This window comes from Neofelis nebulosa, chromosome 17 (genome assembly GCF_028018385.1).
Source record: "Neofelis nebulosa isolate mNeoNeb1 chromosome 17, mNeoNeb1.pri, whole genome shotgun sequence".
NCBI lineage: Eukaryota > Metazoa > Chordata > Mammalia > Carnivora > Felidae > Neofelis > Neofelis nebulosa.
In genome coordinates this window covers 50291181-50579538 of record NC_080798.1, presented here as the reverse complement: position 1 = coordinate 50579538, position 288358 = coordinate 50291181, and the positions used below count along the sequence as shown (strand labels likewise).

Genomic DNA, 288358 nt, shown 5'->3' with positions numbered 1-288358 from the left:
AGGCTCTTTCCATAATTTGGCTATTGTTGAGAGTGCTGCTATAAACATTGGGGTACAAGTGCCCCTGTGCATCAGCACTCCTGTATCCCTTGGATAAATTCCTAGCAGTGCTATTGCTGGGTCATAAGGTAGGTCTATTTTTAATTTTCTGAGGAACCTCCACACTGCTTTCCAGAGCGGCTGCACCAATTTGCATTCCCACCAACAGTGCAAGAGGGTTCCCATTTCTCCACATCCTCTCCAGCTAGATGCTGAGAGTTTAAAGGTTTTACTTGTGTATCAGGATAGGACATAAGAAAGACCTTAAGCCCATTTCTCTGTGGGATGGTCAGATTCCCAGGGATGACAGAGCAATCTTTGATTCTGTACACCTGCATGTTTCCAGAAGGACTTTAGGACCAGAGTGCACCCACAGTGATAAAAGAGGCACATGACATCCCCAGGACAACAGAGAGAGTTAATTTAAGGTTTTAACTGGATTTCCCAGACCAGGAGGTGAGCACATAGCACAGAGTGAGAATGACTGGGGCTTCTCCATATAGTCACAGGAACATACAAGCCAGAGGGGCACAATGGCCTCTTCTTGGACCCAGGTTGAGCCTCTTGAAAAACCTGCCTGGGGAGAGCCTGTCCACAGACAGGCTGTGTTATTGGCTGACAAGCACTGTTCCAGGAATTTTAAGGCCATGAAAATTGATCTCCAAGAGGTGGAACGCTGCTGAGTCTCCAGCTTGGTATAGCCATCGCCATGCAGTTAAATCTTTGATCCTTCACTGACATTAACGGGATCTGCAGCCTTTGCCTGTGTCTGTTGATATCTCACTGCCAATCACTTTCTCCCCTGTGAGAAACACACAGAGAATCACAAAAACTCCTAAGTGCTAGATTTGGTGGTTCAGAAATTCCAATTGCATATCCAATACTCTTCTGTCTGCTTAATATTTAAAGGAATCCTATAATGCAAACCTTATAAATCACAGAACTGATCCCAAAGTTTATAATCAGAAAAGAATAAATACTCTAAAGTTGTTGGGGGAGTTCTGTCTCTGATTAGGATGTGGATTGGTGCACAAGACCGTCATTCCCATGGTAACAACAAGGGGGAAAGAAAACACTTCTATAAAGCTATCAAAGATCAGTGGATGGATGCAAAAAAAAAAAAAAAGTGCCTTAACGAGCTAAATTCCAGAGAGAGACCAGCAAAGAGCTGCAGATGCTGCCACACCCAGCGGCAAATTCCAATCTGACCGCGGATATGGAAAAGAGCACACTCGTCATAGATGGAAGAGGGAAGTGTGAGGAGAAACCAGCCACACTTTAGCAACAGTGAGGCCGGCAGAAGAAGGTGGACTCTGTAAGAGCTCAACTAGTAAAATCATTGTTCAGGCCAACATATTCCCCCCTCTTCCATCCCCTGGAAGTCGTTCTCTGAGAAAGCGGCAGAAATTGTTATGAGGACAGGGCTAAAAGACAGACAAAATTTGGACCATTTTCATGGTGTTCAGATCCCAGGGCCCTGCAAAATTTGAATCCATACGGGAATCATAACCAGCTAAGCTAAAAATCAAACCCCTTCAAGTTCAAATCCTCAGAGGATCAAAGAGATTTATTTGTCCCTCAGTTGTAGCAACAGCAGTAAAGAAAGTTGGGGATTGAGCTGAAGGACAAACTTAAATCCCTAAATCATATTTGAAATCAGACATAAACTAACTGCAGCTGCAGTCCAGCCCTGGCCCAATTCGAAGTAAGAGGAATCTAAAGAAAGAGACCCTGGCTAGGCTGCCTGATGGAAGAAAGTTCTTGTTTTCTCTGGAGAAAAAAGAAAAGAAGAAAGAAAAAACATCATATTTCACTGTTCTTCAAGGACTGGCATAGAATAAAAACTTCCAAATATTGTAAAGAAGTAGATAAATGGACCCATAATCGATAGAAGGAAATTCAATAAAGGCAGACCTACTAATGACCCCGCTATGGAAATCTGCAAAGACTTAAAAACAACTGTTTTAAATGTATTTTTTAAAAAAGGTAAATTGAACCCGTTAAATCATCAAATGATGGTGGATTTTATGACAGATCTGTAAGCTAAAAAATAAATAAAATTCAAAGTATCAAACTGAAAAGAAATGACGTTTTTAAAAAGGTAATTGAATCCTGCTAGAGGCTACAACTGTCTCTGCCTGGACCTCTTCGTGGAGGCCTGTCCACATTGTCGCAGGGGTTTCCTCGCAGAAGGGTGGCTGTGTGCCAGTAACAACCATCCCAAGAGACAGGAAGTAAAAGCTGCCAGTTTCTGGTGTCAAGCAGCCACAGAACCCAAATTCAAGAGTGGAGACATCGACCTCACTTGTCAGTGGGAGGAGTGTCACAGTTTGGGGACCACTATTAAACCCACCACAGCAAAAGGATGGATAATCAAACCGTGGTATATCGATAGATACAATGTACAATGTATTTTCTACTTAGCAATAAAAGGGAGGGGGCATTACTACACACAGCATGGATGTATTTCAAAAACATAATGTTTAGTGAAAGCCAGACTCAAAGGAGGAGTAAATACTGAATCGCTCTATTTAGATGAAGTTCAAGAACAATAAAAAATAAATCAATAATGACAGAAATCAGGAGAGCGTTTGCCTCTGGAGGAGCGATGGACTGAAATGAGGGACAGAGAAACTTTGGAGGTGGTGAAATATTCTGTATCTTCATTTTCATGTTGCTTTCATAAATTTTTACATGTGTCAAAACTCACTGAACTGTACCCTTAGGATTTTTGTACTTTATATAAACTAGAGCAGAGCAATATGGAACTGGTCAAGATACAAATAAAATATTATTGAAACACAAGCACTTGTGTAGTTCTGGATTGGAGGCTGATCTGGGCAAATTAGCTAAAAAAAAAAACAAAATTAGGACATTTGGAAATATTTTTATTGCGTTTATGGTATTAGGTGAGATAAGATTTTTTGGTCTGTAAAGAACAAGATAGCTAGCTGAAAAAGCATATTATAAAACAATGCACGTGGTATGATATTGCACTGTTGAAAGTATCTTATAGAGGATTTTTAGAGCAATGAAAATACTCTGTATGATGCAACCATGGTGGACCCATGTCATTATACATTTATCCAACCCATAGGAGACTCACCAAGGGTGAACCCTCATGTAAACTGCAGACTGTGGGTGATAATGATGTGTCGATGTAGGATCATCAGTCATAACAAATGTTCACACTCCTGTAGGGGATGTTGATGTTGATAGTGAAGGAGCACATGCATGTGTTGGGAGAGAGGATATATGTGAAATCTCTGTATGTTCCTCTCAAACCTTCTGTGAACCGAAAACTACTCTAAAAAAATAAACTTTCAAATATATGTATAATGTTACTCACATATATTTGTAGGAAAAGTGCAGGGGGATATGCTCTAGGGTGTTAGCTGCGGTAATCTCTGTGCCATGGCAACGTCAGTTTCTGTTTTGTGTTTTTGCTTGCGTGGCATTTTCTAATCTTGTACAATGCCCAAGAACTGTTTCTATGATAAAAGTGTGTATGAAAAATTTGCATTTTGTGACAACAGTGCTGAAAAATCATTTCTGCCCCCCAAGTATGCCATTTTTACCCAGCGCTAATTCAGTTAAAATGGTTTGTGTGCAGCATCTAACAGAAGATTAAATCAAGCATAACAACAGGTAATCTATGTTAATCACTGTGGTCCACGCCTGTGTTTAATCCTTGCAGCCTTATAGGAAAGGAGCTATTACTAACCCCATCGCAGATAGGGAGACTGAGGCCCCACACAGTCACCAAATTAGCAAAAGTCAGTCTCCCCTTGTCATTAGTCCTGACTACGTAAGCACTTATGGAGTTGATGCTACACTTACGTCATCTCCTTCATTCTCAAAGCACTTTTTTGAGTTTGCAGAGGTTCAGATGGAAACCAGGGATCCAAAGAAGTAGCTTGCCCAAGGTCACCAGGCAGCCAGGGGTATAGCCGTAGTATGAAAGCTGGTATGAAAGCTCAGGGACACACTGAGTCCCTGCCGGATGCTACCAGCAGGATGCAGTATGGTCATGAGAAGCCCTAACAGACACTGTCACCCCACGCTTCTACTGCACAATTTATAAAATACCTAGACAAAAGAAGTGATATTTATGTAGGGTGGGTTTTTTTTAAGGAAATGAGTCCACCCATTTCTTTTAAATCTAGAATCAAAAGCCTGATCATCAGAACGTTGCAGGTTTGGAACATACTGTATTGGCCTCAGTGCTTGCTGAAGGATGAGTCGAGAAAACATTCCGTGAATCCCATATATGTGTTTGCAATAGAGAAGTCTCTGGCCTCTCACTGTCCTACTGAGAGTGAAGCTCCCAATGAGAATTAGCCTTTAAAATTAGGTATTGGCCAGACTGCCTGGGTGGCTCAGCCGGTTGAGCTTCCGACTTCAACTCAGGTCACGATCTTGCGGTCTGTGAGTTCGAGCCCTGGGTTGGGCTCTGTGCTGACAGCTCAGAGCCTGGAGTCTGCTTCAGATTCTGGGTCTCCCTCTCTCTCTGACCTTCCCCCTCATGCTCTGTCTCCCTCTGTCTCTGAAATCAATAAACACTAAAAAAATATTTTTTTAATTAGGTACTGGAGAGGCGCCTGGGTGGCTCAGTCAGTTAAGCATCTGACTTCAGCTCAGGTCATGATCCTGAATTTGTGAGTTCGAGCCCCACATTGAGCTCTGTGCTGACAGGTCAGAGCCTGGAGCCTGCTTCGGATTCTATGTCTGCCTCTCTCTCTCTCTGCCCCTCCCCTGCTTGTGCTGGGTCTCTCTTGTGCAAAAATAAACAAAACATTTAAAAAAAATTGTTTTAACAAAAAAAAAAAGACACTGGATAAAATTTTACATTCCTAGAGAAATTTCCTTAGCATGTACTTTATTTTTTTATTTTTAAAACAGTTAGATAGTGCTTACTTAGTGCCAGCCACTGTTCTAAATGCTTTACTAGTACTGGCATATTTGATTCAATCCTCATCACGTGCCTATATAAAGAAGCTACTTCTATTACCCGCGTTTGACTTATGAGGAAACTGAGCCACAGAGTAATTACTTAATTTGCCTAAGGTCATACGATTAATAAGTATCTCTTTTTCTTTTCTTTTTTTTTTTTTACTTACAATATTCTCTTTGCAAACGTGTTCTCTTTCTTCCTGGGCTTGCTAGGAAGTCTCTAGCAGCTCTGGAAGATACTTTCACCTTTCAATATGCATTTTGTTTTCCTTTGTAGTTCTGATATCGTGTTATGTTTTGCATTCTCTTTGTTCCTGGATGGATATAGGAATAAAACTTAGGGTGGAGCTAGTGACTGAGATCTAGAGAAAACTACAATTACATCTATAATTCCTATATGCCAGAATAAGTACTTTGTAACACTAAATCAAGAGAATTTGATTAAAGGTTTAATGGCAGTTTAAACTCAACCAGACTTTGAAACAAATATATGACTGAAGTTAATTTAAGAGACTGAATATGTTTAGACAAATGGGAGAATGGTGGTGTCTTTTTTTAATCTGCTGAGCAAATTCAAAGGGGTTAGAAAAAAAGGCAAGAGTATATCCAGGAACCTGTCACTGCGCTGCTCAGAGCTTCTTCAAGTGATTTTTCTCCCATGGAGTCCAGAAAAGCAATCAATTTAACAAGGCCCAGGAAAGCATTCAGGAGCCCAGGTATATAAACCACCTGCTAGAAGACAGTAATATGAAAAAATACCTGTTCTTACCTCGTGTTGCAGATGAGACCCTTCAGCGGTGACAGATTTTCATTTGTAATCATTCACAGCCAATTCCAATTTAGTGCTGAGGTGAGAGTTTAGCTCTGCAGCTAAACCAAAGCTGCCTCACACGACAAAGTATTTTTCAACTTTGTTTCTATAATATTCCTTTGTCAGGAAAGTGATGAGAACTGCTTGTGGGCAAGAGATGGCTTTCTGTGAAAATAAACACCCGTGTATTTGGATGCTATTTCTTGATGAAGATGCTTATCCATGGATCATTCTTCTGGAAATCATGAGAAAGATACTGCCAACATGATCACATCAACGTAGGAGTTGAGAAGCTAGGTGAACTCTTCCTTGGCCAAAAGAATCACAATTACAGGGTGATGGCGCATCTGCGTGCAGGAAGGTGGTGGGATTCTGCATCCACGGACTCCTGTATGTTGTCATTTGCATGGGCTACCATAATGAATACCAGTGACTGGGTGGCTTAAACAGCAGACATTTACTGTCTCACAATCCTGGGGGCTGGAAGTCCAAGATCCAGGTATTGGTGGCTTCTTCTGAGGCCTTTCTCCTTGGCTTGAAGCTGGCCACCTCGCCCTGTGTCTTCACATGGCCTTCGCTCCACGCACACCTGTTTCCTAATTTCCTCTTCTTATAAGGACACCAGACATATTGGATTAGGACCTACCCTAATGACCTCATTTTAACTTAACCACCTCTTTAAAGACCCTATCTCCAAATACAGTCCCTTCTGAGGTTCTGGGGGTTAGGACTTAAGCACATGAATCTGGGGGGACGTAATTCCGCTCATAGCATTGTATCCAGGCACTCACGCCTTCTCTCGTCTGTCTAGCACGTTCTGAGAAGATTGGGTATTTTAGGACCAAGACATCAATCGCAGCAGCTCCGTTTCCTGGAAGCCACATCAATGACTTCAAAAGCAGATGAGTTTCTGCCTAAAGCCATTTGAACAGACTTAAGGAGAGAAGGATTTCAACTATAAAATAAATTAGGATCTCGGTTTTTTAAACTCTTGGGTGACATAAATGTGAATTGAGAATATATTCCAGACTAGAATCAGAATAATAGGAATAAAAGGGACATAGTAATTTTGGAGGCTCCGCCTAGGCATTTAGCAGAGCCAAAGGAGAGAAGGAGTTGAGAAGCGAAAATAGAAGCCACGACTCCCCAAGAAAACTTAAAATGCTGTGAGAATACACCATAACACAAACCTTCCATGATAACACCCTCATCAAATGAGAGAATCAAGAGGAAATTGGAAGGGCAGAGTATGCGTATATCGGTGCAGCCTTCCTAACAAAGAAGATGCTGTGGGGGTGTTGACCCTGTCATGAATGAGTCAGAAGGCAGCTCATTAGCCTCCGTGCACTCACTGTGCGCTCTGAACATTGCAGGTTTTCCCACTGTTTGCAAAGTTTGATCCAAATTAGCTCAACCTCCTGAAATATGAGCCATTGTTGCATTTCACTAAAGCCGGGCCTTTCTGGGGATATCCAGTCGTCCAGGTGGCCCATGCAGTGTAGACAGATTGCTCAGAACAGGGTTTATAGTTCAAAGATTTGGGGGACACACACGTTGCATTGCCAGTTATTGCTGTCATGTGTTGAGCTTCATGGTTGCTAAAATGTAGTTATAGTTTGAATACCCCAATAGAGTATTCAGCTTTTTATGACTTTCTGGACTCCAGAAGAAGAGTGAGGAAGACAGTTCTTAGGACATTCACACCTTGAGAAACGCACGTGTAATCCAGTTGCCTCATTTTCCAGATTAAGAAATAGACACAAGACTGATGCCACTTTTCCAGGCGCAATGCCAAGACGAGGACATACCTATCCTAATACCCAGAGTCCTTTCCTCTATGCCATTGAACTTCTTCCTAATGAATAGGAAGTCCAAGTCTCTGGACTTGGAGGGAGGGACCGTACAGATATTCAGAAAACCTGAATCTTCAAGTTGGGATGCAATTGGTGACAAAACATAAATTTAATCCTCATAAAATATGCACCAAATACTACATAAAATTTTGGATCGTTTGCATCAGCATCATAACAAAGAAAAATAGTTCAGGAACTACGCTAGGCATAACCCACTTGTGGGTTAGTTTCTTTTTGTCTAATCAAAACTGTTTCATATATGTCTATTCCAGACTCCAGACCATGGTATCTACATTGAACCTGGCATGTGTTAGCATTCCGTAAACATTGTTGAGCCAGTGAATGGCCAAAGCCAGTTCCCATTCATGTTTACATTGGCACCTCTGGCTGAGATCAGAAAAAGAAAACTAAAATGTTGTCACATCCCGGACAGGTAATGTAAGTGGCCATCTGGAAGACACTAAGGAAGGGTTGGGTGCGTGGCAAACTGTACAAGGCTTGCCTCTCATCTGTCTGCAAACGCTGGTCAAGATGAACCATACGGAGAGGAGAAAAAATATGGAGCCGAACGACACAATTCATAAACATTTACCAAGCGTACTAAATATCCAAAATTGAAAAAGATCTTGCCATCGAAGAAAGTAAGTTACTGCGGAAATTGTGTACATCTCAGAACCTAAAATGGAAGGTTTGGCTTGAGAACTCAGCCAGTTTTCAAGGAAAGCCCCAGTGAAAGGGCTTGTACCCATGATGAAGCCACCACCCTGACCCAAGGAAGTTTGATGCACTAAGCTGATAACAAGCACAATATCACACCTCTCTTCGGATACTGACATTTCAGTTCGCAATGTCCCTTTATCTCCCTCTCAAATTCTGTAACCTCAAAATTTAATTCTCTGTCCACTGGGACAAATTCCTCCCAACGTGGGAACACATTGTTAGTATACACATTTTTTCCTAATTGGTACTGATTTCTATTAACAACAGTTAATATGCAACACGTTTCCAAATATGCGGACCACGGATTAAAAATCTTGCTTCCGGGGCGCCTGGGTGGCGCAGTCGGTTAAGCGTCCGACTTCAGCCAGGTCACGATCTCGCGGTCCGTGAGTTCGAGCCCCGCGTCAGGCTCTGGGCTGATGGCTTGGAGCCTGTTTCCGATTCTGTGTCTCCCTCTCTCTCTGCCCCTCCCCCGTTCATGCTCTGTCTCTCTCTGTCCCAAAATAAATAAAAAATGTTGAAAAAAAAAATTAAAAAAAAAAAATCTTGCTTCCATGTATTTAACTTAACCTCATCATTTTTCCCATTTTAACAAAAGATGCTTTTCTTCCAACACATTACTTCTTCACCTGTTTCTTGAATATTCTTCTCACGATTAATATTTGTCACCAACCCCCTTATAAAAGTAATACTCCTTACTTTTCTTCTTAAAAATGTATTTTAAAATATCATCCCTGTCAACATCCAATATCGTAGCAGTTAATATAATGCTAACCAAATGTAATTATAGGACATACATTTATTTGCTCAATATACGGCACTAGACAGCACTAGAAATTTGCGTGCATATTTTTTTAATGTTTATTTATTTTTTTTAAAGAGAGAGAGAGCATGAGCAAGGGAGGGGCAGAGAGAGAGGGAGACCCAGAATCTGAGGCAGGCTCCATGTGCTGAGCCATCACCACAGAGCCCGATGTGGGGCTCGAACTCACTAACCATGAGATCAGGACCTGAACCAAAGTTGGACACAACCAACTGCACCACCCAGGTGCCCCAAAATCTGCATGCATATTATTACAGCTTGTCCTGTTTCTGTGTGGCCATATACTCATGTACTTTTTTATGGACATATCATGTTCTAATTGACTGTGATCAGTACTTTTCACGTGCAACTTATCACTACTGGGTTATTAGGATAATTCCAAACTCTGCTCCTATTTTCTTTTCAATACCACAATATTTTTAAAATTCTACTAACATTATGAAAACAAAAATACCATCTGGGTTATGCTGTTTCTTTCCATCCCAAGGTTTAGAACAAATTCCCTTTGAAGGAGCCCTGATTTCTATCACTGAAGAATAATATAGGGGTCCTTGGTGTTAGCCATGCCCATGAGACTCTCACTTGGACAATGTCTGGACTGATGGTGACGACACAGGTATCTTGACCTTTCTTGGTAACTGAGACTTTTTATACATGGGATCAGGTTTGTGCTCCCGCTTGAATTGCAACCATCCTAACTCTCACCTGTTTTAAAAATCACCTTCTGTGCGTGCCTGGGTGGTTCAGTAGGTTTGGCATCCAACTCTTGATTTCAGCTCAGGTCATGATCCCAGGATTGTGGGATTGAGCCCCACGTCAGGCTCTGCGCTGACTGTGGAGCCTGTTTAAGATTTTCTCTCTTTCTTCCTCTGTCCCTTTCCCCTGCTCTTGCTCTCTCTTCTTCTCTCTAAAGTAAAAATTAAGTTAAATTAAAAAAAAAAAAAAAGATTACCTTCTGGGGCACCTGGCTGGCTCAGTTAGGGGAGCATGAGACTCTTGACCTCCAGGTGGTGAGTTCCAGCCCCATGTTGGTTGTGGAGATTACTTAAATAAATAAAACTTTTAAAAAATCACCTTCCAGGGGCAACTGTGTGGCTCAGTCAGTTAAACACACAACTTCAGCTCATGTCATGATTCTGTGGTTCGTGAGTTCGAGCCCCACATCAAGGTATGTGTTGACAGCTCAGAGCCTGGAGCCTACTTCAGATTCTGTGTCTCTGTATCTCTCTGCTCCTCCCCCGCTCATGCTCGCTCGCTCTCTCTCTCTCATTCAAAAATAAACATTTATAAATAAATAAATAAACCACCATATTGACCAAAGTGTTGGAAACTATAATTTCTTACTGCTGTTTATATAAATGTCATGTGTTTTCTTTTTTGTCCTTCAGTTCAAAATGTGTGGCTTTTGCACCAGGTTTGGGCTGTTCTTGTCTGTATTTACTTGCATGAACACCAAAACATTAAAAGGAAATATGTTTTATTCTTATCCCAAAGGAAGTATTGAGAATTTGAGGGTGTATGAGACTACTTTCATTTTAACAAAATAAATTTCCCTATTGATCTTTACAGGGTATTCAAATTTAGCTTTGTTTTTCCTCTGATCATGAACACTAAGTATATGCAGATTAATATCAATCACAGATTCTGTATATACTTTGTGCTCATGATAAGAGGAAAAACAAAGCTAAATTTGAATATCCTGATAAGATCAGTACTGAAATTTATTTTATTAAACTAAAAACTATATTAAGAAATATACTCATAGAAAATGTACATTAACAAAATCTCTGTACTTATTCATACACAGTTAGACATGTTTGGTATGATTAGTTGCTTTGTGGAAAGAAAACATATTGAATGGTAGAAACAGACATGGCTCAGTCTACATCGTGGAGATGCGGACATGAAAAAGAGGAAGAGAACATGTGGTCTGGCGATCTTGAGACTCAAAAAAGAAGGAAGAGAAGGGCTGAGGTTTAGAGTGTATTTGTGTAGAGGAAAGTCAATGGAATCATATGGGGAATATTTTGGCTCCAAGAGGAAGAGAATGTGTTTGGCCAAAGAACCTGAGTATGTCTCAGACTTGGTAACCACTCTAAATAAGTCAGGGTATATTAAAGTAGGTTGTCTCATGCCGTTCCTATTGGCCACCACTGTTATATGTAACAGTTGGCAGGCGGGGAGCGTGGAATATGAACTTTGAGTAGGAGTGGAGCTCACTCTCCAGGAAGCTTTCCCATATCGGCTTGGCTTGTTAGGCAGGCAGCAGCACAAACCACTCTGCCTGTCCCTTACCCACCACCAGTGAGGGTTGGCCCACCTTGAAAGGGGGGAAATAATTTGGATAAGGATGAGCAAGAGTCTAAAGTATATTACTGGGGTTCCTGGGTAGCTCAATCGGTTAAGTGTCCAACTCTTGATTTCAGCGCAGGTCATGATCTCGTGGTTCCTGAGATCGAGCCCCACATATGGCTCTGTGCTGACAGAGCCCTCTCTCTCTGCCCCTCCCCCGCTCGCGCACACATGTTCTCTCTCTCAAAATAAACAAAGAACATTTTGAGAAAAGTACATTCCTACAATGAACTGAAAACTAGTAGCAACCCTCATTCTAGAAATAGATACCTGAAATATTTATCCGAACTATTTTATTATATACCTTCTCTACTGAGGAATTAAATATGAAACTTGTAGGTACCATATCATTCAAGATGGACCTTTGTGCCCCAAGAAAAAATACTACCCGATGAGAAAGCAACAAATTCCAAATACTAGCAGCACCACAATAATAATTAACTGTATGCATAAATCCAAAGCCAAGTTTCAGTGCACCTTGGCTAGCCAGGTACATCAAGGTACATCAAGAATCAGACCTTCTTTGAGAACGTGGCATGATAATTCACACTGCTTATTTAACTTCCTTACTACCTTCTTCTTTTGTTTTTGGTTGTGGTTTTGGTTTATTACATCAGGGACTGTATAGTCATATTCCCCGGAATTTAGAGCCACCTAAATCAGGTAATGGCATAAGATTTATATTTAATCTGGATTGTCTTTTTTTTAATTTGATGTGTAACGTTGTGTAAGTTTAACTTGTACAGCCTGTTGCTTTGATACTTTTATCGAAATGGAAAAACCAAAGACCCAGTGCAAGCCAAGGGAGTGTAGGGACATCCTCAGCCAACCTTTTCAGTGTATGCCTTTGTCAACTAGTCTTCCCAGAAGGAGAAGCCAAGTCGGGGTTAGGCGCGAGGGAGAAACCTGTGATGGATTAAGAGGGACGGAGCAGAAAAAGGTAGGGAGTGCTTTCAGACGGTGGTGCGGAATGACACCTGCGAAAGAAAAGAGAGGAGGAAGGGATGGGAAGAGACCACGTACAGCACAGTTTTTCTAAAAATATATTTTTAAGGGGCGCCTGGGTGGCGCAGTCGGTTAAGCGTCCGACTTCAGCCAGGTCACGATCTCGCGGTCCGTGAGTTCGAGCCCCGCGTCAGGCTCTGGGCTGATGGCTCGGAGCCTGGAGCCTGTTTCCGATTCTGTGTCTCCCTCTCTCTCTGCCCCTCCCCCGTTCATGCTCTGTCTCTCTCTGTCCCAAAAATAAATAAAAAACGTTGAAAAAAAAATTAAAAAAATAAATAAATAAATAAACATATATTTTTAAGTTTATTTGTTTTTGTGAGAGAGAGAATGAGCATGAACAGGGGAGGGGCAGAGAGAGGGGAGACCACGGATCCAAAGCTGGCTCTGCACTGACAGCAGAGAGCCGGATGCAGGACTCAGGCTCATGAACCGCGAGATCACAACCTGAGCCCAAGAGCCACCCAGGTGCCCCTGTACCAGAGTTTTGAGAACATTTCAACCAGGCGAATGGAGCATGACCTGATTAAAAGTTACTCGTTAACGGACTCTTGTGTAGGGGCTCCTGGGTGGCTCAGTCAGTTGAGTGTCCTACTTCGGCTCAGGTCATGACCTCATGGTTCGTGAGTTCAAGCCCCGCAGGCGTAGCGTCAGGGCTCTGTGCCGACAGCTCTGAGCCCTGGAGCCTGCTTCGGATTCTGTTTCCCTTTCTGTCTGCCCCTCCCCACCGCTTGCACTCTGTCTCTCTCTGTCTCTCAAAAATAAATAAACATTAAAAACAAATTTAAAGGACTCTTGTGTTAAGCCTATACACATAGCCCATACCATGCTCAATCTTGACTGAAAGCAGCCCAAGAGAAGCACGATCGCAGCATGAATGCAGGGGAGAAACCAAACTGGTGGCAGCTGGTGATGCCAATCAACTACACTCTCCGCAGCAGGTTCTCTTTTTTTTATTGTTTTACTGAAGTATAATTGACACACAATATTATATGAGTTTCAGGTGTACAGCATAGTGATTGACACTTGTATATATTGCAACATGATCACCACACTAAGTCTAGTCGCCATCTGTCACCATCGGAAGTTACAAAACATTTATCTGGTGATGTGAACTTTCCAGATTTTCTTTCTCAACAACTTTCAAATTTGCAATTCAATATTATTGACTAGAGTTATCGCGCCGCACATTACATCCCCATGACTTACTTATTTTATGACTTGATCCCCTTCAACCATTTCACCCATCCTCCCCTCTGGCAACCACTGGTCTAGTCTCTGGTTCTCTGAGTTCACATCTTTAGATTCCACATCTAAGTGAGACCATGCAAGATTTGTCTTTCTGTGCCCGTCTTATTTCACTTAGCATAATGTCCTCTAGGTTCATCCCTGTCATTGCAAATGATCAGGACTTCATTCTTTTTGTGGCTGAATAACATTCCAGTGTGTGTGTGTGTGTGTGTGTGTGTGTGTGTCATTTTCTTTACCCATTTATCCACTGATGGACCTTTAGCAAGTTTCCATATCTTGGCTATTATGAACAACATGCAAAGAACATGAGCATGCAGATATCTCTTTGAGATACTGATTTCATTTCATTGCCTTTGGATATATATCCAGACGTGGGATTGCTGGATCATGTGGTAGTTCTATATTTAGTTTTTTGAAGACCTTTTATACAGCTTTCCATAATGGCTGTACCAATTTACATTCCCACCAGCGGTGCACCAAGATCTCCTTTTCTCCCAACCTTAACCAATGTTTGTTATCTCTTGTCTTTTGGTAACAGCCATCCTAACAGCTGTGAGGTGACATCTCATTGTGGTTTTTCTTGGCACTCCCCTGACCGTTAGTGACGCTGAGCACCTTTTCACATACCTGTCATTCATATACCTGTTTGTCATGTCTTCTTTGGAAAAATGTCTAGTCGGTCTTCTGCCCATTTTCTAATCAGGTTATTTTGATTTTTGAGTTGTATGAGTTCCTCCTATATTTTGGATATTAACCCTTTATCAGATAGATGGCTTGCAAATACTTTCCCACATTCCATAAGTTGCCTTTTCATTTTATTGATCGTTTCCTTTGCTGTGCCTTTTAGTTTGCCTTGTAGTTTGATGCAGTCCCACTTGATGATTTTTGCTTTTGTTGCTTGTACTTTTGATGTCATATCCAACAAAAACATTGCCAAGACCCTTGTCAAGGGGCTTTTTCCCTATGTTTTCATCCAGGGGTTTTATGCTTCCATGTCTGCCATTTGAGTCCTTAATCCATTTTGAGTTCATTTTTGTGAGTGGCGTAAGATGGAGGAGGGGGGTCCAGTTTCATTCTTTTGCATACGCATATCCAATTTCCCCAACACCATTTATTGAAGACATTGTCCTTTCACCATTGAGTATTCTCAGCTCCCTCGTCAAATACGAGCAGGCTATGTATATGTGGGTTTATTTCGGGGCCCTCAATTCTGTATCATTGTCTACACCTGAGTCATGGGCCAGCATGACTCCTGCAGGGGCCCTAGGCAGGTGTCACCAGTGGCAGGATCAAGAGCAAAGAGAAATATAGCCATATGCCCAGAGGGAAGGGGCAGTTTCTTGGGCTGTAGCTAGGACTCCAGTTGGTGATTCGAAATCCTGAGCATGGGCCTGCCTTCTCGAAACAACCATCTTTGGTCTTGGGCACTGCTGGCATTTTGCAGTCTCCGACCGAGAGCCCAAAGCTCCCACAGAGGCGCTTTTGTCCAATATGGCTGCCAAATTATTGTTGTTGGGCTACATGGACAGGGGCCTCCTATCCTGCCATCTTGCTCACGTTGCTCCCTGCAAAATATTATTTGTTAAAAATTTTATTTCCCCTTTTAAAATTATTTGATGTGTGTGTATATGTGTGTGCCTTGTTGCCTGATTTAATGTCTTTCCAGACTCCACTCAAAGAAATCCCTCCAGGACATGTTTATAAGCGATTCTACCAAAATTAAAACAAGCATTCTTTATTAGTGAAACCAAGAACATGTTCCTTAACTATTCTACAACTTCTAAAACAACTAAAGCTTGCATGTGCCAGAAAACAGAAACCTCTACAGACTAGCGTCATCTAAAGCAAATCTTAAAAGATGAGGGTAGGGCAACATATGGGTAATGAACCATGTAGCACTTGCTTGGAGAGGCACCCAGTTTGAAAAGAGCATTGTCAGGCTGACGGAAGCATTTGTCTCAGTACATATTCTTCTTCATCCCTAAAGCACTCAACCATGAGAAGGTAAGCACAGACAGCAGTCGAACAGTCTCTAATGAATACTTGTAACACACGAGCCAAAAAATCCTTGATCTATATGCCCTCTGTGAAAAATACCAAGAGAAGAGATGGGGTTAAAAATGATGAAGGGGCTTTCACTTCCAACTGTGATGGACCAGCTTGTAGCAAAATGAACCCCTCAGCAAGAAAATCTTTAAAAGATGAATGAAATACAGAAAACATCAGGTCAGGGGCACCTGGGTGGCTCAGATAATTGGGCATCCGACTTTGGCTCAGGTCAGGATCTTGCTGTTCGTGGCTTTGAGCCCAGCATCAGGCTCTGTGCTGACAGCTCGGAGCCTGGAGCCTGCTTCAGACTCTGTGTCTCACTCTCTCTCTGCCCCTCCCCCACTCTCACTCTGTCTCTCTCTCTCTCTCTCTCTCTCTCTCTCTCTCTTTCTCCCTCTCAAAAATAAATAAACATTAAAGAAAAGAAAAGAAAAGAAAAGAAAAGAAAAGAAAAGAAAAGAAAAGAAAAGAAAAGAAAAGAAAAGAAAAGAAAACATCACGTCAATGGTATTAGAGAGTTACTTAAGCAGCCATGACTCAAAGAGCCAAGTTGCTGGAAAGACAAAAAGCCCAGAAAAGTGACCTCAGCATTCTGGGCCCCTTTCCCTTTAGGTACTTGATAATTCCTACGATACACAGGGCAAAAGGATTTCCAAAAATCCAAAGTAAAGAGAGAACATGCCCTAATTTATTTAATGAGGCCAACCCAAGTTTCATATTAAAACCTGAAAAGGACATTGCAAGAAAAGTAAATTACAGATTAATATCTATTTGTGAACATAGTTGTAAAGTTGATTTCAATATAATTCATAAATACATAAAAAAGATAATACATCATAATCCATTTGAATTTATTCCAGAAATGCACCGTTGCTCCCACATTAAAAAAACCAAACAGCAAAAAGAAGAAAGAAAAACCAAACTACTCACCATTCTAGAAAAAGAAAAGGAATGGGGCGCCTGGGTGGCTCAGTCGGTTAAGCGTCCGACTTCAGCTCAGGTCACGATCTCACACTCCGTGAGTTCGAGCCCCGCGTCGAGCTCTGGGCCAATGGCTCAGAGCCTGGAGCCTGCTTCCTTCTGTGTCTCCCTCTCTCTCTGCCCCTCCCCCGTTCATGCTCTGTCTCTGTCTCAAAAATAAATAAACGTTAAAAAAAAAATTTAAAAAAAAAAAAAAAAAAAAGAAAAGGAATGAAAAAAATAAGAATAAAAGATCTTCTAACAAGGTACCAGAAAAGCACTTGAGAAAATTCATTATAAAAATATTAGCAAAGTAGACGTAGAAGAATCTGACTTTAGTTTAATACTGAGGGTCTACCAAAATACCTACAGCAAACATCACACTTAATGGTAAAATATGGAACCTTTACCTCCCAAGGCCAGGAACATAACAAAGTACACTCTATCATCACTTCTATCCAACATTACATGTTAGGTCTTTGGCTATGCACCCATGTAAGTAAAAGAACTCCCAAAGCATACAGATTGCAAAAGTAAATATACCTGTGATTAGTAACAGACAACACAGTTATTCATGTGACACATCCAAAAATATTCCACAGAAAAACTACTAAAATGGATCTAGCAGGGGCACCTGGGTGGCTCAGGTTTAAGCATCCTACTTCAGCTCAGGTCACGATCTCGCAGTTCATAAATTCGAGACCTACATCCGCTCTATGCTGACAGCTCAGAGACTGGGGCCTGCTTCGGATTCTGTGTCTCCCTCTTTCTGTCCCTCCCCTGCTTGCGCTCTGTCTCTGTCTCTGTCTCTGTCTCTCTCTAAGATAATAAACATTAATAAATAAATAATAAAATGAATCTAGCAAAATTGCTCGATAAAGTCAGGATGAAAAAGTTTCATCATTATCTACCAGAAAGTAGAAAATGAGTTTTTTTTATTTAAAAAATAAGAAAATAATAAACATAAAAATAATAAATAAAATAAATGATCCTTATAAAAGCATAAAGACTATTCAGGGTTGACTCTAACAGAATATGTACAATACTTCGTCACAGAAAACGAAAGACAATATTGAGGGAAAATGTAAAAGATCTAAACAAACAGAGGACATATGTCTATGAATTGCAAGACACAATACTGTAGAGATAACTCCTTCTAAAGAGATATATGCATTCAATACAATCCAAATGAAAAGCCCGGCTGTGTTTTTATATTGTGGAAATTGAAAAACTGATACTAAAATGTATATGTAAATTTAAAAGTCCACAAATACCTAAGACAATTTTGAAAATAAATGAATTTAAAGAATTCACATCGCTAGGTATTAAGACTTACTATAAAGTCTTAATGTGACATAACACAGGGACAGAAATGTAGCAAAACACAGGACAGAAAAATATTCTGGTTAAACAGAATGGAGTTCAAAAGCATAGCTACATAAATATGTGCATGTGCATTTTTTAAAAGGGGACACTCCAGTGAGGTATAAAAAAGAATCGTCCTTCCAGTAAAACTTCACTGTGGAAAAAATCATTCAAGAGTCTTGACCCTTCCTCATACAATACACAAAAGCATTCTAGAAATTTTGAAGGTGTAAATAGTAAAGGCAAAATAATAAAACTTTTATAATAAAACAAAGGAGAAAATACTAATGAGCTTGGGACAACAAAGAGAATCAGAGAAAACAGTCCCAAAAATAAATGCCACAAATTACTCTCATCTATATATGTGAGCATGTGTATACAGACTACACAAAAAAGACAATACTATAGAAAAAATGAACATACATTTTAAACCCCCCCAAAAAAAGATATCAAAATGGCAAATAAACCAACAAAGAGGTTAAAACCTCATCAGTTCATCAAGAACATACAAATGAAAATTACAACCACAACAATACACCAATGTACATAGACTAGAATGGCTAAAAATAAACAATATAAAAACTACTGACATACCTAAAGTGTTAGCAAGAATGTAAACAATCGGAAATATCACGCTCTGCTGGTGGGAGTGTTAATTGGCATAACCACACTGAAAAACCCTTTGACACTATTAATAAATGAAAACTAATCTGTGTGTACTCTCAAACTAAACAAATGAGTAAATATATACATTTGTGAGTCATGTTTCTCCCTATAGAATAAGTGAGAAACAAACAACGAATGAGGGAAGTCAAAGAATAATCTTCAATGATTAGACTGGAATTAGAAGTAAGAGAAAAATATGATTTCACTAGTTTCTCCTAAGGGGCTCATAGCCAACAACACCCCAGGAGAACTAGATCCCAGGCCTGGGTTTCTAAATACCATTCCCCTCTCAAAGGAAATAGGATTCCCTGGGGAGATTGTGGGGTAGCAATCAGACAAGACTGGAACATTTCCAAGCAAGTATCACGAACAGATGCTAAATTTAAATCGGGGAAAAGGTTTGAAGAAAAGAAGGATATTTACACAGCCCTTGAGTATTTCCCCATATCTTTTAGCAAATTACAAAATAAAATTAAACTCATAATGGTGAATATAGACAACAACTAAGCTAAGTAATCAAAATTCACCAAAAAAAAAAAAAAAAAAAGGCAAAACATCAACAGAAAGAGTCATATGTGCTCCCAGACATAATGGCTTGAGAAGGACACATCACTGCATGTAGCCAAAATGCATAACCGTGATTCATTAATGAGGAAACATCAGAAAAATCCAAATCAAGGAACATTTTATAAAATATTGGCCTGTATCAATCAAAAAGAATGAAATCTTGCCATTTGCAACCACGTGGATGGAACTGGAGGGTATTATGCTAAGCGAAATTAATCAGAGAAAGACAAATATCATATGACTTCACTCATTTGAGGACTTTAAGACACAGAACAGATGAGCACAAGGGAAGGGAAGCAAAAATAATATAAAAACAGGGAGGAGGACCAAACATAAGAGACTCTTAAATATGGAGAACAAAGAGAGGGTTACTGCAGGGGTTGTGGAAGGGGGGATGGGCTAAATGGGTAAGGGGCACTAAGGAATCTACTCCTGAAATCATTGTTGCACTATATGCTAACTAACATGGATGTAAATTTAAAAAAATAATAAATTAGGGGTGCCTGGGTGACTAAGTCAGTTGAGCATCCGACTTCAGCTCAGGTCATGACCTCTCAGTTCTTGAGTTCAAGACCCGCGTCGGGCTCTGTGCTGACAGCTCGGAGCCTGAAGCCTGGAGCCTGCTTTGGATTCTGTGTCTCCCTCTCTCTCTGCCCCTCCCCCACTCATTCATTTTCTCTCTCTCTCGCTCTCTCTCTCTGTAAAAAATAAACATTGAAAAAAATTTTTAATAAATTAAATTTAAAAATAAAAAATAAATAAATATATATATATTATATATATATATATATATATATAATATATATATCTGGCCTGCGTCTTTTCATAGAAGACCAAGGAAGGCTAAGGAATTCCTTGCTTCAAGGAGTCTAGAGGAGCCCCTGGGTGGCTCAGTTGGTTAAGGATCTGACTTCAGCTCAGGTCATAATCTTGCAGTTCATGGGTTCAAGCCCTGTGTCAGGCTATGTGCTGACAGCTCAGAGCCTGTAGCCTGCATCAGATTCTGGGTCTCCCTTTCTCTGTGCCTCTCCTCTGATGGCGCTCTGTCTCTTTCTCTCTCTCAAAAATAAATAAAATCATTAAAAATGTTTAAAAATTAAAAAAAAAAAAAAAAAAAGGAGTCTAGAGACATGAGAACATGATGCGGTGCGGGTCCTGAACTAGATCCTTTACTGTAAAATCACAGTTAAGGAGGATGTTATTGGAGCAATTGATATACTTGGAATATGACATATAGAATAAGCAATAGTATTCTTTGATGTTAAATTCCCTGAATTTAATATCTCTACTGTTGTTATGTAAATAAATATCCTTGTCATATTATAATGTGATATAATAATATATAATTATGTAACAGTGTTAATAATAATGATATTAATACAGAAGTATTAAGAGGCAAAGGTCCTGGTGCAAGCAGCCTACTCCCAAACAGTTCAAAAAATAGCATGTATATAATGTGTTGATAATACAGATAAATTGGTAGGAAGATATCTATCATAGATAACAGAAAAAATAGTTAAGAAATATCTTTCAGGGCACCTGGGTGGCTCAGTCAGTTACGTGTCCAACTTTGGCTCAGGTCATGATCTCACAGTTCATAAGTTCAAGCCCCACATGGGGCTAACTGCTGTCAGCACAGATCCCACTTTGGATCCTCTGTCCCCCTCTCTCTCTGCCCCAACACCAATTGTTCTCTCCCTCCCTCCCTCCCTCTCTCTCTCTTTCTGTCTCAAAAAGAAACAGTAAAAAAAAAAAGGAAATATCTTTCATTTCAACTAGTCTTTTCTCTGACAGTTTACTTCTTCCATTATCTAATTTTAATTATCTTGTTTGTTTTTCTGACTTTCGTTAAGGCCTTTTATTAAATTTTCATTCAAATCTATTCCCTCTTGGCACCATAGTCCAATCTCTTACTTCCATTTCTTTCCTGAATTCAGCCAATTTTGGTGACATTTCTTCCTGGGTTTTGTCCATTTTTGTTCTTAGTTTTTTTCTTTTTAATGTTTATTTATTTTTGAGAGAGCAAGAGACAGAGCACAAGCAGGGGAGGGACAGAGAGAGAGACACACAGAATCCAAAGCAGGCTTCAGGCTCTAAGCTGACAGCAAAGAACCCGACCCAGGCTCGAACCCACCAACTGCAAGATCATGACCTGAACCGAAGTCAGATGCTTAACTGACTGAGCCACCCAGGAGCCCCTGTTCCTAGTTCTTCAATATCTGATTTTAGGGATTTTCCTTTTAAATTCTCTGTATGTTATTTTGGAGTGTCACATACCACTTTATTCTGCTTTACTGGGAAGTTTTATCCACTGAAGTGTGTTGATCCTTAATTTCTATTTTCTCCTCTCATTTGTTTTGAATGAAGTTGGTCTCACTTTCCCTTTGGAGACACATTTTATGTGAAAAGTTCCTAGATGAGTCCCTCCACCGTCAGTGGAATGAGTTACACTTTCTCTAATGATTGATATGTCTTCAGTGGTCGCGACTGGGGAATGGTTGACGTATCTTTTGAGCTTGGGTAAATTTCCCCATTTACCCATATGTCTCACTTATCTGTAGTACACGGTGAGGAAGTCAAGATACTATTCTTAACCATAGTAATTTTTAAAATATGTATTAAAGAATTGACACGAAAGAATGCAAAAAAAATACAGACCTTAAAACACTAGAAAATACAGGGGCGCCTGGGTGGCTCAGTCAGTTACCCACCGGACTTCAGCTCAGGTCATGATCTCATGGTCCATGAATTCAAGCCCCACGTCGGGCTCTGGGCTGACAGCCCAGAGTCTGGAGCCTGCTTTGGGTTCTGTGTCTCCCTCTCTCTCTGCCTCTCCCTGTCATGTGCTCTGTTTCTCTCTGTCTCTCAAAAATAAATAAATGCTTAAAAAAAATTTTTTAATACTAGAAAATACAATATAGAAGGCAAGCTGTTTCATCTAACATTTGCACCACATGTTATCCTTTATTTTTGTTGGATCACAGTCTTGAGTGAATTCCTGAGACTAAGCACACGATACATTCATTTTTCTAAGTAATTACATGTCTTAATATTGTCTATATATTTTTTGAAGTTTTTATTTATTTTTGAGACAGGTGGGGGAGGAGCAGAGAGAGAGAATCCCAACGAGGCTCCACACTGTCAGCACAGAGTCCTATGGGGGCTCGAACTCACAAACTGTGAGATCATGACCTGAGCTGAAATCAAGAGTCAGACGCGTAACAGACGGGGCCACCCAGGCGCCCCAATATTGTCTATATTCTATGAGGCATTTTGCCTATTTGATTCTGGAATTGAAGGTTGAAAATGATTTTTTCACAAACATAACAGAACGACTTGGCTGTTTTGTACCGTCTTGTTTTTGTGGGTGAGATTTTTATACCACTGTAATTCCCTTCCCTCTTTGAGGTGAACTTTTTTTTTCTCCTCCCTAGAAACTTTTGTGTGGGCTTCTATTTAATCAACCAAATGCTTGAAAGTAAGGGGGGGGCGCCTGGGTGGCGCAGTCGGTTAAGCGTCCGACTTCAGCCAGGTCACGATCTCGCGGTCCGTGAGTTCGAGCCCCGCGTCAGGCTCTGGGCTGATGGCTCGGAGCCTGGAGCCTGTTTCCGATTCTGTGTCTCCCTCTCTCTCTCTCTGCCCCTCCCCCGTTCATGCTCTGTCTCTCTCTGTCCCAAAAATAAATAAAAAACGTTGAAAAAAAAATTTAAAAAAAAAAAAAAAAAAAAAAAAAAAGAAAGTAAGGGGTTTTTTTCCTATTCCTTTTTTTGGGGGAACTTGCTGCCCATATACAGCCTGAAGACCTAAGTCCTTCAGCTCTTAGTGAGGACTTTGCATGCTTGCTTTGGTAACTTCTCTTCCTCTCTTCCCCATTTCCTAGAGCAACCATTATTTGTGCACGGGAATTCCTAGAATATATGACTATAGTAATACTTGAAGAGAAAAGAAGTAGATGTTATTCTCACAAAATATTTAGAAATGGTTTCCATTTAGAGTAGACTTAATCGAATAAAAATCATTATAAAAGTGGTAGAGATTAAAGTTTATATAAGAGGAGTTCAGAGAGTGACAGGTCTTGTGCCAAACTTCAGAAATATAGTAAAACTGAGAATCCAGCTGAAGGGAAGATAGTTTTGAGAATCACCTCTGATCACGTGAAATTTGTTTCCTTAGCTTTTCCAGTTTTTAGACTGCCAAATGTTACTTTAAAAACCTCAACTCTCTGAGGTACCCAAATGCAAAGATACCAGATATAATAGAGGTTCTTTTTAATCTCCAGTCCCTCCCGTTTTCAACAAATGCTTAACAATAACTGGAGGTTTGTAACATTAATCAGTTAACATGATTCACGACCTATGATAATTCACATTTTCGCTGTATAGTCGCTTGGACAAATCAAAATGTCCTTTATTAGTTGGGCTCCCATTTACATAATTTTTCCTTCCCATGGGATGTTGGCAGTGTGAACAATTATCACAAGAATAAAAGACTATTTATTCTCTTACTAGAAATCAAAGGCTGCTTAAATTTCAAAAGGCTTTAATTTACATGAAGAACTCAATATTATACACGATTTCATGTGGAAATATCTCAATTTAGTAGAAAGTCAAGCACAAAGCCTGGAACCTGGCACAGTACCTGGAAAGGGTGCCCAGTAATTGTAAAGAAGTAATGCATTAAGAAAGAAAGCACTTCCCTGCTCAAAAGTCTCTAATGGTCTCTGATCTCTAATGGCGTCTTTGAAACCAAAGTCCTTACAATGGTGTACAAGGTTCCACATGATCCGGTCCTCTCCCTCTGTCTCATTTCTCAGTATGACCACTTCATTTGTGTAATCTGAGGTACTCAACTGACCTCCCTGATGTTTCCAGAACATTCCAGGTGCGCTTGGGGTGTTGCCTTTGTTCTTCCCAAACCCTGGGTTTTCTTCACTCAGACACCTGCACAGCTGTTTTTGTTTTCCCCTCTTCTATTATGTCTTTGCTCAGCTTCTCAGTGAAAACTTCCTTCACTGCCTTCTCTGTATTTTCAACCTTGCATGCATACATACTTCCCTGCTTATTTTGCTTTTACCCTTATCATCACTTAATGCATTCTAATTTTCTTTTTTCATCCTGTATATTATTTGTATCCCACCACCAGATCACTCGTGGGTACTGCTGGAATATAAACTCCAAGAAAGCAATAATTTCATCCTGTGTTATTCGCTCAGATCCCAAGACTGTGCTCAACACATAATTGCTAAGTGAGCGAGAGAATTAATAAGTAAAAGAATAAATGAATGAATGACAACTCGTGAGCGAGGCTGGAGAGTTAGAGAGAGGCCAGATGATCCAGGGGTCATAAGTCAGCGTATGGGATTTCGATCTCGTCCTACATGCAATGGCAAGGTTTTAAGTGGGGAATGTCAATGGTCTAATTTACATTATAAATTTATAATACATAACAAGAGTGATAACTGGAGGAAACAGAGAGGAAGCAGTAACCCAAAGTTGTCGGCGGCTCCAGTCAGAATGACGGCCATGAAGCTAGAACAAGATGGGATATGGTTGAACTGGTGTGGTGTCATGGATGCTAGCTGGAGAGATCGCATGAAGGATGAGGAAATCATTACAGAGTTTCCCTGGAGTTAGAGGGAGTATAGACTAAAGAAGTCTCATTGCACTGAATGACACGAGAGTCCCTGCTAACCTCAGCGGAGAGGGAGAAACAGTGAGCCTGCTCACAGAAGACAGGGTCTCAGGAAGCCAACCTGACAACACATGGGAAATCAATAATGTGGATAACGTGGCCTTGACAAGAGATGGCAATGGTTTTTAAATCGAAGATATATTGATCTCACATGGAAGGTGGGGAGAACCGGCTGGCATACCAAACCCTGTTCCCTTCCTATGCCATCTTACAAACAACCCTCAGTCCAATTCCACTCTTAATTCTCAGCGAAATGCCCTTGAGAAACAGGAAGTAGGTTGACCTTCCCTAAGTAACTCATTCTACTGTTTAACCCTAGCTTTACAAACTAATGCCCTTAAATCCTAGGTAAATCCTCCATACTGCAGGCTATTTTAGGACCATAATCTCTTCAACCTGCGTGATCAAACCAACTATCTCTTCAAATACAGTCAAGTTTCGTTCTGCCTTTTCAGTACATCGAATATAAAAGTTGAAATAAGAGTCTGAAAGGGTAATTGTATACAGTTATATTTCTTTATCATTAACTTTGAAAGTCACATAAACCCTAATTCGCTATGTCTTTGCAAATGTTATCTTGTACTGCTTATAATCTCCTAATTGTTGTGTTGTTCAGATATTCTTCCTGTAAATTCTCTGAATCTGACAACTTAACTATTTGAAAGTTAGTCTCAGGTATACTTTCTTATAAGCTCCAACCATCTCCTTGAGCTCTGTTTGATGTTACTTATGGTTTTTCAGAAAATGAAATAAGAAAATCTGCAATAAGCAATGACAAAAGTGGTCTGAGATCACTGACCAGTCTACTCGCATATTTTACTTTCCTCACCCGTATTTTTTTAAATGTTTTATGTTTATTCATTTCTGAAAGACAGAGAGAGAGCACAAGCAGGGGTGGGGTGAAGAGAGAGGGGGGTTAAACAGAATCTGAAGCAGGCTCCAGGCTCTGAGCAAGCGGTCAGCCCAGAGCCCGACGCGGGGCTCGAACTCATGAACCGTGAGATCATGACCTGAGCTGAAGTCGGACGCTCAACCGACTGAGCCACTCAGGCACCCCTGCTCACCCATATCTTATACCACGTTTGTTACTTTCAGATTTTGCCATGTTAAGAAGCTCAACACAAATTAATTTCCCTCCCAATTAGAAGGCTCGATGTTGTAAAAGGAAGATATTTTTCAATACCCATAACACTTAAATTGTTAGAATCAAATAAGAATAGTACATGTCCTCTATCCTATTCATTCCTGTGCCTGGCACAGATTAGGTACCTAATAAATATGTGCTGAGTGAATAAATGAGTAAATGAGTGCATTTTACATTTTGGCAGAATGTGTGATGATCTAAGCATTCTGATATCAAAGGGGAATGGAAACTACTCTGTGCATTTAGAGGTGCGTCATATGTTGATGTCAGTGTTATCCAGTGGAAATTTCTAAGATGACGGAAAAGTCCTTCACTGTGTTGTTCAGTACGGTTTTCATTAGCCACATACAGCTACCGAGCATTTGAAACGTGGCTTCTGCATCTGAGGAACTGAACTTCCACTATTTTTTTTTAAATTTTAACTAACTTACATTTAAATAGCCACCTATGGCTACAATAGAAGACGGTGCAGCTTTACATAAATGTGTACACATTCGGTCCAGATAAAGGACTCTTGTCCCTTTAAAAATGAAAAGCGTTTCCTGACATGCCCCCATACAATGTTAAAAATGAAAATAAATTAATTCAAACACCAGTTTTGGAGGTTTATACCAGTGTTAAACGTCAGGGTCAAAGAGTCAAGTTAGCTGGAGAAACACAGCCTGTGACACGTCTCCACCTCAGTGGTTCGTAATGGACTTCAGGGTTTACCATGCTGGCAAGGGAATGTCTCTACAAGGCCTAGAGCTGAATCTTATTAGCCTCCGTGTACCCAACTCCTAGTTAGCGTGCCTGGCACAGAGTAGGCATTTTAGTATCCAGCGAATGCATATACAAAAATGTGTGGATGCCGCTTTTTCCATTTAGGTACAAGTAGGTGTGTGTAGCATGACAGTCAAATATCACACATACATAGACTAATCCGTAATTAGGGTGACCACATATGCGGGTTTAACCCGGGCACTACAAGCTTAAACTTACAGTCCCAATGTCCCTGTCTGGGTTGTTAGCCCCTTTGATTCTCAAAACTATCACTGTTTGGACCCTATCAGATCCACCAACTGTTCATCAACAATCCCGAGCTGTGTTTGTTTGGATTGCAACATTTTGGAATAACCCATGTATTATGATGATTATTAGGATGATGATTAAACTCTCTGATCGTTGTAAATGTACGTTACAGGTATTTGATTAACCACAGTATGTTCTTATTAAGTAAGAAATAACAATAATATTGAAATACAAAAGCCACTTGGTTTCTGTAAAAATCAAATATCTTGGCTTAAGTCATAATTAAAAAGGAATTATGTACAAAATTAAGACGGGATGATGAAATGAAACCCTCGCTGCTGCTCCCCCGCTACGTCAATCGAGCAAGTTGAGAACCTACTTAAAAACCAGGAACTGTGTGCACACTCTCGAGGATGCCCCTACACCTGGCCACACCCAAGTTTCGGTGGATCAGACCCAAATTAGAATTCCTGTGTTGAACGTTGTTCAAGCTAATTTGAAATGTAATTGCACAATCACATCAATATAGTCAAAGAAATGTGGTTTTTACAGACAAGGTATAATCATTTTCTAATTACCAATTAAGAACTCTCCACAGTTTATTAGAAAATAAAAGCTTAGAATAGCTTGGTGAATTACAATATGTGAATTAGCCCAGCTGCCCTCTGGAGCTCCTGAGGTGACAGAAATACAAATGATTCACTGAGAAACCCTGGCTCTAATGTGTATCCTGAAACCCAGATTCATGCCCCCACGCTTTATATCTTCTCATCCTCACTACGAGCCGATGTAACCCAAGTGCCAGGGGAGAAGGATATCGACTCCAGGGACTCTGAGCAGTTGCTTTCAACTGCCAGTGAAAGACCAAGCTTTGTAAGTACCACTGACTCAAACATGGCCCATTTGTACAATGAGGTTTACAGTATAGCTGAAGAGTTCTTGAGTAGCCCATTTAAGTCGTCGCCTATATTAATGTAGTACGTGGACACTGGATGAGCCATCAGAACACCTGGGTTCTAGCACAGCTCTCAGTGAACCCCAGGTTTCTTATGTGCAAAATCAAAATTACCCCACAATTATAAGGTTGGAAGGGCAAACAAATGAAATAAAGTATGTGTCAGTGCTCTATCTACGTACATGTAACTAAATATTTTAAGGAATCCTTTGAGTAGGATTACCTTATAATGAAAGAAGTCCTTTGTCTACAAATCAGAATGCTCAGTAGATTGGTGAGTATCTACTGAGAACAAGGTGGGTCTCTGTTTCCTCAGGCCTGAAAAGCTCTGTAAGAGAACTATCTCTGCCTTCAGAGTTTTCTACCTAGCCCTCTAACCTGCCACCTCTAAGACTTTCAAAACCTGCCCTAAAAAATATTGCTGGGGGCTGCCTGGGTGGCTCAGTCAGTTAAGCAGCCAACTCTTGATTTTGGCTTAGGTCAGGATCTCTCGATTCATGAGTTCAAGTCCCGCACATTAGTGCGGAGCCTGCTTGGGATTCTCTCCCCCCGCCTCTCTGCCCCTCCCCTGCTCGTGCTCAGTCTCTCTCTCTCAAAATAGATAAACTTTTTAAAAATTAAAAAAAAGAATATGGTTGGAAAGACCAGCTCTATGTTTTCTCTCAAATTGGATTTTTATTCCCTACGCACCTCAAGAGTGCAGGACATTTCACTCTACCTCTGCAAATATTTTGACCAAGGGCCCTAGCTTCCATTACACATCAAAACCAGCTCAAAATCGCCACGAAAAAAAAAAAAATCCCTGCTATTGGTATTGTTACATTGGCCCTACATGACCAAGAAAAGCTTTGCTGGTTGCTCTTTTCCCCCAAAATACCATTTCTGCCTGTGCAAGCTCCCAGCTCACACCCAGAATCAGGAAATGCCTCTCTAACAAATTAAAGAGGAAAAAAGGCAGAGATCACTACCTCACCTCTGATATGTTCTCTCCTCCCATAAATTGTGGTTCATGTAATCCCTGCGCCTCCACAGCTCTCTGCTATCTTCACAATATTTTTTATGAGGATTTTTTTTTTTTTTTGCAATAGACATACTTGCCTGCTGTGCCCTATTATATCACTCCTGGAAGTGAAAGTCATGTCAACCTCTTTTAATTCTGCTCTAATATATTTTGTACATATTATTTAAGTTTAAAATTAAGCCTTGGTTTTATTTAAACTTGGAAATCCAATTTTCTAATAAGTGGCATATTTAGCCTTGAATCCTGATTGATGGTTTTTCAGAAAAGTTTATTATTTCAGCATATTCCCTATTCCAGAGAATTTATACCAGCAGTGTTTGATTTTGTTCTTATACCATAGAGAATGGCCACTCATGGGATCACCTAAAAGGTTCTTTTTGATATTGTCTTAAAGAAGATATTAATCATAGAATTATCTTAAGATTATGATACCTATTCCACAGAAATGAAAATAAAGTTGAACATATTATTTATGCATTATTAAATATTGTGTAGTAATTCCCTCCACGTATCTAATAAGGAAGAATAAGCACAGAGAGGTAAAGCAAATTGTTAAAAAGCATGGCATTACCAGGTAGAAATGTTAAAAAATAAAATTAACCCAGATTTCAAGGATTGTCCCTCATAGACATCTGGCTCCTACCTTTATTATGACTCAATAAATGCTCCCCCTCCCCCAGTATTAATGGTTCAATCCTTCTAGCGTGGATAAGTGAAGTGTTTTGGTCCAGCACCTTCCAACTGCTCACTCCAAAGCTCCATGTATGATCAGCAAAAAGAAAGGGTAAGAGAGAAGTGTGGGCCTGAACTCTGTAACAAGTCGATATGCTACCTGGTAAGATCCCGAAACAGCAAGAACTCTATTAAAGGTGCTAACTAACGTATTTGCCACCAATTGAGAACAATTAAAAATTTACCAATTCAGGGGTGCCTGGGTGGCTCTGTCGGTTGAGCGTCCGACTTCAGCCAGGTCATGATCTCGCAGTCCGTGAGTTCGAGCCCCGCGTCAGGCTCTGGGCTGACCGCTCAGAGCCTGGAGCCTGTTTCAGATTCTGTGTCTCCCTCTCTCTGACCCTCCCCCGTTCATGCTCTGTCTCTCTCTGTCTCAAAAATAAATAAAAATTTAAAAAAATTTAAAAAAAAATTTACCAATTCATAAAGAGTTACTTACGAAAAGAATCCCTCCTCTTGAATGTTGGGAGTATATTTGAAGAATCCATAAATGAATCACTGTCAGATGCCCCACGGGCAGGTACACAAAAGGAACCTCAAACAGCTCCAGACACAGAGGTAACCAAGGGCACCACTTGAACAGCCTCAAGTGCTGTGCTCAGTACAACTATTTATTTAATGAGATAAAATAAATTTCAGGTCATGATAAAAAAATAATACTCTTCACCTTGAATTATGTAGGAAATTGCTTGTGGAAATAGCACAAAAGGAAAAGCAGATAACACAGGTTTTAATTCTAGCTTTGTCAATAGCTAACTGTGTGAAGGTTAGCGAGTCTGGATTTTTTAAGTCTATATTTACTTGTCGGAAGAGTAGGAATAACGTACACATTCCCTATTTACTGTATGACACCCAAATGAGCGCAAACCTGAAACAATTTGTGACCTACACATCGCTATCCACAAGTAACATGAGAACATACGAGAAATTTGTTAGTTTTGTAGAACGGTAGACCTGTCCAAGACAAAGTCACTTTCACTTCATATTCCGCATCCACTACACATATTCAAGTAGGAATAAAATCAAATGGAATACAGAGGTTTTTAACGGGGTTGGTCACACTTTTCCTGGCAGATTAGGGCGAGTTCACTTGACCAACACCTGGATTTAACTCTCTCACTAATGGCAAAATAACTCATTCTCAGGCAATGCTAGATCAACTATGTTTAAATATGTTCACATCAAGAGTGATGTGGGGGCGCCTGGGTGGCTCAGGCAGTTTAGTGTCAGACTTCAGCTCAGGTCATGATCTCGTGGTTCTGAGTTCAAGCCCCACGTCCAGCTCTCTGCTGTCAGCATGGAGCCTGCTTCAGACCCTCTGTCCCCCCCCTCTCTCTACCCCTCCTCCACCTTTCACTCTGTCTCTCTCTCCCTTTATCTCTCTCAAAATAAATAAACTTTTAGAAAAGAGTAATATGGCTGCTTTAAGGTGTCTGCCTCAAGTCCTTATAAAAACCAAAGTTAGTCTTCGTTGGAGTAACGACAACAAGGAAGAAAGCAATATTGAGCAGATAAAAGAGGTGAGGTATTTGTCAGCTAAAACAAGGGATGTTTCAGTGCAAGGTTGTGAATAGCAAAGTAGAACAATAAAGGTGAGACTTGGAAAAAAAACAATGCATCAGTAACAGACCAGGGGTTTAGGTGAGACCGATGTGGTTTTACTATTAGCTCCTGCTAACAACTAGCATGAATTACTTTAGAACAGAGTTCAAAACATAAAAACCTGGTCCATTCTTCCCTCTAAGAGGATTATTGACATTTTCCTGGAAATCTTGCCCGTTCCTGTCACACTAGCTAGTCTGTCTTTGGAGTCTCAGGCCCAGAAACGAAGTAAAACAGTCTCTACGGAAAAATCATTTTGATATTATGCAAGAAGATAAAAAATAAATCCTATGGCTTTACACTGATTTACGTACTGAGATAAACTTTACAACTATACCTTAGTCCTCTTTTTTAAGCCTTAAAAACCAGAACCGGCCATCTGGTTTTGCTTTGGGGGTGCTGTGTGTAACTTTCTAAGTGGGAGAACTTACCTGCTGGTTTTCATCTTTCCAATACAGCCTTCACTGCCCTGGGGGTCTGTGAAGATGCCAAGCTGAGCCGTGACATGGACAACAGTCACCCTGGAGTGAATTCCCAAACATGCAGCAGGCTTTATACGAGTGAAAAATAAATTATTGCTCTTTTAGGCCATTGGAATTTGAGGATTGCCTAGCATTTGACTGGTTCTCAAGGGGTCCCTGCTAAAAACCCTAAAATATAAAATCTTACTGTAGCACTAGCTTAGAGAAGGAGCAGTAAGGAAAATTATATTACAAGCTGGAAAAATGGCAAGCTGTGTTATGAAATAGTACAGTATTTGGTAAACAATCATAGGTAGTTCTATACCATGTGCCTTATCAGATGGCAGTTCTATGGGAAGAAATCGGAAAACAGAATGTCAATAGCATGAGTTGGTTACTATTGGATGCGTTTACCACAGTGTTTCAAGAGAGATTAGCTGAGAAAAGAATTTCCATTTGTAAGCAGGAATGAAATGGAATAGAGAGAGTCTGAAAATTCTGGGATTTGCAAAGTCAGAAGAGACAACAGCACCTCATCCCCAGCAGGTGAAAGATTACAGGGTTTCTCCTCAGTCCTGTCTAACTAAATGCATTTTGTCCCACATTGATGGACCAGCCACATTTCCCATGGTGGATCATTCCCTCAAAATATTTCCTTCATTTGGCTCCCGTGTCATCCCACTTTCTGTGTTTCCTTCTTGCTCATTGATCACCCGTTTAAATTTCCTTTATGGTGTTTCCCCATCCCCCTGACCTCTGAACACCGTAGGGCCACTAGGCTTTGTCCAAGGACGTCTTCTATATTTATATGTACACTCGCTCCTTGGAACTCTCATGACTTTCCAGGACCACGCGTATACTGACAACTCCTAACCTCTGCCCCAAATTCCAGCTGTCTACTTGACATGTCTGCTAGGATTGCAGATACCCATCTGAGACTTTCTGTGTCCAAACTGGAATGCATATCCCTCCCAAACAAACCTCGAATCTTCCAAACCTGATTTTCCAACAAGCTTCTCATTTTAATAAATGGGAATCCCATCCCTCCAGTTGCAATGCTGTCGACTTGCCCTGCGTGACCCTGCAACAACAGGCAGCAATCCCTTTGGTCTTTGCTTTTTTTATAAACTCAATATGGAGGCTGGAATCAATAATATCTAAAAATACCTAATTTTCCTTCCTAGACTAAAGAATAAGATATCTATTTTTATATTCGAGCACCGGCTTCAGAATTCGATACAAAGATAGACATTTGCACCCTTAAGCAAATATCACTCTTTGCATCACCTTAAATATGTCACAGGGCCTGCATTTGGCTGAACAAATCAGCTACTAATGACCCTGCTCTTTCTACCGTGTGTTCTCCTGACACCAGGAAAATTATTCTTCCTATTTTAAGATTCCCTGCGCTCGTGTTTTAAGATGTTTTTGCAAATTCCCCTGTACTAGTTTTAAGATTAGATTCCTATTTCAGAATTCATATTGCAGTTTAAGGAAAACTAAATCCTCTTACAAATCATGTGTCAACAGCCTGAATACCATCATGGCTGAATGTAACCAACTTAGAAAGATAAGTGAGTACACGCTCCCAGAACCTAGTACAACAGCTACCAGCATCCCGGATGATACGCTCTGATAGACAGGTACTTAACATTACTTGGAAGGTCTCAATCTGAAATCTCATCTCCTTTGCCAATGGACTCCCTCACAATAAAACAGGAAACAGAATTCGGGACTAACGGAGACATTTTAGTCACCCCTTCTCTTGCTACTCATAATAGATTCTCTTCCATGTTCCCAGCTCAGTATATGTTTTCGTTTCATGTACTTGGATATCAGTAAGCCCAAACTCAAGTGCATTTTTCATCAGCTAGGACACTACCTGCAGATGCCCGGGCTTCATTTAGAGTTAGCCACCCAAGCAGACCAAGCCAGAGTCCATCCAGTTATGTCAGCCATGCTGCATATAAATCCCTCTTTATACACTGTTTGCCATGAACACTGCTGTGCTGGAATCAGTGACCTAGAAATGCACATCCATTGCAAGCAAGTTGAAGTAAACAAACCTCACTTGCACCCTGTAGTTGTGGTGGTATGTGCCCAATATACTCAGTGCCTAAGAAGAAAATGCAGCGTGAATATCCATTTGTCCCAATTCTGGGCTCCATTAGGGTAATTATAAATCAGTGCCCCTGGTGTGAATGGAATACATGATGTTCAAAATGATGCTCATTTGGGGGAACCATTATATTCATTTGTAACCATCCCATCCACATAAAGAAAACATCCTTCCTTTCATTAGTCTGGGAAAACGACCCATCAAACTCTCTCTCCATCGAACTAGTGGAAGCATTTTACTCAAATACACGGTCTTGGCGTTTCCACCTTTAAAGCTCAAACATTTTCCTGTTATGTGCACTCATGCACTGCTGACATCCACATCCTCGTGTATCCTTTTGTCATATCAGGGTCATGGCAGCTAACCTTTTAAACAATCCACATAGAGCTGCCGCAAGTTCGCAGAAGCAAACCAATGCAGCTGGTAAACAGGGATGGAGAAGTTCATTTCCCGTGAGCCAGCGCAGTCCATTTAGTGCTGTATTTCCCTTTCACTATCCTCAATCATTTATTTTACATATGAAACACAAACTAGTTTGTTGCATTTCTCAGGCCACTAGGAGGAAGTTAACATGCAAGTTACTAGTTATGCCTTGCCTGACACCAGGTCTCTAGTGATTGATCCCGGGAGAATCAATTCTGGGTATTTTACTAGATGTCCTGGGAGGAACCATCACCCATTGTCTTTCTCCACGTGTTTGCCTTATTTGTATTATAGGCAAGCTAATTCCCAAAGCAAAACTGTTTCAGTAATAAGTGGGCCTTTTCCAGGGACCCAGTGGTGTTAATTCCAAACATGCTACAGCATGTGAAAGACATTAAACCATTGGCTTTTTAATTACGATGTAATCGTATACATTTGGAAATGTTGCCCAGATTAATTCTAGTTTCGTAAAGATATTCCATCGTTTTATTCCCATATTGTCTTCTTTAGTGCAGACCATTGAGTAGGGGTTCCATAAATATTGAAAGAAAAGAAGGCATGAGTGAGTCAACGAGCGAACAATTTGTGTGTCTCTGTTGACCTCCAGAATGTTCTATTTCTATTCCTTGTTTTCTTCAGGAATACTTTGCTCACTGGTTGTATGTGAATGTGACTGTGTGCACATACACATATATATGTGAATTATTTCAAATTTTTATCTCCCACTCTAATATGGTTCCAATCTGTAAGACTGCCAGCATCTTATCTTGAATGACAGCTTGCCACCCTCCTTATCCTCACCCTCGGTTCTAGCTGACCCTTTCTACAGTCTCTGCCCAGCTGCTTCACAGTTTCCAAAAGCAAAGGACACCCCATTCTGGACAACTGGAGATTCAAGCAAAGTCTGACATGAGCTTAGTAGATAAGAGGGATAAGAACATTGACAAGAAGGAAAGATGACTATGAAAACATTTATAATATGTGGTCATCACTATACTAATACTTTTGCATTGTATGGCCTTTTTGTCTCCAAATTATTTTTGTAGCTAACAATTAATTAAACCCCACAGAGTTCTGAGTCTTATCACGTGATTTAGTTTATCCTGACCATCTTGACGATTGTCACATTAACCAAATACTGGAGGCGCACTAGCCATATTTCTGAAGTAATCTGAGCCATGACTCCATTTCCCATTTCCAGAGTTTTTTCCCTATTAATAAAGACACCGCATCACAAGAATAGAGTGGGTGGGGAGAGGGGACACACTTCCATCCTGCATGTGTCAAAGAAGATTCAGAGTTGTTTGAGGCAATCAGAAAGGACAAAGGGCTCAGTCAGCCTGGTCTGAAAATCTTAAAACATTATCACTCTCAAACAAACAGGAAAGCCTCTTTTTCTTAAGATGTAAAGGAAAGGAACATAAAGTGAATTTTTGATTCTACTTTATAGATAACTGTCCCATAAGAACAATTATACATAAACTTCCAAATGTCTTGCCCCTCCCACCATGCAATAACCTTGTTTAATTAAAGTTGCTGTCTTTGATTTTTAAACACATTTTTTCTTAGAAATAGAAACATGAACCCAACAAATAAATAGCCACATTTGGATGATTTGAATGTGTCTGGAATGTTGAGAATCTATTTACATTTTAATAAGATATTTCCTCAGTGCAGGTCTTAGATAAATCTCCATAGAGATGAGGCTAGGACACAGAATTAAGAAAGAAGCGCCCTTGACAATTTGGAGAAAAGGAAAGATAAGCAGAGTGGTGTTTAATAGAAACAGATGTGGATGTAATCCCTTTAGGAAGAAAAAATCTGTACAAATATAACATAAGAGAAGGAGAAATGGCTTTAGACACATATAAGGGAAAAACCTGGGGAGCTTTGAGAACTCAAGCTAAGAATGAGTTCATCACTCAGACTCTCCTCTAATTCACAGCCCAACAACTGGTGTGTTATGTGGATAACTTGAAGAAAGCCTCAGTGTTAAGTGCAATATGTTATTTATAAGGAAGATTAACAGGAATCTCTGAAAGTAGGAATGGAGGGCTGAAAAAAGGACCTGTCAGCCTAAATACAAATAAATCATATTTATATAATCACAGATGTATTTGCTGGCCGGCACACCTCTGATGTAAGACCAGCAAGACGTGTTTTCTATCCCAGCAGGAAGGATTTGAGCTAACATTAAGGAAAACCCATTGGCTAAAGGTTGAGCATGAAATCTACTAATGGAAGTCAGAGAATTCTATTAACTCCATTAAAAAAAAAAAAAATGACCATCTATTTAGTTCTGCAATGCTTCGCCTAGCTTGCAGGAGTATAGAACTCACCTAGAGTTACAGTCCCACCACCAGCTGATAAATGGTTCGTGGTTAAGTGATGAGGAGAATTTGGGGGGAAAGCCGAGGAGATGATCAAACACACGTCCCAGTGCACAACGAGCCGGAACAGCACCCTCGTCCTCCAAGGGGATTCTTTCTACCTCTGAGAGAATATTCCCCTTCCTTGTGCTTTCTGTTTTCCTCAGTTTTAAGGAACTGAGACTATGTGACTCGTCCATCTTGCTCTTTAAAGAAAAAAAAGATGAGCAGAGATGCTCTCTAGGAAAACCTTTGCCGGGGAGGACTGAGAGGCACAGGTATGCAAATCTTCTTTCCTAAAGATAAAGATACATGCCAGGAAACGACTCCTCTAACGCTTGACCCTTTTAGCCCTACGTCTCAGGAGAGACCTTGGCCTCTAAATATTGCTCTCAAAGCCAAACCACGTCACGGATGGTTATGACAAAAAATTGTGAACAGCGTCACAGCGAATCAACTAATCTCAGTGATCCCACTTAGCCAAGGCTGCGATCACTTTAAATAACTCTCCTGAAGGTTAAGTAAAATTTCTCCACCAATAAATTTATTCTACATGGCTGTGGCTAGAATGTAATACGAAAGCAAAATCCCTCAGCCAAGTGCGGTTGCAAGGGCGAGGGGCAGAGCTACACAACGTGGGATACATCTTCCACCTGAATCCACGAGCAAGCCACGCTTTCCACCTCTGAACACAGGCATGATGAGAAAAGATTATTTGGAGGGGAAAGACAACCGCGGGGCCAAGCGAACTAAAATGTGCCCTGAACTAACAAGGAAAGGGTCAGCATTTTGTGACGCGTATTAGAGATGAGCAAAGACTCTAGTAAACAATTTTTTTAAACCATTCATCAAGTTAACTTCAAGTGTACGCAGATTGAGTAAAACTCTACGTGTGATCATTATGACCATGGTTACTATTATAGAAGCGAGAAACCCTGAAGAAAGTATTTCGACAACATCTGAAAATTTTGCCTGTAAAACTTCACTCGTGCTTTTAAAAATAAATGGTGGATGTCACGTGTTACAAAGGGAGGTATGGGTATCTGAGGTGGCCCAAACTAGGCGAAGAGCGACTTTTCTGGAATCTGTATTAACAGAGATGATCTCTCTCATGTGATTTTTTTTTCTTAAGTATTCTGACTTGCTTTGAACAGGTCCTCATATTCTGATGGCAGTTTGTTTAATTAATGGTATTGTATATCGGTTGTGCCTCACACTTTGCCAATTATCATGAGCAGCTATAGGGGAAGCAAGTGGCATTTTAGAGTGTGCCCACAAGAGCCTACAGGAGAGCAACACACACACACACACACACATACACACACACACACCCCACACACCCCAGCTATCCGTATGTCCGTATGGTAGCGCCAATGTATTGTCATTAGTTTTGCCTAGAGGGGCGGGCACATGGGAAGGCTTCCTTAATGAAGGTACATTGTAAAACAAAAGGCAGGGTGTGTGGTGAACGGAAGCAAAGAGATCAGAGGTGACATCTATGACTTCTGTGACTGGAGGCAGGAGCCCGGCTCTCGGGAAGGAGAAACGACCCAACCTCACTTGGCTCTACCCAGAGGTCTGACACTGCCTCTCTCTGATCCACAGAAAGCTCGGCGCTGGGAGCTGAGGTTGCTGCGAGCGGAGGACGGCCTGAAACCAGGAGCCTGTCGGCCCAAGGGGGCCCTTACCTCACAAAATGAGACATCACAGCATCACCGCTACGACGTCAAGAGATTCTCTTTCACGTTCACACTGTCCAGGGAAATCTAAAAATTTAACACTTGACTGCACACGTGCGAAGTACGCACCTTCGATTAGCCTACTTGAGACACTACCGTTTCCATTTGCACCTCTTTTCCATTCCTTCCTCTCCGCCTCCAATAACAATCTCATTCTGAAGCTCACCCCAGACCAAGAGCGGTGCCCGGCAGACGTGCCTGATTTATATTCTCCACACAGTTTGTGGGAAAGTGGCCAGAATGATTGGCGCTTATTAAATATCTGTGTGGTCTGTACAAATCACCAGGGAAGGGAGCCTGCGGGGCTTTGAAGGTTGAGCCTCTGACTGGATTTCGGCTCAAGTCATGATCTCATGGTTCATGGGATCGAGTCCCACCTCAGGCTCTGTGCTGACAGCGTGGAGCCTGCTTGGGATTCTCTCTCTCCCTCTCTCCCTGCCCCTCCCCCAATCACACCGTCTGTTTCTCTCAAAAAAAGTAAAACTTAAAAACAAATTTTTCAACTTAGTAGTTACAAGAACAGGCTTCCTATCAACATGGATTTTCTCTTCCTAGAAAGATACTTAAGTCAGGATTCCTAAGTCATATTCGTCTTTCCTCAAAAACTAGTTGATCTTCACAAGCTGATCAGGTGGGAAAGGACCTTTAACACGGGCTACCTCCTTCCTGTCCTTGTCACCTCCCTTCCCCAGCTCAGGGGACAGCTGGGAGAGCAACATGTTGCCGAGCAACTCTGAAAAGGCTTTTGAATGTTATTAATTAAAACAATTAATTAAATTACTCTGAAGGACACTTGATGACCTGGACAGACCCTGTCCAACCGAGGCAGGGGAGACGGTCACAAACAACAGCAGGACACAATGTGAAGGCCCATCACAGATGGGGCTGGGAGGACACTGTTGACAGGGGCAAGATTTCCTGACATTTGCGACAACAGAGGTAGAAACTGAGGGCATTATGCTAAGTGAGATAAGTCAGAGAGAGAAAAACGAATGCTGTATGATCTCACCTGTGGAATCTAAAAAAAAGCAGAACTCGTAAAATCAGAGACTAGAATGACAGCTAGCAGAGTATGTGGGGTGAGGAAACTGGGGAAGATGTTTAGGGTACAGACATGCAAATAATAGATCAGTAAGTCCTGGAGACCTAATGCACAGCCTAGAGATTATGGTCAACAATACTCCATTATAAACTTCAAACTGGCTAAGAGACGAGGTCTTTAATTATTCTCACCACAAAAGAAGAAATGATAATTATGTGAGGTGATATATTGCAACTTATAAATGTATCAAACCAACACATTGTATGACATGTTACGTGTCAATTATATCTCAGTTTTTTACATTTTTAAATAAATGAATGAATAAAGAGACACAGAACCAAAGGAGTAAGAAAAAAAGTCAAAGCACACGTAAGTATACCACAGACTGAACTCTGCTAACAGTGTCACATTTGAGGGGAGTATTATCTTGTAAGAACTTGTAGGAACTTGTAAGAACTCAGATATCCAATTTATTTCTGGAGCTTCCTCAGCTTTGCCATTTTTCAGCCAATGCTCTCCGTAGACCTTAAGCAGACTGCACGGGCAGAAAGAGTGCTCCTTCTCCATGGTGACCCTCTCCCCATCGCCTCTGTCCTTCTGTTTGAATTCAGCAAGCGTGTGCTTACTCTTTCTCTAGAATTTTATCTTGTTTTCACGAGCACTTTGTGCTTTATTCAATTAAACTAAATGTATGTTAAAATGCTGCCTTAATAAAAGCAGAATCAGAATTGTTTTAACTTCTGTTTACATCACCGTCAGTAAGCAATCATCACGATTTTGTGCATCGATGTTGCTCATTTTTTGGCACCTTTAGTTTCTTTGTGTGGATCCAATTTTCATGTGCTGCCACTATTACACTTGAAGAACTTCCTTTAACATTTCTTGTAGCGCAGGTCTGCTGGTGACAAATCCTATACATATTTATTTGTCTGAAAAAGCCTTTATTTTGCCTTCACTTTTGAATGATCTTTTTGGTGGATTTAACATTCTAAGTTATAGGGCTTTTTTCCTTTTCTTTTAGGACTTCGAAGATGGGATTTCACTGTCCTCCGATTGGCACAGTTATTGAGGAGATGCCTAAAATTATTCTTATCTTTATTGCCCGATAGGTAATGTATCTTTTATCTCCAGTTGCTTTTAAGTTGCTTTCTTTTTAAAGTTTATTTGTTTTTGAGAGACAGAGAGACAGAATGAGAGCAGGGAAGGGACAGATTGAGAGGGAGACACAGAATCCAAAGCAGGCTCCAGGCTCTGAGCTGTCAGCACAGAGCCCAATGCGGGGCTCGAACCCATGAACCATGAGATCATGGCCTGAATCAAAGTCGGATGCTTAACTAACTGAGCTACCCAGGCACCCCACAATGGCTGTTCTTAGCCCTATCCCAAAAAATCTTCATTTTGTATATTGTACTTTTATGTTCACCATAGTTTACTTTTATATCTTCCATTCCTGTCTTAATTATGTTTAAAGTGAAGATTTTAAACATAATGATTATTTTAAACATAATGATTTAAAATAACCATTGTGAAGTCCTTAAGCTAATTCTCTCAACTTTGCTATTTCTAAGTACATGTCTATTGCCTGATTTTTTTCTTGGTTAACTATAATTGTATATATATTATGTATGTACATATGTAGAGATACATACATAAATAAAATTATAGATATATATTTTATAATGAATAACTTATATATTTTATTTCATTTATATATATTTGCTTCTGCATGTCTTAAAATTTTATGGTAGATTTTAAGTATTACGTTGTTACCAGGTTTTGCCTTCCTATAGACAATACTGAAATTTGTTTTGGCGGGGAGTTAAGTAACCTCTAGGCTGGCTTATTTTTAAGCTTTATTAGGCCTAGGTTTAAAATATTATTATTAGAATTATTAGAATAAGTATTAGAATTAGTATCAGTATGGCCTTATTTTTTTTATTTTTTAAGGTTACTTATTTATTTTGAGAGAGAGAGAGAGAGAGAGAGAGCGGGGAAGGGCAGAGAGAGAGAGAGACTCCCAAGCAGGCTCGAGCTGTCAGCACAGAGCCCGATGCAGAGCTCAAACTCACGAACTGTGAGATCATGACCTGAGCTGAAACCAAGAGTCAGACGCTTCACCGAATGAGCCACCCAGGTGGCCCATCAGTTGGGCCTTATTACTAAAGCCTGTCTCTGTTGACCAAGCAGTCAGGTTTAGTGGAAACTGTACCCCAGCCATAGGTGAGTTCTAGAAGTTGCTGGGCTTCCAGCTCCCGGGCTGTTCTTTGTGCTGCCCTGTGGCGCTTTCACATCCCTCATATGTGAAGCCCAGTGTTCAGCAACAGATGCAAGAGGACCCCTATTCTGACCTTTGGAACCATTTTCTGCATGACTCCCTCTCCTTGAGTACCCTGCCCTGCAAATTCCACCCACTTCATCTTCCCCAGACTCTAATCTCTGTCTTCTCAACTCAATGGGAATGTTATACTCTGCCTGGGCTATCCTTTCTGGTGCCAAAGAACACAAAAGATCTCCATGTAATTGTAGCCAGAGCAATTGTAGGGCTCACGTCATTTCTTTCCCTTTCCCTGGATCACAGTCCTTCACCGCCTCTTGCCCAATTTCTGAAAAACCATTGTTTCGTATGTTTTTCCAGTTTTTAAAAATTTTTACATTTTTTATAGCAAGACGAGCCCAGCACCAGTTACTTCAACATGGCAAGAAGTGGAAAATCTACCATTTCAGTGGGTAAGGAATTCAGGACAAATTGAAAGGGTACTTCTAACTCAGTGTCTCTCATGACATTGCACTTGGCATATTGGTCAGGACTACAATAATATGAAAGCTTAAATGCGGCTGGAGAATGAACTCCAAGGTGACTCACTAATGCAATGTCAAGTTGGTACTGGTTGTTTGCAGGAAGTCATATGTCCTCACTTCATGGATGTCTCTGGCAGGCTGCTTGAAAGTCCTCATGGCAGAACAGCTGGCTTCTCCCAGACCCAATGACCCAAGAGGTACCTGTGCTTTCTACAACCACCAGAACACCTAAAACACAAGGAGAGAGTGTCTTAGATTCCTAGTACATGTCCAACCATTGACATTCTCTTTAATACAAACCACTCTGGATTGCATTCAGCACACATAAGAACCATATCCCCCAAATTCTTCAATTAATTACTTAGTATGAAAGAAAAGTGACCAAAGGTCATTTTGGTAGAAATCAGTGCAACCACCAAGAAAGCATGAACAGCATCTCGACAGCTACTGCCCTCCCTTCCTTCCACAAGAAGCTTGTCATGTTATTTCAGAGATTCTAACCGAGAATGTTCCCCCAAGATTCTCAAGAGGACCAAAGGGGCTTTTGCTTGTCACACAATGTCATTCCCCCAGATAACTAGAGTCCTGATACAACGCTCCCTTTGCACACTACAGTGCATTTTGCTGCCCTTGCTTCCTATCTCCATAAAGCTAAAGCCAGCAACCTCTTTCCGAAACTTCTGCCATTCCGTGACACCACCTCAAAGATACAGTAAGAAAAGAAAGGTTAGGAAAGGAAAAGAAAAAGTCTTTTCTCCTAAAGGGTATTCCAAGTACTACAAAAAAGATGATTGAACCAGATGTTGTCTTTTCTGTTGCTGCAGACATGATTGATTTAATGAAGGACAAGGTTGCTTTTCCTTCTTTTTTTTTTCTTTCTTTTTTTGTTTTTTTTTTTTTTGCTTTTGCTTCTAAATAAAGGCAACTTGCAAGTCACATAACATTTTAAAATACATGAATTTCTTTATACTTTATGTATTCCTTCCAGAAAATCTACTTCTCTTCCAAGTGTATGAGATTCATAGCCCTTAGTAATATATTTAGCATTTAACATGCAGAAGTCCAAAACAGGAAGTCAACAGAGGGGAGAGCTACACACTGAACTCTTCTGGGCCACATAAAAAAATGAAAGCATTTGTGTGTGTGTGTGTGTGTGTGTGTGTGTGGTTATGTTTATACATTCATATTATACATATAATTTCTATTTAGCTTTTCTTGATAAGAATTAGAAAATAAAACAAATGCAAAGTCTACCACTCAGTTTATAAGCATTTACTGCTGCTTGCTCTGTACCACTTACTGTGCGGGATGCTAGGGATAGATATTGAACTGCTTGCCTTCAAGAACCACAGACTAGGCAATGTGCATGCAACTAACATACTTTTAGCTGTTCAGTATGTATCAAATTACACCCACCAGGTGGTAGACTTTTGGTCAGACTCTGAGAACTCCAAGCACCAGATAAAGATCCTGACATTAACATAAGCCAGAATTGGAAATGGACACTAAGAGAGGTGTTGATGACATTTCTGTGATTGTCTAGGGTTTAAATGTTTGTGTAGTGTTGATTTATTGTTTCCAATCTCCGGCAATGTTGCTTGGTTGAAAGTCTGAGATTTAATAATTATGAAATATCATACAGATTCTATGCTAAGAAGGTGTCTAAAAAAAAAAAGAATGTCATCACTTAGCCTTATTTGCGCTCTAACGCACTCTGGCATTTATAGTGATAATTTGTAAATACTCCTCTGAACATGATCACAACCTTCAAGTGTCTGAATTTCCAGGGTATACCTGTGTTCTCTAATATGGCAGCCATATGTATCTACCTAAATCTAAATCTATATTAATTAAAGGTAAAAAAATAATAATAAATTCACTTCCTCAGTCCTCCTATTCTCACTTCTAGTGTTCAGTAGCCACTGTATTATAGAATATTGCCATCATTATAGAAAGTTCTATTGGACAGAACTAGTTTATCAATTTCTAACATAAGAAAAACCTTCCAACTGAAAACATATTATGTTTGACAAGCACGTTTCCATAGCAATTCATTTATTTTTTTAATATTAACTTTTTGACTCCTGTAGATAAACCTAACGCTATTCATTTTATGATATTTCAAAATAGTAATTGATTAACAAACATGCTCCCTATGCTAAGTCTATGTTCTGCCCAATAGCACTGACATTTGAGGATACCATATTAAAAGTAACAATTTTTTTTAATATTAAATTAGAAAACACCATTTAAAAGTAAAAGTTGAATACCACAGGGGCACCTAGAAGACCCAGTCAGTTAAGCATCTGACTTCAGCTCAGGTCATGAACTCACAGTTCATGACTTCAAGCCTCCCATCAGGCTATGCGCTCTCAGCACAGAGCCTGCTTTAGATCCTGTCTCCCTCTCTCTCTCTCAAAAATAAATATTTTTTAAAAAATGAATACCACAAAATTAAATCAACTACTTATTTTCTTCATGAAACTCCATGAGGACATGAAAATATAGCCCTTCTTTCTTGGATACCTGCAAACTACTTGGTAATGAGAATTTCAGAAATTCTGGATTTTGTACAATATGCTTCTAGATTTTGTTTTCCATAGTGAGAAAGAATGAAAGAAATAGATTTGCATATACTTCTTCAATTAAAATAAACTCCAGGTCACTTTTTAAAACTCCAACTGATAGAACATCAAGTGCAGTGATAATTGGCTTGTTGTTGCACAAAAGATTTTAGATCTTATTGACGATGATTGGACTCAGTGCTCCTCCACAGATATTTCATTATAATGCTTCATAATGGATAAGAGAAAATTCAATATGATACATTCAAATATTTCACTAAAACGTAAACCATCCTCAACTTAATATTGAATACTATATGCAGAAGTTATATACAAACCTAATAGTAACCATATATCAAAAACCACTAATAAATATGCAAAGAATAAAGAGAAAGAAATCCAAATATATCACTAAAGAAAATCAGCAAACCATGAAAGAGATAAAGACAAGAAAGGATCAGAAGAAATCTCCAGAAGCAATCACAAAACAAATTATAAAATGATAATAAATATATATCTATCAGTAATTACCTTGAATGTGCCAATCAAAAGACATAGCGTGACAGAGTAGATTTAAAAAACAAGACCCACCTATATGCTGCCTACAAGAGACTCGTTTCAGACCTAAAGACACTTGCAGATTGAAAGGGAGGGGATGGAGAAACATCTATCATGCAAATGGATGTCAAAAGAAACCCAGACTAGCAATACTTATGCTGGAAGAAATCATCTTCAAAACAAAGACTGTAATAAGAGACAAAGAAGGACACTATAGAATAATAAAGGGGACAATCCAACAAGAAGATATAACAATTGTAAATATTTATGCACCCAACGTGGTATCACCTAAATACAAAAAAACAGTTAATAACAAACATAAAGGAACTAATTGATAGCAATATGATAATAGTAGAGGACTTTAACACACCATTACATCAACACACAGATTACCTAAACAGAAAATCAACAAGAAAACAATGGTTTTGAATGAAACACTAGAACAGATGGATTTAACAGATAAACAGAACCCCATTCTAAAACAGCAAAATACATATTCTTTTCAAGTGCACGTGAAACACTCTCTAAAACAGTTCACATATTAGCCCACAAAACAAGCCTCAACAAATTCAAGAAGGTCAAAGTCATATCATACATCTTTTCTGACCACAACACTGGGAAACTGGAAGTCAAGCATGAGAAAAATATCTTGAGAGACCACAAATACATGGAGGTTACACAACATCCTGCTAAACAATGAATGGGTCAACCAGGAAATAAAAGAAGAAATAAAAATTACATGGAAACAAGTGACAATAAAAACACAACAATCCAAAATCTTTGGGATGCAGAAAAAGCAGTTTTAAGAGGGATATTTATAGCAATACAGGCTTACCTCAAGAAGCAAGAAAAATCTCAAATAAACAATCTAAGCTTATACCCAAGGAAGCTAGAAAAAGAGCACAAACAAAACTCAAAACCAGCAGAAGAAAGAAAATAATAAAGATTGGAGCAGAAATAAATGATATAGATACTAAAAAACAATAGGAGAGATCAATGAAACCAGGAGCTGATTCTTTGAAAGAATCAATAAAATTGATAAACTTCTAGCCAGACTTCTCAAAGAAAGAAAGAAAGAAAGAAAGAAAGAAAGAAAGAAAGAAAGAGGACTCAAATAAAATCACAAATGAGAGAGAAGAAATAACAATCAACACAACTGAAAAATAAACAATTATAAAAGATATTATGAAAAACCATATGCCAACAATTGGACAACCCAGAAGAAATGGTAAATTCCTAGAAATATATAAACTACCAAAACTGAAATGGGAAGAAATAGAAAATTTGAACAGACCAATAACCATCATAGAAATTAAATTAATAATCAAAAAATATTTATTTATTTATGTTTATTTATTTATTTTCAGGAGAGAGAGCACACATGTGAGCATGAGCAGGGAAGAGCAGAGAGAGTGAGAGAGAGAGAGAGAGAGAGAAAGAGAACCCTAAGCAGTCTCCATGCTGTTAGCACAGAGCTCAACATGGGGCTTGATTCCGTGAACCATGAGATCATGGCCTAAGCTGAAACCAAGAGTTGGATGTTTAACCAGTTGGGCCACCCAGGCACCCCTCTACCAAACATTTAAAGAAGAGTTAATAACTATTCTTCTCAAACTATTCCAAAAAAATAGAAAAGGAAGGAAAACTTCCAAATTCATACTATGAGGTGAGCATTACCTTAATACCAAAACCAGATAAAGACACCACAAAAAAAAAAAGAGCTATATGCTAATATCCCTGATGAACATTATTGCAAAATCTTCAACAAAATACTAGTAAACCAAATTCAACAATACATTAAAAGAATCATTCAACACGATCAAGGGGGATTAATTCTGGTTTTCAAGAATGGTTCAATACTCACAAATCAATCAACGTGATACATAAAATCAATAAAGAAAGGATAAGAATCAATCATATAATCATTTCAAAAAAGGCAGAAGAAGCATTTGACAAAGTACCATATCTACTCATGATAAAAACCCTTAACAAAGTAGCTTTAGAGGGAACATATTTCAACCTAATAAAGACCATATATGAAAAGCCCACAGTGAACACCATCTTCAGTGAGAAAAAAAAAAAAATGAGAGTTTTCCCCCTACAATCAGGAACAAGACAAAGATGTCCACCCTAATCACTTTTACTCAATATAGTATTGAAAGTCTCAGCCATAGCAATGAAACACCAAAAAGAAATAAAAGGCATTCGAGCCTGTAAGAAGAAGTAAAACTTGCACTATTTGCAGATGACATGATACTATGCATAGAAAATCCTAAAGACTCCAACAAAAAACTGCTAGAACTGATAAATTCAGTAATGTCACAGGATACAAAATCAATGTACAGAATCTGTTGCATTTCTATACATCAATAATGAAGCAGCAGAAAGACAGATTAAGAAAACCATCCCATTTATGGGGTGTCTGAGTGGCTCAGTCAGTTAAGTGTCCAACTTCAGCTCGGGTCATAATCTTGCAGTTCGTGGGTTCGAGCTCCACACCAGGCTCTGTGCTGACAACTCAAAGCCTGGAGCCTGCTTCAGATTCTGTGTCTCCCTCCCTCTCTCTGCCCCTCCCTCCCTTGTACTGTATCTTTCCCTCTCTCTCTCAAAGATAAATGACCATTTAAAAATTTTTAATTTAAAAAATCCCATTTATAATTGAACCAAAAAATAATAAGATGTCTAGGAATAAACCCAACCAAAGAGGTTAAAAACCTAACCAAAGACAGCAACATGAAAACTATAAAACACCGATGAAAGAAATTGAAGGTGACACAAATAAATAGAAAGACATTCCATGCTCTTGGCTTGAAAGAACAAATATTGTTAAAATGTCTTGGATGCTACCCAAAGTAATCTATGCATTTAATGCAATACCTATCAAAATACCAACAGCATTTTTCACAGAGTTAGAACAAACAATCCTAAAATTTGTGTGCAACCATAAAAGATTCCAAATAGCCAAAGCAAAGCAAAGCTGGAGGCATCACAATTCTAGGTTTCAAGTTATACTACAAAGCTGTAGTAATCAAAACAGTATGGTACTGGCACAAAAAGAGACGCATGGATCAATGGAATAGTACAGAAAGTCCAGAAATAAACCCACAACTATGTGGTCAATTAATCTTCAACAAAGCAGGAAAGAATATCCAGTGGGAAAAAGATGGTCTCTTCAACAAATGATGCTGGGAAAACTGAACAGCAACATGCAAAAACATGAAACTGGACCACTTTCTTACACCATACACAAAAATAAAAATTCAAAATGAATGAAAGACTGAAATGTGAGACCTGAAACCATGAAAATTAGAAGAGAACACAGGCAGTAACTTCTTCAACATTGGCCACAGCAACTTTTTTCTAGATATGTCTTCTGAGGCAAGGGAAACAAAAGCAAAAATAAACTATTGGGACTATATCAAAATTAAGATCTTCTGGACATCAAGGGAAACAATCAACAAAACTAAAAGGCAACTTAGAAAATGGGAGAAGATGTCGGGGCGCCTGGGTGGCGCAGTCGGTTAAGCGTCCGACTTCAGCCAGGTCACGATCTCGCGGTCCGTGAGTTCGAGCCCCGCATCAGGCTCTGGGCCGATGGCTCGGAGCCTGGAGCCTGCTTCCGATTCTGTGTCTCCCTCTCTCTCTGCCCCTCCCCCGTTCATGCTCTGTCTCTCTCTGTCCCAAAAATAAATAAAAAACGTTGAAAAAAAAAAAAAAAGAAAAAAGAAAATGGGAGAAGATATTTGCAAATGACATATCCAATAAAGTGTTAGTATCCAAAATATATAAAGACCTTATACAATTCAATCCCCAAAAAATGAATAATCCAATTCAAAGATGGGGGGAGTCAAGGATAGACATTTCTCCAAAGACATCCAAATGGCCAACAGACACATGAAAAGATGCTCAACATGACTCATCATCATGGAAATGCAAATCAAAATTACAATGAGATATCACCCCACACCTGTCAGAATGGCTAAAATCAACAACACAAGAAACAAGCATTGGCGAGGATGTAGAGAAAGCAGAATCCTCTTGCACTGTTGATGGGAATTCAAACTGATATAGCCACTGTGGATACAGAATAGAGGTTTCTCAGAAAATTAAACACAGAACTAGTGTGCAATCCAGCAGTCTCTGTACTAGGTATTTACCCAAAGAATACAAAAGTACTAATTGAAAGGAATATAGATAGATAGATAGATAGATAGATAGATAGATAGATATAGATATATATATATATCCCTCTCTGTAATGAGAACTTTTGTTCCTCATTACAGAAATAATAAATGTTCATTTAACAAAAATAAAAAGTCATTTTAAGTAAGTTTTTTAAAGTAAATTACAATAAATTATTTAGAATAAAACCAAAGATCACCCAGAGAAGACCATGTGCGCAATTTGATATATAATCTCCCAATTTGGCTTTCAAAATGTACCCATTAAGTTCCTATTTTCTGAAAGATTTGTTTGTCTACTTTGATTAAAATTCAGATAAGTAATCATTTGCATGTTTAAAATATTCTCTTTCAGTATTTCTTATGGTGTTAGGGGTTTTTTGTAGTAGTTCATATTGTCTTGTCTCCTATTCAGCTTTTTGCAAACTACTAACATCCCAAAGAAGGAAGAGGAACGGAAGGAAGGTTCAAAAGTGCTATGGAGTGTCAGCTTTCAAATCTCTGCCCTGGATATGCTCATGGTTCATCAGGGAAGTCATTAAAGAGTTTCTGTAATCTATATATGTTTATATATATATAAGCATATAATGCTATGTTTATAGCAGCATTATCTACAATAGCCAAATTATGGGAAAAGCCCAAGTGTCCATCGACGGATGAATGGTTAAAGAAGATGTGGTGTACACACACACACACACACACACACACACACACACACACACACTGGAATATTACTCAGCCATAAAAAAGAATGAAATCTCATCATTTGCAATGACATGGTTGGAGCTAGAGAGTATAATGCTAAGCAAATAAGTCAGAGAAAAACAAATACCATATTTCACTCATATGTGAAACTTAAGAAACAAAAAAAATGAGCAAATGGGGGGGGGGGGGCGGAGACAGAGATAGGCAAGCCAAGAAACAGACTCTTAACTGTAGAGAACAAACTGATGGTTATGGTGGCGGTGGGGGGGGGGGGGGGGTAGGGATGGATTAAATAGGTGATGGGGATTAAGGAATGCACTTGTGATGAGCACTGGATGATGTATGGAAGTGCTGAATTACTATATTTTACACTTCAAACTAATAACCTATGTTAAAAATAAATAAATAACAAAATAAAATATTCCACTAGACAAGGAGAGCTAAATAGTACTGAGTGGCTATGGCCTTTTTGTGAATAGGTTTTTTTCTCTGGCTTCACCCACAAGAACATCTCCTTGACAAAGATTTAAGACGACCTCACCGAATTTCCTTGGCAGACAACGGCAGTTCTTCTATCCTATCCCTGACCTCAGGTTTACCTAGATGGTCTTCTTCTACACTTCCAAGTTCCTCAATTAAGTTTGGTGGTGTATTTATACCCTGGAGGTATTGCAAAACCTTCTCCCTGATCTGGAAGACTATCTGTGTTCCCCAAATCCTGTAACCCATAATCACATTAAAAATTTAAATACACTATCAATATTAGTACCTCTAAGAGAAAAAGAATTCACTCCTGAATCTTAGATACCACAGAGTTAACTGTGACTCAGCTGGACACAGAGATGGTCTTGAAAAGAGACGTGTTTCTTCTCTGGGGATTTACTTTTTTATGCTTACGTCATTCTGATTGTCAGTAAAAAAAAAAAAAATAGCTTACTAATAACTGAAAAAGTCTATCTACAATTCTGGACCTTTGCTCTCCCATCTTCCAATAATCATATGCTTTTTGCTCTTCTGATCCAAGCAGATACATGGCTGAAGTTGAACACCCAGCTCTTGATCAAAATGGCTATAATTCTCTCTCCTGAAGAGAGAGACTCATCTCTTCACTCTACCAAAAGGCTGATCTGATTTCCCTGTCAAATAAGTCAAGTAAATCTTTAAAGGTGTCTGTCATGACACTTACCAACACAAAGTCTGCCAGACAACAGTACTACCTTCAGGAAGGAAGCAGAAACCTCCAGAGTTAAATTTTAAAAAGGCAGTGAGACTCTAAATATCTAGAGAAGTAACACTCCTATGTGAATCTCAAGCCTAGATGTTTATAAGATGTGGAAAAATAGGAAAGCAGTTCCTACAGAAGACTTGAAAATGGGGAGGGATATTCCTTTATTTCCAAAACAAGAAAACAAGACTAATGGCTCATTAAACCCAATGTTCTATATGGGGTAGAAAAAGTTCCCTATAAATTTAAACGTTATTCCTTACAGACTTTCAGGGAGCTGAAGACTTTCTACTAAAATTTTTGGGACAACCTATTGGAAGTCAAAGCTGTAGCACTCTCTTTCATTCTTGTCTCAACTACATAGAAGGTAAGCCTATATTTAGGATGAGTTATTGAATAGGGGAATGGAGATTCTAAAGTGGTCTAAAGACTTCTCAACAGCTAGATGTCCCATCTTATCATTCCTTAACAGGAAAGGCTAATAAAGAGCTGCCTCAAATAGTTGATCCATATAAGTCTCATTTCAGCTCAGCTGCTGATTCATCAGATACATTTCTTGCTGTGTGCAGGGGCTTTCTGTCTGACAAAATGAAATTTGGCTTAGTAACTCGAGTTCTGATGGCAGTATCTTCTACCTTTCATAATATGCTCTCCTAAAGGTCTGGTAATAAATAGACAAACCTCCACCCGCTGCCATCAGCCTCTTGTGCTTTCAACGTTGTTTTTTTATTTTTTATTTTTTTTTTATTTTTGGGACAGAGAGAGACAGAGCATGAACGGGGGAGGGGCACAGAGAGAGGGAGACACAGAATCGGAAGCAGGCTCCAGGCTCTGAGCCATCAGTCCAGAGCCTGACGCGGGGCTCGAACTCACGGACCGGACCGCGAGATCGTGACCTGGCTGAAGTCGGACGCTTAACCGACTGCGCCACCCAGGCGCCCCAGCCTCTTGTGCTTTCAAACAGAAACCAGAGAGGCACCTATCTGAGGTCTGTATCAATTTTGTTAAAAAGTTGAGAAAAAGAATGTGATGAACGTAATTTTAAAAAACAGATAAATAAGTTCTAAATGGTCTAGAGTATGATTGACAAAAATTGAAAGTAATAAAATATGTGGGGGAAATAAGACTGGTTTCTTCTGAGATGACAAGAGGTCAATAGATTACTTGTTCAGAAATTTTTCAAGGATTTTTGATTAAGAATAAATTAAAGTGGAAGGCTTGCTTCATGAAAGGAAAACTTCAGATAATTATCTGAAAAGTATTACATATTTGAATAAGTGAAAAGAAACTTTGTATATTCAAGAACTATAACAAAAATCTCTTCATTCTGTCTGTACAATATTTATGCCTAATAAAATGTATTTAAATCAAACTGAATGCCTAAGAGTGATTCAATAAACACATATGCATGTGATGTTATAGACATACATACATGTCTATCTATATACACATATGTATTCCAATTAAATATACCTTTTCTATTTTTATACATACATATATTCCATGTATATGTATGATTTATTTAGAATTAAACTACACTTCCAAAATAATATGTTGGTAGGGGGCATCTGGGTGACTCAGTCGGTTAAGCATCCGACTCTTGATTTCGGCGCAGGTCATAACCTCACAGTCGTGGGATCAAGCTCCATGTGGGGCTCCATGCTGCGTGTGGGGCCTGCCTAGGATTCTCTCTCTCGCTCTTCCTCTGGCCCTTCCCCAGTTGCACGTGCATGCACATGCGCACACACACTCTCTCTCTCAAAAAATAAAAATAAATACCCGTGCCTGGGTGGCTCAGTCATTGAGCCTCCGATTTCGGCTCAGGTCATGATCTCGTGGTCTGTGAGTTCCAGCCCCGAGTGGGGCTCCGTGCTGACAACTCAGAGCCTGGTGCCTGCTTGGGATTCTGTGTCTCCCTCGCTCTATGCCCCTCACCCGCTCATGCTCTGTCTCTCTCTCTCTCTGTCAAAAACAAATAAACATTTAAAAAATAATAAAAATAAAATATGTTGGGTTTTTTTTTCATCATGTTGCAAAACATAAATATACTAAATGAGGGGTGCCTGGGTGGCTCGATCAGTTAAGCTTCTGACTTCGGCTCAGGTCATGATCTCGCGGTTTATGAGTTCAAGACCCGCATCCGACTCTGTGCTGACGCTCAGAGCCTGGAGCCTGCTTCAGATTTTGTGTCTACCCCTCTTTCTGCCTCTCTCTCTCTCTCTCTCTCTCTCTCTCAAAAATAAACACTAAAAAAAATTAAAAATAGGGGCACCTGGGTGGCTGAGTCGGTTAAGCATCCGACTTTGGCTCAGGTCATGATCTCACAGTCTGTGAGTTCCAGCCCTGCGACTGGCTCTGTGCTGACAGCTGGGAGCCTGTAGCCTGCTTCAGATTCTGTGTCTCCCTCTCTCTGACCCTTCCCCATTCATGCTCTGTCTCTCTCTGTCTCAAAAATAAACATTAAACAAATTTCTTAATAAAAAAATTAAAAATAAAGAAATATACTAAATGAAAAAAGGGTACAAATATATTTTTAAATCATTCAGGAGAGCAAAAATTATAAAAAGTCATATATGTCATTTGCAAAATATATGGAATATATACAAGACATAACTATATCGTAAAAACAAGATGGCAAGTGATAGAACAGCACAGATTTCAAAGGCTTTTTGTAACTTTTGTTCCTCATTACAGAAATAATAAACGTTCATTTAACAAAAATAAAAGGTCATTTTAAGTAAGTTTTTTAAAGTAAATTACAATAAATTATTTAGAATAAAACCAAAGATCACTCAGAGAAGACCATGTGCGTAATGTGATATATAATCTCCCAATCTGGCTTTCAAAATGTACCCATCAAGTTCCTATTTTCTGAAAGACTTGTTTATCTACTTTGGTTAAAATTCAGATAAGTAATCATTTGCATGTTTAAAATACTCTCTTTCAGTATTTCGTATGGTGTTAGGGGTTTTTTGTAGTAGTTCATATTGTCTTGTCTCCTATTCAGCTTTTTGCAAACTACTAACATCCCAAAGAAGGAAGAGGAACGGAAGAAAGGTTTGAAAGTGCTACGGAGTGTCAGCTTTCAAATCTCTGCCCTGGATATGCTCATGGCTCATCAGGGAAGTCATTAAATAAAGAGTTTCTGTAATCTAAGGGGTCAGTATGTTTTATTTCCAGGTTGTGCAGTTCAGTAGGCCTATTACTTAGCAAACAAGACACGTTATACATGTAATTACAAACACATTTGGAGACTATGAGCTTCTAGGTAACCCTACACTTCTAATGGGCAAAAAGGTTTCTCCGGGGTTCGGTTTTTTTCACGTAACGTGCATGTTTATTTACATTTCTCCTGCCAATGTGCTCCTGGATTCTGTGTTTGGTTCCCTGGTGATAAGGAGAGGATGTAAATATCATTAACATATTAGGAACACTAAGGAAAATGAGGGCATAGTTAGTATGTTTGTCAGCAACACGATGCCGCACCACCACCCTGTTCGAAGTCAACGACTTCTTTTCTAATAAATGAGCACCAAATGTTTTCCTTTTCATAGAAAAATGGAAACTCTTCTCAGATGCTCTTCCAGTCAATACCACGCACACTTACTGAATAGCATCTATATATGTGCCAGCCACTGTTGCTGGTGCAGACACTTACGGCAAATTATTCCATCTCGGCAACATGTTATTTGGAGGCAGGCTGGCATTTTTTACAAGGAACATGGGGTTTCATTTGCATCTAAAGTTTTTAAATACCCGCAATTGTGTATGGGCAGGAACATTACCCATGGTTAATTTGCATATTGTTCCCATCGTCCCTAAACTCTGAGGACATTTAGCAAAACTTCAGGCCATGTGACACGGCAAACCAAACTGAAGGCAACAATCACTTGATGGACGCGTGGTATTGACGACTTGTGGGGTCATGATAGACCACCAGACCACTGAATTTCCCTTCTGAACACAGCTCCTGCCCAAGTTCTTGCGGATTCGTTGCAGGGCTGTCTGGCTCAGTTATCTTGGTCCTAGGTGGCTGTAGGCAGAATCATACCTCAGAAGGTTCAAAGGGCTCAGGGGTTATCCATCAGGCCAATTCCATTTCAAATATAAAAAATCTTATGAGCTCTGGTCAAATTGACATTTTCCCCATCCTTACGTGTCAGTAGCACGAAAACTCCTTCCATACTGAGATTCTGAACTTTATTCTCCTTTAATGTAACAGTCCTTTCACTAAATCCTTTCTCAGGCCCACTGATTGCTTCTCTTGAAAATACTCTAATCTTTCTTATTATGAATAAAACAGTTATCCAAACCTCAAGAAATTTCCCTAGTTCTCTAGCACTTTAAGCCTGCAACTCTGTGTCAATAGTAAAAATTGAATCAAGGCTCTTTAGGGAAAAATTAGTGCTTCAAAGGGAAACGATGCATTGTCTATCTAGCACATGTCTCCCTGTTACCTATTTATGATCCTACAGCAGCTATTTCCCATCTCTGTAAATTCTAGATAGCTGATAGCAATGAAAAATGATTCTTATCTATAGAAATGCAAGCCTTCCCTGTCCATAGAGAGTCAACTGACCTCCCTTCTCAGGTGTGGACAAGCAAGGATTTTCTTTTGAATCTATTGAATGTCTACTTGATTCACTCTCTAATTCACCAGTTAAATAGTATCCTTAATAATTATTAACTTTATATCAGCACGGGAGATATAGTTTTATCTTTTTTTTGAAAATTATCATTTAACAGCCTCAAGCGAGGAAAATAAGCAAAACTGGGGTATGATTATCAATATGCTGATCAATAGATCAGGAGCTTTATGAAAATGAGATGAGGAAAGAGGACATATCCAGCAAGAAGAGATTGAGAGTCATATTCTCATGCTTTTCTAAGCATAAGGAGGTCATAATTTAGGGTCAATGAAAACAAAGGGTTATTTAATTATTTTTTCTAAAGGTAATATCACTTTAAAAAAATTTTTTTTATTTTAGAGAGAGAGAGCATGAGTTGGGGGACAGAGGCAGGGGAGACAGAGAGAATCTTAAGCAGGATCCAAGCTCAGCTCAGAGCCCAACATGGGACTCAATCCCACGATCCTGGGATCATGACCTGAGCCAAAACCAAGAGACAGATTCCCAACCAGCTGAACCACGCAGGCCCCACTAAAAGTAATATCACGTTTACATTCATATTGTACTCATGATAGAGATGGCTAAAGGGTGATGGTTAGTGTATGAAACCACTGTCAAAATCACTGCACCGGACAAAGTTAAACAGGCAGGGAAGACTCTATTCAAGGCTGTTGCATTAGGGAAGAAAGACCAATCTGAACTCAATTCCACTGAAAAAAATGGGCAGGAAAGTTTTTCAGAACTGGGTTGGGGGATGTCATAGATTACCTGTGTTCATAAATTGGGAAAGGGAAGCAAACAGAGATTTTACACACAGAGAAGAGAAGGCAACATAGAGATAGAGCAGAGAGAGGTTTGAGGATTAGGGTGATGCCACAAGCCAAGGAATACTGGTGTCCACCAAAAGCCGGAAGAGACAAGGAAATTATTCTCCCCTAGGGCCACAAAGTGGACACAGCCCTGCTGACACCTTGATTTTGACCCAATGATACTGACTTCTGACTTCTGACCTCTGAACTACAAGAGGAAAAAGTGCTGCAGTTTTAAGCCACCAAGTTTTTGGTAATTTGTTTTATCAGCCACAGAAAACTAATACAGATTCTGGCACCAAGAAGTTGGGTGCTGCTATAACAAATACCTAAAACTGTGGAAGAGGCTTTGGAATTGGTAATAGACAATGGCTGAAAGAAGTTTGAGGCACATGATAAATAAAGCCTAGATTGCTCTAAATGGACTGTTGGTTGAAACACAAACATTAAAGACAATGCTGGTGACCACTCAGAAAGAAATGAGAAGCACGATAGAGGAAGACTGGATCATCTTAGAGAATACATATATTGCCATAAACAAAACGTTGTAAGAAATTTGACCACTCAAGGTGCTGCTCAGAGGCTCAGAAGAAAATGAGAAACGTGCTGCTGGAAAATGGAAAGGCAGTCCTTGTAATAGAGTGGCAGGGAGCTTGCCTCACTGAACTGTAACCTAACGTTGCACGGGAAAAAGAACTTGTGAGTCAAGCCAAGCACCGAAAATGCAGCTCGGTTTCTTTTTGCTGCTTATGCTAAAATGCTAGAGGAAAGAGGTAAATCGAGGAAAGAATCATTAAGCAAAAAGGAACCAGGATTTGACAATTTGGGAAATTCCCAGACTGTATGGATTGCAAAAGTTGCTATAATCAGGAGATTCACTGGTATGAAAGCGTGCTCGAGAGGGAAGGCCAAGGTGTGGCTGGAGACCATTTTGCCAGTGCTCAAGAGATTGAGCATGAACAGAGAGGTGCAACAGTTGGGGGACTGGAGAAACATAGGTGACAAGAACAGCACATTGGTCTAGAAATTATGTGCAGTGGTCCAACACTACAGGTCCTGAAAAGTGGTTGGATTCTGGGTATGTGTTGGAGACAGAACTGACCATATTTTCTGACTGGTTGTACATATTTTGTGAGAGAGAAGAGTCGGGGATTATTTCTAAACTTTGGGTTTGGATAACTGGAAGGATGGAGTTGACATTTCCTGAGATAAGTTTACAGGAAAGTACCAGGAGCTCAGTTCTTAGTGTAATAGATTGATATTTCCATTTGTTTAAAACATGAGCAGAGATTTGGAAAGATAATTGAATTGAATATGGGAGTCCAGAGATGAGCATCTACAGCCAATGACAGCTATAAATTTGGGGTTATCAGTATAGAAATACCATCTAGTGGATATGACTGGAGGAAATCATCAGCACCGGACCGTAAATACAAAATAGAAAAGGTTCAAACACAGAGTCACAAGAGCCCTCAAAATTAAAAGGTCTACAAGAAGAGGAGAAGGAGTTGGTAGGAGAAAAACCAGAGGATTGTGCTAAGCCAAGTAAAGAAACTGTTTCAATGAAGGAGTGATCAAAAGTGTCTAATCCTGGCTGAGCAGATGAGTAAGAAAAGGGCTAAGAAGTGTCCATGGGATTTAGCAACACGCAAGTCCTTGGAGACACTGTCTAGAGAAGTTTTGTTATATAACCAGGGGTTTAAAAGTTTGACGTGATGACTGTGGAGGGTGGGTTAGGAGAGAATTTAAATTTTTTTTTTTTTAACGTTTATTTTATTTTTGAGACAGAGAGAGACAGAGCATGAACGGGGGAGGGGCACAGAGAGAGGGAGACACAGAATCGGAAGCAGGCTCCAGGCTCTGAGCCATCAGCCCAGAACCCGACGCGGGCCTTGAACTCACGGACCGTGAGATGGTGACCTGAGCTGAAGTCGGACACTTAACCGACTGAGCCACCCAGGCGCCCCTGAGAATTTAAAGACAAGTATATACAGAAAGTGAAAAGAAATTGACTGGAAAGTGAATTAATTTTGTTTTAAAAAATCCACAAATTTGGCCAGATTAAGCTCATTACTAAGTTAAAACAGAAAACTTGTGCTGAGAGGCGCCAGACGGCTAGAGGTATGGAGGAAATGAGTAACCAACATGACTCATTCAATTAGAGTTTGCTAATTAAAGAAAGAGGTAGTAAGTGCGTGGTAATTTGCAAGATCTAAGGGGAGCAAATGTGATTGTTTTAATAGGTTAAATCTGTGCAGTAAAACGGATAGAAAGGAGGCTGAATGGGGTTCTTGAAAGGTTAGAGGCAATGAGAGCAAAAAGCAAAGGTGAAGGAACTGACTTTAGGAAAGAAATACTTCTTCCTCCAAAACCATAGGGATAGGTGAGAAGGTAACCGTTAACCAGGGTTTCTCAATCTCAGCACTACTGACATTTTGAGCTGAGTAATTCTTTGTTGTGGAAGACCTGTTCAGTGCATTATAGGACACTTAGCACCCCTGACCCATACCCACTAGATGCCAGTAGCACTCCCTCCCATTGTGACAGCCCCACATGCCCCCTGGGAGGAAAATCACCTTGGCTGAGAACACTGATACAGAGGTAAACTTATTGAAAAGAAGAAAATTTCACTGTTGAGCTCCGAGTCCCAAGAGCAACTGAAACGGTAACTGCATACAAAGCATCAGAATAGGCTGGGCAATTAACAGAACTTCTGGAAATAATTTTTAATTTTTTTCAAGTTTATTTGAGAGAGAGAGCACACATGAGCAAGTGGGGGGTGGGGTGGGGGGAGAGAATGAATCCCAAGCAGGCTCCACGTACAGCACTGAGCCCTACACAGGGCTCGATCTCAGGACCGTGAGATCACAACCTGAGACGAAATCAAGAGTCAGATGCTTAACCGACTGAGCCACCCAGAGACCCCCGGAAAGAATTTTTAATAACAGTAGATACCGGGCTGGCTTTGTTCTATGTCAGTTTAGCTCATGGAAAGTGTGAATGCTAGAATCCCTTTTCCTGCATGCTTCCAGATTCACACAGACCACAAGAGACATTTTACATCAGAATTGGAAAGTGGGAGGGAGACAACCACCACGTGGCTTTCACCCACGAAGCCTGGTGCAGGGCGCACACACCCTTGCAAGGACTGCTGCAGCCCACGCAGGGCCACTAATCTGCTGACTGGTCCTGGAGTGAGGCCACGACCAGGCCATAATCCCTCCAGATGCCTCCAGATGCCCTCTCTCCTTTTCTCCCACTGGGGGCTGGGGGGCCTCTTTTGCTCTGGGAGGATGGGGTGCCACCGGCCCCCCGGGTCACCCACCTCATTGAAGTTGGAGACTTAGAAGCCATGAGAGACCCTCATGGGCTCCATTTCCTGTTTGCAGGCTCCAGCCTGGCCTTGCCATCCCAGTTTGTGCTTACTCTCCCCTGCTCCCAGTCCGTCCCTCTTCCTAACTGCCAATCCTGCCGGCTCCAAGCTGCAGCGCCCAACACAGAGACAAAAACTGTACATAAACTTTTTTTTTTAATGTTGATTTATTTTTGACAGAGAGAGTGAGACAGAGCATGAGTGGGGAGGGGCAGAGAGAGAGGGAGACACAGAATCCCAAGCAGGCTCCAGGCTCTGAACTGTCAGCACAGAGCCCCACGCGGTGCTCGAACTCACAGACCGCGAGATCACCACCTGAGCTGAAGTCGGACGCTCAACCGACTGAGCCACCCAGGCGCCCCTGTACATAAACCCTTTAATGAGATCTCTCAGTTGTCTGAAGCGAAATCCCTCTAACAAATCCTACATTCTACACCACTTACTTCCTAATGCCTGTATGCCAGGTATAACAACGCTATAAACTATGTTCTAGTGTCTTTCTTTTATAGGTGAGGACACTGACACGTGGAAAGACTAACTCCAGCAAGGTCCCACATTTAGCAAGTGACAGAGTCTGAACAACGTCCATCTTCCTTCAAAATCCTCTCTCGCTCTACCATATTGGTCTACAATGCTGTCAGTGGCTTTAGGGGGTAAAAAGGATAGAACTTTCTAAACTTACTGACCTTGACCTATTGACAAATGACTCTCTATTGTTTTCTAATAAGGGCTTTGAAGGGGCGCTTGGGTGGCTCGGCCAATTGAGCATCCAACTTCAGCTCAGGTCACAATCTCATGGTTCATGAGTTTGAGCCCTACATCGGGCTCGCTGCTGTGAGTGCAGAGCCCACGTGAGATCCTCTGTCCCCGCCCCCCCCGTCCCTTCCCCACTCTTTCTCTCTCTCTCGCACTCAAAATAAATAAATAAATAAATAAATAAATAAATAAATAAATAAATAAACAAACAAACAAACCTTTAAGACAGCATTTAATGATGAATCAGAGGTAGGAGACACAAAACTTAAAGATAAAATTTACTTGCTCTTCACAGATATTCAACAAGAAGAGTTTAAGCTTCCCATCTTTTATTACTACATAATGCTTATGAGGCACTAACATTTGGTGGCAGCAGATGTCCTAAAAGTTGAGAAGGGACCTTAATCACCCCATCAACATTCAGTTTAATCAGGACTAGGAAAGAGTGATCAGGAGTTTTATGACTATTCTTGTGCCACCGTCAATGCCCTGGCTCTAACATCTTGCCTCTCCCTACCACAGGCAGAGCTTCTAAGCCGTTCCCTCCCTAAGTTACACTTATAGTAACAAAGCAGCCATGCTCACAGTACACAGAGACTGTGGCAATAGACCAAGATAGAACGTGTCTTGAGTTTTATTTGCTGGTGTTGTACAAATCAGCAGCATAACCACCCAGGCGTTGATGAAAACATATTAGGTTCTCCGGGTGAACAATCTCACCCGGAGATGGAATGGGTACCTAACCCATTCCATTCCAAATGGATGAATCCATTCTAAAACAAACCTAGCAGTCATCCATGCTCGTTTTACACTCCCAAACACCAGAGTTACCCAACTCAAAAAGACAGCCCAAGTTGTTCTCTGATAGCTAAAAGCTAGGATGCACCTCCTTCGTTCAGCTAGACTACACCTGCCTAAGATTATAACCCAAGGGTATTAGAAGAGTCATTTTGCCTCATTTGGAGTATTTTCCTCCACCCAGTATGTGCCATATTTAGTATTTAATGCATCCTCTCGTGTTATAAGAAGAAGAAGAAGAAGAAGAAGAAGAAGAAGAAGAAGAAGAAGATTGATATTAAATCAGCTAGTTTCTTTTTTTAATTTTTTTTAAATTTTTAAAAAAAATTTTAGACAGAAAGAGCATGCACAAGCAGGGGAAAGAGACAGAAGGAGAGGGGGGCAGAGAGAGAGAGAGAGAGAGAGAGAGAGAGAGAGAATCTTAAGCAGGCTCCATGCTCAGAGAGGAGCCTGATACAGGGCTTGATCCAAGGACCCTCAGATCATGACCTGAACCAATATCAAGCATCTGACACTTAAACAACTGAGCCACCCAGGTGCCCTTAAACCAGCTACTTTCTAAACCAATCTGTTCCATCGGTGAAATTTTTGTTAGCTTGATTACTGCAAACATAAATGATTATTGCTTTTATCGTAATTTTTTTCACTTTATACTCTAGTAGCATTATGGTTATACAAGCTCAAAACAGGTAATAATTATTTGAGTAGTCATTTTAAAAAGCTCTTTTCCATGATTTCTACAGAAAATTATTCAGTTGAACAAAGTTCTTTTTTAAGTCATAGTAAATATAGGTATGTGGTTTTTTAGTCTTTTTAAAAAAATTTTTTTCAATGTTCATTTATTTTTGAGAGGGGGGGAAGGGCAGAGAGAGAGGGAGACACAGAATCTAAAGGAGGCTCCAGGTTCTGAGCTGTGCTCCAGCACAGAGCCCAACACGGGGCTCAAACTCAAGGTGAGATCATGACCTGAGCCGAAGTCAGACGCTCACCTGACTGAGCCACCCAGGCGCCCCTGGTTTTTTATGTTCTAAAAATAAGCTTAGTATTCCAGCTGACTCTAAGATTGCAGTTATATTACCCGAGAACAAGATAAAGTTTTGTAATAGGATATCTTCATCAAAGAGGGGGTTCAAGATGGCAGAGTAGGAGGACCCTAAGCTCACCTCATCCCACGTCTGCAATCAGGTTTCACTCACATCTGAGTAAATGAGAGTCACCCAAAGACTGGCAGAACGAATGCCACTACTAAATGTAGAGAAGAAGCCACATGGTAGAGGTTAGAAAAAAGAGAAAGAGTGGCTGGGAGCTGCCTGCAAGAGGGAAGGGGCTGGGTCGCAGAGAGGGGGAAAGCACCAGGGAGCCCACACAGGGAAAATGAATCCCTGTAACATTTGGCCTTGAAAACCAGAGGGGCTGAATTCTGTGAGTTTGTATAACCAGGGAGACTCAGAGCCTGGACCTTTAAAAGTCAGCTGACTCAGCACCGGGCAAGCCCGGAGGGTGAACGACAGCTAATGATAGCAGAGTCCTGCCTTTAAAGAGAAAACAGCCTGAAAGTGGGCAACATAGAAGCCACAGCTTGCACAACGGGAGAGAGATCAGCTTATACTGATTTCAGAGTGTGTGTGGGGACTTCTCTGAGAACAAAGAAGCTGGCAGTTGCCATCTTCCTCCCCCAACCCCCAGCATAATGCTATGGGAGGCCCCGCGGCACAGACGTTTGCTACCTAACCTGCTAGCAGGGCATGCAGCCCACGAGTTGTCCTGAGAACTCACCCACTCGAAGCCTGCTGGCCTCAGCCCTGGGCTCAATGCAAAATTTTGTTAACCCCATGCGGGTACCCTGCCCAACTGCCGTGCGCACAGATGCCACATGACCCCGGCTGCCACCACTACCACCACGTGCCGAGGCCCAGGCAGCTAGCGGGCTGCCGGGGATCCCGTCTGGGACCAGTGGCTCAGTGCAAATTTTGCCAACGCCGCTGCCCCGCCCCCGAGCCCTTCTGCTATCATGACCCCTCAGAGCATGGGTCTCACTACCACTACAGTAAGCAAGCACAGCCCACAACAAAGAATTAGTACAGATGTCTGGACTGCAAGGAAAAGTGGCTCTGACTAAACAGCAGGACACAAGCAACACACATAGGAGACTCCCCTGTAGTGCCAGGTTCTGGTGAATAGGGGACACTGCACTGCAGAGCGCTACAGGATTCCACATGAGGCCACTACCTTTACGAGCAGAAGACATAGCTGAGTTTCCTGGCACACAGAAACACACACAGAGAGGTGCACAAAATGAGGAGACGGGGAAATATGTCCCAGATGAAAGAACAGGACAAAATCACAGCAGGAGATCTAAGTGAAAGGAAAATAAGTAATACCCCTGATACAGAATTTAAAGTAATGGTCATCAAGACACTCACCAGACTTCAGAAAAGGGTAGAGGACATCAGTGAGACCCTTAACAGAGAGGTAAAAAATAATACAGCACAAATGAAGAACTCAGTAAATGAAATTACAAACACACGAGGTGGAATAAGTAGGTTACAGGAAGCGGAGGAACATATCAGTGACCTGGAGGATAGAGTCATGGGTGATAGAGGATAGAGGATGGAGGATAGAGTCATGGATAGAGTCATGATTGTTTAATCAAGCTGCACAGGTGAGAAAACAATACTGCAGAATGAGAACAGACTTAGAGAACTCAGTGACTCCATCAAGTGTAATAACACTCACATTAGAGGAAAAGAGACGAGTTGGAGAGGGTGAAAAATGTGTTTGAAGAAATAATAGCTAAAAAGTTTCCAAATCTGGGGACAGAAACAAATATTTAGATTCAGGAGGTACAGAGATCTCCCAACAAATTCAACCCAAGGAGGTCTACACTGAGACACATAGTAATTAAAATAGTAAATAGTGATGAAGAATTTTAAAGGTTGTTAGAGAAGATAGTTACATGCAAGGGGAAACCACATTCGGCTATCAGCTGATTTTTCAGCAGAAATTTTGCAAGCCAAAAGAGTGTCATCATGTATCCAAAGTGCTGAAAGGGAAACATCTGCAGCGAAGAATACTCTATCCAGCAAGGTTATCATTCAGAATAGAAGGAGAGATAAAGCATGTCCCAGACAAAACAAAAGTTAAAAGCATTCACGACCACTAAACCTGTCCCACAAGAAATGTAAAGAGGGACTCTGTGAGTGGAAAACAAAAACCATAAGTAGAGTAAGAAAAATATGAAACACAAAAGTAAAAAGAAACAAGTAATAAGTATATCTGTAAAAATGAGTCAAGAGAAGCACAAAATTAAAGGATATAAAAGATGATACCAAATATCTGAAACGTGGAGGGCAGAGGAGCAAAGAATGACTTCAAAATTCAGCAACCATGAGTTTAATATAGACTGCTATATACAGAAGATGCTATATATAAGCCAAATGGTAGCCACAAATAGAAAAACATAATAGATATAATAGGTATGCAAATAGAAATAGAAATAGGCAAATATGCAAATAGAAAAAAATAATAGATATGCAAAAAATAAAAAGTAAGGAACCCAAGTATATCACTAAAAAAAACCCCAGAAAACCATGAAAGAGAAGAAAGGATCAGAGAAAAACTACAAAAACAACCACAAAACAAGTAACAAAATGGCAATAAATACATATCTATCAATAATTACTGTGAATGTAAATGGACTAAATGCTCCAATGAAAAGATACAGGGTGCAGAATAGATTTAAAAAAATAACAAAAACAAGATCCATCTATACATTGCCCATAAGAGATTCATTTTAGACCTAAAGATACCTGCAGATTGAAAGTGAAGGGATGGAGAAAATTTATCATGCTAATGGATGTCAAAAGAAAGCCAGCTTAGTAATACTTACACTGGACAAAACAGACTTTAAAACAAAGACTGCGGGGCGCCTGAGTGGCGCAGTCGGTTAAGCATCCAACTTCAGCCAGGTCACGATCTCGCGGTCCGTGAGTTCGAGCCCCGCGTCAGGCTCTGGGTTGATGGCTCGGAGCCTGGAGCCTGTTTCCGATTCTGTGTCTCCCTCTCTCTCTGCCCCTCCCCTGTTCATGCTCTGTCTCTCTCTGTCCCAAAAATAAATTAAAAAAACGTTGAAAAAAAAAATTAAAAAAAAAAAAAACAAAGACTGTAAAAAGAAAATAAATAAATAAATAAATAAAGCAAAGAGTATAACTAGAGACAAAAAGGATAATATGTGATAATAATGGGGACAATCCAAGATGATATAACAATTATAAATATATGTACACCCAACATGAAAGCACCCAAATACATAAAACAGTTAATAACAAATATAAAGCAACTAATCAATGATAATAAATAATAATAGGGATCTTTAACAACCACTTAAGTCAAAGGACAGATCATCCAAACACAAAATCAACAAGACAACAATGGCTTTGAATGACACACTGAACCAGAAATTTTAACAGATATATTCAGAACATTTCATCCTAAAACAGCAGAATTCTTTTCAAGTGCACATGGAACATTCTCCAGAATAGATCACATCTTAGCCCACAAAACAAGCCTCAACAAATTCAAGAAGATCTAAGTCATACCATTCATCTTTCCTTACCACAATGCTAAAAACTAGCAGTCAACCACAAGAAAAACTCTGGAAAGACCAGAAATACATGGAGGTCATACGATATGCTACTAAACAATGAATGGGTCAACCAGGAAATAAAAGAATAAAAATTACATGGAAACAAATGAAAATGAAAATGCAATGTTCCAAAACCTTTGAGATGCAGCAAAAGCAGTTCTAAGAGGGAAGTTTATAGCAACACAGGCATACCTCAAGAAGCAAGAAAATCTCAAATAAACAACCTAACTTAACACGAAAAGGAGCTAGAAAAAGAACAACAAACAAAACTCAAAACCATAAGAAATAAGAAAATAATAAAGATTAGAGCAGAAATAAATGATATAGAGACTAAAAACCAACAGAACAGATCAATGAAACCAGGAGCTGGTTGTTTGAAAAAATAAGCAAAAGTGATAAACCTCTAGCCAGACTCATAGAAAGAAAGAAAGAAAGAAAGAAAGAAAGAAAGAAAGAAAGAAAGAAAGAAAGAAAGAAAGAAAAACAAGAAATCAAGAAATCAAGAAATCAAGAAAGCAAGAAAGCAAGAAAGCAAGAAAGCAAGAAAGAAAGAAAGAAAGAGGAAAGAGAGAATTCAAATAAAGCAAATCACAAATTAAAGAGGAGAAATAACAATGAACACACAGGAATACAAAGAACTGTAAGAGAATATTATGACAAACTATATGCCAACAAATTAGACAACCCAGAATAAATGGTAAATTCCTAGAAACATATAACCTACCAAAACTGAAGCAGGAGGAAACAGAAAATTTGAACAGACCAATTACCAGCAAGATGATTGAATCAGTAATCAAAAAATTCCCAACAGACAAAACTCCAGGACCAGATGGCTTCACAGGTGAATTCTACCAAACATTTAAAGAAAAGTTAATACCTATTCTACTCAAACTCTTCCAAAAAATAGAAGGAAAATATTGAAATTCATTCTATGAAACAAATATCACCCTGATACCAAGATCAGATAGACACCACAAAAAAAAGAGAATTATAGGCCTGTATCTCTGATGAACACAGTTGCAAAAATCCTCAACAAAATACAAGCAAACAGAATCCAACAATATATTTTTAAAAACACTCACCATGATCAAGTGGGATTTATTCCCAGGATGCAGGTGTGCTTTGCTATTCGCAAATCAATCAACATGATACATCACATCAATAAGAGAAGGGATAAAAGTCAGAGTATCATCTCAAAAGATGCAGGAAAGCATTTGACAAAGTACAACATCCATTCATGATAAAAGCCCTCAACAAAGTAGATTTAAAGAGAACATACCTCACAATAATAAAGCCCATCGATGAAAAACCCACAGTGAACATCATACTCAAAGGGGAAAATTTGAGAGCTTTCCCCCTAAAGTCAAGAACAAGACAAGAATGCCCACTCTCACCACTTGTATTCAACATTGTACTGCAAATCTGAACCACAGCAATCAGACAACAAAAAGACATAAGAGGCATCCAAGTCTGTAAGGAAGAAGTAAAACCTCCACTGTTTGCAGATGTCATGACACTATACACAGAAAACCCTAAAGACTCCACCAAAAAAACTGCCAGAAACTGATAAACAAATTCAGTAAAGTCGCAGGATACAAATCAATGTGCAAAAATGTGTTGCATTTCTATACACCAATAATGAAGCAACAGAAAGAGAAATTAACAAAACAATCTCATTTGCAATTACCCCCAAAATAAGGTACCTAAGGATAAACCTAACCAAAGAAGTGAAACATCTGTATTCTTAAAACTATAAAAAACTGATAAAAGAAATTGAAGAAGACACAAATAAATGGAAAGATATTCCATGCTCATGGACTGGAAGAACAAATATTGTTAAAATGTCTACTCTATCCACAGCAATCTACACATTTAATGCAATCCCTGTCAAAATACCAACAGCATTTTTCACCAAGCTAGAACAAACAATCCTAAAATATGTATGGAACAGCAAAAGACCCCTGATAGCCAAAGGAATCTTGAAAAAGAAATGCAAAGTGGGAGGCATCACAATTCCACACCTCAAGTTATATTGCAAAACTGTAGTAATCAAAACAGTACAGTACTGGCACAAAAATGGACACCTAGATGTATGGAACAGAAAGTCCAGAAATAAATCCACAACTATGTGGTCAATTAATCTTCAACAAAGCAGGAAAGAATATCCAATGGGAAAAAGATACAGTCTCTTCAACAAATGGTGTTAGGAAAACTGGACAGCAATATGCAAACTGGTGCAAATGCATACACCATACACTTTCTTTTTCTTTCTTTCTCTCTTTCTTTCTTTCTTTCTTTCTTTCTTTCTTTCTTTCTTTCTTTCTCTCACTCTTTCTTTCTTTCTTTCTTTCTTTCTTTCTTTCTTCTCTTTCTTTCTTTCTTTCCTTCTTTCCTTCTTTCTTACACCATACACAAAAACAAATTCAAAATGGATGAAAAACCAAAATGTGAGACCTGAAACCATAAAAATCCTAAAAGAGAACACAAGCAGTAACTTCTTTGACATCAGCTGTAGCAACTTTTTTCTAGATGTGTCTCCTGAGGCAAGGGAAACAAAAGCAAAAATAAGATATTGGGATTACATCAAAATAAAAATCTTCATCACAGCAAAGCAATCAACAAAACTAAAAGGCAACCTATGAAATGGAAGAAGATATTAGCAAAAGGCTTATCCGATAAAGGATTGGTATCCAAAATATACAAAGAACTTATAAAACTCAACAACCAAAAAACAAATAATCCAATTAAAAAATGGGCAGAAGACATGAACAGACGTTTCTCCAGAGATATACAGATGGCTAACAGACACATGAAAAAATGCTCAATATCACTCATCATCAAGGAAAATGCAAATCAAAATAACAATCAGCTATCACCTAACACCTGTCAGAATGACTGACATCAACAACACAATACACAACAGGTGTTGGTGAGGATGTCAAGGAAAAGGAACCCTCTAGCACTGTTAGTGGGAATGCAAACTGGTGCAGCCACTGTGGAAAACAGTATGGAGGTTCCTCATAAAGCTAAAAATAGAACTATCTAATGATCCAGCAGTTGCACTACTGAGTATTTACCCAAAAAAAAAAACAAAAAAAAAAAACAAGAACACTAATTAGAAAGGATACATGCACCCTTATGTTTATAGCTGCATTGTTTACAATAGCCAAGATATGGAAGCATTTCAAGTGTCCATCAACTGATGAATGGATAAAGAAGATGTGGCATGCATATATATATATATTATATATATATAATATATATATATATAATATATATATAGAATATTATTCAGACATAAAAAAAGAATGAAATCTTGCCATTTGCAACAACATGGATGGAGCTAGAGAGTATAATGCTAAGCTAAGTCAGAGAAAGACAAATACTTTATGATTTCACTCATGTGGAATTTAAGAAACAAAACAACTGAGCAAAGAAAAAAGAGAGACAGAGACAAACCAAGAAACAGACTCTTAATTATAGAGAACAAACTGAAGGTTGCTGGATGGGATGTGGGCAGGGGATGGGCTATATGGGTGATGGGGATTAAGGAGTGCACTTGTGATGAGCACAGGGTGACATATGGTAGTGTTGAATCACTGTATCGTACCTGACACTAATATAACACTATATGTTAACTAAACTGTAATTAAAATTTTAAAAAAAAGAATATCTTCATCAAAACTAGGAACAGTTTCTACAAAAATTATCAATTAACTCTTGCATATCATCTTCAAATTTCTACTAGTGCAAAATGAATTCTGAAATATATTGTACCGCCTATAAGACTGGAGAAATCAAGTCACAAAGAGCTCTTACTATCTTTTTTAATGTTTGTTTGTTTGTTTGTTTTGATGTTTGTTTGTTTGTTTTTGAGAGAGAGAAAGAGCGCAGGTGAGCAGGGAGGGGCAGAAGGAGAGAGAGAGAGAATTACAAGCAGGCCCTAGGCAATTAGCACAGAGCCCGACGCACGGATCGATCCCAAGAACCATGAGATCACGTCCTGAGCTGAAATCAAGAGTCAGTGGCTTAACCAACCTGAGTTCTTACTATTTTTGAGATCTCACAGCCATCTTCCAGAAATAGAAAGAAGGGCTTGCAATGGGCAATCTTCTCTTTGTACCCAGAGCGCAGTCCTTCCAGGAATGCCTTATATTTCACCTCATTAGAATCTATCTCTGGTAAGAAAAAACAGGTAGTGCAGGTATTGACAATATAAATGACCTCAAGAAGAAAATTATACACATGGCCAACATGTGTTAAAGCACAGAGTTTATCAGGATTAGGAACGGATTCATCAGTTTAATTTCTCAGTAACTGGATTAGTATCTGTCCTCTAAATAAATCTGCTTCTTGGATACCTGTGTTCTGCTCAGTTACAGGTAAAACATGTATAATAAGGAAATGAATGAAGGATTGTTTCTTTCAGAGAGAAGAGTGAAAAAGTCCTAAGGGGGAAAAAGCCAGGAATAATAAGAAGCAAAGTTTAATAATTCAACTTTATATAGCTGTACTCAGTGGAAAAAATGCAATTTAGTAAAATTCAATAAATAATTCTTTTAAATTAAATTATTTGTTAAAATTAAGCTGTGCTCTGGGTTTTTAAATCAAAATGAATATACTATGGTAATTGGGGATATGAGAAAAAATAAATTAACACTGCTCGGAACATAGTTAATGTGTCTGAATTGATGCCAATACCTGTTTGTGAGGGAATAATATTCTAGCAGATGAAAGTTGCAAATTATGTTTTAATAGGTTCATATACAATGATAGGCAAATTGTAATACTCATTTTCTTCTGAATACTTCAATTTGCACTGTTTTCCTCCAATAATTTCTGCTTCAATGATTGTATATTGATCTTCACTATGTATTACGTTGCCTTAAATTAAATACTCTATTTGTAAGTTGCAGGGGATGTGGGGGACCCACATGAAGACTGCTCCAAATTCTCATGAAACCACCTGATCTTTCATCAGTATGGCATTTCATTTTCAGAAATAATTCCTGTGATTTTCTTGCCTTGAATATTCAGGAATTGGCTATCCAATTCATTTGTATTTATTCATCTTGCTTTTCCTTCATATTTGATATTTGTTTCTGCCTTGAGTCATTTCACAGCTAATTAATTTCTCTACCTCCCAAATGAGAAAAAGACAAAATAATGTAAGCTATTCTAGTAGCGTTGAAGGAGAAAAATTAGAAAGGGACTACACAGTTGTTCCAAATGTCTGTGCCAGCTGACCCCAGGTTCACCCCCTCCCTTCCTTCCGTACTGCCCCTGTATGAAAAACTTTTGACACGTGGATCTACCTCTGCCCTACTCAGAGATAGAGCCAATTCTGCCAAGCCTGACTGTATGTATGGAAATAAATACGCCAGCACCATGCCTGTGAGGTTACCAATAGTCTTGCTACCCTAATACAAGACAGCCTTGGATATGGCATGCTTACTAAGAACTTCTTCCATTCCCTCCAAATCAATTTCTTCTAAAGGATACAGCTCTGGGGTACCTGGGTGGCTCAGTGGGTTAAGTGTCCAACTCTCAATTTCAGCTCAGATCATGACCTAAGAGTTTGTGGGATCGAGCCCTGCCTCAGGCTCTGTGCTGAAAGTGGATCCTACTTGGGATTCAATCTCTCTCTCCTCTCTCTGCCCTTCCCCGCCTCAAAATAAATAAATAAACTTTAAGAAAGAGAGAGAGAATACAGTTCTGCCTTCTTTTCCAGATTGATAATCTGTCCTCCCTGAAAGGTCTAGAGTCCTCCTCACTCTTGCCCTCATGTGGTTAGATTTCAACAACACACCAGACAGCTCCCCTTTGCCTGCCCCTTTCTCCCAGGGGTGAGAAACAGAGCTTGTAAAATCACTGTTTCAAAGAAGACATACCCTTGGGAAATCTGCTAGAACCGCCCACTTATTACAAGTATGTCCACCACCTAGAGATCCCAATAAAACAGCCCTGAAGGAATGCCAAAGCTAGCTAGAATACTGTTCTCTTGGGCACTGCCCTCGTGGATAATGTTTTGGAGACTTAGCCTCCTTGTTGAAGGCAACTCAGCCTTCAGTTTGTCCAACTAAATATCCCCTGCCCTTTATTGGTTCTCTCTGTCCCCTTCACCAGCCAACATTCAAAATCCGATAACAGGGGCACCTGGGTGGCTCAGTCAGTTAAGCGTCCGACTTCGGCTCAGGTCACGATCTCGCGGTCCGTGAGTTCGAGCCCCGCGTCGGGCTCTGGGCTGACAGCTCAGAGCCTGGAGCCTGTTTCGGATTCTGTGTCTCCCTCTCTCTCTGACCCTCCCCCGTTCATGCTCTGTCTCTCTCTGTCTCAAAAATCAATAAACGTTAAAAAAAATTTTTTTTTTAAATCCTGTAACAGTTTATATAATTTAGGTTAATTTAATTTCATCTTTTTGTCACTGTTTATTACTCTGAATAATCAATATTTGTCAGCAATCATAGTAATAGCTCAGAAATGACGTTAGGTTTGTCTATAGTAAGTTTCTTCTTAGCAAGGTTGACAAAATATGCAACAAAACTGGTACAACATATTGATCCACTTCTCTATGGGTCTATATATGCTTTGACTAGTATGAAGAGGCCTGGAGGGTTATCAGCTGAAAGAATTAGTCATACATTGATATTTTAGTTGGCCTTGTGTTAAGGAACTTGGAGATTCCCCCCAAATGCGTTAGGTTACTGTTTTAATCATTGCTGCACCCCCAGGACCTATCACGGTACATCGCCAAAAGCAGGTTGCTAAAACATTAGGTAAATAAGTGAATAAGTGATGAAGATGGTGTCTTGTGCCTAAATTCAAGATTTCAAAAGTAACTTCAATAAATATCAATCATGGGAAAATGGCACCAAACAAGAGTAAGGTGCTAACTACACAAGTATTAATAAAGATTAAAAGAAAAGAGAGAAAAGAATGTAGTGAAGAAGACGGTAAAGCGTTCATAGAGAATGTGGAACTAATTCAGCCTTAAATCTGAGGTAAGGTTTATTAGCATAATGTAAGGGGGAAAGTATTCCTATAGCACAGGAAACAGACCACATGAATACCTCTGGGTACATAAGAGCATGGACCAAGGGGAAGAATGGCTCTTTGGAGTGAAGAATGTGCAGGAAATACAGTTAGATGGATGAACCAAAGCTAGAACATGGGGGTCATTAAAACTTGGGCAGGGAAGACTTAGAAAAGCACCAGTCAAGTTTGAGTCTAGTCAAGCAAGACGTTTTTGATGCATCAAGATATCGACTTCCTCCCCATTTCACAAAGTCCATTTTGCCAAAAGATGCTTTCTTTCCCACGCTCTTTGTTAAACATACGACTCCAGGATAGGCAGGGGAGTACAGAGTACTGAAAAGAGAGAACCACAATCAAGTACCAGACATAGTAACTTGGGCAAGGATGGTCTCAAGTGCAGGTTCCCCAAAGTATCACCAAAGCATCTACTGATAAAACAAAGCATAGTTAATTACTTACCATGGTGACAGAGAACACTGGGTCAGCAGAGTCTTAGTAATGTCCTGGAGAGGGAAGGACAAAGTCAGGATATTTTTTGAGATTTTGAAGTCTGATTTAAGGCAGGTCTTTCAGTGTGGAGGCTTGATTACTACTGAGTAGGAATCACGATGTAATGGCTTAGAATTAGTGGGCACAGCAATGCAAGAGTGTTGAGGTGAGGGATTTCAGAGTCTGATGTAAACTGTCCACAGATGGTTTCTATTAATGAGCTGACAGAACTATCTGGAAGACCTTGGAATGAAAAAGTTTTTTAAAAGTTGTATCTTCCTGGGAAGGAGTCTCATGAAAGATTGAAGTTATGTCAAAGGCAATGGAATAATAAAGTCATGTTAATGTAGACAGTAAATTGCAGATACTGTTTCAATACTCAATGCACGTGCATGCTAAGAGCAGAGGACGCAGAACCGAAGGAAGAGGGGCCAAGCTGTGCTAGGTGGATTCAAAAAAGTCTTCAAAGAAGAAGTGACCTCTGTGCCACAACCTGAAAAATGAGCAGGAGTTTGACCTGTGTACAAAAAAGGAGAAAGAAATTAAGGGCATATGCTTCTGATTCTGTGTCTCCCTCTCTCTCATGCTCTGTCCTCCCCTGCTCATGCTCTGTCTCATTCTGTCTCTCAAAGATAAATAAACATTTTTTAAAATGTTTTAATTAAAATTTTTTTAAAAAAAGAAGGGTATAACATCGTGTACAAAAAGGTCTAGAAGAATGTGTTTGGTCTACAGGACTATAAGTAAAAGGCTTTCATTCTGGTTCTAAAATAGAAACTGATGCATTTCTATGAACCTTTTACATGGTTAAGAATGATGCTTATTTGGGCCACCTAGGTGGCTCAGCCAGTTAAGCATCCAGCTTCGATCCAGGTCATGATCTCACAGCTAGAGAGTTCAAGCCCCACATCAGGCTCTCTGCTGTCAGCACAGAGCCCACTTCAGATTCTCTCTCCTACTTCTCTCTCTGCCCTTTCCCCTTCCCCTTCTCTGTCTCAAAATAATAAATTTAAAAAAATTTAAGAATATTTATTTATTTATTTGAGAGAGAACACACATGAGCAGGGGAGAGAAGCAGAGGGAGAGTGAGAGAGAGAGAGAGAGAGGGGGAGAGAGAGAGAGAGAGAGAGAGAGAGAGAGAGAGAGAGAGAGAGAGAGACTTAAGCAGACTCCACACTCAGTGCAGAGTCTGGCTCAGGACTCAATCCCATGACCCTGAGATCATGACCTGAGCCGAAATCAAGAGTTGGATGCTCAACTGACTGAGCCACCCAGGCGCCCCAAGTATGATTTTATTTAATTATTCCTGAGATGCCCCTTTTATGTTTTAAGATTAGTTTGAAAACAAATACAACTTAGAGAGTCAAACTCATGTGGATTTTTTAATATTTGTTTTTTAAGAACAAATTGTTAAAACATAGAGACCCTCACTCCCACCTGGGGAGAATGAAAGAGAAAGGAAGCATGGGGCTTCCAGCAGGGTTCATGGTTTCTCTGATGTAGCGTGATAGCATTCAAGTCCTACAGGAGAAGAAACGAAATATTCTATACTACTGAAAGCCCGAGTTGAGACCATTTAGATCTCTTTCCTGCATGTCAGGGAATTTTTGGTAAACTAACTTAGATATAAAACCAAATGGGATATGATTGCCATGTTGTATAATAAAAAGAGATGGCTTTGAAAGAAATTTACTCAGAAAATAAGTTTCAGAGTCAAAAGCATGGTCTGGTGCAAGAACTATGGGAAACCAAACAGCATTTGATGATCTCCATAGCCTCACCTAGAAACGGCATCCATGTCCCTTTGGTGTCCTTGTCTGATAAAGGTCAAGGCACCTCCACCGGGCCTTTCTAGGAGTTGGTCAGACCCAGGTCCTCCAGTCAGTGATGAGCACAGCTCCGCTTCAACAAGCTGCAAGCCTGCTGCTCACCCCACACCTGAGAGCCCAGACAGATTCAAAACAACCAGCTAATTAAACCTGGAGCACCAAGCTATCATCATCCGAGATTCATGGGCATCCAACAAGCAGAAGAACCAGCAATGCGGCATTCAGCAACAGCTGTCACCTGCCGTAATGTTCTTTAATTATCTTAAAATCTCTAAGAACTGACAAATGGGTGACAAAATGCAATTTTCTGTGTCAGGAAGCGAGAGACAAGCCTGTGTTACTTTGATGAGAGGAAATACTGTAAAATCATCTCTCTCAGTGCTTCTTCTTGGGGAGGGGAGACTGTTGTCACTCAAATCTCGTCTGTAAACACACTCATTACAGGCCTCCTGGAGGGCCATGTTTCCTTCTTTATAGAGATTAAATGGGAAAGGCCAGAATGGGCATCGGGCTATGCCAAGCTGTCGCCTGGCCCAGCTCCTGTCCCAGCCCCACAATGATACTTACTTCCTCCCGTGGAGACGCATTCCTGGGGTGGACCATTAGCCATGACTGACCCGAGTTTCCTGGAATCACAGCATGCCTCTTGCCACAAATTCCTCCAGGTGCCTGTCCAAATTGTGACCTACTCCCTTTAGGTTGCAGTGATGTTTATTATGACCTCCATGAAGATTGCCAGTGGTCCCTAATTTCTGTTTTGGTTGTCACATTCTACTGAATTTGCATGAAGACATCCTTTGTTCCTTTGAGGCAAGTTTCCTCCTACAATGTCCACAGCTCCTCCAGCCTTTGTAGGTAAAAAATGTTCATGAGAACACAAAATAAATTGTAGAAACAAGGTCACTGCGTAGTAAACAGCTCTTAACATCAGTTGAAAACCACATCATCTATATAGAGTAGTAGGGCACTCATAAGCCAAGAGCACTGCACTACTCATGGTCACAGAAATAAAACAGAAAAATATGGGCTGGCTCACGTTGGGTGAGAGTATAAGACAGCTCTTAGAGCTTGAGAAAAACATGTATTAACAGTGTGTTACGACAGCTTGTTATGTACAGTGAAAACTGATTTGTGTGTGTGCAGTTTTTTTAAGTATTTGAGAGACAAATAGCATAACCAATCAACATGCTAGTGTCTGTTACCAGACATGAGCAATCTAAAAGGATCACTAAAAATTCTCAAAACATACAGTATTTGTGATTTGTTCATAAAATGTGCATAAACATGGGATGTCTGGGTGGCTCAGTCAGTTGAGCGTCCGACTTCGGCTCAGGTCATGATCTCACAGCTCATGAGTTTGAGCCCCACATCGAGCTCTGTGCTGACAGCTCAGAGCCTGGAGCCTGCTTTGGATTCTGTGTCTCCCTCTCTCTCTGCCCCTACTCTGCTCACGCTCTGTCTCTCTCTCAAAAATAAACATTAATTTTAAAAAATGTGCGTAGACATATTGATGCACGTAACAATGATTGTAAGCTCTGGTTATATTTTTGAACCAACTAAACAAGGGTTTTTTTAAGCTTAGTTATTAATTTTGAGAGGGGGAGAGAGGCAGAGAGAGAGAGGGGGGGGGGGGAATCCCAAGCAGGCTGCGTACTGTTAGCGTGGAGCCCAAAGCAGGGCTCAAACTCATGAACCCTGAGATCATGACCTGCAAAACCAACAATTGGATGCTCAACAAACTGAGCCACCCGGGCACCCATATATTAAGGTTTTTAATTAGAGTGTCAATAGCTGATCAGTGAACATTCCTGCCCACTAATTATAATACAACCATTTATATTTTGTATTTAAATTTATTTTAGGCAATTAGCGCATTATTTTTAATATCTATTAATAGTTAAATTAGACTGTTTTTGTGATCTCTGAGATATAAGCTCTCTGGAGACAAGGCCAAGATCTGTCAAGAGGTTTGTTAATGGTATTCTGATGTTAATATTAGCAACATTTGGTATTTGATAATTTTGATAATAGAGAAAAGTTGACTGTTTTCTCCAAGGCCATGTAGTCAACTTCATTCAGTTTTTTCTTTCCTATTTTCAATCTCATTACTCATTCCATCACAGCATCTCACCTTATCACTTCAGAGCACAGGGGTCCAGGTATCTCAGTGTTTAGTATTCTATTGAAATAGAACCTGAGGGGCGCCTGGGTGGCGCAGTCGGTTAAGCGTCCGACTTCAGCCAGGTCACGATCTCGCGGTCCGTGAGTTCGAGCCCCGCGTCAGGCTCTGGGCTGATGGCTCGGAGCCTGGAGCCTGTTTCCGATTCTGTGTCTCCCTCTCTCTCTGCCCCTCCCCCGTTCATGCTCTGTCTCTCTCTGTCCCAAAAATAAATTTAAAAAAATGTTGAAAAAAAATATATAAAAAAAAAAAAGAAATAGAACCTGAAATGGTCATGCCATTAATCTAATGAAATGAGAGAAGATATTTATGTTCTCCAGTTGACCTCCAGTGAAAACTGAGGCAGAGCATGAAGTTGATCCCGAAGAAGGTATAGCACCAATGAGTAAATTAATTAAAAAAAAAAAAAAAAAAGAAAAGAAAAGGGTGGAATCTATGGATTCAGAGAGACTTACAAACTGTATTAACCAAGTGTAATAAGGAGCAGTTTAGGTCCTTATTATTTTCCCCCAGTGGAGGGAAGGAAGGAAGGAAGGAAAGAAGGAAGGAAGGAAGGAAAGGAGGGAGTGAGGGAGAGAGGGAAGGGGGGGCAGAAGGAGGGAGGAAGGAAGGAAGGAAGGAAGGAAGGAAGGAAGGAAGGAAGGAAGGAGGAAGGAAGGAAGGAAGGAAGGAAGGAAGGAAGGAAGGAAGGAAGAGAAAGAAAGAAAGAAAGAAAGAAAGAAAGAAAGAAAGAAAGAAAGAAAGAAAGAAAAGGGAAAGAAAAGGAAAAGAAAGAAAGAAAGAAAGAAAGAAAGAAAGGGAAGGAGGGAGGATGAAAGGAGGGAAGGAGGGAGAGGAGGAAGGGAGGGAGGGAGGGAGAAAGGAAGGAAAGAAGAAAGAGAAGAAAGAAAGAAAGAAAGAAAGAAAGAAAGAAAGAAAGAAAGAAAGAAAGAAAGAAAGAAAGAAAGAAAAGGAAGGAAAGAAAGAAGGGAAAGAAAAGAAAGAAAGGGAAGGAGGGAGGGAGAGGGGGAAGGGAGGGAGGGAGGGAAAAAGGAAGGAGAGAAGAAAGAAAGAAAGAAAGAAAGAAAGAAAGAAAGAAAGAAAGAAAGAAAGAAAGGGAAGGAGGGAGGAATAAAGGAAGGAGGGAGGGAGAGGGGGAAGAGAGGGAGGGAGGGAGAAAGGAAGGAAAGAAGAAAGAGAAGAAAGAAACAAAGAAAAGGAAGGAAGGGAAGGAAGAGAAAGAAAGAAAGAAAGAAAGAAAGAAAGAAAGAAAGAAAGAAAGAAAGAAAGAAAGAAAGAAAGAAAGAAAGAAAGAAAGAAAGAAAGAAAGAAAGAAAGAAAGAAAGAAAGAAAGAAAGAAAGAAAGAAAGAAAGAAAGAAAAGGGGGAGGAAGAAAGGGAGGGAGAGAGGGAGGAAAGAAAGGGTGGAGGAAGTAAGGGAGGGAGAGAAAAGAAAAGAAAAGAAGACAGGAAAATTCATACAAGGACTAAGCCCTTGATTGTATTAACTATTGTTAGTAATTTCAGCATAATAATGAAATTACTTTTATATTTTATATATACTGAAATGCTTGTAAACAAAATATAATTTATTTAAAATTCATCCATAGGGAGTGCTGTGAGATATGGGTGAATTTATTTTTGACACACAATTTTTGAACCAGGGTGATGCACTTGTGGCTGATCACTGTACTGTTCCATCTTTGTACATGCTTGAAACTTTCATAACCAAAAAATTGAAAAGAAATAAAAAATAAAACACATGATTTGGCTTGTGGTCCAGAACCACATATTTTTTTTATTCCAATGGGCTAATTAGATCCTATTTAGAATTGAATGTGGTTTGTATAAAATGCAGAATTTGGTACAACCTAATTAATCCACCGTCCCACCCATGAGAAAAGGGAAGAAGGCGCTCACAGCTTTTCCCAGCAGCTCCTAAGAAATGTCGAAGGCCAGGTTTGCAGGAGTCCATGGCTTCCCACTGCCTGTATCTTCAGGGTGGTACCTGAGGTACGTGTCTGCACATCTGCATGGCAGGCTGGAAGTGCTGAGGAAGGAGCAGCCCAAGGAAGAGTCCTCAACAAACGACTATCAAGAGTTGTTCTACACATACCACAGCTTCATAGCCTATTTCCTAGTCAATTCTGAAGTATGTGCTTTGCGGTTTCCCAGAGATTCCTTGTGGATAATGCTCCAGTAGGCCATATGGCATCTGGCCTCAGGGCTCACCTTTCAGTTGGTTCCCTTCCATTCTTCCCTTCCTACCAGTGTCCTACCAGTGTCCCCTTGTCTGCCCTACTTCACATCTCAGGGTCTGCTTTGGGGAGAACCTGAACTAAGAAAAATAAATACAAGAAGTGGACTTTCCTTAAAAATAAATTTATTTAAAAATATCAGGGGCACCTGGGTGGTTCAGTCAGTTAAGTGGCCGACTTCCTGATCTCATGAAGTTCGAGCCCCACTTCGGGCTCTGTGCTGACAGCTCAGAGCCTGAAACCTGCTTCAGATTCTGTGTCTCCCTCTTTCTCTGCCCCTCCCCCGCTCATGCTCCATCTGTCTCTCTCTCCCTCTCTCTCTCTCTCTTGCTCGCTCTCTCTCAAAAATAAAAAACATCAAGACAGCATGGTATTGGCACAACAACAGACACATGGACCAATGGAATAGAATAGAAAGTCCAGAATTAGACCCACAAAAGTATGGCCAACTAATCTTGGACAAAGCAGGAAAGAATGTCCAATGGAAAAAAGACAGTCTCTTTAGCAAATGGTGCTGGGAGAGCTGGACAGCAACATGCAGAAGAATGAAACTAGACCACTTTCTTACACCATTCACAAAAACAAACTCAAAATGGATAAAGGACCTGAATGTGAGACAGGAAACCATCAAAACCCTAGAGGAGAAAGCAGGAAAAAAATCTCTCTGACCTCAGCCGCAGCAATTTCTTACTTGACACATCTCCAAAGGCAAGGGAATTAAAAGCAAAAATGAACTATTGGGACCTCATGAAGATAAAAAGCTTCTGCACTGCAAAGGAAACAATCAACAAAACTAAAAGGCAACCCACGGAATGGGAAAAGATATTTGCAAACGACATATCGGACAAAGGGCTAGTATCCAAAACCTATAAAGAGCTCACCAAACTCCACACCCGAAAAACAAATAATCCAGTGAAGAAATGGGCAGAAAACATGAATAGACACTTCTCTAAAGAAGACATCCGGATGGCCAACAGGCACATGAAAAGATGCTCAACGTCGCTCCTCATCAGGGATACAAATCAAAACCTCACTCAGATACCACCTCACGCCGGACAGAGTAACTAAAATGAACAAATCAGGAGACTATAGATGCTGGCGAGGATGTGGAGAAACGGGAACCCTCTTGCACTGTTGGTGGGAATGCAAACTGGTGCAGCCACTCTGGAAAACAGTGTGAAGGGTCCTCACTATGACCCAGCAATAGCACTGCTCGGAATTTACCCAAGGGATACAGGAGTACTGATGCATAGGGGCACTTGTACCTCAATGTTTATAGCAGCACTCTCAACAATAGCCAAATTATGGGAAGAACCTAAATGTCCATCAACTGATGAATGGATAAAGAAATTGTGGTTTATATATACAATGGAATACTACTTGGCACTGAGAAAGAATGAAAGATGGCCTTCTGTAGCAATGTGCATGGAACTGCAGAGTGTTATGCTAAGTGAAATAAGTCATACAGAGAAAGACAGATAACATATGTTTTCACTCTTATGTGGATCCTGAGAAACTTAACAGAAGACCATGGGAGAGGGGAAGGGGAAAAAAAAGGTACAGAGAGGGAAGGAGGCAAACCATAAGAGACTCTTAAAAACTGAGAATAAACTGAGGGTTGATGGGGGGTGGGAGGGAGGGGAAAGTGGGTGATGGGCATTGAGGAGGGCACATGTTGGGATGAGCACTGGGTGTTGTATGGAAACCAATTTGACAATAAATTTCATATTTAAAAAAATAAAATTAAATAAAAAAAATAAAAAAGTTTGAATTACTATGGAATAACTAATAATAACAAAAATTTTAATATGCTAACACATACTGAGTATTTACCATAGGCCATGGCATATATATATATATATATATATATATATATATATATATATACGCACACACACACACATATATATACGCATATATATATGCACACACACACATATATATCTAATAAACACATATATATAATTTCTATAGATATATAATGTATAATTTATATACTAAATATGTTTATTATATATATGTATCTCCTTTGATATTCAGTTTCTTTATTTTACAGACAAAAGAGATATTAAGCTGACCAAGCTCATACAGCTAGTAAATGATGGAGTTGATAATAATATTCTTACTATTTTTTTGTTAAAATGATGTTGATACTGATAGTTGTTTTGGGGAGAGTTTGAGGAGGGGGAGTGTGTATGCTATAATATTCTCACTTGGCAAAATATGTACTAGTCCTTCCCACTAAAATAAATATGAAAACGGGGCACCTGAGCGGCTCAGTTAGTTAAGATACCTGATGCTTGATTTTGGCCCAGGTCATGATCTCACAGTTTGTGAGTTCAAGCCCTACATCACGCTCTGCACTGACAGTGTGGAGTCTGCTTGGGATTCTCTCTCTCACTCTCTCTCTCTCTCTCTGCCCCTTTAAAAAGATAAACTTAAAAATAAATAAATAAACGTTTAAATAAATAAAATCATTTAAAAAAACTTTAAAAAATAAAATAAATATGAAAATAACTAGGAAACTATTACAGCCACATCTTCTGAGAAGGAATATAAGCAAATGAATAGTCCTTTTATCCAAACTTCCCTCCCCATCATCATGATGCTATTTTTTTCTTCTGGAATGAAACATTTTTAAAAAAGAATGGAGAGGAAATGTATTCCAGTAGGGATAATTCCATCACTCCAGTTTTCCTTCCTACAGAGAAGAAAGCCTTCCTGAAATTAAAGATGTGACCACTAACAGAGCACCAAAGACAGCTTAAGATAACTCAAATCACCACATCACCAGAACGGAGCTAAACCTCAACCTGTAGCTGGCTCTGAGATCTGCCCAGCTGTCAGTCAAAGGACATCTCCATTTAAAACAGAAATACATCTGGGACGCCTGGGTGGTTCAGTTGGTTAGGCAACCGACTTCGACTCAGGTCATGATCTCACAGTTTGTGAGTTCGAGCCCCGCGTCAGGTTCTGTGCTTACAGCTCAGAGCCTGGAGCCTGCTTTGGATTCTGTGTCTCTCCCTCTCTCTGTCCCCTCCCCTGCTCACACTCTGTGCCTCTCTGTCTCTCAATAATAAATAAACATTAAAAAAAATTTTTTTAACAGAAATACATCAAATGCAAATGATCAGTGATACTGGGGGAAATGTTTTATACCATATACCAAAAGAAGTAAAAGCTATTCCAAATGATGTCTGGCCCTAGGATGTTGTCATCCTGGACAGCACGAAATAAAATGATTCATTCTAAGATCTTGCCATTGTGACAAAATGGATGGACCTAGAGGGTATTATGCTAAGCAAAATAAACGAGAGAGAAAAACAAATACCATATGATTTCACTTACATGTGGAACCTAAGAAACAAAACAAATGAACCAATTAAAAAAAAAAAAAAAACAGACTTATAAATACAGAGACCAAACTGATGGTTGCCAGGGGTGGAGGGAGGATGGGAGAAACAGGTGGGGGGATTAAGAAGTATGGACTTGTACTTACAAAATAAAAAAGTCACGGAGATAAAATATAGGGAGTATAGTCAATAATACTGTAATAACACTGTTTGGTGACAGATGGTAACTACATTTATCGTGGTGAGCACTATATAATATAACGAATTGTTGAATCACTATGGTGTACACCTGAAACTAATATAACATTGTATGTCAACTATACTTCAATAATAAAAACTTAGGTAAATAAATAAATAAAATTATTCATTCTTAGATGTGAGTGTTCTCTGCTCTAAGAAAACCCCACAGGAATACTCATGTGAGTGAGAGCATTTTTATATTTGTAAAACTTGTCAGGCAGTGGATGGTAATATGTATCAAAATGTAAATATGTTTACATTTGGACTTGGAATTAAATGAACAGAGATAACAAATATATAAATACGTATTTATAAGATTTCTTATTAAATTAATACTCTTCATAGCACAAAACCAAAAGAAAGAACTAAATTGCACAGTCTTGACCAAATAAGGTATACTATATATATATATATAATACATATGTATATATATATATACATATTATATATATGTATATATATATTATATATTATATATATTATCTATATATATACATGTACATATTATATATATGTATATATATAATATATTATATATATTTTATATATATATACATATATATATAAAATGGAATCACAGGCATCCATTGCGAAGAAGGAATGATGTTATATAGGAAAAGTATTCATCATTAGGCATGGAAAGTGTATTACCAGAGAACATAGTTAGTGGAGGCTCTTTACATTCTAAAGAACTTTGCATAACAAATTGTGGGTAGTTTTATCTCTTCAAGTAAGATTAAGTAAGTTTTCCCTTTAAACTTTGTTAATTTTATTATATCACAAGTGTATATTTTACATCAGTTTTTTTTACACTTTTACAACCAACAGAAAGTAAAGATGTTTTGAAAATATAAAAAGGCAATATAACAAAAAAGAAACTGAGTTTACCTGTGATATTATTACCCTAACAAGGAGATTCCATCCTCGACAAAATTACTTGTCAAAAGGTATCTTGAAGAATGAATTGTGTTGGTGCCTTTATACTTAGTCGCAGATTATAGCCTCTATGACTTAGGGTGCTAGGAACAGAGAAATTCAAGATTGAATTCTTAAAGGCTTTGTCAAAAAGTGAAAAGAAGAATTTATATCACTGCAAATATTATAAGTTGGAAAAAACATAAATCTGCAAAACTCCCATTTAAAGACAATTTATACAAGCCTATGTCCATAGTTGTTCAAAACAGAGTCAAATGTAATTGTCACAACCAGCCTACCGCAGGCCCCTTTGGAGTCCACATCATAGCTGAGTATCATCAGGGTACATTACACCTTCATACACAGCAAAGCAGTAGCACCAAAGAACAAAGATAATGGATCGGAATCTTAAGGAAGGAGGATAGAAGTCTTAGGCAAGATGTAGATAAGTATCATGCCTGTTGACTTATGCTCCAGCCTTCTGCTTTTTGTTCTATTAAGTCTATTTTATTATTTAACTTCCTTTTGCATAACCAAAGAGATCTTTATAAGTCTTTGGCACCCTCTTTTGGACAATCTGATTATTCCAAAACTGAAATTTGTTTCAATGACATGGATTTCTGAGTATGTTACAGGCAAACTGAAATTAAACATATATTATTATTTTGAATATTTTTGTCCTTTATAATTAATAGACTTTACTTTTAAAGCAGTTTTAGATTTGCAGAAGAACCAAGCAGATAATACAAAGCTCCCACACACTCCCCTCTCCCAGAGTTTCCTCTTTTATTAACAACTTGGATTAGTATGGTACATTTGCTAAAATTAATTAAACAGTATGAGTATATTATTAAATAAAAACCCATCATTTATAGTAAAGTTGTACATTTCTATAGACTTTAACAGATTTCATACACCCACCAATATAGCGTCACAGAGAACAGCTTCATTGTCTTGTGCCTCAATTTCATCCTTCCTCTCTCCCCTCCAACCCCTGTAACCACTGATCTTTTTTATCTCTATGTTTTTCTATGTCTCTACAGTTTTCCAGAAAGACATACAGTGGAATAATAAAATGTGTATTCTTTTCAGACTCGTTTATTTCACTTAGCAATATGCATTGAAGAGTCTTCCATATCTTTTTGTGGTTTGATAGTTCATTTTCTTTTGTCCCCGAATAATATTTCACTGTATGGATATACCAAAGTTTGTTCATCCATTCCCTATTGATGAACATTTTGACTGCTTCCACGTGGTCAATTAGGAATAAGACTGCTATAAACATTTATGTTCCGGGGTTTTTTTGAGTGTGTTAATGGATACAAGTTGTCAACTCAGTTGGGTAAATACCAAGAAGTTTGCTGGTAAGACCATGCTTAGAAACTACCCAACTATCTTCCAAAGAGGCTGTGCCATTTTGTATTACCACCATCAATGAATGAGAGTTCCTGGGAGTCTGTATTTTCACCAGCTTCAGATATTGTTGGATTTTAACCATGCACATTAGGGATAGATCCTACTTAGCCACAATGCATAATCCTATTTGCTGTTAGATCCAATTTGCTAATATTTTACTGAGGACTTTTTGCATGTATGTCCAGAAGAGATGTGGGTCTGTTGTTTCCCATTTGTTTTATGATGTCTTTATCTGGTTTGGGGGATTAGTGTAATTCTAGCCTCATAGGATGTGTTGGAAAGTGTTCTCTTTGCTTCTCTTTTCTGGAAGAGGTTGTAGACAATTGGTGTCATATCTTCCTTAAATGTTTAGTAAAATTCACCACTGAATTCATATAGAACTGGCACTTTCAGCTTTGGAATTTTATTAAATACTGATTCAAAACTGTTAATAGATATCACCATAGTCAGATTATCTAGCTCTTCTTGTTTGAGTGTTGGTAGTTTTGCCCAATTGCTCCATTTTATCTAAATTACCAAACTTGTGGCATAGTGATGTATACAAATTCCTTTATTATCCCGTATTGTCTATGAGATGAATAAAGATAAGTTCTTTTTTTTATTTGTTTTTAATTTATTTTTTTAATTTTACATGCAAGTTAGTTAGCATATAGTGCAACAACGATTTCAGGAATAGATTCCTTAATGCCCCTTATCCATTTAGCCCATCCCCCCTCCCACAACCCCTCCAGCAACCCTCTGTTCTCCCTATTTAAGAGTCTCTTATGTTTTGTCCCCCTCCCTGTTTTTATATTATTTTTGCTTCCCTTTTCTTATGTTCATCTGTTTTGTATCTTAAAGTCCTCAAATGAGTGAAATCATAGATATTTGTCTTTTGCGGACTAATTTCGCTTAGCATAATACCCTCTAGTTCCATCCACGTCATTGCAAATGGCAAGACTTCATTCTTTTTGATTGCCATTGTATATATATATATATACCACATCTTCTTTATCCATTCATCCAGAGATGGACATTTGGGCTCTTTGCGTACTTTGGCTGTCGTCGACAGTGCTGCTGTAAACATTGGTGTGCATGTGTCCCTTCCGAACAGCATACCTGTATCCCTTGGATAAATACCTAGTAGTGCAATTGCTGGGTTGTAGGGTAGTTCTATTTTTAATTTTTTGAGGAACCTCCATGCTGTTTTCCAGAGTGGCTGCACCAGCTTGCATTTGCACCAGCAGTGCAAAAGAGAACCTCTTTCTCCACATCCTCACCAACATTTGTTGTTGCCTGAGTGGTTAGAGTTAGCCATTCTTACAGGGGTGAGGGGGGTATCTCTTGGTGGTTTTGATTTGCATTTCCCTGATGATGAGTGATGTTGAGCATTTTTTTCATGTGTTCGGTTGGCCATCTGGGTGACTTCTTTGGAGAAGTGTCTATTCATGTCTTTTGCCCATTTCTTCACTGGATTGTTTGTTTTTGGGATGTTGAGTTTGATAAGTTCTGTACAGATTTTGGATACTAACCCTTTACCTGATATGTTGTTTGCAAATATCTTCTCCCATTCCATTGGTTGCCTTTTCATTTTGCTGATTTTTTCTTTTACTGTGCAGAAGGTCTTTATTTTGATGAGGTCCCAAAAGTTTATTTTTGCTTTTGTTTCCCTTGTCTCTGGAGATGTGCTGAGTAAGAAGTTGCTGCAGCCAAGGTCAAAGAGGTTTTCGCCTGCTTTCTTCTTGAAGATTTTGATGGTTTCCTGTCTCACATTCAGGTCCTTCGTCCATTTTGAGTTTATTTTTGTGTGTGGTATAAGAAAGTGGTCCAGGTTCATTCTTCTGCATGCCGCTGTCCAGTTTTCCCAGCACCACTTGCTGAAGAGACTGTCTTGATTCCACTGGATATTCTTTCCTGCTTTGTCAAAGATTAGTTGGCCCTAAGTTTGTGGGTCCATTTTTGGGTTCCCTATTCTGTTCCATTGATCTGAGTGTCTGTTTTTGTGCCAAGTAATGATCAGTTCTATCAGTATTTTACTTCACGTATTTTGATGCTGTGTTGTTAGAAACAGGCATATTTTTAAAAATTTTTTAACGTTTATTTATTTTTGAGAGAGAGAGAACAAGCAGGGAAGGGGCAGAGAGAAGGGAGACACAGAATCTGAAACAGGCTCCAGGCTCTGAGCTGTCAGCACAGAGACAGACACAGGGCTCAAACTCACGAACCGTGAGATCATGACCTGAGCCAAATGGATGTTTAACTGACCGAGCCACACAGGCACCCCAGAAACATGTATATGAAGGATTATTCTGACTTCTTAGAGAATTGACCTTTTTTTCACTTTGTAATACCTGTCTATAACCCTGATAAGTTTTGTTGCTCTGAAGTCTGCTTTGCCTAAAACATAGTTACTCCAGTTCTGTTTTGATTGATTTTAGCATGGTAGAACTTTCTACACCCCATCCCTCTTTATCTATCTGTGAGAGAGAGACAGAGCATGACCAGAGAGAGAGAGAGACACAGAATCCCAAGCAGGCTCCAGGCTCTGAGCTGTCAGCACAGGGCCCGATGTGGGGCTCGAACTCCCAAAACACGAGACCATGACCTGAGCCGAAGTCGGACGTTCAACCGACTGAGCCACCCAGGCGTCCCCTGTGACCTTATATTTAAAATAGCTTATTTACGGGGCGCCTGGGTGGCTCAGTCGGTTAAGCATCCAACTTCGGCTCAGGTCATGATCTCGCAGTCCATGGGTTTGAGCCCCGCGTCGGGCTCTGTGCTGACAGCTCAGAGCCTGGAGCCTGTTTCAGATTCTGTGTCTCCCTTTCTCTGACCCTCCCCTGTTCATGCTCTCTCTCTGTCTCAAAAATAAATAAATAAATGTTAAAAAAAAAATTAAAATAAAAAAATAAAATAGCTTATTTAGGGCCACCTGGGTGGCTCTGTTGGTTGAGCATCTGAATTCGGCTCAGGACATGATCTCACAGTTCCTGAGTTTGAGCCCCACATTGGGCTTGCTACTCTCAGTGCATAGCCTGCTTCAGATCTTCTGTTCTCCTCTCTCTCTGTCCCTCCCCCACTTGCACTCTCTCTCTCAAAAGTAAATAAAACATTTTTTTTTTTAATTTTTAACAGGGGCACCTGGGTGGCTCATCGGTTGGGCATCTGACTTCGGCTCAGGTCATGATCTCACAGTCCGTGGGTTCGAGCCCCATATCAGGCTCTGTGCTGACAGCTCAGAGTCTGGAGCCTGCTTCAGATTCTGTGTCTCCCTCTCTCTCTGCCCCTCCCCCGTTCATGCTCTGTCTCTCTCTGTCTCAAAAATAAATAAACGTTAAAAAAAATATTTAATTAAAAAATTAAAATGGCTTATTTATAGACAATATATAGCTGGGCCTTGTTTTCTTATCCACTTTGACAGTCCTTGTCTTTTAATTGGTGTATTTAGACCATTCACATTTATTTTTAATTTTTGTAATATTTATTTTTGAGAGAGAGAAATAGAGCACAAGTGGAAGAGGAACAGAGAGAGAGGGAGATATAGAATCCAAAGCAGGCTCCAGGCTCCAAGCTGTTAGCGCAGAGCCCTACATGGGGCTCAAACCCACAAACTGTAAGAGTATGACCTGAGCCAAAGTTGACGCTTAACCTACTGAGCCACCCAGACACCCCTAGACCATTCACATTTAAAGTGATGATTGATAGAGTTGGATTAAAATCTACCATATTTGTAACTATTTTCTATTTGTTACCCTTCTTTCATTCCTTTGCTTTAATCTCCCCTCTCTTTCTCCCTGTCTGGTTTTAACTGAGTATTTTATATTATTCCATTTTCTCTGCCCTCCAGCATATCAATTACACTTCTTTTTAAAATTATTTTCCTGGACTCATAGGGGAATATGGTGGCGTAGGAGGATGCTGGGCTCACCTCGTCCTGCTGATCACTTAGATAGATTCCACCCACAACTGCCTAAAAAACCCAGAAAACCACCAGAAGACTAGCAGAATTGACTCTCCGGAGCCAAGTGTAGACAAAAGGACCACAGAATAGGGTAGGAAGGGCAGAGAGGCGGTGCGTGCTACAGGGACTGGTGGGAGGGAGCCAGAGTGGTGGAGGGACAGCCCGACCGGCAAGGCAGAGTCTGAAGTCTGGCTTGCAAAAGCAGAGGGGCCGGACTCCTTGAGTTCTGACGGCCAGCGGGACTTACCATCTGGAATGTTAAAAATCAACACCTCTGCTCTCGGAGAGCGGGGAGGGTGAGAGGACACCAGGAGGGAGACTTGTTGAGCCTGGGAAGACAGAGCTCAGCTTGGGCAGGGGAACAAAGGCCACCTTTGTGCCACCTCCCTCTCCCATCCCCCAGCCGAAATTCCAAAGGGAACCAGTTCCTGTCACTGAACTTGCTTGCACTGCACAAACGCCCAATGCTGTGCTTCTCTGGATCCATCCCTCCAAAGGGTCTGCCTGCCTCCCTCCCGGTGCTGCAGGGCCTCTCCCACAGGGGACCACCAACGGCAAAGCCAGCTAAGTCTGCCCCTCCCTCCCCTGTGCACCTTGCAGACCCACCCTGGCTAATACACCAGATCCCATCAAAGCAGCACCACAAGCCTGGGAGTGTGCAAGTAGCCCAGACAGGGGCCACACCACTCCACAGTGAGTCCTGCACCTGGGAGAGGGGAAGATAAGGTACACACCAGTCTGACTGTGGCCCCAGCGGTGGGCTAGGGGCAGACATTGGGTCTGACTGCACCCCGCCCACCAACACAAGTTACTCCGGACAGTTTGGAGCCACCGCAGGGACTATCAAAATGATGAAACAGAAGAATTGTCCTCAAAAGAAACTCCAGGAAGTAGCAACAGCTAAACGAATTGATCAAAAACGATTTAAGCAATATAACAGACAAGAATTTAGTATATGTGCTGCCGAAGCGAGCACTAACAGACAAGAATTTAGAATAATAGTCACAAAATTAATCACTGGGCTTGAAAAAAGCATGGAGGACAGCAGAGAATCTATTGCTACAGAGATCAAGGGACTAAGAAATAGTCATGAGGAGCTAAAAATGCTATAAATGAGGTGCAAAATAAAATGGAGGCAGCCATAGCATGGATTGAAGAGGCAGAGGAGAGAATAGGTAAATTAGAAAATAAAATTATGGAAAAAGAGGAAGCTGAGAAAGAGAGAGATAAAAAAATCCAGGAGTATGAGGGGAGAATTAGAGAACTAAGTGATGCAATCAAATGGAACAATATCCATATCATTGGAATTCCAGAAGAAGAGAGAGAGAAAGGGGCTGAAGGTGTACTTGAACAAATCATAGCTGAGAACTTCCCTGATCTGGGGAAGGAAAAAGGCATTGAAAGCCAAGAGGCACAGAGAACTCCCTTCAGACATAACTTGAATCGATCTTCTGCACGACATATCATAGTAAAACTGGCAAAACACAAGGATAAAGAGAAAATTCTGAAAGCAGCTAGGGATAAACAGGCTCTAACTTACAAAGGTAGACACATAAGAATAGTGGCAGACCTATCTACTGAAACTTGGCAGGCCAGAAAGGAATGGCAGGAAATCTTCAATGTGATGAACAGAAAAAATATGCAGCTGAGAATCCTTTATCCAGCAAGTCTGTCATTCAGAATAGAAGGAGAGATAGAGGTTTTCCCAAACAAACAAAAACTGAAGGAATTCATCACCACTAAACCAGCCCTACGAGAGATCCTAAGGGGGATTCTGTGAGTGAAATGTTGCAAGGACCCAAAGTGCCAGAGACTCACTACAAGCATGAAACCTACAGATATCACAATGACTCTAAATCCATATCTTTCAATAATGACACTGAATGTAAATGGACTACATGCTCCAACCAAAAGACATAAGGTATCAGTAAAAAAACAAGACCCACTATTTGATGTCTACAAGAGACTCCTTTTAGACCCGAGGACACCTTCGGATTGAAAGTGAGGGGATGGAGAACTATCTATCATGCTACTGGAAGTCAAAAGAAAGCTGGAGTAGCCATACTTATATCAGACAAACTAGATTTTAAATTAAAGGCTGTAACAAGAGATGAAGAAGGGCATTATATAATAATCACAAGGTCTATCCATCAGGAAGAGCTAACAATTATAAATGTTTATGCGCCAAACACGGGAGCCCCCAAATACATAAAACAATTAATCACAAACATAAGCAACCTTATTAATAAGAATGTGGTCACTGCAGGGGACTTTAATACTCCACTTACAACAATGGATAGATCATCTAGACACAGGATCAATAAAGAAACTAGGGCCCTGAATGATACATTGGATCAGATGGACTTGACATATATATTTAGAACTCTGCATCCCAAAGCAACAGAATGTACTTTCTTCTCGAGTGCACATGGAACATTCTTCAAGATAGATCACACACTGGGTCACAAAACAGCCCTTCATAAGTATAAAAGAACTGAGATCATACCATGCACACTTTCAGACCACAATGCTATGAAACTTGAAATCAACCACAGGAAAAAGTCTGGAAAACCTCCAAAAGCATGGAGGTTAGAGAACACCCTACTATAGATGCTGGCGAGGACATGGAGAAACGGGAGCCCTCTTGCACTGTTGGTAGGAATGCAAATGGGTGCAGCCGCTCTGGAAAACAGTGTGGAGGTTCCTCAAAACATTAAAAATAGATCTACCCTATGACCCAGCAATAGCACTGCTAGGAATTTACCCAAGGGATACAGGAGTACTGATGCATAGGGGCATTTGCACCCCAATGTTTATAGTAGCACTTTCAACAATAGCCAAATTATGGAAAGAGCCTAAATGTCCATCAACTGATGAATGGATAAAGAAATTGTGGTTTATATATACAATGGAATACTACTTGGCACTGAGAAAGAATGAAAGATGGCCTTTTGTAGCAATGTGCATGGAACTGCAGAGTGTTATGCTAAGTGAAATAAGTCATACAGAGAAAGACAGATACTATATATTTTCACTCTTATGTGGATCCTGAGAAACTTAAAAGAAGACCATGGGAGAGGGGAAGGGAGAAAAAAAAGGTACAGAGAGGGAAGGAGGCAAACCATAAGAGACTCTTAAAAACTGAGAATAAACTGAGGGTTGATAGGGGGTGGAAGGGAGGGGAAAGTGGGTGATGGGCATTGAGGAGGGTACATGTTGGGATGAGCACTGGGTGTTGCATGGAAACCAATTTGACAATAAATTTCATATTAAAAAAAATAAATAAAATTATTTTCCTGGCTGCTGTAAAATTTGCAATACTTATTTACAAATAATTAAAATTCACTTTTAAATAACACTACCCCATCATGGGTACTACAGGTATCTTATAAAGAATAGTCCCAATTCCTTCCTCCCATCTTTGATAACATTGATGTCATTTATTTCACTTATAATCTCTAATATCACCCAATTCATTGTTTCTACTACTTGAACAGATAGATATCTATTACATCAATTAATAATAAAAATATCATGGGGCACCTGGGTGGCTCAGTCAGTTAAGTGTTGGACTCTTGATTTCAGCTCAGGTCATGAACTCACAGTTTGTGAGACCGAGCCCCCCTACGCTACCAGTGTAGATCTTGCTTGGGATTCTTGCGCTCTCTCTCTCTCTCTCTCTCTCTCTCTCTCTCTCTCTCTGTCCTCCCCCACTCGTGCTCTCTCCCTCTCTCTCTCTCTCTCACTCAAAATAAGTAACTTTTTTGAAAATAATAAAAATATATTTTTCACCTTCATATAGTCCTTCTTTGATCGTCTTCCCTTCTTTATATATATCTGAGCTTCTGACCTACATCATTTTCCTTCTCTGAACAACTTTTTGATATTTCTTGTAAGGCATGTCCACTATTAACAATTTTCTTCATTTTTCTTTCCCTGAGAAAGTAGTTTTTAATTTCTCTTTTATTTTTGAAAAATGATTTCTCTGGATACAGAGTTCAGGGTTGTTGGGTCTTTAAAAAAAAAAAAAAACACTTTAAACATTTCACTGCACTCTCTTGTTTGCATGGTTTCTGACAAGGAGTCCAATATAATTCTTATAGGGGTCCCTCCATAGAGAAGTACCCCCCACCCTCCGACTTCTTTCTCTGTCTTTGGTTTTCTGTAGTTTGAATAAATATGCATAGGTGTAGTTTTTTGGTGTTTATCTTGCTTGGGGTTATCTAAGCTTCTTGGTTCTGTTACTTGGTGACTGTCATTTATTTGGAAAATTTTCAGCATTGTTACTTAAAGTATTTCTTCTGCTCCTTTTTCAGTTTTCCAGCTGTTACTCCATTATGTCTGTGTTACACCTTTTGTAATTGTCCTACAGCCCTTAGATATTTTGCTCCATTTTTTCATTCTTTTTTCAGTCTGGGAAGAGAGTATGGTGTTTGCTTTGACAGCACTTTTTATGAAGAAAATTTGATTCATAGATTTCACACTCATAGTCCTAACCCCCAGTATCTCAGAATGTGACTCTATTTGGAGACAGGGTCTTTAAAGAGGTAATTAAGTTAAAATGACGTCACTGTGGTAGGTCCTAATCCAATAAAACTGGTTCCTTACAAGAAGAAATTAGTAATTACAGAGGGAAAGCAACGTGAAGTCACAGGGAGAGGACATTCATGTACAAGCCAAAAAGAGAAGGCTTGGAAGAAACCAACCACACAGATGCATTGATCTCAGATTTTTTGCCCCAGAATTGTGAGAAAATAAATTTCTGTTGCTTAAGCCACACTGTCTGTGGTACTTTCATGGCAGCCCTAGCAAACTAATACAAACACCAATCAGAGGATGTGCCTCCCTAAAAATAAGTTTTTTCAATGTACATTCATAGAACTACATTGCAGAAACAAACTTTCATTTTGAAACCATTTGTATTCTCTTTGGCTATGTAGAAATAAACAGGGAAAGTAATAAGAAGCGGGGGGGGGGGGGGGGGCGGGGAAAGTTAGACAGAAATGTGCCTGCCATCATACAGATTCCACATACCTCAAACAGCTGGCTGCTTCTGAGAGACTGGAAATTTTCACAATCCCCAAATAATACCATGATCAAAGCCAAGTCCATGAGAAGAGCTGAGGGGCTATGCGTAGGCTTTATGGTATCTCATCATTTTCAAAGTCTCACAGGGACTGGCCCACTTGCCCAAGCAAAAAGAGAAATCAGGTATAGGAGACTGGGTGATGAGGGGCACATGGGTGGCTCAGTCGGTTAGGTGTCCAAGTTCGGCCTAGGTAATGATCTCATGGTTCATGAGTTCGAACCCTGCGTTGGACTCTGTGCTTACAGCTCAGAGACTGGAGCCTGCTTCAGATTCTATGTCTCCCTCTCTCTCTGTCCCTCCCCTGCTCTCTCTCTCTCACACAAAAATAAATAATAAAAACACGAAAAAAAGTTTAAGAAGACTGGGTGATGACACTCTGAAAAATTGCAAAGAAAGATTTGCACTATTTCTGCTCAAGCTCTAACCTGCAGTGAGACTTCAATTCCAAACTCAACTACCAACTAGAGTAAGAGGCCAGACAATTCACTTCACTTTACAAATGGTGTCAGTTTTCTCACGTGTGAAACAAAAGGATCACTCCATTAGCCAACCTCTAAGGCTGTTAACAGCTCCCAAGCTTTACAAATAATAAAAGTAGAAGAGGATAGCATCCAGTGAGAAAAATCTGGGATGATAGACTTAACAGAAGCTTGAGTCAACATGACTTGGACAAGTATGTATGAAAATAACCAAAGACAAAGCAGTGATCTCACTGCACTGTAAGCCATGCAATTGAAGTGATAGCAGTGAAAATGTCAGAATAAGAACTTAAAATTTACCCCCTCATAAAAGCAATGAAAAAATAATGGCAAAAATGGTCAGAATCAACTTTTTTAAGCTCTGGATATTAAACAAAGACTTGTAGTAACCCAAGGAGTGTTTATTCAAGACCAAAAAAAATGCTAGGAAGTCATACAAACAGCAAGCTTTGTGGTGTTTTCACTTACCCTAGAACTATCCTCCGCTGCCCATCTCACCAGTAGCCTTAGAAACCAACAGTCTGCATCCCCGGTGCCAGAGAGAGCAAAGGACACCATCAGCAGACAAAACCCACAGAATGGGGATTGGCTATAATTTTTTTTAACTGGAAAATAACAAGTATTGACAAGGATTTGGAGAAGTTGGAATCCTCATATATTGCTGATGGGGATGAAAACGTGCACAGCTCTGATGAGAAATAGTTTGGCTATTCCTCAAAAAGTGAAACATACAGTTACCATATGATTCAGCAATTCCACTCTTAGATATATACTCAAGAGAAATGCAAATATATGTTCACACAAAAAAATTGTACACAAACGTTCATAGCATTATTCATTATAGCCAAAAAATGAAAGCAAAGTAAAGCAAATGTTAATCAACTTATAGATGGATAAATAAAATGTGGTATAGCTAGTGATAGTATGGAATACAATCCAGCCATAAAAAGAAATGAAATATTGACACTTGCTGCAACATAGATAAACCTTGATGTTTTTGCTAAGCCAGAGTAGCCGGGCACGTTTTATGACTCAGTTTATGCAAAATGTCCAGCACAGGTAAATCCATGGCAACAGAAACTGTATTTGATGGTCAACTAATCTTCAACAAAGCAGAAAAGAATATCCAATGGAAAAAAGACAGTCTTTTCAACAAATGCTGTTGGGAAAACTGGACAGCCACATGCAGAAGAATGAACCTGGACCACTTTCTTACTGCACACACAAAAATAAGCTTAAAATAGATGCAGGACCTAAATGTGAGACAGGGAGCCATCTGAATCCTAGAGGAGAACACAGGCAGCACTATCGTTGACCTCTGGCATGGTGGCATTGTCTTACTAGACACACTGCTGGAGCAAGGGAAACAAAAGCAAAACCGAACTATTTGTTCTTCATCAAGATAAAAACTTCTGCACTGTGAAGGAAACCATCAACAATACTAAAAGGCAACCTATGGAATGGGAGAAGATAATTGCAAATGACATATCTGATAAAGGGTTAGTATCCAAAATCTATAAAGAACTTATCAAACTCAACACCCAAAAGCCAAATAATCCAGTGGAGAAATAGGAAGAAGATATGAATAGACATTTTTCCAAAGAAGACATCCAAATGGCTAGTAGACACATGAAAAGATGTTCAACGTCACTCGTCAGAGAGAGAGAAGTCAAAAGTGCAATGAGATACCAACTCCACCTGTCAGAATGGCAAAAATTAACAACACAGGAAACAAGAGATGTTGACAAAGATGAGGAGAAAGGGAGAATCCTCTTACACTGTCGGTGGGAGTGCAAACTGGTGCAGCCACTCCAGAAAACAGTATGGAGCTTCCTCAAAAAGCTAAAAATAGAACTACCCTGTGACCCAGCAGTGGCACTACTAGGTATTTACCCAAAGGATACAAAAATACTGATTCAAAGGGGCACATGCACCCCAATGTTTATAGCAGCATTATCAGCAATAGCCAAACTGTGGAAAGAGCCCAAATGTCCACTGACTGATGAATGGATAAAGAAGATGTGGTATATACATATACATACACATATATACACATATATATATACACGTATATATGTATGTATATACACTCACATGCATACACACAATAGAATATTACTCAGCCATCACAAAGAATGAAATCTTACATTTGCCATGATGTGGATAGAGCTAGATAGTATTATGCTAAGCAAAATTAGTCAGTCAGAGAAAGACAAATATCATATGATTTCACTCATGTAGAATTTAAGAAACAAGTAAAATAAATAAAACATTTATATAGAATATAGAGGAAGGAAGAAAAAAGGGGGGAGTAAAACCACAAGAGTCTCTTAACTATAGAGAATAAACTGAAGGCTGGTGGAGGAGAGGTGGGGGGGAGGAAAGGTGAAATGGGTAATGGCTATTAAGGAGGGCACTTGTTATGATGAGTACTGGGTGTTGTACGTAAGTGATGAATCACTAAATTCTACTCCTGAAACTAATATTACACTCTATGCTAACTAACTAGAATTTAAATAAAAAACTTCAAACAAAAAGCGTATATTAGTGGTTTCATCTTTTTGAAATAACAAAATATTCTTCAATTAGTTACGACAGTTGCACAACCTTGTGAATGTACTCGAAATCACTGAAATGTACACTTTAAAATGATGACTCTTATGGTATGTTAATTACATCGCAGCAACAACAGCACGCAATTAAACCAAATACCACTATGGATTCCAAAAGACTTGACCTTAAGCCTGGGGCAAGCCAGCCATATCAATAAGAATAAATAGAACACAAACACTGTGGCTTCTCAGATTTTGACACATATTCTCAATCTTTCAAAAGTCCAATAGTGTTGCCAGAAAAGCATTTTCCTTTTAAGCCTTATAATAAGCTGGTCCATTGTTGTCATCATTCCTTGCCTGACATGTGATTTTATTTTATTTCCACAACACAGTAAATTTTGATAGATCACAGTAATTTCAACCCATGAGGAACTTCCAACTGTAGGAGTGAATTAGAAAGATATTTTTATATTGCCTATTTAAGATAACAGGTCCTAGCACCAAGCTTCGGGCAAAATACATCAAAAGAATGAACTGAAGGTTAAGGTTCCTTTTAGATCTCAATTTTTATAACATCACAAAAATTCTTGCCTAAAAGCAATCCAAATTATTCAACTGCAAGGTATTCTATATTCACCTCATTCAGCCTGAGGGAAAGAACAAAGTCAGTAGCAGGAAACACTTCTAAGGTTGAAGCACATTCGTCTTCTCATTATGTTCTTCTGAGTCACCAGTCCCTGAATACGACACCAGGGCCCCTCAGAGAGAAAACCCAAGGAAAAGCTCTTTGAAAAGTTTTCTATGATGTCGTATTTGCAAAGGTAATTCTCACGTGAAAAGAAGCCATAAGAAATTCAAGTAATGAAATTGAACTGCCATGTCCAACAATTATTGCCATTTTACCCTGCCCAGATCAGTCAATTAAAGTTAACTCTCTCTCCAAATTAGTGTTAGATAGCACTGAATCCCAATTTGATTTAAAAAATACTTTGTATACTTGTTTCTATTTTTAAAAGTTTCTTGCTGTGATTACGAAAAAAATGTGGGAATGAAGGGTGGTTTGTTTGCCTCTAATGCTGTTCATCACAGAACAGGGTTGATACTCAGTCTCAGGAGGCTCCGTGGGGATCTATACTCGAGAGTTTGTCTACTGAACTACCCAGACATCCTCATTATAAGTTGATTCCAAATATAAAGGAATCCAGTGGCATGTTATCCAGAAGCAACTTTGATGACAAGTTTCTAGTCGGGTCTTCCTGGTGTCTGTTTTGTGCAAGACCTTGTCTTTCATTCTCAAACACACACATAGCCCAGTGGGGTTGTGCAACACCATAGCCCTGCTTAAATCCTTCTTTAAAAAGAAAAAAACTGTATTTGGGTATAACTGACATATAAAAAATTGCACACATTTAATGTATACATCTTGATGGGTTTGACATTTGCACACACCTGTCATACGATCACCACAACCAACGTATTAAACATAACCATCACCTCCAAAAATTTCCTTGTGCTCTTTTGTGGGCTTTTTTTAATTTGTTGCTGGTTTGGGGGTTAGAGCACTTAATATGAGATATATATTCTTAACATATCTTAAGCTTCACAACGCCGTACTGTTAACTATGGGCACACGTGAATAAATGCTTCACGATATTGACGACAATGACAATGAACATGACATCAGGTACTATTACATATGTTCATTTATTTACATAATCAATGATTTCGTATTGACCACCGCATTTGTGCCAGGCCCCTGTCTGGGCATTGGTGACAGGACAACGAACAAGGAAAACGAGGCCCCTGACCTCCTGAAGTTCTACATTTCAATGAAGGGAGGGAGAAAGTAAACACAGCATATGTGAATAAAATCATTTGAAATACTGATAAGCGCTACGGAGAAAATACAGTTGAACAAAATGGGAAGCGACCAGACAAGACAATTTACAAAGGTTCGCTAAAGCACACAGAGAGAGCGGTCAGCTCATCGGGCCATCTTGCACCCACAAAAACCAGTGGAGTTCCTATGCAGAGAATATTGTGGAAACATAACATATTCCAATATCAGATGTTTGAAGGCCAGGCAAGGAATCAATGTACCAATAAAAACATTCAACTCACATCAGATTTAAACTGGGGTCGGCTTTAAAAAGTCTCCCATTAGATTCAGTGGGCATACCTTCATAACACAGGTAGTTCCCTCCTGTTTCAGCTTTCAAAAGCTGTGCGCCTAAAGACTAGCCACAATTCTGATATTTAGCAACGAAGGGGAAAACAGCACATTTTCAACTTTGTCTGGAAGACAGAACACAAAAACTATAAATCCTGAAAGGTCTCACTGAACTGATATCACCACCACACTCGGAAGTCAGGAAAGGGATGCGATTTTCCAATCAACAAATTAACAAAGTCAAAATGCGACGTGGGAGGGCAAAGGTAGCTGCAAATGGTCTAGGTATGGATTGTTTATAACCATTTCTTTCAAGAGAGCTCTTTTTTTTTAATTTTTTTAACATTTATTTATTTTTGAGAGACAGAGAGAGGTAGAGCATGAGCAGGGGAGGGGGAGAGAGAGAGAGAGATACAGAATCCAAAGCAGGCTCCAGGCTCTGAGATGTCAGCACAGAGCCTGACGCGGGGCTCGAACTCACGACCTGCGTGACCATGACCTGAGCTGAAGTCAGACGCTCAACCAACTGAGCCACCCAGGCGCCCCAAGACAGCTCTTTTAATACTTGACATGATATTAACTAAGAAACAAACCTTCTCTGAATTTATATAATGTCTTTCAAGTACTCAATGCAATTTGTAAACGGTAATTTATAAATGTGTTCGGCAAAGATATCTGCAAAAGTGAGGGAGGGACGTGACGCTCTTGCTACATGCAGGACGCTCAGCCATCCTCAATGAAGCAGCCGTGTTCATTTGAAGGATCAATGGATGGCAGTGAGCTGGAGACAGGGACGCCAGCTCAAGGTTCCTCGGCATCCTCTGTACCCCTGCGGCAGATAACACAGGTCAAATATTCCAGCTTATCTTTGCTCTCGGTCCTAGTCCATTTGAGCTCCTGTAACAAAATACCACTGTGACCAACAGATAATTTCTGCCTCACAGTTTTGGAGGCTGGAGGTCCGAGATCAGGTGCCGGCATGGCCAGGTTCTGGTGAAGGCCCCTTCTCGGTTGCAGACCTCAAATTTCTCGTTGTGTTCTCACCAGTTAAGAAGTCTTGGCCTTTCTGATCGGCCACAAAGACTACTTTCTGAGATAATTCTAATCCATGTTCACTTGTAATAGCAGAACTTTTTATTATTATTTGTGATATTTCACTTTGTTAATTGATAAGAGGCTGAAGTGAAACATATACTGTCATTCTTTACCTTGGTTTTAATTGAGCTCTGCTCTAATTATCAACAGACGAGACATTCGTGTTTGGCATCCATGTTGGTCTCCCACCTGCATTCTGCATTCTCTCTGTGCTGCAGCCTTAGCCACCTGACCTGGGGGTGTGTGAGGGCACCTGTGTCCCAGGGCTCACAGAACGGTCCACAGGGGACACGTAAAACAGTAAGTCTCCTATATGCACTAGTCTTATATTCATAAATAAGAAAGAAGTTGGACTTCTATTAATCATTGGGAGAACAATCTTAGTGTTTGCGTGTGAAATGGTCATACAGCATGTGCAGGATGCCAGGCTTGAAGAAAGAGTCGGAGTTCACTGCCATATTTGAGCTTCTTGACATGATCAAGAAAACATCAAGACTCAAATGTCTTCGGTTCTACTTAAATTAGCTCCATTATGACAGAAAGCAGTGATCTCATCAGACCTGACTCATAACCTGCAAGAAATTCAAAACTGCCAAAGGCTATTTCATTATTACCACGACCTCCATGGTTGTGTGCCTATTTTGTAATCTACATAATATATCTGCATAGTACCACATACGTATAATTTATATATATATACATGTATGTATATATAGAGGATGTTTCTAACACAACATTTTATTAGAAAGGCTGTTCAGTCAAAATAGTTTAGAGACTCTAGTCTAAAACACCAACTTAATCATATCAATCCCTTAATTGAAAACTATCATTTAATCTCCACTGGCTACAAGGTAGAGTCCCAACCCCCTTTCTTATCCTTAATTCCTACCACTCTTTTATTCCTGCCAATTGCATGGACTCATTCAGTCTTCCCTGATCTGGTTATAGTACTTTGAGTATCTACTTCTATATGATATTTCCACAGCTGGGGACGACTGTTATTTCCCCCTTCTCAAGTGGCAAATTTCCACACATCTTTTGCACCCTGATGGACGGTCACCTGCTCTGTGAAGCATGCCATCTTAGCCATTGGGGATCCACATCCGTGTCTCCCCCATAAGGACAGGAGCCCTGTGAGGCAGGAAACACATCCTATTCTCTGCAGGTCTTCTACACCAAACAGGAATGAATGTTAATCAACGCCTTCGTAAATATATCTAAATCCATTTAGAGGTGGCAAAGTATCCTTAACAACTGTAATATTTCCACTACTGGGTTCTGGTGAGGAGAATGTCATAAATCACTGCAATCTATGACGAGTGCTTGTAGGCAAAATATCTTTATAAATTTTACACTGAAGTAAAAATGCCATGAGAAGAGATACAGGAATAAAGCAGAGCTCAACAAAACGGACTTGTGTACCCAAACTAATACCAAATATATAATTTCATAGATCTCTTAAAAGAATCTAGAAATTCTGGCACTGGGCATTTTCTGAAAAGCGTCTCAGTTGTACAACATTGCCACCTAGTGGTAGACTTCATAACACAGTAAGTCAATCCGATTTTCACGGTTTCAAAGATAATATATTAAGTTAGCTTCTGGCCATAGTGGAATAACATAGGATGAATTTGCCCTTCCACCGGGGGGGGGGGGGAACGGATAAAATATACCACACAATTGTTTGCAAGATACTGGATAACAGGCAATAAAGGACACTAGTTCTGTGAAACAGATAACAAACAAGGTCAGCCCCTCAGTTGTCCCCAGATTGACTGCCGCCCTGAAAGAGATCCCAGACCACAGTGCAAGGAGGGCGGCGGCAGGGGGAGAGGAGAGTCATTATTGATAATGTGTCAATATTTGCTTATCAACTGTAACTGTGTCGCACTAATGCAAGATGTTAATTATAAGAGAAATTGTGTTTATAAGAACGCTTTGTACTTCGTGCTCAATTTTTTCTGTAAACCTAAAATTGCACTGCACAGTGTATGTGGGCAAGGTTTTCAGAGCTCTGGGGGTACCCCTGGGCCAGCTGCGGGGATCCACAGGTGAGACATTCCCAGCAGCCAAGGGGCAGACTTCTCGATGGAATCTGCGATGCAGTTAGTAGGATCACGTGCCTTTAATGCCCTCTAAGAGTCTTATCTGCCGCTCCCAGCCTCTTCCCGACCCCCAGCCCCACTCCCCTAGTCCTGAAGCTCATGATTTAGTCCTCTGGATGGAGCAAGAGAGAAATGACTCCCTTTGGCAGCGTCCCACACAACCAGGAAAGCAGGTACTCACTCGTAGGTTCTCCCTTTCCCCATAGGAGAAATCAGAGGGAGGATGGGATCTCTCTTGGCCCTAAGCTGTGCAGCCTTGGGGAAGGTGTGAGGAAGGTCAAGCTATTCCTTCTATCCACTCCAATGTGTCCAAACTTTTATTTGTGCCCCAACAGTGTGATGGAAATTCTCCTCTGGAAACTCAAACTTCTACAAAGTTCTCTCATCAGTGTTTTCCAGGGTCTCCTAGACTGGCAGCCAAGAGGGACTGGAGTGGGTTCACGGACCAATGCAGGGTCCACAGCCAAGACCTAGATCTATGTGCCTATTCGCCAATGGACAGGTGGGTGAGACTCCACCTGGGACCCTTGGCATGTGGTGCTGGATCCAACAGCTCCCACAAAGCTCATCCACTTTTGTCTGTGGATGAATGCCAAACTGGTGGGGTGGGGGGCAGGTGCAAAAACAAGGTACACTCCTGTGATGCTGGCACCCTGGATACATTTTTGATTGTCATGTTGGGGAAGGATGCTACTGGCATTGAGTGGGACAGAAAACAGGGATACAGACAAATATCTCCTAACTGTATAGGACAGCTCCCATGAAGAATGATCCTTTACAAAATGTCAACAGAACCAAGGCTGAGAGATGATGAAAATTTTCCAAACAGTTCTGAAAAAGAAGAACAAGAGTAGATGACTTAAACTACCTGATTTCAAGAGTTAATATAAAGCCATGGTGACTGAAACAGTGCAAATGCTGTAAAGATAGACAAATCAATGGAACAGAGTGAGGAATACAGAAACAGACTTATACATATACAGTGATTTTTCCACCAAAGCACCAAGGCCATTTGATGGGGAAAGGATCTTTCAACAAATTGTACTGAAACAATAAAATATATGTATGAACCTTTACCTTTACCTCACACCATATACAAAAACTAACTCAGGCTGTATCATAGGCCAATTTCAGGAGCTAAATCTGTAAACATTCTAGGAGAAAACTAAGAGAAAATCTTAGTGATCCTAGGGATGAAAAAGTTAATTAAATACAACACGAAGAGAACAAAATTGTTTTAATTTAATAAATTTCACTTCAGGGGCGCCTGGGTGGCTCAGTTGGTTGACTGTCTGACTTTGGCTCAGGTCATGATCTCATGGTTCATGAGTTCAAGCCCTGCAGCAGGCTCTGTGCTGACATCTCGGAGCCTGGAGCCTGCTTCAGATTCTGTGTCTCCCTTTCTTTCTGCCCCTCCCCCACTCGCACTCTGTGTCTCTCTCAAAAATAAACATTAAAAAAAAATTTTAAGCTTCTTAATAAATTTCACTTCTTTCATAGGTATTTTGCACTCCTAGAAAAAGGTCTCCAGTAAAACACTGTATGCATTGTCTGAAGTCCGATGCCTAGTGAGGGATGAAGGCAGCGGCTGACAGGGATGTGCCCACCAGCCCAAGAACTTGACATCCCCACCCCTGCCCCTTCATTCACAGACTGCACTCGGGCAACCTCACCCCTGTCACTAGCATCCTCCAGGGGAGCAGACGATAGAATCCACACTTCCATCACCTGCCTCCATGCCCGCTCGGCCAGGGCTTCTGTTTGCTTCCTTTGCAGGTGTGGGTCAAGCAAGTGTCCATAGCACTCACACTCACTGTGTGTCATCGGTGCCATCTAAGCATCACATCCTTGGCACAGGGTCACCCACCCTTGGCAGGCCCCTGGGTGCAAGAGATTTAATATCACATGGATTTCCATATGCCCTGCCTGGAACCAGCTCTGTTCTGGCAAGCAACCAGATCAGGTACCTAATTTGAGTGTTGTGACCAGCCTGGCCACACACAAAACCATGTCTCAGGTAAAGACAAAGTTCACTCCAATGTGGAGATGATGAGTGTGGAGGCAGTGGCACCAGACGATGCCAAGAGAGCTTGACTTTGTCATCTGCCTCAGTCCGGGCCCTTGGCTGTGCTCCCACTTCCCTTATTCCTGACTCAGCCCGAAGTCTTCTTCCCCAGGAAGGACAGGGTCTGACAAAGTCAGAAGCAGAGGACATGAAGGACAAAGTGTTACTGCACGTGAGGGTTCTCATCATGGTGATAAAAATGATATTCTGGATGTGACGTGACTTCACAGTGGCCTCTGGGCCACGGTGGGTGTGCCAGTATTCATGATGATCTGTGTGCTGCTGGTCCTGCAGAACTTCTAGGGGGCCTTAGGCCAGACCCAGCTCCCCACTCATTGCTACGTGCAGTGGCAGTCGTGATAGTCATGGTCAGATTCACCGTTATCAAGATCTGACTTAAAATATTTACCTGACTTCCTAGAGGGACAAAGTGGACACTGGAGACTCTGCCCCTCCGGAGGAAAGACAATACATTTTTGAGAAGCTATGACTAAGTGAAAATGTGTTTCAAGGGCCTGAGTCAGAAGGGTTCACCGGAACCCTTTGGGGAGACAGAGTACCAGCAATAAGAAAGTTGGAGACCATGAATAAAGATCTGTAGAGGACACATTCCAAAACTACCCAACGAGGAGAAATCTCAAGATCTGAAACAAGTCAAACAAATGGCTGACATTACCAGAAAAACCCAGTCTTTACAAGCAACATCAGAGAACCAAAATCAAGTCACTGTCGCTGTTAACCTCTGCAAAATCCATCAGGAAAATGAAGAAAAAAAAATCAGGGAGCTCTTAGAGATGCTCTGGACAAAAATCCTCAACTTCAGGGAAGCCTGATCAAGGAAGTCAGATCAAGCTTCCAGGTAAACATTGCAGAAGATGGGGGCAGGGCTGCTGCTGTCAGACTTCAGATGTTTTAGAAAAGCTTAAGCGGATAGCTCAGGTTCTTCCCCCATGCCAGTCTTCCCCCATGCCAGAAATTCAGAAAAAAAATAGCCTAGGAATCTTCTCCAACAAGGGGCTTCACTGGCCCCACAATTTCTCCTCATCCTCCATCAGCCACAGGAAATGTCTCTGCACCAAAGGCTGTCCACACCACCTGAAAACAGAAGTGAATCACCACCCAGTTGACCCCATTTTCCATTGATCCTACAATTACAGAACCAGAACCACAGCAAAATGTTCTTATTCTCTCCACTAGAATCATTTTCTAATACAATTTAAGTTTTATTGCTATTAAGTGATTATGTAATGTCTAAAATGAAAACCACATGGGGTTCATACTTCGTAGATAATGTTCTATAGTTGTAGATTATTTCAATGTGACACTAAGTTAATTGCTTCATTTTATTCTATTTGCAAACAGCATAATTACAGTTTATGTTGTTTTTAGGAAGTCTTCTAAAATAATCCAGGAAACCAGTATTTCATTTTGCCTTTCTCTTAAAATAATTTTGATGCTTCTCTTCTGGTTTTATTGCCATTGTATAAAGTGATTACACAACATCTCAATAGGAGACCTGACAGAATTACAACATTGAGAATTGTGGATTATTTTGTTCCTGATGTGAATGTGAATCAGATTTAACCCTGAGGCCACCTGCTTCCACCCCACTCAACCTGCACTCCTGAGGGTACTGAGAGGCAACGTTAACCTTGACTCTGAAAGGTGCCCCAGGGGAGCCCTGACTGGGTTCAAAGGTCAAGCCCAGCAACTCTTCACCTAGGACCTGACCCAGGCAAAATTATGAAGGCGACAATGCCTTTCCAGGACCCCGACTCTCTTCCCAGTCCTGTGTCCTGTATCACCCTGCCCCATCACAAGCATGGATTTAGGGATGGAAAGGACCTCAGAGGCCAGCAGTCAACCCCTACTCCCTCCTTCCCTGAATCGTCTCCACTTTACAACTGTACAGCAAATGGAAACAACTTAAGACGCTAAATGAGACCATGAGGCCATGAGGCTAAAAGCCCACCAATGCCTCTAAATCACACTGAGATTCAAATCCATGCTCCAGTGACCCGTGAGGTGATGCATGTCCTGGTCCAGACATGTGCAGGCCCACGCCCCTCCTACACAGCCACTGACCATCCTTCTGTCCAACCAGCATCTCAAGCTCACTCGTGTCATTTCTTCCACCAGGAACACCTTTCCCCAGATGGGTGGGTGTTGCCTCCTTCATTTCGACACCCACTCTGGTCCTGTCTTCTTGAAGGGCGCCCTTTCCTGACCACCACAGACTAGTGGTTGTGTTCATCCATTCCTCTCTATCGCTTCACCCCACGTATGGCCTCATAGTGCCCATCCTTTCTGAAATCATCTTATTTCCATGTTTATTCGCATGTATTTTCTGCATCACCCTCCGCCCTACAAGGACAAGTAGAACAGAGATTATCTTATTCCTGCTGAGGCCTCACTCCTGTCTAGAGCATGAAAAGCACACGAGGGTTGCAGAAATTGAGCAAGAAATGAACAAGTGACTCCAGTGGGAAGACAGCCATGCAGCCTCAGACCTGCCCAGACGGTAATGGTGGGTCTCCCACATACGTGTGGTGCCTCCTTGGAGCCAAACCTGGATCCAGCTGTTCCCACTGGCTGAATGTTCCCTGAAGAATGCAGGCTTTATCCTAGAAATGGCTCCTGTCTCATGTGTGGGTTTCAGGCCAAAGGCTCCACAGTAATGCAGTTCATGTAGAAGGTAGAGGAAACTCAAGGTTGTAGGGAAAGAGGGAGCAATGTTACTGAAAGAGACACAGTGGGGTGGTCACTGCCTCCTGTACTGAGTGTTGAGTAGGAAGGAGCTCAGGTGCTTTTATGGTAAAAGAAAACCCACTGGACTTCAAGGCCCAGATTTTCCACTGGTTTGGATAGTCCCTAGCAAGGAGGAACTTGCAAGCACTCAACACTCAGCTCTTCCCTAGAAGTCATGGCAAATATTTGCAAAGCACAGAACTCAAGAAAGCACAAACTTTCATAGGAACTCCGTGCTATTCTCCACTTCATCCCGCTCAAAACCCACATAGGGCTGCCCTCTAGTGCAGGGTTACATGTAGAGATGGGGAGATGGAAGTTCAAACAAGCTTCAAGTTATAAAACATTAAGGGGTGGTTGTCAGCTTGTGCTCTGAAGCCCAGGGACCAGGCTCCCCTTTGTACCTTCCCAGTTGGGTATCTTTGGGCACGTCACCTAGACCTGCTCCCTCAAACTCCTCACCTCTGACAGAGTTGTACAGGTTAAATGAGATGAGTTTATGGAAGACACTTAGCCCATGGTCAAATAAGTTGCTATTTTTACAATCACAAGTCTAAGTTAATGACATAACTGGCATTGCATCTGGGACATCCGTCCCCAAATCGCATTCATTTTCCATTCTCTGGAAAGCCGTTTTGCCTCTGAGTTTTACTGGCTGTCACACTGCACCAAAATGCAGTGTGAGAACCTCTCATGGAGGGAAATGGTCACTTACTCAGGAAGAGGTGCCCCCGGAAATTGTGAACATGCATATGCTTGGGCAGGTGTCTGCAGGGAGGACACATCTGAGCACACTCTTCCAGGGACCAAGCCAAACACCAGAGGGTGCAGGTGGGAAAGGGGCTCAGCCTTGAGTGCAGATCACAGGAATAGTCCCTGGAGCTGGGAAAGATCAAGGGAATTCAGGGCTGGTCATTCCAGGCTCACCGTGAGTGGGTAAGAAACGGTGGGAATGCAATTGGCAAATGCAGTCCTAATTAGAACCGGGGGCAGCGGTTGGGGGATCCTTGCTGGAAGTGGCAAAAACATTTTGGAGATAACTATGGGAACAAATGTGAGAGGGTCCATAAAGTAACATCGGAAATAATCTCGTGAGTGCTTCTCGGCAACAGGAGCAGCTGAAACCCAGGGAATATTCCCTCTGCCCTACTCTGAGCACTAGATCTAATTTGTGTCACCATCTGGTATCACCAGCATTTGAGTCTGAGCCTGTCTTCAAGTTCAGAGTGTGGCAAGGTCTCTGCCTCACTCCTGGCCACTGGTGACCTGCAGGCCTTTTACACAGACCGCTCACTGCTCACGTACAAACCGGATAGGGCTGTAGTTCTCAGATAATGTTCTAGAACTATACGTTTTTTTCAGTGTGACTCTCGAAATCCAGTGTCTCCGTGTTGTTCTATTTGTAGGTGTATGTAATGACAGTATTTTGTAGCTATTAATAAAGTCCACTAAAATAATCAGAAACACAGAATTTTCTTTTTTCTTAAAAAGAATGATATTTTTCTCCTCTTCTGCTTTCATTGCTAGTATGCAAGTAAGAATGGTATTTTGGTTGGCTATATTTAACAAGGCCCCATAACACAGACACTAAGTGGCAATTTTGTATGAGTGGACTCACAACCGGGAGATGTGAAACATAACGTTTATTTTAGTTGAGACAAGAGCCCAGTTACTCTAGTTATAACACTCGTATGTTTAACAAAATCAACGTTTGCCTTAAGAAAAGGTAAGGCTGCGAAACATTTTATATGGCCAAGCACCCCTTCGGCATTCATCATGTGTAACTGTAATGATGGCTCCAAAGACACCTGCCCTATGAATTCTGCCACCTTCATCCTTCATCCTCAGAATGGAGCTTTGGCCTCGATTAGCAGCCCAGAGAGGGAGCTTTGCTCCAGGAGCAACCCAGTTTCCCACACTTATGAGTCAGTGCTCTCCACTCACCCTCTACCACCACGACCCTGACCGACACCTACCAGAACCAGCCTTTCAAGGAACACGTTTCAGTTCAGTTTGGTACAGAAGACGTGGGAGTCATCAGAATGTGTAAGAGAAGCACTGAACTCATATTTAACCCTAAGGCCACAAGCTTTTTACCTTCTGCAAGCTAAAGTACCTGGGATGATCCTTAAGACTCAATCTTAATCTTAACTCTGAAAGGTGCCCCAGGTGGGCCCCTTCTGAATTCATAGGACAAACCCAGTCCTCTTCAGCCAGGCCAGCCCCCAGAAGAAAATTACTCTAACAGAGACATTTTCAGGGCCTTGATCCTCGGTTCTGTTCTGTGCCCTTCACCTCCTGTCTCTATCACAAGTCTGGACTTGGGGTTAGAAAAGACCTCAAAAGGCCAGTCTGTCAACCCTTGTCCCTTCCAGACTACCAACCCTGTGACCACCTGCCACCCAGTGACAATTGGAACTGATGTCGATGGACAGTTTAGAATTCTGCCTTCCATCAGGAAGGGCTTCCTAATGTTCTGTTCATATGTCAAGGTCAGGTTTGTTTGTTTGTTTTTCAGAGCCTCACACTGGCTATTTCCTCTGCCAGGAACACCTTTCCCCAGACAGGTGGGTGCTGCCTTCTTCATTTAATACCAGCTCTGCTCCTGACTTCGAAAGTGACTTTCATGACCACCACACCCTACTGACTGCGCTCACTGTGTCCCTCTTGATCCCTTCTCCCTATTCACGGCCTCAGAGAACCCATCCTCTCCGAAATAATTTTATTTTCATGTTTGTTGCCCATGTAGTGTCTGCATTTCCCTCTGAACGGTAAAGGTGAATCTTATTCTCACTGAGCCCTCTCCTGTCCAGCACATAACAGGCACTCATGAAGGATCCGGGGAATCGAGCAAGAAATGAATGGATGAATCCAGTCAGGCAGGACCCGAGACCTCATACAGTTCTGGCAGTTCTGGGCAGAACCCACACGCCTGTGGTGCCTCTTTCAAGCCTTACCTAGGACCCCGTTGATCCCCGCTGCCCACACATTCCCTAAGGAACTTCAGCTTTATCTTACAGACTGCTCCACCCTCTCGCATGGGTGATGGGCCAGCCCCTTTGAGGTTGACCCTTGACGGTGAGTCATATACTCCACATTAATGTGGGTGTGGGAATGGTTGTGAACCAGGGTTGTGGGAAAGTTGGAAGAAGATGCCAAGGAAAGAGACATGGTAAGGATGGAACTCCCTAAACCAAAGTTGAGCAGCAGAGAGCACGGGTGCTGTTGTGTTAAAGGAAAAGCCACTGGATCTCAGGGACCCAGATCATTTCACTGGCCTGGACAGTTCCAAGTGAGGAGGCGGAAAAGTGCATGCACTGATCAAGTCTTCCCTGGATGCAGGAATAAATGTTGTGGGCACACGACTACCAAAGCACAGAGTGCCATATTGTCTCCACACCAGGTTTTTATTGATCTCACTGAAGCTCACTCTGGCTCTCCTTGAGGAAGGGGATGGCATGTAGAGGTGAGGAAACTGAGGCTCAAACTCAAACAAGCTCCAAATCACACAACATTCAGTTGGTTGACAGCTCAAGCTCTGAAGCCAGGCTTCCTGGGGTGAGCCTCACCTCTGCACCTTGCTAGCCAGGTACTCTGGACAGGTGATTTAAGTCTGCCTGCCCTCAACCGTCCCAGCTGGAGCGCGGATGAGGGTTGTTGTGCAGGTTAGCAGAGAGGAATTTACATAAAGCCCGTGGCACATGTAAACCCTCCACTAAGCTGTTCCTTTTAGCATCACAAACGAAGCTGAGGACACACCTGGTATTGAATCTGGGACTTTTACCCCCAAATTCCATTCACTTCCACTCTCTGAAAAACTGTCTGCCTGTGTTTAAACTGTGCTTGCCTTGCAGATGGGTTCAAAGTGTTGGCAGTATGAGGATGTTTCCTGGAGGAAAATGGTAAGCATCGTTGACTCAGAAGAAGGAAACACGGCGACTGTGAGTAAGCATGGGCCGCAGCCAGGTGCATGCAGGCTGGAAGCACATGGGCACAGCTTTCAAGGACAGAGTCAACCATTGGTGGGGACATGGTAGCAGAGAGGGGTTCAGCAGAAAACTCTGAGTGCCAGACAACAAGAACTGCCCCTGAGGTAAAGGAAACCACAGCTAGAGGGGGTTTTTCAGGCTCTGTGAGGGTGTGAAAGAAATGCTTAAGAAGTCACCACCGTGTGGGATCCCAGTTAGGCACCAAGGGGACACTGCTTACACACCGACAAAAGATTTTAGAGCTCACTATCAAAATAAACACAAGGGGGTATCTTAGGTAGTATTAGAAGAAACATTTCGGGTCTTCTCTGAAATAATAATATACATCTCAGTGAGTGATTCCCTCCCCAGCTGCCCTGAGGACAGCAGGGCAAAGTCACTAATTGGTGTCACCATCTGGTATCACCGGCACTTGAGTCCGAGTCTGTCTTCAAGTTCAGAGTGTGACAAGGTCTCTGGCTCACTCCAGGCCACTGGCGACCTTAGATAATATTCTAGAACTGTAGGGTTTTTTCAGTATGACTCTCGAAATTCAGTGTTTCCAGGTCGTTCTATTTGGAGGTGTTGTAATGACAGTTTCTTTGTTCTTGTTAACAAGTCCACTGAAATAATCAGAAACACAGCAAGAATTTTGTCTTTCTTCTGAAATAATTTCGATTTCTTTCTCTTTGTTTTCTTGATTTAAGTGATTGTACAATACCTCAAATGGAGAACTAACAAGATTATAATTTTAGGGTAATTTTTAATAAATGTTCATTACACAAAATATGAGTTACATTTTTGTCGTTACTATAGAATGACAACAGGAATCCTTTTTCCGTCTTCTGATGTCAGTTTGGACTTTCTTGTAATTGTTTTCACTACTGTTGCTAAGTAATTGTATATTGGCTCAAAATTGAAGCTCAGAAGAATTACTATTTTGAAGATAGTGCTTCATAAATGGATTTCGTTTGGAAGTAAATTTGGTGAGTGCCTTGTTTCTTTGTCCTAGGCTGTGTAAGGACAGTATTTCAGAGATGGCTCTTTCTTAAGATCCCATAACGAGAGTTTATCTTGAGTTGATGCTACTTATAAAGACTGATATAGCTAACTGATAAGTAATTTTTGAAAGAAAGTGGTCTGTGAAACTTCCGTAGGCCCAGCATCACTTCCTTCAGTATCCATCATGGATTTAACTGTATTAACAGCTCCGAGGAGACCTGCCTGTGGATTCAGATGCCTTCAGCCTCCAGCTTCAAAATCCAACTCTACACGAAGATTTACCAACACAGACAGGGAGTTTTCCTTCAGAGGCCATCCAATTTCACATTTTTTTTCCTTAGAGCATCCTACTCCATCCCTGCTGACCCTACTGGCCTTGACTATCATCGCTCAGAACCGGCCTCTCAGGGTGCACACTTCAGTGGCTGAGAATTTGGTAAAGTGGAGTCCCTGGGGTGCCTAAGAGGGAATGTGTACTCGGATTTAACCAGTGGCCACAGGGTGCTTCACTCTCCTAAGGCTAACACTTCAACCCAGTGTTCTTCTACCAGGGCTAGCCCAAGGCCAAAGTATGAGGGTGAAAACACTTTTCAGGACCCCTAATTCCCTTCTCTGTTCTAATGTCCTTCTCCCTCCCCATCTCAAGGCCTATCTTGGAAATGGAAGGGACCTCAGCAGAGCTGTCGACCCTCCCCTGCTCCCAGATTGTCACCTCCATCCTCAGCCCCGGCCTGGCCAACCTGGTGACAGGTGAAGGTGACGTGCACAAATAGTTTAGAGCTCTGTCTTCCACCAGGACAGAACAAGAGCACGTGACCCGAGAGGCACTGGCCCCTGTTGAGAACCAGCCCACCACAACTGGACCTTGGGAAGCCCTACTTCTTCCGGGATCATTTTCCTCTCACTACCGCAGGGCTGCTAGGACACTTACACAAGGCTGTGGGTATGCAGCTGCCCTTCGACCGTTGGAGTATTGCTGGTGCAGAGGTCATAGCAAGTCACAGGCAGAAATAACCATCTACACACGAGCTGGGCTACAGCAAGTCACTGGCCTGATGACCCTGAGGTCCTCAAGAATGGCTGATCTTAATGAGGTGGGTGGCCCAGGAGTAAATGTATTCTGTTGTTCAACTTAACAAAATACAGATGACTTCCCAGTCTGGCAGGGGTGGGCATAAAGGATGCACATCTCTGCCCTTGGCCACAGATGAATGAGACTATTATTAAAAAATTTCCAAAGTGGCTCTTACTTAGTTTCTGAAGACAAATTACCCAGTGGTCATTTGGAGGGAAATAGTAGCCCAGAGAAAGCACCCTCCGTCCACAGCCAAAGAAGCAGTGTGAGCTTTTAGCTACATGACATTTTTCTTGATCATATGACTTTGGGTTTTCTTTGATCATATTGAATTATGAATACTTTGGAGATTGGCAGATTTGTCCCCAACTAAAGCAAGTATATTGGGGCTTCATCAGTTAATGCTCTAGAACCGCCTCTGCCTGGAGGTTTCCCAATACATCCTGAACCTAAACAGACTGTCCACGTAGGCTGGGCCTAAGGCTCTGACCACCAGCATGACCCAGATGAGACGCGGCCCCTGGACACATCACTGAGTACTGATTTACTCGAAGTGTTCTTCGATATCAAATGTGCCTGAAGGATCTAATGATGTCCAAGGCAAGCCCAACATGGGTCCAGGCAAATCGCCTCTCAGCAAAGATCTGTTTGTCAGCACACCACACCGGGCACCAAGTCCACCAATCTCTCTGGTATCTTGTTTCCAATTATCTATCTCTTTAGAACTTGAGTTTTTATTCCTCTTGATGTTATAAATTTTGTTTACGAATTTTGATTATGATACTGGATCCAACCTAAGGATGTTTTAGAATTGGATCTGGGAAGGAAAGGCATGTAGCAAATGAATATACATCCCATAATAAACTGAAAGCATAATTTCCTAAAAAACATAATTTTGCTAAAAAACAAAAAACTTTTTTTTCTGTTAAATAATTGCATTAACCAAGGCGCTTTAAAACAAAATAATGGAATCTGAGTTTCAGCCGATAGAAGCATTTTCTTTAATAACACTTTGTATTTCCTCAGTGGACTGAGAGATAATTAAGGAAAACAAAATTAGAATAGAAGAAAGATTCTAGAATTGAGGTCTGATTATTTGGTTAGACTATTCATTTATATTTCTTCAGTTAGCATACCTAATTTATAGAATTGATAGACTATTTGGGACATTGCAGGTTTCAGAAAGGCAACTAGTCTTTTTTTTAAGTTTATTTATTTTGAGAGAGAGAGAGAGAGAGAGAGAGTGAGTGATGGGGAGGAGCAGAGAGAGAGGAAGAGACAGAGAATCCCAAGCAGGCTCCACAATGCACCACAGAACCTGATATGGGGCTCAAACTCACAACCATGAGATCATGATTTGAGCCGAAACTAAGAGACACTTAACCGACCGAGGCACCCAGGCGCTCCATCAACAGGTCTTTTTCTTAGACAAAATAACAGAATATAAAAATAATAATAACAGAAGAATATTATCAGAACATATAATAAGTACATGAGTATATTATAAATAATTTATTCTATAAATATAAGTGAATGTCTATTTATTCATATTCATGTATAGTATGTGTTACGAGGAATATGAAGAAAGGGCTACACTAGATAATTAGCAATAAAAAATGAAGTATGTGCTATGATGAGTCCAAGATTAGAGGTAAGAAGATGTGCTATGACATAAAATTGGTGTTAAGGAAATCTTAAGATCTGAATACATTATGAAATTTCTAGCTACTTCTGTCAGGTTCCCAGGGTCTCACACTGTCTTCCATGTCATTAGGATCCCAGTGGTGACAGCTTAACCAATGTATTCACAGAGAACTACCACTGGTTCCTTAGGACTATATGCATGTGAAATAGTTCTGAAAAGGACCCTAGGATTGAATGAGAAGAAACACACTTTGTACGTACCCATTTCCATCACATTTAATAAAATTTACGTTCTTGGGAATTTCACTTTTTATTTTGAACTTTTTCTTTAAGTTTGTTATTTTGAGAGAGAGAGAAAGAGTGAGTCGGGGAGGGGTAGAGAGAGAGGGAGAGAGAATCCCAAGTAGGCTCCACACGGTCAGTGGTTGGGGCTCAAATCTATGAACCATGAGATCATGACTTAAGCCAAAGTCAGACGCTTAACCAACTGAGCCACCCAGGGTGCCCCTATTTTGAACTTCTTAAATTGAATACTGGAAATAAAATATGACTGATACTAAAACTTACTTTCATTTCTTCTTGTAGCACCCAGACAGCAAGGAGCCTCAGATTTTAGAACAGCAGGATTCAGTGATAACGTTGAATTTTATCAAGTCTAGGAGCCAAGAGAAAAATGGCATGAATATCTTAGAATACCAGAATGATGTGAAAGCATCTAAAATAAAAGGGTAACTTTAAATGATACATTAATAACTACAATTGACGTCATAGAATAATTAACAAAAATATTAAACATCAATTATAATTGAGTGTTCTAATAGTAAACATATTATAAATTCCAACTTTGTTAACAATTTTATATCATCTGGGCTCATTATTGATACTGGGTTATGAAATAATTATTAATAGAATAACTATATTTTATCAATATAATAATTATGTTATTAAGTATTCAAATATTGATTAACAGAAACTTAATTTTGAATATAATTATTACCAATATTAGTGATAAAATATTATGTTTTCACAATTTTTTAGGGCAATACTTTTCTAAGTTTACCATTAATACTTATACAGAGTCATATGCAATATCTCTTGGCAAATAAAGTAACATTCCTTATACTGATGTTATTTTCTGTTTGACTGAAGAAAGAAAGTGAATCATTGGAGATGAATGGATGCTTTTGCGTTACTTTTTAATGTTCTTCCATTTTCAACATAATCAGATCTTATTATTCACGCCATGCTTTTGAAATTTCCAATATTTGTTAATTTCTTCATTTGAAAATTTGTTGAAGTTCATCCACACAATTAAATGCCTACTTTAAAATACCTTTTTTCTGGTGAAAGATATGTTACATAATTATTCAAATTACAGTGAATCAGACAATTTTAATCTAAAACGTGTGGTCTGTCAATACAATATGTTGACAGGCATTAATAGCACAGACCTTAAGTCTCACAATAGTGTGTGACTTTTTCATTTACATGTTCATTTGAAGCAATTTTTCAATGCAAATTGTTTTTGAAGTTTCCTCTGCACATTCACTTACTCGGGTGGTAAACATTTCATGACCCTTTCCATTATACTGTCTTTTTATAAGTTAATTCTCTTTTTTATAACAGTTTTATTGAGATATAATTCATTTACCAGAAAAACTCATATCCTTTCACGGTGTGCAATCTGCTGGTTGTTAGTATATTGGAAGAGTTATGCAACTATCAACATTAGCTAATTTTAGAAAAATCTTCATCATCTTTAAAGAGAAACCCCCTATCAGTCAGCACTCAGTGACATTCTCCCTCCTCCCTTAATAGTTAGTAGAAACTACTAATCTACTTTCTGTGTCTATGGATTTGTCTATTCTAGACATTTCAATATGAATGGAATCAAACAATAGTGGCCTTCCATGTCTGGCTTCTTTGACTCGGCATAATGTTTGCAAGGTTCACCCATGTTAATAGCATGTATTTCATTAACTTACATGTCTGAATAATATTGCATTATAAAATACACCACATTTTACCTATCCATTCACCAGTTAAAGGACATCTCATACGCTAACATTCAGTAATTGCCAACATCTTTCGTCATCATCCTTCTTAAGTAAAGAGTTTAAGAATACAATCTGGGAAAAAGAAAGGTGTACCCTCCTGGAGGAAGAAAAAAAGTCCTCAGATTCCCCCCCAAATGGGTAAGACTTCTTTTATAAAGATGCACTTTAAACCCATGAGGAAATTTGTCTCCAAGAGAGTCGGTTCAATGTGCCCAGTGAGAATGACTCAGTAGTCAACTTGGCACCCAACATTTACCCAAGGAATATGTGTGCACACATACACATGCCCACATGAACATATTGGATCCACTGTACAGAGCGCCATTTTATTCTCTTAAGTCATGAATGGCTTAAACTTTTTCTGAGGAACAGCTAAAATTTTTTTTTTCTGAATTGAAGTACTTTTTCAGTGCTGTGAATGTTTTATGCAAAATGCTTTCCATAATAGAAATTTCTGTTTTGTATCAGTTCCATTAGCTCTTTGGAATATTCTAGATGTGCTGTAGGACAGGCACCGTGGTGCTCAACTGGGGGTCACTGTACCACCTCTTCTACTTCCTCACCCTCTCCAAGATGGCATCTGGCAGTGAGGGAAGCCCTAAGCCCTGTGGGACTGTCCTTTAAGCATTTTCTGGGACTGATATGGCTGATGTGAGGATGGCAGGGGGTGGCAATAGATGGAAGTAAGTTGGAGAGAGGGGAGGGTAGACAGGGGTCAGACATCTGGAGAGAATGGAAAGGAGGTGGCCCTCAAGGGAATGCCCTAGGGCGCCCTGGCTGCCTGAGCACTGGCCCTTCCCTTTGCAGCAGGTCTAGGCTGCCACCAGCCCAAGCTCCCCCCCTCCCCCAGTCGGACTCCTCATGGCTCCATTATTTTCTGACAATGCTTTTCTTTTCCTTCCGTCTAGCCCAGACCCCTATCTGAGAGCAGACACCACAATGGATCCAACAGCTGGGCAGCATTTCTCCAGCTCACCTCCTGCCCCACTTCTCAAAGCAATGTATGAGAAAGAGTAAAGCCACACCTGATAGCCAGGACTGGGCCTGGTACCCTCAGTTATATCTTGGTGTCCTTCTGCAGAACATAAATGTTTTTACAGACTAGGAACATCAGACACATCTACTCTGTGGCCATGATGGATCAAGGCACAAACAAGATCACTTTATGATCCTGTCTAAACACAGATAAATTGCAACATTGTCTAAGCCACAAAATGCCGCTGCTCTCTCTCCTGACCAACATCAGTGAGTGACTGCTGCTCCTTCACAATTATGGCACCAGCCTTGCGCAAGCTTCCCTCCTTACAGATGATTTATTAAAATACCAATCATAGAATCACCCCATTTCAAGGCAGCACAAAATCCAGAGAAAAAGTCTTTTTCCATGAACTCACCCCAAAATCACTGGGCATAAGTGGAAATCCTATAAGGTCCTTCTGCAAAGGCAACAGCAGCCAAACCATGGAGGACTGGGGGATGGGGGGGATCAGCAAGGAACAAGCAGGACCAGGAGCAGGGTTTGACAGTGGCCGCTGGAAAGGGTCAGAACAATCCCTTCAGCCACTGCAGACTGGAGTAAGGCTATCAGGAAAATGCTAGGAAGGTGCCCTTCCTCTCTCCTCCCCCTCCTGTGGGGGCTGGGCCATGCAGGCTCCTTGTAACCTCATTAGTGGAGCAGGGTTGGATTCCATTCCCCCTATCCACCTAAGTTTTCTTTGACCACGGTATCCATACAAGTGGATCTTCCTTCTTTTTTTTTTTTTTTTTATTTTTTTTAAAATTTTTTTTTTTCAACGTTTTTTATTTATTTTTGGGACAGAGAGAGACATAGCATGAACGGGGGAGGGGCAGAGAGAGAGGGAGACACAGAATCGGAAACAGGCTCCAGGCTCTGAGCCATCAGCCCAGAGCCCGACGCGGGGCTCGAACTCACGGACCGCGAGATCGTGACCTGGCTGAAGTCGGACGCTTAACCGACTGCGCCACCCAGGCGCCCCATTGTGGATCTTCCTTCTTACCTGGCACCCCACTCAGGGCTAAGACCCTCCAGGCTACAGCTGCTGTGACATGAGAGCAGATGAGGGAGTAAAATGAGCATCAGAGAAGTTAAATGAAACAGGGTGCTACAACAAATCTGTAGTCAAGTAACAATTGCATGGTGTGCTTGTGAACATCAATGACCTAAGAATTACATGCATATATGTTTTCACTCATGTGTGGAATCTGAGAAACTTAACAGAAGACCATGGGGGAAGGGAAGGGGAAAAAGTAGTTTCAAACAGAGAGGGAGGCAAATCATAAGAGACTCTTAAATACAGAGAACTGAGGGTTCATGGGGGGTGGGGGAGGGGAGAAGCAAAAATGGGTGATGGGCATTGAGGAAGGCACTTGTTCGGATGAGCACCCGGTGTCGTATGCAAGCGATGAATCATGGGAATCTACTCCTGAAGCCAAGAGCACACTGTATACCCTGTATGTTAGGTAACTTGACAAATTATATTTAAAAAATAATAATTATGTGCACATAAGAAATAGAAATGCGAGGTGTCAGACAGTGTGCCATTAGTTCACCCTGGTGGGGCTTGGTGATTTGACTTAAATGTAAACCAGTGCCTCCAGTGGAAGAGGTTGTGGTTCTAGAAAAGTGCAATACACAACCTCTGTGATGACATGTGCAACCCTAGGAAAGACAGCCTTTGTTTCTCACACACTCACGCAGTCAGGAAAAAAGCTTATCTTGGCATCCCCTTGTCCCATCTGCTACCAGGGTAGGAGTACCTCACCCCTCTCTGACAAAGCCCAAGTCTTTGCTATCTCAGTCAACTCTCTGAATCAAAGTCCCCCTGATATCGGCCCTGAAACTGTGGCTTTCTATCCATTTTTTTTTCTTTTTTGTTTTAATACTTATTTATTTTTGACACAGAGAGAGAGAGAGTGTGTGAGCAGGGGATGGGCAGAGGGAGAGGGAGACACAGAATCCAAAACAGGCTTCAGGCTCTGAGCTGTCAGCACAGAGCCCAAAGCAGGGCTCGAACTCACGAACCGAGAGATCATGACCTGAGCCAAAGTTGGACACTTAACCAACTGAGCCACCCACGCGCCCCCTGTCTCCACTTTTGAATAAACAGATAGGGTAAGTGGATAACTAAATCCAGGAGGTCTTTGTTTTACCCCTTTGCGTCCTTCCTTCCTACAGTACAAATAAACCTCTTCCCCAGGATGAAGGAAACACTCGTTTATGTAGGCAACATTCTGAGTCTTACTTAACAGGGACATTCCTTAGTTTCTGTGTGTCACGTGACCACCTGTGCACATAACTTCACATGATCTTCAACAGAATGGATCCTGTCCTACTAGCACTCTTAGGTTTCACACCTGAGATAAGAACAAGTCTGTTGGGACTTTTTGTTTAGAAAATGGATCTCATGCCCTTCTAAATTTCATGAAAACTTCCTGCAGTTAAAAGAAGGGGGCAGGCACTATAACAAATGGGTTTCTGGGAATATTCAGATAATTATTTAAAAATGAAGACTTGGGCATCTGGGTGGCTCAGTCAGTTAAGCATCCTGCTCTTGGTTTTGGCTCAGGTCATGATCTCACAGTGGTGAGCTTGGGCCCTGTGTCAGGCTCTGTGCTGAGAGTGCAGAGGCTGCTTGGGATTTCTCTCTCCTTTCTCTCTGCCCCTCCCTGGCTTGCTCTCGCTCACTTTCTCAAAAAATAAACATTAAAAGATTAAAATAAGTAAATAAAAAGGAACACTTAACCCTGATCACAGAGCTTAAGATACAACAACGAAATCTGTATATCCACTTTGGTCTCAATTATGTCATGGTAATAAATGACCTCAAAACACTAGTGGCTTACCTCAACAAAAGTCTATCTCTCATCCTTCTGGGATTCAGGTTAATGGGATCATCATTATCTAGGACAGGCTCATAGTAGTGAGAAAAGAGGAATGGCCCAAAACGATGGGAGGATTCTGCTCAGAGATGGTATAGACGGCTTCATTAGGCCGCTCGTATCTCACTGGCTGAAAGAAATCACAGGGCAAAGACTAAAATCAATTTGTGAAGTATAGTCCCCTCGGAAGATATGACCTGACTGGGCTGGTGCCATGAGGGTGGATGTGAAATAAGTGGCCCTTCTTCAATATATGGTGGTTCATTTAGTTGGTCAAGATTAGCTTCCATCCCTAAAGTATACAAAATTATCTTACCTTTCTCCACCAGACACAATATGAAGTATTTTCCAAGCCAAAACCTCCACTGACACTCAAAGCAACTAGAAGATCCCAATATAACTCCTTCATCAAGATATCAAAGAACAGGGGCGCCTGGGTGGCTCAGCCAGTTAAGCGTCCGACTTCTGCTCAGGTCATGATCTCACCGTCCGTGAGTTCGAGCCCCATGTCGGGCTCTATGCTGACAGCTCAGAGCCTGGAGCCTGATTCAGATTCTGTGTCTCCCTCTCTCTCTGACCCTCCCCCATTCATGTTCTGTCTCTCTCTGTCTCAAAAATAAATAAACATTTTTAAAAATTAAAAAAAAAAAAAGATATCAAAGAACGGGGGCACCTGGGTGGTTCAGTCAGTTAAGGGTCCAACTCAGGTCACGACAACACTGATCATGGGTTCAAGCCCCGCACCGGCTCCATGCTGATGGTGCAGAGCCTGCTTGGGATTCTCTATCTCTCAAAATAAACAAATAAACTTAAAAAAAAAAAAAAAAAGGCATCAAAGAACAAAAGCCCATGCTATGAGCCAGTTGGAATAGGGAACAGACCCATGTAGCAAACACACTCTTATATAAAGACTGCACCCATTGGAACAGAGCAGTAACAAGATTCAGCTGGGAAGACGTTTTGGGGTAGACTTTTAACTGAGCATTAGATCAATTTCTGCTTCCTGGCTGAAGTCCCCACACCAGATCCTTGAATGTCCCTTATCTTGCTTGGCCTCATTTGTAGGGACCCTAGAGACTACAGTAAAGAAAAACACAAAGGAAAACACACACAAATACAAACCAATTAACCTGATTCCATTTATTTCCAGGTGGAATTAGCCCATCCCCCAATTCATTATGCCTAATTTTTCTGTCTCTCAGCTAAAATATCTTGAGCTTATCAGTTGTCTGTGACAAAAGCATGCTTCATTTTTTTCTGTGGCAATTTACAAGAATACTTGAGGAATGATTTATTGGTAGAATTTTTAATGTGATCATTGCCATAAACCAAATTTTAAATCACGACCCAGGTTTGATTTTTGCGTTTCTTAACTATGCAAAAAATTTTTGTTACAAAGTGTGTCTCCAAGTTCTTATTTCTTCATTGAAATGAGTAGAAATCTACCTGTACACCTTACCTTGAAGTTCACGCATCTTTTCTATCTCCTACCCTTCTTCCCGCTGAACAAGACATTCATTTTTTTTTTCACCAGTAATAGAATGTACCTTTATTAACACATTTCTTTCTGAGCTCATTTCTTTCTAGATGTTCCCAGGCAATAATGGCCAAAAGCATATGAAACATGACAGAGATATTTTGTTACCCATAATTCAAAGCACAAGAGGGTTTCGCCCATTTTTTGCTAAGCTTTCACAGCTAACGTAAATTTTTTCTTTTTATAAAGATTTTTATATTTTTTCAATGTTTATTTATTTTTGAGAGAGAGAGAGCACAAGCAGAGGAGGAGCAGAGAGAGAGGGAGACACAGAATCTGTAGCAGGCTCCAGGCTCCAAGTTGTCAGCACAGAGCCCCATGGGGGGATTCGAACTCATGAGCCGTGAGATCATGACCTGAGCTGAAGTCGGACACTTAACCACTGAGCCACCCAAGTGCCCCCACAGCTAATATAGTTTTACCAAAAACTTTACAGAGGCATAACATGAGTAGCCATCTTTCTAGGATTCAATCAAGTTTTCCATCACCCGTGGCTTGTCTCCATGACAAATCCACATATACACTTTTTTTCCTGTTAAATGTCATCATTTAAAAAAGAAACAATTTGTGGGGTGCCTCTTAGCCGGTTAAGCATCCTACTCTTGATTTTGGCTCATGAACTGTGAGATCGAGGCCCACGTCAGGCTCCATGATGAGTATGAAGCCTGCTTGGGATTCTCTCCCTCTCTCTTTGCCCCCCCCCCCCACCTCGAGCTCTGTCTCTCTTAAACATTTAAAAATATAAACAATTCGGTGATTGTATTAGGCAGAGTTCAACTATTCAACCAGAGATACAGAATCAGTACATATAGTGATTAATTGCAAGGAATTGGTTTATGTGACTGTAGAGACTCACTAAGCAATTCCAAAACTCATAGTATGGGCTGAACTCTTGAGCATGGGCCAAGCATCTATCAACAGGAAGAATGTTTTTGTTTTGTTTTCTTTTAAAGTTTCTTTATTTCTGAGAGAGAGAGGGAGAGAGAGCATGAGCAGGGGAAGAGCAGAGAGAGGGAGACACAGAATCCAAAGCAGGCTCCAGGATCTGAGCTGTCAGCACAGAGCCTGATGCAGGGCTCAAACTCACAAACTGCAACATCATGACCCGAGCTGAAGTAGGATGCTTAACCGACTGAGCCACCCAGGTGCCCCAGGAAGAATGTCTTTGAAGGGAAGCCTCCACTCTGACCTTTTGGCCCTTCAGTTGAATGACTTAGGTTCAGCCAGATTATATAGGAAAATCTCCCTTAAAGTCAAGTGATTGTGGACTTCAAACACATCTACAAAATATGAATACAGAAACACCTAGATGAGTGAAAAACTAAGTTCTGTAGCTTAGCTGACACTTAAAAGTCACCATCTCAGGCTACACCTTGCCTAGCTATAAACCATACACCTCTCCTAGAACCATAAATGATCTCCAAATTTAAAAAATTACAACAAAGTGCAATTTCTGCCTAATACGGCACAACTATCCTGATTACAATAGAAACATGCTAATCCTTTCTCCAAAAAAAGATGCAACACCCTTGGGTGATGTGCATCCTTCTTTTTTGATGCTCCTTAAATATGATGATATAAAGTTAACTGTTATTGGGACACCTGACTAGCTCAGCTGGTAGAGCTCGCCACTCTTGATCACAGGGTCCTGAGTTCAGACCCCATGTTGGGCGTGGAGCCTACTTGAAATAATTATAAAGTTAAGTATTATTAAAGCACCTTATACTGGATCATTAGGGAATAAATGTGAGAAGAATACAAAAAAATATTTTAATATATGTACAAATTCATAGCAAAATTCTCATAACTAGTATGTCCTCACTTCTGCAAATGGTCCAAGATAGTAGCTATTTTCTTCCATTGCCAATTCAAATTTCCTTTGACCTCAGCAACACACCTCACATGGTGTTGATTCTTTGCCTGGTCAGGTGACCTGAAGTACTAACTTCTGTATCATTTGGTCTCAACCAGAGAAAGAGGATCAGTAGCATTCTGAACTCACAGGAAACTAGTGAAATTATACACACATGTGTGTGTACATGTATATATACATATGTACAAATAAAGACATTTGTTATAAAGAATTGGCTTATACAACTGTGGCCTTTGGATAGGCAAGAATGAGATTTCTGGGGGGTGGCTGGGTGACTCAGTCATTTAAGCATCTGACTCTTGGTTTCAGGTCAGGCCATGATCTCATGGTTCATGGTGACAGCTCAGGACCTGCTTGGGATTCTTTCCCTCTCTATCTCAAGAAAAATAAACTTAAAAAATGTATAGGGGCGCCTGGGTGGCTCAATCAGTTAAGCATCTAACTTCACCTCAGGTCATGATCTTATGGTTTGTGAGTTCGAGCCCCACGTCGGGCTCTGTACTGACAGCTCAGAGCCTGGAGCCAGCTTTGGATGCTGTGTGTGTGTCTCTCTCTCTGCCCCTCCCTCGCTTGCACTGTCTCTCTTCCTCAAAAATAAACATTAAAAAAAAGATGAAAAATATAGGGGTGCCTAGGTGGCTCAGTCAGTTAAGCATCTAACTTAACCAGTTCGTGAGTTCAAGCCCCACATCAGGCTCCGCACTCACAGTGTGGAGCCTGCTTGGGATTCTCTCTCTCCCTTTCTCTCTGCCTCTTCCGAACTTGTACTTTCTCTCTCTCTCACAATAAATAAATAAACTTGAAAGAAAGAAAGAAAGAAAGAAAGAAAGAAAGAAAGAAAGAAAGAAAGAAAGAAGAAAAGAAAAGAAAAGAAAAGAAAAGAAAAGAAAAGAAAAGAAAAGAAAAGAAAAGAAAAGAAAAGAAAAGAAAAAGGAAAAGAAAAAAGGGTGCCTGGGTGACTCAGTCAGTTACACATCCAAATTCGGCTCAGGTCACGATCTTACGGTTACTGAGTTCAGGCCTCTCACTGGGCTCTGTGCTGACAGCTCAGAGCCTGGAGGCTGCTTCGGATTCTGTCTCCCCCTCTCTCTACCCCTCCCCAGCTCATGCGCTGTGTCTCTCTCTAAAAAATAAACAAAAATTATTTGCAATAAATAAAAAATATATGTAATGTAGGTAGATCTTTCCAAAATTATAAATAATATCAAGCCAAAATTAAAAAGCATGAGTACAACATGGAGAACATAATGTTTTAAATATATAAATGCATATATGTATTGCATATATACATATAAATTGCAAAGTGTATGTACACTAGAGAGCACAGATTCTAAGACATATTTGGAAAGATATTAGGGTATCTTTAAAGTTTTAAAACTGCCTGGTAGAATCTGTACTTCCTCTTAATCTGATTACTTCAAGTTTCTTTCTAAAAGTGTTGAACAATAATGAAGGGATTAGATAGAAAGGTATATAAGAAATGGGTGGGCCACCCTTGGTGTTGATAAGCCTGCCGTCTTCCAGAGCGGCTCAGTTGCCCAGTGACCTCCACGGAGTCCAGGTACCTCTTCCCAAGATGGGTTTGAACAGCACTGCGAGTGGCAAATTTTCATCTGCATTTTGCTCTCTTCTTCAGTAATGCCATGTGCTTTATTTCCCAGAGTTTATAAAAGTTAAATCACAATCATAATTAGAGGGACAGATGGTTGGAACAGGAGCTGTTTTGCATTGATAAGTTGTTAGAGGATTGATGGGTGCTTTAAAACTGGAGATTGGAATTTTCCATTTAAAGTAACAGCCAGGAGTCCCACGAGTAGGTTGTCAAACGTTTCAAAGATGACATTGTAAATGGAGAAAAGCATATATATGGAACACCTACCTTTAAAATGTATGGGGCACCTGGGTCTCCTTTTGCTTTTTTTTTTTTTTTTTTTTTTTTTTTTTGAGAGAGAGAGAGAGAGAAAGCATGAGGGAGGGGGCAGCCAGGGAGATAGAGAATCCCAAGCAAGCTCCTCACTGACAGCACAGAGCCCAGTGTGAGTCTCATTATCAAGAACTAGGACTCAATCTAACTGTGAAATCATAACCTGAGTCGAAATCAAGAGTCAGACACTTGCAGTGCTCAGGCAGCTCAGCTGGTTAAGCATCTGACTCTTGATTTCGGCTCAGGTCATGACCTCATGGTTTGTGAGTTTCAGCCCTGAGTTGGGTGCCACACTGATAGTGTGGCACCTGCTTGGGATTCTCTCCCCAACCCCCCACGCCCACCACAACTCTCTCTCTCAAAATGAATCAACTTTTAAAAAAAAATTTAAAAATATATAGAATCATTGATGAACCTACAGGCTTTCATCCTAGAAAAACATATGACATATGTTCACACAGAGTTTTTAATCCATAAACATATCCTTTGTACTCCTCTTCCCATTTTCTCTTGACCAGGCAGACTACAAAAAGAAACCTGGCAAGGCAGGACTGTTTACAACCAGAGTCAAAAGGATATCCTCCAAGGGGGGCCTGGGTGGCTCAGTTGGTTAAGCCTCCAACTTCTGCTCAGGTCATGATCTCACAGTTCATGAGTTTGAGCCTCACATCGGGCTCTGTGCTGACAACTCAGAGCCTGGAGCCTGTTTCAGATTCTGTGTCTCCCTCTCTCTCTGCCCCTGCCCTCCCAACCCCCTCCTGCACCCTGTCTCTCTGTCAACAATAGATAATAAAACATTTTTTAAAATTTTTTATGAAAATAAAAAAGGATATCCTCCAAGCATCGTTTGAACAAAACCCTTACGCTGATAAAGCTACCAGGAAACAATGGGGCAAGGAAATTGGCATTCCAGAGTGTAAAATTCACATAAGCATTAGGTTTCTATTTCATAATCTGTCAGATTCCAGGTAAAGAGAAATGCTGGGATCAATACTCTCAGGTAATTCTTTTATGTCAGGTATGTTACTCAGAAGATTTTTATTGTTGTATACCAAAAGCAAGAACTGTGTATCTTTTACCAATTGTGGAAATACCAACTGGGTATATTCACTGACAGGAGGAGAATATACTGGTTCAGGATCTCCCAATGGGAGATACATCAACTTTTGAGATTTAGGCAATTTAGGAAATTAGGACACTATAATAATATGGTATCATTAAGTATTGATACATACTGGGGCACCTGGCTGGCTCAATCACTAGAACATGTAACTCTTGATTTCAGGGTTGTGAGTTCAAGCCCTACACTGGGATAGTGATTAAAACATTCCATGCTCATGGGTTGGAAGAATAAATATTGTCAAAATGTCAATACTACCCAAAGCATTCAATGCAATCCCAATCAAAATTGCACCAGCATTCTTCTCGAAGCTAGAACAAGCAATCCTAACATTCATATGGAACCACAAAAGGCCCCGAATAGCCAAAGTAATTTTGAAGAAGACCAAAGCAGGAGGCATCACAATCCCAGAATTTAGCCTCTACTACAAAGCTGTAATCATCAAGACAGCATGGTATTGACACAAAAAGACACACAGACCAATGGAATAGAATAGAAACCCCAGAACTAGACCCACAAACGTATGGCCAACTCATCTTTGACAAAGCAGGAAAGAATATCCAATGGAAAAAAGACAGTCTCTTTAACAAACGGTGTTGGCATAACTGGACAGCAACATGCAGAAGGATGAAACTAGACCACTTTCTCACACCATTCACAAAAATAAACTCAAAATGAATAAAGGACCTGAATGTGAGACAGGAAACCATCAAAACCTTAGAGGAGAAAGCAGGAAAAGACCTCTCTGACCTCAGCCGTAGCAATCTCTTACTCGACACATCCCCAAAGGCAAGGGAATTAAAAGCAAAAGTGAATTACTGGGACCTTATGAAGATAAAAAGCTTCTGCACAGCAAAGGAAACAACCAACAAAACTAAAAGGCAACCCACGGAATGGGAAAAGATATTTGCAAATGACATATCGGACAAAGGGCTAGTATCCAAAATCTATAAAGAGCTCATCAAACTCCACACCCGAAAAACAAATAACCCAGTGAAGAAATGGGCAGAAAACATGAATAGACACTTCTCTAAAGAAGACATCCGGATGGCCAACAGGCACATGAAAAGATGCTCAACGTCGCTCCTTATCAGGGAAATACAAATCAAAACCACACTCAGATATCACCTCACGCCAGTCAGAGTGGCCAAAATGAACAAATCAAGAGACTATAGATGCTGGAGAGGTTGTGGAGAAACGGGAACCCTCTTGCACTGTTGGTGGGAATGCAAATTGGTGCAGCCACTCTGGAAAACAGTGTGGAGGTTCCTCAGAAAATTAAAAATAGACCTACCCTATGACCCAGCAGTAGCACTGCTCGGAATTTACCCAAGGGATACAGGAGTACTGATGCATAGGGGCACTTGTACCTCAATGTTTAGAGCAGCACTCTCAACAATAGCCAAATTATGGAAAGAGCCTAAATGTCCATCAACTGATGAATGGATAAAGAAGTTGTGGTTTATAGACACAATGGAGTACTACAGGGCAATGAGAAAGAATGAAATATGGCCCTTTGTACCAACGTGGATGGAACTGGAGAGTGTGATGCTAAGTGAAATAAGCCATACAGAGAAAGACAGATACCATATGGTTTCACTCTTACGTGGATCCTGAGAAACTTAACAGAAACCCATGGGGGAGGGGAAAGAAACAAACAAAAAAAGAGGTTAGAGTGGGAGAGAGCCAAAGCATAAGAGACTCTTAAAAACTGAGAACAAACTGAGGGCTGATGGGGGGTGGGAGGGAGGGGAGGGTGGGTGATGGGTATTGAGGAGGACACCTTTTGGGATGAGCACTGGGTGTTGTATGGAAACCAATTTGTCAATAAATTTCATATATTGAAAAAATAAATAAAAATAAAAAATCTTTAAAAAATAAAATAAAATAAAATATCTTTGGGGCAGCTGGGTGGCTCAGTTGGTTAAGTGTCCAACGTGAGAAAGGTCATGATCTCATGGCTTGTGGGATCGAACTCCATGTCAGGCTCTACATTGACAGCACAGAGCCTGCTTGGGATTCTCTCTCTTCTTCTCTCTGCTCCTCCTCCACTCGCGCTTTCTCTCAAAAATAAATCTTAAATTAAAAAACAAAAATCTTAAAAAAATGTTCTGATACATCCTGCAGAATGATGATTAATACGTAATTATGAGGAAACTGTGGGGCAAGAACTCACATAAATTCCCAATTTTCAGGCTAGGTTTTTTTAAACACCTGAAATGTGATTTTCACACACACATATGAAGTCGGGGTCTGGGTCAGACGGTTGGGCATCTGACTTTGGCTCAGGTCATGATTTCAAGGTTCATGAGTTCGAGCCCCACGTTGGCCTCTGTGCTGACAGCTCAGAGCCTGGAGCATGCTTTGAATCTGTGTCTCCCTCTCGCTCTACCCCTCCCCTGCTCATACTGTTTCTCAAAACTAAAAAATGAACAGGGTGCCTGTGTGGCGCAGTTGATAAAGCATCCGACTCTTGATCTCAGCTCAAGTCATGATCTCAATGTCTGTGAGTTTGAACCCTACATCAGGCTCTGTGCTTGGGATTCTCCCTCCTTCTCTGCCCCTCCCCAGCTTGTGCTCGCTCTTTCTCTCTCAAAATAAACAAACTTAAAAATAATTTAATTAAAAAAATTTTTGGGGCGCCTGGGTGGCTCAGTCAGTTAAGTGTCTGACTCTGGCTCAGGGCATGATCTCACGGTCTGTGAGTTCGAGCCCCACGTCAGGCTCTGTGCTGTCAGCATGGGGCCTGCTTCAGATCCTCTGTCCCCCTCACTCTCTGCCTCTCCCCCACACTTGCGTGTGTGCACGCGCTGTCTCTCTCTCAAATATAAATAAACATTAAAAAAAAAAAAAAAAAAAATTTTTAAGTATATGAAAATCCCATATTGTATTATTTTGAATGGTACTGATGTAAAAATTAAACTAAGTTGGATTTCTTCAATAGCTGTAAACAATTATACCAAACAGCATTTAAAACAATGAAGATCAATGAAAGTGTGCTTTTAGAAGAAAATTATGAGTTCCTAGTTTTGTGTCTGCACAGAGCCTCCAATAAGCCATTGGCTAAAAGGTCCTCAGTCTGAGGGGTGCTGAAGAGAAATGTTTTACTCTTCTTCATGCATTAGTTCTGGGTGTGAAGACATAGCTTATTCAATTCCCAGTAATAAAAGTACATACTATGGGACTATCTGGTGATGTGCTTAAGGCTTACCTGCAAATATTCTCATTTAGAAAACAGATAACCTTTTAGCACAATGCCTGGATGAGAGTGATTTGTTAAATATCGGTTGTCATTAATACCCTAATTCCTATTGCAAATTATCAAAATAAAACAAATTAGAAAGTACACTGCAAATCTGACTCCAATAATGAGGAAACAAAGAAAGAGTTCAATTGGTTATATTAGTGACAAGAGTTTCACAGCAAGGTGTACTGGGTCCTAGAAGTCTCCTTACTTATTGCTGATTATGGGATAAGAGGGAATGTGGATGAATGTTAGTACAGCTCTAGGACCATGGCTAATTTAGTCCCCATCTAAAGAAATTCTTTTCACAATCAATTCCATATGTATTATATATAATAAAATGGTATTTCTTCTGTGTTTATTACATAAAATAAAATGGTACTTCTTATGAAGAGATGATAGGGCCCAAGAAAAGACATCCACACATAGAAGACATGTTATGAGAGAGAGATGGGAGGAGGGAAAGGGAGAAAAAAAAATATTGATCTCCTTTGATAGAACAGTGTCTCTTAAATCAGGGAATTTTACTTGGGATACCATGAGGATGACCATAAAAGAAATGCTGTCTTGAATTGTATGCTCATAATAACTCCTAAGATAATACATCACTTTTTTTATGGATATTATCCCAATGGCAGTTGATCAAATCAATTTCATTTAATTGCCTTGCCTTGATACTTGGAACAACACAGATTGAGTTACATGACTTCAACATCTTCTTCTCCCACTTAGATTTGACTTAAAAACCTCAGATCCAAACACAGACAATTGGAATTTGGATGCTCCTTAAGATGAAACCCAGGAACAAAATCAGCTGCCTCGGTCTCAAGGTAAGAATCCACTGGTCTAAATGCATTTCTTCAGTGGATCTCAGAGAAAGTGAAAACGGCTCTGCATGTTGTGCCCATATTCTTGACAAAAAAATCATTATCTTAGGAGGCACTTACAGCTTGCTCTGGGCACCCTAGCGTCAGAAATAAAAGCATGGCCCCACAGCTGGCTGCGACAGGCAGGTTCTTAGCACGCAAGGCTCTGGGCCTTTTGTCTTGCTGCTCTAAGCAGGGTGGCATCCTGTTCTGTCAACCTCAGGGATTCAGGGGAGTGTCAGCATTATCTTCCCAGGTTCAAGTTTTCAGTTCAAATATAAGAACTGTCCTAAAAGACACCTTCTGTTCCATGTTCTCTTTTAGAATACTTACCAAAAGCAGCCAGAGAAGACTGGACATCCATCACAGGACCTCAATCACATATCCTACTTCAAGCTTTTGAGAGGAACCAATTCCCTGATATTACAACCAGGAAAAAACTGGCTAAAATAACAGACATTCAGGAATCAAGAATTCAAGTAAGTTCTGTCTATGGCACCAAATATGTTCTACCTGTAAGTGATATTGTATTTCCCTCTGATGGGCTGCTGAAAAACTGACCTGAGATTATCACAATTATCATGGGTAACAGTATGGATTGGTAAACATCTAGCATTGCAAGTCAGATTCCTGCAAAATGAAGAATTCTGTCAGTGTGATAACCATTTAGAATCTCCAGCAGCAAAAATGGGGGGAAATAAGAAAGTTAATACTATCTATTTTGGGAATACCCTGCCAGGTTTTCTACAGCTTGACACTGCTTGGTCAATTCTGGTCCAGATAATTCCTTTCTTATGAGGTTGTCCTGCGCCTAATCAGTATTTTTAAGCATTCCTGGCCTCAACCAAATACCCTGCCTACCTACCCCTCCACCAACTTGTGACAGCTTCAAAAATCTACAGACTTAGTCCAATGTCCTCCAGTTGAAAGAAAAAAATCACTCTCACTGGGTACCTTCTAAAGTTATGAGGACAGTGGTTTAGTGTATGTTAAATGCTCATGACTAGGAAACACATTCATAGCTTTATCAGTACAGTGTGTTAATTAATCCTTGATCAGATTTATTTATAACCACGTATATAAGATTGGGATTCTTATACACATGTTGGCAGAGATAAATGTCAACCTGGTCAAGAAAACTTACTTGCTGATCCAATGTTGAAATTAAAGGGAAGAATCTAAAGCATATGCCTTTTCAACCAGTTTCAATCCATCTATAGTTGATTGCTAAGTGTGTTAGGACCTCAGTTTTTGTGTTTGTATGTGTATACACACATTCATATGTACACATATATACATACACACTGTACATAGGAATCAGAGTAATTAATGACATATATATGCAATAGTTCTATTTCACGTGAAACACACCCACGCACACCCCATCCTGATAATGGGGCCTGTATTAATAGCCCCTTTGCTTTACATAGTATGAGAAACCAAGCCAGAATCACTTGTCTTATGACACGGTCTTTTTCTTCACATAGATGTGGTTTCAGAATTAAAGATCTCTATACCCAAGGCAGAGAAGTGAGTCCATGAATTCCTTGACAGACAGTCCAAATGCAAGACCAGGTCTGACAGCTCAGCACCACCAAATTGATCTGCCCACTTTCCCAGGCAGGTCTCATCATTTTGCTTCCTCCCATTTTTTCCGTAGGAACCAAACATTTCTACCTGCTCCTCTCCCATCCCAGGAGTCCTCTGTCTCTTGTGTGAACCAAGGACCAAGCGTCATGATGGTACAGCCCATAAAGACTATGCAGAGAGAATTCTCTACTCTCCTTGGAATTACCGGCCAATACCATCAACTCTGCGAGTGTCAGATACTCAGGCTCCTTTCTGGCCGCCAAAGCAAGAAAAGTGCCAGAATCACAAAGAATTGAAGCACACAGGAGTACTACAGTTGAAGGACTACTCTCAGCCTCATCCTGAGCACCAAAACCACCAACTGCAGGATCTGGGGCAGGTAGACATATATTCTGCAATGGTGGGATGAAATCTGCCAGACTCTGATTGCAAAGTGGGATCCTCGAGGAGGGACACACTGAGACACTCATCTGCAGCACAGTCAACTGGACAACCATCTCATTCCCTTGGCCAACTCACCAGCAACGTGCAGAAACCTCAAGCCTTTATGTCAACTGTTATCCACAGATTTTCAGGAACAGGTACATTTTCCGAGTCCTGGCCGACAAAAAGAGGACCCTCCAGGACCCCAACTGTGCTTCAGTGAAGATGCTTTTCAGGCTGTGTTCCATATGCTACAAAGCTTACCAAGGCCTGAGATTCCAGAAAAAGAAGTCATTCTCAGAACCTGATCCAGACCTCTCTTCTTTTGATGCAAATCAGTGCAATTTAAAGGACAGTGGATACTGAAGTCATCCTGTTTGGGACAAGATTAATGCAAGAGGAAGGAGAAACCACTTGGAAACACAAAAGGCAGTTTTAACTGTTTTGTGGGCAGTGGTTATCTTCTATATTCACTTCATTGAATAAAGAAAGGATGGTTTCTAAGCTGCATACAGCCTCTGGAAGCACCATAGGCCAGTAGACAGGTCTGCTGAATCCTTCTGAACAAAAGCATTTCACTGACAAACATGACCTCCTCTCTAATCACCATGTCTACCAATCTGGAATTTGCATGAACTATAACCATACCCAAGCAAGAACATATCTACGTGCTGACACATTAGCACTCCTTTGCTTCCTAGCAAGATGGGAAAGCCAGCTTGAAATTAGTTTGTCATGCAGAAAATGAAAGGACAGTATATTTCCTGATAATGTGAATTCATAAAAGTGAGCTTTTCCCCAAAGCTCTGAGGGTTTCAACTGGGAACCAGAAACTATCCCACTCTCTACCAATAAGAGAACGATTAAATGAATTACGTTAAATCCACAATACTGAGTATTCTTCATTTATATTGTTTTTCCTTTGACTACTTAAAACGTTATTAAAAAAAAAATCACAATGAAAATACAGTAGCAACACCATACAACCACTTAGTCTAACATGTTAATCTAAAACTGGGATAAAATTTTCAGTCTTCTCTCTTCTTCTGAAATGATAATACATCTCAAAGTAGATTTTGGTGTATGAAGGTGTATGTAGATTTACCTTAGTGCTATAAAAACATCTTTGAATTTTATCAATTTGCATTGTTTGAACCAACTCAAAAGGTTAGGTCCAGGTTTGATGAGAAGAGTGATTAACATTCCACTCCTGGATGGATCTTCTTATTCCTGGGGAAGGTGACTAGAATTTGTACAAGTTTTTAGCAGACTCTTATTTGGGTATTCACCTTCCCTTTCATGTCACATTCTCAGGGAAGCTTACACAAACTGCAACCCAAGAAAAATAGACTTTGATTCATTTAAGTTAACCCAGTCAATTTCATTTAGGAAGAGTTAGGAAGGGGCATGTGCCAAATTTCTGGCCAATGAGAAATCAAAGGGCTTCCAAGAAAGATTGCACCCAACTTTTGACCATGAAAGAAGCAGCCTAGAAGACAAGCCAGGGACAACAGAACAGAAAAATAGAGAGAATCCTGAAGGTAACTACCTCAGGACTTCCTATACATATAAGATATAAATCCCCTTTTTATTTCCCTTATTGTTTCAAGTCCTTTAGATGAAGTTTTCTGTTACAAGCAATTAAATACAACTTACAGGTATAGGCAGAGGGGGAATATAATCCAGCACACAGCATTCGACCAAAACAAGAGAAAAGCTCAACAATCCAAGTGTCAGCTTAAACTTTTAAAATGCAACCATACCTGCTTAAAGGGATACGGAACAAAGGAAAACCAAATACCAGGAGCAGAGCCCACTGCTGCAGTTTGCAAAGAGGAGACAGAAAGAAATGTTTCTGCCACTAATGAAGGTGTACAAGTTAAGACCTAGAGAATTTCAAAAGCGCAACTGTGGAGTTAGTGGAAAATAGTGAGGAAGGCGTCTAACTCAAGAGCTAAAATGAGTAAGAAATGATGTTTCCCAGAGCACAAGCCTCAAGAAGTCAAGGAAAGAAAACCCAAAGAATAAGAATCTGGCGGATTAAAGGAGAGGTATCCTAACTTTAGGAATTGAACAGCTGGTCTATGGAGCAGATGCAACCATAGCTCAATGCCATTAACCATTAAGATCCAACTCATTTTCCTTGCTTAGATTTGTGCTCCCAAAAACACTTGACAATTTGTTTCCCCACATATTATCTCCCAGCCTAAAAAGTAAAACACCAGATAAATGACAAAAACAGATATTTGGAAGTTACTGGTTTATGAGTACTTTAAGTATCTTTTCAGAGTCTAGATATAATGAATCAGACCCTTTTGCACATGCTTTGACAAAACAAATTTCTAGGCTTGTAAAGCTATACGAACTTTACTAAGGTACAAACATCCCAAATGACATCTCCGTTTCACACATGAAGTATTGATTTTCAACCACTCCAGAGTCCTATCTGATTGGACGACACATTTTAAACAAATGCCTACCACCCAACCCTTCCCAATATCCACTTAAAAGTTACTCCTGGAGTGAGCTAGGTACTCCTGGGAATAGTTTTATCCTTTCAACATACTCAAGAGAAGGGCTAAGTGAAGCATTTTGATTTGGAATGGGTTCCTCCAGAAGCAGACTCTAAGAATTCGTGTTTAACTGAGGATTCCACGATGCATTTTATTAGGAAAGTGCAGATGTGAAACCACAGAAGGAAGCCTATGCAGAGTGTGTTCATAAACCACTACCACTCTGGGCAACCATGCTGGTTTCTGCTGGGGACCTTTAAAAGATGGTATGGAACCCATTATCTCACTCAAGGGGTGCGTCTCAAATATTCAGTTGTGTCATTTCTCTGGACAGCAAGGAAGCTGGATATGCATCCTCTAATTCTCATCCGCCATCAGCCAAAAGCCACTCCCAGCAGCATGAACTCCAGAGCACTTCAAGCAGAGGGGAAACCTTAAGAAGCTTGCAGTAGGACCCCTACTTGTGGCATGTGCGGGAATGTAAGTGCCCAAGGGATACGGGTAGGGCAGAGACACCTTCTGTTACACACCTGATGGTTCCTGATTGGCTTCTCACCCTTCGGCTTTCAGCAGCTCATGGTGTTCTCCCGTCCCTCACAGTCCTTGACGCAGATCTTCTCTCTGCTCCATCCAGAAAATCTAGCATCCTTCTAATGGCCTACTAGTTCTAATATGGAACCATTTTGTTCATTATTGACCTAATTAAGAGCCAAGAAATGTCAGTTCCTTTATGGTTTTTATATCGAAAAGGTTTCATGAATACAATCAAAGAAAACACTTGGAGATTCAAAGTTCTTTTTATTTTCAACAACAAAAGTAACACAACAAAGAGGAATCAATTCACTAATATATAAATCTAACACAGTCCTTAGCACAAAATTGTCTTTAATAAATAAAAACACGTTACTGATAACTGAGTAAGACTGTTCTTAAGACTCTCTAGGGTTTTGTGTGCATTTTGAACAAAACTGGGTGGTAAAGAAACACGTGCTACAAATATGACTGACAAAGACTGAAAGAAAAGAACAGCCAAAGGAGCAGGGTCCCCAAATATTAAGTTAGCAAAGGGAATATGGGATTTTCAAAGCAGTCTAGAAATCAGAGCTCACTAGGTGATGCAAGGGTTTAGGATCGTCCAAGTTCAAGACCTTGTAATTAAATCTTTCCACATATCTAGATCCTTGATTTGGAATCTATCATAATCTAGAAGAGTTTCTGCCAAAGGATAGAGGCTCTTTACTCTCCTCCTTTGACTTTGTCACTAGCTCCTGAAACCAATATATAGCAAGGGTTCCGTTCAGAAAAGGATTACTACTACAAAGACCAACCTCTGTCTGGTGTGGATTTCCCTTTATGAACATACTGATACTGCCAGGGACAACTCTAAATATATCAAATGTCTTTTACTTTTATCCTCCTACACAACTCTGCTTGGCTACAAAATCTAACACTCATAGAGCAATGGCAGCATTGGTCAGAAGACAAGTGTCAGTTCCAACGACAACGTTGACAAAAATTTTTTTTTAACCTCTCTTGCCACATCTTTTTTCTTTCCTCATTGTCTTGCCAATTACTTCTTTCGGAATTCAATCCGCCGAGCTACATTCTGAGCACCAAATTTTTTGACCAATGCATCTCTGGCATCCTCATCATCTTTTTGCAAATCTAAGTCATCCTGTCGGGACCAGATGGGATACCCATCAGCCCTCTGACCGGACTCTAAAAAGGAGGAAGTAGCCTCCAACTCACCACTATTTTTTAGGAATGCCTGTGTAACTGTTGACAGATCCAAGTTAAACTTTTCCATTAACTGCCTGATGATCTTAATGGCAGCTCCCACCTCTGGTGGAGAAACTTTTTCTTCTTCTTCTTCTTCCTCATCCTCATCAGGCTGTGTCTCAGAGTCTTCCTCTGGTGTAGGTGGATCATCATCACACATTGTTATGTGTATTTCAAAATCGGGGCTCTCGTCAACCTAGAAAAAGTGATGAATACGACCAGTTCCTAATTACCAAGTCCCAAACACTCTTGCCGTATCTAGTCTCTCCCACCACCTTGCTTGCCCTTTTCACCCCAATCACATTGGACTTCCTTCAGTTCTTCCAATACGCTATGCTCCTTCTTCTACTTACTCATGTTGCATGTGTGTAACTTTACGTACATGATGGGTTAAGGGGAGGGGAGTGTCTGTGTATGTAAGTGGGGGATATAAGTGTGCTTATGTGCACATTATGTGTATATACATGTATACATACAACTATGGTATCCCAACAGAACATGAGAAGCTACAGTAAATAATGAAAAATATGTGTATGTGCAGCATACATGTCCAGGTGTACACACATGTTCATTAGGTCAAATTTTAAAGTCTGACTTTAGGGGCATCTGAGTGGCTCAGATGGTTGAGTGTACAACTTCGGATCAGGTCATGATCTCACAGTTTGTGGGTTCAAACCCCACATCCAGCTAGCTGCTGTCAATGCCAAAGTTGTCAGCACAGAGCCCACTCTGAATCCTCTGTGCACCCCCTTCTCTCTCTGCCCCTCACCCACTCACGCTCACGCTCTCTCATTCTCTCTCAAAAATAAAAACATTTAAAAAACAAAACAAAAGAGGCGCCTGGGTGGCTCAGTCAGTTAAGCATCAGATTTGGCTTAAGTCATAGCTCGCAGTTCCTGAGATTGAGCCCCACACTGGGCTCACTGCTGAGGCCACTTCATATCCTCTGTCCCCTTCTCTCTCTCTCAAAATAAACATAAAAAAAATAAATAAATACAATAAAAAATAAAGAGAAAAAAAAAACAAAAAACTTTGGCTTCAGTGTCAGATTGTAAGCTCCCTAAGGACAGGAACTGTATCTCTTTTGCTCTCATCACTTATATCCCCAGTACATACCAATACCTTCACTTAACTACTCAAAACACACAGATGTATGAACAGACTAGGGTCTCTGTACTATACTACATTTAGGCACATTACAAAGCACGTTATGTGAGAAGAAACCTACGTAGACCATGCTTGCATTTCAAAGTTTATGGAAAATTGACCAAATATAAAACAAAACTCAGACTTCAAAAGGCAACAATCACTAAATTCTGCCAATTCTTGTGCATTCCTTCATTCACCAATTATAGATCTTTATTTTCCTAACAATGAGGCCTGATCACTTCCCTTTACAGAAAGAAAAATTAATTTAAAAGATCCTTTTTCATGGAAAAAATATGCACATATAATTGAGTCTTCCTTTTAAATTACTCCTCACTACTTTATAGTTCCTGCCTTTCCCTGTAACTATGATCAAATATGGGACTCCAACAGAGTATCAGAAGCTAGACCAAGTAAGGAAGCATTAAAAAATCCCAAAACCACTCTAAGTACACAAAAAGCTAAACTTGCTTTTTAAAAAAAAATTAAACTCCTTCAAAAATTGCATTTATTTTCCTGAGAAGCACAAAAATATTTTCAAAAGATAAATCCACAGTCTTAACTTCGAAAACCTTACACTGTGATCAAAGTATCCAAAATAGGATGCTGTCTACTGTTTCAAAATAATTCTCATCAGGGGCACCTGGGTGGCTCAGGTGGTTAAGCATCTGACTTAGGCTTGGGTCATGATCTCACAGTTCATGAGTTCGAGCCCCATATAGGGCTCTGTGCTGACAGCTCAGAGCCTAGAACCTCCCTGGGATTCTTTGTCTCCCTCTCTCTCTACCTCTCCCCCACTCACACTCTGTCTCTCTCTTTCTGTCTCAAAAATAAACAAACACTAAAGAAAAATTTTTTAATAATTCTCCCCAATTTTTCTCCCTCTCCCCCTTTTTTCTAAGAGACAGAGAACATACACGCACACATGTGCAGGAGAGAGGCAGACGGAGGTGGAAAGAGAGAATCCCAAACAGACTCCATGCCCAGTGCAGAGCCTGACGAGGGGGCTCGATATCACAAGTGAATCATGACCTGAGCCAGAATCAAGAGTCAGATGCTTAACAGCATGAGCCACCCACACGCCCCTCCCTCAAAACTGCATGCCTGAAACCAGATCAGTCCCACTTTCCATTCTCCCACTCTGAACCTTACCTTTCAGGGCCTTAGGTGTACAAAAACTAAATGCGATAACCAATTTTAAAGAAGAAGAAGAAGGAGAGAAAATAGGAGTTAAATCTAGTCTACGTACCACAATCTCCTCAAACTCCCGGGTGGCTTCTACAAGCATCTTTTTGACTGCTTCTTCATTCTCCTTGATCTCTTCCTTTACATATTCTTCTTCAGGTAAGTCTGGAGTTCTCTTATTCTGTGGTTCTATGAAAGAAAAGAACAGCACCAGATTACAATTAGCATCTTTTGCAGAAACCAAAAATACAGTGCTCTGTGAACTCTGAGCCAAAAGTGAGCATGTACTTTTTTTCTATTAGAAGACATCAGTTTTTGATCAAGATAAGAAAAACATAAAATACACATGTTCAGAAATGTCTACTCTTGCTTCTGAAGAGCTGTACTATCCAAATGGTGATATATTCCTTAGATTGTAATACGGAAAATAAAAATACTCTTCAAGCATAATTCATTTTTTGGTTTGTATTTATCCATAGTGCAAATTAACAAAACTGCCATAAACTGTATTCTCTGGGAAGCAGACTGTGAGATGGAGATTAACACATGGTGTTTAGTAGGGAGTGACCCAGGGAAAACCACTGTTGACAAGAAAGCATGAGTGGGCAGAGAGGGAAGCTGAGCTGTGAAAGAGTTCCAACAAAGCCTCAGCTGAAACCATAGGGAAGTCTGAACTAGGAAGTCCCTTCAACAATCAACTGTGTTGGGATGTGGGAGCCATGGCAGAACTCCGCACAGATCAGTCCCTAAATGCTAGCCAACCTAAGATGTCAAGACTTTGGGTGAAGCAGCTCTCCCAGCTGAAGACAGATGTGGAAGGTACATCACAATCTACCACATACCATCTAACAGAAAGGAGGCCCTCCTAAAGCTCAGCATCCTCCTCTTTCTGTTTTACTTTGTTCTCTTAGCATTTAACTGTGCTCTCTTTTCCACTTAACAAAAACTGACTGCTATGGGGCAGCATAAAGAAGTTTTTGGTAATGGAACTCTTCTGTATCCTGATTTAGGTGGTGGTTACACAAACTATATAGGGACTAAAACACATAACCAGAAAATACCATGGTGGTTCCTCAAAATACTAATCATGGAACTACCACATAATCCAGCAATTCCACTTCTGTACACTCAAGACAAATGCAACCAGGGTTTCAAACAGGTATTAGTACACCCATATTCATAGCGGCATTATTCCTAACGGCCAAGATACGGAAACAACCTAAGTGTCCATCAATGGGTGACCACATAAACAAAACGTAGTATACACAATGCAGTGGAGTATTATTCAACCTTATAAAGGAAGGACATTCTGACACATACTACAACATGGATGAGCCCTGAAAACACTGTGCTAAGTGAAATGAGCCAATCACAAAAGGACAAATATATGACTCCACTTACATGAGGTAGCTAGAAAGACCAAATTCTTAAAGACAAAAAGTAAAATGGTGATTGTCAGGGGTTCGGGGAGAGAGCAAAGGGGAGTCAGTGTTTAATGGGTAGTTTTCCAGTTTCAGGAGAAGAAAAAGTTCTGGAGACAGATGGTGGTAATGGTTCCATAACAATGTGAATATACTTAAGGCCACCAAACTGACCACTTAAAAATGGTTAAAAGGACAAATTTTATGTAATGTGTATTTTACCCAATATCTGTAGATATTACCCACTTTGTTAATTTTTGTCAATCTGATAGACAAAATACAACATTTCCTTGTTCACTTTCCTGAAAAACATCACCATGCACGTTTATTATTTCATTTTCCATGAGTCAGAAGTCCATGGCTTATATCATGCCTCTGTTCAGGGTCTAATTTACTTTTATTTAATAACAATATTCTGCATTTGTTTATTGCCATTTATTTCCTTTTCTAGAAACTTCTTGTTCCATTTCTTTTGTTCATTGTTCTGCTAGATTTTCTTTTACTAACTTCTGCAAGATCTTTGGACATTAAGGAAACTACTCTGTTCCAATGTATTAGGAATATTTTTCCGGTTTGCTGAGTTTTATGATGAGAAGTTTTTAACTTCAAGTAATCACATATATACAACTTTTTTTTTTAAATCTTCTTGGTTTCAGGACTATCACAACGCACATATTAAAAAATATACTCAAGGCAACCTACTGAATAGAAAGAAGTATTTGCAAGTCATATATCCAATAATCCAAAAAGAGGTTAATAGCCAGAATAAAGAACTCATAACAAAAAACCCTAAACATTCCAATTTAAAAATAAGCAATCTGAATAGATGCATTCCCAAAGACATACAAGTGTCCAACAGGCCCATGAAAAGATGCTCAACATCACTAATCATCAGTGAAATACAAATGAAAACCACAATGAAGTATCACCTCACACCTGTCAAAATGACTTATCAAAAAGACAAGAAATAACAAGTATTAGGCAAGATGTGGAGAAAAGGAACCCTTGTGCACTGTTCGTGGGAATGTAAATTGGCATAGCCACTATAGAAAACAGTATGGAAGTTCCTCAAAAAATTAAAAATAGAACTACCATATGATCTAGCAATACCACTTTGGAGTATCAATCTGAAGGAAATGAAAACACCGATGTGAAAAACTCCATGCAACTCTACGTTCACTGCAGTTTCACTGTATTATTTACAAGAACCTAGATATGGCAACAACCAAAGCGTCCACCGATAAAGATGTGATGTGCATATACACTGGAATACTACTCTGCCACCAAAACAAGACAAAAAACAACAAAATCTTGCCACTTGCAACAAACATGGATGGCCCTAGAGGACATTATGCTAGTAAAAGAAGTCAGAGAAAGACAAATACCACGCTGATAAGTGGAGTCTAAAAAAACCAACCACACAAAACAAAACCCAAACTCACAGAAAAAGAGAACAGGGAGGGAAGAGGGTTGGCATGGGGGACAGGGCAGCAAAATGGATGAAGGGGATCAAGAGGTACAAACTTCCAGGTACAAAGTAAGTAAGGCAGGGGGCTTTAACATGCAGTAGAGGGAATACAATCAGTAATACCGTATTAACTTGTATGGAGACAGACAAAAACCAGACTTACTGTGATGATCAGTTTGCAACATATAAAAACGTAGAATTACTAGGTTGTATACTTGAAACTGACACTGTAGGCCAAAGGTACCTCAATTTTTAAAAAAGATCAATAAATAGCAGAATTAAAAAATAAAAAAGTATATTCATCTATATTGTTTGTTTAAATAATATCTACACCCAACGGTAGGGCTTGAACCTATACCTACAGTCCTGACATCAAGAGTCATATGCACTACTGGCTGAGCCAGCCAGGTGCCCCTCATCCTTATTTTCTTAGTGATTTTAGAATTTTCATTTTTACAATTAAATTCTGATCATCAAAATTAAATTACAGTAGGGTGAATCCAGCTTAATTTTCTCCAAGGTTCCAAATGGCCTGCCCATAGTCCCAACCCTACTGGATTTCAAAGCAAAGCCCCATGCGATCTACTTCACCCATACACATAACCTTATCCTCTCTCCTAGAATTCTCCCCCTTGCTTTAGTCCATTTTAGCCACACTGGTCTGTTGCTCCAAGAACACACCAGCCATATTCCCACCTCCAGGCCTTTGCACTCAATATTCCCTCTGCCTGAATCACCCACTGATAACCACCTGGCTTGCTCTTTCCTTTGGTCTCTGCTCAAATACAAGCTTTTATAGTGACTTTCCTTATCACCCTATAGAAAACAACCTCCTCCCCAGCCCTTACCCTGATTTTATTTTTCTCTATAACACTTACCACTGCCCAGCTAGTATGTTAAGCTCCATGACCGCAGGGACTTTTATTTATTGTTATATCCCAGCAGGATAACAGTGTCTGGCACTCAAATATCTGTTGAATGAATGAATCTGAAATGTCACTTTTACCAAAAACAAAATTCCTACTAAGCATGCTGAACAGGAGAAACAGATTTACCTCCCCATCTCGAAATGTTATATGGAATCGCCACATAAAGGGGGGGTGGGGAACATGCTTCTTTAAACAAAAAGGTCAGTTTAACCTGTCAATACCGGTTACATGAAAAGTGAAGCATCTTAACAGTTTTGCACTGAAGCCCTAACCGCACCTGAATCCCAACGTTCAGTTCAACTACATTAAAAACGCACTTCACCTGAGAGAGACCAGGAAGATCATTCCAACTGACGAGAACCTTCTGTAAGTACGCATAGACGCCAAAACATGAAAATAAACTGGTCTGGCATGCCTTTGAAAAAGCTTACACTGACTCTACCTGAACAGAGAGAAGTATTTTTGGAAACCAGCCTCTGGAAAAGATACGGTTAACAACACATTGCCTCCGGGGAAGAAAACTGGGTAGCTGGTGGCTAGAATCAGGTGGAATGTCTGTCTAGCCTGTTTGTACCATTTGAGCATCAAACCACGTCAGCTACCGGAAAAAGGTAAATCGAAGTGCGAGTAGAAAATGGTGCAATTTTACCCGGATGTCTAAAGGGGAGGGGGGAGGGCCAGGCGACGCTACCGGAGACGCCAACATGGACACCGGACCGAAGGGGGGAGGAGCCCCGCCCCCACCCGCACAGGTGCAGAGCTCCCGCGTTCGCGGCAGAGACCTCACCCCCACTATCGGCGGCCTCGGGGTCCTGCTCAGCTTTCCGCTTGAGTTTCTGGGAGGAGGGGCTCACTGGGGCGTCCCCCAGCAGGTACTTATGCTCCTGGCCCCGCAGATGCTTGAGGTAGCGGTCCTTCATGGACTGCCACGAGTGCTGGGTGAGCGAGCTTTTCTCCATCGCCTTCCACAAGGCGGTGCCGGTGACGGAGCTGGGCGAGCGGGCATTTTCCTTCACGTACGTCAAGATGGCCACGTCGTCCGCGTCCGTGAAGACGATGCGCCCCGTGGGCGGCTGCGGCTCGGGCTGCGCGGCGGCCGCGGCGGCGGCGCCCCCCTTGGCCGGGGCCGCGGGCTTCGTCTCGGGGGCCTGGCCGGCCGTCGAGCCCAGCCGGTAGGCCTCCAGGTCGAGCCTCTCGTTGCGCTCCACGCAGTCCAGGATGTACTGCGTGGAAATGAAGTCGCCCGAGGCCTCGGCCGCCGCCTCCCCGGGCTGGGCCAGCAGGACGGCCCCAGACTCCTGCACCCGGCATAGGGTGCCGCCGCCGTGCAGGATGAGCGTCGACAGCCGACGCTTCGCCGGGCTAGGACGCACGTAGAAGGACATGGAACTGCCATCTTCCCTCACGAACAGAGTCGAGGAATGGGTGGGCCCGTTGGGGTCTTTGCCCAAATCCATCGCCTCCGCCATAGCTGACACCAGGCACCACGACAGCGGTCCCCCAAACAAGCCTCTGACGCACAGAGCGAACCCGAACGAACGACGGTTCTAGATGCGTCGGCCGCGAAGCCCCGCCCTGCGCCTGCGCAGTAGCAGCGCGCGAAGAGCGCCCGCCCCCTCCTCTCGGAAGAGGCGGAGATTCCGGCCGTGACCTGGAAATTGCTGTGCGACCCTCGTCCCTTTTAGGTCGGGCCCTCGGGAAAGATGGCTGCGGTGCAGGGGGTTGAGGTGAAAGTGGACGGCAGCGAGCCAAAACTGAGCAAAAAGTAAGTGTCGCCGTGAGTCTTTAAGGTCTTTGCGCCCGGACAGTCCGGGCTAGGATGCGCCTCGAGGCTCCGGCCGAGGCGGCTGTGCCTATGGCCTTCCTGCCGGTTCTCGTGGGTCTGGACACGCCGGACGTAGCCGCTAAACCGCGAAACTACATTCCCCAGGTTGCTCCGGGGCCCGGCTCTGGCGGAGTCCTGTCGTCGCATTCCTGGAGTTAGGGTATACAGAAAAATGAGAATTGACTACAGAAAAACGAAATTTACTCCTTCCTTTACCTCTTTCTGGAAAAAAAAAAAAAATGCTTTCTTTTATTGCCGAGCCACGCCTCGCTACCATTGGAAGGAAGTTAAATACCCGAGCTTTTCGGAAAGACCTTGAAATTTTCCTTGGCCTCACCTCGGCTTTTCTGAATCTTATGTATTAAATGGATCATTTCTAAAACTGTATTGTGCACCTAAATATGTGGATTATTTAAAGGATCTGTGAGTATTGAGTGAATGACCGATGTCCAGTAATAGAATATGAGTCCACCAGTCTACTAGGTGGCAATTTCAAGCACTGCTGGATAGATCTTAGTTACCCACTCTCAAATCCTTGGTGTGTGAAGCTAAATATGAATGTATCAAGACTAGCCGCCCTTTAACTGGCTATGTTTTATATTCCTGGTTGTATACCCTCTCAAACAGGGTTCTTCAGTTGAAGCACAGAACACCAGCGATGATTTGTTTTTTCAGTACTCCCAAGGAGGGGCATAACTAGACTATTCCAGAGGCAGGAGAAAAGTTAATTCATTACAAATAATGGCTGCCTTACCGCATTTGGGCTCTGTTCTTTTCTGAATCCTGATGGAATAGGCCCTTAACCAGTAAAAATTAATTTTCTTTTTGTGTCTCTGGATTTATGCTTCAAATATTCAAGAAAAATGAGAAAGGAAACATTAAATTTAATGGTTTGATGGCACCCTTCTGAAGGTAGGATACACATCTCTATAAATGTTTGGAACCTGGTCTCAGACTTCTGCCTTTGGGAAAATTGACTCGACTTTGATCTGTTACATAAATATAGTTGACCCTTGAGCAACTCAGAGGTTGGGGCACTGACCCGCCATACAGTGGAAAGTTTGAGTGTAACTTTGACTCCCCCAAAATTTAACAGCCAACTGTTGGCTGGAAGCCTTATCAATAACCTTAAGAGTGGATTAACACACGTTTTGTATGTTAGGTATGTTGTGTGCTTTATTCTTAGAATTAAGTAACTTAGGGAAAAGACATCTCTTTTTTTTTTTTTTTTTTTTAATTTTTTTTTTCAACGTTTTTTATTTATTTTTGGGACAGAGAGAGAGACAGAGCATGAACGGGGGAGGGGCAGAGAGAGAGGGAGACAGAATCGGAAACAGGCTCCAGGCTCCGAGCTGTCAGCACAGAGCCCGAGCTGTCAGCACAGAGCCCGACGCGGGGCTCGAACTCACGGACCGCGAGATCGTGACCTGGCTGAAGTCGGCCGCTTAACCGACTGCGCCACCCAGGCGCCCCGGAAAAGACATCTCTTAAGGAAGCCATCAGAGATGGGCACCTGGGTGGCTCCGTTGGTTAAGTGTCCAACTCTTGATTTCGGCTCAGGTCATGATTTCACGGTTCCTGAGTTCGGGCTCTGTACTGACAGCACAGCACGGAGCCTGCTTGGGATTCTCTGGCTCTCTTTGTCACTGGTTCTCCTCCCCCACCCCCAGCTTGCTCAACAGACTGAGCCACCCAGGTGCCCCCACCCTACTACTTTTTAAAGCAGCTTCTATATGTCAGACATAATGCTAGAACCATACAAACTTTCTGTCTAATCTTAATAATAACCTTGCAAAGAAAATATTAATGTCTGTTTTTCAAATTAATAAACTGAGGCTCTGGGCGACTGAATACGTCGAAGTGTGCACACCTAAAGTGTGGTCTGTCACTGATCGAGGCTCTGGAGCAGAGATCTAAAACCCAGTCCAGAACTCCACAGCCCATGCTCTTTACACTGCCTGCACCTTACCTCCCCACATTGTCTAAGAAAATCTGCTGTTAACGTATATAACTCTAGTGACCATGGGCTAAAAGAATTTTTTTTAACGATTAACCTTTCCTTCTGTATCTTAATTGTTCTTGGGACATCCTTGGTCTGCCTCTTCATGAGTACCATTTTATGCCAGTTATCTTCTTCAAGTTTAAAAAGAGATGGGCTGCCTGCCAGGTGACTCCTTCCCAAATGAAAGGTCAGATTACTGTAGTCCAGGATCCTTCCTGAAATTCTCCTTTCCTCCTTGTTCCTAGAGCTCAATTAAGTCTTATCTTTGACTCAGAGGTGCTTTTGTGTGGCTTGCTTTTAGCTTCATCTAGAGTTTGCAATTGATAGTGACATTTCACGTGCTTCCCATTGCCATCGTTGTCACCAGGGTTTTTTAACCTCCGAGAGAGAAGCCACATGTCAGGGGCTTCGGAAACACCGCCTTAGGTCCTGTCTCCTATTTTCTAGGTTGTTGTGATCATTTCTACCTTTAAACTATGGGTTGCCTTACTCCTGAGTTTTAACCCAGATATGCACCTTTTTACCATAGCAAGGACCGAATGTTGTCAGTTACCGTTGCAGCACAGTGAGTTACAGGGTTGTCCTCAGTTAAGAGGGTCTTCAGTGGAACACTAAAAGGTCGCGCAACCTCCCCTACCCATAAGAGTAGGACTGCTGGTTGGGTGTATATGTACTGTTTTGTCCCATCTGACACCACATCTCTGTTTCCTGTTAGGTGGTGGTAATCATTAGTTCCGGGGTGTTCTGCCATGTTGACGCAAGCTGCTGTAAGGCTTGTTAGGGGGTCCCTGCGCCAAACCTCCCGGGCACAGTGGGGGCAGAGGGAGCTGCGACTGTATCAACTTGCTCCTTTCACAGCGCTTCACAAGGACAAGCCACTTTCTGATAAAAGAAGGTTGGTGCCCTTACCTTCGTTGTTGCTCTGGGAGCAAAAATCCTTCCTTACTTGGGTCCTTATTTGTTAAGCCTCTGACTCTTTGCACTTGTTGCTAAGGAAACAAAGAGCTCTACTGCCAAAACCAATAGTGGTTTCTCATTTTCTCTTTAATAAATTCAGATTCTCACTCTAAATTCTTGAGATGACTTGTGGATCTTATTCTACAACAGTGCCGAGAACAAACGTTCCCTTTCCTGTCTTTCTGAACTTGGTTTGCTCCCGAGATTAATTTGATTTCTAGTCTCTGTTCTATCTCTAGGATCTTTTTGAATTTCCCTTAGGATTAATTTCCATTCCTAGTTGAATGGAAAACAGGTTTTTTATGTTAATGCCAGGAAGAACCAAATAGGCTCTGATGCCTACTGACTGAATTACAGCACAGTAAGCCTAGCACACAGTTCTGGAATGATTGTATTTAAAACTGTTACAAGACAAATTACATCCAGAGACGCCTACTTTGAAGCCCTCAGAGTCCGTTTTCTTAAAAATTAGTATTTCACATCACCAATTTATTTTTTCGATTGAGTCACTCTAAATTCATACTGAAAATTAAGAGTGTGCCATAAAGCCAGATAATATACAAGCATGACTTGGTGTAATTTGCTATGGTTATTATATAATATTCAGCTAACATTGGTGGTTTGAAAGAATGACCAATTCTGTTTGAATACTGAGGATATCCTCTACACAAATCTGTTTGGTTTCTGGGTTAGATAGCAAGATTTCAGATCAGAGTGTAGATAGTGAGAGATTGGACTAGCAGTGTATCCAAATCTAAGATTTCTTTCCTGGGTGCAGAGAATAAAGGGTTTAAGACAGTGAAGGATACCTAGAATGGCTCTCATTTGCATGTTAACTAAATGCTAAGGGCAGGTCCTATCTTTGCATACATTATTACAGTCTTCACATTTGGGGAGGGGAGTGTCCTCTGTTATTTACATTTTACAAATGGGAGGTCATGTGCCCAAGGTCATGTAATTGCTAGGCAGGTATGTCAGGATTAGGTCCCAGGCAGTCTGACTCCAAGGATGTTATATTACCCCCTACTCTATGCTGGTTTGTACACTGTTCTGCCCCATTTGTTGTCTTAGGTCCGGCTACAGTAGACGGGGAGGTCAACACTGAGAGTCACTGTTAATACACTGACCAATGCTGAGGGAGGGATTGTCAATGGTGCGTCTCCTTGAACTCAGAAGAGCCACCTCTCCGTTACCCTAACCTACCCCAGACTAACCCACTCTTTGGAGAGGTGTAGGGAAGGGTGGCAGACAGAGCCAGACCATGTTGCCTCTTCGGTTTTCCTTTGTCCTGGGGTACCCTGATTTTAGTTTGGATTCTCATGTTGGAAAGCAGAGGGTGAGGAAGATCTTTCACATCTTTATTCTAAGCTTATTTTTTCCTTTGTTTCATTCACGTATAGAGTTGACTAAGAGACTAGAAGTGGAGGTGTAGCACCAGGCAAGAGCATTTCCCCCCAGGCTGTTCGTATTTTTGATCCGTGGTTATGGGGCAGAACATAGTAGAGGACTCTTCAGGTATGTGTCACATTGAACATTTGCATCTTGCCAACAGTGAGCTAAAGAGACGCCTGAAAGCTGAGAAGAAAATTGCAGAGAAGGAAGCCAAGCAGAAGGAGCTCAGTGAAAAACAACTAAGCCAGGCCACCACTGCTGCCACCAACCACACCACTGACAATGGTGTGGGTGCCGAGGAGGAGAGTCTGGACCCAAATGTGAGTCCCCTGGGCCACCACTCTGGCTGGGCAGGAGGAAGCTTCTGATGAAGCTTAAGGCAGATTCCTTGGGACCAGTGACTAAGAAGAGAAATAGGAACTGAAAACAAGCTGTGAACCCTGGGTTGCTACAGATGGGTTGGGGGAAGGGGCGGTGGGAGGGAGCTGCCACTACGTCTGGTTAAAGGCACAGGCAATGAGCATTTCTCTAATCAACTCCCAGGAGGTGGTTGGGAGAACCAGTACTTCCAAGTGACTGATTATTCTTCCCTGAAACTAGCTGCGCCTCATAACAAATCCAGAAAAGGTATCTCCGTAAAGATTGACTAGGGTTTACTCTGGGCCAGAGATTGGCAAATTTTAGTCCATAGACCGCATCCACCTTTCCTGGCTTTTAATCTCATCTGTCCTCCCTGGTTTTGAAAATTGTATTGGAGCACAACCATGCCCATTTGTTTTTATATGTCTAAGGTTATTTTCACACTACAACAGCAGAGTTGAGTGGTTGCATCAGAAAAGGTGTTCCTTTTTTACATCCTCCAGGCCCCAGAGTCTTGTCTTGGGGAAAAGTCTGACATGTAGCCAGGGGTAGGAAGGTAGGAAAAAAGGTAAGTAACTCACTGTGCAGATGCATCCGCAAAAGTGGCAACCAAGGCCACCTGTACAAATTAAACTTAGTATTTTAGGCAGAATTCCCATTTTCCTTTTCATTGAATCTTGCATTTTGGAATTCTGGCCTTCGTTTCCACCTATGGATTTAGCCACTGTGCATATTTTAAGTGCAAATCTCACTCCCATCTTGGGATTTCAAAGGTGTGGAGGGCTCAGTTAAGGAGACCTCACTGTATTGGAGCCGCTCTGGGGCAAAATACGGTACTCTGCTAGGTGGGCCACTGGTATGATCGGTCAGGTTCCATTTCTCAGAGGCTCTTTTTTTTTTTTTTTTTTTTTTTTGTTAATAGCAATACTTCAAGATCCGTAGCCAAGCAGTCCACCAACTGAAGATCAGTGGGGAAGACCCGTATCCACACAAGTTCCACGTAGACATCTCGCTGACTCATTTTATCCAAGAATACAGTCACCTGCAGCCTGGGGACCACCTAACTGATATCACCTTAAAGGTGGCAGGTAGGAGGATTCCCTGGCAGTATGCTGAGCTCTCACAGCAGACAGGCCGCTACAGCAGCACAAAGAAAGTTCTGGGTTGGTCTTGCTTTCAAGTAGCCTGTGTCGCAGGCTCCTACTTCGCGAGGGACAGTGCAAGTATATCCATTCACAGAACGAAGTAGAGCAGCCCCGAGACACGAGATTGTGTTCCAGACGAGGTGATGCAGCAGAGGAGGGGGCATTCTCTGAGGGGAACTCCTGACCTGATGCTGCTGCTACTTCATCGTCCTTTATGAGGACGTCCCCTTACCAGTGGGACCACAACCCCATGTTCCTAAAAATTCCCACCTGTGGCCTAAGAAGTTTTGCACCGGGACTGTATTTTTAGAATATTGTTATTTTGGAGTTCTAGCATCTTGCACAGGATCTTTCCTTAATTAAAAAACAAAACAAAACAAAAAAAAACCTGGGGCACCTGGTTGGCTCAGTCCATACAGCATGAAACTCTTGATCTCAGGATCATGGGTTCAAGCCCCACATTGGGCTTAGAGGTTACTTTAAAAAATCTGTCTTTATTTGCCCCCCAAAAATAATAAAACTACTAATTGTAGAAAATTTGGGACGTTCTAGGAAGCAGAGAGGAATTGAATTACCCATAATCCCACTACCCAGAGAGAACCTCTGCCAGTACCTAAATGCCCAAAGCTCAAAGTCCAGTAATTCTACTAAAATATGTCTTGATGTTAGTTGCTCTGAGTCTGTATTCTCAGGTACAGAGTGCCCTTTAAAAATGTGTTTTCAAGTTTTTTAGGAAATTTTTCTTCAATATAATTTTTTGTTGTTGTTAATTTGGGAGGGAGAGCAAGCACAGGAGCAGGAGAAAGGAGCCGGGCGGGGGGTGGGGGTGGCGGTGGTGGGGAGAGAGAGAGAAAGACTATCTCAAGCAGGCTCCACACTCGTTCCCAGGACACTGGGATCATGACCTGAGCTGAAATCAAGACGTGGACACTCAACCGACTGAGTCACCCAGGCACCCTTGAATATATTATTTCTTTGGTTTTCTTTTGAGACTCCTTTTATTCATATGGTGGATTTTCAATATGTCACTTTTTTCTCAAACCTTTTGTACCTTTTTCTTTACACTTTGATGTTTAAATTTTGTCTTTCTTTCCTCTGGGTTTCTCTTAAAGCATTTCTATATTCACTCTTATTTTCTTTTAGTTCAGTCTTCATTCCTGAAATGGTTTTTTACTTTATTTCTGATTTTTTCACGTGTCACCTCATTTCTTAGTTTCGATGATTCTAATGTGGGTATTTTTGTTTCACGGCATTTTCTTAATGTCATTCAACTTACTGTGAAATGGAATTTTTGTTTTTTCTGGGCATGTCCTTCCTGAGTGCTTTTTTATTTAATAACTGGTATTTGATCTCAGTACTTTTATGTTGCTTATTTTTATGTGAAATTAGTTTTCCTCAATGTTTTCTTTTTTAATGTTTATTTTTGAGAGAGAGACAGAGTGTGAGTGGGGGAGGGGCAGAGAGAGGGAGGCACAGAATCCGAAGCAGGCTCCAGGCTCTGACCTGTCAGCACAGAGCCTGATGTGGGGCTTGAACCCACAGACTGTGAGATCATGACCTGAGCAAAGTCAGGCACTTAACTGACTGAGCCACCCAGGCCTCTAGTTTTCCTCAATGTTAAGGGAAGCTTGATTCAAATAGCTTTTCCAGCTTCACTGAGCTACCTTTTCTGTTGTTTTTGTGAAGTGTTCAGAATTACAGCAGCTTGCTTTCTGAGATACCAAGGCTCTCTTCCCCTTCCTCACTTTTGTCGGACCCCTTTGTGGTTTCCTGGTCTTTTCCAGTTTTACGAGGCCTTGTCCTAGAAGGGAGCCCTGGTTAGTAAATTAAGAATGTTCCTGGGGCTATGCTGAAGGGCTTCAGCCCCTTTAGACCTTATGCAGTCCCAACTCCCTCTACTCACCCACGTGGCAGTGGGCACATCCCCTCCTGGGTTCAGCTGCTGTCCTCCAGTTAGCTGCCACGTTTTCCAGTGACTACCTATGGCCGATTTGGAGATTTCCAGTTCTCAGAGTCGGCAGACACCCCACAAAGGCTCCCCTACAGCTTTCTCCCATATGGGGATCTTTGGTGGTTTGCCGCACTGCTTGTGTTTGGGGATTCTTGGGAGTATCCTCCCACATAATTTTGTTGTAAATGTTGTCCATAGCTTTTTGGCCTTGCCTGTGTAGTTGTGCTTTTTATTTTAATGGGAGGATTGAGGTAGAGCCGAAAACTCTGCTGCCACCAGCGCTGCCGTTTTCCGGGAGTCCAGTAAACAACTTTAAAGCCCGGTCTTGCTGCACTTCTTTAACTGGTTTAAGTAAGATTTTTGTCATGAAGGAAAAGACTGGGCTTCAGTCTTGGGCTAAAATCGAATTGTTCTGGTCTATGTTGATAGGACATTCTGCCTAGACGTAAACATTGCAGAGGGAACTTTTTGGGCACTGATGCCACAAAATGGCTTCTCGTTCTATCAGTGTTTTTGTTGTACTTTTTCTAGGTAGGATACATGCCAAAAGAGCTTCTGGGGGAAAGCTCATCTTCTATGACCTTCGAGGAGAGGGGGTCAAGTTGCAAGTCATGGCCAATTCCAGGTATGTAGAAATACCGCCTTGCAGGCCTTTCTGGATTGACCCAGGGCAACATGGTTGGGTACCACGTGATCTTCCTTTCTCATTGGCATTTAAAGTTAAAAGCGGGTTATGGTTGGGTAAGGCTGAAAAGAGAATAAAAAGGCCATTTGGTCACCTAGAGAATAACAACTGCCCTCAGGTTGTGCGGCAGTTACAGATAAAAGATAACACTCTAGCAGTTGACAGAAGAGTCTAGATTCTTCCCGGGCTCGCCCAAACTGAGCACCAGCAGTTTAGTGAGGATTCCAGAGGGCAGTTTTAAAAACTAAACCAGTGGTTGGTTTTAATTCGGAATATCATACACTGAAGTATGGTTTTCTTTCACTCAGGAATTACAAATCAGAAGAAGAATTTATCCATATCAATAACAAACTGCGTCGGGGAGACATAATTGGAGTTCAGGGGAATCCTGGGAAGACCAAGAAGGGTGAGCTGAGCATCATTCCCTATGAGATCACACTGCTGTCGCCGTGTTTGCATATGTTACCTCACCTCCACTTTGGCCTCAAAGACAAGGTAAGCTCTGTGGCCTCCTCGCTGTGGTCTGTCATAGCGTTGAATTACACTTGGCAATGATTTCTGTCTGTTGCTTTTGCTTTAGGAAACACGATATCGTCAGAGATACTTGGACTTGATCCTGAATGACTTCGTGAGGCAGAAGTTTATCATCCGCTCTAAGATCATCACATATATAAGGAGTTTCTTGGATGAGCTAGGATTCCTGGAGGTGAGAGAGTTCTACCTGTCACGATGAGCTAGCTGCCTTGCTATGCCTGCCTCTTACTATTCCTTCTCTTCCCTTTTCCATGTCCTGTATCCATACTATTCACGCTTAGCGAAAAGTCCCTTTGATGGTCAGTGTCTTTGTCCCACCTTGTTTTTTTAGTGCCCCGATGAGGAAGGCAGGATTTGAATTCTAAGATAATGGACAAAGTGTAGGGCTGTCTACCTACTAATGATGTCATGTTCATTGAGTTACCAACTCATTTTGCTTTTTTGTAGCATTAAGGAAAAAAAAAAACCTTTTAATTATATGAAGAAAGGTAAGTACACGTGTAAAACAAATTCAAAGAAACAGAAACAAAACTGAAAGTCCCCTTTTGTATCTCCCAACTCACTTTCTTCCCCAAACTTGAGTTTGATACATACCGTTCCACACCAGTTGCTATGCATATATAACTACATACTGAGCATGTTCTACATGAGGTACTTGTGTAAACAGTTTGGAAGCGTTTTAATTTTTGTTTTTGTTTTTGTTTTAATTTTTTTTTTTTTAACGTTTATTTATTTTTGAGACAGAGAGAGAGCATGAGCAGGGGAGGGTCAGAGAGAGAGGGAGACACAGAATCTGAAACGGGCTCCAGGCTCTGAGCTGTCAGCACAGAGCCCGACGCGGGGCTCAAACTCATGGACCGTGAGATCATGACCTGAGCCGAAGTCGGCCGCTTAACCGACTGAGCCACCCAGGCACCCCTTAATTTTTGTTTTAAACATAAATGAGGTCACACTACATGTATTCTGATGGACCTGCTGTTTCCTACCCGCCCCCCCCATAGACATTGGACCTTTTTGCGTGTCTATAACTAATTCAAAGAACATAAACAGTTCAACTTACAGTGTTTATTAAAATATAATTTATAAGTTGTTGAAGTTTATGGTACTGTGTTAATGGTGTTTGGTATTAATGGAAATTGAGACACTTCTAGAAAATCAGGACATCTCTACTTCTTTTGTCAAGCACTTGCACGTTACTGTTAAACTTAAATTTCACTTAGGGATATAACCGGCTAAACTATATCCATGCACCACATGAGCTACCCCCAAGGCCTCTGGTTTGCGGACCTCTGTCTGAGCACTCAGTGTATCTCCCTGTCTTTTAGATTGAAACTCCCATGATGAACATCATCCCAGGGGGAGCTGTGGCCAAGCCTTTCATCACATACCACAATGAGCTGGACATGAATTTATACATGAGAATTGCTCCAGAACTCTACCATAAGGTAATAAGTAAGAAGATGCCCTGTTCCTGGGAGAAACAGAGGCTGGAAATCCATTGGCTAGATAGATGTAGTTAGAAATAGAACAAAAAGAGTAGAACAGCCAGGAGAGTATTCTAATTTGGCACGCCTGTGAGCGTTAACACTTCTGGAAATTCTCTACAGGATCAGTAGAGCATTGCGGGTCAGAGGGCAAAGGGATTGTCTTTCTTAGCTGTATAGCTCCTCCTAACCTGCCTTGGTTCTCATAATATTTTAGGTTTATTGTCTTCCTTAGATTAAGTCTGATTTTAGTCTTTTATAGAAAGCTTGATATCTGTCCAAAAATTGGAAATAAAGATTTATAAGTCACCAGAGTAAATACCAGAGACTGTCATTCAAGGTTCTTAGTTGCAGACAACAGAACCTGGTGTAACTAGTTTAGGCACAAGAAAAATGTATTCAGATACATAAGGAAGCTCACAGTCCCAGGAGGATCAGAGAATCAGGCTTGGAGACCACAGGACTAGGAATGATTCTCAGGCCCATCTGGGCTCTTCCCATGGAGAGCCCAGATTTTTCTACTTGGGACAGCTAACGCAGCTCAGAACCACAGCACTATCCATTAGGACCTCTGCAGTTACTACCTCTAAAAGCTAGATGTCTCTGGCCCCCTTCTCCAGGAGGAATTCTGCAATATCTACATCTTCTTTCAGTAGCATTCAGAAGTTGCATGGGCATGTCTGGCGGGGAGCTTGAGTCACATGCCTGCATCCTAACCCCAAGAGAGGCCTCTTTCTTGGGGAGGCTCACGCTCACAAGATGGGGTGCTGTCCTGACAAAGGAAGAGTATTCAGAGGTCCTGGGCAGCCAAAACGAATGATGACTATCCACTACGAGGGTCTAAAGAGAGTAGGGTGTTCGACATTTGGGTAGAGACCTGAAAACATGCCTCAGCTGTGAAAACCAAATTAGTTTTGTAGACGGAAACTTTCCAGAGTCATTGAGATTAGCTGCCATGACCTTGGCCATGTGTTGTTAGATCCTGGTGGTTGGTGGCATCGACCGGGTTTATGAAATTGGACGTCAGTTCCGGAATGAAGGAATTGATTTGACTCACAATCCTGAGTTCACCACCTGCGAGTTCTACATGGCCTATGCAGACTATCACGATCTCATGGAAATCACGGAGAAGATGATTTCAGGTGACCTCTCCTATTCCCTTTTGTCTTTCACATGTGTCTGAACGGCTGGTGTGCTGCTTGTAGGAGGACTTCCTGTTGGTCCTTTTCAAATGGTAGATTTCTTTCCCAGGGATGGTGAAGCATATTACAGGCAGTTACAAGATCACCTACCATCCAGATGGCCCAGAGGGCCAAGCCCATGAGATTGACTTCACCCCACCCTTCCGGAGAATAAGCATGGTTGAAGAACTTGAGAAGGTCTTGGGGGTGAAGCTGCCAGAAACCAGGCTCTTTGAGACCGAAGGTAAAGTGATGCACTCCTCCACTGAATGGCCCTCCTTTCTCTTCAGCTTTGAATTAGATGAGATCAGGGCTAGAATTTTCCCACACTGTTCTTTTCATACATTTTTTGTACTGGGGTAATGTGATTCTTCTGTCCTAACTTGTACATTTGTATTACAGAAACTCGTAAAATCCTTGACGATATCTGCGTGGCAAGAGCTGTTGAATGCCCTCCACCTCGGACCACTGCCAGACTCCTTGATAAGGTGACAGACCGTGCTCTTCGAGTACATGCCCTCATCCAGTGGTAACCAGCCCCCTGCTTCCTGGGAAGGTGAACTCCACTGTGGAGAACTAACTTACACAGCCTCACAGGAAAGCCCTAATGAGAGAAATAAGAGAATTAACCAGTTTTGAACTGCTCTTCTAAGCTCTGTACTGAGTAGTTACATAATCTCAGTCAAACCTTACCAGCCATGGAGAGACTTATGATAAACCGTTGTAGCATCCGGTAGTGGGTAGGAGCAGAGTCCTTCTGCCAGGACTGGAACAATCAAAATGCCATCAGAAGGGATCTGTAGCTCTGCTTTGCTTTCTCCTTAAGCTTGTCGGGGAGTTCCTGGAAACAACATGCATCAATCCTACGTTCATCTGTGATCACCCGCAGATAATGAGCCCTTTGGCTAAATGGTAAGATACAACGTGGTTTTCCAGTTACCTGTTGCTACGTAACAACCTCAGAGTTATAGTGGCATAAAACAACAGTTCTCAAGATTTTGTGGGTTCACTGGGTAGTCTTTCTGCTCTACAAAGTGGTAGCTAGGGTAACCCAAGCAGCTGTAACTGGAAACTCGGGCACCTTCTTTCTCCTCCGCTGGGTTCTTGTTCCTCCAGGGCCTCTAAATGTAGCTAGCCTCTGTCTGGGGCAGCATAGCCTGAGCTTCCTTACATAGTGGCCGGGCTCCAGGAGGAAGGGTTCCAAAAGAATAAACCCCAGTGTGCAAACACGTATCAAGCCTCTGCTGATGTTCCATTGCCCAAAGCAAGTCATATGGGCAGCCCAGAGTCGGTGTGACAAGGCACAGAAGGCCATGAATTCAGGAGGTATGGTTCAGGGTAACCATTTACCACCCACGTGTGTTGTGAGGATGACTAAAGCTTCCTTGTGTCTAACCCTCCTCACCGTTGCACCAAATGGTTTGGTGCTAGAGTGCATACAGGCTTCGGGTCTCATCCGTAACAGTTTTGAGTCAACTAGAATCCAGGAAGTCCTGTGTTTGTACCAGATGTTATTAGAGAACCTGTATGTTCAGCCTCTCCTTTGGTCTCCTATCTCCAGGCACCGCTCTAAGGAGGGTCTCACTGAGCGCTTTGAGCTATTTGTCATGAAAAAGGAAATCTGCAATGCCTACACCGAGCTGAATGACCCTGTGCGGCAGCGGCAGCTCTTTGAAGAACAGGCCAAGGTAAGGAAGGAGAGTGCGAGTCAAAGGCATTTACTTCATCATGTGCCCACTCACTAGAAAATATCAGCCTTAACTCTGGTCTGTGTTACTGTCTGCATCTCTTAATGACTTCCACAGAAATGAAGGATAAAGCCACAGGCTTCACTGGAGGAGGTCATATTTCAAGATGGAGAACTTGACTAGTTTGGGCCTTAGAATTTCCACATAGGAGCTTAGACATGATAGTGTCTGTGTGGGGAGTGTGATACTTGCCTTGAAAATACGTTTGCGTAAAAAGAACATAATTTTTCTTAGATGGTACATTTATTAAGGTGGGTTGGGGACAAGAGGCAGATAGATTAACGAAGACCAAGCCCTCACAGGCTGCCTGTGATGGCTGGTTTCAGGAAATGAGGGAAAGACTCTTAGGAATCCTTAGTCTCTGAAAATCAGTCTCCTTGGACTCAACCAAGTTGTCCGGGACAGTGGAGGTGTTTTCATTTCACAGAGAAATGCGCCTGTGTTCTGAAGTGGGGATCGCCAGACTTGACCGGGTCTTTGAAAGAAATGGGTCCATCCTAAAGTTACTGGGAAACCAGTTCCCAACAAGTGCTTGGTTTCCAGAGCATTCCTGGAATGGTCATCCCTCGAAACGTGTTAATGTGCTTGCTCAGACACTGAGAGACAGCGTGGCCTGAGACAGTGTCACTGTTTGGTTCTCTTCTAGGCCAAGGCCGCTGGCGACGATGAGGCCATGTTCATAGATGAGAATTTCTGCACTGCCCTGGAATACGGGCTGCCCCCCACAGCTGGCTGGGGCATGGGCATCGACCGTGTCACCATGTTTCTCACAGATTCCAATAACATCAAGGTACGTAGTGGTCTTCCTGCCACAGCCACTGCCCTGTAGGAGCTCTGCTCTCAGGGGCAAGGCATGGTGGGCCTGGAGAGCAAAGGAAGGGCTTCAGGCAGAGCAGTTATACATGACTCTACAGGATGACGACCGGAGGGTCTGACATTATGAGATTTGGGTTTTTTTCTACCTGAGGCAGAAGGAATACTCATTGTTCGCATTTCTTGAGGATCCAAGGAACACACCAGGCCCTCTGCAGCCATTATGTCATTTCACTTAAGTCAGCCCTACGAGGTAGAGAAACTATCGTTATCTCATTTTTGCAGATAGGGAAATCCTATTTTAAGAGAACTCTGTGTTCACTCATTCTTTTTTATCTTCTAAGCTGAAATACTAGCACAGATCTCTGAATTTGGGTGGCAACAATAACCAGAAGCAAAAGGAATGGGTGGATGGCTGTGAAAAAGAGCGTGCTTCTTCCTTCAAAGTGATTTTCTCTCCTGTAGGAAGTACTTCTGTTTCCTGCCATGAAGCCCGAAGACAAGAAAGAGAGTGGAGCCACCACGGATACATTGGAAAGTACAACAACTGGTACTTCTGTCTAGAAAATAATAATTGCAAGTTGTGTAACTCAGGCTTCTCTGCGTTTCTGCACAAGATCAAGGACGGCAGGGGAATTTTTGTGTGTTGCTGTCCATTTGACGATCACCGTTCAGTTGGGCCGCCAGACGAGAGAAGAGGAATTAAGAATTCCTTTTTACTCCTTGTTCCCAAATAAACCATTTGTCTCTACTCTTGTCTCCTGACTATTTACCGCGGAATGTCAGCTTTTACTCAGACAGCTGGCCTAGTGCATGGTTAGCATTATATCACTTTATTCATTCAAGTTTATGTTAATATCTGCTCAGTACCAGGCATTTTTCTAAGGGACTAAGGACACAGCAGTGAACAAAAGGCAAGTCCCTGCTTTGGTGGAAATTTCATTCTTTTTTTAGGGGTTGAGGGCAACTAAATAAAAATATGTATTTCTGGTAAATACTAAGAAGAAAGGGGGGTAAGGGGACAGAGGTGCTATTCTAGAAAGAGGTGGATGGGGACAGTGCTATTTTAAATATGTGATCAGGGAAGACTCTTCTAGGTGACATTTAAGTAGAGAGCTGGAGACACGTCTAAGGGGAAGGGCAATCCAGACCAGAGGACTGCATTTTCAAGGACCGGCAAAGGGTCTGGTGTGGCTGGAGGAGTACGGAAAGATCCCTGTAAGCCATGCTGAGGAGTGTGTGTTTTATCATGAGTGATGTGGGATGCCATTGGAGGGTTTTGCATAGAGGGCTTTCAAAATACTGTTCTAGTTAGCACAGGGAGGGCAACAGTGAAAGGGAGATGACAGTGCCAATGGTTTAATGTAACAGAGATGCTTACAAGTGACGACTCTACCTGTTCCTCAAGTCGATAGAATTTGGTGATGGGATGTGGATCAGGAGAAAAGAGTCCAAAGATGATTTCAAGGTTTGGGGCCTGAAGAGTTGTCCTTTATGAAATGGGACAAACAGGAAGTGCAGTTTGAGAGGAAAGGTAGAGTGTTAGGTTTTGGACATCATTTGGCCTCAGGTGGGAACAGTAAGTACGATGCTGAATGGTGAGTCTGGAGTTTTATCATTACTTTCAGCTCCTTTCATCTAGGTTAGGAATGACACAAGGTCATGGCTGAGGCCGTGCTGGTATAATGGAGTCCCTGACCCCTGATGCACGAGGCAGCTGGGGGAAACCTTCCAATGAGTCCTACCACAAAGGACTTGCCTTTTGCATCTCAGCAAAGCCTGCAAGCAGCCCAGTTTAAGAGTCTACTTTCACAGAGCAAGGTTTTACTTCTGTAGCTGGTACAATGATCTTAGCATGCAGAATTACCTCCCTAGGAATTAATTCAGAGTTTTGAGCACCTCCAACCCTTGCTGGTGTTTAAACACAGGCTCTAGGAGCACTTGGCCGTAGTGATAGATGACCAGGTGTAATTTCAAAAGAAACCCTTCCATATGGCACATCCCCCAGCAAGATGGTGTTAAAATGAAAACCATCATTCCCCGCCTCCCCCCAAAGGAGAGGGTATAGGGTCAAGATGGGGTACTGGACCTCCGGCAACACTACCATTAGAAAAAGCAACAAGAACAATGAGGTCACGAGTGACCTTTAAAGGACTGTTTAGTAGGCTGGGGGCAGAAGCCAGCTATCTGGCCTCAAGAAGACTGGAGATAGAGATGAACTGAAGCAGTAGCAACTTGTCTGGGATTTAACAGGAAGAATAACAAACAGGATGAAAGCTAGAAGGAACAGAAGGATTGTAATTATAAAGTCCCATTACTTCCTTAAATGGTTGAAGGCTCAATGTGCTATCTGCCGTACTGTGGTGAACAGAAAGGCACGGTCCCAAGCTTCATGGCAGCTCTGATAAATGCTTTGAAGGAGACGGCTGTGGGGTGTTGAGAAACTCTAACACACCTAGTTAAGGAAGGTTTCCCTGAGGACACGAGAATCTGAGATCTGAAAGAAGATAGAGCATTAACTAGTCAAAGAAGGAGGGCTTTCCATGATGTAGCAACAAGTGCAAGGGCCCTGAGATAGGAAAGAGCATAGAAAAGGCCAATGACACCAGATAGAGTACAGAAGACTGAAAATATGCCACCAGATAAAGTAGGAGGCAGGCCACACAGGGGTATGAGCCTTATTATGATGGCATTTTATGTAGTCTCAGCCCTACTATGGGATTTTGTATTTTAAGAGTGCTGGAAAGCCACTAAAGTATTAAAGCAAGACTGTAACATCACATTTGTGTTTTTAAAACATGTCTGGGGCACCTGGGTGGCTCAGTGGGTTAAGCTTTGACTTCGGCTCAGGTCATAATCTTGCAGTTCATGACTTCAAGCCCCGTCTCAGGCTCTGTGCTGACAACTCAGAGCCTGGAGCCTGCTTTGGAGTCTGTGTCTCCCTCTTTATCTGCCTCTCTCTCTCTCTCTCTCTCTCTCTCTGTCTCTCAAAAATAAAACATTTAAAAAATTTAAATCAAATATATAAAACATCAGTCTGGCTACTCTGTGAAAGAGAATTGGAGTTGGGCAAGGAAAGGTGAAAGTCTAGAGGTTAGCATAGCAATCCAAGAGGGAGACATCCTGGGCTGTTGCCATGGAAGTGGACAGAAGTGAATGGATCCAAGAGACAGAGTAAAATCAACAGGATTTTGCAGTGGATTATATTGTGGGGGTTATGGGAAAGAAAATGACAAGGAGGGTGACTCGCTTTTCCATTTATACAACTAGATTGATGGTGGTACTGATCCCTGAGATTGATGATCCCCACCCCACACGCCCCGCCATCAGTGCTTCTTTAAAGACAGAAGAGGGAGAGTTGCGGATTAAAGATGTTGGAGAGACAGGAAAGAGGAGCAGAGTCCTTAGCCTTGAAGGAGTCTTGTGGCCCTTTTCTTCTGAACTAGAAAGAAGGACAGGGTCAAGTAAGCTGCACTCTAATTTGTAACTTCTGAGATGTAACAAGAAGAAAAGTGAATTTTCTCATCTTTAGGAAATGAGGTATACAATTGTTGGATGGTACAGGTTCCTGAATTATCCAGACAAGTTATACTACCTATTCCTGGTAATCTGAAGATTTTAGACCTGCACTACCCAATACAGCAGCCACTAGCTACATGTGGCTATTGAGCATTTGAAATGTGGCTGGTTCAAACTGAGATATATTGTAAGTATAAAATACCAGATTTATTAAACTTAAGTATGAAAAAACACTGTAAAATACCTCAGCTTTTTAAAATATTGATTACATGCACCCAGCAATTGCACTACTAGGCATTTATCCAAGGGATACAGGTGTGCTGTTTCGAAAGGACACATGCACCCCCATGTTTATAACAGCACTACCAACAATAGCCAAAGTATGGAAAGACCCCAAATGTCCGTCGGTGGATGAATGGATAAAGATGTGGTATATATATACAATGGAGTATTACTCAGCAATCAAAAAGAATGAAATCTTGCCATTTGTAACCACGTGGATGGAACTGGAGGGTATTATGCTAAGTGAAATTAGACAAAGACAAAAATCATATGACTTCACTCACATGAGGACTTTAAGAGACAAAATAGATGAACATAAGGGAAACAATAAAAAAACAAGGAGGGGGACAAAACAAAAGAGACTCATAAATATGGAGAACAAACAGGGTTGCTGGAGGGGTTGTGGGAGGGGGGATGGGCTAAATGGGTAAGGGGCATTAAGGAATCTACTGAAATCATTGCTTCACTATATACTAATTTGGATGCAAATTTTAAAAAATAAAAAATAAATTTAAAAAAGGCTAATTTATAAAGAATAAAATAAAATATTGATTACACACTGAAACGATAATACTTTGGACATACTAAATAAAATATGTGTTTACAATTAATTTCACCTATTTCTTTTGACTTTTTTTAATGTAGCTATTGGAAAATTTTACAATATTTGGCCCAAATTATATTTCTGTTGTACAGCGCTATTTTAGACAGAAATTTAGACTAGGGTCCATGATAGGACGCCATTCTACTAGTCGAACCAGAAAGTCAGCTTTCATCAGGCCATTTCACCGGTACCGACGGTCCAACATTCTGGATTATTATTGTTTTCTTAAAACTTTATTTTTGAGAGAGAGAGTGAGGGCAGGGGAGGAACAGAGAGAAGGAGACGCAGAATCCGAAGCAGGCTCCAGAGCACAGAGCCCGACGCGGGGCTCAAACCCTCGAACCCTGAGATCATGATCTGATCCGAAGTCGGACGCTTAAGCAACTAAACCACCCGGGCGTCGCAACACGCTGGATTATTAACCTCAGTTCCACAGTCCCCCGCTCCAAACCAGTCGGACTACAAGGGCCAGCGTGCACCGCGCGCCTTTGGGGGCGGAACCTGAAAGACCAGCCTCTTTGTGACATCACGTCCGCTACGCCGCGCTGTTCTCCCTCCTTCCCAGGGCGCGCATATTGGAGGTGGGAGGGGAGCATCTGGGAGGTGAAGAGGTAGCGGGGTAGAGGGCGCGCGAATGTGGGAGGCCCCAACCCTGCTGGGTGAGCTGCCCTCGGTCTAACTTCCCCAGCCCATATTTGTCCGAACCGGTTGTGAGGATCGTGTCTCCCGTGTGGAAAGGGCGGCTGGCTTCCCGGAAGTGCCGGTGTCCGCTGCGGATGGGCGCGGGGTGTGTGACCTCACGGCAGCGTCCACAGCACCCGAGGAGGCAGTCGCGCGCCGGGGCTCTGCTTCTCAGGCCCAGAGCCTCTCCCGTAACTTGCACAATGGGTGCCAATCTATTCTAGAGCTGACCGAGGTGGGGCCGCGGCCGAGAGTATTGAGGAGGGGGGCCTAAGGCGAAAACCTTTTCTCCCCTGGCAGCCGACTTGCTTTAACTTTTCTTTGAAAAGGAGAATTCTTAACGCTCCTTGCACCTGTTGTAATGTGCGATCTTGTGGGCAAAGAAATGCCTGTTTAACTGAGCTATTGTTTCCTATGAAGTTACTCAAGATATAGGAGAATATATTTGAATTTTAGGGAACCAAGTTTAACAAAACATTAATTTCAACTACTGTGCACGCTCATCCATACAACCTCGCGAATGAGATGATGCTACAGTTCTGGGCTGCTTCATCTTAAGGAGTTGATGTTACTTCTGGCAAGTTCTGTGTTCCCTGGCTATTATAGTTGGTGGTTATGTGCCTCTGGTTTAATTTCAGGTTGATGCCTTGTGATGCCCGTCCCTCCCCACCTTCCCACCTCCCTGAAATGAGAGGGGAAAAGCCCCTTAGAAATGGAAGATTCTAGGATCTCCCATGCTTTTGCTTTGGGACATACGTGACATGCTGGATCTCTGACTTAAAAGTTACAATTTAGGTCAGTCCCTGCCAGATGATTGTTTTAAATCACTGTGATCTGATTTACCATGGCTTTTTATTGCAGCAGCAGGCCTCCACATTTAATAGATAAATAAGCATATTAAAATTTTTAAAGAGTTTTTTGGGGCAAAAATCAGTTCCAGTTAGCACCAAACCAAAAATGGCTAGGACTCTGCAGATCAGAACCAGAAGAGAGACGTAATAAAATGCAGCAAGAAAGGAAAGTGGCCATATTTTAAAGCCTAGGAGGCTGTTTGTGATTGGTTTTCTTTAGCATTTTGCTTTTGTAACCTAGAAGCGTGAGCAGGCTTAGACCATGGTTTGCTTACACAGGCCACCACAGCTTTAAAGCTGCATCAGTCTAGTAGCCTCCTTGTTTAATTAATTTGACCCAATGCAGGGGGCTCATAATTTTCAGAAATTGCATGCATTGGAACTCAAATAAGCCTTTTTTTTTTTTTAACACTTAGCTATATCCGTCACCATATGATCTCATTTTCTACTAAGAAGCTTTTCATACATTTGAGTCTAAATGGGATCACTGAATGAGCACAGAGTCAAGAGTAAAAGAGTATTTTATAGCAAAGTGGTCTCTCAAATCTGATCTGCTTAATGATTTTTATGCATAGCTTTACATTGCTATTACAGCCCCTCTGCTCCCCAAGGAGCTTAGGACAAATCATTTAGGAACATGAAATGTTCCTTTTTGGAATATTAATCACAGTTGACATTAATTATGCTTAATATTGTAGCAATTGCTTTTTTAAGATTTTTTTTTAATATTTATTTATTATTGAGAGAGAGACAGACAGAGCATGAGTCGGGGAGAGGCAGAGAGAGAGGGAGACACAGAATCCAAAGCAGGCTCCAGGCTCTGAGCCATCAGCACAGAGCCCGACATGGGGCTCGAACTCACAAACCACAAGATCATGACCTGAGCCAAAGTTTGACGCTTAACCAACTGAGCCACCCAGGCGCCCCAGCAATTGGTTTTTATAAATATTAATCCTCAGAATAAGCCATAGATCAAATACTACTGTTATCCTTATTTTAACAGATAAACAGGGTAAGTCATCTACCCAGTATCACACAACTGGTGGCAAAGCGAGGATTGGAACCCAGATAGGGTAACTCGAAAGTCCACACTCTAATACATACTCCTGCAGAGAACACTTGACTGGTGAGAAAGCTCTGCGCTTTGTCACTTTCCCCCTCTGTCTCATAAAACATTACAGGAGAAATTTAACAGTTGTTTTCTTGATGGCATCAGTGGAGTTTTACCAGAGGGAGGTAGAGTCATTCTGCTGGGAGGTGGGGAGAAGGCAGAGAAAAGAAAAATAAAATGTGTGAGAAAGAAGGTGGAAAAGAGCATCTGCCCAGAAAGATAAACCTTGTATGATTAGAGTTTGCCCAAAGCCGGCTAAGGTCTGCAATAGTTTACATGCAGATCAAATACTTTACTTTCCAAATGAAAGTTGGAGTAGTGGGGAATACTACCCTCTCATGTGCTTTTATTTTTTTTTTATTTTTAAAAAAAATTTTTTTTCAACGTTTTTTATTTATTTTTGGGACAGAGAGAGACAGAGCATGAACGGGGGAGGGGCAGAGAGAGAGGGAGACACAGAATCGGAAGCAGGCTCCAGGCTCCGAGCCATCAGCCCAGAGCCTGACGCGGGGCTCGAACTCACGGACCGCGAGATCGTGACCTGGCTGAAGTCGGACGCTCAACCGACTGCGCCACCCAGGCGCCCCTCATGTGCTTTTATTTTGAGTAGCAGGTTCATATTCATAGATTCATGTCAGATATCCAACAACAACAACAAAAAAACAGCTTTAAGAAAGAGGGTGTCTCCTGGGGCTGATGGGATTTGGGACTTCTTTGATCTTTCCTTAAAAATGAAAAGGGGAGGGGCGCCTGGGAGGCTCAGTTGGTTAAGTGCTCCACTCTTGACTTTGGCTCAGGTTATGAGCTCACACTTGCTGTGTTCAAGCCCCCTGTCGGGCTCTGCACTGGCAGTGCGGAGCCTGCCTGGGGTTCTCTCTCTCCTTCTCCGTCTGCTCCTCCTACCCTGGTGCGCGCACGCTCTCTCTCAATAAAGAAACTTAAAAAAAAAAAAAAAAAAGCAAAGGGGACAGGGAAGTAGCAGAACGTGACCCATAGAGTTCCAGGCACAGAAACCTCAGCATGAATGCGGGCGGGCCACCCCAAAAGCCTCCTGAAGCACCCAGGCACGTTGTAGCACCTCGCATTGGTTCTCCTTTCTGTAGTTCTGATGGTTGTGGTTCTTGATTAGGCTCAGCGCTAACTCAGACCATGTGGACCGCTGATGAGATTGCGCGGCTGTGTTATGAGCACTACCAGACCAGGCTGCCCAAGCAAGGGAAGCCTGAGCCCAACCGTGAGTGGACGTTGCTAGCAGCCGTGGTGAAGATACAGCCTGCCATCGACCAGGCCTGTGGCGGCGCTAACAAACCGGTGCAAGGTGAGACCTTTCCACCTCCAAATGCTCCCTCTCCCTGTCAAAGATGGTAGAATTGTTCCTGGCCGTGCCAGACGGCCCTGGCTGGGGGCAGATGCAGTGGTGGGAATGTTCCCCTGCTCTCCACCAGGTGCCGCAGTCCTTCCGGTGGTGGGAGTTGGCCATGCCAGAACCACAACCACAGCCCCCGGTTGGGTCAGCCTGTAAGAATGCTCTGGAGAAGTCTGCAGATGTGAAACCTGAGGAGGGGGACCATTCACATTATGAGAGCTCACTTAATGATTCATTCTCTTCCTCTCAGTGACAAAGGAAGTTGTCTCAATGGGAACGGGGACGAAATGCATAGGCCAGTCCAAAATGAGGAAAAGCGGTAAGCCCAGGTGGGGTCTGGAAACCACTGTCCATGTTGTCCTTTCCTCTTCTCAGCGAAGGGGCCGTATGGCCGAGGTGGCCAACCTTAATGTTCCCGCTGACTGTCACTCCAGATGGAAGGACAGAACTCATTTTTTTTTAAGTTTATTTATTTTGAGAGAGAGAGCATGAATTGGGGAGGGGCAGAGAAAGAAAGAGAGTATCCCAAGCAGGCTCCACACTGTCCGCACAGAGCCCGATGCAGGGCTCACAAACCGTGAGGTCATGACCTAAGCCAAAATCACGAGACAGCTGCTTAACTGGCTGAGCCACCGAGGCACCCCATAGAATTCATTTAAAGAACGGAAATAAACTGTGAAAGCAAAGGCCTCCAGGAACATACTTTCTGAGTAGATTGAAAGTTGGCCAATATGTTCATGCTCAAACCAGAAGTCCCCCGGACTTAGCCACCCCACATTTTATCTGAAGCCTCCAAAAGCAATCAAATGGAGATTTGGGCACCAGCAAGAATATGGAAATCCCTTAGAGATCTGGCCTCTTCACCTTCTGCTTCCAGTTAGCAGATTCCTTCTCAAGTTTGCTTTCCTCATTTTCCCCGCCTTGCCTCCCGGTTCCAGGACCATTATGGATTGAATTTGTTGAGGTTAAGGTTATATTACCATAAGAGGAAGTGTGATACCAGAGTACAAAAGACTTGGACCCCTGTCCTCCAGATATCTTCCTATAAATCAGTAGTTCTTGGCTATGGGGAGATTTTGCCCCCCAGGGGACATTTGGCAATGGTTGGAGATATTTTCAGTTGTTACAACTAGGGGGAGGGGGAATACTGTGCTACCTGCCTCTGGTAGAGGCCAGGAATGCTGCTAAACATCTTACATATCCACAGGACAGACTGCCCCAACAAAGAATTTTTTAACCTAAAACGTACAGTAGCGTTGAGTTGAGGAAACTCTGCATTGCCTTTAATCATTGCAATACTTTCTGACAAAGTCCTCCAGGAGCTACGTGGCCATCCTGGCTGCTGGGGGAAACCACTGTGTTCTACTTCTAGGAAACAGGGCCTCTCCATGTTCTATATGTCTTCACTAGTGTCCTGTCTTTGCCGCAGGAGACATCCTCAATGATAGCCATGCTGAGGTCATAGCCAGGAGGAGTTTCCTAAGGTAAAGCCACATCCCCAGACAATCTGATTTAGCCTGCCTTGGGGGTCCCAGAATGTGCATTTCTAATAAGCTCTCCAGTAATACTGACCATGTCAGTCTGTGAACTACTCTTTGAATAACACTGGTCTACACAGTGGTTCTCATGCCTGATGTGCATCAGAATTACCTAGGTTTGTGAAAACCCGGATCGCTGGGCCCACCCCTAGAGATTCCGACTCAGCAGGTCCAAATTACATTTCTAAAGATTCCAGATGATGCTGATCCTGCTGGTACAAGGGCCACACTTTGAGAATCACTGGTCTAGATCATTCTCGTAATTCCAGATTCCAGTGCCAGTCCCATTGGGCTGCAGTAGCTCTTTCTTTCTTAGACAATCACCCAGCCAGTCTTTCCCTGTATCGCACTGATCGGTTGTTCATTCTGATAACATCTTGCACCCATTAGGTACCTTCTGCATCAGCTCCACTTGGCGGCCGCCCTGAAGGAGAATAGTATTTTTGTCCCTGGAACTCAGAGAGGGCTGTGGAAACTCAGACAAGGCATCTTGTTTGTGTTTTTCTCCAGCCATACACCCTGTAAGTATATTCAAGCCTTTGGATTGATGTTACGTTGTCTTTTTCCTTATGTTTTCCATAGATGCATTTCCCAAAAAGCTCTTCTGGCTGAAGTGTAGCTACAGCCAGTGGACAGTGCCTTTTTCTGAACAGGCCATTGTGCCTAATCACTTCTCTACCAAGGAAAGGCTCAGCTCCCAGTTCTCAGCTCCCAACAGGATTGTGAAGCTTAAACCTCCTCTGAACCCAACAATGGGGCTTAGAAGCCCAAAGCCTTGAGTTCTATAGAGATTTATGCTGAAACTCATTCTATTCATTCATTCATTCATTCATTCATTCATGCAACAGATATTTTCTGCTACTTGTCAAGTACAGTATGACATACTAGATGTATAGCAGTGAATAAGATTAGCCCCTGGCTTAGCCTCATAGAGTCTTTTAGGGAATGTAGACAGTCATGATTAGTTAAGTTAAATTTTGATGAGTTATAAGGGGATGTTCAGGTGCTGTGGTTGTATTAGGCAGGAAAACCAGGCATAGCCTAGGGGTGGCCACTCTTTTTTTGTCTTGAAAATAATTTCTACCCTTTGTAGACAGCAATTCAGGGATGGCAGTAAAATTTCCTTACCCTAAATCCTTTGAAATAAGAGCAGACTATTGTTCTCTGAGTATTAAACTTTAAAACTAACACATGCATTTTGATCAGATACAGGCACTCATTCTAAAGAGATAGCATAGCTGCCAAGATTTGGTCATAATTCAAATAAAAAATGTGATATAGCTTAAGAAAGAATGAGTCTATCAGAAAATAATTGGTTGAGTCAAAGGCCAGAAAAACGACATGCAGAGTGCAGTAGGCAGGGCTCATCCATGCTTAGTTATTAGCAGCAGAAGACAAAGAACCAAAGGATGTCCAAGAACCACAGGATGTTTCCTAACTCAGTGCTTCTCAAACAACAATATGCATATGAACCACCCGCAGATCTTAATAAAATGTGGATTGAAATTCATTAGGTCTGGGATGAAGTCTGAGGTTCTGCATTTTTAACCAAGTCCCCACAATGCCAGTGGTGTTGGCCTGTGGACCACACTTTGAGTAGCCAGGGCTTGGCTGATCCCGATGGCAGGCGTAGCCTTATTGTGGAGAGAGAAGCATCTGCAGGTCATGGCTGTCCAGACCACATAAATCTGTGGTCCACAGGCTGGTCCATAGCCAGATGGGAAAAATCAGGACTATAATGAGTTTTTCAGAAAGCTAATTCCTTTCCATGTGAAGGTTATAAGATTTTTCTTTTATTTTTCATCGTAGTAATTAGGATTTTTAAAGATCTTACTTGATGGAATACAAAGTAATCTGTTGATCTTAAAATCTACTGGAAATTTTACTGGTCTGTGAAATCAAAATCTAGAACCACTGTTCTAACTGTCCTGGGCTCATTGGTAATCTTTTAAAATGTGATGTCCACCCATGCATGGTTTGTCTGCAGGAGGAAAGAACACTACCTGGAGAATTTGACTATCTGGCTCCCTTGGCATTTATTCCTCATTGCTAATTGAGAATTTGGTGCCTGGGTTAGCTACTTCCGGCCCTTACTTGTGAGTTTGATTAGCATGAGTCAGCCTCTGGAGCTTTCTGAGTGGGAGGTGGGCCCCAGTCAATTCTCCAAAGTCACTGTCACCTTGTGAGACCTCTGGAAGCCTGCCAGCCAGCCTTTCTGGCAATACGCCCACATCTACCTCTTTTGCCTTTCCCACTCTTAGGTTATAAAGACTACAAATGTATTATTTACATGCTTTAAAAAAGCAACACACATTAGGTTAGTGTTTGAAAAAGTAGCTCCTTTTTCACGGGGAAGCTGTGCTTTTTACTAACCTCTGGTTTTCTTTGATTCTGTTTAAGCATAGAGTTAGGTGGGAAATCTCTAACCGACTGCAGGGAAATGCCAGCTATATAATTCACTGCAGAGTCTTTACTGTGAGGACATACACAAAGATCTCCGAGATGGGGAAACTAAACATTTTTGCCAAACATGTTTAACCATGAAATCAACCTCCCACTTTGGTTTTCCATCTCATGGGATAACATCCCACAAAATGTGCTGGGGAACCTGTGCTCGTTGTGAACCAAAGTTCTTAGGACGGCTTTGCTCCTCAGGGGACAGTTAGCAACATCTAGAGTCATTTTTGATGGTCAGGCTGGGAGGTGCTATTGGTAGCTAATATAGGTGGAGACCAAGGAGCTGCCAAACATGTAATGGAAAGGAGAGCCCCCACAGCAAAGAATTGTCTGGCCCAAATGTCAGTAATATGGAAGTTGACAAATCGTGATCTAAACTAATGTTTTCATAACTTCCTGGGATGAGAATTACTTGAGATCTTTGTTTAAAGTATTCAGTTTTCCAGATCCTACCACCCCAGCGTTTCTAACTCACTCGGTCTAGATAAGATAGAGTCGCAGAGGATTCTTACTCAGGAAGTTTGGACAAGTCTTCCTAATACATCTCAGAGCAGCTGGAAAATAGAATTAAACTCCATTTAAGAGAGTGGTTCTTCGTAGGGCTCCTGGGTCCCTCAGTCTTAGGTTAAGCTTCCAACTCTTGATTGCAGCTCAGGTCATGATTCCAGGGTGATGGGATCTAACCCCTCATCGGGCTCTAGGCTGAGTGTGGAGCCTGCTTAAGGTTCTCTCTCTGTCTCCCTCTGCCCATCTCCCCTGTTATCTCTCTTTAAAAAAATAAAAATGAAAAAGACAGTGGTTCGTAAACTTGAGCCTGCATCAAAATGACCTGGAGAACTTGTTGAAACACACATTGCTGGGTACCACCTCCAGAGTTTCCAATTCAGCAGGTCCACTGTGGGTCCCAAGAATCTACAGCTCTCGCAAGTTCCTAAGGGATGTTGATGTGGCTGGTCTGGGGGCCTCACTTTGAGAACCACTGGTTTTTAAGGGGTTCCTTCTCCTGCAGGTGGGGATGCCTCCATCATTCCAATGCTTGAGTTTGAAGATCAGCCCTGCTGTCCCGTCAGTAGACGTTGGGCCAGTAAGCCATCAGAAGAAGCCAGGGGTAACCCAGAAACTCCTGAAGATGAAAAGAAATATGAAGACCTGGGTAGTCCTGTGACCAAAAAGATGAGGCTTGAACCTGGGATTCCCGATGGTGTGGCTCACTGTCAGAGTTTGGACAATCAGGAAAGTGGTCCAGTCCCACCAACTGTCAGCAGCTCTAATGTCCCCACACAGGAACTGGCCACTGTCGCCGGAAGGGCCCCCAGTGGTGCCAAAGTGGTGGACGTTTATAGAACTGGAGCCAAATGTGTGCCTGGAGAAGCTGGAGACTCGGGAAAGCCTGGTGCAGCGTATCACCAGGTGGGCCTGCTCAGGGTGAAGCCAGGCCGGGGAGACAGGACCCGCTCCATGTCCTGCAGTGACAAGTTGGCACGGTGGAATGTCCTCGGATGCCAGGGGGCACTGCTGATGCACCTTCTAGAAGAGCCTCTCTACCTGTCAGCCGTGGTCATTGGGAGATGCCCGTACAGCCAGGAGGCCATGCGGAGAGCTCTGACTGGGAGGTGAGAGGGCAGGGAGGGGAGGGCTCAAGTGGAACAGTCTTCCTGAGAAGCAGTCTGAGAATGTGTCCAGAGAGCCTTAAGGATATCCATATGTGGGCGCCTGGGTGACTCAGTCAGTTGAACATCCCACTCTTGATTTCAGCTTAGGTCATGATCTCACGGTTCTTGGGATTGGACCCCATGTCGGGCTCTGCACTGACAGCATGGAGCCTTCTTGGGATTCTTTGTCCCTCTCTCTGCCCTTCCCCACTCACACATGCATGTTTTCTCTTTCAAAATAAATAAATAAAAACTTTAAAAGAAATCCATGCGTTTTGTTCCAGTGGTTCCATTGCTAGGAGTTTGTCCTAAGGAAATAATTAAGAAAGTGCTCAAACATTTAGCTTTGTGTGTAGTCATTTTTTTTTTTTTTAACCGGATCCACACGCAACACGGAGCCCCAACGTGGGCTTGAACTCAACCCTGAGATCAAGACCTGAGCTGAGATCAAGAGTTGGACACTTAGCCAACTAAGGCATCCAGCCACCCCATGTAGTCATTTTTAAAAAAGAAAAGGAAACGGCCAGCAAGAGATTTTTGTTAAAACTAATATTGATGAAAATTTGACTTGGAAATGTTCATGATGTTCAAAGAGCAAGTCAAAAGATACAATAAGTTCATTTTGGTCTTTATATATTTATTTTAAAAGAGAGAACACGTGTGAGCAGGGGAGGGGCAGAGAGAGAGAGAATCCCAAGTAGGCTCCACACTGTCAGCACAGAGCCCTACTTAGGGCTCAGACCCACAAACTGTGAGATCATGACCTGAGCCAAAATCAAGAGTTGGACGCTTAACCAACTGAGCTACCCAGGTGCCCCTGGTCTTAAAGTATATGTGCACATAGAAAAAAAACTGTCAAAGAATATGTACCAAATTATTAGAATGATTACCTCTGAGTTGTGATATTATGGGTGTTTTTTTTTCTTTGCAATTACTCTTGTTTTCTAATTTTCCTGAAGTACCTATATATATATATATATTGTTATAATTTTTAAAAACGATCAACATCAGTATTAATTTTTTAAAAGATAAAAGACAAAGCATCATCACCGAAGTGTGGTCTCCCTAAAGAAGGGCAGCCAGACCCAATTAAGGCTGTGGTAACTGAGGGCAGGATGAGGCCATGGCTGGAGGGGAAGCCTGTCATGTCAGATGTGCTGCTCCCCTGAAGCTCAGTCCAGGGAGCAGCTGCAGGGTGTGACCCACTGATTCCACTCCTGGGTACGTATCCAGGAGAAATGAAAACATACATCCACATAAGAACTTGTACATGAATGTTCATAGCAAGGTAGGTCATAGCAGCCAAAACCTGAAACAGCCCAAGTGTGCGTCAGCTGGATAAACAAAAGGGGGTGGACTGTTATGGTGGACTATTAGCCCCAAAAAGGAGTGAAGGCCAGATACAAGCTGCGACACGGATGAGCCTTGAAAACTTTATGCCAAGTGAGAGGAGCCACATAGTGTATGATTTTATGTAGAGAAATGTCCTAAACGGGCAAATCTAGAAGGGGATTCATGGGTGCCAAGGGCTGGAGAAGGGTATGTGGAGTGACTGCTAACAGATGCAGGGTTTCTTACTGAAGGGATGAAACTGTAAACTTAGACTGTGGTGACGTTGGCACAATTCTGTGAATATCCAAAAACAAAATGTATTTTACACTTTAAGTGGATGAATTTTATGGTATATAAATTATATCCCAATAAGATGTCGGGTTTTTTTTTTTATTTTATTTTGTTTTACAGAGAGCATGTGTGAGCCAGGAGAGGGGCAGAGGGAGAGAATCTGAAGCAGGTTCCATGCTCAGCGCAGAGCCCAGTGCGGGGCTCAGTCCCACGACCCTGGGATCATGACCTGAGCCGAAATCAAGAGTAAGACACCCAACTGACTGAGCCACCCAGGTGCCCCCCAATAAGATGTTTTTTAAAAAATAAAGCAACCCAGGGGTGCCTCAGTGGCCCAGTTGGTTAGGCATCGGACTCTTGATTTCTGCTCAGGTCATGATCTCACAGTTCATGAGTTCAAGCCCCACATCGGGCTCTGCACTGACAGCATGGAGTCTGCTTGGGATTCTCTCCCTCCCTCTGTCTCTCTGCCCCTCCCCCCACTCATGCTCACGTGCGTGTGCACCCTCTCTCTCTCAAAATAAATATATAAACTTTAAAAAGGCAACCCTAGGCACTGTGTGCAAGATATTTTCTGAGTTTCCTGTGCTTTACCCGTTCTGAGACCTTAAAGTTGCTGTCTCCTCAGTTCCAGAGCAGCACCACGTTGGCATGTAGATCGTGTGAAAGATACAAAAGGAAAAAATGAAACTTTTATATTATAGTATGGTTTGGGTTTCTGGTGTGTGTGAAGGATTCCCTAGGAAACAGATGCCACAAGTTAATATTTCTGTTTAAGGTTTTCACATCTTTCAAAGCCAGTACCAGGAGTGGAGTTTGGAGTCACTAAAGTCACTGAGGGGTGGTGACTCAGTTCATCGTTTTCACTTCAGAGTGATGGGAAGGGATCTCCCTTCAGCCATGAGGTTCATAGGATCTAGATTCTGTTCTGTTATGCCCTCTCGCCGAGACTCAGGGGTGAAGTGGTCCACAGTCCTCCATATTCTCTTCCTCGAACAGAGGGCCTAAACCAAATGCATTTTCCCTCACATTAGGTGTCAGAACGTCTCAGCTTTACCCAAAGGCTTTGGAGTTCAAGAAGTGACAATACAGCAGTCCGGTTTACTGTTTGAACAGAGCCGCGGCGCAGTGCAGGCAAAAAGGGCTGACAGCCCAGGCCGACTTGTTCCTTGTGGCGCAGGTAAGGTATCCTGGTTCCCCTTGCCCTGGAGTGACTTTTCCCCAGACCGTGGGGTGGCCTGGGAGGCGCTGTGTCCACCCAGCCTGGGAAGGCAGTTTATTACCTCAGTGGTCAATAGTGTGGGCGTGGGGGGCGCCTGGGTGGCTCAGTCGGTTGAGCTACCCACTTCGGCTCAGGTCACGATCTCGCGGTTTGTGGGTTCGAGCTCTGCGTCGGGCTCTGTGCTGACAGCCCGTAGCCTGGAGCCTGCTTCGGATTCTGTGTCTCCCCCTCTCTCTGCCCTTCCTCTGCTCGTAGCTTGTATGCTCGCTCGTACTGTCTCTCTCAAAAATGAATAAACATTGAAAAAATTTTTTTTAAAAGTAGCGTGGGCTTGGGAAACACCCACCCTAGGTCAGGTTCATGCCCTCCGTGACTCTGGGCAACTTACTTATCCTGTCTTAGCCTCAAGTTCTTCGTTTTTAGGTAAGAATATCATTTCGTAAAGAATCCAATTTTAAAAAATGGGCGGAAGACATGAATAGACATTTCTCCAAAGAGGGCATCCAGACGGCCAACAGACATGTGCAAAGATGCTCAACATCATGAATCATTAGGGAAATGCTAATCAAAACTACAGTGAGCTATCACCTCAGGCCTGTCAGAATGGCTAAAATCAACAACACAAGAAACAGGTGTTGGCAAGGCTGTGGAGAAAAAGAAACCTCCTTGCACTGTTGTTAGTAGGAATGCAAACTGGTGCAGCCATTGTGAAACACAGTGTGGAGGTTCCTCTAAAAATTAAAAATAGGGGCACCTGGGTGGCTCATTCAGTTAAGCATGCGACTTCAGCTCGGGTCGTGATCTCACAGGTGGTGAAATCCAGCCCCACATCGGGCTCTCTGCTGTCGGTGCAGAACCCACTTTGGATGCTCTCTCTCTCTGCCCCCCTCTCTCTCTCAATCTCAAAAATAAATAAACATTTTTTAAAAAAGATTAAAAAAATTAAAAATAAAACTACCCTATGATCCAGTAATCATACTACTGGGTATTTACCCAAAAAGTACAAAAGCACTAATTCAAAGGGATACATGCACTCCTGTGTTTACAGTAGCCAAATTATGGAAACAGCCCAGGTGTCCACTGCCAGATGAATGGATAAAGAAGAGGTAGTGTATATACACAATGAATATTAGTCATAAAAGAAAATGAAATCTTGCCATTTGCAACAGCATGGATGGAGCTAGAGAGTATTATGCTAAGTGAAATAAGTCAGAGAAAGACAAATACCGTATGATCTCACTCATGTGGAAGTAAGAAACAAATGACAAAGGGGAAAAAAATGGAGACAAACCAAGGAATGACTCTTAACTATAGAGAACAAACTGATGGTTACCAGAGGGTAGAATGAGGGAGGATGGGGAAAATAGGTGATGGGGATTAAGGAGTGGAAGAAAAGTCTGTCATTCTTTATTAGGGCTGTTATGAGGATTAAATGAGAAATTCTATTTCATTCAATTACCTTGTGTCCAGCATATGATAAATGCTTAATGGTTATTAGATTTGATGATGATGATGATGATGATGGTGATGAATCACAAACCACTTTATATTACCATATTCTGGAGGCCATCCATCAGAGTGGCAACCATTGACTCTGATGTCATGTCCAACTCTCCTGAATCTGCAGACGCAGGGAAATATTTTTGTTAAAACACCTCTGATGTTCACAGGAAACTGAACGGTCTTAATTGCAGAATCTTCTCTTTTCATAGCCATCAGCTGGAGTGCGGTTCCTGAGCAGCCGCTGGATGTCACTGCCAATGGCTTTCCACAGGGAACAACACGGAAGGCAATCAGGTGCCTTCAGGCCAGGTACAGCATATTGGGGCAGAAGGAGATGGTGGCTGTGCAGTCGTGTGTTACCACTATCTAGTTCCAGAACGTTTTCATCTCCCCAAAAAGAAACCCCGCACCCACTGGCTGTCATTCCCCATGCCCTTCTCCAGCCCCATGAATCTCCTTTATGTCTGTGGATTTGTCTGTTCTGGACTTCCCACTACATGAAATCATACAGTATGTGACTTAATTTACTTAGCCTAAGTTTTCAAGGCTCATCCATGTCGTAACATGTATCAGTCCTTCATTCCTACATTCCATTGTCTGGATCTGACCACTTTTTGTTTCTCCACTCTTCTGTTAATGGATATTTGGGTTATTTCACTTTGGGGCTGTGGGAATAATGCTGCTGCGAACATTTATAGAATCTTTTAGGTGGACGTATGTTTTCAATCCTCTTGGGTATACCTTGGAATGGAATTGCTGGGTCATATGATAACCTCAGGAGGTTTTTTTGTTTTTGCTTTTTTTGAGGAACTGCCAAACTGTTTTCCATAGTAGCTGCACTATTTTAAACTCCTACCAGCAATGTATGGGTTTCAATTATCCTATATCCTTTATGACACTCATTATTGTCTCTTCTTATTGTAGTCATTGTGGGTGTGAAGTGCTATATGATTGTAGTTTTGCTGTGCATTTCCCTAATAATTGTTTGAGCTTCTTTTGATGTTGAGCATCTTATCATATACTTATTAGCTCTTTGTATATCTTCTTTGGAAAAATACCTATTCTGATCCTTTGTCCATTTTTTCACTTGGTTTTATTTATCTTTTATTGTTGAGTTATAAGGTTTCTTGATATATTCCGGGTACTAGTCCTTTATCACAGATGTATTTGAACGTATTTTTTGTCAGTTCTGCGGGTTGTCTTTTCACTTTTTGAAGGTGTCCTTTAGGGGCGCCTGGGTGGCGCAGTCGGTGAAGCGTCCGACTTCAGCCAGGTCACGATCTCGCGGTCTGTGAGTTCGAGCCCCGCGTCAGGCTCTGGGCTGATGGCTCAGAGCCTGGAGCCTGTTTCCGATTCTGTGTCTCCCTCTCTCTCTGCCCCTCCCCCGTTCATGCTCTGTCTCTCTCTGTCCCAAAAATAAATAAAAAACATTGAAAAAAAAAATAAAAAAAAAAAAAAAAAGAAAAAAAAAATGAAGGTGTCCTTTAAAACATGGAAGTTTTAAATTTTGATGAAGTCTGTAAGGTCTATAAGCCTATAAGGTGTGAGGTAGGGGTCCAACCTCATTCTTTTGCATGGGGATATCCAGTTGTCCTGCCACCATTATTATTATTATTTTTTTTTTTTTTTTTTTTTTTGGAAAGACTGTTCTTTCCCCTGGAAAATCTTGAAAAGAACACTTTCTTGGGCTTTACCACTAGGGATTCTGGTTTCATAGGTCAAGCTTGGAAGCCAAGAATCATTTATGAAGCTCCACAGTGATTGGCCTGGCAGAAAGGCAACCATGAAAGCAGGACTTTTTGTCTTCATATTGGCTTCGACTGAAATGTACAACATGTAGTCTGCTAGACATGAGACTCCCTGTGTGTTTCAAGGGTCATGCATCTGCCGTACTGGTTTTTCTTCTTCTAAATGCTCAGCAGATCCTACTCTACTTTTCTCTCCCGGTGAGCCACTGGTAGTCTTCAGTAGCCTGTGGCTGGGACGGGCTGTAGGGAAATGGCCTCTCCACCAAAGGCATTTACATCTCAGATGGACTGAGCTGCCACTGAGTGACTGTTGTAGGCTTTCTACCTTTTACAGGTATAGTTAACCCTTGAACTATAACCCTGGGGGGGTTATGGGTTCTGACCCCCCCTTACAGTTGAAAATCCATTTATACCTTTTGATTGGTCAAAACCTTAACCGCCAATAGCTTGCTGTTGATTAGAAGCCTTACTGATAACATGAACACTTGATTAGCATGTATTTCATATGTTGTATGTATTACATACTGTATTCTTACCATAAAGCAAACCAGAAAAATGTTATTACAAAAGTCATAAGGAAAAGACATGCATAATACTGTATTTATTGAAAAAAATCCTTGTGTCACTGGACCCCGCACAGTTCAAACCCATGTTATTCAAGGGTCAACTGTAGTTCTTTTCACTCTTGAGTTGCTTTTCCATTTCTTTACTATGTCCTTAAAAAGAAATTTTATAATTAAAGTTCACAGGTGGATTTGTTTCTTCTTTTTAATATGCTTATTTGCCAGCCTCAACACAGACAAAAATAACTTATATAGTTTTAGACCTTAAAAAAGAAGGTTTTGTTCTCTGCAGCCACTCAGCAGGGTCCAGATGGCCCAGTCTGCAGACCCAGACCCTTTCCTGTTAGCCCAGGCTGTTGAATTGAGTGATATTAACAAACTTGTTAGGGGTGGAGGTTTTGGGACCAGTTTTTCCCCCGAGGACCTCCTAGCTTCAGGCCACTGTTTGCATCTCCCAAGGGACCAGCTCTCAGCCACAGACCAGGGTGTGTGAGCAGAGCAGGTCCTGCCTTCACCGGGACCATGTTTCCTGCAGAGTTCCAGCTCTGCTCTACGGCAGCGACAGGCCCGCAGCAGCTCCCCCTGGCCCCACCCACCTGACGGTGGCTCCTGTTTGTGCTTCGCTCAGGTCTAAATGCTCTTCTTCACTAGGAGTCCACACCCTCTTTTACCTTGAAAGTTCAGCTCAACCACCACTGCCTTCTGGGTGCTGTAGGTCCAGAAGGTCCAGGTTCGCTGCCTCCTGGAACCTCTCTTCAAACTCCTGTAGTGCTATATTCTCTGGCTTATCCCGATATGTCAGTGCTTTCTGTTGATGAGGAGTACCTCATGTTCCCAAGCTCTCTCTGGCTCCAGTTACCCACATGACTTTGAACGAGTCCAGTTGCATTCCGGGCTTCCGTGTGTCCCTATCTGTAAGAGGAGGATGTTGGAGTAGATGATCTGAGGTCCCTGATGCGGTGTAGGTGTCTCTCCATTTAGGAGGCAGACTCCTTGCAGGGAAGAAGTGTATGGGGGAAAGAGCAGGAGCTTTGCAGTCCAAGAGACTGATGTTTAATTCCTAGTTCCCTTCCTCTCCAGTGTGTGACACCTTGGGCAAATTACTTTACTTCTCTGAGCCTCCGTTTCCCCCACAGCAAAGCAAGGGTAACTAAGAGTATGTGTCACCCGGGAACGTGGTGAGAAGTGAAAGCGAATGTGGTGCAGGCTCGCAGCAAACACCTTGTTAAGGTTGGTTTCCCCTTCAGTTGCCCAGTGAAGCTTCATGTTATGTGCAGAAGAGTCAGCGTTTCTTTTATTCTAAAGAGTTAGAGCTGCTGGGGAGAGAGCAGGTTCTCTCACTGCTCATTCCCAAGCCCTGGCATCCTAGGACCACCTTCTTTACCACCACGGGGCATATGAAAGCAGACGGATGTTAGAGACATTTAATATGCTAACACAATACGAGAAGAAAATACTTAAGTCTTTGTGTTCTTTTCCAAACAACGCGATGATAATAGACACCAGGTAAAAGACCCTCATTTTCAAGAAGCTTCATTTTGCTCTTGTCCCTAAAGTGGCAAATCCTTATTCCACCCCAGAGCATCCTGGAGACATCATTTACGTGGCTTATTGGATTATAAAAGAAAAGCATGAGGGGTTAAAAACAACAACAACAACAACAACAACAACAACCCTAAGTGTGCCTAAATATGTTAAAAGATAGGGCTAGATTAAGAACACCTACGTAAACCTGTGTCATCTTTAAGAAATTGTTTATGTGTATATAATCTTCCTAGCTCTCTGATGCCCCAACCAGCAATGTCAACCAACTTACCAGGGAGAGCCTAATATCTAAGAACATAATTGTTGCTGCTGAAAGGAACCAGGGCTCCTTGGAGAGAAGTAGCTAGCAGCCAGGAGGATTGTTATGTTCCACAAATGACATGAGTGGTTATTACTGAGTAGGTCTCATTGGCAGAGGAATTACGAGTATGGCCACTCTGTTCTGCTGTTGATTAGGTCTTGAGAAAGGCCTTTCTTCTCTGGAGGGAGTTCTTGTTCAGCAGAGGAGTGGTTCCCAGCATCCCCCGTCTGTATAGATATAATACCTTAACATCACTCACAAGGCCATTCGCTTAGGCCAGAAACATTCATAAGAGAAAGTGCTGTTTGTTCCTCCAGAGGGAAGAATGCTAGAAACATTTTCAGAGCTGGTCTCAAGAAGCTGTGAAAGCAATGCCCTTGTCTTTTTTTTTTTTTTTTTAACATTTATTCATTTTTGAAAGGCAGAGAGAGACAGAATGCGAATGGGGGAGGGACAGAGAGAGAGGAAGACACAGAATCTGAAGCAGGCTCCAGGCTCTGAGCTGTCACCACAGAGCCCGATGCGGGGCTCGAACTCACGGACCGCGAGATCATGACCTGAGCCGGAGTCGGCTGCTTAACCGACTGAGCCACTCAGGCACCTCGATGCCCTTGTCTTATTCTTGATTTAAGGACATGAATTTGCTATAGGTTTTTTAATGATACCCTTTATGAATGTAAATGCTGTCTTTCCTAGTTCTCATTTGCTAAAAGATTTTAAATCATTCTGTGGCTGTTGAATTCTCACAAGTGCTTCTCTGCACATTTTTTCCTCATAATGACATTACATTTCTCTTTTAATCTGTTAATGAGATAAGTTTCATTAGTTTCTTGGCTTTGGGTTTTCTTTTTACCTTTAAAGGAACCTTACATTCCTAAGCGCCTGCAGCCACTCGGGCCCAGTTCAAGCCCAGGGAGAGTGTGAGGGCTCAGGACCCCCGCTAAGCGATGATTGCTGCAGTGTAGCCTCAGTGCCCGCCAGGTGAGGGAACTCTCTGGCAGAACGTACACTTCCCTACTTCACATATACCTACTATGGCCACAGGGTCCGAGCTGATGGACAGCTCACATGGACAGTCTGTGAGGACGAGGAAGGGTATGGTGTGTAAAGAGGAGACAGCACCTTCTTGGCACACACGTCTGCCTCTGCATCAGCTCGTGAACCGCGTATAGCGAGGAAAGATGGAGGCGCACACGGTCCAGATCCCGGCAGCCTGGATGGGCAGAGCCAGGAGAGCCCAGTTGGGCTGGTGAGGAATCCGCACTCACTTCCTTCACTGTCCCGAGCTGTGGCCTGCACGAAGCTTCATGTTAGAAGCAAAGGAAGGCCCACAGTGCCCGCAGGGGAGTCTGGAGGCTCTGCCTCCCGTGCTTGTCCGAGTGGACTTTGTAACCGTGGTTCACGTGGGGAGCACCACTCAAGCCTGAAACCCAGCTCCAGTGTCGTGAGCGGTATCACCCACAGGGCCGGCGCCCTTAGGAAGAAGTAGCCCAGCATGGCTGGCAGGGGTCCTGGGGGGAATTTAGTAATCCCACCTCTGTTGTCACCCCATTTGAGACTGTCACCTTCATGATTTCACGGCTGATGACATTTCTTAAGAGGAGATTCACTTTGTTAACCTCACCCCAATCAGGTCTACATTTTCTTCATGTGAAGAACAGGTGGTGGGGGGGGGGCGTTCCTGCACGTTCAAATTTAAGAAAGATACCAGGGGAAGCCAGGTGTCCCTGACAGGGGCCTGGTGTATATCAAACACTCATTAAAAATCTTCTTTGTCTTGTCTTTCCAAACAGATCCCAAATCAGCAAAGTGGAACTCTTTAGATCATTTCAGAAACTGCTAAGCAGTATTTCAGAGGACAAGTGGCCAGACTCCCTCAGGTGACTCTGTTGACCCATTTTTTTTTTTCATATTTAGGACGACTTGTGGTTTAATTCTGGTTTACAAATGGCAGGAAGCTTTGGCAGGAGTGGTGGCTCAATGGGCCAGTGGGCACTTAGTTATCACCCGCATGTGCCTCTGTCCCCCGAGCTCCGATTGCAGGTGCAGATCTGAGGTGTACAGGAGGGGTGGTTTAGTGGTGCAGGGTTACAGAAGACTGGGGGGGAATTGGGGCTTGGTCTGGTCCAGGCCCCCCCCTCGCCCCCCTCCAGGTGGAAGGCAGGGCAGACATATGGGGCTGGCCCTATTGCTTAGAGGGCAATAGAGTCTATTAGGAACATCACTCTTCTCTTCCTCTGCTGCAGCTTTACAATTGAAATTGCTCCCAAAGAGGAATGTAGAGAACTATAAAACCGCTCCAGGGGCCGGTGGGTGGGTAGTCCAGACACTTAGCTACTCAAGGTCAGTGCCCTCACTTCATACGCCAGATGCAAGCTCCAGGGCCCCCAAGCCCCTCACGCTTGGGACCACTGACTGCAAACTCAGGGGCTCCTGCTACCCCCTTAAGTTCACTAATTCACTGGAACAACTCAAATTCAGGAGTGCACTATACCTACAATTACTTTTTATTCTAAAGAATATAGATCAGGACCAGCTAAAAGAAGGGACACACAGGGCACAGTCTGAGAGGGTACCAAACACAATTCGTCTGTGTCTCAGGATGTGTCACCCTTCCAGCACATCACTGTGTGTCACCAACCAGAAGGGGACCCAAGTTTCAGCGTCCAGTGTCTTCCCTGTGCTTGTGTTACATACACCTGAATGACTCATTGGCCACATGATGTGACTGAACTCATTCTCCATCTTCCCCTCCCATCAGGAGGTCAGACCAACTCCACTCTGTGGTTAGTCTCTCTTGCAGGGCCAGCCCCATCCAGATCTCTCTAGGGCCCACCAGGAGTCACCTCGTTAAGTATAAACTCAGGTGTGATCAGAGGGGTCCACCATGAATAACAAAGACATTTCTTTTTTTTTTTTTTTTAATGTTTATTTCTGAGACAGAGAGAGACAGAGCATGAGTGGGGGAGGGGCAGAGAGAGAGGGAGACACAGAATCCGAAGCAGGCTCCAGGCTCTGAGCTGTCAGCACAGACCCCGACGCGGGGCTCGAACTCACAAACCGTGAGATCATGACCTTAGCCGAAGTCGGTCGCTCAACCAACTGAGCCACCCAGGCGCCCCAACAAAGACATTTCTACCCCTTGGGAAATCCTGGGGGTTTGAAGGTTCCCTCCCAGGAGCCGGCAACAAGACCGGCCAAATTCTTTATTGTACAGCAGAGGGGAAGCCAAGGTGTTGCTAGAAAAGGCTATTTGAAGAGGCTGAACACTTGTTATCACCGTCATGCGTACTGCTGTTGGTAGTGATGCCCTCCAGTCAGTTTGGTCAGGAGTCACTGTGCTTGTTTTTTTGTCTGGAAAAATGAATCAAACTGACCAGGAGGTTTCCATACATTTTATGTGTCGGTGAAAACAAATCTGGACTGAGGTCAGGAGAGACTTTACTCAAAAGGATCATTGCAGTAAGAGAGGGGCTGTTAACAGCAGCAGCAGGACTGATGCCATAGCAAAGACACTCCAGTCCTAAGGTCTGTAAGCCTCCAGGGCAGGCGGGAAGGAGTAGCCCTTTGTGGGGAGCAGTGAACAAGGCCGGAAAGAACAGGGCAGGGGGCATGGAATGCGCAGTTGGTGTGATGGGACGAGTAGACAGGAAACATCTTTTCTTGAGATCAGTCAGTTGTCAGGAGGAGCCATTAAGAATAGGTCCCTGCAGGGGCGCCTGGGTGGCGCAGTCGGTTGAGCGTCCGACTTCAGCCAGGTCACGATCTCGCGGTGCGTGAGTTCGAGCCCCGCGTCGGGCTCTGGGCTGATGGCTCGGAGCCTGGAGCCTGTTTCCGATTCTGTGTCTCCCTCTCTCTCTGCCCCTCCCCCGTTCATGCTCTGTCTCTCTCTGTCCCAAAAATAAATAAAAAATGTTGAAAAAAAAAAATTAAAAAAAAAAAAAAAAAAAAAAAAAGAATAGGTCCCTGCATATTGTGATGCTGGCTCAGGCTGAGGGTGGGTCATAGTTCAGGGTTGGGAGAAGGACAGAAGCATAACTAATGTTGGTCAAGGAAGCAAGAATTTTGTCGAGATTGGCGTGTGGATGGAAACAGTTCAGCTAGTCATTATGAGACAGAGAATGGGAGTTTGAAGGTCCGTCATAGGTAAGCCAAGGGGGGGCATCCATGAGTCCTATCTGGGTCTTACGGGGAACGGGACTGTGCAGTAAGCCATTTCCCAGAACTCTTTAAACCAAAAAGTAGATAGTTATTCTTGTGTTATCTGATACCAGGAGGACCAGACAAGACTAGCATTGTTTATTCTCACCTGGGTTTTTTTTAATGATTATTTATTTATTTTAAGAGAGTTCACACGCAAGCGTGGCGGGGGAGGGAGGGCAGAGAGAGAGAATCCCAAGTAGCGTTCACGTGGTCAGTGCGGTCAGCGTACAGAGCCCAACATGGGGCTCGATCTCACAAACCATGGGATCAGGACCTGAGGCAAAAGAGTCGGACGCTTAACTAAGCCACCCAGGTGCCCCCTTTTCTCCCGTTTCAATCCATGTTGCTTTCTAGTGAATTTCCTACATTGGAGAGAGAGTAGCTGTTGGAAAGCGTACCAAAATCCTCCCATTCCTAGATCTGTTCCTAGTCTCTGCTTAGACATCTGTCCAGCTGATTGCTCAGTTGGCCACCACGTTGAGCTGATCAGTGAGAACCTGTGTGCTTGGCGGTGTGTGTGCATTAGGGCGCAGAAGCTGGAGACCTACCACGAGTACAAGCAGGCTGCGTCTACTTACCAGGAAGCCTGGAGTGCACTCCGAAAGCAGGCCTTTGGATCCTGGATCAGAAACCCACCAGATTATCACCAGTTTAAATAAGAAGGGCAAACTGCAAAGAGCTTATTAGCAGCAGAGTGTTTTTCAGCTGCTCACACTGGACGGCTTCTTCCTTTGTGCTGGACAAGCCTTAGCTTTTCTTGTGGCTGAGTCAGGAAAAAAAAAGTCTGCCATCTACCAGAGTGACATATCTCTTCTGGGTAATATGGACAGAATCCTGAAACATGGAACTATCCATACTTGACTGAAGTATCTCTCTCTGCTAAAACATCATCTCGCTGATGCCCTTGGCATCTGTCCTAACGTGTGTTATTGCTTCTCTAAAACATGGAGTAAGAACTCGGAATGTGACGCTTGAAAGGTACTCTGCAGCAGCTCCGCTCTGTGTGTTCCCACGTTGATCTGGCAAGTATTTCTTGGGCTGAGATGGTGTCCGGACCTCTGCAAGTTTTAGAGCTTCCCTTGGCATAGTGGACATGTGCCGTTTCTTCCCTCGGAGGGTCATCCTTTCCTGCTCTATCCGTGGGACGTGGCTGAAGCAAACCTCACTCCCCAGCTCTCAGATTGTGAGGCAGCGCCATACAATCCTGGAACTACTGCCAGGGCGAGCAGGAAAGACGCTGTCTCCTCTCGGATCAGAAGCTCCAAGGACCACAGACTCGTGGGACTGTCTGTGGCTGCCTTTGCCTCCACACAGAGGCAGCCAGCTTGAGAATGAAGGCAAGAAAACAGGAAACAGCCAAAAGCATCGGCTCCCATGACCTTGTTTGGATGCCTGAAGCCAGTGCCCAGCCTGGACTTCGAGTATGTGAGATAAATTCATACGGCTGTTTGGGTTAAGCCTATCTGAGTAGGTTGTCTGTGGCTTTCAAATGAAAGAGTTCTGTCTAAAAGGTCAAAAGTCCATATAGCAAATCAGCAGCAGACCTAGCTACCCATCCTCTTTTAACCACTATCTAATATTTAACTCTCAACCTCTCTGCTCCTTAAATTATTGATGGAAAGGGAAGTTCTCCGTGTCAGGATTATCCAAAGCTATTCTCAAAGTCCTTTAGTATCTTGGTATAGCTTTTTTTTCTTTTAAGATTTTATTCGTAAGTAGTCTCTACACCCAGTATGGGGCTTGAACTCATGACGCCAAGATCAAGAGTCACACACTCCACCGACTGAGCCAGCCAGGTGCCCTGTCATTCTTGTATGGCTTTAAATGTTTTTTAATAACAGCTTTATTGGGATATAATTTACATTCCATAAAATTTACCCATTGAGAGTATACAATTTAGTGGCTTTTAGTATATCCACAGAGTTGTACAACCATCACCATAATTGTAGAACATTTTTGTTCTCTGTTAGAGGTGGGGGACCCTCATCGACCCAGTATGGTTCCCATTAGCCAGGCACTCCCCCTTTTCAGTCAGCCCCACCCTCACCCCAGTCCTAGGGCTTCTTAGGTGATTCTGCGTACTTCTGTTGCACCATATCAAGAGGAACAGGACATCTGGTTGTCCTGCTTTCAGTGAGTTCGCAGTGGGCTCAGTGGGCTCAGCTTATCTATCCTGGTAGGAAGTTCCCACTCACCCTTTCAGCTCATGGTTTTAGCAGCAGTGCAAGGGATCCCCGAGACCACCCTCAGGTTTGATGGTTCACTGGACACTCATGGAATGCAGCAAAACTGTTGTAGTTATTATTTATTTCAGCAAAAGGATACAGATTTTTTTAATCTTTTTTTTAAAATATTTTTGGGGGGGGGAGAGGGCAAGTGGGGAAGGGGCAGACAGAAGGGGACAGAGGATCTGAAGGAGGCTCCGTGTTGACAGGCTGACAGCACCAAGCCCACGTGGGGCTTGAACTCACGGACCACGAGATCATGGCCTTAGCTGAAGTCAGATTCTCAACGGACTGAGACACCCAAGTGCCCTGAACGTTTTTGAGAGAGAACAGAGCACGTGGTGCACGCAAGCGGGGGAGGGGCAGAGAGAGAGGGAGACAGAGAATCCGGAACAGGCTCTGTTACGACAGCCTCAGACTGTGGGCTCAAACTCACAAACTGCAAGATCATGACCTGAGCCACCCAGGTGCCCCTGAAAGGACACAGATTAACGTCGGCAGAGAGAAAAGGCACACGGGCACAGTCCAGGTGCAAGACTCTATCCTCCCTGTATCCTCCCATGTGCTTCTGATGCTTTGACATCCAGGGCCTTGCTCACCCTGGAGAGACTGCCCACGGAGGCTAGCCAACTCCCAGAGATAGCAAAAGATTGAAACTGAGCCCTCCAGGGGCACCTAAGTGGCACAGTTGGTTAAGCGTTTGGCTTCAGCTTCAACTCAGGTCATGATCTCACGACTTGTCTGTTCAAGCCCCACGTCAGGCTCTGTGCTGACAGCTCAGAGCCTGGAGCCTGCTTCGGATTCTGTCTCCATCTTTCTCTCTGCCCCTCCCCTGCTTGCACACTGCCTCTCTCTGTGTCTCAAATATAAATAAACATTAAAAAAAGAAAAGAAAGTAAGCCCTCCAGAGTTCATACCCAGCCACGTGCTTTATGGGGCTCTCCCACTCTGGGCCACACTCCACCTGCCCTGATCACCCCAGGTCCAGGTACCAGAAAACCAGGGACAGCCCTTGTGCCTCAGAGACCACTGAAATGAGTCCAACTAGCCAGTCCCAAGTCCGCTTACCCTGCCCCGGCCCTTCCTCCCCTTTACAATAACGGCTGTTGCACGCATGTGCTCGCTCCTTCTGCCTCCTGACCCACCCTGGTGCTTCTCCGTGTGACTCCTTGTGGCCTGGCGTGTCCTCTCCTCCTGCATTTAAAAACTGTCTCCCGTGGAGTTGCACACACAGCACTGAATTCCCCCAGAAATGATGTGTGACAGTATGGGCCAAGCGTTGCCAGCCTTGGGTGCTGCTAACATGCTGCAGTGCACAGGACAAACCCCGTAACAAAGGAGTATTTGGCCCACAGTATCAGTAGTGCTGAGGCTGAGAAACCCTGATCTAGAGATTGTGTTTTCAGGTTTCATGAAATACCTCCTTTTATGGTTATTGCTCCAAATCTGTACACAGTTAACTTTGTTTCACTTTTCTTTTCTTTCTTTTTTTTTTGGGGGGGGGGAGGGACAGGGGTGGGGAGGTGGCTTTTTAAAAAACTATGTAAGGGGCACCTGGGTGGCTCAGTGGGTTAAGCGTCTGACTTCGGCTCAGGTCGCGATCTCATGGTCAGCACGGAGCCCAATTCAGATCCTCTGTCCCCCTCTCCCTGCCCCTCCCCTGCTTGCTCTCTCTCTCTCTCTCTCTCTCTCTCTCAAAAATAAACATTTGTAAAAAACAGAAAACCGTTTCTGTATTTTAAACTATCGAAACAGCAGAAAGTCCTCAGAAGTGGCATTGTACAGGAAGAGGGACTCCCCCAACAGATTTTAGGCAGCTGCGCTTGTAATTCCAGAGGGTAGTCTAACAAAACGTCTTCTGAAATTTGGCTCTTGAGGGAAGTTTACACTGCAGCATCATTCCTTTGTTCTTGTTCACAAGTGGATTCTAATGTGTCTATGTTTGCATAATTTTTAACTATTTTTCTTCAGACTTTTAAAAATGTGGCTTGATTTAAATAAGTGTGTGTGTATATTCCATGTAGTCATTTCTGCCTTAAAGCACGGGGTGAAATGCCTTGTTTTATGGAGTTTGCTAATGCCAAGCATTAGCTCACTGTCTGGGGAAATGAAGCCGCTACGGAGAAAATGACCCACGCTGGCTGCCAGCTCGGCCTGGAAGAGAAGCAGGCCCGTCTGATCTGGCCGTGTCTGTGGCTGGTGGAAAGCCGCCTCCACCTGGACCTTGGCAATACTTGTTGGCTTTAAGACAGTGTTCTGAGCAAGCCTTAGCCAGAGTTTTCCAGTTTCTAAAACCCGGTTCCCTTGCTAGCTAGTTAAGTGGTTTAGGACAACGCTAAGTTTTCAACTACCGCTGTCCTCTTGTGATGCCCGTGGGGAAGCCAGATGAGCTGGTGAGAGGAGGCCCAGTGAGGCAGGAAGGTCACCAAAACCAGGAGGTGGCTTCTAAGTAGGAAGATGTGCCCGTGTGCTCCCTTTAAAGGGCTCAAGCAGGTCTTCCCAAAGACAGCTGTCCTGAAGGAGAAGCGGGATACAGAAAGAGCCAGGAAAGCAGAGAGTGTGAAGAAAACTTTATTTTCCAAAAGTTCTTTTTGGACCGCATACTGAGGAATCGTAGTTGGCCTTCACATCTCGCAAATGTGAATCCCTTCAAACCTAAATGTGTCTGTACCGGGGTTAAGACTGACTTCCTGGAAGGCGTGGATCCAAAACAAATCCCAAGTAGCACCTGTGGTCCAAATGTGCAGACACACTAAAATGTGTGTCTGACACACTAAAAGTAATCAAGGGGGATAGAAATCAAAGAGTGGTTGTTGCCTGGTGGGGGGAAATGGGGGATGGGAGTTGAGGGAAAAAGGCCTAAGGGGACTTTCTGGGATTTGGGGAATAATCTGTTTGGATTGAAGTGTTGATGACATGGGTGTCAATATTTGTCAGGATGTATTAAACTCTCCACTTAAACCCTCTGCGCATTTTATTGTGTGTAATTATACGTCAACTTAAAAATGTAAAAAAAAAAAAAAAAAACCCAAACCAAAAACCTAGTCCTGTTATTTGCTATGGTAGAATAAACTTTGATCTGGATATTTAAGTAATTATGTTCTTTTTTTTTAATCATCTTTTTTTAGAAGTTTATTTTGAGAGAGAGCGCACACGCACACGAGACGGAGAGGGGCAGGGGCAGAGTAAAAGGGAGAGAGAGAATCTCAAGCAGGCTCTGCCCTGTCCGCGCAGAGCCTGATGTGGGGCTCGTACTCACAAACCGTGCGATCATGACCAGAGCTGAAATCAAGAGTCACTTAACCAAGTAATCATGTTCTAGTACCAATTCTACCATTACTTCTATGTGGGTGTGGGGAAAATATTTAATCTCTGACTTCTAACCTGTCACCGGTTGTACCAAATGGGGTCCCAGCAATTAGGATGCTTAGTTTTTTCAAGTGTGAGGTAGGACTTCTCATAGAAATTCTTAACGTGGTAAATAACACAAAGAGAAATTTTCTCCAGGAAACTGAGCCCATTGGCGCTTTGAGATACGAATGGCCTCAGGCATGTTAGTAACTAGAGAGGGATGGAAATAACTCTGTGTCTTCACCTAGTAACTCGGGTTCTGAATTTGGGTGTGGGTTTTTTGTCTCGTCTACTAACGAGCCAGCAGGGGTAGGAACCAGCTTTTAGAACTAAGCGCGTTCAGCATTGCTTTCCAGTCTCCAAATTCAGCAAAGTGTCTTAATAGGAAAAAGGCAAAGACAGAGTCACTCCAAGTGGGGACCCAGGCTGCCAAATGTTGGTCTCAAGCACATGTTCCCTGAACTTGGGCTTGGCTCCAAAAGGAGAAGAGCTCACAATGGAAACAGTGATGGCTGTTTGCTCAGGCAGCCAAGAGAATGAAAAGCGCATTGAAACCCAGCAGTGTCTCCATGGGGAGAGGTCCGGTGGGCCCCTGGGTGGTGAAACCAACCTGACAACAGAGCAGGAGAACAGGGCCCATTCCCAGCATCCCCCTTCAGTTCAACAACAAGACCTTTCTGTGCAACCTCAGGAGATCTCTGAGAAATTATACCGTGGGCAACCCAAGCTTCGCTCGGCAATGGTGCTCACGCAATCCAGTTCACCCGTGGCTTGGTTGAATTCGATTCTGTTATTTGAGAGAAAAGAGCTCTTCTCTATGTACATTCCCTCATCCCTGCCAAGATTTCACCAGTCCTTTTTTATTACTACTCCTTATGGACCGTTTTGACCTCCAGTGAGTCCCTTTTTGGCTGGGGTTTTTGTGTGTGTGTGTGTAATTTTTTTTATTTCCTTAAGCAATCTTTAAGACCAACATGGAGCTCGAACTCATAACCCCGAGATCAAGCGTCGCCTGCTCCAACTGAGGCAGCCAGGCGCCCCCTCAGCCAATGTTTCCACGCTGTACTTTTTGTTCTTGGTTTATCCAGTACCACTGTGAACCCCCCTCTGTCCTTGGCCCATCATAACTGCCAGGCTGAGAAACCAGCTGGCAGTGGGAGAAACAAGGCTTCGGGGCGATAGAGTGGCCAGATCCAGACCCCAGCGTTCACTCACCTGTGTGGACACGGGCAGACCAGGCCGTGCAGCCCATCTCTTTGCCTCCTTCACGAAAGATGAGGGCCAACATGGGTCAGTCTTTTGCTTCCATATGGTTTGGAGGAATTCTGTTCTAAAATGGATGGTGGGGCACCTGAGTGGTCCAGTTGGTTAAGCATCAGACTCTTGGTTTTTGCTCAGGTCATGATCTCACAGTTCATCAGTTTGAGCCCCATGTTGGGCTCTCCGCTGACAGTGTGAAGCCTGCCTGGGATTCTCTCTCCCTCTCCCTCTCTCTGCCGCTCTGCTGTTTGCTCGCTCGCTCTGGGAAGGAAGGAAGGGAGGGAGGGAGGGAGGGAGGGAGGGAGGAAGGAAGGAAGGTGCATAAACTATGGTGCAATGGTTGCAAACCCAAATATTTCCAGGAGTAGGAAACTTTGTAAAGAAAGTAGGTGCAGTGAGCTGAGAAGTGTATTCCTTGTCCAATGAGGCGCCATTATTTTGTTCCAGCTGATTGTTGTCAGATGTTCAGAATCTGGATGTTTACTTTTATGTCTAGGCCACAGAGAGACACAGGCCTTCGATGCATATCCTCTGACCTAGCAGGGCAAGGATGGGTTGTGGCCATAGACATGACTTGGAAGTGCGGCTCCAGGATGTACTGGTTGTGTGATCTCGGATCGGTCAGAACATTCTCAGAGTGTCAGCGTCGAACTCTTTGAAGCGAGGGCAACGCTGCCCCGGCAACAGGGTCTCAGGGATAAGATCAGATCACGTAGAACACAGCCATGAGGAGGGCCGCCTAGCCGGCACACAGGAAACGCCATCCTTGGTATTTTAGCTCACAAGTGACTCTTCAGTTGGCGAATCCTGATTTCCAGAGCTTTTGCTAATAAACCTAAGAGACTGTCCTTAGGAGGAGCCTACTGGACAAGTGTTTGCGGAGCCTCTCGCTGCACACCAGGCACGCACGTTTGCCAGCACAGACCGTCTCCGCTCCACATCTGGAAGCAGCGGCCTCTCTCCAGCTGCCAACAGGGTGAGGAAGCAAAGCTGTTGATCACAGAGGTATCTATAGATCCTCCCACTAACTGTGGCTTTGCCTCCCTGATGTCAACCTCCAGGATTGGGGTTTTCCTCCCTAAGGAAATCAAGATGAAAAGGGGAGCCAATTGCACTTTTTAAAGCGTTCCGACATTTGGTCTAATGAAGAGCAAGCAAGCCGTCTGAGAATAAGAAAATTGACATTGCCTCCTTCCAAATTCTCCTTGGAGATCCTTGGGCCACCTTTGGGACTGGTGCCTGGGTGCCCAAAACTGCCCCGTGCCCTCCCTGTGGCCACCGTGTGTTTCAGCCACTGCTGCAAAATTAAGACGCGTCAGTGCTTGTTACATAGGCTCTCGGCCCCAGGTCGGCCAGCCCCCTGTGCCTTCTGAACACCATCAGCATGGCAGGCATGACGCTGTGCGCCAGAGGTGCAGGGATAGGGACGGTCCTCTTGTTCCTCCTTGACCGACGGGGAAGACGGGCAGGTGCCTTCACGGTGGAACAGCGCAGTGTGAGGGTGGCTGTGATAGAGACCTAACACCCGACTGGGGGAGGGGCGCAAGGCAGACGGTAGGATCACGGGTTAGCGGGCAAAGAGAAATGGTGGTGCCTGCGGGACAGTTTGCGAGAAGATCTGAGGTTCAGTCACCACATACAAAGGCCAGCGAGGAGAGCAGGGCACGACTGGGCTGGCGGAGTATGAGGAGCTCGAGGGGCACCTGGGACAAGTCAGAGAGGACTTGGGGTCTTCTCCTGAAGACTCAGCACTTCAGGGATGGTGAGAAAAGGGTGTTGGGATGGAAGTGGCATTTTAGAAAGATCGCTCTTCTCTGCGGCAGGGAGGCTAGAATGGCAGGGGCAGGGATGGTGGCGGGGAGACCACAGATGGGGGGGTTACTGGAGTCATTAAAAGAGGAATGCTGAAGCCCAGACAGTAATGGTGTCAGGAGCCATATGGAGAGAACCAAGCAGAGAAATACACAGCAGCCGGTGGGGCTGATTGGCTGGTTGCAGGTAGGGGATGAGCAGGAGGGAGGAAGGAAGGAGGATGCTCCCAGGTTACTGCTGGGTGACAGGACGGACAGAATGTGGTGCCACGTATCGGGTAGGGGACCCAGGAAGAGGAGCCGCAAGCCAAGGATGATGAGCTCAGTTTCCGAGTACTACCTCGGGATAAGGACCAGGGGTGGGCACTTTGAAGGGAGTGGTTCGGGGCTCAGGAGAGACAGATGGACTGCAGACAGAGATGGGGGGCCATCTATTTCTAGGAAGTCCTTGAAGATGTGAGTTAAGGTAAAATCATCCAGAGAGAATGTGGGTAGAAAGAGAAGAATCATGGACCCTGGCCTGAGCCCTGGAGGCCATGGAGAGCTCAGGAGAAAGCGGAGAAGCACAGAGAAGAGTGTGACCAGCCAGTTAGTAGCTTCAAGGCGGGGTGGGGGTGGGTGGGTGGGGGAATAATCTCCTCCCCCACTGGGGGACAAGGTTATTTTTGGCATCCTCAGCAAGTGCAGGGTCAGGGAAGTAGGAGCCAGCCTCTCCTGGGCCAAGGAGGGAAGCGGAAGTGAGGGATCGAGTCCCCCTTGTGCTCTTCCTCGAGAAGGACCCGGTCTCTGTTCTTGCCGGTGTAACTTAGAAACAAAAAGCTACAGAATACTTCAAACATAACAATAAAAAGAATAACACCCACCACACAATCAGTGGTAACCATCTTGCTATATTTGCTTTGTGTTTTTATTTTGTGGAGAAATAAAATAGGACTAGTTGTTTTTGAGCCCCCACATTTACCTCCTGCCTCCCTGAGGCTGTTCCCTCCCTCTGTTAGGTAGCCACCCTCAGTTGTGTGGTTTCTGCTTCCGTTACATACGTCTGCATCTGTAAGTAATACGTACGATTATTCCGCATGTTTAAAAAAAATTTTTTTTTAATGTTTATTTATTTTTGAGACAGAGAGAGAGCATGAATGGGGGAGGGGCAGAGAGAGAGGGAGACACAGAATCGGAAGCAGGCTCCAGGCTCTGAGCTGTCAGCCCAGAGCCCGACGCGGGGCTCGAACTCACGAACCGCAAGATCGTGACCTGAGCTGAAGTCGGACGCTCAACCGACTGAGCCACCCAGGCGCCCCTATTCTGCATGTTTTTAAATTTGATAGAGATGATATCATGCTGTTTCTGCATCTCGCTTTTTTCCTTCATCAGCACCATTTTGGGGGTCTGTTTCTGTTGACACATGTAGCTGTAGCGCATTCACTTTACTGCTGTTGGAGTTTCCTTTATATGAATATACCACATATCATCCCCTCTATTGTCCTGTTGATGAATATTATACATGGGTGGGGATATTTCTAGGCTATATACCTAGACGTGGACTTTGCTAAGTCATGGGTTATCTGCATTTTTAATTTCACTGGATATTGTGAAATTGCTTTCCAGTGTGATGGTACCAACTTCCACTCACAGAAGCAGTTTATGAGAATTCCAGATGTTTCACATCCTCCCACCATTTTTGTATGCTGCAACATAATTTGGCCAGTTTGAGGAGTGTGCAATGATATCCCATAGTTTGCTTTCCATTGCATTTCCACAGTGCCACAGATACAACCAGTGTAAGACTGTATCTTTTAGTGTAGAGCTTATGCACTGCACAACTCTAGGGGGCACTGTTCACACTGTAATCTTTGTGAAAAGCACTCTCTAGAGTTGGTGCAATGTGCCACAGACACAGTGGCCTTGAGTAAAGTTAAGGATTTTCTGTTGTTCTCCTTTGCCTGTTGTTCTAATTGGGCTGTTCTATCTTATTCATTGGAAGAGTTTTTTATTTACTCTGGATGTAAATTTTTTTTTTAAATTTATACCTGTTGCAAATGTGATCACTCTGTGGCTCCTATTCTGTTACAGTACTTTTTTTCTTGTACAAAAGTCATTTTTTAATTAAAAATTTTAATGTACTTAAAGTTATCAGCTTTTCCTTTTATCATTTGTACTTTTGTATCTTGACTAAGAACTCCCTCCCTAGTCCAAGGCCATAGATATTCTAAACTTCTTGTGGGTTTTACTTTTCCACATTTAGATATTTAATTCCACTTGTTATTTTTTGCATGTTGTAATATGGGGATTTTTTTTTTTTTTTTTTTTTAGTATTTCCTTATTTAATCTCTATCTACACCCAACATGAGGCTCAAACTCACAAACCGAAGATCAAGAGTCGCATACTCTTCCAACTGAGCCAGCCAGGTGCCCCAGGATCCATTTTTTTTCCATATATAGCCAATTACAGAATATAATTAACTAATCCATCATTTTCCCTTTGATTTTCATGCCTTATGTATATATATAAGGCATGAAATATATATATATAGGCATATATATATGTGTGTGTATATATATATATATATATATATATATATAAAACATTTTTTTTAAGTTTATTTCTTTTATTAGGAGAGAGGGAGAAAGTGTGAGTGGGGAAGGAGCAGAGAGAGAGGAGCAAGTGAGAATCCCAAGCAGGCTCCACACCGTCAGCACTGAGCTGGACATTGGGCTGGAACCCCTGAACCATGAGATCATGGCCTGAGCCAGAGACGGATGCTTAACTGACTGGGCCACCCAGGTGCCCCCGTCACTGTTATGTTTTAAACACAGGTCTGTTTCTGGGTTTCTGTTGTGTTTCCTGGTTTATTTGTCTGTCTCTATTGCCATATGGTGCAGTGTTAATTACTTAACTACTGCTAAGATAAGTCTCCCCAGCTTGTTTTTCTCATCACCTCTTGGTTATTCTTGGCCTTTTGCTCTTCTAGTTGGATTTCGCATCAGTTGTCAGATTCCACAAAAAACAAACAAACAAACAAACAAAAACTGGTTGGGATTTTTATTGGAATTGTATTATAGGTTAATCTGGAGCAATATGCATCTTTACAATATTGGGTGTTCTCATCCTCGAATATGGTATATTAGTGTATCTCTCCTTTTGTTTAGATCTTTCGTGTCCTTCAATAATGTTTTGTCATTTTCTCCATGAAGGTCTTGCATATGACATTAAATTTATTCCTCTGCACTTATAGATTTTCACTCCTATTGACAATGAGATCTTTTTCCCTATTATACTCCCTAAGTGTTTATAGCTGGTATGTAGAAACAATATCCATATTTGTAACTCACCTGATATCCAGCAACCATGCTGAACTTTCTGACTTGTTCTAAGTTTTACAGATTCTCTTGGATTTTTCTGTGTAGATTATCACTGTCTACATTTAAGAACAGTTTAGTCTTCCTTTCTGATTTTTATGCCTCTCATTTACTTTTCCTCTCTTACTGTATTGCTTTTATGCCAGGACAGTGTTGAGGAGAAGCAGAGCAGTGACAGCAGTCTTTTTTAACAGCTTTAATTGAGAATATTGAGATCAAGTTCACATGCCACAAAGTTCATCCCTCAGACTTCACAGTACAATTTGTATTTGTTGACTAGTTCTTCATTTCTCTCCTGATTTGTCATGCCACCTCTGACGTATGTTTTCTATACAGATCTATTTCAACGTTTTTTATTTATTTTTGGGACAGAGAGAGACAGAGCATGAACGGGGGAGGGGCAGAGAGAGAGGGAGACACAGAATCGGAAACAGGCTCCAGGCTCCGAGCCATCAGCCCAGAGCCTGACGCGGGGCTCGAACTCACGGACCACGAGATCGTTACCTGGCTGAAGTCGGACGCTTCACCGACTGCGCCACCCAGGCGCCCCTATACAGATCTATTTCTGGGTTCTGTTCCATTAGAGTACTTGTCTATCCCAGTATCAGTACCTGTCATATTACCTTATTTACCATAGCTTTAAATATTTGCTGTCGGGGCACCCAGGTGGATCAGTTGGTTAAGCATCTGGCTCTTGATTTCAGCTTGGTTATGATCTCACCATTTATGAGTCTGAGCCCCGCACTGACAGCGCAGAGCCTGCTTGGGATTCTCTCTTGCTCCCTCTCTCTTTCTTTCTCTCTCTGCCCTACCAGAGCATGTGTGTGCATGCACTCTCTCTCTAACTAAACAAACATTTAAAAAATGATAATAGTCATATTTGTAGATTTTTTATGGGTTCCCTTTATCAAGTTAAAGAAGTACCCTTCTATTTGCTAAGAGGTTTTTTAAAAGTTATGCATGGATTTTGAGTTATTTCTCGTGTTTTTTTCTTCATCTATCAGATGATCATATAGTTTTTCTCCTTCAGTTATTAATTTGGTGTATTTTTTTTTAAGTTTATTTCTTATTTTAAGAGAGAGAGGGGCACCTGGGTGGTTCAGTTGGTTAAACGTCCGACTTCAGCTCAGGTCATGATCTCACGGTTTATGAGTTTGAGCCCCACATCTGGCGCTGTGCTGACAGCTCAGAGCCTGGAGCCTGCTTCGGATTCTGTGTCTCCCTCTCTCCCTGCCCCTCCCCCACTCATGCTTTGTCTCTCTCTCTCTCTCTTTATCTCTCTCAAAAATAAATAAACAGGGGCACCTGAGTGGCTCAGTCAGTTAAGCATCTGACTTTTGGTTTCAGCTCAGGTCATGATCTCCTGGTTTCATGAGTTCAAGCCCTGAATCAGGCTCTGTGCAGCACAGAGTCTGCTTGGAATTCTGTCTCTCCCTCTCTTTCCCCCTCCCCTGCTTGCTGTCTCTCTCTCTCTCTCAAAATAAATAAACTTTAAAAATTAAAAAAGTAAAATAAAAAAAATTTTAATAAACATTTTAAAAACTTAAAAAAAAAAAAAAGAACGAGTTGAGCATGCGTGCGAGTGAGGGTGAGGCAGAGAGAGAGGGGGAGAGAGAGAGAATCCCAAGCAGGCTCCACCCTGACAGCAAAGAGCCCGAAGACATGGGGCTGGATCCCACCAACCGTGAGATCATGAGCTTGAGCCAAAATCAAGAGTTGGATGCTTAGCTGACTGAGCCATCCAGGCACCCCAGTTTGGAATATTTTATTCATAGATATAATGATGGACTATATAACCCATTCTTGAGCTAAGCTCTACCTGGTCATGATTTTTTAGTACACTACTAAATTTTATATACTAGTAATTTATTTAGGATTTTTCTCTGTTGATAAATGAGATCTAATTTTTCTCTCTTACAAAGTTTTGGGCATTAAGATTTTAATTCTCAAAATGAATTTGTGATTATTCCCTTTTTCTAATCTCTGCAAGCTTAAGAAAGCGTTAAGGATTCTTTACATAGTTTGATAAAATTCATCTGTAAAATCTTTCTAGTGTATTTTAAGGACTAGAGTTGGGTGAAACTAGATGCTACTTTTTTAAAACTTTTCAAACCTTTATTCAGATGCTACATTTTAAAGGCAAGATTGACAAATCCATTTTTTTATTACATATAAGACTGCTTTCTTCAATACTTTGTTTCATAGATAATAGCTACTCCTTCCTCTGTTCCAAGAATACTTTCTAATATTGCTCATAATTATTGATTTATGTATAGGTTTATCCCCATACTGTAAGTTTCTGAAAGACGGGGTAACATTTTTATTCCTGTTTGTGCCTCAGTATCCAGCAGTTTGAGGCATACTGTAAATAGAAAAAAAAAAAAAAAACAAGCATTATGAAGTGATTTCACAATGCCAACTCTGTCTTTCCTCTTAAACCTCGAGTTTTAAATCTCCTTAACTCTGTCACTTGATAGCAGTGTAGCTGTGAGAATTACACTACCTGTCTCGTAAGTGCTTTTTGAAGACTAACCACGATAATATACGTAAATCATCTGGTATCCAGCGTGTGTTCAATAAAAGTTATAAATTACTTTTTTTTAATTAAAAAAAATTTTTTTATGTAATCTCTATGCCCAACGTGAGGCTCGAACTCACGACCTGAGATCAAGTCGCGTGCTCTACCAACGGAGCCAGCCAGGCACCCCTGTAACTTAACTTTTTTTTAATGTTTATTTTTGAGAGACAGAGCACAAGCAGGGAAGTGGCAGACAGAGGGAGACACTGAATCCGAAGCAGGCTCCAGGCTCTGAGCCGTCAGCACAGAGCCTGACACGGGGCTTGAACCCATGAACTGCCAGATCCTGACCTGAGCCGAAGTCGGACACTTAACCGACTGAGCCACCTAGGTGCCCCAAATTACTTTTAATTTTGAAGGAAAGCAAAACACAGCTGACTTAGAGACACTTGCTTTTTGATTTTCTTCTTCTCTCTACTACTGTTCATTTGTGGGTTTGTGGTTGTGAAACAGAAACAGGTCAAAATGCCTTTGAAAAGCTATCCCTCCTCCACTGCTCTATAGTCCTATCCTGTTCACATGGTTAAAAAGAGGGTTTTTTACCACTCCTTCCTACCAGTCCCTGCCTCAGGCAGGGATGGGGAGAAGCTATTTGTAATTCAAGTGAGGCCAGAATCCTCCTGGGGACTTTTAACCTTGTCCTCAGAAGAAATGCTCTCCCACTGGACTTGCAAAGCTGACGGGGCCACTTTGCCATGACATGAGAGGAATCTGCCTGAGAATGAAGTCAACACAGAGGGAAACAAAACCAAGAGGAAAGAGTTTTGATGTTATCGTTTGATCTCTGGTTCGAGCTATGTCTGAAGCAAATGAACTATCCCTGTACAATAAGTGAAATAATAAATTGCCTTTTTAGAGCTTAAGCCAGTTTGAGTTGGGTGTATGTCACTGCAAACAAGATTCCTTTTAACACAGAACTTGTTCCTTCTTTTTACCTTGCCCACTCAGAGGTCAGTTTCTCCCTGTTTCTAGTTTAAAACTACCAGCAAAGAGACTGCAGATTTTATTGGGTCAGGTTTCAGAAAGACCAACATGATGCTTAATGACAAGAGTTTCTTCTGATCCCACCTGGGGAGCTGAGATCAGTAGAGAGCTTTGACGGGTTGCTTATATAACTTGGTAAAGTTATATTTCCTCTGTAGAAAGTTTAAGGCAGTTATTTTAACTACATGTTCCCAGATCGTGGGCTGATACCTAGTTGCTTTATTCTGATTATCTATGTAGGGCTGTAGCCTGCAACACAATCAATCTAAGGAAGATTTGGGAAAGTAACTAAGTGTTCCTCTTAGATGCATGTGTGTTGTGCCTCCACATTTATACTAATTTGTGAGAAATCATGCAATTCATGGACATGGGAAATCTAATCGTGACTTTTAGGAAGAAGAGACTGGAGAGCAGCACTAGAAAGAGTGAGGGTACATTTAAGAGTACATTACGGGGGCACCTGGGTGGCTCAGTCGGTTAAGCGTCCGACTTCGGCTCAGGTCATGATGCGGGCTCTATGCTGACAGCCTGGAGCCTGCTTTGCATTCTGGGTCTCATTCTCTCTCTGCCCCTCCCCAACTTGTGCTCTGTCTCTGTCTCTCAAAAATAAATAAAAATATAAAAAAAAGGAAAAAAAAGTACGTTACGGTCTACAGTTATTGTCCCAACACTGTATAAAATAGTGAAAGCCTGTTAACAACCCAAACACCATTAATGGGACTAGGCACGTAATAATGGTATATTCACACAGTGCAATACTATTTGTCTATAAAAATGAATGAAAAGGCTCCCTATCAACTGATATGGAAAGATCACCAGGATATACTGTTAAATGAAAAAAAAAGCAACGTACATAAATATATATGGTTTCTTTTGTAGAAGAAAAGGAGGAGTAGTGGGAGCAGCACTTCTCAATGTCTGGCACACAGCAGTGCTGAGATTGGAATGTCTATCTTTCTATAGTTTTTAAAGCTGAATATGTCCATGTGGATATATTAACCATTAAAAAAAAAAAAAAAAAAAACCCTCTTATGACACAGACCCCTGCTTCCTGTCCTAGGCTGTGCTGCTATGGGCCCCACAATGCCTCCCGCTGGCCCAGCAGACACAGGGCTACGGCTCTCACCCATCTGTAAGAAGTAAATAAACGACATGGTCACACTGCAATGCCTTTATAAGAGGAAGTTTTATTGTTAATTATTTACCTTAATATTTTCAGAAAGAGGAACAGATAAGCTCAATCCAACATGATTGGCAGTTGGCAAAATCTAGTGAAGCAAGTGTTCTGATTGCTAAGGATTTAATTTGGGTGCTTTTAATACTTAACCATCTTTAACACTTCAAACATAATCCAGAAGAAATGCATCGTCTCCCTCCCTTTCACTTTAATACCCCACCTACCTCACTTTAATATGGAAATATCTTCATTAAATAGGATCCCCAGGGGAACAAGTTCCCTGGAGTATAGCCATGAGGACAGTGCACAAAAAGGAAAACTCAAAATAAAACTCTGTATGATAATTTACTAGTCTAAGGAAACAAAACCTTCCAATATATTAAGAAATAAATCCAGTTACAAATGCACTGACAGGTCTACGTGAAGAGGTCTGGTAACTGAAAATGGCCGGCTATTTACAAGATACACAAGCAGGAGCGGCGCACCCAGCCCAGCACTGGCCCTCAGAAGCCAAAAGTGTTCTCTCCACTGTAGGCCACATACAAGAATCCGTCTTCATCTTTTTCCTTCTCGTAAAGCTGTCCCATAGTTAGGCTTGAAAGAGAAAAACAAAAAACAACATTGAAAATTGGGTTTGGTCACTGAGTCTACCCACAAGGTGCTGGGAGCAAGTCTGTTTGAAGATAAGGGACTTGACTACTAAAACAAGCTGCCTGGGGCGCCTGGGTGGCTCTGTAGGTTAAGCATCTGTGCTGACAGCTCAGAGCCTGGAGCCTGTTTCGGATTCTGTGTCTCCCTCTCTCTCCCCTCCCCCACTCACGTGCGCGCGCTCTCTCTCTCTCTCTCTCCCCCCCTCTCCCACTCGCGCTGTCTCTCTCCGTGTCTCTCAAAAATAAATACACATTTAAAATTTAAAAAAAAAAATAAAAACTAGCTGTTCTACCGTACTTTTGGTGGTAGACAAGAAAAGTAATTGAAATCTTAGCACTGCCGTGTGCCGACAATCCAGCTTTACAGAAGGGAAATGGAGCCAGGATAAATTAGGCCTCTGGCAATCAGTAGACAAGACTAGAATCAAATGTCCATTCTCCTGCCCTGAAGCAAGGCCATTTAACCCACCCTCACGCCAAGTTATTCCTTCAGAGGCCAGCTCTGGTTAGCTTGAATGCTTTCTGGATGCCGAGGGCAAGACAAAAAAACTAAGCAAAATTAAGAGCCTAAGCAGCCCATCCCTGTGTGGGTGGAGGGCCAAGGTAAAGAAGTGTACATGGAGCGTGCTTCTCCTTCAGGCTCATTTGAAGGTGGATCATTTGTACCTAACGTAAGTACAAGTGGGTTCATTCTTGTAGATGCTCCCCCACCAAAAACGCTGTGCCCCCGAGATCGGCATCGGTGCCATCAAAGAGAAGTTATTTTCCTCACACGTAATGCAGAAAGTTCTCAGAATATATATATCTGGAATCCAGAGAAACTCTGCCCAACCTTCCGAAGAACCCTCCAGAAATAGGTATTGTTTAAACATGTGTGGGTGGGAAAACTGGTTTTCCCTAAGCCATAAAACAGACTGCAGTACAGGAGACCTAATCTAGTTCTCTGCCATGAAACTGAGCTGTACCGGCTCCAGGGTAAGACTAGTAACACGGGGAACCCCAGGCGAGCTCTGGCCACGTGACTGTTCTAGGAGAGCCGAGGAGGAGGCACAGACATGTGCTAAACATCAGTGTGACCACACGCGTGGGGTCAACCAGAACCAGCAGTAAGATACCAGTCTGAGAGCCAGCTGAAGACGTCAGAGGTCACTAGCTGGACAGGTCACAATAGGTGCTCACATGCAGGATTCAGTAAAACTGAGGCAGGGGGGCGGGAGATGGAGGGGTCCGAGGCCTCAAGCTGGTGAAACAATCACAGCCCCACCCTGCTGCTGTGTTCCTAGCAGGCCTCATGGGACCTCCATATAAACAGGGATACAGGCCACATTTTTACAAAGGGGAATTTTTCCTTTTCTCTTCTTCCTGCCCAATTGCAAGGTTAGCCTGGTTGGCTGTGTGGGTAGATGAGAATTCTTAAGTAACAAGTGGGGGTGGATAGGTATGAATACAAAGGACCTGTCACCAGCATCTGGTAAACGGCGCTCCCTGTGAGGACCTCCTAACCTGGACTCCACAGAAAGACTTCCTGGAATGGCCCTATCCACTAGTGCTATTTCTGCCATGATAGAAATGTCCTGTATTTTTGCCGTCCCATACAGTAGCCGCTGGCTACATTCAGCACTTGAAATAAGGCTCCCTGAATTGGGATGTGCTGTAAGTGTAAAACATATACACGATTTCAAGACCTGATATGAAAAAAGGATGTACAAATCTCAATTTTTATTACCTGCTGAAATGACATTTTAGATATACTAAATAAAGTATACTATTAAAATTAATTTCACCTGTTTCTCTTTAAATGTACTGGAACATTTTAAATTACATTTGTAATGTAATTTGCACAGGCCATTTCTCGACAGCACTGACCTGGAACATGTGAGGACTTGAGGGACAGTGGGTAGAGACAGGAACCCCATCCTGGGGACCCCTAGAGTGTTGGGTCTCAACCTCAGCTACACAACAGAATCTCCGGGAACTTTAAAACCTCTCCCTGCCCAAGACCCACCCCAGACCAATTAAATCAGAATCTCTGGAGGTCGGAGCCAGGCATCAGTATGTTTTAAAATGCCCAAGATGATTCCAGGTGCAGCTAGGTTGAGAACCGGTCTCTCTGCCAGAGGAAGACACATGCTAGTCTTTGCCTGTTTGAGATGCTCATCTTTAAGAGTCATGTGATCTGGGACTGGAGTAAGGAGCCAGCGGCTAGCAAAAGGCTTGACATGGAGCTCAGTCTCTCAGGAAGATTCTTAACCCTGGTGGTTGGGAATGCCCTGAGGAACCCTGCTTTTCTCTGAGACTCCTTAGAATGAGGCCACAGGGAAAACAGCTACAGTTATTGCCACAGCTCTCTTAGCCCCACGTCATCCTAGTATCCAGGATGACCATGACGAGCACCTGTCCTCCCCTCTCCCCACCACCAGTACCAGAGGGATTTAGAGGCAGAGGTCAAAGACACTGTGTGCAGTTCAAAGGCGGCCACCCCTTGATGCCAATGTCAAGTCTGGCTCCATCTGAAGACTAAGTGTGCTCTTTTCCTAGCAAGTTAGCAGCCCTAGTGCGATGGCTCTAAATCCCACTTCTGTGTAAGAAACACTCGAAGAGCTCATAAATACCAGCGGCCAACCCCTGACTCTGCCTAATATGAACAATGACCACCGGAGCCACGCTGTCTAAGGCAGCCTCTGAGACTGAATGCGAAGGTCCATCATCATGCGGCTCTCATTCCTGCCTGCTTTTAGATTCCATCGTCTTCTAAGTAAAACCTGCATTTATAAATCTCTCTAACCAGTGCCCCGGCAGCTATGGAGGGTGATCATAAAACTCCTAATTATAATAGCACTTACGTGCCAAGCACTGTTCTAAGTGTGTTTATATTAACTCTTTTTTTTTTTAATTTTTTTTTTAACCTTTATTTATTTTTGAGACAGAGAGAGATAGAGCATGAACGGGGTGGGTCAGAGAGAGAGGGAGACACAGAATCTGAAACAGGCTCCAGGCTCCGAGCTGTCAGCACAGAGTCCAGTGCAGGGCTCAAACCCACCAACTGCGAGATCGTGACCTGAGCTGAAGTCGGACGCTTAGCCGACTGAGCCACCCAGGCGCCCCTATATTAACTCTTTTTATCCTCACAACAATCTTATGAGGCGGCCGAAGTTTAGAAATAATAGAAGTGAGCCACAGAGAAGTTAAGTGACTCACCCCAGATCACACAGCTAGGACACACTCTTACCACTGTGCTGGGCTGCCTCCAAGTGCATACACAGATCCATTCTACTGGCCGAACGGCAGCATCCCGTAGCTCCCGCAGAGGTCTCCCTGAGAAAAGCGCCTCTCACACACACAAACGTGCATACAAAATCACTGGCACTCTAGTTCAAGTGCCCATCTGGATTCAGTAGGTCGGAGTGGGGCCTGAGATTCTACATTTGTAACAGCTTCCCAGGTAAGGCCGCCACTGCCAGCCTCTGCGTCACACAGAGCTCCCTCCTTCAGATCCTGTAACGTGACAACTGTTGTGCCTGGTGACTGCAAGATTCCTCTCCCTGCCCCGCGTGGAAACTTTCTCTGTCACGCAGCCTCGTGTGGAAACTTTATTTAGTTGGCAGCAGCACTGGGTCCTTATACTCGGGACACCCCTTGGGCAGAAACTTGGAAACTCAACGCTGGGAGCTGAACACTCCATTCAGCAGCCTGTGAGCGAATGCCCGGTTTCGAGGTATCACTGAGCGCCAAGAAAGAAGACTGACACATCTGTAAGGTATGATTTCAAAATAGCACTTATGGAATCGGGTGACACACATACAAAGTCAGAATAATTTGGCCTGGAGCCCCAGAGAGCCAGGCCACAAACAGTTTAAATTTTAAGTCCATTAAAAAAAAGAGTTAAATGGAAGGCAGCGAGATAAAACAGCAGGAGGCTGGCACATCAGTTTAGGACAAGTTCCACAAGCCTCTGAGAAGATGCGCTTCCCTCTCAGAGGTCACAGAGCCCAAGCCATACAGCGCTGGGCAGGCTGCTGCCAGAATGCCCGGAGGATCCTCACACGCATGCGCCCGCGAGGCCAAGCCGCACAGACCTGCTGAATGGCCTGATCACTTACGAGCAACACTGCAACTCCAAGGCCTCCTGCCTAAGTCACTGGCTGGGGAAGACACCCACAGATGACCTCCAGTCCCTGACACTAAAGCACACCGCTGTGGCATCAACTATTACATACATGCACCCAACCCAGAAGGGTACCGCTGAGTACCAGAAGCACTGCCACCTTCCAAACTCTTGAGTCTGACCAGGAAAGAAATGGAAAAAGCCAGTGGCAGATTGTAAGTCACGAAGCCAATCTAAGTAAGGTATGGTGATACCCTCAAGTACTGTCACCCACCCCTCCATTCAGAGTCACACAGATCCAGACAAATGAGCCTTTCATAACGGCACCTTTCAGAAGGATCCACATCCAGAAATAGCCGAGCTGCTGAGGGCAAACATTAGATTTAAGCTGCTCAAGAGCCTCTGCGCTGGAGGAGGCTGACCTAGAACTGTGTGGGTGCCTGATCCCTGCAGAACCTCCCCCAAGGGGCAAGGGCCAACCAAGGGCAGCTCATGAAGGCTGTGGGATCCAGCTTGACTCATGAACCGGCTGGACTGATGGGCACACACCTGGTCACCCATCTGCTTTGGAGCCCACGTGCTTCCACCGGACCTGGATTTCTCTTTCCCAGCAGGGGAGGGCAGATGGGGTGAGGTGGGAGGACAGTGGCCACTGCTATGGACCCTGGAAAGGCAACCACCTCAAAGTGAAAGTTAATTTAGCCATGAAGGTTCCCTGACATTCTACAACATAAGAATTAACTACTGGCTATTCCTTTTATCAGATTTTTCTCTGATATAAATCCCATTACTTCTGGAATGAATCCTGTTCTTGAATAAGTATTTACCTAGAAATGATCAAAAGTGCTTAATTTAAGTACATTTCTAAATAAAGGATGAATGCACTGTAAGATCTCACAACTTCCCTTTACTTAGTATCTCTTTAAGATCAAAAAGCAACTAAGCACCACAATCTTAAACACAGGTTTCCAAAGGTAACATTCCTAAATTATAACATCTTAGAGATATTTTATTTGATAATATACTACTGTTTCTATTTTAAACAGGGATTAAGAAGACTCTGTGTTCTAAACAAAGACCAAAAGGTAGGTGCCACTGCCAGGTCTGGGCTTCCCTGTAAGGCCATGACTGGGAAGCGTGTACGGATATCCTTTGAGTTCTGTCTGCATCAAGGCACAATTCTCCTTCCGTTTCTGGCCTGATTCTGAATGCAGGCACATAGGCAGAGAATTTAACTTTCCAATGCTAAATGGGAAAAGGGAGCGGCGATCCTACCCCCTCTGCCCTGCTTTTTAAAAAAATGGAGAACTCAAAGAATTTAGCAAGTAAAACTCTCAGGGACTTGCCTTGGTCTCTATTTCTAGAATCAATATTTAATACTCACTACTCTAAACAATGACCACATTTTTACGACCACAATTTTTAGCTGTGTTACAGAACGCTCTCCCAAAGTTCCACTCCAAGGCAAGAATAACTGAAGTTGCTTCTGCTCCACCTCTCGCTCACACCACCAGTGACCCTCGCGCAGATCCGTCATGGACAGGGCAGGGCTCCTGCAGGCCTGGACTCCTCCCTTCCCGACTATTCCTCTCGCCGCTCTTGGAAGCATGCAAGCTCCAGCAGAAGGTTAAGGGAGGCCCCACACTTCCTAAGGAGGCTGGAAGGAGCTGAGGAAGAAGCTGCTGCTCAGCTGCCTTAAGGAGGAGATGACAAAGCTGAGTCACACACGGGCTTTAGGGGGAGACCCTTTGACAGTTTTGTGTGTGCTACCATCAGGTGATTACCGCCAGCATAAAGCCCAATGATGTCACATACCTCTTTTGTTTAGAAACAATTTTTTTTGAGTTTATTTATTTATTTTGAGAGAGAGAGTGCAAGCGAGGGAGGGGCAGAGACTGAGGGAGAGAGAGAGAATCCCAAGTAGGCTCTGCCCTGTCAGCGCAGAGCCCAAAGCGGGGCTTGAACTTATGAACCATGAGATCATAACCAGAGCTGAAATCAAGAGCCGGAGGCTCAACCGACTGAGCCACCCAGGCACCCGGAAGAACAATTTTTCTTAATAAAACCCCCCAGCAAATAACTGCTGCATTAAGCCTGAAGCAGAAAGCCTTTAACTGGGGCCACAGGCCTAGACAGAGGAAGCCTGGTTAGTGACTCTCTAAAATCGGGACTTGGGTCACTCCTGCATCATCTGCTTTAGGGCAGATTCTTATCAGGTTGGAAAGGCAAATGGGACTTGGAGAGAAAATGAAGCAGCCTCTGCTGCCCTGAGAATCACTCTTCATTTCCAATTCTATTTATATCTCAGGGATAATGGAGGGAGGGGGCAGTTGCTAATCTGTAGCCATTTTAATTGCTAGATTAACATGGAGTCCTCAGAGTAACAGTGTCTCCAGAAGCCTACTTCATTTCCTTCAAGAAATATCAGAGGATCAGAATCGAGTAAAATAAATTCAATGCCACAGGTCTTAGTCGCCTACTTCCTCCACCTAAGAAGCCACCTCCAGGAAGGAGGAAACGCAGGGTCACTAAAGCTCTACAGAAGCTGCAGGTGGTATGAGTAAAGATTTACCTCCCCCACAGCCTTAAGGGAAGCTGAGTATGACCACAGAGGCCGAGGGCTTCCGCCCCTGATGAAAAGCACACCCAGCACCGCAGTGCCTAGAGGCCTGGGAAGAGAGGCTGGAAGAGCCCCACCAGGTGGCAAGACGGCCTCTGCCAACACCACAGCTTCCGGAACTATAGCTGCGGGAGACCCACAGCACCCAGCAGGCAGGGCTCGGCCTACCTTCTCAGGCAGGACACCGGCCTTACTGAAGAACCTTTCACTTCTCCCCTATCCTGCTTCTCTGCCAAACACAGGAAATGGAGGCAGTGGAGGTTGGGAAAGCAAAAATCAGACCAACAAGTAGCCAGACCTCTCTACTTTTCATAGGAAGAGGAATGGAGTTTGGCTTAGGCCTTTTCTGGACCTTCCAAGGATTTTCAAAGGAAACATACTTTGGCCACATTGGGCTAGTTCCCAGGGCTTCTGAAAGCCTTAGCTTTTAGAAGTGCTACTTTTGGGGGGTAACAAATGAGACTTAGTTTGGGTCGCCAAGATGACATGTAGCCAGGGAACCCACGCTCAGGGGAGAGGGACTAGCATCTGGCTCAGGGTCTAGAAGTACTCAACCAGTAATGGGAAAGGACTGACCAGGAATTTAGAATGAGTCCATTTTCTTCTTTCCATAGGCAACTAAAGCTAGGCAGTCAACTACACAGAAGAAGGGAATCGTAATGCCCCTGCCTTGATTCAGGTCCCAAGTTATCCCAAAGAACGCTTCCAGGCAGCCCAAGAGCTGGAGCGAGGGGGCGGTTACTCTGTCAGTGAAAGCAGGTGTGACGAGGGAGGTGGACGTCTGTAAAGAGACCACGGAGCCTTTTGCTGGACAGCAGCCATTTTAACATACCTGAGGATCAGGCAGCTACACACTCTGACTCTGACAGTGGCACCGAAATAAGTCTGGAGAGCAAGCAGCAGGGTGATTAACTGAAGCTGAGCCTCAGGAGGGCCCACAAGCTCCCAGTGGAGAATCCCAGGACTTATTTCATGGATCATTTGAAGAAAATCTCATTTTAGGCTTCAGTTCTACTGATGGCTTAAGGCTAAGTAAGTCCTCAACTGTGTTAAAGGATTCGTGAGGGTCTGAGGCTGCATTTCTTTATTATTATTATTTTTTTTTTTTTAAGTCCAACCTTGTTCTGTTTTCTTAACCCGAAGTACATTCCATGTACTGCAGCTCTTTCTTATTTTCCTTGAACTCCTCATGTCAGGGAGCACAAAATCCAGATTTCCAGTCAGGACATTTACGAGTTTTCTGACCTTCAAAGTTTTGAGTTCTGTAAGCAGCTAAGCAGATAGCCAATGCCAGTAAACACTTCTTACCTGGACTGTGGGACTGTCTTATCCACAAACAGGAAGATTGCCTTTTCAGAAGGAAGCTGGATCCTTTTCCTGATGATCCACATGAACTGAGCCACAGTGATGTCAGATGGAACCAGATACTTCCGTTTGTCAATGTCAACAATCTGAGAGCCTGAGACTTTTTCCACAATCACCTGGGAAAACAAAGAGAGGTCAGGATTGGGTTTCTAAAGCGAGGCTCTGGCCCTGCACTGCTCTAGCCTTGCCCTGTCAGGGAGCTGATCAATAGTATGTGGGAAAGAGTGGGTGGGAAACTGTACAACACTGGAAAACATGCCCTTGATTTAATAAACCACAAACTCTTAACTCTGGAGGTTAAGAACTGATATAAATGTGTGACAGGCGAACAGTAAGTGCTTTTCTGTGGTCAATTATATTTATCATCCTGGATCTCAGCATGCATGAGAGAAACACAGCCCTTACTTGAAAGCTTTTCCACATTTTGTCTGAGTAGACCTGAGAATATCTGCTGAGAGTTTCATCTATAGCCAGTTACTGCAGGACCTCAGAATGGGTCTGCCTTCACACTATAGGGGAAGTACGATCCCAAGGAACACAGGAAACAGGAACGGATAGACTAATGGGAGTGAGTGGCAATCCCAGCCGGCCAAGAACCAAGCTCCTCATTTGGCCTGTTCCTACTCTCCCTGAACTAGGTTTCAAATGTGTCCCTCCTAACCCCTCCCTCAAAGTAGCTATTCAAAGTGCTACAGTAGCAGACATGCATGTCCTTTAAAACTCAGTAAGGATTACAGAAACTTTTATCTCCTACCACAGAAGAAATAGAGGAACGTATTTATTACTGATTAAGGAGAAACCAGGGAAGAAGGGGTTCTCGGACGCTTTTAAGATTTTTTGGTCAGGAAAGGATGACCGGGTCAAAGTGAAGAAAGGCAGCTAGAAGGCAGGTAAAGACGGAGGCTCAAAGTTAAAGATGAGTGTCCTGCGACTAAAGTACCGCTTCGAAGACCAAAGTGACAGTCTTCCCCCATCACTGTTCCCAAAAGTGGCAGTGACCTGTTGCCCTGTCCTAGAACATCGTTCCTTACATAATTGGCGAGGGAGCCCAGAGGCTGCAGGCAGCTCGCTGGCCTAGATCGGGAGATTCAGCACTGAGTCGCCCTGAACAGCACCAATTCAAGACCCTCACGTCTGGGCCCCGGAACGCCCCTAACCCAGTCTGGCCTGTCTGCTACTATAACTGGGACTGGAACCTCAACTTGTCAACTGTTGAATGGCCCGGGGCCCTGTCACTAGTCCTAGACGACGGGGTGACAGCGAGGTGAGGGGGCGGGGAGTGCACTCACCGGAACCCGGTCGGGATATTTCGCTCGGATCTTCGCAGATTCCACACATCTGTGTTCTGTGGGAGACACACACCGGACTGACGGTCGCGCCTGCCCGTGGGCCGGTTCCCGGGCCCCCGGCCCTCCTCCCCCAGCGACCTGCGTACGCCCGGGGCCCTTGTTCCGGCGTCCCGGCGGCCTCGGTCCTCCGTACCGAGCCACCCGGAAAAAGGGCAAAAGGCGGCACAAGGTCCGTGGGCAGCCGCCGGGGGCACCGGAGCCTCAGCGACCCGAGTCCGAGCGCGGCCTCCGCCCCGCCCGGCCGAGCCCAGCCCAAGGCGACCCGAGTGGGGGAGGGGGCCCACCCGCCGCCCCGACCCCCACCCCCGGCCTCTGACGGAGCCCTTACCCAGCGAGTGGTCCTCCTTGAACATCCACTTCATGGCGGCGGCGGGGAAGGGATGCAGCCGGCTCTCGGAGCCGCGGAGCTCAGCGCACCAACCACAACAACAACGACGGCAGCAGCAGCAGCAGCGGCGACTACACGGCAGGCGGGACTTCCGGCTGCCGGAGCCTAGCAACCGGCTGGGGGCGGGGCTTCCGGCGCTCTTAGCCAGGACAACGAGCCTGCGAGCGGGGCCACACTCAAGGAGGCGGGGCAGGAGGTGGCTCCGCTAGGGGCTACCGGGGGAAGTGGGATGACGACGGTGGCTACAGGACCGTGTTTGAGGGGTGTTGGTGACTGGGAAGGAATTGATGTCGGGAGCTGGTAACAGGAGTGGGGTCTCGGTGGCCGTTCGTAACGGGAAGAGGAGTTTGGGGGTCTGGCCGATAGAACAGGGCTCTTATAGAGGACTTTTCATGAGGGAAGTCTCATTGATGACAAGGGGAGGGATTTTGGCGGTGTGAATGCCAGAAGAAGAGTCTCTGGTGGTTGGTGACGGCGAGGGGGGTCTGTTTAGGGCATTGACAGTCTGGGAGTATTGTTTGGTAACAGGTTGGGGGCTCCATACAGGGAGTGTGACTAGTTTGAGGGGATTGGGTGAGGAGAAGTACTGATGACAAGCTGCGGGTTCAATATTAGAGACAGCCATACTAGGTTGTCATGGACCAAGAAATGGAATTTAAAGAAATTCCATTTCCTTCCTTTATTCATGAATAAATGTTTGAGTAAACATTTAAGAAAAGGTATCACAATTATGCATTTGAGGGTAACATCGCACTGATCACAGACCCCTGAACGTTAACTGCAGAGGAGTTAGAGGTGATTGTCAGGCTGGGAGAATTCCCCTGAGGGTTGGTCATAAGACAGGTTTCTATGGCAGTTCAGCAATCACAGCCTAGGCTGTGTGTATGTGTGTGTGTGTGTCACCTGCCTGAGCATATGCCTGGAGGTTCTCCAGTGATGTCACTCCTTTCTTCCTAGCAGAGTCATCAGGACAGTCTGCTCGGGGTCAACATCTGTTTATGAGCTGATGAATATTAATAAGAATATTCATTTAATTGGGCACATGATCCTTGCCATGTGCTTGTGATTCTGATGCATCTAAAAGGCTTGTATGTTTGAACATTGTCATTCAGCATTTCCTGCAGTTGTAATTCCTGATGGGTGCTGTGGAATCTAGCTTCATTCTACAAGTATTTTGGTTATTTTAAGATTGAATGTCTGAGCAACCAAAATAGATTTTTGTTTGCTTGTTTTCTTCTAATCAAGTGAAAAGTCCTTTGAATTTCATACCTAGAAATTATTACTGTTGCAAACAGGAGCACTGTTCTAGGTGTTAGGGAAAAGCAGTGAACAGAACAGACAACACTTCTTGCTCCCATGGAGTTTGCATTCTCATGGGACAAGACAAAAAATAAATGTGTCAGGTAATGGTAGGTGCTGTTTAGAAAATAAAGCAGGGTTGCTGACAAGAGTGATGGTAGAATAGAATGCTAAATAGGTGAAGTGGTTGGCATATTCTAGCAACAGGAAGGAAGCCCTTGTGGCTGAAGCTGACTAAACAAGGGGGAGTGTGTTAGAAAATGAGATCAAAGAGATCTATAACAAAACTGTGTTGAGCTTTGAATTCCTCATGAAGAATTTTGGATCTTATTTAGAACGAAATGAGAAGCCAATGGAGGGGGGGCGCCTGGGTGACTGAGTCGGTTAAGTGTCTGACTTCGGCTCTTGTCATTATCTCACGGTTCCTGAGTTTGAGCCCCGCGTCAGGCTCTGTGCTGACAGCTCAGAGCCTGGCTGGCGCCTGCTTCGGATTCTGTGTCTCTCTCTCTGCCCCTCCCCCGCTCATGCTCTCTCTCTGTCTGGCTCTCTCTCAAATGAACATGAAAAACAAAAATTTTTTTAACTTAAAAAAAAGTCAGTGGAGGTTTTTTTTTTTTTTAGCAGAGGTGTGACATGTTATGGCTTTCCTTTTGAAGTGATCAGGCTAGCTTCTCTGTAGACTGTAAGAGGTTGAGAATGGCAGCCAGGGGAACAGATAAGGCTATGGTGATAATCCAGGTAGGAGACGATGTTGGCCTAAACCAAGATGGTGTCTGTGGAGGTGGTGGAAAGCAGTTGTATTCTAGATATATTTTGAAGGTACAGCTGACAAAATTGATGATAAATTGGATATGAAGTGTGAGGGAAAGCCAAAGTCAAGCACTTTGCAAGGATGGACTTGCCATTTACTGAAATAGGGTGGAGCCAGCTTCGGGGGTGGGGTGGGGGGGCATGAGAATCAAGGTTTGGTTTTGGCTGTATTGAGTCTGAGATGCCCAAGAGACACATCCAAGTGCAGTTGTGGAGTAGGTGAATAGATCAATGAGTCTCTCAAATTCAAGAGAAAAGTATTTAAAGTTACTGAACTGGATGAGATCAGCTAGAGGGTAAGTGAAAAAAAGTCAAAATACCTATTTTACAAATAGAATTAAACACTGAGGAATGAAGGTGTATGTTCACCATCTGATAATCAGGGAATCAGTGGAGGGGTTAGAAATTAGACTGAAGGGCGCCTGGGTGGCTCAGTCAGTTGAGCATCTGACTTCGGCTCAGGTCATGATCTCACAGTCCATGATTTTGAGCCCCACGTCGGGCTCTGTGCTAACAGCTCAGAGCCTGGAGCCTGCTTCGGATTCTGTGTCTCCCTCTCTCTCTGCCCCCTGCCCTGCTCACACTCTGTCTCTGTCTCTCAAAAAGTGAATAAACATTAAAAAAAAAAATTAAGAAATTAGACTGAAGACCCCTGCTTCCTTTTACAGAACAGGTCATTGTGTTCTAATCCAAGGCCTGCGTATACCATGTTGCACCTGGAAGACCTTAGTGTTCACTTCTTGAGGGAAAGATGCCATCACTCACCAACTTACAGGCATGTAACTTGATGGTCTCACTAATGTGCACTTTCTCTCTTCTAGTTTACCTACTTTCTTGATAATGTCCTTTTCCGGTTCACTATTCTAATTGGCTTCTTCAATCTGCCCTGATGATATACATCACCTTCTTTACCTATCAGGCCATTATATTTAGCTTACTGAATGTTCTGAAAATACTGAATGCCTTCATTGAGGGGATGACAATTTGAAAAGGTGAGTCAAAAGAAAAAATAGGATAAGGAAAATGTGCAATTACATATTAACAGACATATAAAACATGCAGAATAAATGGCAAATATTGGAGAGGTATGTGAACATGAATGTTGAGAGATGGCTAATGCCATGGAGGCCAACACAAAACCAAGTGAGGTTTATCAAGAAAGATTTCACAGAGAATGTGAATCTTATGTTTCAGAGAGAAGGGTACATTTTCCAAAGAGTAAACTTCGCTTAATAGATAGAAACAAAGGCTGGGTTGGAAGAGGGAATTGGGAAGCAATATAGATAAATACTGGTGAAAGGAATGTTGGAAAGCCTTGAAGCAAGCATTTAGGCATTTGAAACTTTTTCAAGATAACCCTGAATGAGAGCTTCTAGAAAAGATTAGAACATGGTCAAAATGTGTAGTTTTAAGAGAACAACTCTCTTTGTCCTTAAGGTAAAGTGTATGAAACATGAGACAATTAGGGAAATGGAAACCGAGAACTCCAGTCTCAGTTACAAATATACGAAAATGGCACAATATACATAGACCTTGAGCATTTTTAAAAACTCACATTCCTTAAACCACAAAAACTAGCTGCTTCAAATCATGGAATCAAAGAGTAAATATTTGTATCCATTATAATTTTTTAAAATTTTTTAATGTTTGTTTATTTTTTAGAGAGATAGAGCATGAGCAGGGGAGGGGCAGAGAGCGAGGGAGACACAGAATCCAAAGCAGGCTCCAGGCTCCGAGCTCTCACCACAGAGCCTGAGATGGGACTGGAACTCACAAGCCGTGAGATCATGACCTGAGCTGAAGTCCGTTGCTTAACCGACTGAGCCACCCAGGCGCCCCTTGTATCCAATATTATTAAATACTTTTGCAAAGCTCATGGCATCCCAGGGGGGGTACTTCATACACCTAAATTCTCAGCAGTCACCTCCCTGTGTTTCAGCTGTGACTAAGCTGACACTAGCTACAGTTTGTGTTTTCTTCTGTTGAAAGAAGGAACTTTGAAGGCAAACACCTCTTCCTCAGTGTAGAGCCACCCTCAGGAGGCAACTAGAACCATCTATTCTGGAGTCTTATTTTAATGGTTATTTATTTATTTATTTATTTATTTATTTATTTATTTATTTCAGTGATGTTAACATACAGTGTTATATTAGTTTCAGGTATGCAATATAGTGATTCAACAATTCTATACATTACTCAGTGCTCATGAAGGTAAGTGTACTTCACCCATCTCACCCATCCCCCACCCACCTCCCCTCTGGTAACCACCTGTTTGTTTATATAGTTAAAAGTCTGTTTTTTGGGTTGTCTCTTTTTTTCCCCCTTTGTTCTTTTGTTTCGTTTTTTAAGTTCCACACATGAATGAAATCATATGGCTTTAGTAGTTATTTAAATAAATGAAAGTCATTCACTTAAATCACAGATATAGTATAATGTCAGAATCATAATATAGATTTCAGCCGTACAATTGCTGTATTTAAGAGCTGTGTTGCCACCCCAGAAAAGGTTTTTTTTTTTTAAATTTTAAATCCAAATTAGTTAACATATAGCATAATAATAATTTCAGGAATAGAATTTAGTGATTCATCACTTACATGTAACGCCTAGTGCTCACCCCAACAAGTGTCCTCCTTAATGTCCCTTGCTCATTTAGCCTATCCTCCTACCCAACACCCCACCAGCAACCCTCAGTTTGTTCTCTGTATTTAAGAGTCGCTTATGGTTTGTATTCCTTTCTGTTTTTATGTTATTTTTGCTTCCCTTATGTCCATTTGTTTTGTATCTTAAATTCCACATATTAGTGAAATCATATGATACTTACCTTTCTCTGCTTATTTCGACTTATTTCACTTGGAATAATACACTCTAGTTCCATCCACATTGTTATAAATGGCAAGATTTCATTCTTTTGGATCGCCAAGTAATATTCCATTGTATACATATATACATTCAAGAGTGGCTGTACCAGCTTGCATTCCCACCAGCAGTGCAAAAGAGATCCTCTTTGCCTGCATCCTCGCCAACATCTGTGGTTGCCTGAGTTGTTAACATTAGCCATTCTGACAGGGGTGAGGTGGTATCTCACTGTGGTTTTGATTCGTATTTCCCTGACGATGAGTGATGTTGAGCATTTTTTCATGTGTCGGTTGGCCGTCTGGATGTCTTCTTTTGAAAAGTGTCTATTCGTGTCTTTTGCCCATTTCTTCACTGGATTATTTGTGTTTTTGGGTGCTGAGTTTGATTAAGTTCTTTATAGATTTTGGATACTAACTCTCTGATATGTCATTTGCAAATATCTTCTCCCATTTTGCCGGTTGCCTTTTAGTTTTACTGATTGTTTCCTTTTCTGTGCACAAGCTTTTTATTTTAATGAGGTCCAAATAGTTCATTTTTGCTTTTGTTTTCCTTGCCTCTGGAAACATGTCAAGAAGTTTCGGCAACCGAGGTCAAAGAAGTTGTTGCCTGTTTTCTCCTCTAGGATTTTGATGGCTTCCTGTCTTACATTTAGGTCTTTCATCCATTTTGAATTTATTTTTGTGTATGGTGTAAGAAACTGCTCCAAGTTCATTCTTCTGCACGTTGCAGTCCAGTTTTCCCAACACTATTTGCTAAAGAGACTGTCTTCTTTCCATTGGATATTCTTTCCTGCTTTGTCAAAGATTAGCTGGCCATATGTTTGTGGGTCCATTTCTGGGTTCTCTATTCTGTTCCATTGTGTCTGTTCTTGTGCCAGTACCATACCTCTTGATGATTACAGCTTTGTAGTATGGCTTGAAGTCTGGAATTGTGATGCCTCCAGCTTTGGTTTTCTTTTTCAGGATTGCTTTGGCTGTTTGAGGTCTTTTCTGGTTCCATACAAATTTTAGGATTGTTTGTTCTAGCTCTGTGAAGAATACTGGTGTTATTTGGATAGGGATTGCTCAGAAAAGTTTTAAAGCAAGGATGAGTAGTACCAGACCATATATGTCAAAATCTTATGGCTGTTATTGTCATCTTAGACTGTGGGGAGGACCCTGGATAGTTTTTCCAAATGGTCATGTCTTGACCTCTCAGGTGTCTGTGTTGTTAGGATCTCAGCTATTCTCTTCATCTAAAAGGCATTTCTAGGGGGGCGCCTGGGTGGCTCAGTCGGTTGGGCATCCGACTTCGGCTCAGGTCATGATCTCACGGTCCGTGAGTTCGAGACCCGCATCGGGCTCTGGGCTGACAGCTCAGAGCCTGGAGCCTGTTTCGGATTCTGTGTCTCCCTCTCTCTCTGACCCTCTCCTGCTCATGCTCTGTCTCTGTCTCAAAAATAAATAAATGTTAAAAAAAATTAAAAAAAAAAGACATTTCTAGGTTGCCTTCAAAATAGAGGCATCAACTACCGGATTTTTCTCTGAACACACTACCTTTTGGAACTGCAATGTGATCCTTCAGGGCCTCCTTCTGCCAGGAAATACTGGCTGGGGGTGGGGGGCGGTGGTGATAGTGGTGGAAGCATTCAATTAAGTGATGAGCCAGTGTCATCTCTGTGGAGGACTCCAGCTTCCCTTAAAACCGGTGGCGAAGCTTGTACCCAGTATAAGGTAATGAAGTATAGCCGAGAACCATGTAGTAATTATCTTTTATCCCTCGAAGATCTCAGAGATTTGTGTCCCGTTTCTCTGTCCTGTTACGGAGTATAGTGAAAGCAACAAATTTTGGAGACAAAGGGACCTGGCTTTGGTCTTAGCGGGGCCACCGCCAGAACTACAGCCACATTTGTGTTTTCCTGTAATGTATAGTGTGCTGTGACTGATTGGACTTAACTATGCACAACATTGGGGATTAACAGTTGACACATAAGCAGGTAGTTACTTCAAGTCAACTTTTAGGAAAATCCTATTTTGCGCAAGTATTAACACAGGGGATGGCGACGATTCTGGGCTCGGAAATACCCTTTTTCCACTTAGCGTTTGGAAAAGGAACGTAAGGCCGAAAGGAGGTCTAACGCCCACCAGCGGGCACCGCCCCCTCTTAGCCCCACCCCTACCAAGGCCCCGCGGCCTTGCTATTGGTTCCTCTCGCTGCGCCGTCCGTTGCCGTGGAGACCAAGGCTATGGCAACCAGGAGAAGCCAAAATTGGTCCTTCCTCTGGAACCGCGAGGGCTCCAGGACAAGGGGCTGGACTCCGCGCGGAGTTCATGGCGCTCTACGAGCTTTTCTCTCATCCGGTGGAGCGCGGTTACCGCGCGGGGCTCTGCTCCAAGGCCGCGTTGTTCCTGCTGCTGGCGGCCGTGCTCACGTACATCCCGCCGCTGCTGGTGGCCTTCCGGAGCCACGGTGAGCTTGCCCGCGGCCGCTGAGCGCACAGTTCCCCGCGGCCCGCTGTGCCGGTGCCCGCCTTCGTGACCTCCCCATTGCCCTCTCTATCTCAGGGCTTTGGCTGAAGCGGAGCAGCTACGAAGAGCAGCCGACCGTGCGCTTCCAGCACCAGGTGCTACTCGTGGCCCTGCTGGGACCCGATCAAGGCGGGTTCCTGGCCTGGAGCACGTTCCCCGCCTTCAACCGACTGCAGGGGGATCACCTGCGCGTCCCGCTGGTTTCGGTAAGTGATTCTCCCTCAGGCCTAGAGGCCCACCGGGACTGGGAGAGGGTGGCGGGGGGAGGGTGAGCGGGCCCGGCCTGGGGAAGCCCAGCTTGGGTCTTAAAGGTCGTGAACCCACGAAAATTGTGTACACAGGCACATTGGCCTGTGTATATGTTTAATTTCCCGGGAAGTGACACTGTTGACTCATTTGACTTCAAGCAGTCCGCAACCCCAAGAAAGTTAGCCACTGCTGTTAGCATGTGTCCTACACAGAGACCCGAAGCCTGGGGACAGCCTGTGTCTCGTCCCCGTCATTTCCGTGGGCCTGGCCTGATGGATGAGTGGTCGCGAAAATTCCTTTATGAATCACAAAGGCCGAAAGGTGTTCTTATTAATTACCCCACTGTGTCGCTGCATTTGTGCATCGCCCCAGAGACCGGCAAGGGCATGCATTTTTAATGCAGACCTGACACGTGGAGGCCGAGGCGCTCATTGGTCAAGGGACCTCCCCAGAATGTGCTGGGGGCCCAGTCCCGCCTCCCTGGATTTGTAAGGGTGGATGCTGCTCCATTTTGCAGCTGTCCAGGATGAAAAGGAAACATTTTACTGTCTGTAATTTAGTATTTGGTTCAGGATGAGTGTTTCCTCTACATTCACCCCCTTTCTGCTCATTTTCTGAAAACATTTTCCTTTAGAAGTATAAAAATTCTATTTTTTCTTCCAAAGTTGAATCTCTTTACCCACAAAAAATTTTTTAATCTGATTGGACATATGAATAACAACAAACAAAATATGAATTCAGATTGTTTTTTTCTGATTACTTTAAATTTTCATATTTTTTTCTGGTGGTAAACATGCATGCTCATTGTAAAATATTAAAGAATTACAAGTATATATAATGACAAAATTAAAGGTACATGTTAGGCATATGTGTATTTGTTAATTAACCTTATTCTTTTTAAAATCTGCATAGTATTTCACAATATGGAATAACCGTAATGGATTTGACAATTCTCTCGGTGAATGTTTGATGTGCTTTTACTTTTTCATGGTTAGAATACTGCAGTGAACAAGATTTTGAGTAAATCTTGCACCTTTAAACATCAAATTGTAAGGAATTGGAATACAAGCTGTTTGTTGAAATTGTATCAGTAAACATAAAACTAACCAAGGAAATAATTACTAAATCCAGTGAAATAAAAAGTAAGGAAAAAGGAGAAAGGTAAAGGATTTACTTAGTCATAATTATGGGAACACTGAATATAGATTGACTAACCAAAATGAGAGTTGAACTCAGTTGAGGAGTGGAGGGCAGAAAACTAACCTTTCATCTCTCCTTGTGTCAAGTCAATAGAGAATGCCCAACACTGAGAAATACAGAAGTGCCTGTGCCCATGTTATTTAAAGACATGGAGATACATTTCTGCATAATCAGTAAATGAGATGAAAATATTTGCCATGGGGCTGGAAGTCTGCTGCGTTTTGTAACAAACATTGTTGAACACCTTTGATTCTTTAAGTGATCAGGTATTTTAAATTAATTTTAGAGGCATCTGGGAGGCTCAGTCGGTTAGGCGTCAGACATCGGCTCAGGTCATGATCTCACAGTTGGTGGGTTCAAGCCCCACATCGGGCTCTCTGCTCTCAGCATGGAGCCCGCTTTGGATTCTCTGTCTGCCTCTATCTCTGTACCTTCCCCATATCTGTTTCCAAATTGCATTCTCCCTCTCTCGAAAATAAATAATAAAAACATAAAAAAATTACCAGATGGGATTAAAAAATTGATTTTAAAACATAGAACTGGAGTAGGAGATAAATCTCCTTCAATAACTCCTCACTAATCATTACATGTTGCCCATTTTTATTCTTACTGGAGATGATAATGCCTGTGGAGAAGGGTGACTATGGATGAGAGGCTGTGTCAAGATGTGCTTACTTTTCACTGTATACCCACTGTATTTCTCGTGTTCCACATGCATGTGATTACTTTCCAAAAGTGGAAGCAAAAGCGTTGTTTATTCCAAACAAAAAATTAACTTGCTCGTTTTACTTTAGATTAGTATTCCCTGTCTTTTAAGTTTTTGGTAGAAGATTTTTTTCATCACATTTGTGTATTCCTCTCTATCATACTCCCTGGTTACTTGAGTCTAAGAATTAATTAGGAAAACTTAAAAATAATCATGAAAACGAGGATACAACATTAGGTTTTATTCATTTGTTCACCCACCAACTGACTGGCTTCCCCGACTGACTGCTAGTTAGCGAGGCTCTTATCTCTGTAACCGGAAACTACTCCCTCAAGAGCACTGCTCATGTTCCCCCTGCTTCGCCAATTTTTCATCCACGAAACCAAGACAATCTCTTATTTTTATGGTGCCCAGAACTATTAATCCTTTTTAATACCAGGTAATTTTACACTATGTAACACAAAGCCAAAGCTCCTTTTTCCTAGTCTTTCTTTTCCCTCCATTCCAGGCCAGTGTCTATAAGTAATCTATGACTATGTCATCTGTGTTCTTTCTCAGTAAATGATTTGCTTCGTTCTAGCTGAGCTCTTGGTTTGAGAATAATTTCCAATCATAAGATATAAATCAATGAGCTAGAAGATATAGTGCAAGTACAGATCTCAACAGCAACTCAACAAATAAACTCATTAGGAATAAGCTTAACAAGAAATGTACAAGATCTATGTAAATAAAAAGACTGGTGAATGACACAAAAGAGATCAAAAGAATGGTGATTTCTGTCATACTCTTGGATAGGAAAATTCAACATCATAAAGATACCTCTTCTCCCTTGGTTAATCTATACTTTCAATGCATTTTCAATGAAAGCATAACAGTTTGGAGGGATAGACAGAAACTCTAGGACAAAGAGAAGAGTAATACAAGGAGAATAGCTCTATCAGATAATAAACTATACGTGAAGTCCATAATAAGTAAAGCAGTGTGGTTTGAAGAACTTGTATAAAAAGTATAGAAAAGGACTCATATATCATAAAGGTGACATTTTAAATCAGTGACGAAAGCTGACTTAACATAATAAAATGGTGTAGGGACAACTGGGAAGCCATATGGAAAAAGTTAAAATGGAGCCAGGGCTCAGACTCTACACCAGAATTAAAGTCCAGACAGATAAAAATTCAATTTAAAATGTGAAATAAGGGGCACCTGGGTGGCTCAATCGGTTAAGCCTCCAACTTCGGCTCAGGTCATGATCTCACGGTTCGTGAGTTGGAGTCCCACGTCAGGCTCTGTGCTGACAGCTCAGAGCCTGGAGCCTGCTTCAGATTTGGTGTCTCCCCTCCCTTGGCCCCTCCTCCACTCATATTCTGTCTTTCTCTGTCAAAAATAAACATGAAAAAAAATTTTAATGAAATAATAAAAGTAATGAAACAAATGGTGGGCGAAAGCTTTTACATCTTGGAATAGGAAAGGTTATTCGAAGTGTGACATTAAATCTAGAAGCCATAAAAGAAAATTTATGGCTTCAACTCTATAAAAATAAAAATAATTTTTTAAAACTATTGGCATGGTAAAACCCATAAGCACAGTCAAAACACAAATGACAATTAGGACAAAGTTTTATTATTTGTATCACTTGTAAAAAGCTCCTTTCCCTAACATAAAGTGCCTACAGATCTATAATTAAAAGACCAAGCACCCACTAGAAAAACAAACAAAGAATGTAAACAGTTCAGAGAAAAGGAAAGATATTTGACTCTTAAATATATGAAATCACACGCACGATTAGAGAAATGCAAAGAATATATTGAGATGCCATTTTTTAATCTATCAAATAGGCAAAAATTGAAGTGTGACAACACCGTGGTCGAGACGTAGGGAAGTGTATGAGCACTTTTGTATGCCACTGATGGGAGTGTAGATTGGAACAACCTCTTTGAAGGAATACATGTCCTTATTTATCAAAATTACAGATGTATAGGCCTGCTTCAGGCCTGCTTCAGGCCTGCTTCCATTTCCAGCGAGGTACCCTAGGTTTGTGCACACATGTGAAACGAGTTATGTAAAAAGTTGCTTATTGCAGCATTGTTTGTAATTAGGTAAACAACCCATATAGTAATAGAAGACTCAGCAAAGAAATTGTGGTACATCTGCCCAGTGGAATGTTGCATAGCTTTTTTTTTTTTTTTTTAAGTTTATTTAGTTTGAGAGAGAGCTCCTGTGCAAGTGGGGGAAGGGCAGAGAGAGAATCCCAAGCAAGCTCCATCCGGGGCTCAATCTCAAGAATCATGAGATCTTGACCTGAGCCAAAATCAAGAGTCCTAGGCTTAACTAACTGAGCCCAGGTGCCCGGCATAGCTATTTTTTTAAGTTATTATTTTTTTTTAATTTTTTAAAATATTTGTTTATTTTTGAGAGAGAGAGAGAGAGACAGAGTGTGAGTGGGGGGAGGGACAGAGACAGGGGAAGATGCAGAATCTGAAGCAAGCTCCAGGCTCTGAGCTGTCAGCACAGAGCCCAACGCAGGGCTCGAACTCATAAACCATGAGATCATGACCTGAGCCAAAGTCGGATGCTCAACCAACTGAGCCACCCAGGCGCCCCTAAGTTGTTTATTATTATTATTATTATTATTATTATTATTATTATTATTAGAGAGAGAGAGAGTGCATGCATGCACACACACAAGTTGGGGAGGGACAGAGAAAGAGGAAGAAAATCCCAAGCAGACTACACTCTAAAGCAGGTTTGACACGGGGCTCGAGCCCACAAACTGTGAGATCATGACCTGAGTTGACATCAAGAGTCAGACGCTCAACGAACTGAGCCACCCAGGCACCCCTGGCTAATTTTTTAATGAAGTGGATCTCTGTATATTGAATTACCTCCAAAAGAAATTGGTAAGTACAAAAACCAAAAATTATATATTGTAAGCTTCCATTCATATAAAAATAATAGAAAAAATAGCAACATATGTGTGTGTGGTTGTATACACATATACATACATGCATGTTCTTTCTCTGGAAGGATTCAAAAGACACAACACTGATTGCTCTGGGGAAGGAATTAAGTAGCTAAGGTTAGGATGGGAGAGAAACTTTTTCACTATATGTTCTTTTGCTGTATACCCTTTTACCTTTTAAATTTTGTACGATAAGAGTGTAATACATATTCCAGATTTTTAGACTATCATGACAACAATTTTTAAAGGAAAAAATTTAGAAAGTGCACAAGTAAGGCAAAAACAAACCAAAAACAATAACAGCTGCTAAGTATATAAAGTGACACAGCCGCTTTGGAAAATAGTTTGCAGTTCCTCAAAAAGTTAAACTAGAATTACCGTATTTTCTAGTACCTCCATGCCTAGGTATATGTGTACCCAAGAGAATTGAAGACCTGCAGCTACACAAAAACTCATGCACAAATGTTCATAGAGGCTTTATTTCTAATAGCAAAAAACCCAACCCAAATGTCCATCAACAAATGAATGGATAAACGAAATGTGTTATAGCCATTCAATGGAACATTATTCAACCACAGAAAGGAAGGTTCAGCGTGGATGAACCTTCAAAACATGCTAAGTGAAAGAATCCAACCACAAAACAGCACAGCGTATGATTCCATTTATATTGAATGTTCAGAATAGACAAATCTGTAGAGACAGAAATTAGGATTCCACAGGCTTGGGGAATTGGGGAGGGGAGAGATGGGTAGTGACTCATGTGCTTGGGGTTCCTTTTTTGGATGAAGAAAATATTTTGAAATTGGAACTTAGATAGTGGTCATAGTTGCACAACTTTTGAATATCCTAAAATCTACTGAACTGTATATTTTATCATAGGTGAACTAAGTCTCAGTTTTGTTTTAAACCAGGTGGGTGATCTTATGGTAACACACCAGGGAAGCAGTGGTTTTAGGTCAAGGTTTGACCAAATGCTGGGGAGTGGCTTTGTGGTTGCTAATTTGGGAAAATGCCTCAGCAGTCAGAAACGGCCTTGCTTCTCCTTTTGGTCAGATCACCTTGCACGGCATCTCTAAAGTCCCTGTGCTTTAAATGCTTTCAAAGTCTGAGTTTCTTGTTGTTGCTATTGTTGCTAATGACAGAAGGAAAAAAAAAAAAAGCACAGGGTGACCTCTCTCTTCAATAAGGTGAAGGTGACTTAGCTCTTTAAGGCATGTGTGGACCCATAGAATATGGGGGCTGAAGGCTATAAAGGGATTCAGGAAGGTGAGTGGGGAGCATCATGCGTCTGAGATACCCATTTTGTTTTCACATCTCTCAAATCAAAATCTGTCCTCTCTAAGGTATCTTACAATAGCTGCTGCCGGGAGACAGGCTTGGCATAGTCCTCATTGCCTACCCATGTGCAAACATCAGATGTGCCAGGGTCAAAACTTCCAGAAGGGACAACGGCATCTTGAAAGAAAACCCCAGCAACAATAATTAAACATTATCTTAACCCTGAGAACCAAATGTTGGCCATTTGGAAGGTTCAAGAGGCACTTAAAAATAGGCTAGCTCTACATAACTTTTAAAATTTGTATTTGAGGGAGAGGGAGAGAGAGAGAGAGAGAGAGAGAGAGAGAGAGAGAGAGCACGCGTGTGAGCTGGGAAGAGGGGCAGAGGGAGAGAGAGAGGCTAATTTTAAGCAGGCTCCATGCTGAGCATAGAGCCCAACGCGGGGCTGGGATCATGACCTGAGCTGAAACCAAGAGTTGGATGTTCAACTAACTGAACCACCAAAGCACCCCATAATTTTAAAGCCTGCTTAAGAGCCCAGACCAATGGATTTTAGTTAATTTTTTAAAAATATTTTATCAGAAAAAAAATTTTATTGGGGCGCCTGGATGGCTCAGTCCGTTAAGCGTCTGACTTTGGCTCAGGTCATGATCTTGCGGTCGGTGAGTTGGAACCCCGCATCAGGCTCTGTGCTGACATCTCAGAGTCTGAAGCCTGCTTCGGATTCTGTGTCTCCCTCTCTCTCTCCCCTCCCCACTCACACTCTGTCTCTCAAAAATGAATAAATGTTAAAAAATTTTTTAAAAATATTTTACCAAAAGACAAAATTACATAGAAAAGCATGGCTAACATTGAGTCACAAAGTGATGCAAGAGTATCAACATGTAAAGAAGTTTTAGGAATCCCTAGATCAATTTATTATGTATATATATGTATATGTATATACATGTATAGTATATATACATATAATAATATACATATATATGTATGTACATATATATAAATAAGTATATATATATATATATATATATATATAGTTTTATTTGAGAGAGTGGGTGAGCAGGGAAGAGGGGCAGAGAGAGAGAGAGAATCTTAAGCAGGCTTCACACTCAGCACCAAGCCTGACGTCGGCCTCAATTCCACGATCCTGGGATCATGACCTGAGCGGAAATCAAGAGTCAGACACTCAACTGACCAAGCCATCCAGGTGCCCATATAATAGGTGCTAGGATATAAAGTAACTGTGCATTTTATAATTGTTGGTATCTTAGGTTCATTGAAATGCAGGTAGCAAGGATTTGATAAGTCTAGGGGCCATAAAGTATTGGTCCCTACTTTGCTGGAGACCGAAAGACTGTGCCAAAGAATATTTTCAACATTAAAAGAAAAAAATGAAACACCTAATGATGACAAGTAATACAGCACGATGGACACTGGTATACACTAAGAAATTAAACTTGGGGTGCCTGGCTCGCTCAGTTGGTACACCATGCAACTCTTGATTGTGAGTTTGAGCCCCACATTGGGTATAGAGATTACTTAAGCATAAAATCTTTTGAAAAAAATTAATAAATTAACCTTTGATGAAAGAATATGATATGAAAGAATTAGAAGGTATGAAAGCAAACAGGGGCCTAACAAAATTCCAACAAGCCATCAAATACTAAATACTATAGAATCTCCAATGGGGAAAATGTTACAAGTTGGAGCCCTCTGGAAGTAATGGCGGTGATTAAATTTACAGCAACTCTCACAGTCAGGTGGTGTGCATGTCAGTGGGTCTTGTTCCGCTCCACACCCATCCTCCTCCACCCTGCTTTGTCCTGCTCTCTGAGTTGCTGAAAACCACATCCTCCTTTGCCCACTGGCTCTCTGTGAGGCTCGGCCTGTAGGAGGCATGATGAGCTTACTTCTGGGAGTGGGAGAAAACTTGAAACTACAACCAGAGGGAAGAACCATTGCCCTGGTTAAGCAAACCGAAGGAAGAAGTCTCCTCCAGCCTTATTGATTCCCTCTGGTGGGTTCTTTCTTCTAGGCTCCTGAGGTCTGGGTCCCAACTCCTTGAGTTAATGCCAGCCTCTTCCCTTCCTTCTGCAGACCTAGGTGTGGTGCTGCTTCCTGCCGTCACCCTAACTTGGTACTCCCCTCCTGCCTTTCTGATCCTCTAATACCTTTGTTACTAATTATTCCCTGTACTACACTCCCTCTGTTAAAGTTATTGTTTACTTTTGTTTCTGTCTTCCTCATTGGCCCCATATGGATCTAGGCACACTGATGAGAATTGACTAAACCTACCAATGCCTGCATTTATCTCATCTAGTATATTTGTATTGATTTCACATGTATCCTAAAGGATTATCCTGCTTTAACCATCAGAAATCTTTAAAATTAGTGTTCTTTTTTTTTTAAATTTTTTTTTTTTTCAACGTTTTTTATTTATTTTTGGGACAGAGAGAGACAGAGCATGAACGGGGGAGGGGCACAGAGAGAGGGAGACACAGAATTGGAAACAGGCTCCAGGCTCCGAGCCATCAGCCCAGAGCCCGACGCGGGGCTCGAACTCACGGACCGCGAGATCGTGACCTGGCTGAAGTCGGACGCTTAACCGACTGCGCCACCCAGGCGCCCCTAGTGTTCTTTTTTAAAAAAAGTTTATAATGTTTATTTATTTTTTTGAGAGACAGAGTGAGAGAGAGTGGGGGAGGGGCAGAGAGAGAGGGAGTCACAGAATCCAAAGCAGGCTCCACACCATCAGTGCAAAGCCTGATGTGGGGCCCAAACCCACAAACTGTGAGATCATGACCTGAGTCGAAGTCAGACACTTAACGGACCGAGCCACCCAGGCGCCCCTGAAATTAAGGTTCTTGTGGGCTGTCGTAGAAGGAGCACTAAATAGAGCCTGTAAATCTAAGTCCTAGCCCCAGTTCTGTCACTGGGTCCCATACCCTTTCTTAGCCTCAATGTAATACTGTAAAGAGCTCTTTTTAATTATTGCTAATTATTACTATAGCTGAGGTATGCAGAGGAATCAGATGGGACAATCAATGGATATACAAATTGCTTCAAATTGCACATATGCCTTATAAAAATAAGGTACTGGTATAATTTATGAATTCTCTCAGCCAAACACACCAATTGGGTTTTAGATACTAACCTTGAACTTGTGTTAAAGAAGTATTAGCTCTCTGAATGCCTGCCTTTAGACCTGTTGCACATGTGTTAAGCTTGATTTGAACTCAGCGGAATGAAATGGTGGATGTCATCAGTGGTCCAAGTGCTGGCACAGAAATGCAGCCCACCCTGCCCACCCTGTGGGGGTGACAGCCGGACCTGGCGGCAGGCACTTTTGGGAGATGCAGTGCATACATCATTCGTTCACCCCCCTGCTGCCTTGGCCTCAGCCTCCACCTCCCTCCTCACCCACTCGGCGGCACTGGCCTCGTCGCTCCCTTAAGCACTGACCCACTTTGCGCACAGCGCACAGCGCGGAGCGGGTGAACTTTGTCAGCAGGGATCACTCTTACCCCAGATATTTCTGTGCCTCATCACCTCACTTCATTCCAGCCTCCCACAGTCAGATATTCCTGAAAATTTCCTGTAAAAAATGGCTGTGAAATCCTACCCTGTCATTCTTTCATTTCAGCCTATTTTATCTCTCTTTGTGGCACTTACCACATTTATTTGTTTATTGATTTATTTTCTGCCTCCCTGGCCGGGGACAAAAGCGCCATTAGGGTAAAGAGTTCATCTGTTTTGGTTGCCATTATATTCTCAGCACCCGACAGTGCCTGGCACCTAGTAGGCCCCTAAAAAAATACTTGACAAAGTAACGTGTGAATTTAACAGGCAGACACTAAATTATTCCCCATTGTCAGATCCCTGTCCTGTGTGAACTTGAAGCAGAAGTGTGTGCACAGACAGAACACAGACTTACAAACTTTGATGCTGGCTTTTTGCAAAAAGATTTGTCCTACCCAACATTTTCCCCTTGAGGGTTTGGTTTTTTAAGTCTGGGCGTTTTAGTCCTAGAAAGAGGACGAGATTCTAAGTCAAAGATGAGGTTTCAAATCCAGTCTTTACCACTACTAGCCACACATGACAAACCCCTCCATCTCCCTGAACCTCAATTTTGTCGTCCATACAGTGGGGATAATACTCGCTCTGCTTCCCTCGGGCTTTATTGTAAAGATCAAATAAAAAATGCATTTCTGTCCCTCCCACAATGTGTTGGGGTCTGGATTCTTCTGGCAACTCATTCCAGCCACTCTCCTGTCCTGCAAGTGGAGACGTTTGATCTTTGTCTTCCTCTCCAATCCTAAGATCCAGAAGGCAGGGGTCCGCTACATAGAGTTAACGCGACTTTGTCTCGCCAGTCTTCCCAACCAAAGAAAATTCACGGGAAGACAAGGCAGCCTGTTCCCCATCCTCCTCAAAATTGCTAATACCTCATTGCCTCAGCGACTTGATCGCCAGCCTTGTAACAGATATCTCTCCCCTACACCTGTGAAGCTGATGGAACAGGACAGAGAAAACAGAATCCGACAGAAGAGAGAGAGGGCAGGCTTCTCTGTCACAAGGCCTAGGATAAGGACATTATTGTCTAGAAGGAAAGACATGATTGAAAGGTCCTGAAAACTGAGCTGGCTTCATCTCAAACAACCGTAGTAGCCCGAAAAAGAACAAAGAATCTCTTCCTTGCATGGTAGTAATGGCGGAAAGCAAAATGAATCTGTTCACAGAGCATGCAGATGAGAATGTTGATATACCATAGTAGAATCTTTCTGAGGACGTACAGGGGAAAAGGGTCACTTGTAGCAACAGGATCCAGAGCTGTGCCAAGGAATCGTGTCACAGTGATCTTATTTCAGTGACCATCTTCCCGGTTACTCATTTTAGGGTCACTATGGGGTGGGACTATGGGAGGTGAGGCCGGATTCTGGTGTTTTTTATGAGCCGTCATTTGCCTTTTTCCTTCCTTAGGTCTCTGTTTTCCCTACTTTCATGTGCATAATTTATAAATCATCTGTGTAGTTTTAATGCCTCACTGATTTTACATAGCTTCCTTTTTCATTGTGTTGATTGGTACTAAAAGAGGCACTCAGCTCCCAAGCCCCGACATCAATGATGAGAATGAGGTCCAGTATCGACAGTCTAAAGCAAAGACGCTCGTGGTTAAACAAAGTATAAGTAGAGCTCGGTGGTTTTCTTCTGAGTCTGTTTGGGGGAATGTGTAATGAGGAAGATTCATTTCTTTTCTATTTAAAACAATTTTTTTAATGTTTATTTACTTTTGAGAGAGAGTGCAAGACTACAAGCAGGGGAGGGGCAGAGAGAGAGGGAGACAGAGGATCGGAAGCAGGCTCTGCACTGACAGCACAGAGCCCGATGCGAGGCTCGAACTCACAAACTGTGAGATCATGACCTGAGCCAAAGTCGGATGCTCAACCGACTGAGCCACCCAGCTCCCCTTTTTTCTATTTTAAAAAGCTGACTTCTAGGGGCGCCTGGGTGGCTCAGTCGGTTAAGCGCCTGACTTCGGCTCAGGTCATGATCTCACAGTTTGTGAGTTCGAACCTCGCATCGGGCTCTGTGCTGACAGCTCGGAGCCTGGAGCCTGCTTCACATTCTGTGTCTCCCTCTCTCTCTGCCCCTTCCCTGCTCATGCTCTGTCTCTCTTTGTCTCAAAAATAAATAAACATTAAAAAAATTTTTTTTAAATAAAAATAAAAGGCTGACTTCTAGAGAAGCAGAAGGCAATTCTAATGTGCTATTTAAATATTCCATGTAAACTCAAGATGTGTTTCCAAAGAAAAAAGAACACGCCAGCAGCACAACAAACCAAAAAGATCAAAGGAGACAACGAAAAAAGAAAAATGCCATCCCGGTGCTGTTGATCTTGCCGCTTCAAGTTCCTCTTCAGTTTGAGAAGCACTAGTAGGAAAGCTCAGAGGCCACGCACATGGTGTCTCTTTCCCTGATATTGATCCATTTATACCCATTTATTCCTTTGTTTCTTTTGATGGGGGAGATAAATCCTGTGAATAGCAAAGGAATGGGTCACGTGTACAACAGTGGCTTCTTCCCAGACTCATTAAGGACCAGGGTCACTGGCCCTCTTTGGGTTTCCTAGACTCGAGAAGAAGACAAGAACCAGGATGGGAAAATGGACGTGTTACATTTTAAACTGGAGCTTCCTCTGCAGTCCACGGAGCATGTTCTTGGTGTGCAGCTCATCTTGACTTTCTCCTACCGATTGCACGTGAGTCCATTCCTTGCGGCAGCCCGTCCCCTCCCTTTTGTCTTTTAATAGAACGGAGCCCTCTCCCTGAGCTCTAGGAAAACTCACGCTGCAGAAGGCTCTATTATGAGGTGTAGTTTGGGGTTTAACTGAGGCAAATCGAATGCTTCTCATCGGGGTCCTATTAATGTAGGTGAGCTGCTAAGACGCTCAGAGGGTTTTCTGGGCGGGGTGCTTCCTGCTTGGCTAACCCTGGTGTTTAAGGGACTAGTAGGCAGCAACCACAGACACGGATGCTGGGAATGCAGAGCCTTCCGATGTGACTGAAATGGCTATCGTCTCTCCTTGTGATGATTTCAGAGGATGTCGACATTCGTGATGCAGAGCATGGCGTTTCTCCAGTCCTCCTTTGCTGTGCCAGGGTCCCAGCTCTATGTGAACGGAGACCTGAGGCTGCAGCAGAAGCATCCCCTAAGCTGCGGTGGCCTTGACGTTCGGTACAACGTAAGGGTGCTTTTTACTGTCCGCCTCTTTTGTTTCTCTCTGTTACCGTTTCCCAAGTTCTTTGAAGAGGGAGGACATGAAAGTTGGAAATAGCATTTTTCTGTGGGTGGCACAGAAGAGGATTTCTGAGGAATTCTTGCCATGAATTCTTTCAAAACATAGAGACAGATACACCTGTATTTGTATCTAAAAAGAGGGGGGGGAATCTGTCTTTAAGAACTAAACTGCGTGTTGTTTTTGGGTGCCCATGTGCACACACACGGCATATTCCAAGTGGTGTTTTGCAGTTCGTGTAAAACACTGGGGGAATCGTACTAACCACCATTTATTAAGCACATAACATATGCCAGCCCTGCGTTAAGAGGTTTAAATATATCATCTCATTGAATCATGACAGCAGCCTCGTGAGACGCCTGCTCCTGTCATTTCCCAGCTCTCCAGCCTCTTGTCCTATTACGGTCCCCCTGGCTGCTTTCTAGCCACACGGGCCCTTTTGCTGTTCCTCAAGCCTGCAAAAGGAAGTTCCTGCCCCCCCCCCCCCCCCCCGCAGGTTATGCACTTGGCCTTTCCCTCTGCCAAGTGTCCACACAGCCTGCTCTGCTACTGCATTCGGGTCTCTGCTGGAATATCCCTGAGCACAGTCCTTCCCTGACACTCCTTTCTAAAGAGCATTCTCCTCCCTGCCCACCACTCCACACCCAGATTTCTTTTCTGTACTTCCACTGGAAATATCGAAGATCTGTTTTCAGTTCTTTGCTAGCTGTTTCTCCCCAGTGGCAAAAGCACTGACATCTTCTATACTGTCACTCCAGTACCTAAAACAGGGCCTGGCACACTGAAAGCACTCAGACAGATTTGTTGAAAGACTGAACTCTCCTTTCACCCATGAGGAAACTGGGGCGGATAGAGACTAACGAATTTTCCCCAAATCCTGCCGCTTGTAAATAACAGAACCATGAACTGTCTCTCCGGGGCTGGAACTCATGCATATGATCGCTCATGACTAACCTTTCTTTTACCACATGGGGGGCCCACATAAGTTGGGCTCCTCTACTTTTGAAAATGAAATTCAGTGTTATCAGTTATTACAGGCAAAAACCAGGACTGTTCCAGATAAATGTATTTATGGTCACTTTAGCCATAATCAATATAAGTTAAAAAAAACAAAAGGAGGGGGACTATAAGATATAAACCTTTTTTTTTTTTAAGCTTATTTATTTTGAGAGAGAGAGAGAGAGAGAGAGAGCAGGCATGCACGAGCAGGGGAGGGGCAGAGAGAGAGAGGGAGAGAATCCCAAGCACGCTCAGCAACGTCGGCTCAGCACAGAGCCCAACACGGTGCTGAAGACTGCAGCTGAGTCTGACACTCAACCGACTGAGCCACCCAGGCACCCCAAGATATAAACATTTTCTATGAAGGTTTATATAGTAGCATATGTCAACAGGAATGTGATATTAGAAGGCAGGAGATCGTTTCCTTCTTCAAAGGATTAGATGCTTATTATTTGTACTTTATCCTATTTCCATTTCTACACTTAAAAGAGATAAATTACAGAGCATTCAAGGAAGAGCAAGAAAAAGACAAAGGGGTTGAAAATATGGTCTCCTTAAAAAATGTAAGGAATTACTGCTCCCCTTGGAATAGAGAGGGGTATTTTATAACTAGCTGTAAAACCTGTGAAAGGTAGATATTGACCCCTGTTTCTATCCCTGCAAAAGGGAAGACTGAACATAGATGATTTAAATTATTGGGGTGGCTCAGTCAGTTAAGCGGCCGACTTCAGCTCAGGTCATGATCTCGCAGTTCATGAGTTCAAGCCCCGCATCGGGCTCTGTCCTGACAGCTCAGAGCCTGGAGCCTGCTTCAGATTCTGTGTCTCCCTGTCTCTCTCTCTGCCCCTCCCACTCTCTATCTCTCTCAAAAATAAATAAACATTAGAAAAAATTGTTGCACGGGAGGTCATCCATCCTTGAAGAAAGGGTTACTGATGTCTGAGCAGGCCACCATGCACGAGAGGCCAGTCTCAGCTGTGGGTGGGTGGGAGGACAGAAGGATGAGTGGAAAAGTGGCTGGGGGCTCACTCCACACCCTCCTGCCACATCCCAGGTGTCTGTAATCAACGGGACCAGCCCTTTTGCCCGTGACTATGACCTCACCCACATTGTTGCCGCTTACCGGGACAGGAATGGTGAGTCATGGGTACAATGCACTCAGCTGCTTCTCCAGGACCTTCCAGGTCAGTGGGAACATTGGACAAAACCACAACTGGAGCTCTTGTCATGATAAAAATGTCCAAGCCAGTGACTACTCAGTGATGGGAGGGGAACAGGCTACCCAGGGTCTGTCCTTTTCCTCCTGATCTAAAGACCCCACACCCTGCCCCTGCCATCGCTACTCTTAACGTCCAGCAGGTGAGTGCTCATTTATGTCCCATGTTTATTGATCACTAGCTTGATGGATTTCTTTTTTTCTGTAAACGCCTAATTGAGTTGCTCCCCCACCACACCTGTAAAAGGAGCCAAAGACAAATTGCTAACCCTGGCTTTCAGCTAGAAGTAGGGAATGTGACTGACTTACCCCCAAATAAGCAGCTGACGTAGAGCAGGGGGCCTGGCGTTCTGGCTGGAACGCTGAGCGTGTCCATCCCTCACAGAGGAAAGGCTCTCGGGCCAGTGTGTGTGCTTGACTCAGCACATTGGTCTGGTTGGCCGTCTGAGGTTCCCTCTAAAGGCATCTGAAGCATTACGTGGCAGTCGGACATCGTAGATACCACCCACACACATTTATCAAGTTGTGAGGACCGCGGTCCCAGTACTTCTTCCTGATTTTTTGTAATACACTGGTGGCATTATTCCCAAACCAGAGGAATGTTAAAACAAAACACTCATCTACAACTTTTCTTTCTTTATTCCTTCCAGTCTTTGTCCATATGCAGATTTTTTTTATACAGCTCTTATCATAGTTTATAAAACATTTTAGGATCCAGCTTTTTTTTTTTGTACTTCATAATGTAAATATTTCCCCGCGCTACTACAAAGTTTTAATTGGTATTATTTTTAGTGGTAGCATAGTATTCCTTTGCTTAGCCATTCCACAGTGGAAGAACACACAGACGGTTCCAAGTTTGTAACATAAATATTTTGGCAAGTGTTTCAACAAATAATTTGTGAGCAGCTTTGCACAGTCAATTCTCTTTCCTTCGGAGTCATTTTTTGGGGAAAAGTTCTGATGTGCGGAATTCGCATGAGGGGTCAAAGAATACTTTGATAGTCCTGATTATTTTATTGAGAGAGCATTCATGGATTGATTTAACTCCTGCTTGTGTTGCAGTAACCACCGTCCTGATGGACTCCGACCCCATCTGGCTGGTGGGAAGGGCCGCCGAGGCTCCATTTGTGATTAACGCCATCATCCGGTACCCAGTGGAAGTCATTTCATATCCTTTCTGTTAAAGAGCCATAGTAGCTCAGTTTCAAAAACAGGAAAGTGCCTCCCTTGTCCCAAGAAGGGACAGATATGGGAAGCCTCAGATTGGAAATTGCTTAAATGACTCCGTCTGCTGTTCGTGCAGGGACAAAAAACAAACAAACAAAAAAAACAACCTCATTTCCTCTTCATATCTCTGGACGATTCTTCAGACCAGAATCATCCATATGTATGTATTAATAATCTTCTATCGTCCCTTTTATCATAAGGGCATTTGAAACATTTTTGCCATTTCCTGTCTAAACTAAACCTTTGGTTTAACTTCCACTTAGAAAATATCATCTGTGACTCCTTAACTGGATGTACTTATCTACCAGGATTCTGGGAAATGATAAAGTTTGCCTGGATCCAGTATGTCAGTATCCTGCTTATCTTCCTCTGGGTGTTTGAAAGAATCAAAAGATTTGTGTTTCAGAATCAGGTGGTGACCACGATCCCTGTCACCATAATGCCCCAGGGAGAACTGTATAAGGAGCACTTATCATAAGACCATTTCTGAGAACTAAGCAGGACCCTGGCTACCTCCGCCTTGTCTTCTGGGAACGGCCATCTTAAGAAATTTTTGCAAAGAGCTCCTCATGGACACGTGCCCGTGTGTGTCCTTTTCCTATCAGAGACAAAGGACAATCCGTTGTAAGTTTTCTCTACACAAATTCCATGTCTTCTAAGCACCTCCAAAATCTTCAGGGACTAGTTTGTGGAAACATCCAGAGGTTCCTGAAGGCTATAATTTGCTTTTTTTTTTTTTTTTTTTGCCTTAGACTTGAATTTCAGGAGAAAACTGCAGTCAGTTCAGAACTCTTGGATAGAGTCCCATCTCTGGTCAAGCAAAGACTTTTCCTCTCTTGAACTGAGAAACATGCTATGCATTTCTTCCCACTATTGTAAACCACTTTTTACTCTTTTCAGGCCTCTCTTGTGAGAGATATGCAAATCAGTAGCACTTTCCACTCCTGAGCATCTAAATTTCCCATTCAGAACTTTGGTTTCCAGAACTGAGAGGTCCTTGAGGGGGAGAATGGGAGCGAGAGAAAGGGAGCGCTGGAGAGCACATGCACGCACACGTGTCCAGTGGGCGACTCCAGGACACCGGGACCATCCACCTGCCCTCAGGCTAACAGACATTGGTCTGTCATCAGCTGGGCTGAGCAGCCCTTTATCCCTGCCCTGCTGTGGCTGGCTTTGTGCCCTGCCTTTTGCCCTGTCTGTGCCCCTGGAACAGCAGGCTGAAGCCAGAGTGCTCTTTCGTTCACAGTCCCCTCCGCAACAGTGGGGGAAGTGAGGATTATAACAACAGTTTCTTTCTCTCTGGCCCTTACCCAACAGCCTGGACACTTGCCACTCCTCCTCCTTGACAGCCCTCCCCCACTTCTTGAAAAGGACACGGGTGACAGAGGACCTGTTGTTGGTATTGGCTCCCACTGCCAACAACCACAGAGTTTGTTTGGAGGGCTAGCCGGAGACCCAGCTACTTGTATTTCCTGTGATGAAGGGACAGGGTGCCCGTCAGAGTGAGCAGCTTTGGGGAGAACGAACAAGGTGCACTGAGGGGGTAAAGAGGATGCTTGCCCGCCCAGGACAGCCTGATCCGGCCTGGTTGTTAGCAGAATGACAAGCGGTCCGACAGGGTCAACCTCCTGCCTAAGTGAGTGTCATCAGGATGGCACTGCTGAAATGGGCCTCTGTTGCACACGGAAGGCTAGTTCGCCGTTCCGGGCCTGCGGAAATGAGCTGTCCTCAAAGGACAGGTGGATCTGCTTTATGATCCCAAGATGTCACTGGCACTGGAGACACGCCTGCTCTGAACCATGCTTCAGGCCCACCCACCCACACACTCCTCCACACGTGTATGCTTCAGTTTACCTTGGAGATTCAGTTCTCATTTCCAAAGCACCTTTTCTTCCAGGCTGACCAAGATAAGAGTTTTGGAAACAGCCACTTTGAAGTATTCAAGCACAAAACTAGCTTGGCACTGGCCCCTCTGCCTTGTCTTTTACTATCTAGGGCTGTTTATATACCTACACCTTTTTTCTTGGGATTTAAATGAAAAATGGTTTCTGGTTTGAATCACAAAAAGGTAAGGAGAAACGGGAAGATCGCTAAAGACATGAATTAACACCGCTTTGCATTTTGTTACATTATTTTCAGGCGGAACTTGTATAAAGAACCATGATGTTTTGTACCTTTCTAATTAAAATATTCAAAATGGAAGGCTGCACGTGTCTGTTATGAGAAGACTTCGCAAAGTGGGTGGGGATGGGGAGGGCAGAGGTTGCGCACACTTCTCCGAGTTACTCACCGGCAGCCTTCCGTTGCCAGGGCTCTGCCCAAAGACCTTGGAGCTTTTGTTAGCTCTTTGGCAACATCCCCTGGTCCTGCCCCAAGTAAATGTGAGTTTTTGGTGGAATCCACATGGCATGTGGAAACCCACAGGCTGGAAAATTACAACTGTGTCTGGTGAATATCAAATTATTTACGGATCAGATGTTGGTAGCTTCCGAAGGGGAATGACACAGTGTAGTTGGAAGAGGGGAAAGGTGAGAAATATACAGGATTTTATCCTGAGCTGTAACAGCTAAGTCAAGGTTTGAGACAATTACTCAATATGTGGGGTGTAGGGGGGGGGGGGGATCTCTAATTTTGGTAAATGATTTTCCAGTTTCTGTTTGAATCAGGTGAGGCTCCCTAAGGCCCTGCTTAGGTCCCATCATGTAAGATTAATAAGGCAATTCTCTGTCTTTTTTTCTTTCTCTTCATGTTCATGCTTTTTAAAAGACGTCTTGTTTCTTTCTGACCGGAGAAGTTCTAAATGCCTATTGGGGAAAATGTAAAATTACAGAAACCTAAAGAAAATAAGTTGTCTGTAAATGTAGAAGTTATCACGATTGGCATTCTGGCACACATCTTTCTAATCTTTTGTAGTCTAACTTTTTCATTATCATAAACAACACTTCTATGAACCTTGTGTATAAATCCTTCTTGCCAGTTTATTTCCTTAAATTAGATGCTAGAAAGGAATTACTAATTCAGAAAGCTTATGGCCGTTCTTAAGGATTTAAATTCATCTTGCCAAACCGCATCCTGGAAAGAATGCACTAATTTATAGTCCCAGCAGCAGAGACTTCTTTTAGATCCCAGCATGGATTATAGGAGGTCAGAATTTTTTTTCAGATGCCTGGACTCTGTTGTTATCTGGGCGGGGGAGGGGGACGGACTGCTTTACTTTTTGAAATTTATCTTGTATTTACCCGGACTTGCTACCAAGCCTGTGCCTCTGGGATGAGACTAGAACAGGGAAGGGACGGGAGGAGGGGGCAGCCAGCTCTGGGCTTAGGTCCTGAGGGCCACCTGGCGTCTCGGCCCCTCCCAGCTGGGCTACTGGCTGGGGAGGCTGCGCTGTCCGCTTGGCATCTGGACGCCTTGGACTTGGCTTACTTAGGTCTGAGGCTGGGGGCTTGGGAAAGCGGCTTGGATTCCAAGTCACTTCGCTTCGAGGATGCCACAGAGAGCGAGGAGGGGCAAGATTACGATTTGATTTCCCTTGCCAGGGCCTTTTGTGCTCCCCGGAGGCTTCGCTCTCCGCGACCGGAGCGGGAGACAACTCTTTCGGTCAGTTAGTCGGGTGAGGGGGTGAGCGCCAGCGCCCTTTGACATCCTCCCGCTGCCCCCGGGGCCCACCTGCGCCCGCCCTCACCCCGCCCTCCCGCGCCCGCCCCCGCCCCCGCCCCCGGGCGGCCGCCCCTCCCCCGAAGTGGGGAGGGTAGTGGGAGCAGGGGGCCAACCGGCTCCTTCCTTCCTTCCGTCCCTCCCGCCCCGGCTCCCGCCCGCCGGCTCCGGGACCGCAGCCACGTCTGAAAGCGCCTCATTGTGCGCGTTCTTCTCGGGCAGCGGGCGGCTGCACTGGCGGCGCGGGGCGCAGGGCGCGGGGGGCGCGGCGCCCGGCACGGGTGGGGGGCTCCGGGCAGGGGCGCCCCAGTCCGCGTCTTGTCGTTGCCCCACGACTGCCCCGCACGCACACCCCCTGTTCTTAAGACGCCTCTCCGTTTCCAGGACACGCCTGCCCCGTTTCCAGCTTCCCCCCCGCCTGAGCTCGCCAGGTGCCTCCAATATCGAGGCATCTGCTGCCCCCGCGCCCATGCCTCTCGGAGCCTTCTCCCCGGGGTCACTGCGTGCCCCTTAAGAGCCTTGGGAGCCTGCGGGGCACATCAGCTCCCGAGGAGTCTCCCGGTGAAGACACAGCCGGCCGTGGACTGGAACTGGGAAGAGGCGAGGTCAAGGAGCCCCTGCCGAGCCTCAGGAGAGAGGTGTCCGCCTCCCGCCGCGCCAGCTCGGGCAGGGACGCCAGCTTCGGGGTACGTTGGTTCGGCCTGTCTCCGCGCAGGATGCCCCCAAACCGGGGCATTGATCTTGCAGCCGAGGAGTCGGGTCTGGGGAGAAGAGCTGAGGGTGGTGGTTCTAACCGAAGGTGGAGAGGGCATTGCAGCCCCAGACGCTGGTTTCACGGTGTCTTCCCGGGGCTTCAGCTGCACCGGAGATCGCTACTGGGGATCCCTAATCTCTTAAAACGGGAGTTGCCAAGGGCTTTAATCCAGAAAGCTTTTTCCGCGGAACTCTTGAGAAAAAGCAGCTTGGTGAGTGAATTGAGAACCATATGCAGCTGACCTTGGAGCCTGGCGGCCTCTGTTGGGGCTGCTGGATCTTGGCCTCAGCGGAGGTGCCTGGCCAATGTTAACTCTCTTTTCGGTACCCTCTTGCGCCAGAGGCATGAGGATGGGAAGACTGAGGCCTAGAGAGCAGGAAGGACTTGGCTTCCCTGAGGCCCAGAGTGAGTTGCCAAGTACCAGAGGTAATGAGAATAGTGCCTGGCTGCTTCAGCCCGCTAAGGGTTGGCTGTGTTGAGGGCTCTACGGTTCCATTGACTCCTCTCCATCGCGTGTGGTAGGGGCTGTCGCCGGCGTCCTTTGCAAAGGAGCCAGAGGAGGAAGCGCCCAGACGTTAGGAGTGCACTGCCCCAAGTCACACACCTCACTGGTGCAGAGGCAGAATTTGAACCCAGTCCGGCTTTCAGAAGCCAGTCTTGTAGCCACTATTCACCGTTGTTTTGCAGTACACGTTCTGACCCTGCCTGGGCTTGCCACATTCTGTTCCCAGGGTCACCTGAACCAGATCAGGCTGTTGTCCTTGAGTTTTCCTTATGAAAAGGCTTTCGCTCGGATTCATAGAATATAGTTGTCACCCAGGATTTGGAAGATTTCTGAGCAAATACTAGTGTACTGTGTGACAGACCTTGTTCTAAGTTCTTTATAAATGTTAACTCATTCACTTTTCACATCGAGCCCTGACTTGGGTTATATTATTTCCCCCATTTATTTTTATTTTATTTGAAAAATTTTTAATGTTTATTTATTCGTGAGAGAGAGAGAGAATATGCAAGTGGGGGAGAGGCAGAGAGAGAGGGAGACACAGAATCTGAAGCAGGCTCCAGGCTCCGAGCTGTCCCCACAGACCCCCGTTGCTGCACTTGAACTCCACAAACTCATGAGATCATGACCTGAGCCGAAGTTGGATGCTTAAGCTACTGAGCCACCCAGGCTCCCTGAGTTTTGCTTTTTTAATGCTTATTTTATTTTATTTATTTTTTTTTCAACGTTTTTTATTTTATTTTTGGGACAGAGAGAGACAGAGCATGAACGGGGGAGGGGCAGAGAGAGAGGGAGACACAGAATCGGAAACAGGCTCCAGGCTCCGAGCCATCAGCCCAGAGCCCGACGCGGGGCTCGAACTCACGGACCGCGAGATCGTGACCTGGCTGAAGTCGGACGCTTAACCGACTGCGCCACCCAGGCGCCCCACGCTTATTTTATTTTTGAGAGAGAAAGAGAGACAGAGAGATGGAGCGCGAGCTGGGGAGGGGCACAGAAAGGGAGACACGGAATCTGAAGCAGGCTCCAGGCTCTGAGCTGTCAGCACAGAGCCCAGATGTAGGGCTCAAACTCAAGAACTGTGAGATCATGACCTGAGCCAAAGTTGGATACTTAACTGACTGAGCCCCACGGCACTCCCATTTTTTTTTTTCTTTTTTTAAGTGAGCTCTAGGGGTGTCTGGGTGGTTCAGCCCATTGAGCATCAGATTCTTGATTTTGGCTCAGGTCATGATCCCAGGGTTATGGGCTAGAGCCCAGCATGGAGCCTGCTTAAGATTCTCATTTTCTCTCTCTCCGCCTCTGTCACTCTCCCCCGCTCATGCATGCTCTCTTCCTTGCTCTCTCTCTCTCTCTCTCTCTCTCTCTCAAACAAAATAAACAAAAACCTTTTATTTTTTTTAATTTTTTTTTTCAACATTTTTAATTTATTTTTGGGACAGAGAGAGACAGAGCATGAACGGGGGAGGGGCAGAGAGAGAGGGAGACACAGAATCGGAAGCAGGCTCCAGGCTCCGAGCCATCAGCCCAGAGCCCGACGCGGGGCTCGAACTCACGGACCGCGAGATCGTGACCTGGCTGAAGTCGGACGCTTAACCGACTGCGCCACCCAGGCGCCCCAACAAAAACCTTTTAAAGTAAGCTCTAGGCCCAACATGGGGCTTGAACTCATGACCCTGAGATCAAGTCGCATGCTCTACCCACTGAACCAGGCAGGTGAATTTCCCCCATCTTACAGATTCAACAACAACAGGCACAGAGAGATTAAGTATCTTGTCCAAGGTCACCCAGTAAAAGATCAAATGGAGTTCATCAGCCACTGTGCCAGCACTGCTCCCTGTCATGAGACAGAATCCTGCTTCTGGTCTAGTAAGGGGACATAGGTACAGAAATGCATGAACAAGAGTATTCTGCACAGTGATAGTAGCATTAACGGTGATTTCTCAGTATCGCCTAATACTCAGGCAAGGTGAAATTTCTCTCATTGCCTCAAAGATATCTTCTTGCACTTGGCTTGTTTGAATCAGAATCCAAACAACATCTACACACTGCATTTGGCTATTCCATGTTTTCTTCTAAAACGGCCCTTTCCTTTTTTTTTTCTTACGTGATTGAATTCTAAGAATGATTTGCTTTTCAAAAATAACAAATCAATCAAAATAAAATGTTAAAAAAATAAGCCAGAGAACTTTCCAGATTATCCCTGTAATAAGAGGGCTCTGTCAACACCTGGGGGAACACAGGAGAATGTTCTCAAGGTGCATTCCCTACCCCCCCTCCCCTGCATGAGTTATTTCAGAAAAGAGGTGGGAGTCCCCAGACTTCAGGTCTCCCCAGCTGTAAGGTTCTATGATTAGGTCCAGCGCAAAATGCATTTTGAGGATCCCCAAAGTTCAGAGCCAGAGAAAGGTGTTATGTGTTACCTGCTCATCTGCTCTGAAATGCCCCCTGGGGTGGCTCTGAGCCAGGGGGACTTGAGGCTCCTTTCCTAGACAATTTGATTTCATTTCCCAATAGATTCCTGCAGGCAAACCTGTTTCCTCCAGCAGCATCTGGGCTGTGTGACTCCAGCTTCCTTGCCTCTGGCTGATGCCACGAAGCTGCTCATTAGGGCTGGCAGAGAGCAGATGTGGCCAGGGCTTGGGGCCAGGAATGTCTCCTGCCACAGCCTGACCCAGTCCACAGCCCTGAGGCTGAGGGCAGGCTTAGGGATCTTCACTCCTTGCAGCCTCTGGGAGGTAGTTCTCCGTCCTTGCCCCCGTCCTACTCTGGCCAGCTGGTACTCGGGTCAGCCAGGGGACTGATCTGCCGCACTCCTCGTCCTGCAGCGAAAGCTGGACCAGGCAAGCTGCACCCGTGCCCATGCCTCCTTTAACCAAGTTTATGAGTTTACGATTACCAAAGTAATACAAGTCTGTCGTAGACCACCTGGAAAACGCAGCAAAAGCACTAACAAGAAAAAAATTACTTGTTATCTGGCCACAGAAAGGTAACTACTATTCAGCACACATCGTTCCAACTTTCTTTCTATGCATTTTTGTGTATTTTTTTTAAGTTTTTTTTTTCAACGTTTTTTATTTATTTTTGGGACAGAGAGAGACAGAGCATGAATGGGGGAGGGGCAGAGAGAGAGGGAGACACAGAATCGGAAACAGGTTCCAGGCTCCGAGCCATCAGCCCAGAGCCTGACGCGGGGCTCGAACTCACAGACCGCGAGAACGTGACCTGGCTGAAGTCGGACGCTTAACCGACTGCGCCACCCAGGTGCCCCCATTTTTGTGTATTTTTTTTTTAATAAAAGCTCTATTGAGGTACAATTCACTTACCCTAAAGTTCACCCTTTTACGGTGCACAATTCACTGATGCAACAGTATACACATGTTGTGTGTTAATCACCTCGGGGTTTATCCATGTTGTCGCATGTATCAATATTTCATTCCTGGGGTGCCTAGGTGGCTCAATCGGTTAAGCGTCCGAGTTCAGCTCGGGTCATGAGCTCATGGTTCATAGGTTTCAGCCCCCACGTCTGGCTCTGTGCTGGCTGTTCAGAGCCTGGATCCTGCTTGGGATTCTGTGCCTCCCTCTCTCCCTGCTCCTCCCCCACTCACACTCTGTGTGTGTCTCTCTCTCAAAAATAAATAAACGTTAAAAAAAAAAAACTTTATTCCTTTTTATTGCCAGATAACACTCAATTACAGTTGACTCTTGAACGTGGGTTTAAACTGTGTGAGTCCACTTATATGCAGATTTTTTTCAATAAACACACTGTGGTAGTATAAATGTATTTCTCTTCCTTAAGATTTTCTCAGTAGCATTTTCTTTTCTCTATCTTACTTTAATACATATAATATGCAAAATAGGTGACTGTTTGTGTTACGGCTTCCAGTCAGCAGTAGGTTGTTTGTAGCTAAGTTTTCCGGGAGCCAGAAGTTACACATGGGGGTGGGGTGGTGGTGGTGCCTGGGTGGCTCAGTCGGTTAAGCATCTGGCTCTTGATGTTAGCTCCGGTCTTGATCTCGGGCTTGTGAGTTCAAGCCCCACGTTGGGGTCCATGCTGGGTATGATACTACTTAAAAAAAGTTGCACATGGATTTTCCACTGTGTAGAGGTTGATGCCCCAACTTCCACATTCACCAAGGGGAAGCTGTGTATGGATGTACCACACATTTTGTTTATCCGTTTATCAGTTGATAGGTATTTGGGATGTTTCCACTTTGGGGCCATTATGAATAATGCTACTGTGAAAGGTGATGAGCACATTTTTGTGTGGACATGTGTTTTCAGTCTTCTTGGATACGTATTTTATTTTATTTAAATGTTTATTTATTTATTTTTGGAGAGACATTGCAAGCAGGGGAAGGACAAAGAGAGAGAGAGAGAGATTGAGAATCCCAAGCGGGCTCCTCACTGATGCAGGGCTCGATCCCACAAACCATGAGATCGTGACCTGAGTCGAAATAAAGACTCAGATGCTCAACCACCTGAGCCACCCAGGCACCCCTGGATATATATGTATTTTAGAGTGGCGTCTCTGCACCACGTGGTAACCCTGTGTTTAACCTCTCGAGGAACTGCCTGTTTCCTGCAACACCTGTACCACTTTGCACCCCCCAGCGGTGTCCACGGCTTCCGGTTTCCCCACCTTCTCACTAACGCTGCTGATCTACCTTTTTGGTTCTAGCCATCCTAGTGGATGGGGAGTGATATCTCATTGTAGTTCTGATTGCCATTTCCCAAGCGACTAAAAGTATCAAGCATCTTTTCATGTGCTTGTAGGTAATTTGTATATCTTTGGAGAAATGTCTACTCAAATCTTTTGCCCATTTTTATGTTGGCTTCTGCGTCTTCTGTTATTGAGTTGTAAGAGCTCTTTATATATTTCGGCTCCCATACATATGATTTGCGAGGATTTTCTCCCATCCGGGGCTGTCCTTTCACTTTCTTGATGAAGTCCTTTGATACCGGTGTATTTTTACCATCCTCGTATGTGTTGGTACTTGTGGTTTTTCCACTCGAAGTTATGTAGTTAAGAGCTCTAAAGTTAGGTGGTGAGGACTTAAATTCTGACTCCACTGCTGTGTGGGTCCTTTAGGCAAATTTCTTAATCTTTCTAAACTTCACTTCCCTGATCTGTAAAACAGGGAGGGGTATCAGGTCCACTGCATAGGTTTGTTGTAAGGACTAAATCAGAAGATGGGCACAACTCTTGGCACATAGGAAGCCCGCAATGGATGGTATTTACTGGTGCTCCGTGTTTCCAGCCCACTGTAAACATTCATCTTCCTCCTCTCCCTCCTTTTCTCCCTTGCCTCCCCCCACCTTTTTTTTCCCCTCTTTTTCCCTCCTTTTCAGCCTTCTTTGTAACAGATGCCCCGGGCTCCATTAGAGCTGGCTTGCCCCCCAGGGGTGGCCCTTGATGCCAAGAGTCCGCTGATCCCTCATCTGGGATCTGTTTTCTGTAGCCTTTGGGATTCCTGAACAGGGATGGCCTCCAGCTGATGCCAAACTGAGAGAAAGCTGAGCCCTGGATTTGTACTTAGTATTACATTTCACTCCCTTAGATGCGTTGCCAGGGCTGGGAAGGGCTGATGACAGGACATGCTGCGGAGTCAAGGGCACGCAGAGCTGGGGTGCAGGTGAGGGTTTCCCAGAGAGCTGGATTCCTGGGCTCCAGGTCACCCCCCCTCCTGTGGCACACTGTCCTGCCCTCAGGTTTCCCCTTGGCAAGTCAGGTAGAACAATAGCTCCTTCCTGTGTCTCAAGGCCAAGAAACAGTCAGGGATATTTAGAAGATACTGTCACTTAAAAAAATTTTTTTTAATGTTTATTTTTGAGAGAGAGAGAGAGAGAGAGAGACAGAGCATGAGTGGGGGAGGGACAGAGAGCCACCCCCCCACAAACACACACACACAGAATCCGAAGCAGGCTCCAGGCTCTGAGCTGTCAGCACAGAGCCCGACTTGGAGCTCAAACTCACAGACCATGAGATCATGACCTCAGCCGAAGTCAGACACTTAATCGACTGAGCCACCCAGGCACCTCTGAAGATACTGCCACTTTAAAATGCTCAGGAGGACACTGCAGAGCCTGCTTGGGACCCTCTCTCTCTCTCTCTCTCTCTTTCTCTGCCCCTCCTCTGCTTGTGCTCTCACTCTCAAAATAAATAATTAAACTTAAAAATAAACGCTCAGCAGGAAGAAATGTGGGACACGTGGGGGAGTTCCTCCCTTTGGATTTGGATCATAGAGTGTCTGACTTAAGTTAGGCAAATCTTTATTAATATCATCTACTCTTTAGTCTTTGGGACATTCCCTGACATGACACTTACTGCCTTATTCAGTCGGGATTCTGAACTTTTTAATGAAATATAACATACATACAGAAAAGAGCATAAAAATACAGCTTGATGGGGTGCCTGGGAGGCTCAGTTGGTTAAGCGTCCGGCTTCAGCTCAGGTCATGATCTTATGGTCTGTGAGTTCGAGCCCCGCATCGGGCTCTGTGCTGACAGCTCAGAGCCTGGAGCCTGCTTCGGATTCTGTGTCTCCCTCTCTCTCTGCCCCTCCTCTGCTCACACTCTTTCTGTCTCTCAAAAGTTAGTAAACATTAAAAAAATTGTTTTTAAATACAGCTTAATGACTTCCCACAAATTAAACACGCTCAGGTACTTAGCACCTCATCAAGAAACACGGCATGACGGGCCTCCAAAAGCTCTGTCCAGGCTTCCTGAGGGTTCGGCCCACACCCCACCCCACCCCACCAACAGGACCCACTTTCCAGTCAAAATGCTTGGTTGTAAATGGCAGAAATCGAACTCGCATTGGCTTGGCTAAAAAAGGGGGTATTTTCTCCCACTGAGAAGTCCACGGGTGAATCTCGCCCAGCTGGATCCGGGTGCTCACGGCTCAGACTTTTTTTTTTCTCTGCTCACTTCTCTTCTGTGTTGGCTTTATACCCAGGCAGCATCCCTCTCCCCTGCAGAGCTACAAAACTCCTGGGATTGGACTTGGGGCAAATGTCCATTCCTAAGCCTGTCGCTTGGTCGGGGGATGACGTGCGGAATATACAGATGAATGAGGCTTGGTACACATGACTCCCTACGAACTGGGAAGTGGGCGGTCAGCTCCACGCAAACCACGTGCACTTTGTGTGAGTGAGGGGTGGCTCCCCAGAGAAAAATCTAGAGGCTGTTAGCAGAATAAGGAGGAACAAGTACTGAGTGGGACCCAAAGAAACTCTGTCTCGTGCACTCGTCCACACTGATGCCTGGGAACAGACAGTCGTGAGAAAACGCAGTGGCAAGGAGGCGGGGGCAAAGTGTCACTCAGGGCAGAGTGGTACCTGGCTTGAGAGAGGCACAGGTGAGGTGTCTTCAGAGGAAGCGGGATGGGCACTCGCAGCAGAGAAGAGAGGAACCTGGAGTGTTGCTTCCAGGTCACCTGATCTATAGGATGCTGGGTCGGAAGTATGGGAAGTGAGTCTGGAAAGCTGAAGGTTGCTGCACAGGGGAATGACACGATGAGATATACGGCATAGACGGCGGATTCTGTCTCCCTCTCCCTCTCTCTGCCCCTCCCCTGCTCACACACTCTCAATCTCTCAAAAAGAAATTAAAACATTAAAATTAAAAAAAAGGTAATTTCGGGGCGCCTGGGTGGCGCAGTCGGTTAAGCGTCCGACTTCAGCCAGGTCACGATCTCGCGGTCCGTGAGTTCGAGCCCCGCGTCGGGCTCCGGGCTGATGGCTCGGAGCCTGGAGCCTGTTTCCGATTCTGTGTCTCCCTCTCTCTGCACCTCCCCTGTTCATGCTCTGTCTCTCTCTGTCCCAAAAATAAATAAAAAACGTTGAAAAAAAATTAAAAAAAAAAAAAAAAAAAAAAAAGGTAATTTCTACCTTCCAGGAGTGTTGGGAGGATGCAATTCTCTCATGAAAATTAAGTCCTTGTCCTGGTACCTTTCGGACCCGTTCTTAACTTTGAACCCTGAGGTAACTGGGTGTGCTATACACAAGGCTCCTTATCAGGAAATCTCCCACAGGACCTGGTCTTCCCTGGGCTCCCGCATGGGGTAGGGTGTGTCAGTCCCCTTCCTAGTTCTCGAGTTCCAGTAATAAGATCAGATATCAGCTCTGGTATTGTGTGAGTCACTTAAGAAAATGTCTGGTTTCCCTGGAGTACATCGGCCTGTGGTTGAGACCCTCCCTAGCCAGAAAAGGGCTGGGCTGGCCAGGGCAGCTGTGTTTGGGCCAGACCTCAGGGTCCTTTGCTCCGCAGGGATCCCCCAGGATATGGGAGAGGCCAGCTGCTTGGGATCAGAAAATGCTAGGAGCTTAGAGACAGAAGTCCTGGGTCGGGGTCCCCCTTCCCCTACTATCTCTCCAAGCCTTGGGTCCTTCACCTAAGAAGTTGAGATCACAGTGTCTACCAAAGGGGCCATTGAGTCAAAACAGCATCTAGCACTCGTATGTCAGCAAATGCAAGTTGAGTTCCCTTCCTCTCCTGTGCCCTGTTCTCGTGGAGAAGCACATCTTTGAGGAGAGGAGATAACATGTGCAGAGCAGGAAGGCGGCTGCTCTCCTTATGTTCCGGGAGTGAGAGTAGGGTCCGGGACTCGGGAGACAGCGTCGGAGTCAGCAGATGTCAGGTCCGTTGGGTGTCCTCCACCCACTCCTGCAGCCTCTGAATAAGTGGGACCAGCTCACGATTTAGACCCAGCTTCTCCCGGTGGTGATATGGCTGGGGGGTGGGGTGGCTTAGTGGGGAGCAAATACTGTGGAAGCAAGGAGGAGACTTCCAGGCTCCTCCTTCCAAAGCAGCTCATCTTTGAGACCTCGGGCTGTGCGAGCTTGGCTCAGGGTTCCTTTCACTGTGAGGGACAAGAGTGACATTCTTTTTTTTTTTTTTTTTTTAATTTTTTTTTTTTAACGTTTATTTATTTTTGAGACAGAGAGAGACAGAGCATGAATGGGGGAGGGTCAGAGAGAGGGAGACACAGAATCTGAAACAGGCTCCGGGCTCTGAGCTGTCAGCACAGGGGCCCGATGCGGGGCTCGAACTCACGGACCGCAAGATCGTGACCTGAGCCGAAGTCGGCGCTCAACCGACTGAGCCACCCAGGCGCCCCAAGAGTGACATTCTTAAGATCCACCACAGGACCCAGGAGTGGCTGGGGACTAGAGGTAGGCTCGGGAGATGCCGGGATTCCAAATGTAGGTGACCTCAGGGTGTCTCATCTGGGTGGAGAAGTCATCTGCCCCAGGTCTCCTAGCTGCTAAGTGGCACCAGAGGGCTCAGTGCCAGCCCTCCCTTCTCCATCTAGCAGGAGAGACCACCCGTTTGCACCCATTTGGAAAAATGTACCCTGCCCCTGGTCTGTGCCCAGCTCCAGGGGGGGGCCGGGCAGCTCTGTTCCCACCTGCAGGGACCTTTCGGTCAGTAAGGGAAGGCAAAACCCTCCCCCTGTGCCGGGTTATCTCCTCCGGTGAGACGCTGACCCAGCCTCCCTCCTGCTTCCTCAGGCCCTGAAGAACCCGCCGACGTCTTCCATGAATTTGTGATTGAGGTGGGCAGTTCTCCCAGCGGCCCTGGACTACCGTGAGTAACCTCAGCATGGAGGCAAACCGTAGCCAGGGGACTGACTGCTGTCACCTCCTCCTTCCCTGGTTCTGCCCCACCTCCCCCTCAACTGCTTTCTTCTGCACATTCACGCAGCTCCAGAAGGGTACCTTCCCTCTGGAGTCCCAGCATCCCGCAGCACTCTACTCCCTGTAGGTGGCAACAGTTGGTGTTCTTTGTCTCTGTCATTTATTTGTTTACTTTTAATAACAAAAGCTGTAGCTGCGTGTTTAAAAGAAGTCAAACAACACAGACGCGCACTGTGTGGAAAGTGCAAGTTGCATGTTATGGGATTTGCTACATGCCCTGCCCCCATGCTCATTCCATTACTCCAGTGCCAGTATCAATCCCCTTTTTACAGATGGGTAAACTGAGTCACAGGCAGATTAAGTGTTTGGTCCGAGATCACAGGCTAAGAAGTGGCTGAACCTGGGGAGGAAGCCAAATCACTCATCAAGCTGTTTAGCTAAACAGCCTAAAATTGTCCCCCCAAAAGGAATTCTTAAGCAGAAGGTGGAGATTCTGTTTTTAAAAGAGAGAGAGAGAGAGAGAGAGAGAGAGAGAAAGAAAGAAGGAGGGAAGGAGGAAGGGGGAAGGAAGAAAGGGAAGAAAGAAAGAGGAGTAAGGCAGAGAGAGAGAGGGAGAGAAAGGCTGGGGAGGGGAGGAAGTAAGGACGAACATACATTTCCCGCAGTAGTCTGCAACTGGCCTTTGCTCTGCAGGGTCTAGATCATGGCTGATGTCTTAAAGTCCTGTTGCCGGGGGAGCGCCCAACGAGACGGCTGTAGTCCAGGGAGGCCCCCACAGGTCGGGGGGTCCAGACCCGGGGCCCGCTCTCTGCAAGCACCCGGCGGGAGTTGGGCTGCGGCGCGGCTAGCGGGCCGCGGTCCCCAACGGCTGCACTCTCCTCCCGCAGGCCCCCGGCCGGCGGCATGTGGCTGCCGCGCATCTCCAGCACGGCCGCAACCGTGCTCCTGCTGGCGCAGACCGCCATCCTGCTTTTCCTGGTCTCCTGGCCCAGGCCGCCGTCCCCGGTGAGCGGCAAAGAGCGGGTGCACGTGCTGGTGCTGTCCTCGTGGCGCTCGGGCTCGTCTTTCGTGGGCCAGCTCTTCAGCCAGCACCCCGACGTCTTCTACCTGATGGAACCCGCGTGGCACGTGTGGACCACCCTGTCGCAGGGCAGCGCGCCGGCGCTGCACATGGCCGTGCGCGACCTGGTGCGCTCCGTCTTCCTGTGCGACATGGACGTGTTCGACGCCTACCTGCCGTGGCGCCGCAACCTGTCGGACCTCTTCCAGTTCGCGGTGAGCCGCGCGCTGTGCTCGCCGCCGGCCTGCACCGCCTTCCCGCGCGGCGCCATCAGCAGCGACACGGTGTGCAAGCCGCTGTGCGGGCGGCGGCCCTTCGGCGTGGCGCAGGAGGCCTGCCGCTCCTACAGCCACGTGGTGCTCAAGGAGGTGCGCTTCTTCAACCTGCAGGTGCTCTACCCGCTGCTCAACGACCCCGCGCTCAACCTGCGCATCGTGCACCTGGTGCGGGACCCGCGGGCCGTGCTGCGCTCCCGCGAGCAGACGGCCAAGGCGCTGGCGCGCGACAACGGCATCGTGCTGGGCACCAATGGCACCTGGGTGGAGTCCGACCCCGGCCTGCGCGTGGTGCGCGAGGTGTGTCGCAGCCACGTGCGCATCGCCGAGGCCGCCACCAGCAAGCCGCCGCCCTTCCTGCGCGGCCGCTACCGCCTGGTGCGCTTTGAGGATCTGGCGCGGGCGCCGCTGCCCGAGATCCGCGAGCTCTACGACTTCGCGGGCCTGAGCCTCACGCCGCAGCTCGAGGCCTGGATCCACAACAGCACGCACGGGTCCGGGCCCGGCGCCCGCCGCGAGGCCTTCAAGACCTCATCCAGGAACGCGCTCAACGTCTCCCAGGCCTGGCGCCACGCGCTGCCCTTCGCCAAGATCCGCCGCGTGCAGGAGCTGTGCGCCGGCGCGCTGCGGCTGCTGGGCTACCGGGCCGTGGCCTCCGAGGCCGAGCAGCGCGACCTCTCCGTGGACCTGGTGCAGCCGCTCGGCACTAGCAGCTTCAGCTGGGCGTCGTCCACCGCGGCGCACCCCCGACCTTAGCGCAGGCCCCCCCAGGCTGTGGCGGCGGGGGAGGGAGCCGGTCACGCAGCGCCCAGGCTGCTAGTGGAGGGGCCCGGAGTTGGGGAGTCTTCCTCCGTAGTAGGAATGGATTGAGTCCCCGAAACTCCATGCTTCTTTCTTCTTGCTTTTCCTTCGAGTCCTCCTTGGGAGCTGGGTTCCCGTCGGGTGCACGCTTCACGGAAAGCAAAACTGTGTCCACGCTTCCTGTGGGCACCGCGAGTAAGTTCAGACCACTCGGCTGCTACTCGAGTGCTTTCTTCCTAAGTCTCTTTTCCTTTTGGATGCATCATCCGACAGCTGACAAGGGGGTCCCGGCCCTACCTGGGAGTAGAGGGGGCGCTGCGGTGAGCCGGCCCCTCAAGTCCAGCCCCTCCCGCCACACCCCAGACTTGTTGCCCCCAGGTCCCACCACCACACTCTATCAGAGCTGTTGGCATTTATATTGCTTGTTTCTTTCAGCAAGAAATCAGACAAGATGCCTCTTATCTTGTGGTCTCCCTCTAGCCTCTCTCTGCCCATCCTCCCAGGAGCCCACATACCCCCATCACCTGCCCTGACAGTAAAGGTCCCACCCACAGAAATAAAAAATTAATGAATCTGTGTGATACTGGAGTTTACAGTCTGTGAAGTTTGACGGGCAGAACACAAAACTGAAGGGACTTGTCCCAGGTGACACCATGAGGAGGATGGAGGCAGGAGGAGGGTTTTGCTCTGAGGCTACAGCGGGAGGTCGGGGGGTGGATGAGGCTTGCAGAGACCTGTCACTTTTACGAAAGAAGGGCAGATTCTCCCGTTTTACTTGCACTAGGGACGACCAAGCAGCCATGGCTGGGGCCACAGCTTCGGGCTACAGGAAGCGATGAGCTAACCGAGCCCAGAGTGCAGCAGCTAGAGAGCCTGCTGGATGAGGCTGGTGGGAGGCCTCGGGAGGCCTGGGCAGCAAGCCAGGCAGAGCATGTGGCAAAGCAAGAAGTTGGCATCAGGATCAGTGCCTGGAGGGCAGGTCACAGGGCGACTGTAACCAGATAAATCTGGCCAGGAGACTGGAAGGAAAAAGCCTGCGGGGCGATTGTCTTCCCTTGGTCCTCCCAGGCCAGGCCCTAGACGAGCAGAATACCATTCCTGCCTGCAAGCCACAACACCTGGCTTCGGCTGCAGAGACTTATTAAAGGGATGCTGGGTGTCCAGACGGCTTAGTCCTGAGCTTAGCAAATGAAAATGAGAGTTAGCAAGCACCCAGTAAGTGTTTAAAAGGAAAAGGGGGGGGGGGGGGGCGGGGCGGAGCTCACAGACCCTCTGGGAAGAACAGGGCAGCAGATTTGAGCGCACACAAACTTTGGGGCACAGTGTTGGTGTGGGCCTGACAGTTGCCAGAACTTGTGTGCCCGTCACCTCTGGAGATAATGGAGCTGCCCTCACTGTGTGACCTCACACAACATTTGTGTGCCCTCAAATGTTGCCGTCATTTGCCAGAAGGGGTTCTGGAGGCCGCTAGCTTCTTTTTCTCCGCCCAGGTATGGCCTGGGATTGATGGGACCTTGACTGTGGACCCCTATCCTTGCTGCAAAGCAGGCAGGCAAGAGGGAATCTGGCATTTTCTATGTCTTTTCTGGCAGGGAGTAGAGACATATTGACCTTGAAGCTGAAGCTTCAGGACCCCTCACTTAAGGAGCCGTCAAGCTGTAGAAGCTTCAGGCCTCATAAAACCTCCATCTGCTCCTTCACAGTAACATGGGGAAGGTATTTAAACCCCCACATTTGTTAATGGGGATTCTGCAACTTCGAAAGGCTCAGGTCACATAGCTTAATATACAGGACAGACCTCGGGGCACCTGGGTGGCTCGGTTGGTTGAGTGCATCCGACTCTTGATTTCACTTCAGGTCATGATCTCATGGTCTTGGGATCAAGCCCTGCATCGGACTCTGTGCTGGGAGTGGAACTTCCTTAAGATTCTGTGTGTGTGTGTGTGTGTGTGTGTGTGTGTATCCCTCTGCCACTCTCCCCTGCTCGTGCTCTCTTTATCTATCTATCTATCTATCTATCTATCTATCTATCTATCTATCTATCTATTGGATATTCGATAGATAGGAGAGAGCTCAAACTCGCATTTCTGACTTCAGTGCTTACAGTTCTAACAAACTGAACTGGGATGCAGTAAAGGACCCCACTACCAGCCTGGAGAGCCAGATCATTCCCCTGGTAATGACATAGGTCTCTAGGTGTTAGGGAGCCATCCAGGCATTTGGCTGCAAACATCTCAAGGACCTGAGTGTTGAAGGGTATGGTAGGCAGTGGGCTGGGGCATCGGGGCCCCTACTATTGGCCCCTTTTCTCCCTGCCTGCCCCTCCCTGTCCTCTGCCCTGTGCTGGCCACTGGGGATAAAAGTAGCCTGCTGGCCCTGCCTGGAAGGATCACAGTGCCAACTGGAGGTGTCAGCCTAGGAATGGTCCTGGACAATGTGGTATGTTCAGGCAAAGAGGGATGAGCATGATGTTCATGGTACCAGAGGCCAAGAATAGGGAGATACTGATCCCTTGTGGGGCCCAGGAAGGCTTTGGGATGGCTCAGAGCCCAGCCTGATAGTGGCCTCACACAAGTTTCATTTGCCCTTGCTCCGGTCGCAGACTGTATGGATGGCCACCATTAATGGTCTTTGCTCTGTGATTCATCCATTCTGGATGTACACCCCAGATCCCAGAAAGGGGATGACTGGCTCCCAGACCTGGCTCCCTGCATATAGTGTACTCTGGGCAAGCCTCTGGGTGAATGTATATATGCCCGGTGTACCTGGTTCTAAGCAAGGCTGGGGGTGAACCCAGATCAGGTTTCCGGACAAGGAGAGGCAGTACCCAGTTGAGTGTTTCAATGAGTCAGGACAGTTCAGACCCTGGAGACATAGTGAGGGGACAGAGCAGTCACAGACCTTGCTCTCGTCGGGAATACAGACCCAAAGTAAATAGTTCCGCAGATAAACCTGCAAACATAAATGTCAATTGTGCTCTAAGAAGAAATAATAAGAATGGGGAGAGGATGACCTAGTTTAGTATGGGAAGTCAGGAGGACCTCTTTGAAGAGGAAACACTGACTCGAATAAATGAAGGAAGAATGGGAGCTCATCAAGCATAGAATGAAGAAAAGGAGCCGGATTAAAGACAGGGATTCGTCCCCTTGGAATCAAGTTTCCTTGACAAAATTAAAAAGTCACTCATGGGTCCGGGCTCATGAGATTAGAGAAGTCCCCAGGAGGTGACCAAGTTTTTGTGTCTATAGTGCAGATTCCTAGAAGTCGAACTGTTGGATCAAAAAGCATTTGTGTCTTAAATGTGAAACTACCAAATTACTTCAAAAATGGAGTACTAACTTAAAGTCTCTGGAATGGTGTCGAGAATGCCCTTATCTTCCTCTCCTACTGACCACCACCCCCCCCCCCCATCACCTGTACAGGGGTAAGTCAGTCATTTTCATTTTTACCTACCCAATGGAATATTATCCAGTGATAAAAAGAAATGAGCGATCAAGCCATGAAAAGACACAGAGGAAACCAAAATGCCCATTACTAAATGAAAAAAGCCAATGAAGAAGTTACATGCTATATGATTCCAACTAATATGACATTCTGGAAAAGGCAGAACTATGAAGACAGTAAAAATATCAGTGGCTGCCAGGGGTTGGGCATGGGGAAGGGAGGGATGAAAGGATGAGGCATAGTGTTTAGGGTCAGTGAAAATACTCTCTATGATACTATAACTATGGGTATATGTCATTATATATTTGTCTAAACCTGTAGAATGTACAACACTAATAGCAAACTCTAAGGTACACTATAGACTTTCGGTGATTATGACGTATGCATGTAGGTTCATCCTTGGTCACAAATGTACCACTCTGGTGAGTGATATTGATCATGGGAGAGGCTACCAATGTGTGAGGGCAGGATGTATATGGGAAACCTCTGTACTTCTCCCTCAATTTTGTTATAAACCTAAAACTGCTCTAAAAATGTTAAGTCTTTAGAAAAAAGAAAAAAAAAAACTGGACCAGAAACACTGGTAGCCTCAGGAGGGAGTGGGAGTCTGCTGAAATGAGAGGGTTTGGCCAACGACACAGAGACTGAAGCAACCACTGCAGAGTGGACTTTGAATTTTCCTGGGGCGGCAGGTCGTTCTGCCAATCATGCTTTCTCCCTTGGGGGTAAGATTGGAGAACCTGGCTGGCCCTGCAGTCCTGGTGCCATTCTGATCCGAGTCTTCAAGTCCGCCACACCTCCATTTGTTTGTTCAACACACATTATGAAGTGAGCAGTAACCAGCACAAAAGTAGGAAAGAATCACCAGTATTAGGAATGTGTGGGCATGGGGGGGTGAGTTGCAATTTTTAGTAGGGTGATCAGCGTAGGTCTTGTTGAGAAAGTGACATGTGAGCAAAGTCTTAAAGGAAGTGAGGCAGTTAATTAAGGGGTAACGATAGGTAGAATGTCCCAGAGGAGGAAAGGGACAATACAAAAATCCCAAGGAGGGAACCCATTTGGCATATAGGGAGAACAGCAAGAGGCTAGTGGGTCTGGTCTGGGAGGCCAGAGGAAGAGAGCTAGGAGATGAGAACACAAGAGAGAGGGAGTCAGATCATGTAGGACTTTGTAGGCCTTGGTGAGGACTTTGGCTTTTCCTTGGAATGAGATGGTGTCCAAGGCCACTCTTGCTCTGTGGTACTCCTCAAATAACTGTGCATATAATATTATATATGTATGTAACATGTCAGATATTTTAAAAATAATAGATCATTGCACTGCCTGTGTTAATATCCTTAATTAGTGTATTGGCTAGTCTTGCAAGTTTCTCAACTGGATCAAGTCAATCGCACTGTGGCCTTCTTCTGTAACTTCGATTTCCCCCTCACCTTTATATTCCACAGACTCATCATGTTGTTGCTTGCAGCTTTAAGTAACTTATTTCAATGACTGAATAGTATTTTATTGAAAATTATATCACAATTTTGTTAACTCATTCTCATCTTGATGGACGTCCAGCTTGTTTTCAGCTGTTCGCTGTTACCACGCTACTAGGAACCATCTTGTATGAGCCTCCTGGTGCCAACGCTAGAGGATATTCATCTGGGAGCGAACTTGCTGGATCGTGAGACTCTTCATTCGACATTATTCCAAAATGGTTGTCAATTTGCTGCTCAGGAGTTCAGTTGCTCTACGACGTCACCAACAACTGCCATTCTCAAGACTTCAAATTTTTTGGCTATCGGGTGGTTGATAAATGATCTCATCGTGACTTCATTTTGGGTTTCACTGATAAATAGTGAGGTTAAGCATCTTTTCCTATTTTTGTTGGCAATTTGTGTTTTCTCTTTGATGAGGTACTTATTCAGTTCTTTTGTCCCTTTGTCATTTTCTTACCTGAGTTTCGGGAGTGCTTTATAGATCCTGGATACTACTCCTTTGCTGCTTACAAAAATATCGCAAATATCTTTTCCCAGTTTGTGGTTTGTCTTTTTGCTGTTTTTATGATAACACTTGAATAACACGTTCTTTTTTTTTTTTTTTTTGATTTTTTAATGTTTATTTATTTTTGAGCGAGAGAGATACAGAGTGTGAGCAGGGTAGGGGCAGAGAGAGAGAGACGTACACAGAATCCGAAGCAGGCTCCAGGCTCCGAGCTGTCAGCACAGAGCCTGATGCCGGGCCCGAACTCATGAGCGGTGAGATCATGACCTGAGCTGAAGTTGGACACCCAACCGACTGGGCCACCCAGGCGCCCCCACAAGTTCTTAATTTAAAACAAATTTATCAATCCTTTCCTTTATAATCTTTGATTTTTCTATCTAGTTTAAGAGCTCCTTCACTATTGTGAGGTCATAGCTACATTCGACATTGTCTTCTACAAGTTTTATAGTTCTGCATCTCTCTGTAAGTGAAACAAGTGAGATGGTTGGTAGAGTTCTAAAAAGGAAACAAGCGAAAAATCTAGTTGCTTCCTAATTTTCTTGCAGGCTTGTGTCTCCTGGACTTTGTATTGCCTTTCAGGTTTTTTTTTTTTTTTTTCTCATTAAGAGAAGAAAGAGGAACTTTCTTCACCCTGCCATTAAAAATTTGAGCTTCTTAACCATTTAGTCCATAGCTTGAGGTCAATTCCACTATTTTTCCTAGGACAATCTTCTTTCTGTTCTAATCTGGGTAGGTGGCTGCTAGGACTTAGGCACAGAAGTCAGTCTAACACTCCAGGTTAAATCCATGGTTTCTTGTTTTGCACATCTTTCTCTTTCTCGGTCATCACTCCTTAACTTTGCCAGAGGACATACTCAGCTTCCTTAGAAAGGGCACATATGGGGTGCCTGGGTGGCTCAGTCGGTTAAGCGCTGGACTTTGGCTGAGGTGACGATCCCCCCGGTTCATGGGGCTGAGCCCTGAATTGGGCTCTGTGCTGACAGCTGAGCCTGGAGCCTGCTTTGGTTTCTGTGTCTCCCTCTCTCTCTGTCCCTCCGCCTGCCTTGCCCTCTGTCTCTGTCTCAAAAATAAACATTAAAAAATTTAAAAAATTTTAACGTTTATTTATTTTTGAAAGACAGAGAGAGACAGTGTGAGTAGGGGAGGGGCAGAGAAAGAGGGAGACAGAGAATCTGAAGCAGGTTCCAGGCTCTGAGCTGTCAGCGCAGAGACTGACGTGGGGCTTGAACTCATGAACCGTGAGATCATGACCTGAGCCGAAGCCCACACTTAACCGACTAAGCCACCCAGGTGCCCCTGAAAGAATGTTTTTTTAAAAGAAAGGGCACATCAAACATACATTTTCTGACTCCTGCAAGTGTAAATGTCATTTTTTTTAACCTCTCAATTCAGAATTTGGGGATAGACTTGTAAATTAAAAATAATGTTTCCTAATGTGATACACTATTGATTGTTATATAACCCTAAAATAATGTTTCTTCCACTTCTTACACACTCTCATGGTCTGAGAAATGTACCGGAAGATAGCATTAAATATTTCATGACTTTTTTTAATACTTACTATTTCCATTTTAGATGTTTCTTGGTTGATGCAAAATCCCAGCTGCAGTGTTGAGGAACGGACATTAGCTCTCAAAACAAAATCTTCAAGAGGGAACTCTAATAAACAATCTTGCTAATGCTCTTGAATTAATATTATGTAAAATACTATGAACTTTGTAAGCAATGTATTTCTTTAAAATTTGTTGACATTTATGTTGAGAGACAGAAAGAACAAGCTGGGGAAGGGCAGAGAGAGAGGGAAACAGAGGATCCAAAGCAGGCAGGCTCTGTGCTGACAGCAGAGAGCCAGATGCTGAGCTTGGATTCCCCAACTGTGGGATCATGACCTGAGCTGAAGTCAGATGCTTAACCGACTGAGCCACCCAGGCGTCCCTGCAAGCAAGGCTTTTTACTTTAAAGAAAGTTAAGCTTTCAAAAAATTCACTTTCCCTCCAAATATTGGAGGTATTGCTGATGTCTTCCAGCCTCCTTCACCTGGCTGCTGAACCATCTGATTCTCATTGCTAGATCCATTTGAAATCTACGCGCCGGGACTGGGGAGGGTATGCAATCCCCCTACTGTCTTATAGGTGGCGCTGCAGAGAAGGGCAGAGCTTCGCGCATCCTACTCTGGAGCAGGAGACACTTGCCCAGTAGGGGGCGTAGCCCGTGGGTGCCAGGTTTCGGTGAGCCGTACGCAACGTCAGGGGAGGGAACAATTCTCGCCCCGCCTCTGCCATCTGCAGCGTCCTGTGATTGGAGGAAGGTCCCATCTCTTGGCTGAGCCGTTGAGGTGGGAGGAAGAGGGCCCCAACCGAGGGTGACGCTGAGGAGGTAGAGTCAGAGAGCGCTTTGGTCTGTGAGTGAGAGCGAGCGAGCGTCGGCAGCACTTCGGACGCTCCCCCACATCTCTCTGCGGTGAATGGCGGCGGGATGGAGCACGAGGGGAGCGGCGGCAGCGGAGGGTCGGCCGGGCTCCTACAGCAGATCCTCAGCCTGAAGCTCGTGCCGCGGGTGGGCAACGGGACCCTGTGCCCCAACTCCACTTCTCTCTGCTCTTTCCCAGGTACCGGCCCCGCCCCGCCCCGCGCTTGCGCACTCCGCGCTCCGTCGCCGCCGCCCGGCCGGGGGGCGCCCCTTCCCCCGCGGCGGGGTCCTCTCCGCCCGCCTGTCCCACTTTGCCGGGGCTGTATGCCTCCTGGAAGGAGGTTCCCGCTCCCTCGGCGGGGAGCTGGGGGATATAGCTCTTCCTCCGTCACTTCCCCGCCGGCACCTCCGGCGGACCATTCCGACTCTGCGCTGGGGGCCAGAGCGGAGGGAGCGGCCGCGAGTGGACCCGTCAGTGGAGGGAGCTCGGCCTCCACCCGAGCTGATGTTGCTGTTTGGAGTTTCCAGAAGCTCCAGGGTCAGACCGGGACCCGACAGAGCCCCGGAGGCCGTCTCGCCTGCTAGTTAGGGGCTCGAGGCGCCTGGCCCCTGTGGTCCGCGCCGGCCGCGCGGCTCTCGCAGCTCGGACGCCGAACCGTCCCGGCCGGGCTGAGGGGCGGTCGGCACTCCGCGCTGCCCTGGTGTGTAATTTCGCCCCAGCCCCGGGTGCCCCCGGGTTGTCTGCCGATCGCTGTCCCACCTGCGTCCAAACGCACCCACTCCGCCAGCTTCTCTTTCGAGGAATCACTTTCTGAGACCTGTTGCCGAATTCCCCACTCCCGCGTTCGAGATCTCTGACACAGATGCGTTTTCACTCTCCTTAACGCCCGCCGGAGCTTCTGCTGGGCCTGATGTAAGGGTTTTTTCAAATTTTATAAGAAGGTAGAAAGCTCTCCGTGCTCAGAAAACTGAGAGGAGGAGAAATGACTGGGGAAGGCTCATAAAGGCTTTGAGGGGAGGGCGCAGTTCTGTGTTGGACCTTTAAAAGGCCAGGAGACAGAACAGTGGCGATGGAAGGGTGAGGTTGGGCTGTCCGGCAAAGGTGACTGGGAGTAAACAATTCGAGAACTGCGCCAGCGACCTGCAAAAGAAGAACGATTGGATTACTTACTGGCTGCAGTCATAAACAAGGCACCTGTGATTTCTCTTCCACGGGGAAGCGACTGCCGGGCGCCGTTCAGTGGACCCCCGGGACTTGGTGTGTATTACCTGCCTAGTAGTTTCCCTGACAGCTTTGTGGGACAGCTGATGATAATAACCACGTTGGGGCAGATGCAGATGTTAGTTTGGAACTCTAGCTAAAATGATAATCTGGCAGCTCCCGTTGTTTCAAAAGGTACTAAGAGCACATTTGACCGTGACAACAAATCTATGGCGTTCTGGAGACACTATGAAAAATGCAATGTACACACAGTCTGGAGGTTCTGCTGGACCAGATTAGTCTGTTTTTGTTTCCTTATTTTGAAATTTTCAAACATACTGATACATTGAAGTACTTTACTTCGACTCATTATTAACGTTTTCATTCTTTTGCTTTATCTCTGTGTGCATATATGTGTGTGTGAATTGTGTATGTACATACATACACACACGCACACAACATTTTTATTTTTTGCAGACCCATTTGAAAGGAAGTTACCGAAATGATGATGCTTCGTGCCTAATACTTCAGCATGTATCTTTTTTTTAATTTATTTAATTTTTTAATGTTTATTTTTCAGAGAGAGAGAGACAGTGTGAGCAGGGGAGGGGCAGAGAGAGAGGGAGGCACAGAACCCAAAGCAAGCTCCAGGCTCTGAGCTCCAACTCACAGACCGCGAGATCATGACCTCAGCTGAATTCTGATGCTTAACCAACTGAGCCACCCACGCTCCCCACATAGCTTTTTTCTTTAAAAAAACCAAACAAACGAAAAAACCCAGATCTAATCCAGGATCACACTGTGCATTTAGTTGCCATGTCTCTTTAGTCTCCGTGAATCTAGAACAGTTACTCCATCTTTGTTCCTTCACATTTTTGAAGAGTCCAGCCTAATTTCATAGAATGTCCTATAATTTAAGTTTATCGATCATTTTTTTCATGCTTACATTCAGATTAAACATTTTTGTTTAGAATCCTATCTATACAGGTGATGTCCACTTCCCAGTGCATTATATCAGGAGACCTTTAACATCACGGTGTACCTTTACTAACACTGCTGTCAATAATCATTTGGTGAAGGTGGTGTTTATCGGATCTCTCCACTGAAAGGGTACCTTAATCCTTTTGCGATAAGTCATATGTGAGGTGGTACTTTGGAGCTGAATATTCTCCAGTCCGTCTATTTTTTGGCTGCCTTTTCTTTAAGACTGAGATAAGTGGATTTGGGACAGTAGTTAGACATTATGTCATAGTAGCTATGACAGCTATGAGAATTGTTTTGCTTTCAGAAAGTATTCTGAAAACAGGAAACTGCCACATGTACATGAGTTTATGGGCAGTTCTATTGATATATATATATATATATATATATATATATATAATTTGGGGAAACTATTCATTCATATTCAGCAAGTATACATTTGGCCCAGTGCAGGCTCTGGGCTTGGGATATAAACATACATGAGATATAGCCCTTGATCTGAAGTTGATCAGAATGGGATGGGTAAACACAGAGCCTCCTTGCTGTGTCTCATCTTTAACTGGACTAATGGATGTTATAGGTACGTGGAGTTTGATCCTTTTTGAGGCACCAAAGCCTGCTTACAGTGAGTTCTATTCATTGACCTGAATCTGGAATTACTTCTGTTTTGGCCTCACAGAAAAGGCTACTTGCACTTTACGACAAGTCAATATGGCAAAATCGTTGCTCTAAAATACTCTGTGGTTTGTCACCATCAGGAAGCTTTGAATTGATTTTTTTTAACCTGCATTTGCAATTTAGCCATTTAGATTGCCGCCTAACCCTCCCTATTCCAGGTTGTTCAGATTTCTTTTGTCATCGTTTTTTAGCAAATCTGAAAGGCAGATCTTGTCTTTTAGCAGGAAAGCAAGAACTTTCTGAAGGTAGGAATTTTTATTAATGGCAGTGTTAAAGCGTGTCCTGTGATAGTTAAACTGAAACCTACCTAGGTTTTGGTTGTGCCGTTGCCGGAGCCAAGAATGGGTCACACTCAAGACCAGTTATTTATTCATTCACTCAGTATTTACTCAAGTGTCTGTTGCCTGGCTATTATTTTCTAGGTACCAAGTAAAGATGTGTAGTGAGCAAAACAAAGGAGGATAGAGAGAAAATGAAAGTATGGAAAGGAAGAGCTGGTGTTGTCAGACAGGAGGGAGATAGTAAGTGGCAGGTCTTGTGCGTCAGGTGGGGGAATGCCGTTTTACTTAGGGTCATGAGGAAGCTCTTGATGATGATGCTGTTGGAGCTGCAATCTTAAGGACGTGAGGCACGAGCCATGCAGCTGTTGGGAGAAGCTTCTGGACAACGACACAGCAGGTTCAGAGCCCTGGCTCAGGAGTTTACTTAGGAAACATAAAGAAGGCCACCATGGAGGACGGAACATTGTGGGCAAAGCAGGGAGGAAGAGGTGAGGTCACCTCCCAGAGGGTGGTATGGGAGGGTTTTGAGCAGAGGACGGATGATTTGACCAACTCCTGAGTGTATATAATTCAGTGGTTTTCAGCATCTGCAGAGTTTGCACCCATCATCACAAGCAACTTTAGAATATTTTACCACCCCAACAAGAAACCTCATACTTGGGGCGCTGGTGTGGCTTAGTCATTTGAGCGTCCAGCTCTTGATTTCGGCTCAGGTCATGATCCCAGGGTCGTGGGCTCAGGCCCCACGTTGGGCTCTATGCCGAGCATTGAGTCTGCTTAAGATTATCCATCTTTCTCTCTCTCTCCCTCTACCCCCTCCCTCACTTGTGTTTGCGCTCTCTCAGATAAAAAAAAAATAATAATAAAACAACCCCTCACAGTATACTTCATATCCTTTAGCACTGATTTTCTGGCTTTGTGTGAATAGACGGAAGGCCAGATCAGGACCACGAGGCCCCTGGAGTGAGACAGGCCAGAGGGTTACACTCAGAAACCAGCAGTGAGCAGTCAGTCAGGCAGTGGTGTCAGAAGAGAGGTGACAGCCCACAGCGGGCAGTCCTGGTGGGAAGGCCATCACTGTTAAGGAGGAGTGGAAAGGTCTCTTGGGGAAAACTCCCTGCTTTCCTTTATTCTCACACTACTCCCACGTTCACCACATTCTGACACCGATCGTAGGGTTTTCTACACGTCTACCAATTCTGTGACACTAGTTGGGTGTCCTGAAGTTCAGTTCCTACTCTGTCTACCTGGAGTTAACACTAGATCCCACAGGTAAAGGGCTCAGTTTCCCCAGTTCGTATGCCAGTCAGAGGTCTAGGTGGTTGGCTGTGCTTCTGACCGGCCGGCTCTAAGTTGGAGGTTCCTATGACCCTCTTCCTTGGTTCAGTTAATTTTCTAGAGTAGTTCACAGAACCCAGGAAAATACTTTACCTACTAAATCACCAGTTTATTACACAGAATATTGAAGGATACAAATGAACACCAGATAAAGAGTTACATAGGGTGAATTCAGAAGGGATTCTGAACAAAGGAGCTTCTGTCCCTGTGGAGCTGGGCCTGCCACCCTCCCAAGACATAGGTGTAGTCACCAAACCCGGAAGTTCTCTGAACTCCCTGCTTTGGGGATTATATGGAGGATTAATCACGTACACGTGATTGATTATTAACTCCACTTCCAACCCTTCTCCCTTTCCAGAGGATGGAGGATGGGGCTGAAAGTTCCATGCTTATAATCATGGCTTTCTGGTGACCATCCTGGAGCCTACCAAGAGTGCCTTCTGCGAACAAAAGAGGTGCCTGGAAATTCCAAGGGATTTGGAAGTTCTGTGTTAGAAACCAGGGTCAGAGAGTAAATATTAGGGGGTGCCTGGGTGGCTCAGTCAGTTGAGGGTCCTGTCATGATCTCACAGGTGCATGAGTCTGAGCCCCGCGTCGGGCTCTGTGCTGACAGCTCAGAGCCTGGAGCCTGCTTCGGATTCTGTGTCTCCTTTTGTCTCTGCCCCTCCCCCTGCTCATGCTCTGTCTCTCAAAAATAGATGTTTAAAAAAATAATAAAAGACTAAATATGAGAACAGAATATTTTCTAGCACCATTATTTTTTTCTTAAAAAATTTTTTAAATGTTTGTTTATTTGAGAGGGGGTTGCGGCAGAGTGCAAGAGGAGGAGGGGCAGAGAGCAGGCTCCAGGCTCTGAGCTTTCAGCACAGTGCCCGATGCAGGGCTCGAACTCACAAACCGTGAGATCATGACCTGAGCCGAAGTTGGACACTTAAGCAACTGACACTTAGCACCATTATTTAAAGGGTTTTAGGAGCTCTGTCAGGAACTGGGGGCAGTAACCGATATATATGTATTTGATTTTGCAGGGGACCAGAGGGGACCATGGTGGGTAGGTGGGGTTCAGTAAGAGAGGGGTCTCACAGTGGGCAGTGTGGAGAGATGTAGGCTGATGGGCAATTAGTGTGAAGGCAGTCCAGCACTGAGTTGCCAGGACCAGGTAGGACTACAGTTCCCAGGTTCCCTTAGAACCCTGGCTTCAGAGAAGCTGAGCTTGTTCATTCGGTTGTTTGACATAACATAAGATAGAGTGGGGCCAGCTAAAAGGATGGCTGAGTGCTGAGCCTCACCCTTCCCACTTGGCTTAGGCTTCTTCTGCTACTCTGACTGGGGCCTGGTTGGTCTTGAGGCCTTGCTTAGAAATTGGTTGACTCAGTTGTGGAGATTAGATAGGGAGCCAGCCATTACAAACCCTTTCTGTTAATAAAGAACTCACCTAGAGGAATCTGCAGTCTGTGTGGCTTATCCCTTTAACTGAACCGTCTGTCTGAAAAACAGATTCTTAAAGGTAATAAGCTCCTTGTGGGCAGCATGTTTGTCTTGTTTTGTTTCACTCAAGTGCCCGACATAGGGGACGGGCTCAGTAAATACTTGATTGTTGAAAGAATAAACTCTTGGCGCTTGTATTCGTTTGCTATTGGCACAGTAACAACTTACCACAATTTAGTGGCTTCAAACATCCTAGAGTTCTGGAGGCCTGAAATCCAAAATGGGTCAGCAACGCTACCTTCCTCTGAAGGTTCTAGGAAGAATTGGTTTTCTTGCCTCTTCCGTCTTCTACAGGTCACCTGCATTCCTTGCCTCTCGCCCCCTTCCTTCATCTTTAAAGCCAGAAGCATAGCATCTTCCAAGCACTCTGTCTCCAACCCTCCTGCCTCCTCCTACAAGCACCCTTGTGATTACATTAGGCCCACTTGGAAAAGCCAGTCTACTCACCTATCCCAGGACTCCTAACCTAATCACCTCTGCACACTGCCTTTGCCACCTATTCATGGGCTCTGGGGATGAGTGTGTAGACATCTTTGGAGCCCAGTCTGTCACCAGTGCTTAATCTGATTGCCCCTTATAATTTTTTGTTGCAGATTAATTTTCTGATTTATACTTCAACATCAGGCAGTGCTAGGACTTCAGCCGTCAGAGTAAGCAAAGTTGAAGATAATGCGCTTGATTTGAAATAGTGAACAGAGAAATACTGTAAGATATGTAGACACAGATTTTTTTTTTTTTTAATTTTTTTTTAACGTTTATTTTATTTTTGAGACAGAGAGAGACAGAGCATGAACGGGGAAGGGGCAGAGAGAGAGGGAGACACAGAATCGGCAGCAGGCTCCAGGCTCTGAGCCATCAGCCCAGAGCCCGATGCGGGGCTCGAACTCACTGACCGTGAGATCGTGACCTGAGCTGAAGTCGGACGCTTAACCGACTGAGCCACCCAGGCGCCCCTAGACACAGATTTTTGACAGCATATTGAACCGAAGAAATGAAAAGTACTATATGATGATCCATAAGTAGCTATTACGTAGATAGCAAATTGAGGTGCAGTAGGTTAAAGGGAAATCGCTTAGTTTTTTTTTAAGTGTTTTATTGATTGGGGTTTGCCTTTGCTATTAAGAGTCCTTTAATAATCTCATCCATCTGAAAAGTGTTTTATAAACTAGACTACTCACCTAACATAATAAAGCCCTTTTTTTCCTCCTTAGTGTGACTTAAGTGATGTTCTATAAGATTTGTAGGCACCGATGGAGCTAATGGATGCAGCTCAAGGTTGTAGGAGGGTGCGTGCGGTATGCTTCCCCTTCTCAGAAACTCCGGAAGTGCTGACCTGCTGTGCCACACCTTGTTTACAAATAGGCTTCTCAGCTTTCAGGAAAATTGAGATGTGGGTTGGTAGCCTAGCAGTCCTCCTCAGGCAGGTGCTGTGCACCAGGAAAATAGGGAAGGAGTGAGGGTTGGTGTTTTAGGCTGCTGTAACAAAATGCCATAGGGTGAAGTGGTTTTTTTTAATTTTTTTTTAATGTTTTTATTTATTTTTGAGACAGAGAGAGACAGAACATGAGCAGGGGAGAGGCAGAGAGAGGGAGACACAGAATCCGAAGCAGGCTCCAGGCTCTGAGCTGTCAGCACAGAGCCCGACACGGGGCTCGAACTCACAGACTGTGAGATCATGCATGACCTGAGCTGAAGTTGGACGCTTAACCGACTGAGCCACCCAGGCGCCCCTAGGCTGAAGTGGTTTAAGTGGCTCAGTCCGTTAAGCTCCTGACTCTGGCTCAGGTCATGGTCTCACAGTTTGTGAGTTCGAGCCCCACGTTGGGCTCTGTGCTGACAGCTCAGAGTCTGGAGCCTGCTTCGGATTCTGTGTCTCCCTGTCTCTTGGTGCTCCTCCCCCACCCGTACTGTCTCTCTTTATCTCTCAAAAATGAATGAACTGTAAAAAATTTTTTTAAAAATAAAAACTTATTTTCTCACAGTTTTGGAGCCTGGATGGCCATGCTGTGGTGAGGGCCCTCTTAGGCTGCCTTCTTGCTATGTCCTCACATGGCAGGGAGAGAGAGTGAGAGACGGAGAGAGAGGTCTCTCTTCCTTTCTCATCAGGCCTCGATCCTCTCGGACCCACTTTTGTGCAGTTATCAATTTGGTATGTCTCTGGCAGATCAAGGCCCCACCTCCCAGCTCAATGCCCTGATGGTGCCATGGCGTCCAGTATGAAGCCAGGCTCCAGCACCGCCTTGGGTTGCTCCAGAGAGCAGTGCTTACCTCTAAAACTTGGGGAGCTCCAGCAGGGCCCGAGAGTAGTGTCGGCTCAGTGGCGGGGTCTGAAGTCCGTTGTGGCAGCCAGCAGCCAGAATGGCAACTGCTCTGAGTTCTTAGAGGCAGATTTTGCATCCCATTGTCCACCCTGGGACGCTGGCGTTCCCGGTGCCGTCATAGAATTTCACGCGCTCGGTGGTGGGATAGAGGTCAGAGTCTCCACGTGATTTGGGGAGTAGCTGGTAAGGACTGTGGGATTGAAGATGGGGTTACTGCTTTGGAAGGGGACAGCATGGTTCTGTGCCATGGCGTGGGGTCAAGCTGGCGGCGGTGGAGTACGAGGGGGCTTAGGCTGAAAAGACCAAGCTGCTGTCACTGAGCCAGGGTGCAGGAGAGGTGTGTGGGCACCAGAGCTCTGGCGGGGGCACACGTATTCGAGGGGCGGTTTCTGGACACTATCTTTTTACATATATTAGCTTTTTATGTTACATATATTTAGTTTTTAAGTTTGGGACCTTACTATTTAATCACTTTATGCCCCATATTTCATGATCTAACTTGGCTTAGCAGAATTTGGCAAACCCTGTCAAACAGACCAGTTTCAACAGTATTATGAAATTTTTCTGAAGATAGATCTTGTTCGGCGGGGGGTAAAAAAAAAGTCTCACAAACGGTTTGAAACTTTTTTTTTTTTTTAATTTTTTTTTTCAACGTTTTTTATTTATTTTTGGGACAGAGAGAGACAGAGCATGAACGGGGGAGGGGCAGAGAGAGAGGGAGACACAGAATCGGAAACAGGCTCCAGGCTCCGAGCCATCAGCCCAGAGCCTGACGCGGGGCTCGAACTCACGGACTGCGAGATCGTGACCTGGCTGAAGTCGGACGCTTAACCGACTGCGCCACCCAGGCGCCCCACGGTTTGAAACTTTTTATAGCAATCTGTTTTTCACCAGAGCAAAAGTGCCAAAACACCCTCAGTCGTTTGTTATTTTTATTTTTTTTTTCAACGTTTTTTTTTTTTTTTTTTTTTTTTTATTTTATTTTTGGGACAGAGAGAGACAGAGCACGAACGGGGAAGGGGCAGAGAGAGAGGGAGACACAGAATCGGAAACAGGCTCCAGGCTCTGAGCCATCAACCCAGAGCCTGACGCGGGGCTCGAACTCACGGACCGCGAGATCGTGACCTGGTTGAAGTCGGACGCTTAACCGACTGCGCCACCCAGGCGCCCCAGTCGTTTGTTATTTTTAATAAGCATTGAGCCCTAGATGGGGCACACCTGACACTTTCATTCAAAGCATGAACTAGGTGTCCTAATTCAGGTGTGTGTCGAATATAGTGTTAATTGAAGCTTTAGGTGAGTCAAAATGAGCAAAGAATTAGTATAGCCATCGGTGACAATGCCAAGGGTGGCTTGGGGGCATTTGGCTCCCACCCACAACAAGAATAAGAAATTGGGAAGGAAACATGCACAGCAGTAATTCTTTTTTTTTTTTTTTTTTTTTTTTTTTTTTTTTGAGCGTGAAGAGTGAGTGGGGGAGGGACAGAGAAGGAGAGGATCCCAAGCAGGCTCCGTGCTGTCACTTGGGAGTCCACCTCACTGGGATCGATCTCAAGAATTGTGAAATCACAATCAGAACTGAAATGGAGTCTGACGATCAACTGCCCGACTGTCTGAGCCCCCCGGCGCCCCCGCCCAGCAGTCATTCTTATGACTGCTTCAGATGCAGCTTCAGATACAGCTTGGAGAAGAGCCCCTGGTCCTGCCCTTCCCGCTCTCCACGCTCCCCAAGCCAGTTAGTGCTCCTCATCGTTTCTGTAATTGTTCATTCCAATCCCACCAACCTTCCCAAACTGTTCTTTTGGAAACAAAAGCCTTTTTTCTTCTTTTTCTACTTTCTTTTAATAATTCTGTAAAAGCCAGTAAGCAGCTAGAAAAGCTTTTTAAGAAAAATCAAAGTAAAAAGTGAATTGTCATTAGCCCTACCCCAACCTATCCCACCCCCCAGAAATAAGGCTCTTTTGTAGCTTGCCAGCATGGAGCATGCGTAGGGCCCAATAGGGCTCTGCCCCAGCCCCCACTGGCACTGTGGGCTCTGGCAAGTTCCTTCCCTCCCTCTGCCTCTGTTTCCTCAGCCAAGAGCCAGGGATATCATGTGCCTCACAGAGTTGTTTAGAAGATTGCACTGGTTAAGATTTGTAAAGCACTTAGAACAGCGCCTGCACATGTCCTCAATATTTATTAAGTACACCTACATCCAGACTGTTTTCCGAATTCATAGACTTATTCGCTCGTTTGTTTCTTTTGTTTTTATAAAAACAGAGTCTTCTGTACACTCTTCTGGAACTCGTTTTTTTTTTTTTTACTTCCCACTGTGGCTTGGGCATCTTATCCCATCAGTATATAAAGATCTATCCCATGTTTTTACGTGATAGTATAATGTTACAGTATGTAGGGGCGCCTGGGTGGCCCAGGCGGTTAAGCATCCAACTTCAACTCGGTTCATGAGTTCGAGCCCCGTGTTGGGCTCTGTACTGACAGCTCAGAGCCTGGAGCCTGCTTCGGATTCTGTGTCACCCTCCTCCTCTGCCCCTCCCCCACTTGCACTCTGTGTGTGTGTCTCTCTCTCAAAATAAAAAAAAAATTTTTTTTAATGTTACATTATGTAGCTGCACCCAAACATGTTTGACAAGTCCTACACTGATGGACGTACAGTTGGCATCTAGTCTTTGCCATTACAGACAATGCTGCCAGGAACCCCTTGTTATCTCTGGCCTTGCCTGCATGTGTATTCCTGTCGGATGTATTCCTGGAAGTAAAGTCTCTGTGGCAAAGGTGTGCACACTGGACTTTCTTGGATACACCCTTCTAAATTACCCTCCAGAAAGGTTTTCTAGTTTGTACTCCTATTGGGAGTGTAAGGTGGGGCCTGTGAAATAGTGTCCGGACAACCCTTTACTGCTCAAAACCTTTAATGGTACTTTTAGGGCTTTCACACTGAAGTCTTTAGTCTGGCCTTGAAAGCCCACCATAGTGTGACCCCATCTGTCTTTGTAGCTTTTTTTTTTTTTTTTAAGTAGTCTCCACGCCCAATGTGGGGCTTAAAGTCATGACCCTGAGTTCAAGAGTCACATGCTGTACTGACTGAGCCAGTCAGGTGCCCCTATCTTTGTAGCTTTAACTGCTTTTTTTTTTTTTAATTTTTTTTCAACGTTTTTTAATTTATTTTTGGGACAGAGAGAGACAGAGCATGAACGGGGGAGGGGCAGAGAGAGAGGGACACACAGAATCAGAAACAGGCTCCAGGCTCCGAGCCATCAGCCCAGAGCCTGACGCGGGGCTCGAACTCACGGACCGCGAGATCGTGACCTGGCTGAAGTCGGACGCTTAACCGACTGCGCCACCCAGGCGCCCCGCTTTAACTGCTTTTAATCTTATAAACCCTCTGTTTTAGTCAGGACACTCGTTTTTACTCAGGGAAGTTTTGCCCCAGGAGGACATCTGGCAAAGTCTGGAGATAATTTTGGTCATTGCAACTGGGGGGGAGGCCAGTACTGGCATCTAGTGGGGAGAGGCTAGGGTGCTGCTCCGTGTCCTGCGATGCACAGGACAGCCCCCCACAACAAAGGGTTAACTGGTCCAGATGTCGGTAGTGCTGTGGTCCAGAATCTCTAAGTTTAAGCTGTTGACTGGTCTCTGAAACTGCCTGTTACTTACCTGCTCCTAACGCAAGGATGGACAATATATTTTATCTCACATGACACCTTCATTGTATCCATGTGGGTAGCTTAGGGGCTATTTTGAGAATTCTGAAGGCTCGCCTGGGCTCACGGAGGGGAATTGCTCTGTCTGCTGTTTACCAGATTGCAAAGTCTTGAGGGCAGGGTGGTATCTCCTCCTTTTTTGTATTTTCTGAGGTGGCTCATGCATAGGTTTTTAGACACAGTTGGTGATCATATATTTTAATGTTGCCTAAATTACAGTCATCTTAAAAGTCAATTAGACATTCTCCCTAGGAACTAGTTGCTCTAACCTGCCCCCTCACTTATGTGCCGTTTGTCTCTAAGGCAGACATTTATATTTTCTGGTATTTATTTCATATCTTAAAGAGCTTTGCTATTCTAAGACGTGATGGCCTGATATGAATTTATGTATGTATGTATGTATGTATTTAGGACCTTTATCTGTGGTAACCTATATTAAAAACATTGATCACTTACATGTAACACCCAGTGCTCGTCACAAGTATCCTCCTTAATGTCCGTTACCCGTGTAGCCTGTGCCCCACCCACCTTCCCTTCAGCAACTCTGTTCTTTATAGTTAAGAATAGTTACGAGTCTCTTATGGTTTGCCTCCCCTTCTGTTTTTATCTTATTTAATTTTTCCTTCCATTACCCTGTGTTCCTTTGTTTTGTTTCTTAAATTCCACATGAGTGAAATCATATGGTATTTGTCTTACTCTAACTTACCTCGCTTAGCATAATGTACCCTAGTTCCATCCACGTCATTGCAAATGGTGAGATTTCTTTTTTTTTTTTTTTTTTCTTTTTTTTTTTTTTGATGGCTGAGTAGAAAATGATTGTTGTGGAGTACCTGGGTGGCTTGGTCAGTTGAGCATTCAGCTCTTGATTTTGGCTCAGGCCATGATCTCATGGCTCATGAGCTCAAGCCCCACATCAGGCTCTGAGCTAACAGTGCAACGCCTACTTGACATTCTCTCTCTGTCTCTCTCTCTCTCTGTCGCTCTCTCTCAAAATAAAAAAAAATTTTTTAACTTAAAAAAAAATTTAAAAAAAGGAAACGACTGTTGAATGAATAAAACTGTAAAGCTTTTCCATCATAGAAGTCTAAAATGACTGATCATTTTAGGGGTTGACCAAGTTCTTCTGGAAATGGCCAGATAGTAAATATTTCAGACTCTGCAGGCCATGTGCTCTTTGTCACTGTTTCAGTTCTGCTCTTGTAGCTTGAAAGCAGGCCTAGACAAGATTTAAATGAATGGGCATGGCTGTGTTCAGTGAGAGTGTATGCACAAAACCAGGTGGTGGCCTGAGGGCCGTGGTTTGCTAATCCCTCTAGAACCATCAATATTTAGATATTTGACTGCTGAACCTACCTGGCACCTGGATGGCTTTGAAAATGAAATAAGCGGGCATGATGAGGAGCCCTTGGTAATTCCTGTACTAGGAAAGTCTGTGACTTGTGACCTTTCTTTGCTTTTCCTTGTAGAGATGTGGTATGGTGTGTTCCTGTGGGCACTGGTGTCCTCTCTCTTCTTCCATGTCCCTGCTGGATTACTGGCCCTCTTCACCCTCAGACATCACAAATATGGTAGGTTCATGTCTGTAAGCATCCTGTTGATGGGCATCGTGGGACCAATTACTGCTGGAATCTTGACAAGTATGTTAGACATTAAAATACCAGTCATACGTGTCCTATGACTAGTCGCTTAATTTCAGGACCCATTTTAGAAACATGTCTGTGTGAAATGAAGAAAAAAGGGTGGCTTTTAACCATGGGCGCTTTCTTTAGCGTACTGTTTTTCTCTTATCTCTAACCCCCGCCTCCCCCTCCTATGATTTGGCTAACATCTTTGACTTCCTAAGTTGTATTTTCTCTCACTGGCTTCAGATAAGCCATGTTAGGCTTTTAAGATGTAGTAAAACTACATTTTGAAATCTAGTAAAAGGTGTTTATCTTTTTGGAAGCTACTGCTCCTTTCTTGTCAGCTATCAATTGACTGATGGCTTCGAAAGATTGTTGACGAGGTCCTTCTTCTCAGGATGAATAATAATTTTTTAAGGATGGAAGAGTAATTCTAGTTCAGAAAAGTACCTGATTTGGGGCACCTGGGTGGCTCAGTCGGTTGAGCATCCGACTTCAGCTCAGGTCATGATTTCATGGTTTGCGAGTTCGAGCCCCACCCGGGGTTTGCTGCTGTCATTGTAGAGCCTGCTTCAGATCCTCTGTAACCTCCCCTCTCTGCCCCTCCCCCACTTGTACTCTTCCAAAAAAAATTTTTTTTAATGAATGGTACCTGATTTGTCTTCTGGTTATTTTTTTCCCCTGTCAAAACTTTCTGAATAAGAATTGGAGGGGCGCCTGGGTGGCTCAATCAGTTGAACGTCAGACTTCAGCTTGGGTCATGATCTCATGGCTTGTGGGTTTGAGCCCCATGTCGGGCTCTGTGCTGACAGCTCAGAGCCTGGAACCTGCTTTAGATTCTGTTTCCCTCAGTCTCTGCCCCTCCCCTGCTCGCACTCTGTCTCTCTCTCTCTCTCAAAAAATAAATAAACATTTAAAAATAAATTGGAATAACACAGGCACCTGGGTGGCTCAGTCGGTTGAGCGTGGCTTCAGCTCAAGTCATGATCACACAGTTCGTGGGTTTGAGCGCCTCATCAGGGGCTCTGCTGACAGCTCAGACCCTGGAACCTGCTTCGGATTTTGTGTCTTCCGCTGTGTCTGCCCCTCCCCGGCTCATGCTCTGTATCTCTCTCTCTCTCTCTCTCTCTCTCTCTCTCTCTCTCTCTCTCTCTCTCTTTCTCTCAAAAATGTTAAAAAAATTTTTAAAGAACTGGAATAACAAATTATAAATTGTTTTTACTTGTTTTTGGTTTTTGCTGATATCATAAGGATGAGAATCAGTTTAGGTCATTTTTAAGCTCATGATTAAATATAAATACATTTTATATAAATTAAAGGCTCCAGAAACCAAAACTAAAAACACTCCATTATCACATCCCTAAGTGAAAACCTCAGTTTGCATTTTGGTATATGCTTTCAGACTTTTTTCCAGGTGCATATGTAAACATAAATACATGCTGAAAAGATAGAAACACAACATTCCTGCTAATTTGTAATTTTTGTGTGAGTGTGTGCATTTAAGCCTTGAGCTCTAAATAGAACTGCCCCTCTGCCTTTTCTTTGACTTGAGGTTTTTTTTTTTTTTTGAGGACAAAGTGGCCTCATTTCTTTGTGTTCTGTAGGTGGTGAAACCTTTGTGTTAACAGGAGGAGGAGGCCAGTTTTCTCCTGTCTGCATTAAGGTGTTTCCATAACTGGCTTTATATAGTATTTTTAACTGTATCACCTGCTGCTGCTCTTTAGAGACCCTCTGTTCCAGTTTCCTTATTGGATTACTGGCTCCTAGGAGCTGTCTCAGATTTCTCATCAGTAAAATAAGCATAATTCTACCCTCCTCAGATGCTGTGTGATGATAAAAGGAAATAATGTTTATTTAAAGTATTTAACATAATACTTAACACTTAGGAATCGTGCAATAAATGTGTCCATTCTCTCTTTAAGACTCTGGTGAGTAGAGTCCATTTCCTTCCCGTTTTACTGCTCCTCCTGGTTTGCTTTTTTTTCGTTCTTCTCTTCTTCGTCATCTAGGCCCCACCTTAGGGCCTACTTCACGTTTCTTACACTTCTTTCTACCCACCCACTTGTTTGGGAGCTAAATTATGAAGGGGCCCGATGCAGCAGGTGCCTTGCAGATGTTAATAACACAGTACGTATGCATAGGCACTGGATGTGGGCGTTTGAAAGTCACAGATGTTCCAGGCAACCAATACAGATACTGGTTAATTTGCTCTTTCTTCTTCTTCGAATTTGTTAATATGTTTTCATATCACATGTGTAAAATGTGTAGGCATTTGATTGAGATGCTGTATGTTGTCTTGTATTATTCAAAATCTGTTCCATGCTGTGCTTTCTCTGTTCCAGCTTGATCTGAGTATCATGAGAATAGGGATCTTAGAAAACATAGAGGCAAATACCTGTTTGCAGGAATGAACACACTGACCAAGGAGGATTCTGTTTGGAGTGGTCTTTGAAAGGAGGGTCATCTGGGAACTTTGGATCTATTATTGTCAAACTAATGAAATCTTGGCTCTCTCAATACAATGCTGAGTCCCTGTAACAATTCATCTGGGTTTCTAGGGAGGTACAGATGTTTGTGTTTGGTTTACTCCGTTTCTAGAAAGTTGTGGTGACTTAACGTAATAAAGACGATTAATGATGTGGGGAACATGAAGGACCCCCTTAGCACCTCTGGCCTCATGTCCTTTGAATTAGTAACAACTTCATAAGTAGAGTCACCCTTTCCTTTTCCCTATGCTGCTCGTCCGTCCACTTTGGGAGGGGAGCTGAGTACAGTAGAAGGCAGAGCGGGCGTCTCTGGCTTTTTCTGAAATATTTCTTTTTTTTTTTTTTTAATTTTTTTTCAACGTTTTTTATTTATTTTTGGGACAGAGAGAGACAGAGCATGAACGGGGGAGGGGCAGAGAGAGAGAGGGAGACACAGAATCGGAAACAGGCTCCAGGCTCCGAGCCATCAGCCCAGAGCCTGACGCGGGGCTCGAACTCACGGACCGCGAGATCGTGACCTGGCTGAAGTCGGACGCTTAACCGACTGCGCCACCCAGGCGCCCCTGAAATATTTCTTGTTCAGTTTCCCTGGAAAGTTTCATTGGCATTCATTACCAAAATTTTATTAGGTACCTGTTAAATGCTAAGTATGGCAAATAAGAGATGTTTTTGTGATGAGTTTGTAATCAGGTCATGTGGAAATTTGTGATTTGGGTTATGATTTCCAGATTATTTTATTCAGTAAATCCAGGAGACTCCATTTTAAGGACTCACTTTTCAACGTCTGAAAGCACTAATCAGTAATTTATAGGTCATATGGAGAATACTTAAAATCTAGAGAAAAGTATAGGGAGAATAAGACATTTCTATGATATTTAAATTTTAATGTAAAAAAATCTGGAATATTCTACTTAGGGTAGGATTTTAAGTACTGTATTTTCCTGATTATATTAACCTTGATTTTTTTTTTTTTAACACTCTTGAATTTTTAAACAGGTGCTGCAATTGCTGGAGTGTACCGAGCAGCAGGAAAGGAAATGATACCATTTGAAGCCCTCACCTTGGGCACCGGACAGACATTCTGTGTAGTAGTGGTCTCCTTTTTACGGGTTTTAGCTACTCTATAGCGAACACCCTTATACCCCGATGGCAAACCTCAGTTTTACAGAATCCTCAAAAAGAATACATTATGGAATGTAGTTTTCTTAATTCTTCAAATGGAAGAAACGGATGAAGAAATACGTGTGAAGAATGACATTTCAGCCCTTTCTGCGATTTGAAGTTCCAGGAATTGAAGATCTTACTGGACTCTTATTGTTCTCAACCAAAACAAATCAAGTGGTTTTTTTTGGGGGGGGGGGGGGGGCGGTATTTAAGTAGTTTTACAGGTGCACCTTTACCCAAGCTAGGTCAACAATGCTTCTAGATTGACATCCTTTGCACTGAAATGTATAATAATATGTGAGAAAATGCAATGTTGCCTATAACAGAGAAACTATGAAAAATACTGGTTTCTTTCCGAACAGAGTATACCATACTAAAACCTTATTTAATCTAATCTTGATTAGAATTTGGCAGACTCTTCTTTTGCTACATCTTCATGACAGTAAGTGCCAAGTAGGTTTTGGTTGAGTAGAGCTTTGAGAACAAATTTGGTGAAACAGAACAGGAAAAAACCCTACAACACAAGTAGTGGCTTCAGTTCCACTGCTGAAAGAAAAGAAGATGATGTGACATTTTATGGAGAACTATCTTGACCTCTGATTACTTAAGATATTTTAAGAGATGTGAATCTATTGTTTTGTACATTTTATCAGAATAAGCTAGCTTACTGAGACTTTTTTGCCTCCCAAGTTCCTGTACCCCTTTTCTTGTCACTTTCATTCTCTTGATTCTGGTTAATTGGAAATAGACCCTATTAAATAGCTTGAGTTCAAAATTTTAAGCCAGATTGGTTAGGATGCTGTTTGGACAGTGAGGTACCAAAAAAATTGTTTTTTGTTTAAACATTGTTACAGTTTTTCTTAGTGACTTTAGTTGAAATTGTTGAAATGTAGCTTAAACTAGGGTAAAGGTTATTGATTTCTTAGTCTTAATATGGTTACCACTTTTACAGTATTGGGGGTCACTCCCAGAAAGTGCCTAAAATTTAATTTTCAGATATACTTCCACATTTTACATTTCCCTTCAAGAGACTCTATTTCCTTACAGAGAATTAAACATCGTTTCTTTAACCCAATTTTAGCTATCTTAGTTTTTCTTCTGCCTAAATTGCTTTTTTATTAAAATGTCTGAAAACTGTGACCTTCAAAAGAAAAAGGATAGCAAAAATTAGATATCTAAATTGATCCTTACCACCTAACTGCGTTGTATGGAATACAGTCATTCTGTTTTCAGAATAGTTTCTGATTCATTAAACCTGATGTTTTTAAAGGAAAGTTTTCATTGTGACAGTAAGGCTAACAGCCCATGAGGTCATGTACACACAAACAATATCTATTCCATTTAAAGCAATATGCCCTCCAGCTTCTGATTAAAAATAGCCTGGAAGATGAACTTATCAGGGAAAGTCAAAGAGGAAAAATTACAAAGAGGTCACAAAATTAACTGGAGATTTCCTTCTAACTAATAGGCCATTAGACCACTTATCAAAATTACAGTGACATATATTCAGACTAGGTGGAAAATTACAAGAAGACTTGGAATGCCAGCAAATGTTTTTATACATTCCCCAAGTTTTCTCTCCAATGCTCAAATCTTTCTTTCAAGCAAATGTAGCCTTTTTTTTTTTTTTAAGAGATTGTATTTTTAAGTAATCTCTACACCCAACATGGGGCTCAAACTCACAACCCTAAGATCAAGAGTTGCTTGCTCCACTGGCTGAGCCAGCCTGGTGCCCCTAAGTCTTTAAATAAGACTCCTTTTTCCAGTTCAAGGAGCTGTGATTTTTTGCAAAGTAGCCCTTCAATTTAAGACACTTGGGGACAGGGGTGCCTGAGTGGCTCAGTCGGTTGGGTGTCTGACTCTTGATGTTGACTCAGGTCATTATCTCACGGTTTCTGGGTTCAAGCCCTGCTTTGGGCTCCTCACAGAGCCTGCTTGGGATTTCCTTCCTCTCTCTCTCTCTCTCTCTCTCTCTCTCTCTCTCTCTCTCTCTCCCTCCCCCTCCCTCCCTCCCTCCCTCCCTCTCTCCCCCTCTCCCCCCCTCCTCCTCTCCCTCCTCCCTCTCCTCCCTGCTCTCTCAAGATAAACTCTAAAAAAAAAGAAAAAGTGGGGACATTATATCCTTTATTGTAGAAAATTATTTTAATCATCTCTCTTGAAATATACCTCTTATTAGAATTCTCACCTAAAACATTTTGGATAGAATTTCACAAGTTAAACACGTGGGCCTATGGTTGGTAGGCCCCTCTTCCTGAATACTAATTTTTGAACATACTGATAGATGATTTAAATATTTGGTTATTTTTCTTTTAGAGCCAAGACACAAAAGTTAGTGCATTTTGAAAGGTGTTTTTGTTCCCATCTTTGTTTGTTTGTTTGCCATATTTTGATGATCTGCTTTTTTAAAACTTCAAATATAAACTATATCTTTAAATTACTGAATATTTCATCCATCTCCATATGTGAACATTCTACTGTGAATAAATTTCTATAGACCTTTATATAGATTGAGCTTTGTAGCTTGAGATGTTTTTAAGGAAAAACTATTTGGATGATAAAGAATGTCTGTTCTTTTTTGGATTTTTTTTTTTAATTTCTTGTCTCAAATGCACAATTATTTGGGGGTGGTCACTCGTGGAAAAATACTGGCATTTGTGCTGAACATTTTATTTTACCATATATAGGTTTGTAGAATTTTTGCCAACAACTGGCTTTCTTAGAGGCTGTGCAAACACCCCTTCCCAGCTAGATATCCACTTTTTTTTTTTTTTATAGTATTTTTTATGCAGGGGAAGGAGGCAGCTCCCAGTCATAAAAGCTGGATTCTTTCATACGGGGGCTTGGCGGGGGTGGGGGAGGCATTTCACGAAAACTTAAGTCCATGTACAAATTGCAATGAATATTCCACAAGAAGGATGTCTCTTTGTGCTCTTAACTCATTTTTAAATTTTGCAGCAAAACGTTTACTGGAAATGTCTAAACCAGTGAGAAAAAGTTGATGCAAATCATTAAGTCATTCCTTATGTTTTCTAATTTTTTTTAATGTTTTATTTATTTCTGAGAGAGAGAGAGAGAGAAAGACAGAGCGTGAGTGGGGGAGGGACAGAGAGAGAGGGAGACAGAATCTGAAGCAGGCTCCAGGCTCCGAGCTGTCGGTACAGAGCCTGATTTGGGGCTCGAACTCCCAAACTGTGAGATCATGACCTGAGCTGAAGGCAGCTTCTCAACCGACTGAGCCATCCAGGCACCCCATGTTTTTTAAATTTGGAATTGTATGTTGGCTTTTGGTTTCAGTGTCCTTTCTGACTGCTCTGGTGTGTATTAAGTTCTTACTACAACTGCAGTGCATATCGGCCTTCCCTAAGAAACCGTTTCCTGGGAGGTGAGGTCGGCTGCCATCAGCCAGCCCCAGGCAGGAAGTGTGGTGTGTGTGTGCATTTCTGTTTCGTGCATTAGTTAGGCTGGTTGTCACTAAAATCAGCTTAGCTTTTGTATTAGATTATTTCACCAACTGCTGCAGTCCAAATGATCAAATCTTTGTACAATAGAAAATTATTTAAATTTTATTTTTCTACTGACATTTCTAATTCTGGTATAAATGTTTATCAATAAAGAATTTCAATTCTGTGAACTGGGACTATTATTTCTATATTCAGTGGCCAATGAACTGAATCTTGCAGTAACGTCTGACTTAAATTTAAGGAGTTTTAAATAACTTACTAAAGATATGTTTGGCTGTATTCCTTTTACGTTCAGCGTCTTACTAATTTATGGTAAAATTCTTGTTCAAAGGTGTGATTAAACTGTACTTAATATGTAATCTTGACTCTTAACTGCACTTTGTGGGCTAGATCTTATCAACTGGAAGCTTTTTGTATGAAACCACACTGGCATGGACAAAAGCTGATAAGATGTATGAAAAAGAAATATTTCAACAGTAAATTCACGTGACGAGAGGCTCCCAACATTGGTTTAGTACTCTTCATTGACATTGTAAGTCTTTTTCTGTTCTGCCATTTTCAGCAAATTGGATCGGCCTCTTTGAGTAGCTTACATCATGGGCACAAGATGACCACTGTAGTTCCTGGCATTGTAGACAGACAATGTCTGGCAGTAGACTGCCCATCCACCATGTCTCTGTAGTTTTTATTGAAGCATAATATACGGTAAAGTGCACAAATCTCAAATGTGTAGCTTGATGAACGTTTATGTGTTCACACATTTATGCTGAATACCGCTCAGATCAAGGTACAGAACAATATTTAGCACCCCAGGATAACTCTACATGCAGAGTTTGGCCAGAAGCCCCCAAGACTGTATCCAGGACCTAAGAGGAGGAGCTTGTCTTCAGTTTTCAAAAGATGATAACCCAAGATTGGACAATGGAAAGAGACTGTAGAAGAGGAGGGGCTGAAGGTGCTGAGTATGGGGGCACCTGGTTGAGCATCTGACTTCGGCTCATGTCTTGATCTCACAGCTCACGGGTTTGAGCCCCACGTCAGGCTCTGTGCTGACAGCTCGGAGCCTGGAGCCTGCTTCGGATTCTGTGTCTCCCCCCTCTCTGCCCCTCCCCTGCTCACGCTCTGTCTCTCTCTCAAAAATAAAAAAATAAAGGTGCTGAGTATGGTAGAGAGGACCCCATAAACTCTTGCTAAGACAACACAGTAATAATGAACCAGGAATCTTCTAGGGAGTTTGTACTCTGGCCAACTGGAGAGCCCTGTCTAAAGGGGCCAACCATTACTTAGTCTCTTACTTTATGGGATTTTGAGCCCAGTATGTCCAGATTTTCAAGTTTTTCAGGGGAAGTTGGAAATCTAGGTTGACATCTCAATTTTTAAGTGCTTGCAACAAACTTGAATTCACATAAAATGCTTTTCAGGTCAAACAATGCATGCCTTTGAGCTGGATTTGGGCTCTGTTAAACTATTTGAAATAATGGAAAATAGCTCCTACCCTGATTATCCTTAAAGTGGCTGGAAACTGTGAATTTGAACAAATGCATGGAGTGACAGTGAGCTGCAAAGAGACTGGGAGAAATGAGATGATGCGGGGGCGGGGGGGGGGTGTTGGAGAATTCTAACGCATCCTTTTCCCCAGGGGCAAAAGGCTATATCCCAGTTTGTCACTGCAGGGTCCATTTACAGTGTCCAAGGAAAGAGGCTGGCATGGTTAACTCCCAAATACTGGGTCCTAATTTCACATCTACTTTTCTCTTATCCTCCTATAAGCACGATCTACCTAAAGCACAGACCCGAATGTAAGAACTAACACTATAGGGCGCCTGGGTGGTTCAGTCGATTAAGGGTCCGACTTCGGCTCAGGTTACGATCTCATGGCTCATGGGTTCGAGCCCCGCAGCGGGTTCTGTGCTGACCGCTCAGAGCCTGGAGCCTGCTTCGGATTCTGTGTCTTTCTCTCTCTGCTCCTCCCCCGCTCACACTGTCTCTCTGTCTCTCAAAAATAGATAAATGTTTAAGAACTAACACTATAAAGCTCAGAAGAAAACGAGAGTATGTTTTGTGATCTTGAGTTAGGCAAAGCCTTCTTAGATAGAACCCCAGAAGCACAAGGGACCAGAGAAAAATAAATTGGACTTGGTCAAAATTTAAAAATGTTATGCTTCAAAGGATGCCATCAAGGGTGTAGAAAGACACACCACAGAATAGAAGGAATTATTCAAGTCCTATGGTTTATAAGAGACGGCTATTTAGAATATATAAAGAACTCTTAAAACTCAATAATAAAAAGACAAATGATGGGGCACCTGGGTGGCTCAGTGGGCTAAGTGTCCGACTTCGGCTCAGGTCATGATCTCGTGGTTCGTGGGTTCAAGCCCCGCGTCTGGCTCTGTGCTGACGGCTCGGAGCCAGGAGCCTGCTTCGGATTCTGTGTCTCCCTCTGTCTGGCCCTCCCCTCCCCTGCTCGTGCTCTGTCTCTCTCTGTCAACAATAAATAAATGTTAAAAAAATAAATAAAGGGGCGCCTGGGTGGCGCAGTCGGTTAAGCGTCCGACTTCAGCCAGGTCACGATCTCGCGGTCCGTGAGTTCGAGCCCCGCGTCAGGCTCTGGGCCGATGGCTCGGAGCCTGGAGCCTGTTTCTGATTCTGTGTCTCCCTCTCTCTCTGCCCCTCCCCCATTCATGCTCTGTCTCTCTCTGTCCCAAAAATAAATAAAAAACGTTGAAAAAAAAATTAAAAAAAATAAATAAAAAGACAAATGACCTGGTTTTAAAATGGGTAAAAGATCTGAATAGACATTCTCCGAAGAACATATATCATGGCCAATAAAGACATGAAAAGATGTTTAATATCAGTCATCAGGGAAGTACAAATAAAAACTACAATGAAATGCCACTTCACACCCACTAGGATGGCTTTAATAAAAAAGACAAGGGGTTTGGCAAGGTGTGCAGAAACTGGAACCTTCAGGCATTGTTGCTGAGGTTATAAAATGGCACAGCTGCTTTGGGAAGCAATCTGGCGGTTCCCCGACAGGTAAAGCATATGATTTCTATATGATCAAGCAATTCCACAGGTACATCCCAAAGAGAAATTACCTCCGAAGATGTGTTAAGTGAAAGGAGACAGTTACCACATGTTGTATAATACCATTTACATGAAAAGTCCAGAATAGGCAAGTTTATAGAGACAGATTAGCCTGAGGCTGGGGATTGGGGAGAAATGGGTCAGAGGCTCATTTTTTTATGTGATGGCTGCACAAGTCTGAATTTACCAGAACTATTGAGTTGTGCACTTTAAAGTTTATTTATTTAGGCAATCTCTACACCCAACATGGGGCTTGACCTCACAACCCCAAGATCAAGAGCCACATGCTCTACCAACTGAGCCAGCCAGGCACCCCTGAACTGTGTACTTTAGATGGGTACGTTTTATGGTCTGTGAATTATGTTTCAATTAACTTTTTATTTATTTATTTGTAATGTTTTATTTTATTTTTGAGAGCGAGTGAGAGAGGGAGAGAGAGAGAGAGAGCGCACAAGTATGGGAGGGGCAGGGAGAGGGGGAAACACA

The 288358-nt window shown here is 43.2% G+C and overlaps 8 protein-coding genes and 2 long non-coding RNA genes across 31 annotated transcripts; 6 read left to right on the top strand and 4 right to left on the bottom strand.

The window, feature by feature from the left end:
* Positions 1-249: 249 nt before the first annotated feature.
* On the bottom strand, positions 250-8692 carry LOC131499439 (uncharacterized). 2 transcript variants are annotated; one of them, XR_009255876.1, is made up of 3 exons: positions 5762-8692; positions 5160-5306; positions 250-841 (listed from the first exon to the last, which is right to left on the bottom strand). It is a non-coding gene; the product is annotated as an uncharacterized LOC131499439 (long non-coding RNA). The 2 variants fall into 2 exon arrangements; XR_009255875.1 differs by having other exon boundaries at positions 5160-8692.
* A 76070-nt stretch (positions 8693-84762) lies between these two features.
* Positions 84763-124111, bottom strand: LOC131500272 (uncharacterized). Its single transcript, XR_009256210.1, has 5 exons — positions 122310-124111; positions 120464-120505; positions 119840-119977; positions 116956-117043; positions 84763-85141 (listed from the first exon to the last, which is right to left on the bottom strand). It is a non-coding gene; the product is annotated as an uncharacterized LOC131500272 (long non-coding RNA).
* Positions 124112-127331: 3220 nt separating this feature from the next.
* Positions 127332-134960, top strand: DUXB (double homeobox B). Its single transcript, XM_058707044.1, is given in 7 exon segments — positions 127332-127335; positions 128198-128284; positions 128521-128595; positions 132835-132873; positions 133234-133388; positions 134570-134886; positions 134888-134960. Coding segments are annotated over 7 exon segments (750 nt in total).
* Positions 134961-138213: 3253 nt separating this feature from the next.
* On the bottom strand, positions 138214-146942 carry TERF2IP (TERF2 interacting protein). Its single transcript, XM_058709242.1, has 3 exons — positions 146151-146942; positions 141610-141734; positions 138214-139410 (listed from the first exon to the last, which is right to left on the bottom strand). Exons 1-3 carry the CDS (start codon positions 146830-146832, stop codon positions 139006-139008), a joined length of 1212 nt encoding a protein of 403 aa, XP_058565225.1. The 5' UTR covers positions 146833-146942; the 3' UTR covers positions 138214-139005.
* Positions 146943-146975: 33 nt separating this feature from the next.
* On the top strand, positions 146976-162191 carry KARS1 (lysyl-tRNA synthetase 1). Of its 3 annotated transcripts, XM_058709239.1 has the most exons (15): positions 147014-147128; positions 149906-150085; positions 151700-151859; positions 152822-152987; positions 155527-155620; positions 155989-156175; positions 156261-156386; positions 157540-157659; positions 158678-158840; positions 158950-159123; positions 159282-159367; positions 159706-159791; positions 160441-160567; positions 161274-161417; positions 161906-162191. In XM_058709239.1, exons 2-15 carry the CDS (start codon positions 149940-149942, stop codon positions 162002-162004), a joined length of 1878 nt encoding a protein of 625 aa, XP_058565222.1. In that variant the 5' UTR covers positions 147014-147128; positions 149906-149939; the 3' UTR covers positions 162005-162191. The 3 variants fall into 3 exon arrangements, with proteins under 3 accessions (XP_058565223.1, XP_058565222.1, XP_058565224.1); XM_058709240.1 differs by lacking the exon at positions 149906-150085 and having other exon boundaries at positions 146976-147128; XM_058709241.1 differs by lacking the exons at positions 149906-150085; positions 151700-151859 and having other exon boundaries at positions 147030-147128.
* A 4201-nt stretch (positions 162192-166392) lies between these two features.
* On the top strand, positions 166393-211825 carry ADAT1 (adenosine deaminase tRNA specific 1). Of its 12 annotated transcripts, none has more exons than XM_058708010.1 (11): positions 166393-166504; positions 169618-169806; positions 170105-170173; positions 171284-171338; positions 171783-171913; positions 174859-175462; positions 178159-178304; positions 180059-180158; positions 185800-185886; positions 210754-210792; positions 211134-211825. In XM_058708010.1, exons 1-10 carry the CDS (start codon positions 166480-166482, stop codon positions 210758-210760), a joined length of 1413 nt encoding a protein of 470 aa, XP_058563993.1. In that variant the 5' UTR covers positions 166393-166479; the 3' UTR covers positions 210761-210792; positions 211134-211825. The 12 variants fall into 12 exon arrangements, 8 of the variants coding, with proteins under 8 accessions (XP_058563993.1, XP_058563988.1, XP_058563992.1 ...); XM_058708007.1 differs by lacking the exons at positions 210754-210792; positions 211134-211825 and adding exons at positions 166983-167138; positions 188736-190094 and having other exon boundaries at positions 166408-166504; XR_009256042.1 differs by lacking the exon at positions 180059-180158.
* Positions 204943-215539, bottom strand: GABARAPL2 (GABA type A receptor associated protein like 2). Of its 2 annotated transcripts, none has more exons than XM_058708019.1 (4): positions 215370-215529; positions 214982-215037; positions 213636-213808; positions 204943-205546 (listed from the first exon to the last, which is right to left on the bottom strand). In XM_058708019.1, the coding sequence occupies exons 1-4, from the start codon at positions 215401-215403 to the stop codon at positions 205456-205458; spliced, it is 354 nt and encodes a 117-aa protein (XP_058564002.1). In that variant the 5' UTR covers positions 215404-215529; the 3' UTR covers positions 204943-205455. The 2 variants fall into 2 exon arrangements, with proteins under 2 accessions (XP_058564002.1, XP_058564001.1); XM_058708018.1 differs by having other exon boundaries at positions 205493-210371; positions 215370-215539.
* A 39-nt stretch (positions 215540-215578) lies between these two features.
* TMEM231 (transmembrane protein 231) lies at positions 215579-241733 on the top strand. 3 transcript variants are annotated; one of them, XM_058708017.1, is made up of 9 exons: positions 215579-217834; positions 218233-218313; positions 219692-219749; positions 222938-223107; positions 235424-235552; positions 235892-236035; positions 238143-238224; positions 239367-239472; positions 239829-241733. In XM_058708017.1, exons 2-9 carry the CDS (start codon positions 218290-218292, stop codon positions 240007-240009), a joined length of 894 nt encoding a protein of 297 aa, XP_058564000.1. In that variant the 5' UTR covers positions 215579-217834; positions 218233-218289; the 3' UTR covers positions 240010-241733. The 3 variants fall into 3 exon arrangements, with proteins under 3 accessions (XP_058564000.1, XP_058563998.1, XP_058563997.1); XM_058708015.1 differs by having other exon boundaries at positions 218207-218313; XM_058708014.1 differs by lacking the exons at positions 215579-217834; positions 218233-218313; positions 219692-219749 and adding an exon at positions 221869-222842.
* Positions 241734-243051: 1318 nt separating this feature from the next.
* LOC131500466 (carbohydrate sulfotransferase 6) lies at positions 243052-256802 on the top strand. Its single transcript, XM_058709734.1, has 4 exons — positions 243052-243144; positions 243573-243874; positions 253960-254035; positions 254973-256802. Exon 4 carries the CDS (start codon positions 254989-254991, stop codon positions 256174-256176), a length of 1188 nt encoding a protein of 395 aa, XP_058565717.1. The 5' UTR covers positions 243052-243144; positions 243573-243874; positions 253960-254035; positions 254973-254988; the 3' UTR covers positions 256177-256802.
* A 7089-nt stretch (positions 256803-263891) lies between these two features.
* On the top strand, positions 263892-282598 carry TMEM170A (transmembrane protein 170A). 5 transcript variants are annotated; one of them, XM_058709737.1, is made up of 3 exons: positions 263892-264259; positions 277519-277620; positions 281157-282598. In XM_058709737.1, the coding sequence occupies exons 1-3, from the start codon at positions 264127-264129 to the stop codon at positions 281285-281287; spliced, it is 366 nt and encodes a 121-aa protein (XP_058565720.1). In that variant the 5' UTR covers positions 263892-264126; the 3' UTR covers positions 281288-282598. The 5 variants fall into 5 exon arrangements, with proteins under 5 accessions (XP_058565720.1, XP_058565719.1, XP_058565721.1 ...); XM_058709736.1 differs by having other exon boundaries at positions 263929-264259; positions 277519-277689; XM_058709738.1 differs by lacking the exon at positions 263892-264259 and adding an exon at positions 264305-264973 and having other exon boundaries at positions 277519-277689.
* Positions 282599-288358: the final 5760 nt, after the last annotated feature.

Excerpts from the sequence above, each read along its gene's own strand:
- TERF2IP (XM_058709242.1), bottom strand. The coding sequence starts at position 146,832 with ATGGCGGAGGCGATGGATTTGGGCAAAGACCCCAACGGGCCCACCCAT. Across the intron at positions 141,735-146,150 it reads CGAGGCCGCCGATAGTGGGG|AACCACAGAATAAGAGAACT; the intron begins GTGAGGTCTCTG and ends TTTCTTTCATAG. Across the intron at positions 139,411-141,609 it reads GGGAGTTTGAGGAGATTGTG|GTTGACGAGAGCCCCGATTT; the intron begins GTACGTAGACTA and ends CACTTTTTCTAG.
- KARS1 (XM_058709239.1), top strand. The coding sequence starts at position 149,940 with ATGTTGACGCAAGCTGCTGTAAGGCTTGTTAGGGGGTCCCTGCGCCAA. Across the intron at positions 152,988-155,526 it reads TATCACCTTAAAGGTGGCAG|GTAGGATACATGCCAAAAGA; the intron begins GTAGGAGGATTC and ends TACTTTTTCTAG. Across the intron at positions 157,660-158,677 it reads CTCCAGAACTCTACCATAAG|ATCCTGGTGGTTGGTGGCAT; the intron begins GTAATAAGTAAG and ends ATGTGTTGTTAG.
- ADAT1 (XM_058708005.1), top strand. The coding sequence starts at position 166,480 with ATGTGGGAGGCCCCAACCCTGCTGG. Across the intron at positions 178,305-180,058 it reads ACTTGTTCCTTGTGGCGCAG|CCATCAGCTGGAGTGCGGTT; the intron begins GTAAGGTATCCT and ends CTCTTTTCATAG. Across the intron at positions 180,159-185,799 it reads ATCAGGTGCCTTCAGGCCAG|ATCCCAAATCAGCAAAGTGG; the intron begins GTACAGCATATT and ends CTTTCCAAACAG.
- GABARAPL2 (XM_058708018.1), bottom strand. The coding sequence starts at position 215,403 with ATGAAGTGGATGTTCAAGGAGGACCACTCGCTGG. Across the intron at positions 215,038-215,369 it reads CAAGGAGGACCACTCGCTGG|AACACAGATGTGTGGAATCT; the intron begins GTAAGGGCTCCG and ends TGTCTCCCACAG. Across the intron at positions 213,809-214,981 it reads AATATCCCGACCGGGTTCCG|GTGATTGTGGAAAAAGTCTC; the intron begins GTGAGTGCACTC and ends TTGTTTTCCCAG.
- TMEM231 (XM_058708014.1), top strand. The coding sequence starts at position 222,704 with ATGGCGCTCTACGAGCTTTTCTCTCATCCGGTGGAGCGCGGTTACCGC. Across the intron at positions 236,036-238,142 it reads GCCTTGACGTTCGGTACAAC|GTGTCTGTAATCAACGGGAC; the intron begins GTAAGGGTGCTT and ends GCCACATCCCAG. Across the intron at positions 239,473-239,828 it reads TACCCAGTGGAAGTCATTTC|TTATCTACCAGGATTCTGGG; the intron begins ATATCCTTTCTG and ends AACTGGATGTAC.
- LOC131500466 (XM_058709734.1), top strand. The coding sequence starts at position 254,989 with ATGTGGCTGCCGCGCATCTCCAGCACGGCCGCAACCGTGCTCCTGCTG.
- TMEM170A (XM_058709736.1), top strand. The coding sequence starts at position 264,127 with ATGGAGCACGAGGGGAGCGGCGGCAGCGGAGGGTCGGCCGGGCTCCTA. Across the intron at positions 264,260-277,518 it reads TTCTCTCTGCTCTTTCCCAG|AGATGTGGTATGGTGTGTTC; the intron begins GTACCGGCCCCG and ends TTTTCCTTGTAG. Across the intron at positions 277,690-281,156 it reads TACTGCTGGAATCTTGACAA|GTGCTGCAATTGCTGGAGTG; the intron begins GTATGTTAGACA and ends ATTTTTAAACAG.